At 45.0% G+C, this 210,330-nt stretch overlaps 7 protein-coding genes and 3 non-coding genes across 14 annotated transcripts; 6 read left to right on the top strand and 4 right to left on the bottom strand.

Moving 5' to 3' along the window:
* Positions 1-5,335: 5,335 nt before the first annotated feature.
* ATXN1L (ataxin 1 like) lies at positions 5,336-12,195 on the bottom strand. 2 transcript variants are annotated; one of them, XM_004584001.2, is made up of 3 exons: positions 12,062-12,195; positions 10,055-10,116; positions 5,336-8,904 (listed from the first exon to the last, which is right to left on the bottom strand). In XM_004584001.2, the coding sequence occupies exon 3, from the start codon at positions 8,785-8,787 to the stop codon at positions 6,715-6,717; it is 2,073 nt and encodes a 690-aa protein (XP_004584058.2). In that variant the 5' UTR covers positions 8,788-8,904; positions 10,055-10,116; positions 12,062-12,195; the 3' UTR covers positions 5,336-6,714. The 2 variants fall into 2 exon arrangements, with proteins under 2 accessions (XP_004584058.2, XP_058531099.1); XM_058675116.1 differs by having other exon boundaries at positions 5,336-8,907; positions 12,062-12,193.
* Positions 12,196-17,522: 5,327 nt separating this feature from the next.
* On the top strand, positions 17,523-35,881 carry LOC101518865 (IST1 homolog). Its single transcript, XM_058674830.1, has 8 exons — positions 17,523-17,636; positions 21,132-21,312; positions 23,616-23,703; positions 24,713-24,796; positions 27,306-27,416; positions 30,855-31,037; positions 34,432-34,477; positions 35,691-35,881. Exons 1-8 carry the CDS (start codon positions 17,549-17,551, stop codon positions 35,879-35,881), a joined length of 972 nt encoding a protein of 323 aa, XP_058530813.1. The 5' UTR covers positions 17,523-17,548.
* Positions 35,882-43,554: 7,673 nt separating this feature from the next.
* LOC101535527 (DNA-directed RNA polymerases I, II, and III subunit RPABC4-like) lies at positions 43,555-43,803 on the bottom strand. The gene has a single exon (XM_058674758.1). It carries the CDS (start codon positions 43,738-43,740, stop codon positions 43,564-43,566), a length of 177 nt encoding a protein of 58 aa, XP_058530741.1. The 5' UTR covers positions 43,741-43,803; the 3' UTR covers positions 43,555-43,563.
* A 3,702-nt stretch (positions 43,804-47,505) lies between these two features.
* On the top strand, positions 47,506-120,045 carry AP1G1 (adaptor related protein complex 1 subunit gamma 1). Its single transcript, XM_004584004.3, has 23 exons — positions 47,506-47,888; positions 66,759-66,962; positions 72,131-72,255; positions 78,264-78,405; positions 79,992-80,088; positions 81,901-81,977; positions 86,984-87,079; positions 87,810-87,890; positions 88,078-88,176; positions 91,128-91,183; positions 91,934-92,047; positions 96,355-96,495; positions 97,107-97,161; positions 98,887-99,009; positions 99,167-99,256; positions 100,183-100,310; positions 102,062-102,166; positions 103,455-103,596; positions 103,787-103,913; positions 108,881-108,988; positions 109,106-109,266; positions 113,599-113,697; positions 116,009-120,045. Exons 2-23 carry the CDS (start codon positions 66,762-66,764, stop codon positions 116,108-116,110), a joined length of 2,469 nt encoding a protein of 822 aa, XP_004584061.1. The 5' UTR covers positions 47,506-47,888; positions 66,759-66,761; the 3' UTR covers positions 116,111-120,045.
* LOC118757766 (small nucleolar RNA SNORA13) lies at positions 61,513-61,645 on the top strand. Its single transcript, XR_004995369.1, has one exon. It is a non-coding gene; the product is annotated as a small nucleolar RNA SNORA13 (small nucleolar RNA).
* LOC101535760 (large ribosomal subunit protein eL38-like) lies at positions 75,743-76,052 on the top strand. The gene has a single exon (XM_036492594.2). The coding sequence runs from the start codon at positions 75,806-75,808 to the stop codon at positions 76,016-76,018; it is 213 nt and encodes a 70-aa protein (XP_036348487.2). The 5' UTR covers positions 75,743-75,805; the 3' UTR covers positions 76,019-76,052.
* On the top strand, positions 92,680-92,765 carry LOC118757724 (small nucleolar RNA SNORD71). Its single transcript, XR_004995337.1, has one exon. It is a non-coding gene; the product is annotated as a small nucleolar RNA SNORD71 (small nucleolar RNA).
* A 1,823-nt stretch (positions 120,046-121,868) lies between the features above and the next one.
* On the bottom strand, positions 121,869-121,978 carry LOC118757753 (U6 spliceosomal RNA). Its single transcript, XR_004995358.2, has one exon. It is a non-coding gene; the product is annotated as a U6 spliceosomal RNA (small nuclear RNA).
* Positions 121,979-124,033: 2,055 nt separating this feature from the next.
* On the top strand, positions 124,034-185,301 carry PHLPP2 (PH domain and leucine rich repeat protein phosphatase 2). Of its 3 annotated transcripts, XM_058674367.1 has the most exons (20): positions 124,088-124,202; positions 129,239-129,501; positions 133,787-134,067; positions 144,676-144,809; positions 149,120-149,310; positions 152,361-152,486; positions 154,064-154,218; positions 155,964-156,110; positions 157,038-157,268; positions 159,360-159,562; positions 164,668-164,728; positions 168,636-168,731; positions 170,362-170,517; positions 171,413-171,613; positions 173,105-173,267; positions 173,479-173,609; positions 174,830-174,940; positions 176,082-176,276; positions 178,800-179,031; positions 183,156-185,301. In XM_058674367.1, exons 2-20 carry the CDS (start codon positions 129,346-129,348, stop codon positions 184,308-184,310), a joined length of 4,125 nt encoding a protein of 1,374 aa, XP_058530350.1. In that variant the 5' UTR covers positions 124,088-124,202; positions 129,239-129,345; the 3' UTR covers positions 184,311-185,301. The 3 variants fall into 3 exon arrangements, with proteins under 3 accessions (XP_058530351.1, XP_058530350.1, XP_058530352.1); XM_058674368.1 differs by lacking the exon at positions 129,239-129,501 and having other exon boundaries at positions 124,034-124,202; XM_058674369.1 differs by lacking the exons at positions 124,088-124,202; positions 129,239-129,501; positions 133,787-134,067; positions 149,120-149,310 and having other exon boundaries at positions 144,740-144,809.
* Positions 185,302-190,674: 5,373 nt separating this feature from the next.
* On the bottom strand, positions 190,675-202,474 carry MARVELD3 (MARVEL domain containing 3). 2 transcript variants are annotated; one of them, XM_004584006.2, is made up of 3 exons: positions 201,990-202,474; positions 199,561-199,688; positions 190,675-191,358 (listed from the first exon to the last, which is right to left on the bottom strand). In XM_004584006.2, the coding sequence occupies exons 1-3, from the start codon at positions 202,367-202,369 to the stop codon at positions 190,721-190,723; spliced, it is 1,146 nt and encodes a 381-aa protein (XP_004584063.2). In that variant the 5' UTR covers positions 202,370-202,474; the 3' UTR covers positions 190,675-190,720. The 2 variants fall into 2 exon arrangements, with proteins under 2 accessions (XP_004584063.2, XP_058530230.1); XM_058674247.1 differs by lacking the exon at positions 190,675-191,358 and adding an exon at positions 194,840-195,699.
* Positions 202,475-210,330: the final 7,856 nt, after the last annotated feature.

Raw genomic sequence — 210,330 nt, 5'->3', positions numbered from 1 at the left:
AAGGCTGTGCACAGTTTAGGTAATTATAGATCTTAAGATCTACAAGGAAGTGCCCTAGTTAAATTTTAGAAAAATAACTGTGCCAGGAATGTAGATCTTTTCCGATATCATCACAACTCTACAACCACAGATCCAAGGGTGTTTATACTCATTTCACCTGACCCTCCCCAAATCAAGACTAACTTCGGCCCAGCAGGCGGAGGTATTTGCTCTGAAAAATCTACTTGAAAGAAAATTAATTCAGGGCCTGGTGGCGTGGCCTAGTGGCTAAGGTCCTCGCCTTGAATGTACCGGGATTCCATATGGTCGCCGGTTCTAATCCCGGCAGCTCCACTTCCTCTCTGTCTCTCCTCCTCTCTGTATATCTGACTTTGTAATAAAAATAAAATAAATCTAAAAAAAAAAAAAAAGAAAAGAAAATTAATTCAGTTTATCTAAATGCCTCCCCCAGAGCTCCATTCTAAAGCCTACTCTTAGGATGGTTAAAAATGGGTGAGCAGGGCCCGGCGGCGTGGCCTAGCAGCTAAAGTCCTCGCCTTGAATGCCCCGGGATCCCATATGGGCACCGGTTCTAATCCCGGCAGCTCCACTTCCCATCCAGCTCCCTGCTTGTGGCCTGGGAAAGCAGTTGAGGACGGCCCAAAGCTTTGGGACCCGCACCCGCATGGGAGACCTGGAAGAGGTTCCTGGTTCCTGGCATCGGATCGGATTGGCGCGCACTGGCCCGTTGCGGCTCACTTGGGGAGTGAAACATCAGATGGAAGATCTTCCTCTCTGTCTCTCCTCCTCTCTGTATATCCGGCTTTCCAATAATAATAACATCTTTAAAAAAAAAATGGGTGAGCACACACTCTGTGCTGTAGATTATTCTGAGCACTTAACATGAATGATCTTATTTTCTCAACCAACTCTCAGATAACACAAATTTAGAAATCAGAAGGGTTCACAAGTGCCCTGCCATTTACTAGCTGTGTGACTTTGGGCAAGATATTTAACCTCTGTTGTGGCTTCCCCAACCCATGAAACAGAAATATCACTAGCAACAAATGTGCTTTATTACATATATATAGCACTTTGGATACTCTTAAGTGTCATTATGTCCAAATCACTACCACTTATCTGAGTGTTTGACCACTTATTGGTGGCTTGTTTTCTAAGAAGAGCTATTACTGGGACTTTTTTTTCCAGAAATTTTTGGCAGTGCTCCTGAATAAAGAATTGGGGATAGGGTCAGCAGTGATGGCAACCACAAGTTGTTGTGACCGATTCCACCATGTCAACAGGTGGACTTCCAGTTTCTGAAACACACACCAAAGAACATGCAGACCATGCTTCAGACCAGCTTGTGCCATCCGCCCCACACTCGCCACGCACAGCACACTACCTGTGTTCTTTCATAAGTGCTCTCCCAAAATCATTTCTGTTTCCCATCCAGTGACACCATCTAAAGCTGGGGTAGGAAGAAGGCGCAAACACCGAAAGGAAAAGCTAGTAGTTTATATAGATAGATATATAGATATATAGATATTGATATATATTGTGTTTACATAGTCCACAAGTTAAATGCAGGTATCCATAAGAAGAGCATTAACAATAAAAATACAATCTGTGTGTAGCCAAGTACAGAGACTTAAAATGGTAAAACAGCAAAAAGGATCTCACAAAAGTACAAATATACAGTACAAATTGATTTATTTAAAACAGTTACAAAAAAGCACAACAAAATAGAGATTATCCTTAGAATTATTAATGCTTTGTTAAAGATCAGGTAGGATTAGAGGGTAAGAAGTGGTATTGGGTGGGGGGGAGCACCTGACTAGTTCTAAGGCTTTAGATACAATGCAGTTGATTACATATTAAGTCAGCCTTTACATACTGGGGATAGTAGTTGGGGGATCAGAAATTTATCTACAGGGAACTCCTACACAGATCCATCCACTCCTCCCCAAGTGCCGTCCTTCTCTATTCCTCAGGACCCTAAAGCCACCTAGATGACAACATTCCCATCCTTCTTTCTCCACCCCATCCCTGATCTGTCTGTTCTTCCCTCCCCTAAGGTGCTGTGCAAGCTGAGAGCAGTCTACTCTCTGCAGCTGGAACTTCCACTGTTTTGGCTACAGGGATCCTGTATGACTAGGAAACTTGTAGGGACAGCCTTATTTTAATACTTCAAGTTAGCCATGAGTACAGCTGGTCTCTTCCCCAACACAATCGAGATTCTCTTGACTGTGACTACCAAGCGAGATCAACCTCCCTTCAGTGACACCAGCAGTGCACAAACCACTCACAGCTCACAACTATGTGCAAACTCCCTGTCCAAGAGTAGGTGTAAAACCACTGTCATCGGCTTGCTCTTTCTCTCTGAAGAGCCTCAGTCCTCATGATAGTCAGAAAGACAGAATAAATGCTTGCAAGTTTGACAATAGGTAAAGGCACATGGGCTGCTGCCACATACACTGCAGACAGGGACCCAATCTGAGGCCATTCTCACTGCTGGGCATGTGCAGTGGAATGGCTTTGGGATCACACAGACTTCGAGTTTGCAATCTAGTGGGGAAGGAGCTAGGCTTAACAGGTGAACAAATAAAGAAACCTTAGTGTGAGAAAAGTGCATTTATTACTACTGTTCCTGCTGGGGAAGCTCAACAGAGCCAACTGCACCACCTCTCCTCCTTCCGCCCCCCGCGCTGTGCATAGTCTGCAGGAAAGTGTGTAGCTGCTCGAGCATCTCGAGGCCAGTATCCTCCTAGGCCCAGACCAGCCTTCTGGCCCAAAGATGGATCCTGGAGTTGAAAGAACAACTGACAGCTGCAAAGACCCAGATGCTTGTTTTATTATTGCATAATGTGGGAGACCTTCCCCACCCCAGGGAAGCTGGAGGGTGACCTCCCAGCAAAGGGCTAATAGGTTCCCGATCAACATCCAACCTAGTATGGTCAGGTCTCTAACTGTAGTGTTTCCTTTTTCCCATCTGGAAACTACTGTAGCTTCAGTGTGTTAAATAAACTTAGCCCTAGGAGGCTAAGCTATCTCCCTGGAACTTAGCCTCTGTTCTATTTGCTTCTAAGACTGTGACCTAATCTCCCATGGCAAATTCAGTTCATTAGGCTATCTTTACTCCAAGGACCCCGACCCTTTCCCAGTAATCCCCATATCCAGCCTTCAGCTCCAGTGTGATCACTCAACTTTTCAGGATGCCTGTATACAGCCAATTTCACTCATGCCACCATTCTATGCACCCCCACAATCACCTATGATGCCCACTGGTAATAATATAAATAAACTCCTCCAAAGGGGCTAGTCAAACTTCAAACCCTCTTCTACCCCAAACCCACAACTTGAGCTAGACATACTCACTAGAATACTGGCACAGGTGCTGTGGTGCCCCTCCCTTAGTTATTAAAACAGCACACAAGAAACCACAAAGGAAATAAGTAAATACAACAGAAAACCTACTTGCAAGACCCACTTATTCCTTCAATACAGTCAAATCTTTAGAGCCACAAGGCTCCTGACAGCACTGACGCCATATCCCTTTGGATTCACCAGCAGCATTTCCTACCATCCCCATCTGACACAACTGCTATAAAATAACACTGGCAGAACATAGGTAAGAACGGACAGGAGGCCTGGATAATCTACATGACTGAAGACATGGAGGGACTGGGAGTTAGAGAAGGCAGCAGGCAAGACACCAAGCAGCAGTAGCAAAGCAGCACAGCACAAAGCTCTTGGTGTTGCAACCCACTGGGACCAAGAGAGCAGAAGGGTTAGGCCATCTCTAACAAACGCCCTCATCCCCTTGGTCTCATGCGCTTGGTTCTTCATTCCCAGAGCCCCTTCTTTCATGCCACCCCTCCCCTAGACACTAGTCTTAATAGGGATTATTGTCATTCCATTACCAGGTTCCTCTTCTCCCAAATCAGTATCAGCATTTCTGCACAGTGCCAGCATTAATGGTAACTCCTTTCCACACATAACTCTGAGAACGCCCTACCCTGACAAGGGACTGGCTTTAGCCATTGTCGAAAGCTGACCTCTTCCCTCCCATTAAAACCACTCTGTCTCTTGCAAACTTAGGAAATTAGCATGAAGAAGCATGGGCATACCACTGATTCTTACTTCTCATGCCTGGAAGAAAAGACTGAACAGAGTAAAGGCAAAGATGATACCAGCTCTGACCAAGATGTACAGCACAGAGCTCCTTTGCCTAAAGCAATCCTACTTCAGGAAAGACAGATTTCCAACTTGGCAAAATCAAGTATTATGCTCTGTGCACATGGCACAGCATCAGGGGAGCTGCTGGCGTTGCTTCTCCAGCAAGGAACATATGAGAAGCAGCAGCAGAAGGCGGGGACCAACTTCCCAGGGTTCCGCAGAAGTTCCCAGGCTGGGAAGTCACAACTGGCCTGGGGGGGGGGCGGGGTGACATGATCTAACCTATCTGGCCTGAACCTGGTTAAGAGATAGGTTGGCTCCCATAGGAGGAAGCTGTTAGTTGTCCTTGGAGGACATTTCTTGAGCATCTTCTGTATGCATGTCACTGGATTCAATGAGCCTTCCCAGAAGGAAGGATGCTTGTCAGAAACCCGTACAATTATCCTTAGGGAAGAGCTGCTCATGAGACAGGCAGGGAAAGAGGACTTCCCCAAAGCTCTTATCTGAGGGGTTTTCCTCCAGACCCAACCCCACAGGGCCCCACTGTAGGCAACAAGCCCAAGAAAGCAGCATTCAGAGAGAATGGGGAACAGAAGGAATGGGCATGATCACAATGCAACACAAGGTTGGTGTTGGTTCTGACAGGAAGTAGAGAGTGAGTACTCATGGTCAGACCCAATGGCTTCCTTGGATGGACCCCAAAAGCTGACTGACCAGATAATTGGCTCTCAAGAAATCAAGAGTGGAGTGTAGGGCTTGTAGCAAACAAGCAGATACAGTCACTGTTCCCCCAGGAGAACAACCTTTAGCACCTGAACACTAAGAATGACTCCATTCTCAGAACTTCCCCTCCTCCCAGGAGGTAGGTAAGATTATTTATCCCCATTTGGCAGCTGGGGAGGAAGTGAAAGAGCAAGGTCACAAGACTTGCCTAAAGTCTTTGACAGAGCAGACATCAGATCTCAGCCAGTCCCGGTATATTGATAAAGGAAATGCCAGGGTCATACCCTAGAAGCCTAACCAGAGGGCTGGGTGTAAGACAATACCCTGAGTTGCCTTCAAGAGTCTAAAAACCCAATCCCCCAAACACAAACAAAAAGTCAACCACCTAAGCTGATGGAAGAGCTTAATTCCCAATACCCAGTGGAATTCCACGGTTGAAGCTGATGCTAAAAGATGTACAGGGGTAAATGCAAATAAGATGGAAAACACTCTTTGCAGAGGCATATACCATCACGAGACAAAATCTACTTCAGGCAATGAAATACTATCAAGGACATCCTCGAACCTTGGAGCTGGCGGTGAGAGGGCACAGCTTGCAGAGTTCTGAATGGTGTGAGAGTCAGTGGATTAACTTGGGAATGGCTGTGGAAAAGTGCCAGGATGGGCATTGCCCAGCAGGGGCATCTGCCCTGGCTCAGGGCATAGTTCCCTTCTTGGTTCTCCACCAAGCTGTTTGGCAGCAGCAGCAGAGGAGGGGACATGATTTTGAGTTTTTAAAACCAGAGAGCATAGCTGAGAAGGAAATCAGAGGTCTTGGTTGGAGGACAGTCAACTTTGCAAAGGAGAGGCAGTGCAGCCACAAATGACGCCCAGGGCACAACACATGCAGAAGGTCAGGGCAGCAAAAGGGTGGGGGCAGCGCAGGCACTTAGGCACGACACACAGAAGTCGGAGGGGGATGGGTGCCTGGGAGAGAGGCTCCACTGGTTCTTTCCAAAGTCACCATTTACCAACGAGGCGCTCAGCGACTTGTGTGCCATGCTGTGTGGGAGGAGCTTTGTGAGGCCTTTCCAGAGGCCTTGCCTGGAGCCCCAACATCACCCAGCTATCAAGTCCTTGTCTCAGAGTCCTCCAACCTTTTCAGTGAACCCTGGAGAGGCCTCTCTCTCTCTCTCTTCCGGCCCCCTAGAAGCCTTGTAGGGATGGTGAGGAAGAGATAGGAAAGGGCTGGAGCAGAGGCTCAAGCACAGTCCTTCAGGTGACAGCGCTCCTCCCCAACAAACCCAGCCACAGACGTCTGTAACAAAATCACCCTTTAAAGTGCACATTGCTCACAAGACGGGTCCTGGGTGGGAACCCTCTTATTTCCAACCATTGGGCCTCCTGCCCTCCACCAAAGAAATGAAGAAAACAACAAAAACAAAAACTTCAGACAGTTTAACTGCTACTATAAGCTGTGGATCATCATTTTTGGCTCTTTCTCTTCTGCCTCCCTCTGCCACCTGCTCCCAAAGCCTGTACTTTCCCTCACCAGAGCTAGGGATGGAGAGGAAAGAACAGGGAGGCCCTGGTTTTGGAATGTTTCTTATTCTGTGTGCACCCCGTTCCTTTCTTGGCTCAGGCCTGCTGTGCTCTGACACAGCACCCTCTGGGGCTGTCTTGAAAGGATGCCATGGGGGCAATGAGCAACGGGTCCCACCTGGAGAGGCTATCTCCATACCTCCTCTTTCCCCCAGAGAGCCTTTCCCTGCTCAGCGTGTGCAACACCTCTGCCTGCCTATGGTGAGGCTCAGCGCTGGGGTTAAATCCCCATGCCTGGTCTGGAGAAGACGTTCATTTTCCCGCATTGGAACGCCCTTCGATGGACAGCTTTACCTCCTGTGGAATGAAAGAGGGACGGAGCAGCGCAGCCCGTGCCTCCTCCCCTTGCACACTGTATCTTTGGAAGCTTGGAGCTGGCCAGCAGGCCTGAGCACCAGGCTCAGCCTGGGAGGACTCTACCACACGGGAGCCCTCTCCTGCCGGTTGGCTCTTCCCCTCACTGTCACAAAGCTCTCTGGGTCCCAAGACTGTCCTCTCAGGCCTTTCTCGGGGCCCCAGCTGGCCTGACGGAGCGCAGCTGGCCTGAGAAACTGAGTTACTGTTCAAGCTCTGTAAACTGATAGAGATGCAGACATCTCCCACCTGTAGCCGGTGACAGGGCAGAGAGAAGAGCTGTGCAGTCCGCCCAGGGCTGCAGGAGGACCAACCCTGGCCATATACAAAGAAGGGGTGCTCAGGAGGCACCTCGATGCTCACTTTGCTCTGCTGCTCACCGACCACGAAATGCAGCATGACAAATCCAGGCCACTGGCTCTCCTGAATGTCCACAACCGTGCTGGAGTCAATCTTCAGCCCCCCACTCATTTCGGCACTGCGCACAAAATCCTGGGTCTGGAGGTCCTCCACCCGCTTCAGCTCCCCTGTAGCCAGCTGGATGATGGCGCCTTTCATGAAATGGGAGGGCAAGTGGGAGGAGGTAACAGGGGGTGGCGTTGGCTCCTTGTCTGGGAAGGTGGCTCTGCCCTGCATGTCCAGACTTGATGCCACCAGGATCTCCGAGCCCACGGGCAGCAGGCCTGGGTCAGTTCCAGTGGGCACCAGGTTGCCATTAGCTACAACCATTGCTTTGGGTAAAGGTCTATGTTTCACCGCTTCTTGATGGGATTGAGGATAGAGCCCACGGGCCTGATTTTTCTCTGTCAGCTCTGCAGGGTTCTTGGCTAACCCTCGCCCCTCACCCTGCTGGTCAGGGGTATGATGGGACAGGTTAAGGGGGCTAGGTTCATCCTTCCTCTGAGCTGCCACCATGCGATAATCCTGAGAAGCTAAAGCGCCAACTACCCGCTGCACCTCAAGATCCGTGTCTGGGGTTCCTCGATGTGCTGGCGCCACCACCTCCACCCGTGGAGTCTGAGAACCTGAAAACAACTGTCCGTCCACCACACACTCCGCCACTGGCACCAGTCCTTGGCCTTCACCCTTGCTGCTGGGGGACTCGAGGGCTTCACTTTCTCGTCTTAATAAATTTCGTTCTCGCCTCTGTCCTCCATTGGCAGAAGCTGTTTCCAGAGTGGGCTGGCCCTCCTGAGGGGTAAGAACTGGAACTGGGCTGGCACCTGCTGTAGGGGTTTCATGCAAGGTATACCCAGCAGGTAACCTGGACATCTGATAATAAATGGGCATCCGGCCTGGAGCGAGGTCCAGTGGTTGCGTACTCGCATGATGTGGCAACTGCCCAGATGGGGAGGTGGCAGAAGGGGTTTTGTTAAATGAGTGGGCAGGGGATGACGCCTGGGGCGAGGGAGCGGCTTCCTCTGCCAGGAGGGAGGCATATGGCACAAAGTGTGGGAGATGAGAGGTGGTGAGGTTGGCAGAAGGAGAAAGGAGAGGGCTCGGTAGGAAACTTGGTGGCACAGCATAGGGAAGGCTATAAGGAGACCCGATAAACTGCAGTGAGGTGGACGGGAGCTGAGCATAGTGAATTGGGGGGTAGTGGATTCCAGGATGCTGGATCAGTGAAGACGCTACATTAAACGTGGGGGGCAAAGGGCTCATGTTTACCATGGATGGGAGGCCAGTCGGTGAGAATGTGGCAGGTGGCACAGCCACCTTATACAGCATGCCATACTGGTCCACCGTCAGACCAGTAATGGCCTCAGCTCCATCACTTCCCAGGCTGACTCTGGTTCCTGCCTGGCTCTGCCCCGCCGCCACCACAACCCCTCGGGACCACTCAGAGGCATCGCTGGAGGGTGTGTGGTTAGTGGAGCAGCTGGTAGTTCTCCCCATATCCTCGCTGGTCACGGGGAGGTCTCGTTTCTTTGGTGGAAGGCATTCCTGACTCCTCTCATGAACAGGTTTCATATTGCTTTGTGGTGTTCCTGGAGGTTGGAAGGGGTCGGCTTGTTCCTTGGGGCATCAGAAGGGACTTCTCTGTGGCTTCCCTGCACCCCTCTCTGCTGCTGGCTGGGGTGCCCACATCTGCTAGGGAATAAATCAGAGGCAAAGAAAAGTAACCTAGGGAGGAACCAAGTCAAAAGAAACAGAACTGAACCTATGGAAGACGAAATAACAAAAGATACTGTTGGAAAGAGGTATGAAAAGGAGCAAACCAGGCTGCCTCCCAGACTACCCAGCCTAGGAAGTACCAGAAATAGAGAAACCACAAAGCACAAAACTACAAGGACGAGCAGTCAACAATGCACCCTCAAGGGCTGCACCGCCTGAGACCGACAGTTTCAGGCTTAGTCAGGCCTCTCCTGAGGACCTTGGCTCCGGCTGAGGTCCCCTTTGCGGGAGGCTTTCAACACCCAATCTTTCACTGCTGGCTCTTTTCCCGAAGATTCTCCTTTTTCTACCAACGACTAACCATGCCACCTTCTTTCCCTGAACGTATGACCTCATCCCTGCTTCTTTTTCTCAGACTAAATCAGGGGATGATCTCACCTGCGTCTGTCCTGTCCACCCAGGCCTGTCCTGGCCTCTTATCACCAGCTCCTCCAGGACCCAAGTGTCAGGGAGTTTTCAGGTTTTCTTGTCTTAAAAAAACTCTAGCTCCCTAAACATTATAAAACATAGTATCTTCTTTGCCTCCTGAAATAGACTTTCAAACTTCCGGCAGCCCTTGAAGTAAGATTACACCAGCTCACCCTTGGATTTGCTTCTCCTCCTCCCCAAATAGCATCGAAACTGTTTTGACTTCACACAGACTTCCTGTCTCCTGGTCTAACAAAAATTATCCCCAGGACCAACTTCAATTTGCCTTCTTTTTCCATTCCCTTTGCTTGTCTGTGTTTTCTCTTGCCAATGGCTCCTTTTCCATCGTAGATCTGCTCTAAGCACCACTTCATAAAACTCCAATTCCATTCCTCCAAATCTGCCTGTTGATTTCTTAGATCTGTACACTTCATAAGAAAGTTCTCTCCTTTCTCTTGCCACCTTTCACAAATGCTTCTGTCCGCTGTCAAAACAAAAAGCATCTCTTTGGTCTGCACACTTCAGTGTATATGAACTTGGTACCTAATTCTTCCAACTGAACTCCTGTTCTTTGGATCTGAAAAGAGCTGTCTGAGAGTACATCCTGTTTTCCCAGCTGCCTTTTGGCACAAGGAATCCAAAGTGCCTACATTACCTGAGCTCCCCTGGGGGCTTCCGAGCAGCTGTAGTTCCTGTCCTCCCGGGTGGCCTGGGAGCCTGGAAGACAGCAACAAAGAGAGAGTGAGCAGGAGTCTGACTGACCTCTCCAGAGTCACTGCAGAAAGGCCCAGCGTCGGCCCGGTGCAATAGCGTAATGGTTAAAGTCCTCGCCTTGCATGTGCCGGGATCCCGTATGGTCACTGGTTCTAATCCTGGTGGCCCGCTTCCCAGCCAGCTCCCTGCTGGTGCCCTGAGAAAGCAGTTGCGGATGGCCCAAAGCTTTGGGACCCTGCACCCGTGTGGGAGACCTAGAAGCTCCTGGCTCCTGGCTTCAGATCGGCGCAGTACCAGCCGTTGCAGTCACTTCTCTGCACCAGAGGTCAGAGCCGCTGGTGCAGAGTGCAAGGGCAGGTGAAGGGGGAAAAGGTCATATGTAAGTCCTAATCTGACATCCCCGGGGCGGTGCTGGGGGGAATGTCCAGCTATCCAACGTCACCACTCTTCCTTAACAGCATCGTCATCCCATTGGTGCTTATTCCCCACAGGTTACCTTTACCTCCAAGTCAACGTTCAGTCAAATGCACAAAAACTTAGGATTGTCCCCGTGTTAGCAAAGGATAGCAATGAAAACCCACCTCACAGAATTTAGCCTTTTATGGCCCCTCAGGGTTGAAGGTTATTTAGATGAGAAGAGCTGCACTAGTGCAGCAAGAATTCTTTATGTTTCTGGGGCATAAAAAGAGGTCAAGGGGAGTCACCCCGGGGGGGGAAGCCTTATTAACACTTTTCCAGATTCTAAAAATCGGGCTAGCGTCTGTGTGTAAAAATTTTCTATGTGACAACGTTCAAAGAACTGAATCGGATATGATGGAAACTGAAAACGTCACCTTGATCCTCAGGCAGCATCACAGACTATTCCTCCGTGAAACGACACTTGCCAGAAAGGGACGGTGTGCAAGAAGGCGGCCACTGCCACTGAAAACAGGGACCGAGGTCCTGAGGAGTACCCCGGCCGCCCTGTCCAGACGCTACTGAACGCGGCAAGCCTTCACGCAAACGGAAGCAACATTCATCTCCAAAGACTGGCACAGCCTCACATACCAAAGAGAAGATAGGGCACCAAGGGAAACGAATTCCTAACCCCGCAAATATACAGCAGGCACCAATCACGCATCCCCTTCAGTAAGAAAAGCTGTTCATTGCCCCCCACAAAAACCGTGCACACACCTCACAATCCCAAAACGATGCTTGCTTGCTCTCTGCAACTAACACATGAAAGCTAACCCGCATTTTGGTCAGCCAGAGGTTAGCAAACACAGTAACAAGGAGAAGTCCCCCGAAAAAAGTGTGCGGGAGAGATGAGTAACAAGCCCGGGCGCCCGCCGGACTTGCAAGACGCAGCACACGTTTCAGCCTCCGGATGACTGGGAGAACTTTCTCAAATGGGGGGAACGGGGGTACAGAGACTCAGCCTGTCACCCCAACTGTGCTGCGAGCTGCCGACGCAGTCAGGAGGAGCCAGGAACCTGACAGACTGGGAGAAGCTTGGAAGGACCTGGGGGAGGGAGGGTGACGTCTTCCCGTGATCCCGCACTCCGTGCTCCGACAGGGGCAGGACACCAAATGGGAACTGTGCGTTTCCAGGGACTGGGGGAAGGGGGTCGCCACCTCAAGCCAGGGTTGCAGGGGCGAGGCCCCCGGCAGGCGACGCTTCCTTGCTGGGCGGCCCCTTCCCGCTCGCAGACTCGGGACACTCGGGCCCACGGACACCCAGCCGGGGGAGTTGGGGGAGCGCGCCGCCCTCCAGGCTGTGGCGTAGGGGAGCGGGCCGAGGGTCTAGGCGCGGCCTCTTTTCGCCAACTCCGTCCTCCCGCGGTTCTCGGCCCCGGCCCGGCGAAGCAACGGGCTGCTCGGGGGGCCACTTCCTCTGGAGCTCCGAGCTTAGGCCTGCCTGACCTCACCATGGCCAGCCTGCCGGCCACCCCTACCTGACGACACTCACCGGCCCATCTCACAGCGCTCCCAGGGCTTCTCCTGTTCGTCCCGGAGCCGCCGCACCCGCGGCCGCCGCCATCCCCGGCCCCGGAGCCGCCCCACACCCAGCGCCCCCCCACCCCTAGCCGGGCGCGCGGAGATGGCGTCGCGCGGCCCGCCCCCGGCGCAGAAAAGTTACGTCACGGCGCGGGCCGGGAGAGCGACAGCTCCCAGGGAGGGGAGGGGGCTGTTCCCTCGGACCTCCGGTGGGAAAAAACAACGGACAGCAGCACCTGGGACCTGGGACCTGGTCCTGTGCATGGACCGGTGTTCGGGTGTCCACACCCTGACCCCACAGGGACCCCGCGATCTTTACACCGCATTAAATTCTGGGGGTTCCGAAGCAGCGCCTGGGGCGTGGCCATCAGCGACCCCCATTTCCTGGACTTCCGGCCCTGGCCAGTGAAGCCTCCCTCTCCTTGGGGAGCCTCGGGGGATCCCGGGGTTATCCAGTCCCGAAGAGTGAGGCGATACCAGACCCGAAAGCTTATGGGAAACGAGAGGAGGAAGGGGATTAGCACAGCGGGAAGTATCTAGATTTAGTAGGGAGATTTGACGAAATCTTACGTTCCCATTCATCCCAAAGTTTCAGAGCAACGTGAACATGAGTAATTTAAATGGAAACAAACATGGTTGTATTTGCGTTTGAGTTACTACTATGATTTTTCTAAAATAGCTGTGTATATATGTATTTGTTGCACAACTAATGAACCGGAAGAAAAGAAAAAGCTTGACTCGGAGACCGTGAATGCATTCTTTCTTCCACTTCCACTTTCTGCAAACCCTTTTCAGTAGATAACAATCGATTTTTTGTTTGATTTTTATCAGCTGGGGCAGGTGGCCATGACCCCAGGCGCCTACATCCCATGTTGGAATGCCGGTTGGGCTCTGGCTGCTTTGCTTCTGACCCGACTTCTGCCAATGCATCCTTGGAAGCAGCAGGTGATGGCTCAAGTGCCTGGACCCCAGCCAACCACGTGGCAGATCTGGCTGGAGTTCCTGGCTCTTGGCTTTGCTCTGGTCCAATCCTCGCCGTTGTGGGCTTTTGGGGAATGAAGTAGCAGATGGAAACTCTGTGTGTGTGTGTGTGTGTGTGTGTGTGTGTTGCTTTACCTTTCAAGTACATGAAACAAATAAATATGTAAACAAATACAACAAATACTGCTAGAGCATAAGTACAGGTTCGGGTCTGGTCCCTACCTAATGTTTGGCTATCCGACTTAGGTAAACATTTTCCAAAATCTTAAGCTGTGGTTTGCACTGCTGCAAAAACACTAGCAGTAAAATGTGGATAGAAAAACTGGCCAGCATTTTATTGAATAAAAATAATAATAAAAACACCAAGACCTGGTGTGATGGCTCAGTGGCTAAATCGTTGCCTTACAAGCACTGGGACCCCATATGGATGCTGGTTAGTGTCCCAGCTACACCACTTCCCATTCACTTCCCTTCTTGTGGCTTAGGAAGACGGCCCAAGTTCTTGGGCCTCAGCACCCACATAGGAGACCTGAAGGAAACTCCTGGGTCTGGATCGGCTCAGCTCTGGCCATTGTGGCCACTTGGAGAGTGAACCAGAGGACAAATCTTTCTCTCTGTCTCTTCTTCTCTCTGTAAATCTACCTTTCCAATAAAAATGAATCTTTCTTTTCACAGATTTCTTTTTTTTAGTTGCAAAGTCAGATAAACAGAGAGGACAGATAGAGAGGAAGATCTTCTGTCCGATGATTCACTCACCAAGTGAATGCAACAGGCCAGTGCTATACCGATCCAAAGCCAGGAGCCAGGAACTTCCTACAGGTCTCCTACACGGATGCTGTGTCCCAAGGCTTTGGGCGGTCCTCAACTGCTTTCCCAGGCCACAAACAGGGAGCTGGATGGGAAGTGGAGCTGCCAGGATTAGAACCGGCGCCCATATGGAATCCCGGTGCATTCAAGACAAGGACTTTAGCCACTAGGCCATCATGCCGGGCCCTTTCCTTTCTTCTTAAAAATAATTCCGAACTAGAAGACTTTCAAAAGCGATTAGGAATTTTTTTAAAGGTATTGATGTTCTCTGCTATTTTAAGATTTATTTATTTTTATTACAAAGTCAGATATACAGAGAGGAGGAGAGACAGAGAGGAAGATCTTCCATCCAATGATTCACTCCCCAAGTGAGCGCAATGGCCAGTGCTGCGCCGATCCGAAGCCGGCAACCATGAACCTCTTCCAGGTCTCCCACGCGGTGCAAGGCCCCAAAGCTTTGGGCTGTCCTCAACTGCTTTCCCAGGCCACAAACAGGGAGCTGGATGGGAAGTGGAGCTGCCGGGATTAGAACCGGTGCCCATATGGGATCCCGGGGCGTTCAAGGCAAGGACTTTAGCCACTAGGCCACGCTGCTGGGCCCCATTGTTTAAATTTTTATGAGAATATTATTTTAAACATTTAAAGATGAGCAAGACACAAACACAAAATAGATTTCAGCCTCTAAGAAATCCTTAGACCTCAGTGTTTATATTTTGCAGAAGGATACACTCAAAGCATTAATAAGATGATCCAATACTACCCCAGGCACACAGTGCAAGTGAGTAAAACAGTGAGGCCATTGCAGTCATCGCAATGAGCAAAGGCCCTGACTTCACAAACATTAGTCATGACAGTCACTTTCCTCTCGGTGTACCCAACAAGCAAGTCTGGTGGTACGTCAGTGGATCTGTGATAGCATAAACTGGCATATTCATTTGTTGCTTAGCTCATTAAACTGACATTGGAACAACCAAGATAGAAGCAATCAGCTATTCCACATATGTTGGAATAGCCGGTTTTTCCTGAGTCAAATTACACAGGAAGCTGTTTTGTTTTGTACAAAGTTGAAAGAGCAGACACAGGTAGATGCAAGCCGAGAATGTTCTTTTGGCTGCTGGCCTTTCCCATAATGACGTGAGGCCAAGGGCAAGGCGTGACTGTCTAAAAATTCAGGATGTTCTAATTGGTGGAACACAGATGATTTCCTGGTTTGGTGTTGCAGGTTCGAAAGGGTGGATCCAATCTCCTCAGTATCCTGTTCCGGAACTGTTTCCTTCAAGCAATCCTCATTTCGTTGATTGTACACCGTGACGGTAGGAAGCCCCCTAGTCCCAGACTGACAGAAATATTCGTAAGAAGTCAAAATATAGCTGGTTACCAAATTTCTCTAAACATGTTCGTTAGTCTATGGAATCCAGCTCTCTTATGACTGTCTTTAGCATATAGTAGGTGCTTTCAATTTCTCTTGTCTGAAAGTTGTTGGTTTGCTTTAACTGGGTTTTTCAATTTTCACTGAACTTTAAGAATGTGTGGTAAAGCAGGATTTTTCAAACTATTTGAGACACTCAAGGACTAAGAAGTTAAACTTATTCTTCCTCGCCCACCTTCTCCTCTCTCTCTAGATTTTCCACTGAACACCACGGTGGCGTGGAGATACAGTTCTTGTTATGAGCTACTGTGTTTGAAGGAAATAAACAGTGACGGAACCCTGCCACACTGGTTCTTCTCCCTCAACAGGCAAGAGTTTCAAACTAGCTCTCTGTCTTGCCTAATCCTTCCTTAGAGATTTTTCTAGACCTGTAGGATGTTCAGGGGCAAATACAGACAACCACCAAGATTCCTTGATATGAGACATTAAACCAGAAACAAGAGCTGTTACGTCCTAACAGGAGAAGTAGCCAGCTTTGTCCCTACTGCCACATCTTCCTGCTTGTGTGCTTCAGCATGTGAAGGAGCCCTTTGGGGAGGGGAATGTTATCTTTGGGTGCCGATGATGACAGAAGCAACCGATCTCAGGCACACATTGCAGATATAGAAATATTTGGTGAGGTTAGCTCTCTCTGGAAATGTGAAGGTGGCTGGTGTTAGATTATTATCCAACAGATTCTAAATGTTCAAATGTAGAAGTATGAAATTTTCAAACTGGTCTGAACTTAAAGTGATTCAAGGTCAACTTCTCTGAATGGTTCCATTTCCTCATTTCCACACACTTTTCCTGATAAATGACATTGCCAGATTCCAAGGGAAATTTCCCTTTCAAATTGTCTTTTTTTTTTTTTTTTTAAGTTTAAAGGGAGTTCCTACAGCTTCTCTGTAAGTGACCAATAGGACCCTGTCCCGCAGGGAAGGGAATCTCCCTCCCACGACTACTTCCTCAGATACTTGCCAGAAACTTTCATTTTTTGTCAGAAACTTCCTGCAGAAGTCTCAGAGGCTGCAGTAAAACACAGACAATTAGAATAAGCCCAGTCCTGATTAGCACTGCAAGAGTCATATCCGGAGAACTGATCCACAGGGTGGTCAGTGCAATCAGGCCATTATTGAGTTGCCGGGAGCTCCTTGCAACAGACATGGTTGGGTTTTTTGTTGTTGTTCTATAATTTTCATTTTTATCTTTATTTAAAGGCAGAAAAATAAAAGATCTTCAACTTACTAGTTCTCTTCTAAATGCCCACAAAACCAGGTCTGGGCCGGATTAGAAACAGAAGCCGGGGTCAGTCAATGTCTACCCTGGGAGTAGCAGGGGCTTGAACCTGCTGCTGTCCAGGGTGCACATAAACAAATAGCTGCATCAGAAGCAGAGGAATCAGGCTGGCATGTGTGTGTGTGTTTTAATTCTTAGTTAAAAAAATTTTTAATTGGAAAGTCAAATATATAGAGAGGAGGACAGACAGAGAGGAAAATCTTCTGTTCGTTGATTCGCTCCCCAAATGGCAGTAACAGCTGGGACTGAGACAATCCAAGCCAGGAGTGTCTTCTGGGTCTCCCACACGGGTGCAGGGTCTCAAGGTTCATGGGCCATCCTTGATTGCTTTCCCAGGCCACAAGCAGGGAGCAGGATGGGAAGTGGGGCTACCGAGATTAGAACTGGTGCCCTTATGGGTTCTCAGCATGTGCAAGGTGAGGATTTCCGTTGCTAGACTACTGCACCGGGTGTATAATTCTTAATTTTTAAAAGACGTATTAATTATTCTTGTTTGAAAGGCAGATTTACAGAGAGAAGTAGAGGCAGAGATAAAGATCTTCCATGCACTGGTTCATTCCCCGAGTAGTCGCAACGGCCAGAGCTGAGCTGATCCAAAGTCAGGAGCCAAAAACTTCTGGGTTTCTCAAAAGGATGCAGAGTCCCAAGGACTTGTGCCATCCTCTTCTGCCTTTCAAGGCCACAAGCAGGGAGCTCAGTCAGGAAGTGAACCAGCCAGGACATGAACCAGCACCTATGTGGGATGCCAGCGTTTGCAAGTAGATCAGCACACTATGCCACCACACCATCCTTAACTGCTGGCCAGATGTCCACCCTGACATTGGACTTGTTGAATTGATAAAGTGAGTGTGGAGGAACTGAAGCCTCTTTTCTCTTTCTTTTTTTATTTTATTTTATTTTTTTTTTTAGCCTCTTTTCTCCTTCTTTGGGCAGCTGGTTGCTCAAGGCGATTTGTGAGCTGCTGTAATGTTCGGTTCTGCCTTCAAAGCTGATCGCCTTCGGGTTAACTTGCAACTGGTTATCAACCGCCTGAAACTCTTGGAGAAAAAGAAAAGTGAGTAAATACTGCAGGCAGCAATCAGGGTACCAATGCTGAGTCTCTTTTGGGCTGTCTCAGCAATCTGAGGATGTAAAGAAATGTTTCTGAGTTGTAGGAATGTGGTCATGATATTCATGGTGATAGAACCATTTCAGAGCTTTGGAAAGACTTCTGTATCTTGCCTGCATCAGTGTCAACATCCCGGTTGTGATACCATGCCAACACTTTCATAAGACGTTGCCTTTGGCAAAAGCCGTGTAGAGGTACTAAGCATCTCTCAGTCTGATGTCTAGATTTGTAGATTACACGGGAATATACAGTTATCTAAAAACAGAAATCTTAGAGTTTTTTTTTTTTTAATTCTTGAAAGGTTTAACATGTAAAACTATGTCCAGATTCCTGGACTTCTGTCTTCCCCCAAGAGATTTATTCTAGTCATTCTTTATAAACGTAGCTATTAAGTTGGAGCCGATGGGGAAACTTCTTCTGGAGGAGTTTAGTCACCTTTTTTCCAGACACAAAAAAATGCTGTTCCTTGTAACCCTCGACAGCTCAGGCAGTGTTGACGGCCGTGAACCGGGGAGTTCTACTGACAAGGGTTGTTTTCTTTCTTTAAGCCTAACTGATTTTCTGTCACCTTTGCCCTTTCCTCACGGCAGTGGTTCATATGAGCTGTTAATCTGTTAATGAACTGAAGGACTGATGATCTCTGAGTGTAAGAAAAGCTCAGTTGAGGGCTGATTATTCCTACTGGTGCAAGCATAAATTAGAGTGGGTGAGGGTTGTTTGGGCTTAGCCACAGCATCAGATGGCAGAAGCTGGCACTAGGGGCTAATTCTGTCAAGCCAAACCACAGAACCACCCAAAGAGTGCATAAACCAGGATTGAGAGAGACCCGGGAGGGAAATAGTGGGTTCACCCCTCTTGGGTTACTACTCCCACGGGAGGGCATGAAAACTAGGATGGGGGCTGGGGTGGCTAGACAGAGAGGCACTCAACAACATCTGTGAGGGCTGGATAGTTGAGCTGGTTAGATGGAACTAAGCTTTAATACCCACTGATAAGTAAGAGAGCCAAATGGGGTGTGGGACAGACTGGACTAGTCTGCTACATATACTGGCAAACCAGGGTGGGGGCAGGCCTGGTGGGGGTTATTGTGGGTCGCTCTGATGAGGCTGTAGCTCCCACCGGTTGATGTGAGGGCCAAGTACGTGCTGGGCAGAACCAGGCTGGACTGCAACACCCATTGGTTCCACTGGAAGTTGGGGTTGAAAACAGAACCAATCCAGCAATTGCAACCATCAGCTGATTGGGCTGATGGACTGTGCCGGGCCCTGTGATTGCTAGAACATACAAAAATCTGGTCTGGGAACACCTCAGAGTTGCTTTGGGGATCTCCCCAATCGAAATGCTGGACTCAGAACCCTAGCCAAGAAAAGACAGAAGAAAGAACAAGTCAATCCACCACCTCAGCTATATGTTGGCAGCGAAATACTGGGCAAATGAAGACTCTATCAATCAGTGGATTCTTCAACGACCTCACCAAGCTGGGAGTGGCGAAAATGGCAGCGATTCATAACTGGTGAACTATTAAAAACACTTGAACAAGGATCTCAGATCATGCCCCACATCCGGGACTTGGGAAGGGTGGGAAACTGGGTGGGGCTTCTCCCTCAATATCCCCCTTCACCTCAGATACAAGAAGGAAACAATATGGACATAATAGTCTTACCCACTTCCCTATAGCCCCTGAACCTTTTTACCGTAATTAACTATGTAAAGATTGTCAACAACATAATAAAAAAATAAATTAAAAAAAAAAAGAAAAGCTTAGTTGAAATGAAGTATTGCACAAAAATGCAGTTCTGGGGTGGAGTTTGGCATGTTGATCAGGTTGCCAACGGGCACACCAGCGTCTGCATTGCAGCACCAGGGCAAGTGTGGGCTTTTCTGTTTCTGATCCAACTTCCTGCTAGTTCATCCTTGGAGGCAGCAGATGATGACTCAGGTACTCAGGTTCTTGCCAAGGAAACACAGAGGAAGCTCTGGGCTTGGCTTTTGTCTCGTCTCTTAACTATCTGTCGTGGACATCTGGGGAGCAAACCAGCAGACGGAAAACTTCTCAATCATGATGACTTTCCTATTCTGTAAGCATAACATAAAAAGCATAAGATATATAATCTAAGGTTTTGGTTTTGAATACCAATTCAACCAAGGACAAGCCATTTAACTCCTCACAGTCTCAATTTTCTCAGTTGTGAAATATAACTCAAGCAGGTGGTACTACAATGTTTATTTTTATTGAAAAGACACTCTCCTAGTGCCTGTAATGGCTAGAGCTTAGCCACTTCTTCCAGGTCTCCCACACGGGTGCAGGGTGCCAAGGCTTTGGGCCATCCTTGACTGCTTTCCCAGACCACATTCAGGGAGCCAGATGGGAAGTGGGGTACCTGGGATATGAACTGGCACCCATACGGGATCCCGGTGCATGCAAGGCAAGAACTTTAGCCATTAGGCTACCACATTGGGCCCTGAGATTGGTTCTTAATCTTGTAACAGGTGCCAGCATTCCCAGGGAGGGATTGTTACAACACCAACTACTGGGCTCCCCTTCCTGAGTTCTTCAGATACAGTGTTTCTGGGATAAGAAAGTGCATTTTTAAAAAGATATATTGGGCCTGGCATGGTGGCCTAGTGGCTAAAGTGCTCGCCTTGAATGCACCGGGATCCCATATGGGTGCCGGTTCTAATCCAGGCAGCTCCACTGCCCATCCAGCTCCCTGCTTGTGGCCTGGGAAAGCAGTTGAGGACGGCGCAAGGCTTTGGGACCCTGCACCCGCGTGGGAGACCTGGAAGAGGTTCCTGGTTCCCTGCATCGGATTGGCGCACACTGGCCCATTGCGGCTCACTTGGGGAGTGAGACATCAAATGGAAGATCTTCCTCTCTGTCTCTCCTCCTCTCTGTATACCCGGCTTTCCAATAATAATAAAATCTTTAAAAAAAAAAAGATATATTAATTTTACCTAAGAAAGAGTTACAGAAAGAGCTTCCATCTTCTGGTTCACACCCTCAGCGGCTACCATGGCCACACCTGGGCTGGTTTGAAGCCAGGAGTCAAAACTAGATCTACCACATGGGTGCAGGGACCCAAACCCCTGGTGCCAGTCTCTGCTGCTTTCTCAGGACGTTAGTAGGACACTGAATCAGAAGCTGAGCAGCCAGGACATGAATGGGCACCTGCATGGGTGCCAGTGCTGCAGGCGGAAGGTTAATCTGATACACCACTGTGTAACCCCAAGGGATGTATTTTTAACGAAGTCCTGGGAGATGTTAACATTATTGTTCTGGGGACAGGACTTTGAGACCCACTGACCTAACACAAAACACATAGCATTGTGTACATTTTAAGTGTGCATATTTGTTTGAATAAAAACATTGCTTCACACTATTGTGTAACTTGCTTTAACTCTTTGGGACGCTCGTGTTTGTCTTTGGGCTTTGTGCTATAGCCGAGCAGTCACAGAAAGCAAGGAAGGAGATCGCGGACTACCTGGCTGCGGGGAAGGATGAGCGAGCCCGCATCCGCGTGGAGCACATCATCCGGGAGGACTACCTGGTGGAGGCCATGGAGATCCTGGAGCTGTACTGCGACCTGCTGCTGGCCCGGTTTAGCTTAATCCATGTCACCAAGTGAGTGTTTTAATTATATCTTCCTGTCTACTGAGGGTGGAGTGTGCATTAACTTGTTGGTACCCACTAAAAAACTTTGCACTGACTTTATTTTTTTAGAAGATTTATTTTTTTATTTTTTTATTACAAAGTCAGATGTACAGAGAGGAAGAGAGACAGAGAGAAAGATCTTCCGTCTGATGATTCACTCCCCAAGTGAGTGCAATGGCCGGTGCTGTGCTAATCCGAAGCCAGGAGCCAGGAACCTCCCCCGGGTCTCCCACACGGGTTCAGGGTCCCAAGGCATTGGGCCGTCCTTGACTGCTTTCCCAGCCACAAGCAGGGAGCTGGATGGGAAATGGAGCTGCCAGGATTAGAACCGGCGCACATATGGGATCCTGGTGCGTTCAAGGCAAGGACTTTAGCCGCTAGGCCACGGCGCTAGGCCCATCACTGACTTTAAAGAGCTTTTTATTTATTTATTTATTTATTTTTATTGGGAAGTCAGATTTACAGAGAAGAGACAGAGAAGATCCTCCATCCACTGGGTCACTCCCTAAGTGGCCCCAATGGCCACAGCTGATCTTATCCAAAGCCAGGTCTCCCACATGGGTACAGGGTCCCAAGGTTTTGGACTGTCTTCTATTGCTTTGCCAGGCCACAAGTAGGGAGTTGAAAGGGAAGTGGAGCAGCTGGGATTAGAATTGGTGCCCATATGGGATCCTGGCGCATGCAAGGCGAGGACTTTAGCCACTAGGCTACTGAGCTGGGCCTTTATTTTATTGCAGAGACAGTTCCCAAGCACTGGGCTCCCCTTCCTCAGTTGCTGGGCATGTCCATGACTGGGCAGAAAGTGGAACTGGAGATTGGGGCCCAACCACGGTCTTCCATGTTGCATGAACCATCATGCTGCCTCCCGGAGTCTGTTTTAGTAGGAAACGGGGTGAACCCAGCACTCTGATGAAGTGTCCTGGCATCCTACTAGGCATCTTAGCTACTAGGTTAGATGTCTGCTTCGGTTCCAAGAGTCACACTCTGGTGGGATTTTTTTCTTCTTTAGATCCAATGTGTTCTGTAACTTCTGAAAAGAAATTCTTCTACTTTCTCGAAGTCTGTAATTTCCTCTTTGCAGCTTCCAAGATTCCCAAACAGAAAAGAGCTCTCTGTGACTGACACTAGTCTGAAGGCTCTGGAAGTAAGACTCAAAGTCATTTCTTTTCTGAACACATGCACCTGCAATGGGATAAGAAATAAGCCTTTTAGGAGCAGGTTTTGGCTCAGTGCTGAAGCCACTGTTTGGGATGCCTGCATCCTGCCACTGGAGCACTTGGGTTCACATCCTGACATGTCTCTCTAATCCACCTTCCTGCTGATGCACAGTTTGGAATGCAGCAGATGATGGTCCAAGGATGTAGGTCCCTGCCACCTGCTGTGACATCCCTGGCTCTGCCCCAGCTGTTGCTGGCATTTGGGGTGGGGAAAGAAGAAGAAGGTAGATCTCGCTCTTTCAAATGGATGAAATGAATGCATTAGATATTATTATTTTTTGAAGCTTTTGTGGTGTGGTTACTTACAGTGCACAGATTCCACAAATGACCTGCCTGTTGAAAAGGGGCCTCCCGTGTCCTTTACACATGAGTATCTTGGGAGAGATCTCGATCTTGTTCTAGGTTCCCACTGTACCCTTCCGGGACTCACTACCCTGAAAACTGTGGACTCCAGCACCTGATGGTCCCTAAAGGCCCCGAGGGCACTTGAACAGAAATGGTCTCCATAACAGATTCCAAACATTCCCCTCTAAGACAGCTTCTAAGCATTTTTTTTCCTCGAAAGTTGTAAAAACAAGGCAAAAGTCAAATATTATCAGACAGATTGTAAAAATTGGACATGTGAGATCTTGCAGCAACTCTATCACACCCTTTGCCCCTGCCAGCAGGTGTATTTGCTGAGGGGCAAAGCCATGAAATTCTCTCCTACTCTGCAGACAAGGAGAGTGGTGTCTTTCCTTTCGAATTATGTGTATACAATCACACATAAATATCTATATACATACACATGTATAAATTAGTATACATGCATACATATGTATCCACATATATATTCACATATAGGTTAACACACCATTTTAGGTTTTTTTAACGTATTATATTTTGTTTTATGGTATAGTTCCATAGGTTCTGGGGTTGCCTGTGCCCTTCCCCAACCATTTTAGTTTGTAAAAACCTTTATTTAACATTTAGCATTGTCCCTGTTCTGCCTTTGAAATAAGAAAAAGAAAAAACAAACCATGAAGCCTTTATCTCATAATTCTGTGCTTTCCTCAGGCAACTAGATCCTGGTCTGGCTGAATCCGTGTCTTCACTGATCTGGGCAACTCCTCGACTGCAGTCAGAAGTGCCTGAGTTGAAAATAGTAAGTTTGGGGGCCCATTGCAATGGCTCAATTAGCTAATCCTCCCCTTGTGAGTGCTGGGATCCCATTTGGGTACCAGTTTGTTTCCTAGCTGCTTCACTTCCTGTCCAGCTCTCTGCTTGTGGCCTGGGAGAGCAGAAGAGGATGACCCAAAGCCTTGGGACCCTGCACCCATGTGGGGGTGGGGATCTGGAGGAAGCTCCTGGCTCCTGGCTTTGGGATTGGCTCAACTGATGCTGTAGGTGGAAGATCTGTCTCTCAGTCTCTCATTCTCCCTGTTTTTGAGTTTTTGCTTTCTTTATTTGGGCTTTTGTTTTTTGTTTCTGTGAAGGTGCAGTGACAAGCAGATATATGCCAATCACTGGTTTGCTTCTCACATTGGCTGCAAAAAGCAAGGCTGGACCAGGCCTCAGCCACAGGCCAGGAAGTCCATCCTGGCTTCCCACGTGGGTGGCAGGGACCCAAGGACTCGGGCCATCCATGGCTGATCTCATCAGCACAGCAGGAAGCTGGATTGGAAGTGGGATAGATAGAACTGTGATGTGGGATGCGAGTGTCACAAGTAGTGAGCTGATCAATTGCAACACAAAGCCAGTCCCAAGTTTCCCCAGTGTCAACGCTCTGAGGGGAAGGTTGCTTCACTGGAATTGTGGGTTGCTTGAGCTATCCTTTCTTCTCTAAAAGGGAAACCAAATAAGCGCTTCTTTTGTTCATCTTTAAATCAAGAAGAAATCATCCTTAAGTAAGACGAAACAAAACTTACAATTGGATTTCTTTGAGAGAAGTTTCACAACTTCAAAGTATATAGAATGAGAAGCCTTATGTTTCCCATGTCTTGTACTGTAAGACTAAGTAAAGCACTTATAGCTGTTTAAGTTTTGACCCTAAAAGAACTCAATTCCAGTCAAGTGGCAAACGCTAGTTTTTGTTCTTTCAGCCATTTTTCTTATGCAAATGTGACACAACTTGATGACTTTTGCTTCTCTGTCTCGGGGGTGGTTTGCTGCAGGTTTCTGATCAGCTGTGTGCAAAGTACAGTCAAGACTACGGGCAGCTGTGTCGAACCAATGAGATCGGAACTGTCAGTGCTCAGGTAACGCCAATGATAGAGACACACGGTCTTCTGATCCTACAAGTCTGAGAAAAGCTGAGCACTCTAGGACACGTAAATAATTTTGTGAAGACTGAGAAGTGGGGTTAGAAATAAAGTCTGCATTGGAAGCAATGCAACATGCCTAAAGTTCTCAGACTAGGGAATGAAAAAGTTGGAGGCCAGAAAACTGAGCTGATTTCTTTCCAAGGAAGGTTAGTAATACAAATGAAGCTAACATGTGGACAGTGCAGCTTGTGATCTGTCACATTAGGATTGCTCAGATGTAGTGAGAACTGACATGCCATGGGACTCAGAGATCTGCCCACAGCACTTGTCTCAGGCCTTGGATAGTCTTATTTCTCTGCGTCTCCACCTTGTGTCAGTTCACTAAATATTTTTAATATCAAGGGCTGGCAAAATGGCTCAGTGGCTAAATTATCACCTTGCATACTCCAGTGGGTGTCTCAGCTGCTCCACTTCTCATCCAGCTCCCTGCTTGTGGGCTGGGAAGGTAATAGAGGATGGCCCAAAGCCTTGGGAGCCTGCACCCATGTGGGAGACCCAGAAGAAACTCCTGGCTCCTGGCTTTGGATAGGCTCAGCTGCAGCCATTGAGGCCACTTAGGAAGTGAACCAGTAGATGGAAGACCTTTCTCTCTGTATCTCTTTCTCTCTCTGTAAATCTGTTTTTCAAAAAAAAAATCTTTTAAAAAAATTTTGGGGCCTGGCATGGTAGCCTAGTGGCTGAAGTCCTCATCTTGCATGAGCCAGGATCCCAAAGTCTTGGGACCCTGCACACATGTGGGGAAAGAGAGAAAACTCCTAGCTCCTGACTTTGGATCAACTCAGCTCCTCAGCTCTGACTGTTGTGGCCACTTGGAGAGTGAACCAGCAGACAGAAGATTTTCCTCACTACCTCTCCTTCTCTCTGTATGTCTGCCTTTCCAATAAAAATAAATAAATCTTTTTAAAAGATCTATTTTGTGGGTACAGGTCACAAGGCTTTGGGCCATCCTCAGTAGCTTTCCTAGGATGGGAAGCAGGGCCTTTGGGATTAGAGCTGGCACCCATATTATGGGATCTCAGTGCATACAAGGCGAGGACTTTAGCTGCTTGACTATCACACCGGGCCCCAAACGAATAAATCTTTAAAAACATATATTCTGAATAGCACTCCTGACATAATTCAATACTATCACAAAATCTGAATTCTTTTTCTTAGTTTTTTTTCTTTTTTTTTAAAGATTTATTTATTTTATTACAAAGTCAGATATACAGAGAGGAGGAGAGAAAGAGAGGAAGATCTTCCATTCGATGATTCACTCCCCAAGTGAGCCGCAACGGCCGGTGCGCGCCGATCCGAAGCTGGGAGCCAGGAACCTCTTCTGGGTCTCCCATGCGGGTGCAGGGTCCCAATGCATTGGGCCGTCCTCGACTGCTTTCCCAGGCCACAAGCAGGGAGCTGGATGGGCAGTGGAGCTGCCGGGACTAGAACCGGCGTCCATATGGGATCCCAGCACGTGGAAGGCGAGGACTTTAGCTGCTAGGCCACGCCGCTGGGCCCTAAATCTGAATTCTTCATTCAAGATACATTTATATTGGTTTTCTATGTGTTTTGCAGTTGTTAAACTAGGATAGAGTGGTGTTATGATACAGTTACAAGAATGGCACTGGTTATGAATTATACACTTCAAAATGTTGTGAGCAGTATGGTGGTATACTAGCCTAATTATCTGCCTGTCACACTGACCTCCCATATGGGTACCAGTTCTAGTTCCAGCTGCTCCACTTTCCATCCAGCTTCTTGCTAATGTCCTGGGAAAGCAGTCAAGGATGGCCCAAGGCCTTGAGATCCTGCAACCATGTGGGAGATCCAGAAGAAGCTCTTATCTCCCAGGTTTGGACCAACTTAGCCCAGCTCTGGCCATTGTAGACATCTGGGGAATGAATTAGCAAATGGAAGCTCTCTCTCTCCCTCCCTCCCTCCTTTTTTTCTCTGTAACTCTCTCATTCTTCTTTTTTTTTTTTTTAAGATTTATTTATTTTTATTGGAAAGTCAGATTTGGGCCCAGTGCTGTGGCCTAGCGATTAAAGTCCTCACCTTGAGGGCACTGGGATCCCATATGGGCGCTGGTTCTAATCCTGGCAGGTCCACTTCCCATCCAGCTCCATGCTTGTGGCCTGGGAAAGCAGCTGAGGACGGCCCAAAGCTTTGGGACCCTGCACGCATGTGGGAGACCTGGAGTAGGCTCCAGGTTCCTGGTTTCGGATCAGCATAACTCTGGCTGTTGTGGTCACTTGGGGAGTGAATCATCAGATGGAAGATCTTCCTCTCTGTTTTCCTCCTCTCTGTATATCTGATTTTCCAAAAAAAAAAAAAAATCTTAAAAAAGGGTAAGTGTTGTAGAGAACAGAGAATAGGGAAAAAGAAGAGTAATAATTCAGAGTTGGAAGACTACTCACACTTGTTTCTTGTTTTCTTCTGCCATCCTTTATTCTTTGTTTCGCAGCTGATGTGTAAGTTAAATCTGAATACCCTACCCCAGGTTCTGGTGGAAGAGTACCTGACAGAAATCGCGGGGAACTACAATGTGCCCTTCAAACCTAAGGCGGTCTTTGTGGTGAGTACTTGCTGGAGGGCAGATCCAACTCACAGTTGACAATTTTATCATACACTGGAAACATTTTTTTTTTCTGCTTAGGGGACGTGATTTCCACAAAAACTTTGCAAGTGTTGTAAAGCAGGTGAATTGGGACTTTGTGCCCATATACTCTTCCTAACAGATGGGTCCAAGTTGACAATAGAGTAGAAAAGCAAAATAAAACTGCCTAAAATGTGATGTACACAGGTGTGTAAAACATTTTCAGTTCTTAAGATCTCACCTTTGCTCTGGGGATTTTGATAAAGAGATGCTAGACTCAAGGCTGTGAGGTGCAGGTCACAAAGACTACATGTTAGTCTTGGTTAGGCCTTAGAGCTCATCAGGGAAACCAGCCTAGGCAGAACTCAGCTTCCCCATTTTTTTTAATTTATTTATTTTATTACAAAGTCAGATATGCAGAGAGGAGGAGAATCAGACAGGAAGATCTTCCATCCGATGATTCACTCCCCAAGTGAGCCGCATCCAATCCGAAGCCGGGAACCTGGAACCTCTTCCTGGTCTCCCATGCGGGTGCAGGGTCCCAATGGATTGGGCCGTCCTCAACTGCTTTCCCAGGCCACAAGCAGGGAGCTGGATGGGCAGTGGAGCTGCCGGGATTAGAACCGGCGCCCATATGGGATCCCGGGGTGTATTCAAGGTGAGGACTTTAGCCCCTAGGCCACGCCGCTGGGCCCAGCTCCCCCATTTATTAACCTAGAGGCTTCACACAGGTCTCAAAGGTGCCACTACCTGGAGTGTCAGAGCGGGATACTGACAAGTCCTCTCTCCTATGCTTGCCGAGATCATTAAGTGATCTAATGCCTAGAAGAAACATAAGTGTGAGTTAGGCACAAGGAAAATGTTATGAACATTTTCTTTTATCATCATCATTATTATCGTGGGAGTGGATTAAACCACCAGGAGGTTGTCACAGGCTAAGGGCAAGAGGGATGTCTCCTGCAAGCCTTTCACGTGGGAAGGCAAGTTGTCTTAGGGATTGGAAATTTTCAACTCTTTTTTTTTTCTATCTCTCTCCTAATGAGTTGCATACCATGTTTAGAAAATGACACATTGCGAAAAATTTAAGGCCATGAAAAAATAAAAGACGCATAAAATGCCACCTGAGGGTTCAGTCCTTGGCCCTGTGTAGTCTTCTGTATTCTCCAATTACCTTCATTCACACTCATAGATTTTCGACAGGTTGATGATCCCTAACCATAATGATTGGGACCAGAAGTGTTGCTTCCTGATTTATGTATAGTTTTCAAATTTTGGGATATTTGCATATGCATAATGAGGAATCTTGAGGCTGAAATCAATCATTACTTATTTATTTAGTTTTAAATATTGGTTTAGCTTTTTTGTTTTGTTTTGTTTTGTTTATTTTTGTAGGAAAGGCAGGCGCGAAGGAGATACTGGTTCCCTTCCCCAAGTGGACTCAACAGCCAGAGCTGGGCCAATCCAAAGCCAGGAACCAAGAACTTCCAGGTCTCCCACATGGCTGCAGGGTCCCAATGCTTTGGGCCTTCCTCACTGCTTTCCCAGGCCACAAGCAGATAGCTGGATGGGAAGTGAAGCAGCCAAGACACAAACTAGTGCCCATATGGGATCCTGGCACATGCAAGGCGAGGACCCAACCACTAGGCCATTACTCTGGGCCCAGGAATAGTTATTTTTAAGAAATTATAGAGAGGGAGGAAAAGGGAAAGACACAGAGAGAAGAGGGAGAGAGAGATATTCCATTCATTGGTCTACATCTCAAATACTTGCTAACACCAGGGCTGGGCCAGGTCGAAGTCCAGAGTCTGGAACTCCTTCCTGGTTTCCCACAGGGGTGGCAGAAGTCCAAGTACTTAGGCCATTGTCTACTGCATCACAGGTACATTAGCTCAAATACTTGGAAGCAGGATAACTGGAGCTTGAACTGACACTTCAATATGGGATGCTGGCGTACCAAGTGGCTTCTTAACTTGCCATGTTACAACGCCAGCCCCTTCCCTTACACCTTTTTTTTTTTTTTTTACAGATTTATTTGTTTTTATTGGAAAGTCAGATATACAGAGAAAAAGATCTATATCTGCTGGTTCACTCCCCAAGTGACCACAATAGCCAGAGCTGAGCTGATCCAAAGGTAGGAGCTAGGAGCATCTTCCAGGTCTTCATGCAAGTGCAGGGTCCCAAGACTTTGGGCCGTCCTTGACTGCTTTCCTAGGCCACAGGCTGAATGGGAAGTGGAACACCTGGGAATGAACTGGCACCCGTATAGGATGCCAGCATTGCCAGGTGGAGATTTAATCAATTCAGTCATCATGCCAGGCCTTATCTGGGGATTCTTAAAAATGCTTGTGAATGGGCCCGGCGCCATGACCTAGTGGCTAAAGTCCTCTCCTTGAATGAGCCAGGATCCCATATGGGCGCCAGTTCTAATCCCAGCAGCTCCACTTCCCATCCAGCTCCCTACTTGTGGCTTGCACCCGTGTGGGAGACTTGGAGGAAGTTCCTGGCTCCGGATCGGCACAGCCCTGGCCATTGCGCTCACTATCTCTCCTCCTCTCTGTATATCTGATTTTTAGTAAAAATAAATAAATCTTTAAAAAAAATGCTCGTGAATAATGGAACTGAGAGCAAAATAAACATAATTATAACACTAATATATTGGATCTTTGAAAACTTATATGTATGAATTTCAAAAATTTGCACCAAATTAAACTCATCCGTTTAAAAGATTATTTCTTTGAGAGGCAGAAGAGAGAGAGTTTCCCTTTGTTGGTTTATTTCCCAAATGCCTGCATTATCAGAACTGGGCTGGGAGTGGCCTGGGACTGAAGTTAAGTGATGGCGATTCAACCAGGGTCTCCCACAGGGTAGGCAAGACTCCCCTTTGAGCCCTCGCCACTGCCTCCCAGGTGCCACGTTAGTAGGAAGCTAGAGTCAGGAGCAAGAGCTGGGTGTTCAACTCCTCTTCTGTGTTAACTGGTGTCTATATCACTAGGCTAAGTAACTACTCCATAAACATATCATGTAAGGGAACTTGTTGAAGTGCCCTCATAGTAGGTAATCAATAGATTTTATCAAAAGAGCAATGTACAACAGAGTTCTCCATTGCTAAACTTTACTCAGCTTTCTTGTTGATGTATCTCTGTATATTTATGCATTGCTCTTAAGCAATGGTACAGCACAGCAGCTGACTTCCTGGCCACTTAAAATCATTGAAAGAGATACGAGGGCAGAGGCCTCGTGCTAGAAAACCAGAAGTCCACTTTTGATCATCACTGATGACACATTATCAACTTCCTGAGGCAGGAACCCGTGCCTCTTTGCCCATCACTTCTCCCCAGCGCACCTAAGAGTGGTTGGTGTATGGTAAGCATCGGGTAAAACTGGTAAGTCAAGGCAATTCTTAATCCCTTGCCTCAGGCTGAAGCCCCAGCAGACCTGCTTGGAACTGGATGCACTGAGGACCCTGGGAAACATGTCCTGGGAGGAGGCCGTGGGTTTGCAGAAGGAGCTGATGATCCACTTGAAGGCTCGCCAGTGTCTGCACCAGGGCCCTTGCCTGGACCACCTGCTGATTTCCCATCTTTTTCTCCTGAAAGACAGGTAAGTATGGATAGGAAAATCTAATCCAGATCGGTAGTACAGGCAGTGCCAGAATATAAATATTTTTAATTTTTATTTTTCTAAGATTTATTTTTATTGGAACGTCAGATATACAGAGGAGGGGGAACTTCCATCTGCTGATTCACTCTCCAAGCGGTCGCAACGACCGGAGCTGTGCTGATTTGAAGCCAGGAGCCCAGAGCCTCTTCCAGATCTCCCCCGTGGGTGCAGCTCCCCAAGGCTTTGGGCTGTCTTCAACTGCTTTCCCAGGCCGCAAGCAGGGAGCTGGATGGGAAGCGGGGCCACAGGGATTAGAACCAGTGGTGTAGCAGTTAAGCTGCTGCTTGTAGGACTGGCATCACGTTTGGGTTCTAGTCCTGGCTGCCCCACTTCCCATCCAGCTCCCTGGAAAAGCAGTGAGGATGACGCAAGATCTTGGGCCCTGTACCCTCGTGCAGGAGCTCTTGCCTCCTGACTGCAGCCTGGCCCAATCCTGGCTGTTGCAGCCATTTTGGAAGTGAATTAACAACAGAAAGACCTCTGATTCTCCCTCTCTCTATTACTCTGCCTTTGGAATAAATAAAATAAAAATAAAATACAGCTTTTAAAAAAATTTTAAAGAACAATAGGCACAATAATCTATTATTATTTCCTCATCATAAAGACAAATGCTCTTATTTTTTCTGACCCTAAAGCTCTTTTTTTAAAGATTTTTTTTTAGAGTTATTTATTTTTATTGGAAAGGAAGATTTTACAGGGAAAGTGAGATAGAGGGAGAAAGTCTTTCATCTGCTGGTTCATTCCCCAAACGGCCACAATGGCTATAGCTGAGCCAGTCCGAAGCCAGGTCTCCCACATGGGTTCAGGGGCCCAATGACTTGAGCCATAGCAGGGAGCTGGATCAGAAATGGAGAACTCAGGGCATGAACTGGTGTCCATATGCGATGCCAGCGCAGAAGGTGGAGGCTCTGTTCTACTAAATCATATGGCCAAACCCTTCTGAAACTACACAAACTACCTCTGATTTCCTTTTTGAAATTATTTAAGGAGCTTGGTACAGTGGCTCAGTTGGCTATCCCTTCCCCTTCAAGCACCCAGGATCCTGGTTCATGTCCTGGCTGCTCCACTTCCCCTTGAGCTCCCTGGTTAAAGCCTGGGAAAGCAGCAGAGGAGGTTGACTGTGTCCCAACAGAAGAGTTTCCCAAGCTCCTCCATCAGAACCTCTCCCTATGCCAGATCTTGCTGGTACTGGTGGGTCCATGGGCCAGCCCTCCTTACTGGCCTTCAATCCATTCCAGTTCTTACTGTTGTATGTTTCAGCCCAGCCAAGGCTTGTCCATACCCAGACACTACTCACACATGGCTCAGTAAGGGCAAAGACCCAGCCTAGTCCATCCTACATCTACCCAGGTTCTCCAGAACACCAGATGGTGCTGGCGTCTAGCCTGGTTAGGTGCGTCCAGCCCCAGTCCACACTTGTGCCAAGGGAGATTGCAGCCATATCCAGACCAGAATGCAGCCCCCACTCTGGCCCCCACACTCTCCCGTGGGAACCCCAACCCAGCAAGGGTGCACTCTCACAGCTCCGCAGTTGAGCCTATTCCCAGCCCTAGATTATACGTATGCCAGTGGTTGCTCTGACCCAGTTGGCCTAGCTCCTCACCTGTTTCAGCCCTTGCCTTTGATGCTGTGGCCTAGTGTCCCTGGCTTATGCAGAGCAGTTGGTGTAAGAGCCTGGTTCAGCATAACCTGTGCTCCATCCTGATTTCTGTTCTTCCTTGTGAGTTGAGGTTTGCTTAGCCCCACCCGGTCTGCCCCCTTCCAGTTGCAGGTCAGCCCACCCCACATCTTATTTTAGGATGCATTTTTAGGTGCTGCTGCCTTGACCTGCCCAGACTGTTGTCTGTTCCTTTACCCGTAAGTGATGGCAGGTTCCATGGTCACACCTAGCTCAGCCCATCACCACCCCAGCTCGCGAGCTAACCTGCGGGACTTGTATTTCCACAAGGTTGGGCCCACACTTCACCCAGAGAATCCACCCCTGGACCTGGTTCTCTCATGTGCTGGTTAGTATCTTGACCTTGCCAAGTGTGACCTATCCACTGTTCCACCACCCAGTCAAGTACTGGTACCTAGCCCTGCCAGACAGGCCTCCATCCATAGCTTTCATGTGGATAGATGTGTGGCAGTCAGTGATGCTCTATAATAACAGCCCATCTTAGGATTCTCATTTGGGCTGGTGAATCAATCTGACCCAAATAGAACTTATGGACTCTCCCCTCTAAACCACCATGTCTCAGACCCCACGGTTGCCATACAGTTCTGGGACCCTGTTGCTGGGAATCACCCAGAATTTATCTCTCACCTACACTTACACTGGCCTTATTCATGTGTGTCCCTAGGCAGCAATGACATATCCTAAAAACTCCAGAGCTTGCTACTGGGTGGCCAGCAGGCAAAGCCTAGCATCCAATAGGCACTGGAACTTTGGCCTGAGTCCCCAGCATTGTGTCCGGCTTGGCTGGGGCACCCCCGCCAGTCACCACACTGCAGGGAGCTGCTTTTGTATGGCATATCATCTTAAACTGCCTCCTCTATCACTGGTGTCCATCTGAGCACCGTTTCCTGTCCTCACTGCTCTGCTTCCAACCCAACTCCCTGTTAATGCAATTGGGGAATTACTGGATAGTCCAACGACCTCAGCTCCTTCACCCACATGGAGGACCTGAATGAAGTTCCTGGTTCTTTGGTTTGACTTGGTACAACCCTGGCTCTTACAGCCATTTGGATAATGAATCAGTGGATGGAAGATCAGCCTTTCCTTGTCCCTCCCTCTCTCTCTATAACTCTGTCCTTCAGATAAATATATCTTTTTAAAAAGTGTGTTTATTTGAAATGCAGACACACAGAGAGATCTATCTCCCATATGTTAGTTCACTCCCATATGCATACCAGTTCATATCCTGGCATCCCTGCTTCCCATCCAGCTCCCTGCTTGAGGCCTGGGAAAGCAGTTGAGGATGGCCCAAAGCTTTGGGACACAAGCACCCATGTGGGAGACCTGAAGGAGGCTCCTGGCTCCTGGCTTCAGATAGGCACAGCTCTGGCTGACGTGGCCACTTGTGGAGTGAATCAGCGGATAGAAGATCCTCCTTTCTGTCTCTCCTCCTCTCTGTACATATGACTTTCCAATAACAATAAATAAATATTAAAAAAAGAAAAAGACTAATTCAAAAACCATATAAAGTTTATCCCAAGAAGAAGGAAGCGTGACTGTAACAGAACCAGCTTAATTTTCAGGTAATTTTAAGAAATATTTCTTTGAGGCTTGTTATGTGAAAAATGTGCAATGGGAACTTGGCCAATTACTGTCAGGAATCTTTTTTGCTTGCAGAATAATGGGTGCAAGAGGAATGATTTCCTCCCTTCACTACCTCCTCGTAAGTATAGAGGATGCTGCTGGACTTGGGGGTTGCTTCATGTTCATTAAAGGTATCTGTATTGTTGTAAGACCATGCCTCATTGCACAGGGGCCATAATAATCTTCTACGTATTGCTCCATTTTTAGTATATGTGATTGTGAAATGAACAGAGGACCATGACTCAATGAATAATAGATGTGTATTTGATCTACTAGGGGGTATGGTGTGTTCTTTTACAGTAGCTAGAAGTTTTTTAATACACATGTGGATAATATTTTGAAATTCATGATATAGTTCAGCAGGGATGAGCTTACTAATAATGTTCAGGAGATTCCAAAACTTGGAAATTCAACGTTGATAGGAAAATAAAGCTACTCCAATTAAAAACCTCAGTACTATGAAGCTGGTTTAATGCAAATAGACCAAGTTCCTGTGCTAAGGTCTCTAATGTGAATTAGGCCTGGGAATCTGTTTTGTTTGTTTGTTTGTTTTGCAGATTTATTTATTTTTATTGATAAGGCAAATTTACAGAGAGGAGGAGAGACAGAGAGGAAGATCTTCCATCCACTGGTTCACTCCCCAAGAGGCTGCAACAGTCGAAGCAGAACCGATCCAAAGCCAGGAGCTAGCAGTTTCTTCCTGGTCTCCCACTTGGGTGCAAGGTCCCAAGCTTTGGACCATTTTCCACTGCTTTCCCAGACCATAATAGGGAATGGAAGATGAGCAGCCATTATATGGATCAGTGGCATTCATATGGGATCCTTGCGGTTGCAAGGTGAGGATTTAGCCACTGAGCCGTAGTACAGGGCCCAGGCCAGGATTTCTTAGTTTGGAGTCCACCAAAATACAGTTTAGTGTTAGGCAAAATTTATTTGTATTTGTAGGGAATTATTTTGCTGTTTTCACCAGATTGCAAAGATGAGTTTAACCAAACAAGCTATAAAACTACCACCACACTCCATCATCCTGATGCAAGTTTTGAAAAACTGTGCCTTTTAAAAAAGTCTAGATTTGCCCTTGAAGATTGCGAACAAATAATAACTAGCACCACCGCTTGTGTGATGGCAGCAATGTGCAGTCTTCTGGGCGTGGCATGGGTTGCAGTCTCAAAAACCGAAAATGAAACAAAACAAAACAAAACAAAACACCTGAAAGTGGTCTACTTTCTTTCAGGCTGGGGTTTCTTTGGAAAGTTTTCATGACTTTGATTTATGTTTGCTGAAATTAATAGGTCCAGGATGCAAACCTCAAACTTCTCCTAAGCCAGGATTACGAGGCCAGATTGGTTTCGAGAAGTTTATGCTGCCGGAATTACCTGGTGGGAAACCTCCAGCGAGCCTGTCCTTGGACCCCTGTGATACTGAAGAGGTTGACTTTGAAGATCTTCACCGAAGACTTGAAATGCTGAAGAGAACAGCTTAATTCCTTTGTCCTGCCCTGACAGCATTTGCCTGGGAATCAGGGCTCCTGGACATGAATTTTAGCATGAACCCCGTGTGTGGACCTGAAGGTTTCTCATTTACAGTTCCTCCCATTTCTTATATTGTATGGCTCTCTGGCTACCGTAATACAGTGTATGTATTTATGCAGACACATATAATTATCCTATCCCTAAATTTTCTTTAATTTTTAGATGATTCTTGACCTATAGAATTTTAATAATTATAGCTAGTAAAATTTCATTTTTGCCTGTATCCTTATTTCTCTTTTGATTGTCTCTTTTTCCAGGGAGGCAGAATGGTGTGAATTTAAGCCTTACCGCTCTTCTAATCAGCTGTAATTTTTGGCATATAATACCTCTTGTTAAATGTGTTTGAGGGAATCAAGGATTAAAAAGAATAACTGTGTTGCAAAAAAAAAAAAATAGTGCTGGGGAGAACATTACTGAGCAGTGGGTTAAGGGATCACTTGAAATATCCATCCCACATGCAAATACCTGGGATTTAATTCTTCGTCAACTGCCGCTCCAGCCCCCTGCACTGTGCTTAAAAAGTAGCAGATAATGGCCCAAGTACCTGGGTCCCTGACACCCATGTGGGAAATCTGAATGGAGTTGTGGCTCCTAAATTTGGCCTGGGCAAGCCCTGACTGTTAGAATCATTTGAAGAATGAACCAGCAGATGAAAGATCTCCCTCCAGTAAATGAGTTAATGTATCATATAAAAATGAGCACCTTGTGTATAATGGAAACGTAGCAGAAATAAGTGTGTTCATAGGTAGAAATAGAGAGAAGTATGTCCCCACATATGAATACAAGGATGGACTCACTGTGAAATGGCAGATAATCTCCTGCATTGCTGGGAGATACTTCAATGGCAGTAAAATGGACTTCTGAGGGTAAGACTGGAGGGGAGGACAGTGGGGAGGGGAGGGATCACAGGCAGTGGGAGGGAAGAATCCAGTGCCTGTTAAACTGTGTCATAAAAAAAACGAAAAAAAATGAGCATCTTGGACCTGGCACAATAACCAAGCGCTAAATTCTGCTTCTTGAAAGCGCCAGGATCCCGTATGGACTCCAGCTCTAATCCTGGCTGCTCCACTTCCCATCCAGATCCCTGCTTCTGACCTGGGAAAGCAGTTACCGTGGCCAAAGCCTTGGAACCCTGCACCCATGTGGGAGACCCGAAGAGGCTCCTGGCTCCTGGCTTCAGATAAGCTCAGCTCCTGCCATCATGGCCACTTGGCAGAGTGAATCAGCAGACAGAAGATCTTCCTCTCTATCTGTTCCCCTCTCTGTATAGCTTAGTTTCCAATAAAAAAAAAAATTTAAAATGTACATCTTAAGCCATGAATGCATACAGAATGAGCGAGAAGAGATTCCAGGAAAACAGTCAACTCCTGTGTGCCACTCCTTGGTTGTGATCTTCCTTTTCCCCAGTTGTAGCCTGGGCACAGAAGGAGCAGAAGGAATTATGTGCACCGTGCCTTTTGGCTCTCGATAGCTTCTGTTATTTGCTGTGTTAAATGAACTAAATAAAGATCCTTCACACTACAAAGGAAAGGCCAAGAAGACAAGGTGGCCAGGTAAATTCCTTTTTTGGTTTCTTCTTTTATTGGAAAGGTAGATCAGATTTACAGATAGAAGGAGAGACAGAGAGAAAGATCATCCATCCACTGGTTCACTCCCCAAGTGTCCACAACAGTTGGAGTTGAAATGATTCAAAGCTAGGAGCCAGGAGCTTCTTTTGGGTCTCCCACACAAGTGCAGGGTCCCACTAATTTGTGCAATCCCCTACTGCTTTCCCAAGCTATAAGGAGGGAACTGGATGGGAAGTAGAGCAGCTGGGACTCAAACCGGAGCCCCTATGGGATCCTGGTGCTTACAAGGGTACGATTTAGCCACTGTGCCATCATACTGGGCCCCTGGTATTTCTCTTTTTAACAGCTTTTTTCTTTGCAAGATATATTTATTTGAAAGGTGTGTGTGTGTGCGTGTGTGTGTGTGAGAGAGAGAGAGAGGGGAGAGACTATCTTCCATCAACTCAACCAAATAAATCATTTAAAAAATTAGTTTGGTCTTGAATGTTTCATTCTAGAATTGCTTCTTCCTCATGGAAAGAAAATCCATCCAAACAATTCAGGGTTATAGAGCAGGTCTTCATTTCCGAGACGAGGGGCCACATGCAAAGCAAGCTGGCTGCTTCTCCCAAGCACCTGCTGGACTCCTAGGTTGTCCTTCAGCGCCTGTGAAACATTCGGTGGAGAAGCCAATTGACACTCCCTGAGCTGGTCACTGGGGACCCACACGTCTTAGACTTGCTAGATTCATTACTCTTTTTAAAAGATTGGTTTATTTTTATTGGAAAGGCAGATTTACAGAGAGAGGAAGATACAGAGGGAAAGATCTGCTATCTGCTGGTTCACTCCCCCTGGTTCACTCCAGCCACAGTGGCTGAAGCTGAGCCAATCTGAAGCCAGGTGCCAGAAAACTTCTTCCTGGTCGGCCACACAGTTGCAGGGTCCCAAGGCCTTGGGCCATCCTCCACTGCTTTCCTAGGCCAAAAACAGGGAACTGGAAGTGATGTGGAGCAGCCGTGTGGGATCCTGGCATGTGCAAAGCAAGGATTTAGCCATTGGGCCATAGCACCGGGCCTGTCAGATTCATTTTAAAGCAACTTGTAGAGCTGAGTTGAAAGAAACTGACCATGGAATCTTCTGGGCAAATGATGGCACCCATATGAAGGAACTAAAAGTACTTGTGTAGAAAACAGTGCAAAGCATTGCATCTTTTTCTGTTTCTCTCCATTTTGTCTTTTCTCATGGGACAGTGTCACCGTATCCTCAGCTTAGGGCTTGAGCTGAGTCTCACACCTGCCGAAGATGCTCCTCACATCTGAAAGTTTTTACATAACCCACAATCATTTACAACCCAAGAATACTGTAGAAAAAAGAAAGTACTGTGGTGTAAACTGTGTCAGCTGGCTCTTTGGATTTCTGTTCAGAAAATTTCTAGGGGGTAGGTACTGGGGGAAGTGTTTTGGTTTATTTCATTTTAAATATTTTTATTTTTAAAGATTTATTTATCTTTACTTGTGAGACAGATCACAGGGAGAAGGAAAGACAGAGTGAGAAAAGATCTTCCGTCTGCTGTTTACTCCCTAAACGGCTACAGATGCTGGGCCTGAGCCGATCTGAAGCCAACAGCTAGGAGATAGAGTTTATTCCTGGATACAGAGTCCCAAACAATTGGGCCACGCTCTGCTCTTTTCCCAGGGAGCTAGATCAGAAATGCGGTAGCCGGGATATTAATCCATGTCCATCTGGGATGCTAGTACTGTAGGTAGAAGATTGGCCTGATGTGCCACTGCACTGGCCCCTGTTTTATTTTAACGATGTATGTATTTGTGCAAAGTCAGGGTTACAAACAGGATGAGACAAAGTAAGATCTTCCATCTGAGGCTTTTCACCCCAAATAGCCTCAATAACCAGAGCAGGGACAGACCAAAGCTAAGAGCTGGGTCTCCCACGTGGGTGACAGGGGCCCAAGCATTTGAGCCATCTGCTGTTGCATTCCCGGGCACATTAGCAGGAAGTTGGATTGCAAACAGAGCAGAACGCAAACTGGTGCCCACATGGGATGCCGGTATCTCTGGCAACGGCTTTGTTCACTCCTGCACTCTAGTCAGAGGCTTGAAACCCACTGTGTCATAGCACAGGCCTCAGAACAGTGTGTAAGTTGCTGCTTGGGATGCCTGCAGCTCGCATCAGAATGCCTGGCTCCAGTCCCAGCTCTATCACTGTCTCTTGGTGCATGCCCTGGGAGGCAGCAGGTGGTGGCTCAAGTTTCTTGGTCCCTGCCCCAGATGTGGGAAACCTGGAGTACATTGTAGGCCTCTGTTCTCGCCTGGCCCTGGCTGTTGCAGGCCTGTGGGGAATGAGCCAGCCGGTGGAACATTTCCCTCTCTTTGTCATTTCTAGTTCTTTGCCTTTCAAATGAAAATTTAAAAGAATTAAAAAATTCTAAAAGAGGGAGCTAGGTCTCTCTGGATCTGATCTTCCCTTCAAGGGAACAGATTTCCTGGTGCTCTCAGTAGGAGGTCAAAGAGTATATGAAGTTGACTGCTGAAATTCTCATTTTCGCCTCATTTCTGGCTTTTGGCGTAACTGAAGAGTTTATTCCACAATGGTCTTCTCAGGCTAAGATGATTGTGAACGTGCTTGTGGTGAAAACATTACATAAACACCAGTGGAGAGACTAATTTCTCTTTGACTTTGAGGCTTATTTATAGATCCCTGTGACTCAAGCGATACCCAGACAGGCCAGTGCAGCCCGACTCACGTCACCAGGTTTCCTCCCAGCCTGGGCCCCCCTCACTTTTCCTGGCAGAGCGCCCCAGCAACGTGAGAGGCAGCAAGAGTTCTAGTGAAAACTGCAGACCACAACGCAGCTGAGAGAACTGCCCTCTCGCCCTGACGGGTGTGTGGGCTTCTGCTGCTGAAGTTTCCAAAGGAAATCACGAGGTCTCTCAACCCACCGTATTCCTCTTTTTAACATCTATTTTAGATATTCATCGAATGATCTGGGCTTGAGTTGGAGGGAGTAGCTTTGAGTCTGGCCTCTGCTGGATGGAAGTGTGACAAATCATTGTTTGCTTAGCTCTAAAGTGGGGGGTGATAATGCTTATTCTAAAGAGAGCTACTGTGTATAGAGCCATTAGTGTGGGCCTGCCTCTGCTCATTGTCACCCCAGGTACTAACGTTCATGTTAGCGCCCATTTTACGGATGGAGACTCTGAAGTCCAGATGTGCTCGCCAATGTTTTGTATCTTCCTGCAGCTCACATAACAGAGAAAGAAAGAGCAAGGTTTTAAAACCCAGACAAGCTAGCACAAGAAACACACTCTTTACCGCTATGCTATCAGCCCTGTACAAGCTCACGTTGCTTCAGGAGCAAATGAATCCATGTGAAAGTACTTTTGCAGACTGCAAGACACAATGCACCACTGTTTTGTTTGCTGCTGAATTTTGAGTTGTTATACAGAGTTTTGGTGCTTACATTCTTACGGTAACTTACAGTTTTCAAAGGGCTTCCATGTGGATGATCCTTTCTGGATAACAAGGCACTTTAAGACCATTTTGGACTAAGGCAACCCCTAAGTAAATATTGGAAAGCTGAGCAAACAGGCCGAGAGATGTTCAAGACCTTGCTCAGGGCATGAAGGGAGTTACCCTCAGCCAAAACTGGAATTCAAGTGGTCAGGTAGCTGCCTAGGACCTCTTCAGCTCTGGCTTCTTGTTATTTTGTGTTAAATGGAAACATGCAACTTATCAAGGAATTCAAAAACTCACACAAATGTTTCCTGCCAGCCATGATCTCTTCCTAGGAGTTTGTTTAATACTTCTGGGCTGCTGCTCTGTTAAAAACGAAAATCGTAGGTGCCGACATCCAGCACGGAGGTTAACGTGCCTGTGTCCCACGTTGGAATACCGGGTAGGGTTTCTTGGTTCTGGCTCCTGACTGCTTCCTGGGAGGCAGTGCTGATGGTCACTGGTTTCCTGTTCCCCTGGGGGAAAACTAGGTCAAACTCATGGCTCCCAATTTCAGCCCAGTCTAGTTCTGGGTGTTGTGAGAAGTGAACCAATTGGTGGGAGCTTTCTCTCTGCCTCTTAAATAAATAGATACCATTAAAAGAATGCCTTTAGGGCCCGGCGCCATGGCCTAGCGGCTAAAGTCCTCTCCTTAACCCAGGGATCCCACATGGGCGTCAGTTCTAATCCTGGAAGATCCACTTCCCATCCAGCTCCCTACTTGTGGCCTGGGAAAGCAGTCGAGGACGGCCCAAAACCTAGGTACCCTGCACCAGCGTGGGAGACCTGGAGGAGGCTCCTGGTTCCTGGCTCTGGATCGGCACAGCACCAGCTGTTGTGCCCACTTGGGGAGTGAATCATTGAACGGAAGATCTTCCTCTCTGTCTCTCCTCCTCTCTGTATGTCTGACTTTGTAATAAAAATAAATAATTTTTTTTTTTAAAAAAGAATGCCTTTAACACTTGGGTTATAAAAACGCATTATCGGGCTTGGCAGCATGGCCTAGTGGCTAAGGTCCTCGCCTTGATCCCATATGGCAGCTGGTTCTAATCCCGGCAGCTCCACTTCCTCTCTATCTCTCCTCCTCTCAGTATATCTGACTTTGTAATAAAAATAAAATAAATCTTTAAAAAAAAAAATCAATTAAAAAAAAAAAACGCATTATCTTGTAAGGATTTTATTACAAAATGTAAGTTTTTTTTTTTTAAATGAGGAGTAAAGTGAGTTTATTATGAAGATAAAATGTAATAAAGAAAATATAAATCCTCTATAACCCTTCTATCCAAAAAGAGCCATTGTTTAGGTTTAGCTTTGTTTTTCAACTTCTCTGTGTGAGTATACAATGTTTAAGTAGATTCATTTATTACATTGAAAGGCAGAGTTATAGATAAAGAAGGAGAGACAAGGATGAGAGAGAGGGAGGGAGAGAGAATCTTCCGTCTGTTGGCTTATCAGCTGGCAACAATGGCCAGTGGGAAGCAGGGAATTTGGAACTCCATTTGGATCTCCCACATGAGTGGCAGGGGTTTGAGTGCCTGGCCTGTCTTCCGCTGCCTTTCTAGGCACATTAACAAGGGGCTGGATTGGAAGCAGAACAACTGGGACTGAAACTGCCACTGGGATACGGGGTGTCGGTGATGCAAGTGAGGTTTGATAGACTGCATCACAGCACCAGCCCTACATCAACTTCTATAAACTCATTTTCTAATACAATTTGCTTTAAGATTTATCATTTTTTGTGTGCTTTCCAAGTAATTGATTTTATTAGGTTTTCAGAGGGCTCTACACATCTGCATGTTTCACAAGGACCCCAGATGGTTCTAGGTCGTGATTGTAAGCAGAGTGTAAGAAAGTAATTTTAACATTCATCACGGGCCCAGCGGCGTGGCCTAGCGGCTAAAGTCCTCGCCTTGAATGCCCCGGGATCCCATATGGGCGCCGGTTCTAATCCCGGCAGCTCCACTTCCCATCCAGCTCCCTGCTTGTGGCCTGGGAAAGCAGGAGAGGACGGCCCAAAGCTTTGGGACCCTGCACCTGTATGGGACACCCGTAAGAGTTTCCTGGTTCCCAGCTTCGGATCAGCGTAGCACCGGCCGTTGCGGCTCACTTGGGGAGTGAATCGTCGGACGAAAGATTTTCCTCTCTGTCTCTCCTTCTCTCTGTGTATCTGACTTTGTAATAAAAATACATAAATCTTTAAAAAAATACATCACAAAAAATTAAATTGTAAGTCATGTATTTGAACAATTTCCTTGTATTAAAAGATGCCTAAATGTATTTTTTCCTATTTATTTTTTTTTTAATTTTTGACAATCTTTACATAGTTAATTAGGGCACAAGGTTCGAGGGCTACAGGAAAGTGGGTAAGACCACCATTTCCACATTTTTTTCCTGTATCTGGGGTAGAGGGGGAGGTAAAATAGAATATGGTTTTTAAAGGGAAATCATATGTAAGTCAAATAAAATCATATGCATTTCAAAAAGTTAAGTATGCTACATCAAAAGCTATACAATAAGGAGAAACATTTACAGCAATTCCAAGCACAAATGAGGACATTCCTTTCAACTGTCACGTTTTATTGAGCATCAAAAACCACCAGTTGTTTTGTCCTCTTCTTCTGCATGATTTTATATCCACATTCCCTGCATCTGATTAGATCCCTGGATTTTATCTCATTTTCCGTGTGACATTCTCCACAAATATAAATCATCGGCTGCTGCTTGGGGGGTTGAATGTCCTTCTGGGTGCCCATTGTCCCTGTGGGGCAAGAATTAACCCAGCATCTCACACAAGACTCACTGCGTCGTGAGGTCACGCTCCAAGATTTAGCATTTATTTTTTATTGGAAAGGCACACCAGATTTAAGGAGCAAAGGAGAAATAGAAAGATCTTCCATCTGCTGGTTCACATCCCAAATGGCTGCAACAGCTGGAGCTGAGCCGATCCCAAAGCCAGGAACCAGGAGCTTCCTTTGAGTCTACCACGAGGGTACAGGGTCCCAAGGCTTTGGGCCATCTTCTACTGCTTTCCCAGGCAACGGGCAGGGAGCTGGATGGGAAGTGGAGCAACCAGGACACAAACTGGCACCCAAATGGGATCCCAGAACTTGCAAGGTGTGGATTTAGCCATTGACCCATTACACTGAGCCCTCTAATATTGTTTTTAAAACTTGCCTTGGTGGTATACTACAAAGTTTCATTTTAATTGGCAGCATATTATTCCCTTTTATGGATGCATTATACCTTATTTATCTGGAATTAGGGATTAATTACTACCCATAGACACCAAAGATCCCAGGATAATGATGACTGTGTTATATATGGGGGCAATTGTCTTTCATTTTCAATTGCATAGTGTTTGGTAATTATATAGAAAAGAAGTAGAAATAAAAAAAGAGAGGGGTTTATGTTTGATGATTTTCTTTTCCTTTTCTGCCAATTGGATTGATATAAAAAAAGTCTCTTTTCTCCTCTTTAAGGAGACAACTTACCTTTATTTTGTAACTTGCATTTGTAAACAGTCAGATTTGGCTTCTGAACAATTTTGTGACATTCCGAATGGAGTACTTGTGCTAACTCAGCTTTACAACCTGCAAACCTCCTACTCCTTTGGAAATCTCTGATGAATGCGGCACGTACCGCAGACACAGCCACATGTAGGGGGACTCTGTATCCTTGCCTTATTATGATGTTCTAACTTCATATGTTTGTTTCATAACGTTTATTTGTAATATTTATTTTTTTGAAAGGCAGAGTGGCACACAAAGAGGAGGATATCTTCCTTCCTTTGGTTTGGTCCAAAGGAGTTCTAGATGTCCAAAGGAACCAGGAGCTCCATCCAGATGTCCCATGGGATTCAAAGTACATGAAGCATCATTTGTGGATCCTCATATTGTGTCTCGGCAGGAAGCTGGGTCAGAAGAGGAGTGGAAATTATATCTAAGGCACTCCACTATGGGGTGGGCAAATCCCAAGGGTGGCTTAAACCACTGTGCCCCAATGCCCACTACTATTTAGTAGCCTTTTTTTTTTTTTTTTTTTTACAGGATGGCACTGCACAGGAGTACAGAGGTGAGAAGGGTCTGGATTCTGTATGCCTTCTGTTCTTCAAATCATTTTCTCTGGATTGGTTTCTCCTTGAGTATGTTTGGGATGATAGGGTAGTAGTAGCTGCCATTTTTTATAAAGGAGTTGTTTCTTTTTTTTCTTTCTTTCTTTTTTTTTTTTAAGGCATAAAGGTGGTTTATTCAGGTTAGCCTAGGTCTCCCATCCACGTGGGGCTGGGCGGGGGAGGGGCAGCCACAGCCGAAAAGAGTTGTTTCTTTGAAAGGCAGAGCAAGAGAGAGAGAGAGACAGACAGACAGAGACAGAGAGACAGAGAGGAAGGCGAGAAGAGAAGAGAGAAAAGAGAGGGTAGGTGGGCAGAGGAGGAAGAGAAGGGAGAGGAGAGGAGAGGAAGAAAGGGGAAAGTGGGGGAGAGGAAAGGATATTTCATCCTTTACTCCTCAAACGGTCACAACAGCTAAGTTGAAGCCAGGAACTCCTTCCTGTTCTCCCACACGGGTGTCATGGTTCAAGCACTTGAGCCATTTTCTTCCACTGCCTTCCCACAAGCATTAGAAGAGGTTGGATGGGAGGCAGAGCAGCTAGACCTGGAGCTGACATTTCTACATGGGACGCCAGTACCACAAGCAGTGGCTTAGCATGCTGTAATGCAGCCTTGGGTACTGATTTCTGATTTTTAAGATGGTGTCCTATGGCAGACACTAGTGTAGGAGATGTGCCGACGGGTCTTTGGGTTTCACACAGTTTCTCAGCCTCAGTCTCTTTATTTGTAAAACTGAATCACGTACACTTGCCTAGTGTGACTCAGGAGGTTATCCAGAGGTCAAATTAGATAATGCACATGAAGGTGCTTTATGATATCAATACTTAACAGTAAAGGAGTAGTGATCATTATCACACCCTCAGCTTCCTTTCCTTTTGGTCACTTGGCATCCTCTAGAAGTTCAAGGACAATATTGTACATGTTAGCCTACCTACTTTGGTTTTTATAAAGTGTTTTGACATCCATGCATTAAAGTGACAGATTATTACTTTTTTGAAGATATGCATTAAAGTGACAGATTATTACTTTTTTGAAGAATCCCTGGCTCTTAATTACCAAAGTAAAAGTTTGCGGTTAGTTCCTTTTTTTCTCTTCTTTTTTTGGCATCTTGCTTGGTGAAGTGATTAGTGTTTTATTCACTTTTGGGAGTTCTTTGAAGAGTGAACCAACAGATGAAAGATTTATCTTATTCCAATAACTCTTTCAAATGAATATGTTGTTGTTTTTTTTTTTTTTAAGTCCTCTGAATAGATCGGTGACCAGGCTGGGCCAGGCTGAGACCAGGAGCCAAGAGTTTCATTCAAATCTCCCATGTGGGTAGAGGGGCCCAAGCACTTTGGGCCATCTTCTGCTGCTTTCCCAGGTGTATTAACAGGGAGCTGGATTGGAAGCTGGGCAACCAGCACTCTAACCAGCTCAAGCAACAGCTTAGCCACAATGCTGACTTCTATCCAGAGGATTTTAAAAACCGTATTTTATTTTTATCTACTTGACAGGTAATGGCAGGTAGGGAGGGAGGAAGAGAGGTGGAGAGAGCAAGAGCGAGAGCGACCTCCTGTTTGCTGATTTACTCTTCAAATACCAGCAACAGCCAGGGCTGTGGAAAGCCAAAGTCAGGGGATGGGGTAAGTAACAGCCTGGAGCCAGGAATGCACCTGAGTCTTTCAAGCAGGTGTCAGGAGCCCCAAACTCCAGAACCACCATCTCTATGCGGCCTCCCAAGATATGTTAGCAGGACGGTTGGATGGAAGGTGCTGGCACACGACAGGGATGTCCCAAGGCAGGATTTAGCTTGCTGAACCATAATGCCTGGCTCTGTCCAAAGGATTTGGTCAAGGTAGGTCACCTGTCCCTTAAAATGGGCCAATATATCAGGGAACTGTGTCCATGCATATGGAAAAGATTGGTTTCCAATGTTAATAATTATTTCTCAGAGCACTACTCGTGCAGGATTTTCTTTGGCTCAGGAAAGATCGTTCTGGAATGACTTTTAGCGACCATTAGTCCAAATATTTCCCCTTACCCCCCCCCCCCCCCACTTTTTTTTAACATATGAGCAAACACGTCCTGGAGACTGCACAAGCGACTTATGCAACGCACAAGCCAAGGGCAATACTGTGGAATCCTTCCTGTGTCAACCTCGAACTCGTTTCACAACATTTTGTTGCACAGTTACTATAAAACTATAGCTCCCAAGACCACTTGACGCATGTTTCTAAAGGCTAGGCAAAGTGTCAAGGGTGACAGGGAAGAAACTGGGCTCCACCTGCTTCGGCTGCTTTCCCTAGACCCACCCTCTTCAGGTGGCCCCATGCTTCCTGGTAGCCTAACCCCCGCCCCTCCCCAACGAAGCGGAACCAATGTCCGCCAGGAGCGGGGTCGGCCGGCTCTTTCTCGCTCACACCCTTCGTAGCGGTGACTCGGCAGCAACGTCTCGCGTCATCAGTGACAGCCCCGACTCCTGCTACGCTCTGCGTCGCTCTGCCCGGCGCAGTCGCCTCCTCCTTGGCAAATAGTCCTCGGCGGGGTCCGAGTTCTTGGGTCATCCGAATAGGGAAGCCCCAAGAAGTTGCCGTCAGGGGACGCGGGATCGGCCGGGAAAGGGGGCGAGGGACCTAAGTTTTGTGCGAGAGCGTGGGAAGTTAGTTAAAAAAACTCCCTTCCTCCTGAGGATCCCTCCGCCTGCGGGAGCGGTGGTGAGGCCGAGGGAGCCGCCATTTTGGATGTTCGGTTCCTGCTGCCACTGCCGCCGCCGCCCCCGAAGCTGCTGCTTTCCTTCGAGGTTTCGGGCCGGTGAGTGTCACTCGCGGCGCTGGGAGCGTCTCGCTGCTCGGGCCCTGGCGCTGCCGCGAGCGCACGGCCGGGAGCTTGCTGTCAGTCCCAGGGGTCCGGTGTCGGGCTGTGGGGTGTGTGTGTGTTGGGGGGTGAGCAGAGAGGACCGAGGCTGGGGCCCCGAGCCCCCCGAGGTCTCTCCTCCGACTTGCTGGGGGCTTGACCCCCCGAGGCCGCAGCCCAGGAGCAGCGGCGCGCAGCTCCGGCGGCCTTCCGTGAGGTGGCCTTGCTGCCCGGCGGGTGCGGGCCTCCTCCTGGAACCCATTGACTTTTTTTTTTTTCCCCTTCTGGCTGCGATCTGGCTTGGAGAGCGCATTCCGGACGCCCAGGCATTTAGCGATGCGGGCCCCACCCCCGCGTGTCTTCTCCCCGAGCCACGTTATCGGGAGATCTGGTGTGTGTGGGGACCCGGGGTCAGGTCGTGGAAGAACTCTGAGCATGCTCCCCCGCACCCCCCAGGCTCCGTTTAAATGCTTGCCTGCCGCTGCAGTGCCGTCCTCCAAGTGCCGGACATTGGCCTCGCCTGCCTCTCAATCTTGCAACCAACTTCCTCCCCTCCCAATCTCCCCTTCCCCCCCGAAATGTATTAGGATTATTGTTTGATGTTTAAGAAGTCACTCTGCTGAAACCCTGGTCTGACAACTCCCGATGCTGCGGGCGTCAGTCTGTAGCCGTCCTGGTCTGTGGATTGGGTCGGGACTGTGTTAGCGGAGATCCCCCGGTGGCTCCAGCAGACTTTTGGGGGACCAGGGCTGTCACGGGCTTTCTTCTTTGTGCACACTTACTTTTTTTTTCTTCTTTTCTTGGCACTTGGCGACTCTGGCATGTCTGTCTTGATAGTGCCCTATCGCGGAGCAGGGAATCTGTGCAAAGTATTAATCTGACGGAGGCAGGGAGTAGAGTAACTTCTCTGAGCGCGTGCAGGGATTAATGAGAGACATGAAGGGTTTCTAAAGGTGTGTGTAGGGCGGTGGTCTTTGCTGACTGGTTCTAAAAGTATTTCATGTGTTGGATTTGTTTTTCTTCCTTTTCTCCCCTGGGGATAGGTGATTTTTTTTTTTTTTGGTATCGGTCTTTGTAATGGCTTCAGACTATATACAACTTTTTGGTTTGAAAAAATAAGGGCATGCCAGGTGTCTGCAAATCTGAACTACTGTTGTTGTACTCTGAACGTGTGTTTGCTTACGTAAACAGAGAGCAGTTCACACGAATTCACTGATTATTTCCTACATTTAAAATTGGGTGAGTGAATCACCCCATTTTATCTCAGCCTGGGTTTTTACATCTGCAAAAGAGGAATCAGATATTTGAGGGAGGTCACAGTCTAGTGACTGCTGAAATTTGAATTTGTGACTTGAACTGAATCGCATCTTTTAATACTTCTGAACCACAGAGAGAGGCGTTATTCTCACTGGGTTATTGAGATGAGGCTAGATAAATGCTTGCACAAGTCGCGTGACAACTCAGTGTTTTCAGTATACACTTCGTGTTCTTGTTATTTAAGGAGATTTTTAAAACTACATGAACTAGTGGTTCTGTGCATGTGTGTTCATCGGAATCTGTGGGATTTCCTCTTGGTTTAAGGGAACTGTCAGCCACTGAGCACCAATGTGGGTTCAGTCATTTGCCGAGTAGCCCCTTGTCGTTCCTGCTGTAGTGCGTTTCTGGTTTAACTTTTCCAACTGTAAGATTGGGAGAGCCTGGAGTGCTGTTAAACTCAGTTCCTTTCATATTGTATGAATTTGCATTTAAACTGCTCATTCTTTTTTTTTGTTGTTTGTTTTTTATTTTAGATGATGTTAACATAGTCAGAGTAGGATGCATCAGGGGTAGGGAAAAGTGGGTGTGATCATTGTTTCTAAATTTTCTATTTCTCTTGCTTGCTCCTTCCCAAGTGGTTTGTATTTACAGGGCAAAAGTGTTTCTTTTGCATTAACACTTTGTTGGCAGAGTATTGTTCAGTTCAGCGTTGGTTGATCAGCACCTGCACGAATGTCAGCTTTGTTTAGGATTATTGGGAACTGTGCTTGAAATGAGCAGTGTTGAAAAGTTGCTTTCAGTTTTCTTGTGGTAACAGCTGTTTGCTCTTTGGTCTGTTTGACTGACAGCAGTTCTGATTTGGCATATTTTAAGAATGAAATTGACAAGTACGGAAATTATTAGTAGTGCCCTGGTGATATTTTGCCCCCCCCCCCCAATATTTACTTTAAAAGTGAATTTAAAAATTTGTTGGCATGCAAACCCACTTATTTTGGTATTTATGAAAACTGTGCAAGTATAATAAGTTGAGTATTTTACAAAATATTATTTTTAATTAAAACATTGATTTGGGTATCTACATAGCAAAACACATTTTTGTAGTGCCTAATCCTCTTACCTGCATGTGATGAGGATTTTTGAATTTTGTGTGTATTGCAGGACTTAACTGATCTCAGAGCCTTAAAACTCTTACTTAGATTAAGCCTCAAGAAAAATATAAAAATACTGCTTTTCTTCAAGTAGCAACTTGTTTAGCAGTTTTAAGTGCTTGTGTGTATATGTCTATATATATATATATTTTTTAAAAATTGGTTTTTATTTGAAAGGCAGATTTTACAGAGAGGAGCCTTCCATCCATGGGTTCACCTCCCAAATGGCTGCAATAGCCAGAGCTAAGCCAGTCGGAAGCCAGGGGCTTCTTCCTAGTCTTCCGTGTGGGTGGTGGGTCGCAAGGACATAAGCCATCCTCTGCCTCTTTCCCAGGCCACAAGCAGGTAACTGGATTGAAGGTAGAGCAGCTGGGACATGAACTGGCGCCCATAGGCCAGTGACACAGATGGAGGGTTATGCTGGTATGGCACTGCACTGACACCCTTGTACTTAATTTAAAAAAAAAAAAAAAATATTTGTTTTCTTTCTTTTGAAGAGTTAGAGAGAGATCTTCATTTGTTGGTTTGCTCCCCAAATGGCCACAGTGACTTAGGGCTAGGCCAGGTCCAGCCAGGAGGTAAGAACTCCATAAAACAGGTTAAAACATGGGTGGCAGGGATTCAGGTGTTTGGGCCATACACCTCTGCCTTCCCAGTAATGTTAGCAGTGACCTGGGTTGGAAGTGGAGCAGCTAGGACTTGAACCTGTGTTCTTATGGGTTGCAGGCATTGTAGGTGTTGATTGAACCCACTGTGCCACAGTGGCTGCCCGTTTAATCGAATATTCATTGGCTTGTGAGTTGTTTTCAGTGCTTATTTGGCTTTCATCTCTTAATTTTATTCAGTTTCTTTTAGAGGATAAAGATTTATTTATTTTTATCGGAAAATCAGATATACAGAGAGAAGGAGAAAAAGAGAGAAATATCTCTGTCCGCTGATTCACTCCCCAATTGGCTGCAGCGGCCGGAGCTTCGCCTATATGAAGCCAGGAATCTGGAGCTTCTTCCGGGTTTCCTGTGCAGGTGCAGGGTCCCAAGGCTTTGGGCCGTCCTCGACTGCTTTCCCAGGCCACAAGCAGGGAGCTGGATGGGAAGTGGAGCCGCCAGAATTGGACCTGGCACGTTCAAGGTGAAGACTTTAGCCCCTAGGCCACTACACCAGGCCCGCTTTTTTATTTTTAAAACCTAGTCAAACAATTTGGTAGAAAAATAAGCAGGTTATTAATATTGTCAATGAAGAATTAATAGATTCGTAAGAAAAAAAAAGATGAGAAAAATACAGGAGACTTTTGCACTTGATGTATAAAGCCTTGTAAAGGTCAGGTGTTTACTGCCACCACCCCTTCCAGGTCCTTCAGCAGGAGTCTCCGGGGAAGCCATGGGCAGTGGCTTTGCAGACTCCAGTGTGCTGCTTGTATCGCTGTGGTCTGGTGCATTGGGCGGCCCAGGATTTTTCAACCTGTCTGGTCATAAGGTTAATGGTATGGAGTCCTTTAGGCAGGAAATAGGAGAAAAATGTGCACCTAAATGTTTGAGATGTGAAACAACTAAATACTTTTAGAATCTTACTTTTTTATGATTTATTTATTTTTATTGGAAGGTAAATATACGGAGAGGAGAGACAGAAAGATCTTATGTCCACTGGCTCCCTGGCCAAGTGAATGCAATGGCTAGAGCTGAGCTGATTCAAAGCTAGGAGCCAGTAGCTTCTTCCTGGTCTCCCACGTGGGTGCAAGGTCCCAAGGCTTTGAGCCATCCTCCACTGCTTTCCCAGGCCACAAGCAGGGAACTGGAAGGGAAGTAGAGCAGCCGGGACTCGATTAGATGCCCATATGGGATGCTGGTGCATGCAAAACAGGGATCCAGCCACTAGGCTATTGTGCTGGGCCTAGAATTTTGCTTTTAATTTAAATTAATATTTTTAGGGCCTGTCATCGTAGTGTAGTGGCTAAAGTCCTCACCTTGAATGCACCGGGATCTCATGTGGGTGCTGATTCTAATCCTGGCAGCTCTGCTTCCCGTCCAGCTCTGCTTGTGGTCTGGGAAAGCAGTCGAGGACGTCCCAAAGCTTTGGGACCTTGCATCTGTGTGGGTGACCCGGAAGAAGCTCCTGGCTCCCTTCTTCGGATTGGCTCAGCTCTAGCCATTACGACCACTTGGGGAGTGAATCATTGGATGGAAGATCTTCCTCTCTATTTCTCCTCCTCTCTGTATATCTGCCTTTCCAATAAAAATAAAAATAAATCCTTTTAAAAAAATTAATTTTTTTTTAGAATTGTTGGTTTGGGCCTGTTTTCCCTGACATTGGCAGAGAGCTGAATCAGAAGTAAAGCAGTCAGGATATGAATTCGTGCTTGTACGGGAAGCTAGGAGCTGCAGTCGGAGGCTTAACCCACATAGCAGCTCCATATCAGCTCTGTTAAGCTGTTAAGCGAATTTTTGTACTCCTCTGTTTATAAGCTTTAGGGTTAAAACTAAGACTTACAGAGTGGCTGATGTATACTGTTTCATTATCAGAGCTTATTCTTGTAAATGATTATACAAATCCAAAGTAGTTGTTCCATTACTGTTTTTACAGCTCAAGTTAGTGAAACTCTTTTCTAAGCTTCCCTATGGCGAAACTGTGTAGTTTCAAGTTGAAGAAAAGAAGTTGGTTTTAGTTTCCTTTTAAAAAGGTCTGTATAGGGGCTGGCATTGTGGTACAGTATATTAAACTGCCAATAGCAGAGGCAGGAATCCATATGGGCACTGGTTCAAGTCTCAGCTGCTCCACTTCTCTGCTAATGGTCTAGGAAAACAGCAGAGGATGGCCCAAGTCCTTGGGCTCCTCACCCATGTGGGATACCAGGAAGAAACTCCTGGCAATCCTGGCTTTGTCTGGGTACAGCCCCCTGCCTTGGCAGCCATTTATGGAGTGAACCAGTGAATGGAAGATGGATTGTTGTAGCACTGACTTTAAAATAATTAATCTAATTTTTAAAAGTTTCATAAGGCTTGATTTCCCCTTTTTTAAAAGACTGTTTTATTTATTTGAAAGGCAGAGTTACACAGAGAAGGACAGACAGACACACACACACACACACAGAGAAAGAGAGAGAGAGAGAGAGAGAGAGAGAGAGAGAGAGAGAGAGAGAGAGAGAGAATATCTTCCCTTAACTGATTCACTCATTAGACTGAGTGCACTGGCCAGCTCAGCTCCGGCCATTGCGTTCACTTGGTGAGGGAGCCAGTGGACATAAGATCTTTCTGTCTTTCCTTCTCTCTAAGGGATCCAAGGACTTCGGCATTCCTCTGCTGCTTTCCCAGGTACATTAGCCTGGAGCTGGTTTGGAGTAGGACAGCCAAACTTGAACTGGCAGTTGTAAGGGATGCTGGTGCTGCAGACTGAGGTCTAGCCTACTGTCCTGCAGCACCTGTCCCCCTGATCATATGTATTGTGTTGAATGGTGTTTTTTTCTACTAGTGAGAAGATGGGCTGTGTAGATACTTTATTTTGTTTTTCAATAATGAAATCTTAGTAAGTGATATTAATTAAAGTAGAATGAGGATGCCCCAGCACAATGACACTCAGTAGCTAAAGCCTCTGTTAGTGAACCATGGGATCCGATATTGGTGCTGGTTCATGTCCTGGCTGCTTCACTTCCCATCCAGCTGCCTGCTTGTGGCCTGGGAAAGTAGTGGGGGAAGCCCCAAAGCCTTGGGACCCTGCACCTACTTGGGAGACTGGGAAGAACACCTGGCTCCTGGCCTCAGATTGGCTCAGCTCCGGCCATAGCTGCTATTTAGGGAATGAAGCAGCGGATGGAAGATCTTTGTGTTTCTCCTGTCTGTAGTTCTGATCTGCCCTTCCAGTTAAAAAAGAAAGTAGAATGAGGAAATACTTTTATATTACTAGCGTTTATGAATTTTGTTAAACACTGACCCTTTTGCTGTTGCGCTAATGTTGTATATTTTTTATTCTCCTTGTTCTGCCTATTCCGGGAATGTGTTTCTTTCTTTTTTTTTTTTTTTTTTAAAGATTTATTCATTTTATTACAGCCGGATATACACAGAGGAGGAGAGACAGAGAGGAAGATCTTCCATCCGATGTTTCACTCCCCAAGTGAGCCGCAGCGGGCCGATGCGCGCCGACCCGAAGCTGGGAACCTGGAACCTCTTCCGGGTCTCCCATACGGGTGCAGTGTCCCAATGCATTGGGCCGTCTTTAACGGCTTTCCCAGGCCACAAGCAGGGAGCTGGATGGGCAGTGGAGCTGCTGGGATTAGAACCAGCGCCCATATGGGATCCTGGTGCTTTCAAGGCAAGGACTTTAACCGCTAGGCCATGCCACCGGGAATGTGTTTCTTGCTTCCACCTAGTGAACCTGTTCTTTGCCCCCAGGCTGACGAGTGTGATGTGTTTTCTCTCAGGCAAAGGAGCATAGCAGTTTTGTAGTACCAGTTGAATTGTCTATTTTTCCCTAAGCTGCTGGAAGATAAGAACTATCACATGTGTGATATGCCCTAGGCATTGACAGGGCTTGATGTTTGGTGATCACTGTGCAAAATCACAGTGAAAATACTTTGGAAAAAGCGTTCATGCACATCACTGTGATAGCTGGTCAGTGTCAGAGCCGAGCGCGGTGAGGACCCTGAGTTACAGGGTGAGGACCCTGAATTATGGGATGTTCTGCAGGGTATTCACATGCGGCTCCTAGAGTTGATGTTCGTGAGGTTTATTTTCAAGTTCAGAAAAGATATAAGGACTGGCACAATGGCTTGTCTGGTTAATTCCACCTTCAAGCATGGCATATATGGGTGCCAGTTCATGTCCCAGCTGTTCTACTTTCCATCCAGCTCCCTGCTTGTGGAGATGGTCCATGGAATGGAGGATGGCCCAAGTTCTCGACCTTGCACCTATGTGGGATACTCGGAAAATACCCCAGGCTCCTGGCTTCTGACTTTGGATCAGATCAGATCAGATTAGCTCTAGCCATTGCAGCCACTTGCAGAGTGAACCAGCGGATGGAAAATCTTCCTCTCTGTCTCTCCTTCTCTCTGTAAATCTGCATTTCCAATATAAATACATATTTTATTTTTTATTTATTTATTTATTTTTTTTTAAAGATTTATTCATTTTATTACAGCCAGATATACAGAGAGGAGGAGAGACAGAGAGGAAGATCTTCCGTCTGATGATCCACTCCCCAAGTGAGCCGCAACGGGCCGGTGCGCGCCGATCCGATGCCGGGAACCTGGAACCTCTTCCGGGTCTCCCACGCGGGTGCAGTGTCCCAAGGCATTGGGCCGTCCTCAACTGCTTTCCCAGGCCACAAGCAGGGAGCTGGATGGGCAGTGGAGCTGCCGGGATTAGAACCGGCGCCCATATGGGATCCCGGGGCTTTCAAGGCGAGGACTTTAGCCGCTAGACCACGCTGCCGGGCCCTAAATACATATTTTAAAAAAGACAAAGTATATAGAATGGTTTTTTTTCATGTCTTTGAGAATACTATTTAGATGTTTAATCCTGAAATCAGTGTAACTTTTTGTCCCTTGTTTCATTCAGCGGAAGCTTCAGGCAGTGTCAAAGACATATGTTTCACCACTGCCATGTTTCTTTCTTTGGAATATTATGTAATTCGTTATGCAGGGGAACTGACAGAAGAGACTGATGGCACGGCGCAGTTGTCCAGTGATTGAAGTCTTCGCCTTGGCATGCACCAGGATCCCATATGGACACCAGTTCATATCCTGCCTGCTCCCTTCCCTTCCAGCTCCCTGTTTATGGCCTGGGAAAGTGGAGGAAGATGGTCCAAAGCCCTGGGTTCTTGCACCCATGTGGGAGACCCAGATTGGGCTCCTGGACTCAGATCAGCTGAGCTCCGCTCATTGTGGCCACATGGGGAGTGAACCAGCAGGCAGAAGTGCTTTCTCTCAGTCTCTCCTCCTATAAATCTGACTTTCCAATAAAAATAAATAAGTCTTAAAAAAAAAAAAAAAAACTGAGCTTCCCAACTTAGTACCAGTGGAAATAGACTGACCTCTGAAACATGTACCAGTTTTTTATCACTGTCATGAAATACCTAAGCCAACTAACTGTATGTGGTTTGGGCTGAAGGAACAAAGAGAACAGTCAGTTCAGTTTTCCAAGATGGATAGTTTAGACGTGTTTGGGAGAAGGATCATGGTGGAGCAGAGAGCAGCGGGAGGGCGGGGCCAGGCCGGTCACCAGAGTGCGTGACATGGATCTCACACGGCCGCCCTCACTTACAGGTTCCACCTGTGTTTGAAGAATGTGCTTGTATATTGTTTCTATTGTATGAAATAATCTAATGATTAAATACATGATAAAAATACAATTATTCTCTTTATTATTAAGAAGTTATTAATTTACTGGTAGGTGTTGGCATGGCAGCGTGCTGTTTGGGATGTTTGTGTCCTGTATTGGAGTGTTGAAGTTCGAGTCCTGGCGACATTCCCAACTCCAGCTTCGTGCCGATGAGGGCCGAAGAAGCTGTGTCTGTGCCTCAGTCTGGGAGAACCGGCCTGAGTTCTGGGCACAGCTCTGACTCTGTAGGCAGATGGGAGATGTCTGCTTGTTTCTCTGCTTTCCAAATAAATGAATAAAAAATTGAAGTTACTGATTTCCCTAAACCTCTCCCATTATTTAGAGCCATATTACCCCAGTTATATTTTTTCTTCAGTGTTTGTCTTTTTTTTAAAGATTTATTTATTTTTATTACAAAGTCAGATATACAGAGAGAAGCAGAGATAGAGGATCTTCCATCCGATGATTCACTCTCCAAGTGAGCGCAACAGCCGGTGCTGCGCCAATCCGAAGCCAGGAACCAGGAACTTCTTCTGGGTCTCCCACACGGGTTCAGGATCCCTGAGCTTTGGGCCGTCCTTGACTGCTTTCCCAGGCCACAAGCAGGGAGCTGGATGGGAAGTGGAGCTGCCGGGATTAGAACCAACACCCATATGGGATCCTGGTGCATTCAAGGCGAGGACTTTAGCCGCCAGGCCACGGTGCCGGACCCCAGTGTTTGTCTGGATGTATACTTTATCTACTGTACTAACATGTAGAACTCTTTGTTTTTACAAAAGACATCATTCCATTTATTGCAAGTCTGCTTAAAAATTTGCTTATGGATTTTTGAAAGTGGATTACAAAGACCAAAAGGAGAGACAGAGAGTGAGATCCAAATGGACATGACGGCCGGGACTGTGTCAGGCTGAAGCCAGGAGTCAGAGGAGATTCATCGTGGTCTTCCATAGGGACAACAGGGCCTTAAACACTTAGGCTGACTTCCATTGCTTTTCCAGGCTTATTGGCAAGGAGCTGGATTGGAAGTAGAGCTTCCAGAACATGTGCCACAGTATCTGCCCCTCTGTAACAAGTCTTAGCACATTGTGCTCGGTAAATATAGTTTCATCTTGATCTATTTTTAAATTATTTTATTTTATTTTTTATTGGAAAGTCGGATATACATGTACCAAATACACACTGAATCACTCCCTAAGCAGCTGCAATGGCTGGAGCTGACCCAATCTGAAGCCAGGAGCCTCTTGCGGGTCTCTCACAGGGGTGCAGGGTCCCAAGGCTTTGGACTGTCCTTGACTGCTTTCCCAGGCCACAAATAGGGAGCTGGATGGGAAGCAGGGCTGCCAGGATTAGAACCGCTGCCCATATGTTATTCCAGCACGTGCAAATCGAGGACTTTAGCTGCTAGGCTACTGTGCCGGGCTCTCATCTTGATCTTTGAAACAGATCTTTTAAGGTACTAGTGTTGGTGCAGTGGTTCAGCCAACACTTGGGAAGTCTGTCTGTCTTATGAGAATGTCTTATTTGAATCCCGGATGCTCTGTGCTTCCTGCCCAGATTCCTGCTAATGTTTCCTGGAGTTTTATAGTTGTGTTTTTTTTTCCTTCTTTTCTCACCTTTCCCTTTATTTATTGGAAAGGCATGTTGACAGGAGAGATATAGAATAAAGATTTTCTATCTGCTAGATCATTCCCCAAGTGGTTGCAGTGAGTGGAGCTGAGCTGAGCAAAAGCAATAGAGAACGGCCCAAAGGCTTGGGATCCTACACCTGCCTGGGAGACCTGAAAGAAGCTTGTGGCTCCTGGCTTCAGACTGTCTTTGCTCTGCTTCAGCCAATGAGGCCACTTGGGGGTGAACCAGCAGACAGAATATCTTTCTGTATCTCCTCTTTATATCCGCTTTTCCAATAATAAAATAAAATGTTAAGTTTTTTTTTTTAAGTGAAGTATTTGTGTAGCTCTAGTTTTCAAGTTGATGAAAATAAACTTAAAAAATATATTTTTTGTGGGCCTGGCACCGTGGCCTAGCAGCTAAAGTCCTTGCCTTGAAAGCGCCTGGATCCTGTATGGGCGTCATTTCTAATAAAATAATTCTTTATTTTTTATTTTTTAATTTTTTTTTTAAAGATTTATTTATTTTTATTACAAAGTCAGATAGACAGAGAGGAGAGACAGAGAGGAAGATCTTCCGTCTGATGATTCACTTCCCAAGTGAGCTGCAACGGGCCAGTGCGTGCCGATCTGAAGCCAGGAACCCGGAACCTCTTCCAGGTCTCCCACGCGGGTGCAGTGTCCCAAAGCATTGGGCCGTCCTCAACTGCTTTCCCAGGCCACAAGCAGGGAGCTGGATGGGAAGTGGAGCTGCCGGGATTAGAACCGGCACCCATATGGGATCCCAGGGCGTTCAAGGCAAGGACTTTAGCCGCTAGGCCACGCCGCCAGGCCCTATTTTTTAATTTTTTAAAATGGTGCTCGTACTGATAGTCCTTGGTGAGGTCTTCAGGGTTGGGATACAAGCCTCCCCCTGTCCCCCTGCTCCACTCTGGGGCCCCTCCTGCTCTGTGCATATGAGCTCCTGTTAAGAGGTTGTCAGGATCGCTCTTGATTCCCCCTATATGTCTTTGTAGTTTAACTATTGTCTAATGCTGATTCGAGTCTGTTGTCTTTGAGTTACCAATTATGATCCTGGTAGGTTGTATTTCACATCTTCCTCACACATTTTAGAGAGATGGAAGATTTCTCTGCTCTCCCGCCCCATTATGGGATAACATAGGGTATTAAAAGTGTATTAGGTTTTACAATTCTTTGATGTAGATCATAAGCAGTCTGACTCACATTGATTGTTGGTTCATTGGTTACTTCACAATATGTTATTGCATGTGAGATAGGCTGTTTGAGGTTGAGATAATATTACATTTTACAGGTACTATTTTCCATATTGACATCATTTCATCTTAAATTAAGGCAAACATGTGGTACCTAACCTTTTGGGATTGGCTCATTTCCCTTAGCATTATGGTTTCCAGTTGGGCCCATTTGGCCACAAAGAACTGCATTTTTTTAAAAAAGATTTATTTATTTTTTTTATTGAAAGGCGGATATACAGAGAGGAGGAGAGACAGAGAGGAAGATCTTCCGTCCGACGGTTCACTCCCCAAGTGACCACAACGGCTGGTGCAGAGCCAATCCAAAGCCAGGAGCCAGGATCTCTTCCGGGTCTCCCACGTAGGTGTAGGGTCCCAAGGTTTTGGGCCGTCCTCAACTGCCTTCCCAGGCCACAAGCAGGGAGTTGGATGGGAAACAGTTTAACCACTACGCTATCACGCTGGGCCCTTGTTTTTTTTTTTTTTTAATAGCTGAGTAGTATTCCATGGAGTAGATGAACCATAGCTTTCATAAAATAAAATAAAATAAAATACTAAAATTCTTTAGAAAAATATATACATGTATTTTTTTTTCTTCTGGAGTAATACTTACATAGTGTTGGGAGGATGTCTTACATAATTTTCTTCTGTATAGACAATCAGTTGTACAAATTTCATGAAATTTTTGAGGCACCCTTGTATATATGCATATACTGATTTTGGAGGCGCGAATTTGTTAATAATTTCATATTCATATGGTATGTTTGCATTTGTGTAGCTTTTATTTTAGGCCTTTTGATGAATGTATCCTAGATTTCATGTTTTCTTCATACAGTGCTTAGGACAAATTTATTTCTAGATATTTTATTTAAACGTTAATGTCAGTGGTACTTTACCCCCTGCGTATCAGAAATATGAGTTTAAAATCGGACAACTACCCCAGCAAATGATGACAGCAAAAATCTAGGAGAATGGAGGTTTGAGGTTGAATGTGTCAGCCAGTGGCCATCAGCAGGGCTGATTCATCTTTGGATCGGCGAAACTGACAATGTTTCATAACTATCTAAACCACTGGTCCAAACGCTTAGAACAGGCACTGTAGTGGGACCCTGGGTTGGTGTTTGGTGGTGATCCCTCTCCCTGGGTACTGGAACATTTGGGAAGCTGGGTGGGGCTTTCCCCTTTATCTCTCCCTTTCCCCCCAGAGACAAGAAGCAATAGAGAATTTGGAAACAATGATTTTACCCATTTTTCCCTAACCCTCAATTCTTCCCACCCTGGTCAACCATGTGATCATCATCAAAAAGTTTAAAAAATATATATATCTAAATAAATGAATATTGTGGGGCTGGTGCCTTGGCTTAGCAGGTTAAGCCTCTGCCTGAAGCACTGCCGTTCCCCGTGGAGTCACAGCTGCTCCACTTCTGATCGGCTCATTGCCAATGGCCTGGGAGGGCAGTGGAGTGTGACCCAAATCCTTGGGCTCCTGCACCTGCGTGGGAGACCCAGAAGAAGCTCCTGGTCACTGGATTCAGACTGGCCCAGCTCTGGCCATTGTGGCCATTTGAGTGAGCCAGTGGGTGGAAGATCTCTCCCTTTGTCTCTAAGTCTGCCTTACCCCTCCTCTCCCCAGCAAAATAATATTATACTGTTTTCTTTCACCTGCCTCTTTGGACCACACTCCCACGTGTATATCCAAAATCAGCAGAATTTAGATACATAAAGAATATGCTAGGGAAAATTTGTTATTGTAGTATAAAATTACCTTCTAATGTTTCTGCTTGTCATCCTGTGGAAAAATGTCGTTGGACAAGAAGTTTGGTGGTTTATGATTTTGCTCTCTGTATTCCTTGTGGGTTTTTTTTTCTTAAGATTTATTTTATTTTCATTACAAGGTCAGATATAGAGAGAGGAGGAGAGACCCTCATTGTGGTTTTTGTTAATTTGAATTATCGAAGTAGACTTTGCTCCTCAAGTTGTGTGTGTTGATTACTTGAAAGGTGGCATCTAGTGGCCTTCGTGTTGCCCATTCGCCTTGGAAAGTGGCGAGTGTGGTGTCAAGGAAGGCGTACATTGACTGCTCGGCAGCCTTTTCCAGCCCTGAGATTCGGTGTCTCCGGTGCAGGATCTGCACAAGTGACAGTTGAAGCACATGCCTGCCTCACTGGGTGCAGCTGTAGACGGTGGGGCTGCACCGTCACCTGTGTCCCAGGGTCTGTCCAGGTGGGAGCTGGGGCCGGGAGTGCGGCAGTTGCTGGCTGAGCATCCAAACACCTAGGGCCATTTTATGGAGGGCATTTTAGTAGTTTTTGCTGACAATAGTAAGTATGGAAAAGTAGAACACTGTCTTTCATGTAAATTTTTTTTTAAATTTAATTAAATTTTTTGAAGATTTATTTATTTTTATTGCAAAGTCAGATATACAGAGAGGAGGAGAGACAGAGAGGAAGATCTTCCGTCCGCTGATTCAATCCCCAAGTGACCGCAACAGCTGGTGCTGTGCTGATCCGAAGCCAGGAGCCAGGAGCGTCTTCCAGGTCTCCCACACAGGTGCAGGGTCTCAAGGCTTTGGGCTGTCCTTGACTGCTTTCCCAGGCCACAAGCAGGGAGCTGGATGGGAAGCAGGGCTTCCGGGATTAGAACCAGCGGCCATATGGGATCCCAACAGCATGTTCAAGGGAGGACTTTAGCCATAGGCTATTGTGCTGGGCCCTGAGCATAGGCTTTTAATGTCCCTTTCAGTAAACAGACTACTGATGTGGTAGAGGGGACAGATTCCATTTTGTACTGCACAGACTCCGTTCAAGTATGGATTCTAAGACCTGTCATTGTCCATGATTTCCTAAGACAGTGTCTACAGGTTAATGTACTTGCTGTACACATTGGCATGAAGGAATAATTTTTTTTTTAAGATTTATTTTTATTGGAAAGGCAGATCAGATTTGTGGAGAGGAGAGACAAAGAGAAAGATCTTTCATCCTTTGATTCACTCCCATAATGGTTGCAACGGCCAGAGTTGAGCTGATCTGAAGCCAGGATCCAGGAGCTTCTTTCTCCAGGTCTCCCATGCAGGTGCAGGGTCCCAAGGCTTTGGGCCATCCTTAACTGCTTTCTCAGGCCACAAGCAGGGAGCTGGAAGGGAAGGAGAGTGCTGGGACCCAAACCAGAGCTCATATGGTGTTTGCAGAATGAGGATTTAGCCAATGAGCCATTTAAGGCAGAGTTACAGAGAAAGAGATCTTTCACACATTGGCTCACTCCCCAAATGGCCTCCCCATCTTGGTTTGGTCCAGGCTGAAACCAAGAGCTTGTAACTCCATCTAGGTCTGCAAAGGTTCAGAAACTCAGTTATTTATACCATCTTGTGCTGTTGTCCCAGGTACTTTAGCAGGAAGCTGTTTTGGAAAAGCTGAGACATGAAGTGGCTCCCGTGTGAAATGAGGGCACATTGCAGTTGTGAGTTTGATTTACTTTACAGTGCTGTCCCGCAAGACTTTTTTCTTTCTGGTGTTTTTTCAGAAATAATTATTTATTAATTAATAGATTAATTGATGTAAAGATTTATTTATTTGAAAAGAAATTCGGAGAGAGGAAGAGACAGAGGTATCTTCCATCCTCTGGTTCACTCCCCAAAAGGTTACAGTGACAGGGATGGGCCAGAGCAAAGCAGGAGTCGAATCTCCTCTGAGTCTCCCTCATGGCTGCAGGGGCCCAAGCTCTTGGACCATCTTCCACTGCTATTCCAAGCACACTTAGCGGGGACCTGGATTGAAAGTGGAGAAGCGGGATCTTCATTTGGTGCCTATGTGGGATACTGGCATTGCAGGCATTGACTGCATATCATGTCACTCTGCCAGTCCTTATTAATATAAAAGGCAGAATTACAGAGAAAGAGGTAGAATCGGTGGTGGGGAGAGAGAGAGAGAGAGAGAGAGAGAGAGAGAGAGAGAGAGAAGAATATGAGAATGAGAATCTGTTATTTCGTTCTCTAGCTGCCCAAGGTGAAGCCCGCACGTTCATGTGGGTCTCCCATTGGGCTGTAGGAACCCAAATACTTGAGCGCTCTTTGACTTTCCTAGGTGCTTAAGCAAGGAACTGGACCAGAAGTGTAGCAGCTAGAATTTGAACCCCAGTACTCACACGGGATGAAGGTGCTGTAACCTGTGGCTTAACTCATTGTGTCACAGCTATTGGTCATATCTGGAATATTTTAAAATGAATCTAGCAATCATGTAATTTCACCTATAAATGTAATTGATTTTTAAAGTATAGAGACAAGTGTAGGTCTAGGTGTTCTTTTTTTTTTTTTTTAATTTTATTTTTGTTGGAATGACAGATTTACAGAGCAAAGGAGATAATGGAAATGAAGATCTTCCATCTGCTCCTTCACTCCCCAACTGGCCTCAATGGCCAGAACTGAGCCTATTCAAAGCCAGGAGCCTGGAGTTTCCTCTTGGTCTCCCACATGGGTGCAGGGTCCCTAACCTTTGGGCCAACCTCTGCAGCTTTTTCAGGCCACAAGCAGGGAGCTGGATGGGAAGTGAGACCGCTGGGATTAGATCTAGTGCCCATATGGGATGCTGGTGCATGCAAGGCGAGAACTTCAGACACTAGGCCACTGCGCTGGGCCCCAGAAGGTTTTTTTTTTTTGTTTTTAAAGTTTTCTGTATTGCAAATTGATTCATTTTAATATGAGAAATATTTCATTATGGATACACCTAATCATTTACCTGCTATGGACCTTTGGGGTGTTTCTGGTTTTAACAGTTGTGAATGAAGTCTCTGTCAGTATCAGACAAGTCTTGGTGAAGACATGTTTCTGTTCTTAATAGTTTGGTACTTGCATAAAAACTTCTGTTTATTTCTGGATGACATATGTTTAAATTTATACAAACTGCAAGCTCTTTTCCAAGGTACTGGCATAATTTTTATTTCTGTTAATAGTTTTTGGAAATTCAGTTCTGTATCGTTGTCAATACTTGGTATGGCTGTTCTCCCTGCTGGTTCAGCCTGCAGATACCTACAACAGCTGGGGTTGAACCAGCCTAGACTGGGAGCTGGGAATTCAGTTCAGTTCTCTCCCATGTGAGTGGCAGGATCCCAGTTACCTTGAGCCGTGCAGTGTCCACATTAGTGGGAAACTGGAGTCAAGAAGTAGTGCCACGTGCTGACGTGGAGTGCGACGTGCTGACACATAGTGCCAGATGCTGACGCGGAGTCTCCTGAGGGACAGTAGTGTCTTTGCTGCTGGGTCACTGTTCGGTTGTAGCCCTCCTGATGACATCAGGCGGTTTCTACTCTCATTTGTGGTCTTTGTATTTTTCTGATAATTAAAGATGCTATGCAGTGTTTTGTGTGCTTGTGATTATTAGTGTGTCTTTTTCTGAATTTGTATCTTTTATTCACTTTAAAATTTTGACTTAATTTAAAAGAGAAAGTGATCTTGCTAGTTCATTCTTCAAATTGCAACATCTGGGACTGAGCCAGACTGAAGCCAGGTATCAGAAATTCAATCTGGGTTCCCTGTATAGGGGGCAGGGACCAATTCCTAGCCATCACCTGCCTTCTCCAGGGTACACATTAGCAACAAGCTGGAGTTAGAAGCCAACTCAAACCCAGGTACTCAGGAGTGGGATGTGGGTATCTAAACAGTGTTTAAACAGCTGTGCTCAGCATCTGATGATTGTCTTATAACTGAATTGTAAAATGTATTTATTTCAAATATTTTATTTGTTTTTGTTGAAAAGTCAGATTTATAGAGAGGAGACAGAAATATATATCTTCCATCCGATGATTCACTGCCTAAGTGGTCACAATGGCTGGAGCAGGGCCAATTCTAAGCCAGGAGACGTGGGTGCAGGGGCCCATGGCTCTGGGCCATGCTCTACTGCTTTCCCAGGGCATAGGCAGGGAGCTGGATGGGAAGCGGTGCTGCCAGGACATGAACTGGCACCCATATGGAATGCTGGTGCTTGCAAGGATTTAGCCAGGCTCTGAATTGTAAAATTTATATATTCTGCATAGAAATCCTTTGTAATTTTTCTTATTTTGAAAGCTTTCCTTCTGTGGCTTTTCTCATTTTTACAGATGTGTCTTCTGAGGCACAAAAGCTTTCAATTTTTATAAAATCTATTAGGGTTTCCTTTGTACTTTGTGCTTATATAAGAAGTCTATTTAATCTGAATTCAGAAAGATTTTTTTCTGTGTTTCCTACTGTAAGATTTTTGCTTTAGTTTTGGTGTTTGGTTCCATCACCCCCTTTTCTTTTTGTATCATGTGAGCTTAGGGTTAGTGGAAACACTTCCCTCTCCCCCACCTGCAAATCGTTGTAGTTCTAGTGCAAGCACTATTTTTTTAAAGTTTTATTTATTTTTATTGGAAAAGCAGATTTACAGAAAGAAGGAGAGACAGAGACAATGATATTTCATCTGCTGATTCACTCCCCACGTGGCCGCAAAGGCTGGAATTGAGCCAATCCAAAACCAGGAGTCAGGAGCTTCTGGGTCTCCCACTGGAGAGGGAGTGTTCAGGGTCCGAAGGCTTTGGGCTGTTCTTGACTGCTTTTGTAATCCACAAGCAAGGAGCTGGAAGGGAAGTGGAACAGCCAGGACAGGACCTGGCACCCATATCGGATCCTGGCAGGATTTAGCCACTAGGTAACCACACTGTGCCATTTACATTTTTAAAAACCTTCATGACATTGACAATCTTATTCCCCGAGGTTGGCTTTTTGCATTTTCAGAGTATGTTCACGCTATATAGACTGAGATAGCGTCCTTGTTAGATATTTTAAAATTTGATAATTAGTCTTCCCTCCTCATCTGCTGTTTTGTTGAACTAAGCTGTGGGTGTGATGGTGTCCATCTGTAGTTTGTAGTTTGATAGAAGTTGAGCAGAAATACCTTTGACGTAGGGTCATATATGGTTTTTCTTTATTACATGAAGGATTGAAAACCAATTGTGTTGACTTAGTTCTTATTTTGATATTAGTGGTAGACTTTGCGCATTGGTGAATCCTTTGTCTTACTTTGCTGAATTTACTACTCAACATTTTTGTTTATACCATTCCCAGGAACTTATTGAGTTGAGAATTTTGTGTATGATGGCATGTTTAGCAAGTTTGTTTAGCTTAGTCAAGCTGGACCTGGAAATTCTTGTATTTTTATAAATCAGACGAAAGTTTATTTGGGAAGTTGTGTGGACACTTCTGATAGTATAATCATGTGACTCTCTCTGTTTACTGTCTTTCCACGTGCAGAGGATGCCAGCCCCCATCAGATTGCGGGAGCTGATCCGGACCATCCGGACAGCCCGAACCCAAGCTGAGGAGCGAGAGATGATCCAGAAGGAGTGTGCTGCCATCCGCTCGTCCTTTAGGGAAGAAGACAATACATACCGATGTCGGAATGTGGCAAAATTGCTCTACATGCACATGCTGGGCTACCCTGCTCACTTTGGCCAGGTAGGCTGGACTGAGATGACTGCTAGCAAATGCAGTCCTGAATGGCGCTGTTGCTCAGGGGTTGTTAGTTCCTTGAAGAGAGGTGGTTTGATAGTCCTGCAGTTGGATCACAGAGGAACTGGAGGCAAGAGTGAGGGAAAGCAGCAGATCTGAAAGGTTGGGATATTACCTTCTGTTTCCTGTCCATTGAGACTCATGTGGAGCAGAGGCTGCTTTGGTGGTGGCCTCCAGCGTGATGAGGACTAACCAGTAGGTTACGATTATTCCGCCAAAGGGCTTGCTTGGACTATAATCATTAGTCGAGAAAGGTGTGCTAAATGTTTTCTTAATTTTCTTCTCTATATGCTGTATTATATGAAAAAACTCATATGTTTTCAAGTTGAAGAAGTTAGTTAGGTGACTGCCTTTTCAGGTGCATTAATAGAGAATTGGATTGAAAGTGGTGTAGCCAGGATTTAACAGGTACCCGTGTTGGAATGCCAGCATTGAAGCAGTGTTGACTCCCATGAATTTTTAAAAAGTGTAATACATTCATTGAAATGCATCTCATTCATATACAAGATAATAGTGGATTTAAGTCTGAAACTCTGGAGTTTTAAATGATAAGTTTTTAAGATTGGTTCAAGGGGGTTTGGCATTGCATTTTTGCAGCGGGTTAAATCATCCCGTATTGGAGTGCTGACTGAGTCCTGGCTGCTCTGCTTCAGATCCAGTTTCTTGCTATTGTACCTGCGAAGGCAGTGGATGATGGCCCAAATGCTTGGGACCTTGCCACACATATGGAAAACCCAGGATAGGATTCCTGGCTCTTGGTTTTGTCTTAGAAAAATCCTGACTGTTGTGGCCATTTGGGTTGTAAACCAGTTATCTGTCCTCAAAAAAAGCAGGCAAGCTGATACTTATTTATTTATTTAAGATTTATTTTTATTAGAAAGGCAAACATACAGAGAGGAGATACAGAGAAAGATCTCCATCCGTTTACTGATTCACTCCCCAAGTGGCCGCAGTGGTCGGAACTGAACTGATTCGAAGCCCGGAGCCAGGAGCTGCTTTTGGGTCTCCCAAGCAGGTGCAGAGTCCTATGGCTTTGGGCTGTCCTCTACCACTTTCCCAGGTCACAAGCAGGGAGCTGGAAGGGAAGTGGAGCAGCGAGCAGGGCCACGAACTGGCACTCATATGGGTTCCTGGCACATGCAAGGCAAGAATTTAGCCATTAACTATTGTACTGGGTCCAGGCAAGCTGATATAAGTGGGTTAGTATATGACATGAATATGAATTAGTGCATCTTTTAAAAATAAATTCATTCATTTTTATTTGAAAGCCATTTTTTCTTTGTTCCCTCCTTTTTTTAAAAAAAAAGATTTATTTATTTTTATTGCTAAGTCAGATATACAGAGAGGAAGAGAGATAGAGAGGAAGATCTTCCTTCCAATGAATCACTCCCCAAGTGAGCGCAATGGTAGGTGCTGTGCCGATCTGAAGCCAGGAACCAGGAACTTCCTCCAGGTCTCCCACACGGGTGCAGGATCCCAAAGCATTGGGCTGTCCTTGACTGCTTTCTCAGGCCACAAGCAGGGAGCTGGATGGGAAGTGGAGCTGCCAGGATTAGAACCAGTGCCCCTACAGGGTCCTGGTGCTTTCAAGGCGAGGACTTTAGCCGCTAGGCCACGGTGCCGGGCCTTTTTTTTTTTTTTACAAAGAGAAGAGAGAAAAATCTTCCATTCATTGGTTCTCTCCCTAAGTGGTTGTAACAGCGAGCTGATCTAAAGCTGGGAGCCAGGTGCTTCCTCCCTGTTTTCCCACGTGGGTGCATGAGGACAAGGATTGAGCCATGCTGTGCTGCTTTCCCAGGCCACAAGCAGGGAACTGGATAGAAGTAGAGCAGCCTGGAAATGACCCAGGGTGCTGGCACTAGCAGGTGGAGCGTTATTAGCCTGTGACATCATGCACCAGTCCCATATTAGTGCTTCTTGTTGTGAATAAAACTGAAAGGTATTTGGATTTGTATATGGTTTTACGAATTTTGAAACTGCTAAAACTTCTTTTGGTAGTGGGTATTTGTTTTATTGGCTGAGTGTTGATGTGGCTAGACAGACCTCCCAGCTATGGTTTCTGGTTCCAGCTTCTTTCTTGTGTGCATATTGGGGGGTGATGAGGATCACTCAGGCAGTTGGATTCCCACCACCCAGGTGAGAGACCTGGTTTGAATTCCTGGCTTCAGCCTCTGTCCCCTGCAGGCACTGGGGAGTGATAGAGCAGATTAAATTTTGTTTCTCAAATAAAACTTGAAAAAAACTTAAGCCCACTTAACTTCACATGTATATTAAGGGTCCTAAGGCATAGTTGAGATTAACAGCTGTTTTGGAGTTTGATTACTTCTAGGAGAAAAGGGAAGTGGAATTGAGACTTGATATACAGAGGTCTTGTTTAAGTTGTAATATTAAAATAAACAAGATGAAGTGTTAAAATTTGATAAAGCTGGTTAAGCTGGTTTAGTAGGTTAGTGACTGATTTCTTTTGTATATAGGCATCTTTTTTTTTTTTTTAAAGATTATTTTATTATTGAAAAGTCAGATTTACAGAGAGGAGAGACAGAGAGAACGATATTCCATCTGCTGGTTCACTCCCCAAGTGGCTGTAATGGCTGGAGCTCAGGCATCCGAAACCCGGAGCCAGGAGCTTTTTCTTGGTCTCCCACAGAGGTACAGGGTTCCAAGGCTTTGGGTCATCCTTTGCTGCTTTCCCAGGCACAATAGCAATGAACTGGATCAGAAGCAGAGCAGCTCGATTTGAACCAGTGTCCATATGAAATGCTGGTGTCACAGGTGGAGGCCTAACCTACTATACCATAGTTTCAGCCCTGACTTTTCCTTTTTGATCCAGGTTGTTCTCTGTTTGAAACATGTGCTCTGTAGTCGTATAGGCATTGGTGAACTATAGTTTGACTTTTTAAACCTAATAGATAAATTTATATTGGAAAACATTTTTGTATGGTCTTCTTGTCAATTGTTGCTGCTTCCTTTCTGATTCATGTTTCTAAAGGAGAATTTAATTTTTAAAACATTTTGATGTATTTTTAAAGATTCATTTATCTGCTTGAAAGAGGTTGGAAGAGAGAAAGAGAAAGAATGAGATCTTTATCTGCTGGTTCATTCCTCAGATGGCCACAGTGATCAGGGCTGGGTCAAGCCAAAGCCAACAGCTAGGGAACTTCTTCCAGGTTCCCACAAGGCTATCAGGGCTCCAAGCACTTGACTCAGCCTCCACTTCTTTTCCCAAACCTTTAGCAGGGAGCTGGATCAGAAGCGGAATAGCCAAGGCAGCAACCTGGACCATATGGGATACCGAAGTTGTAGGTGGTAGCTCACTGTACCACAAACCTGACCTCCTATCATTTATTTTTATTTGAAAGGCAGATTTATGGAAAGAAGGAGAGATAGAAAAATCTTCCATCCACTGGTTCACTTTCCAGGCAGCAGCAAAAACCATAGCTGAACCAGTCTGAAAGCAGGTGCTTCTTTTCTCGATCTCCCATGTGGATACAGGGGCTCAAGGACCTTAGCTATCCTCCAATGCTTTCCCAGGCCGTAGGCAGGGAGCTGGATTGGGAATGGAGCAGCTGGGACATGAACCGGTGCTCATATGTGATGCCGGCGCTGCAGGCGGAGGATTATCCTGATAAACCCCCTTGCTGGCCACCTGGAACTTGGTTTTGAAAGCTGTTCTTGGAGAGTCAGACTTGTGGATGCCCTTGGAAAACTGCTGTTCCACATGGAATGTTTGACCTTTTCCTTATTTGTCGTGTTGGAGTGATAAAAATATATCAAAGTGTTGGTAACTTTCTAGAAAGGAGATACTCTTTAACTGTGAGGAGTTTTAAGTCTGTACAGATATATAAATAAATCATAAAATACTTCAACTCCACTACTAAGTTTTTTTCTTCCTCTATATTTGTTTTTATTTTGAGATTTATTTATTTTTATTGCAAAGTCAGATATATAGAGAGGAGAAGAGATGGAGTGAAAGATCTTCCATCCGATGATTCATTCCCCAGGTGACCGCAACGGCCGGTACTGTGCTGGTTGCTATCTAGGAGCCAGGAACTTCCTCCAGGTCTCCCACGCTAGTGGCTTTGGACCATCCTCGACTGCTTTCCCAGGCCACAAGCAGGGAGCTGGATGGGAAGTGGAGCTGTCAGGCTTAGAACCAGCGCCCGTATGGGATGCCGGCGCATTCAAGGCCAGTACGTTAGCCGCTAGACCACGGCACTGCCAGGCCCTTCCTTTATATTTTATTCTAATCTCTCACCATTGGGCCAGCACAGTTGTATAGCAGGCTAATCTCCCTCTGCCTGCAGTAGCTGCATGCACTATAGCGCCCAGTCTAGTCCCACCTGTTCATTTCTGATCCTAGTTTCCTGCTAATGAATGGCCTTGGGAATCAACAGGGATGGCACACTGCATGCATGTGGGAGATCTGGAGGACGCTCTTGGCTTCCAGCTTCGGATCAGCTTTCGTCTGGCCTTATAGCCATTTTGGGAGTGAGTTGGCGGATGGAAGATCGCTCTCCATCTCTCTCTGTAACCGTGACTGTCAAATGAAAATGAGTAAAATAATAAAAGTGAATGAAAATATAGGAAAAAAAGATAGTTACCTCATAGTACTTAAAAGCCCCAAGTGTATTAAGTTAGTTATTGTCTGTCTGTTTTTAAATAAATTACATGTTCTTGATATTTAGGACCGTGTTTGACACTGATGTGTTTCCAGCTACTGAACTTTTTGATTCTCAATATGTGAACCACACTTTAATGCATATGTGTGTTAGGTGCTCATTCAGTGTAATGGAGGGATAGTATTTGGAATTTTGGGTTTCTTTGGGTCTATCACAGTGGTTAATAAGTTTGTGCTTTTAGAAATGTAGAGCTAAAATGAAACTTTTGGATTCTTAAAATGGCATGTGTCATGGGACCTTGTTATTCTAGAATTTGAGTACTATTATCAGGATCCCCCAAGATCTTGAATATTTGCCTTTTCTTTAGGTAATTTGATGACAGTTTATACTTCAGTCATCTGGGAATTTGGATGAAAATATTGCTTTGTTAATGATGGAAATAACTTCTTAATTTCTTCCCCACCCCCTTTCCCTTCCCTTTTTCTTTCTTGGTAGTTGGAGTGCCTCAAGCTTATTGCATCTCAGAAATTTACAGACAAACGCATTGGCTATTTAGGGGCAATGCTGCTTTTAGATGAAAGACAAGATGTCCACCTTCTCATGACAAACTGTATTAAGAAGTAAGTTTTACCTTTCCTTTTAAGAATTGTTTTTAGGTGTTACACCAGTATATCAGGAGCTCCTACTTATTGATTTTCTCTTTAGTGATAGTATATTTGAAATACAATAGATTGGAAGCTTTGTAGAGGATACATTTAATTAAAGGTAGGTATTGTGTATCTTCAGGCATAAGAACTTAAGTTTAATGATGAAATAAACACTTGGGCTGTCATAAAAAAGGGTTTGTAAACTTTCAAATTTCTTTTCTTGTTTTTCCAGGCTATTGAATGTTATAAATAATGAAGCTTCTCATTTCTCAAAAAATTACTGCTTTATATTACATGTATTGAGGTAAAAAGAGTAGTCTTGCTTGTCAGCAGTTTAATCCACCTGAGATTTTACTTGCATGAATTTTACTTAGCCCTGTGGATTATTGTATATAGTCCTTCTCTTTAATACCTCCTTTACTGATGCACTAGTTAGGCTTGTTTAACTTGCTTACAAATGGAAGAATATTTGCAGTATGGAGTAATTGACAGACATGAAATTAAGTTCTTTCCATCCTCTCTGTTACAAACAGTTTCCTATTGAAAAGCCATGGATATTCTGATGGACTTAAGTGTTTGAAAATACTGTCTGGTTTTGGTTTTACTTTATGAGCTGTTAACTGCCTTTTGGACTTCTTTTTTACTTACAGTATTTCTGTTTTTGATAGTAGAATCGGGATATTGGTGATCAAATGTGGACTTTGAAAACTTGTACTTTTCTGTGGTAATTAATGTTCTACCTTAAATTTTCCAGTGAATAATGGAAAACTCCAAAATAATTATTATAATTTTGTTGTAATGAGAAAGTGTAGCATTTAAAAAAATGTTTGTTTATTTACTGGAAAGGGTTATAGAGAGACAAAGAGAAACAGAGCGGGTTCACCCACCCCCAGATGGCTACAATGGCCAGGGCTGAGCCAGTCTGAATCTAGCAGCCAGGAGCTTCTTCCAGGTCTCCTATGTGGTGCAGGGGCCCACGGACTTGGGCCATCCTCTGCTGCTTTCCCAGACTCGTTAGCAGGGAGTTGAATCACAAAGTATAGCAACCAGGAAACAAACTGGTCCCCAGATAGGATGTTGGCGCTACAGACCATAGCTTTGCATACTCTACCCCAGGTGCTAGTCCCAAAGTGAAGTGTTTAAATACAGGCCATCTTTGGATTCATTTTAGGAGAATTTTATTTTCTTGGCTGTGAAGTAAATGTTAATAATGAAAATAGTATCTTAATTCTTTTTAGAATAAATATTTATTGCACATGTGCTAAGTACCAGGAACTATTGCAAACACTAGGACAGAAAGGGAAACAAAAGGAGAGAAATCCTTGATGTCATGAAGGGTATGTTCTAGATGTTCGGCATGATTCTTCTGTGCTCTTTCTCTGGCCAGGTCTTCCAAGCGTTTCTTTAACTTTTGTTCTTGCACGCTCTATTGCCCTTACTCAGGCTTTCAGTCACATGCTGATAATTTGGCAGTTCTACCTGGCAGTGAGTTTGTGTTGGAGTTAATAGCAAACTTAAGTACAGGTTTGTAGCATGATAAAGATGGAAAAATGAGGCATGTACATAAAGAAGAAATCCTTGGGTTTAGTTTTTATGATCCTAGCGAAATACAAAGTAAATTTAAGAAAAAACAGGAGCAGATCTCAAACAGGAGTAGATCCAACTTTGGGCTTGTTGTTTTTTCATCTGTTAATGAACATATATGGGATCTTTTTAGTTTCCTGGGGTTTTTAGTTTTGTTGTTGGGTTTTGTTTGTTTGTTTGTATTAGAGCATAATGAAATCTTAGTGCTTGCCTCATTGCTCATTGGCTTAGAAAAATATTATCACAGACCTTTGAATCAAATCTTAACTTGGGTCTGATATTTAAGAACTTAGATTTTGAAAATCTCCATTATCATTGAAAAATTATAAGTCCACTAAATGCATTTGGGAACTGGAATCCTAAATGATGAAGTCATAATTGATATACTTAATTTTGTGAGAAATTTTATCTCATAAAATAGTTTTAATTTAATGTTATTAATTGACATTTTGCTGCTTTCTTTAAAAATGTTATTTATTTGTGGGAAAGGAAGAGTGACGTCCATCTACTGGCTCAATTCCTTGGACCCCTGCCATGCTGTGGGAGACCTGCATGGAGGGCCAGACTCCTGGCTCTGCCTTTCCTGGGTGCCTGGCCTTGTGACTGGTTAAGGAATGAACCAGCAGCTGGAGTATCTCTTTGTCTATCTCTTTCAAATACATAAATTAATTTTTGAAGCAATAGAGGTGAGGGGTAATAAAATGATTTTATGGTGCTGTGTGGTTGGCACTCTTAAATGAAGCTGTGAGTATATAGCAGTGACTTCATTATGGTGCTCCTGGCTTCAGTTGTGCTCTGTTTAGCTCTAATGTACCACTGCTACAACTGTTGACTTAGTTGACAAATAATGTATTAAGATTGTGAAAACAGTACACATCAGATGGACTCTGAAATAATCTGCTGTGTCTTCTTGAGACTGGTGAACCGAGAATAAATGTTGCAGGGGAGGGAAGCTCAGCGGGCTTCTGGGACCCCCTCATCCTGGAAGTTACTTTGTTTTTTGACCCTCACGGGTCATGTAGCCAGGCCACATGACTTCAGTTCCTTTCCCCGTCCCCACCCCCCTGTGCCAAAGTGTCCAGGCGGGACCCAGCCAAAGGCGCTGGGCAAATGGCACACTCTGATAGAGGAGTCTTGATTTGCAGGGAAATGATGGGATCACACAGGTGGCAGTGAGAGATGACCTGTGGTTTTTATGCCCAGGTCAGGAATTACAGCTGAGGGACTTCCATAGACAAGTCTGTGACATGTGTATTTAAGTAGAGGACTGACAGCAAATTGCTTTGAAGGGGAGAATAAGAGTGAGAGAAGTGGGTCTGATAGCAGAATCTGTGGAGGAAATGTGGGCCCACTCCTGTGAGACTGCAATCTGCTGGCTCGTCTAAGAACTGCGGATAGGGTCAGGCCTTGCTGGGGAGGTAAGGGGGGCCCTAGCTGGGTTGGGGTTCCCACTGGTGAGGGCAAGAGTAGGATTGGGGGCAGCAGGCTTGGCTGGACATGGCTACAGACTGCACTGGTGCGGGTGTGCACTGGGATTGTGGAGCGTTAGATTGGGTTGGACTTCAACCCCCCACTGGTACTCATGAACACCAGGTTGGGTGTAGAACAGGCCAGACTAGGTCTTGACTTCCCCGAACTATGTGAAATCTGTGTCTGGTTGTGGACCAGGTATTGCTGGGCTGTAACACCCAATAACAAGAACCAGAATGGGTGTGGCTGGTTGAGCAAGGTTACTGTTCTTGCCAGGGCAGAAGGTGGACAAAGTCAACCTGGGTCAGCGATCCACTGGTGTGCACGAGAACTGCCACTGAGAGGAGACTAGATGGAGGAGCTTAGGGAAACTCCTTCATTGGGGTGCAGTCCCTTCAGGTGAGCACAAAAAGCAAGGCACTCTGGTGCCTGGCTGCCCGGTGCTGCCCGCTGCCCGTTGCCCGTCGCCATGCCTCGCAAAATCGAAGAGATCAAGGACTTCCTGCTGACAGCGTGGCGCAAGGATGCCAAGTATGTCAAGATCAAGAAAAACAAGGACAGCGTGAAGTTCAGAGTGCGCTGCAGCAGGTACCCGTACACGCTGGTCATCACGGACAAGGAGAAGGCGGAGAAGCTCAAGCAGTCGCTTTCCCTAGGCCTGGCGGTGAAGGAGCTGAAGTGAAGAGAATGCTGGAACTGCATTAAAGTTTTTAAATGACCAAAAAAAACAAACAAACAAACAAAAAAAACAAGGCAAGCAGCAGCCCAGACAGTGCCATCGTACACTACCTGCCGGCATACATGTGGGTCAGGTCTGGAGCCAGACCAGTGTGGGCCAGCACATAATACCCGCTGGCAGATGTGAAAACCAGGGCGAGGGCAGGAGGAGCCAGATCAGGCTGCACACCAGCCAGTTCACGTTAGGGTCGGGACAGCAATCAGACTGGGGTGGGTTAGGCTGCAGCACCCACCAGTAGGAGCTGGAACGGGGCAGACTAGACTAGGCCAGGTTGAGCAATAAGATTGTGGACGCTGAGGTGGGACGAGTCATGCCAGCCTGGGCCCAGTTGGGGATGGATTCATGAGTCCCAGGGACGGAGGATCTGACAGGGCTTGGTTAGCTTGGCTCAGGTCCTGGGGTCTGCCTAAGGGTGGGGGCCAGGTTCCTGAGCCCTGGGAACCGGTGGAGTTTGGGTCCCTTGACCCAGATCCTGGGGCCTGCCTTTTAGGTGGGTGTGTTGGGTTCGTGATCCCCGGGGGGGGGGTGTGAGGAATCTGGCAGGCCTTGGGTCTCCTGGCCCGGTTCCTGAGGCCCCCTTGCTAGGTAGGTGTCAGGTTCATGAGCCCTAGGGGTTGTGGGGGAGAATCCTGCGATGCTTGGGTTGCCTGGTCTGGGTCCTGGGAACTGGGTTCCAGGTTTGTGAGCCCTAGGGGTGGGGAATCCGGCGATGCTTGGGATGCCTGGCCTGGGTCCTTGGACTTGCCTGCAAGAACATGTCCTACTTATTGAAAAAGGTGAAATAGTAGACATAGGTGCTGTGGTAAAAGGAGAATATGGCAGCTCATTTGATGCTGTAACCGAAGCACATAACTAACTGGACAACCACGCCAAAGAAACGGTAACAGCAGAAAATCTTGGTGAGTGGAGCCAATGGACACTGGGAGGGTGACATCATCCTCGGATCAGTGACATTGGCAGCATTTCAGAATTATCCAGACCACTTGGACAGAACTCTCGGAATGTGTACACATTGAGACCCTGGGTTGATATGAGGTGGCGGTTCCTCATCCCTGGGGACTGGGACATGTGGAAAGTCAAGAGTGGTTTCTTTCTTTGTCTCTTCCCTTCCCCCGGGAACAAGAAGAAATAGCAAATTTGGAAACATTGAGTACACCCAATTTTTCCTAAACCTTGATCCTTTCCACACTGATCCACATGCAATCATTATAAAAAGTAAAATTTGAAAAAAAATTTTAAATATATTACTAAAATGATTAAAAAGCTGCTAAAGTCAGCTTTTGAATAGTGCGAACTGATTATAGTACATAGATGAATTTACTGGTTCAAACTTTAAAACTAGCATTTTTTGAAGTATACTTCCCAGCTGGTTTAGAATTAACTTTCTGTGGTAATCAGTGCCTGTTGAAGATATAGTGTATATGTGCCAGCAGTCACTGTAGTTGTCTGCCAAAGCCTGCCACAGTTTGTTAAAGCTGGCCTTGGGCCAGCATCATGGCACAGAGGGCTCAGCTTTGCTTATGACATCAGCATTTAGTACTGGGGTGCTGGTTTGAGTCCCAGCAGGTTAGCTGCTGTGCTTGCATCCTTGCCACCCCAGATGATGACCCTGCCATCCACATGAGAAATCGGGATGGATGTCCTGGCTCCTGGAGTATAAAATTATTTAATTTAATATTAAATAATTCAAGCATAAGACTGACGGTGTCAAAGGGTAACTAAATTTCCAGTGTGGTGTGTTTATTATCTGATGTGCGCTAACAGTACAGATGGTGTTTTCTAATTTCTAAAAAAGGATTTTGGTTCATGTCTCATTTTACTTTTAGTTGTAATAGTGGAACATATTAAGACTTTTAAAGATAGTTTTGCTTTGTGTTTTAATCATGGCCATTTTTTACTTTTTAAAGTGGATGCCTTTAGTGTCCAACAGATAATATATTGTCCCATTTCTACTGCTTTGGTGTTTGGAAACATTTGTAAGAATTTTAAGGCAGAAGTGTCCTAACTGTATTGATAATTTCTGATAAAATTGAGTCAGCATTTTCTGTAACAAATTAACCTTTTGATTCTTTGGATTGTTTTAGAGAAATTCTTAGCCATTTTCAGCTGGTTTGTCAAATCGTGAAGTTTCTTCACAGTGAGCACCTGCAGGATATATTAGTTTCCACCCTCTTTTTTTCTCTTGCAGTGACCTTAATCACAGCACGCAGTTTGTGCAGGGGCTAGCACTCTGTACCCTCGGCTGCATGGGCTCCTCAGAGATGTGCAGAGATCTTGCAGGAGAGGTGGAGAAACTTCTGAAAACCTCCAACTCTTATTTAAGAAAAAAGGTAATTTGAAAGTGATTTGTTTTTCTAAGAGGCAGATAAAGAAAGGGAGAGGTCTTATCCACTGGTGTAGTTCTTAAATGCCATGGGCTGGACCAAGGTGAAGTTAGGAGCTAAGTGTTCATGTCATCTCTGTGAGGGGGCAGGGACCTAGCTATTTGATACATCACTGTTCCCTGATCTGGTGCACATTAGTGGGAAGCTATCATTGGGATCAGATGAAAACAGTGTGGTTGTAGTTGGAACTCCCGAATTCCAGCTTAGTATGCAGGTGTCCTAACTGGCATCTTTATGCCAATCCAAATGCCTGTGATGCTTTTCTCTGTGACGTCTATTTCAAATTGGGTGTATTTTAAAGGAACTGTATTTCTTCCTTTTTTCAAGGAAGTAACTGTGCAAGGTGGCATAACTAATCCCTAACTGCAGATTTAAAACAGTATTAAACAAAGCTGATTCTTTATGAAGGCACTTTTATTCTTAGTGTTTCTTTTTCAGTATCTGTGTGTATCTGGAAGAGTGGTTCCACTGATACGTAAATTACTGTTAGGAAGTTATGTTGAACCCACTTTACTAACTTGATACATTAAAGTGCAATTGCAATGAGAAAAAGTTATCTTATTATTTTACCTGCTTTTAGTTGTCTACACAATGATTTTATTGGGTTTCTTAAAATTGTAATTGAACTCTAAAACCTGCACAAGTATTTGGAAGTCTAAGAAGGGAAAACATTATCATCTGTCTCACGTTTCCTGTATGTTTTTATTAATAGTGCGAGAAAGAGGTGATACCCTGTTAATAATGGCTGCAAACAAATTAAATTTTTATTTGTAAGTCAGTCCTTTTCTTTAAAGAATATATGAGTTTCTGTTGTTTAGAAAGGATAGGATAACATTAAATCAGGTATTCCAGTAGATTAGGAAAACAACTTTGACTTCCAAAAACAATTTAAGGGGAATTAACAGAAATCTTGTTAATCTGTCTAAACCTTTATGATAGTTAATTCAAGCAACTGTTGGGGTATGTTGATGGGAATAATTAGTCTTTAGCTGTTTGTTTCCCATGAACAAGCTAATAATTCATACCATGGGTCCCCCCCCCCAGTGACTGGTTAAGTATATTTCAATTTTTTTTTGGTATCAGCAGAATGTCAAATGAAGCATTGTTAAGCATAGCAGTGGATCTGTGGTATCTGCAATATACATGCTTAAGGTTTATGTTTTTGTACCTGTTCACCATTTTACTCAAGAATGATGATCGCAGATGGAGATTCTTATTTTTTATTTTCCACAAACTATATTTAACTTGTTAACAAATCATATTAGCTATGATTAGTCTGGAAAGATTTTTTTCCAGTTGTCTGGCAGTGTGTCATCAAAGGGACAGGTGCATTTGAAGTTTTCCCTAATACAGTAGTTCAAAGTGGAAAGCCCCAACCAGTTAATAAGTAGTAAAGCTCATATCTAACATCTTTGTTCATTTTTCGAGTAGATGGAACTAGTATGTTTTTTGGTTGTTGTTGTTTTAAAGATTTGTTGCCTTGATTTAAATGAAATAAATCTCTTGTCTCTTATTTATTTATTTTTTTATAGGCAGCATTATGTGCTGTTCATGTCATCAGGAAGGTTCCTGAGCTTATGGAGATGTTTTTACCAGCAACAAAAAATTTATTGAATGAGAAGAACCATGGTAATGTGATTTGGATGCACTTAAAGTGCTAAGGGAGAAAGGGAGAGGGAAAAGGCTTAAGACCAAGTAGCCCTGTGTCTCAGTACAGTGGATTTTTCTATTGTGTTTGTTCATTTTTAAAGAAAGATCTGATCTGCTATATCTCTTTTCTACTCAGATATTCTAGTTTTGTATTTAGGGATTGATTCCTTCTTAGTTAGGTTGTCTTTCACTGATAGTCCTCTCTCACCATACTAAAAGTACTAGATTTAGTTCCTAATGGTCCGTGTAACGTGTGGATGATCCTGCCCCTGATTTTTATGTGTAGAACTCTTTGATTTCTTGCCTTTTTTTTTTTTTTTACAATAAAACTTTTTTTTTTTTCATTATGTAATAGGAGTATAAGACCCATGAAAATTCTTTTGGGTTACTTCCTAATGGGAGTTTGAAATGAGTGTTCAACTATCTTTGTATAAAACTCAAGAGGATTTAAAAATGGGATGTGGCTATTTTCCCAGACATTTTATTCTTTCTTTGAAGTCAGTGAAACAAGTTCTGAGAAAATTATGTTCCTTAAAAACTGGTATGATATATTTTATTGTTTAGTTAATTCAGTGCTGTGCCCAGAATGCTCAAAATACATTGTTTGAACAGATAAGTGTTCATGGAACTTATTTATTTCTTATTATAAAGTAATAAGAAAGATTCTTTTTAACTGACTGTGGAACGAGTAGATTCAGTTTTATTCACAGTTGTCTTGGAGTTTTGTGTATTTTATCTGGAAATAAAAATTTTTTGCTTCTTGAATTATCTATCAGAACTTAGCTAACAGATTACTAATATGGAATAGATAATACCTGGTATTATGTAGGAGCATGTCATTATGCATATTGTCAAATGGAGAGACCCACGTGTTGGTTGTCATCTGAACAATTATTTTTATTTTATTTTAAATTGATGCATAAAATTGTACATATTATGGGGTACCATGTTACTTTTTTATACATGAATACTTTGTGTGATGTTCTAATCAAGGGTCAACATTCTTTGTCCTCAGATATGTCATTCCTTTATGATGAAAATGTTTAAAATATTTTCTTGTAGTTTTTTTTTTTTTTTTTAATTGGAAAGGCAGATACACAGAGAGAAGGAAAAAGATCTTCCGTTCGCTGGTTCACTCTCCAAGTGGCCATAATGGCCAGAGTTGAGCAGTTCCAAAGCCAGGAGCCTCTAGCTATTTTGTATTAAAAGAAAAATACACACTACATTAGGTTGTCAGTCGTTTTAATGTATAGATTTATTTATTTTGTGTGAAAGGCAGAGTTACAGAGAGAGAAGAGAGGCAGAGATCTTCCATCTACTGTTCACTCCCCAGAGGCCACAATGGCCAGAGCTCGGTCCCACCAAAACCAGAAGCTTCTCTCCAATGTGTGTGGAGGAGCCAAACACTGGAGCTGCCTTTGTGGCTTTCCCAGGCCATTAGCAAGGAACTGAGCACAGGTGGAGTGGCTGGGACTGCCAGTATGTGCCTGCATGGCATCCCTGCACTTCAGGTGGAGGCTTAACTGCTATTTCACAGTGCCAGTCCTAGATTTTCCGTTTGTAAGTCATGAATTTGGTCATTTAATTGTTAAAAATATCTGATTTGACTGAGTTGACAGGCATGAAGTGATTAAGTACGTCTTTGTTATTTACTTCAGTGCTTAAGTGCTTTGGGGAATTCAGAAGTAGCAACTTTGCTTTCTGAATGGACCCTCAGCAACTCAGATCCCTGTCCTAGTAATGTGAGTGACATAGCTTCATTCTCAGTTTTTCTTTTATCTTCTCTCTCAGGTGTCCTTCACACATCTGTAGTTCTTCTTACAGAAATGTGTGAGCGCAGCCCCGACATGCTTGCTCATTTCAGAAAGGTAGGTCCCTTTCAGTTTGCCTAAACCTTTCTTGATTCAAAGATGATTTTACTGAAAAGGATATGATATTTCTCACGATTTTCTTTTGAAAGCAAGCAGTAGAGTTGAGTGAAGAATTTAAGCAACCCTGCTTTGTGGTAGGGCTGGAAAGCAGTTTAGGGAAATAAGAGCTGGCACTAGGATAGTGTTCTTCCCTTCCGTAATAAATGTCTTCTCATTGTTGGCAGACACATCAATCTTTCTCATGTTTTTCTGCTGTTTTCACATTTGAGTCAAGAAATGTGGCCTGAGGTCAAATTACAAATAGGAATGGTGTGTGTGAACGCATGCACACCTTTTTTCCTTTTTAAAATTTGTGATGAATGTTTTTTTTGAAGATGAAAATTACGAACTGAAGTGTTATTTTTTTTATTCCACTATTCACTTTAGGCCATTGACTTGTATGATGGAAGTTATTACTTTCTTAAAGTTTTCCTGTCTCTCGTTGATTTAACTTATCATTTTTTTTCAATCTGCCTTTTATTGGAAAGGCAGGTTGGTTTCCAGAGAGAAGGAGGGACAGAGAAAGATCTTCTATCCTCTGGTTCACTCCCGAATGGCTGCAATGGCTACAATGGCTGGAGCTGAGCCGATCTGGAGCCAGGAGTTTCTTTGGGTCTCCCACCTGGGTACGGGTTGTAAGACTTTAGGCCATCCTCCACTGCTTTCCTAGTCCTCCAACAGGGAGCTGGATGGGAAGTGGAGCAGCAGGGACACAAACCAGCACCGCTGTGGGCTGCTATCACTTGCAAGGTGAAGATTCGGCCATTGAACCATTGTGCTGGGCCCAGCTTTTTAAAACTTTGAAAATCATAATGAGAGGGAGAGACAGAGGTCTTCCATTAGCTTAGTCACTCCCCTCGTGATTGTATATGTTGATTATGGTTGAGCTGTTTTGGCCTGGAGTCTGAAACTCCACCTGGGTCACCTGTGTTCGTGGTAGAGGCCCAAATACTTAAGCATTCTTCTACTGCCTTCCCAGGCACAGGAGTAAGGAGCTGGATCAGGCGTGGAACCGTCTGGGCTCAGATATGGACTGCCAACTTCTGGTTCAACCACTTTGCTGCAACTCTGACCTTTCCCCTCTTTTTTCACTGTTTTTTTTTTTAAGATTTATTTCTGTTTATTGGAAAGGCAGATACACAGAGAGAACGGAGAGACAGAGAGAAACATCTTCCATTTTCGTTGATTCACTCCCCACATGGCCACAGTGGCTGGAACTGAGCTGATCTGGAGCCAACAGCCAGGTGCTTCTGACTCTCCCACACGGGTGCAGGGTCCCAAGGCTTTGGGCCATCTTCCACTGTTTTCCCAGGCCACAAGCAGGGGACTGGATGGAAAGTGGAGCAGCTAGGACACAGATCAGCATCCACAAGGGATCCCAGCACTTCCAAAGGGAGGATGAACTAATTTGAGCCAATGCACTGGGGTGTTACTAGTGTTTTAAAGTGGATATTCTATTTTTCTTTCTTTCTTTTTTTAAGATTTTTTTTTTTTTTAGTTGGAAAATCAGTTTTACAGAATGAAGGAGAGTAGAGAGACTGATCTTCCATGTGCTGGTTCATTCTCCAAGTGGCTGCAATGGATGGAGCTGAGCCAATCCTGAGCCAGGGGCCACCTCCGGGTCTCCCATATGGGTGTAGTTTCCCAAGGCTGTGGGCCGTCTTCAACTGCTTTCCCAGGCCACAAACGGAGCTGGATGGGAAACAGACACAAAGCGCACCCATACAGGATCCTCATGTGTGCAAGGCGAGGACATTAGCCACTGTGCTACCACACCGGGCCCTATTTCTATTACTTCTAGAAGATAATCGTAAGAAGAACTTGATGAAAGATTTCGAGTAGTTCTAGGCATTTAATTTTATGTATCAACTTTTGAAAATTTATTTTACTTACAAGTTTGAGTTAGAGAAAGGGATAGACAGACATATCTTCCATTCACTCACTGGTTTACTCCCCAAATGTCCACAGTGGCTGGAACTGAGCTGGTCTGGAGCCAGGAGCCAGGTGCTTCTTCCAAGTCTCTCATGTGGGTGAAGGGCCTCATGTGGGCTGTCCTTTGCTGCTTTTCCAGGCCATTAGCAGGGAGCTGGATCAGGAGAGGAAGAGACGGGACTCAGACCAATGTCTGTATGGGATGCCCAGTACCACAGGTGCAGGATTAGCTTGCTGATCCACCGCACTGGCACATTTATTTTTGTATTAGTCACTACACAAATAAGATTCACTTTGTATTTTAGATGAAATAAGACTTTTAATAGTAATTTTTTTTTTTGCCTTTCCCAAGCTAGAAGTTTATGTTGTGATTAAATTACTGTAAAATAGTATGAGACCCGTATCTGTCCCTAATGCTTGCTTTGTATGTTTTGTTCCTGTTATCTGTTTGGAATCCTGCTGTATGTTAGAATGAAAAGGTAAGAATTAACCCTCTTTTAGATGGTGCATGCTGGCCTTAGGTCCTTTAGTAGCTTTTTTGTACCCATCCACCAATGTGGCTTTTAACAATGTACTGATGCTGAAGCTGTGCTTAATCCCGTGAGTTATTTGTCCTAGCATTTTTTGGCTAACTTCTTAGTCCATTTGTTGTCTTGTCATTTAAAACTCCTGACTCTAGATTCAGCCTTGGATCTCAGTTGCAGCCTGAGTTGTGAACCTCCTTTTCTGCTTTTTCTGAGAAACTTGGAGAAGTTTCCCCTTATCTTTGATGGCCATTCCTGATCTGTTTGGAACCCTGACAGAAAGCACTCCTTTTGGGTTGATGTTTTAGAGCCCTGTGTGGGCAAGCTCATCCTCCCAAAGGCTCTGCATGAACTTCTGTGCTCCAGGTTACACTTGGAACTTTTATTTCTTCCTTCCTTGGACCTAATCTTGCTTGGAAGTTCTATAATATTAAAAGGATTTTGAAGTAGGGTAGGTGGGCACCAACTGATTTTCATGGCTGCAGCCTTTCCCTTTGCCATCTTACTTTGTTTGTCTTGTCATGTGTTTTAATAGCTTGCATTTCTGTCTGAAAAAAATTAAGCTGAGACCAAGAATTTTTATGATAAACACTTAGACGTTTATGCTTTCTGTCCACGGATAATTTTATGTAATGGGCTGGCCTTTGGACAGTGAATAAAAGAATTTCTGAATTTAGTGCCCCAAGGAATACATGACTTCTCCAAGAAGTAAAGCAGATTTGCCACAATAATTTGGGTTATTTGTAGGACCAAAAAGCAGACCATTGGCAAGTGTGTGCGGTGAGGATTCTAGTTTGTTTGGTTTGTGAAGAACTTTGGCAGTAGATTTTCTAGATTTTATCACTTCATTTAAGGCAGTTTTAACAGTGATATATTTCCTATATTGTAAGTTGCCCACAACTGACAGATTTAATGAGGATTTTGTTCAGAATATACAGATCTCTGTGCCTCAAATTTGTCTTGTACGTGGAGTTAGCCAAATTGGATTTTTGTTTGTGTGACTAATGAGTCACTTAATTCTGAGGAATTATGACCAAAGTTAGTTGAATTCATAGAGTGCCCTCAACTCTTTGGAAGAGACCTTGATGTTATAAATGTATGCCTCAGGCTTTTCAGTTTATTCTTGATCCCTTTGTGGACTTGGGAGCTGGGAATGAGAAAGCATAGTTGAATGACACTTCAGGTTGTCACATGAGGCAGCACAGTGCATTGTGAACATTGATTTCCTGGTTTTGGGTCATCACAGTTTTTGTGTTTGTTTAGCTTAATTGAGTTTTTAATTGATAACTTGAAAATTTCTATTGTGGCTAACGTTTTTGAGTAGGGTTTTAGCATCAAGAAATTGAATGAAAGAAGAGAGTACTGATACCTAAGGAGTCTGTGTACCTGGGCAGCAGTATTGGCTCCACTAGGTTTTAGGACTCTAATGGAGAAAGTAAAGGAAGGATAAGAAAGGAATTTCTGACTGTAAGGAATGTAAAATTTCCTTGGCAAACTCAAACAAAAGAGAAAACAGTCCACAAAGCAGTACATACAAATAAGTGCTAAAATTAAACTTCACCAAAAATTGTTTCACATGATTGAAGACTAGGATGAAGAAATTATTCATGACTTTGTGTCCTTTTAAAATGAAAGCTAACTCTTTTGTGTGTGTGTGTCTTTTCCACTTGGTTAGTATTACTGTTCTTCTGTTGAAGAACATAGCTTTTCTTCAGAGAAAAGCAATTTTTCTCTATTTGAGTATGCCTGATAGTTATATATATATTTATATATATATATTGTATATTTGACTGTCAGAGTTACAGAGAACAAAAGAGACAGAACTGTTTCGTTACCCAAATAGCCACATTGGCTGGGGTGAGGCCAGACAGAAGCCAGGGCCAGGAGCTTCTTCCCAGTCTCCCACCTCTGTAGGAAGGGCCCAGGCATTTCTGCCATCCTTCACTGCTTTCCCAGGCCATTAGCAGAGAGCTGGATTGGAAGTGGAGCACCCAGACTTGAGCTGGCATTCATGCGGAATGCCGGTGTCACAGGTGATGGCCTAACCTACCGCACATGCTGACCACATAAGGCTATCCTTTTAATATGATTGTCAGGTACACTTTGGTGTGATAACATTTTACATTCAAGTGTTTCTGTTGCCTAGGTATGTTAAGTTCTGCAGTAGTGCAAATGCAGTAATTTCAGTAGGTGTCTGCTTTACACAGTTCCTGTAGGCTTTCTGGTTCATTACTGTTTAGAATATCTTGGTGTATATAATTCTGAAGAAATCTGGTTTGTTTATATTCAAATAAAATGCTTACTTCTTGTGTTTTTGGTCTAAATACTTCCAGTTATATATATATCAAACATCATTTACAATTTGCTGATATATTTATATCAGACAATTTGCTTGGGCTCAGATCCTTATACCCTTCTTCTAAACCAAAAGGCTTGCCTAGTCATGAGATATTCTGTGATGTTCACTGATTTTTCTTTTGGTGCGTCTTTTTTTTTTTTTTTCTGCAGCTTGTGCCCCAGTTAGTTCGTATTCTCAAGAATCTCATTATGTCTGGATATTCACCAGAACATGATGTTTCTGGTATCAGTGACCCCTTTTTGCAGGTGAGGTTGAAAAAACGTTCTGAATAAATACAATGTGAAGTTAATGCAAAAAGAATAAACTCTTTCCTGTGTGTTAGGTCTGTTTTGGGTAGAAATGTGGCAGACAGTTGCTTAAAATAGTTAAATTAATAAATGAGTAGAGACACAGTTCTGTATTAAGAGTGAAGTTACAAGGTTTGTTTTTGAAGGTTTATTTATTTGAAAGGCCAAGTTACAGAGAGAGGGAGAGAGAATCTTTCAAATGGTGAGTTGGGCTGTTCCAAAGCTAGGAACCAGGAGTTTCTTCAGGGTCTCCTATGTAGATGCAAGGGACTGAGGACCTGGGCTGACTTCTGCTGTTTTCCCAAACATACTAACAGGTGGCTGGATTGGAAGTGAAGCAGCCAGAACTCCATATGGGATGCAAGGACTGCAGGCAGCAACTTTATATGCTGTGTTACAGTGCAGTGTGTGGTTTTCCTACTTGGGAAGCATTTACTACTTCTATATTTGAATTAACAAAGTATTGTGGCTTTCCAGGTGATATTCTTTAGCTGCAGCATGGTGAGGAGTGGGTTGCTTAATGACTTTATCAGATGTAGAAGTATGTAGATTTCTCTAGAGGTCATGTTGCAAATCCTTTGGATTTAATGTTGCCCTTTTCTGATGGAATGTAAGATTTGAGTTTTATACCAAATGGGGTTTCTTTGTGTAAGACATAATTGGTTAATATCTCTCATTTGCTCATTAGGTACGAATTTTGCGGTTATTAAGAATTTTAGGACGAAATGATGATGACTCAAGTGAAGCTATGAATGACATCTTAGCACAGGTGAGTAGATCCAGCTTGTGTTACATTAAATTGTAGTTTCACGTGGAGTAGTTTGATGATTGCTGTATGTTGCAGAAGGTTTTGTGTTTCCCTGTTAGTGGCCGTGATCGCGAACACGTCTCACTCTGGCTATTTTTGAAAGCAGTGTTTTATTATCACTTATTTACTGCTCTCTGTGTGTCTTCAGGTTGCCACCAATACAGAGACGAGTAAGAATGTAGGAAATGCCATTCTTTATGAAACCGTTTTGACCATCATGGATATCAAGTCAGAGAGTGGACTACGAGTAAGTCTTTTTGAAATCTAAGCATTCCCCCAAACATTTTATTTACCATGTTGGACTCAGTTTGTAGTAGTTTGAAACAGTATGTCATTTGGGACCTGACTTAAAGAATAATGGAAAATGTATAATGCTGAATGTTTTATATTTGAAGTATTAATTGTCTTTTGTTGAAAGATTAACGTTAATAAAGTTCAAAAAGCTTAGATATAGTTAATTATATAGATGTTGTCTAATCAAGAAAACATTTCAGAGTAAGTTTTTACCAAAACCACAATTGGAAATTTGCTCATCATTTTAAAGTGGATAGAATGTTCTGCTTTTCAAATGAAAAATCTTAAATTAAAAAAATTTATTTATTTGTAAGGTGGAATGGCAGAGACACACATAAACTTCTGTTCACTAGTTTACTCCTCAGGTCACTGCAACATACGGGGCTTGTCTAGGCTGAAGCCAGGAGCCAAGAATTCTGTTTGGGTCTCCCATGTGGGTGGAAGGGACCCAAGGAGCCGTCTCCGCTGCCTTCCTGGGGTCAGTAGCAGGAAGCTGGATTGGAAGCCTGGCAACCACCGCTTGAACTGTTGCTCCCATATGGGATGCTGGCTTTGTGTCTGCTTAACTTGTGTTATGACACAAGATGTTTGGGATAATTAATCAAATACAGGTAGTCCCAGGGTGCTTTCCTGCAACTTTTGTCTGTTGGTTTTAGTGTCCACCAGAGAGCGCTCGTCTGCAGTCACTATTAGGATGATGTGCTAGTGATAGTCTTTCCCCCTTATTTTTCTCATGCTAAAAATAATTGCAATTCTGTAAAGAAGAGTTGCCCTTCATTTTCCCCTATTCATTCATTCATTCATTCATTCATTCGTTTATATTAAAGTTGCTAGTCCATTATTGTGTAAGAAAAAATTTGCCAATTAGAGTTAGCAATATTTGTGTTTGCTTTCTTAATGTCTTTTTGTTTTGTTTTTTGTTTTGTCTTTTAGTTTTATAGTATCTAAATAACTGAGTTAACTTAAGGATTTCCCCTTCTCTACTTTTTGTGAAAAGCACTTTAGTTGGTTCACCTGAAATTATTGTGGTGCTGGTTTCATATTCATGTGGGGATACCAGTCTTTTTTTTTTTTTGTCTTTATAAACTTGGTATCCATTAAACAATGATTCCCCACTCCCCACACTTCTAGTTCCTAGCAACAGCCATTCTGAATTTGATGCCTCTTAAATATCTCTGAAATAGAACGGGGGTAGCCCTTAAAACCAAAATGTTTTTTTTTTTTTTTCTCTCTCAATATACTCAGTACCTACTTCTGACATGAGACATCTAGGGGTATTTCTGTGCACACCTAGCAATTTTCCAGAGCTCAGTCCCACAAGACTGCCCAAACTTCACATGTCAGTCCCAAGGGTAGATCTGATTGCCTTGCTTGTAAATCTAGAGTCACTGACTCTCACCTTGAATTTGATTAATTTGTTGAAGTAAATTCTTCACTTACGTTTGCTGGTTCACTGTGAAGACTGTTAAAGAGGGTACACATGAGCAGCCAAGTTGGGAGAGACACCCAGGGCAAGCACAGTGCGGAAAAAGGAGCAATTACTGTGTGCTCCTCTGGTGTGCCACATTTAGGAATCTGCATCTATCCAGAACCTTCTCTGAACCCTGTCCTTGTAGAGGCTGCGTTATCTAGGCATGATTGTTTCACGCTCGATATTAGCCAAAAGGCCGGGAAGCAGTAGGCATGATTGTTTTAAAAACATTGGTCATTGGTAATCAATGTAAGCTTCAGCATCTCTCATCCCCTAAGGGGTGGAGGCAGCTGAAAGTTCCAGCCCACTAATCATATGATTGGTTGCCTAACTACCAGTTCCCATCTTAGCGCTATCCAAGAACTCATCAAGAGTTGGCTCATTGAAACTAAAGATGTTGCTATTACGAAGAAAATATCAAAGGGTTTAAGAATATGTACAGGAGTGAGGGCCGAGTATGAAGTGGACAGGATCGGGCTGGATTGCAGCACCCATCAGTTTGCGTGGAAGACAGGGCTGGAAACAGAACTGACCCAGCAGTTGCAACGACCAGCATGTGCATAAGCTGATTGGGGCAACAGACTGTGCCAGACCCTATGCTGCAAAGCACACACAAGAATCAGGTCTGGGATCACCTCAGACAAAGTTTCTTTTGTGATCCCTCCAACTGAACTGCTCAGAACCCAACCATGAAGAGACTGTGTCAGCCAGTGGATTCTGAATAGGTTTCATCACGATTGGAATGGCGAGTTTGGCAGCAATTTCAGAACTGAACTGTCAAAACTGCTTGAGCAGGATCCTTGGAGCATGCCTCACATCGGGGACCTGGGATGGGTGGGAGGCTGGGTGGGGCTTTTCCTTTTATTTCTCCCCTGACCACAGATATAGGGGGAAAATGATGATATTAGTGTGGATACAATGGTTTTACCCACTTTCCTGTAGCCCTTGACACTTTGTACCCTAAGTAACTAAGATTATAAAAAAAATAAATAAAGTAAAAAAAAAAAAGAGAATATGTACAGGAAATAGGAGTGAAGACCAAATATGTATTTTACAGGTCCCAGTACCTCCTCCTACATTTATCATTTTGTGTCTTTCGTCTTTGTTTAGCCTAATGTATATTTGGCAGGTGAATTCAGCAAAGTGGAATCATTGAAGCACAATGCTTTTTATTTATAGGCCATATTTTCTTCCTAAGAAACTTATTAATTTTCTTTTTCTACTACATTGAAACATTAAGCAGTGGTTTTCCAGTCATTTTTGTTGATGTAGAATATGATTTTAAGAGTTTGCATATAGATATTTTATAACTTATTTTTCCTTTTGGCTTGTTATCTGTAATTATCAGAAGGTGGGAAATGATTATTTAATATCAAGAAGTGATAGAAATATTTAATTTTTCTAAATTTGCAACATACGCTATTTCTCTTTAGGTTCTAGCCATAAATATCCTGGGTCGTTTCTTACTGAACAATGACAAGAATATTAGGTATGTTGACTGAAAAATCACTGATATCTTACGTGTTAAAACTTAATATTTTCTTTTTTTTAAAAGATTTATTTATTTTTATTGAAGAGCAAACTTATAGAGCAGAGAGACAGAGAGATACATCTTACATCCACTGGTTCACTCCCCACATGTCTGCAGTGGCTGGAGTTGAGTTAATCCAAAGCCAGGAGCTCCAGGTCTCCCATGGGTGCAGGATCCCAAGGCTTTGGGCCCTCTTCCACTGCTTTCGCAGGGAGCAAGCGGGGAGCTGAATGGGAAGTGGAACAGCCGGAATATGAATTGGTGTCCATGTGGGATTCTAGTGCATGTAAAATGAGGTCTTTAACAAGGTTATTGAGCTGGGCCCTCTAAGTGAAGTTTTTATGGAGGTAATTTTGGTGCCACTATCAAAGTAGGAATATAATAGTAAAATAGTAAAATAATTGCATTTTGGGACTAATGCAGCCTTTTTTCTTTTTTTTCTCTTGTAATGGAAGATTTTGAAAGAATGGATCCATTTCTTTTAGAGATTTGAATGAGCCGGACTTTGCTAATTTTCCATACTTTAGATGATGGTATTTTTTATGCCTTAAAATATTACCTTATAAATACTGTATCTTTGAAATGTTTAAAGCTGTATGCTTTCCCTTGGTCATTAGGCAACTGTCTTTTTAAATGTTTGTAAAAAGGAAATCTAACCTAACCTAAACTTAAATTTTAACTGTTACTGTGTAACTTTGTCTCATCCAGATATGTAGCTCTGACGTCCTTGTTGAAGACTGTGCAGACAGATCACAATGCAGTCCAGAGGCACAGGAGTACAATTGTGGACTGTCTGAAGGATCTGGATGTCTCAATAAAACGGTAACAGACTTTCTCAAAGTAGCTTTTTTATTTTTACTTGAAATGTTTCTTTAAAGTTCAGTGTTCTCCTACTTGGTACTTTGTAGCAATTTTGAGAGTGAGAGTGTTGACATTTATGTATTTTAGTGAATGTGTTTACTTTTATGGTTTTAGTTATTGTATTCATAAATGAACTCTGTGTGGAGTACTTCCATTTTTAGAAGGGATTAATCAGGAGAGGTTTAGGTCAGTAAATGAGGCCCAGGAGAATAAAGTACACATTGAGGTTGTTCTTGGTCCGTTTCTTGTCACTTTTTAAAAAATGTATTTGTTTGAAAGAGAGTGAGTAAGAAAGAGGGACATCTGTCTGCTGATTCTCTCCCTGATGGCCACAGTGGCTGGACCTGGCCAGGCAGAAACTCATAGCCTGGATCTTTATTCGTATTGTCCATTTGGATGTTGGGATCCCAAATCCTTGGGCCTTCTTCAGCTACTTTCCCAGGTGCATTGCCAGGGAGCTGGATCAAAAATAAAGTAAGTGGAACTTGAACCTGTGCTCATGGGATGCCTGCGTCATAGATGCCTGCGCTGTAGTGCTGCCCCATTAGTTCTTTGAATAATGTAACAGGTGCAGATAAGGGGGCACTGTGCTTTGTGTGCTGGAGGATGAAAGTAAGGAGTGATCCATCGGCTGAGTGTCTTACCACAATGCTGAAGCTCACACTGCTGACAGCACACAGTGTTCACAGTACTCATGCCCCAGGATACTGGAGTAACCAAGTCTCTTAGAGCACTGCAGCTCAGGCTGACTGCTTAGGCAGCAAATAGCACTTTCAAAATGGTTGTTTGTCTTGCTTGGATGGAATTCCCTCCAAAAACTAAAGATCTTTATAAAACCTAGCTATAATTTGGTCTCAGTAAACTTTAGGTTGTTTATACTGAAGCAAAGAAAATTTAAAATCATTTCTTTGTATATATTCAATTAACATGTATTTGTTGAGTCTTCCCCACCTCCTACTTTTGTCCTTTTTTTTTTCTTCTTTAATGCAAACAGGCACTAGACATGAGGGCAACTTAAAGCTAGAACCTAAACTCAGTTACGCTTTTTTTTTTTTTTTAATTGAGAGAGAGAGAATGAGCAGAATGAGAAAGATAGATATCTCTTCTTCCATCTGCTGGTTCACTTTCCAAGTGGCCGCACCAATCACTGTTGCTTCAGCCTAAAGATAAGAGCCTGGTGCTCTAACTGGTCCACATTTATGCTGCTTTCCTAGATGCATTGACAGGGAGTTGGAAAGGAAACTGCAGCCCAGCAATTTAACAACTCATACCAGAGCCTTGATAATAGAATGTGAGTGTCCCAGGTAGCAGCTTAAACCGTTTTACCACGTCACAGTCATGTAACACCAACCTTTTTTTTCCCCTTTAATTAATCAGTTAATTTGAAAGGCAGGATTAGATTGAGAGAAGGAGGGAGTGAGGGAAAGAGAGAGATCTTCCATCCACTGGTTAATTCCCAGAATGACTCCAACAATCAGAGATGGGCTGGTCTGAAGCCAGGAGCCAGGAGCTTTATCAGAGTCTTCAGTGTGGCTGCAAGGGCCATCTAGGGCTGCTTTCACAGATGTATTACCAGGGAGGTAAATTGCAAGTATAGCAGCCAGGGCAACTAGCACCCGTATGGGATGCTGGTACCACAGATGGCAGCTTTACCTGCAGCACTGGTTCCAACATCAGTATTTATTCCTTTTGAGAGGTGTGTGGCTCTCAGAGCAAGCCAGTGAGAGAAATTAAGCTATACATTAGCTAATGTATTCTCTTGAAGGGATCAAATGCCTTATTCTAAATTTTGACCCATGTATGGAAAAGTCCTAGGTATAGAAATTGTTTCTGTGTAGTTTATTACTATCATTGAATTTATTTCAAAAGTATAATTGTGGCTCCTTGATAGGATATATAATAGTAAGAACCCAGATATTGAAGCCCAGCTCCCTCATTTCAACTCCTGGCCCTACCTTTAATGCACTGCACAAGTTGTCTAACCTTTCTTGTAGAATGTAGATGGAAGCGTGTCTACTTTGAATGTTGTGCAGTATTTAGTGAACTAATACGTTTGTATATATGTCAAATGCCAAAGCACTGTGTTTTTTTTTTTTTTGAAGATTTATTTATTGTTTATTGGAAAGGCAGATATACAGAGAGGAGGGAATCAGAGAGGAAGATCTTCCATCCGATGGCTCACTCCTCAAGCAGCCGCAATGGCTGGAGCTGAGCCAATCCAAAGCCAGGAGCCAGGAGCTCTTCCAGGTCTCCCACGCAGGTGCAGGGTCCCAAGGTTTTGGGCTGTCTTCGACTGCTTTCCCAGGCCACAGGCAGGGAGCTGGATGGGAAGTAGAGCTGCCGGGATCAGAACCAATGCCCATTTGTGATCCTGGTGCGTTCAAGGCAAGGACTTTAACCGCTAGGCCAACACACTGGGCCCCTGAAGCACTTTTTTTTTTTTTTAAGATTTATTTATTTTATTACAAAGTCAGATATACAGAGAGGAGGAGAGACAGAGAGGAAGATCTTCCGTCCGATAATTCACTCCCCAAGTGAACCGCAACGGGCCGGTGCGCACCGACCCGATGCTGGGAACCAGGAACCTCTTCCGGGTCTCCCACACGGGTGCAGGTTCCCAAAGCTTTGGGCCGTCCTTGACTGCTTTCCCAGGCCACAAGCAGGGAGCTGGATGGGAAGTGGAGCTGCCGGGATTAGAACCGGCGCCCATATGGGATCCCGGGGCATTCAAAGCAAGGACTTAAGCCGCTAGGCCATGCCGCCGGGCCCCCCTAAAGCACTTTTTAAAGAGTAGTAAATTATTACATCTTAGAATTGAATTTGTGATTATTGATTTCAATGTTTTTAAAACTTTTTAGAAGATTTATTTGTTTTTTGGGAAAGAGAGAGAGATTAAGATTGAGATAGAACAAAAGCTGTTGCTTTTCTTTCTAAGTGGGCTCAGTGGCTGTGGCTGAGCCCTGTTGAACTCAGGAGCCCGCAACAACGTCTGGGTCTCTTAATGGCTAATGGACCTGGGTCATCTACTGCTCCTTTCCCAGGAGCATCAGCAGGGAGCTTGGTCAGCAGTAGAGCAGTGGGTACTTGGAGCAATGCTCACGTGGGATGCAGGTGTTGCAGGAGGTAGCCTAACCTGTATCTCCAAGCTAACCCCTGCTTTAATGTTTTTGTAAAACTGCCTCTGACCTTCCTTTCTGTCTCTCTCTCTTCTTCTTCTTCCTCTTCCTCCTCCACCCCCCATCTCTTTTTGAAATTTGTTGTATTTGAAAGGCAGAGTGATAGAGGGGGATAAGCCGAAGAGGAGATCTTCCATCTGCTGTTCACTCCCCTGAAGGCCATAGTGACTCGGCCTGGGCCGAGTCAAAGTCAGGAACCTGGAGCTCTGTCTATATCTGCTACATGGATGTTGGGGCCCAACAGTTTGACTGCCCGCTGCTGCTTTCCCACACATATCTGCTGCAATCCCAGAAGCAGAGCAGCTGGATTGGAACTGGCATGCCTATAGGGGATTCCAGTGTCCCAGGTGGCAGCTTAATATAGTATGCCCACAACATTGGTCTGGAATTCAATTTCTGTTATTTGGATGCCAGTTAGAATTTGTATTGTTGAATTGGTGTTTTTGAAAATCGGGTAATATACGGTGTATGGAATTATTCACCAAATATGAAGATATGTATCGTAACCTAATTTTTTTAATGTTAAGCACTTCCATTTTTACTTGCCTTGACACATTTGGCATAGTTGTAGAATTCTTTGCCCTCATCACACATGCTCCCCCTTTTTTTCTTTTCACAGATCTTGTTTTCCCTTTCCCTTTGTTATGCTAATTTTCTTCCTTCTATTTGATGTATGTGTGTTGCACAGAAGTGGGATGTAATGAGAGTATGGTGGCTTTAACACTTTTCATGAAATAATACAGAGAATATTATTGTTGAGTAACCATTTTTTTTTGCCTCTGTGACTCTCAGTGTACTGAATTTCAGCTTTCTAAAATGAACTGTTGAATCAGAACTACAGCTTTGATCCTTAGTAGTAGTTCCTTTAGAAAGTCTTGAAGAAAAGTGTTGAATGAAGATTAAGAATTCCAAAACTAATTTTGATTTTGTAGAAGTAAATCTGCTTGGTTATCTTGCCTGCATGGATTGAGATCATAAGATTGTATAAGGGTGCTAACACATCTGTCAGTGCTCGGTGTTGAGAGAGAGCACACTGAGATCTTGGTTTCATTCCCACTATTAATATCCTAACCTTTTTCTTCTCTCTGGAAGGCGTGCAATGGAATTGAGTTTTGCCCTCGTAAATGGGAATAATATCCGAGGCATGATGAAGGAATTACTTTATTTTCTGGATTCTTGTGAGCCAGAATTTAAAGCAGACTGTGCATCTGGGATCTTTCTTGCTGCAGAAAAGTAAGATTTAATTTTCACCTTTCTTGATAGGAAATGCTTAGGACTGCTTTGAAAGTGCCATTAAAACTTAGGGAAAATGATGCAAGTTACAGCTTGCAACATTTATTTCAAGTTATCCCATTTACCAGTCAGGTCTGAGAAAGACCATTGTAGTTAGTATTTAATATATATTTTTCCCTTGTATCTATTTTGACCTCTCACTGTGATGCTGTTTATTTTTGAAGGGAGTAGAAGGATGACATCATTTCAATTGTAGTTCTGTGCAAAATGCTTGGAGAAAGCCCCTCAGGACTTTATTGGAGAAAGTCCACTTAATTGAATAAAGTCCTAATCCTAGTGTTGTCTAGTTATGTTCATTTTCTCTTGCTTCTTTTCCCTAACTATATGATTTGTATGCTGAGCTCAGCAGCTACTGTTACAGTATATAGGAAAACACTGTGATTTAACTAGGTATCATTTCATCACCCTTGAAATGCCATTGGCTGCTAAGTTTAAAGGTGAAATGTGTCCAGTACAAGGTCTAGAAAAGGCAAAGGGTATGATTTTTGAAAGTCACTGAATAAAGGAGTTGACAGGTGTCAGGTTTTCACCCTGTATCATTGTTTTCTCAGGTATGCACCTTCCAAACGGTGGCATATAGACACTATTATGCGTGTGTTGACAACCGTAAGTAGAATGTTCGGTTAGTATATCCTAGATGTTTTGATGCTGAGATGTACTGATAAATGAGGCAGACAGAAATTTTTTGTTTTCATAAAGATTTCATTCCAGGATAGAAAATACATGGGAAATATATGAGGTACTTCAGAGAGTTTAGAGATCACTGGATTTAAAAGTAATTTTATGGTCCCAATGAGTTAGCTCGGTGAGTAAATCTTTGCCTTGCATGTGCCCAGATCCCATATGAGTGCCAGTTCGTATCCTAGATCCTCCACTTCTCATTCAGCTCTCTGCTTTTGTGGCCTGGGAAAGCAGCAGAGGATGGCCCAAAGCCTTGGGACCCTGTATCCATGTGGGAGACCTGGAAGAAGCTCCTGGCTCCTACCTTTGGATCAGCTCAACTTTGGCCATTGCGGCCACTTGGGATGGAAGATCTTTATCTTCTCTGTAAATCTGCCTTTGCAATAAAAATAAAATCTGTTTTAAAAGTTAATTTTATTTGTGTGCAGAAAATGCTGAAATCCATGCGTAATTTTTTTTTTTTTTAAATAATACTCATTTCCCTCCAAAATGGACCTACTTTCCTGGGGGTGTGTGGTGCCGGGAGGTGAGCAGGAGGAGAGAGTATGTCAAGAAGGTGGCTTCTTGGGGGCAAGAACGATATCTTGATCCAAAATGTGTGGTTTTGTTTTTGTTTTTGTTTTCCTGATACATTTTGGTAGTGTAGGGATTCCCTCCTTTCCTTCCCCTACCTACCTTCCCATGTTCCCCTCTCTCCGTATTCCCCTGTATTATTGCATTTATTTAGTCCTTTAGTAATAATTATAAGATTAGCATTATTCCATATAATTTCATCATGACATCGTAGATATAAACAAAGATGATTTAGTCATATTGATAAGATGTATTTAGCTGTTTCCCCATATGGGATCCCGGTGCATTCAAGTCGAGGACTTTAGCCACTAGGCCATGCCGTCGGGCCCAAAAATAAATAAATCTTTAAAAAAAAACAAAGAACAAATGTATTTTTAGTCTACATGTATTTACAATTTCCAGTTGTCTTTGCATTACTGATTTCTAATTTAATTCCATTTGTTCTAGTATTTTTCATGGCCTACAGTATGGTCTTTGGTAGCTCAGTGTGAGTTTAAGAATATGTCATCTGCTTTGTTGGATGCGTAGTCTGTAAGTGTCAGTTAGATTCTTGTATTGCTTTTTCTTATATGAAGCATTCTGCTTTCTTTGGTCAGGAAAGAATGTATCCGTTATAATTGCTGTTTTTAGCTTCTTGCTTTTCCTTTTGCCACTTTTTCCAGATTTTATTTCTTAACAGGTATGAATTTTCCAACCACTTTTGTTTAAGATTTACTTATTTTTATTGGAAAGGCCGATTAACACAGGGAAGGAGAGGAAGATCTTCTACCCACTGGTTCACTCCCCAAGTGGCCACAATGTGTGGAGCTGAGCCAATTTGAAGTCAGGGACCAGGAGCTTCTTCTGGGTCTCCCACATAGGTTCTGGGTCCCTAGGCATTGTGTTATCTTCTGCTGCTTTCCCAGGCCACAGGCAGGGAGCCTGGATGGAAGTAGAGCAGCTGGGAAATGGACCAGTATCCATGTGTGATACCAATGCGTTGAGATGGATTAGCCAGTTGAGTCAATGCTCCTGCCCTGATTTGTTGTCAGTTCTGTGTGTCTTGGTGATAACTGCATATGTTTCCTTTTATTTTAGGCAGGAAGTTATGTTCGAGATGATGCAGTCCCCAATTTGATCCAGTTAATAACCAATAGTGTAGAGATGCATGCCTATACTGTCCAGCGCTTATATAAAGCGATTCTTGGTGATTACTCTCAAGTAAGTGTTTTGATTGCATTTTGTTTTTTTCTGCTTTATTGTCCTGGAAAGTTTCTTATTATTAAGACTGTGAATTTGCTGTTTTGATCTTTTTGATTAGACAACCAATTATTTACATAAAGATTGAAGTCTGACAAATGCTGACTTGTTTTAACAGCAACCTTTAGTACAAGTGGCTGCGTGGTGTATAGGTGAATATGGGGATCTTCTTGTGTCTGGCCAGTGTGAAGAGGAGGAACCCATTCAGGTACTGCTTTGTTAACTCTTTGTTAAGTAGAGGGAAAGAGTGTTTTTGGTTACAGGATGTTAATGTGTAACAAGAAGTTGAAGTTGATTCCTTGAAAACTATTAAAATAAATAATAATAGAATTATGTTGGAAACACTGCCCTCTTTTGGGGGAACATCCTGAGTTTTTTTAAAAACTACTCAGGTCCCTCTTTCTATTCTAGTAGATTGGGTTATTATTATTAATTTTTTTACCTTTTAGCTGATGAGCAAGAAGAAATGAGATGTGCGTGTATTTTTTTTAAGATTTATTTATTTTTATTACAAAGTCAGATATCCAGAGAGGAGGAGAGATAGAAAGAAAGATCTTCTATGTGATGATTCACTCCCCAAGTGACCGCAACGGCCGGTGCTGTGCTGATCCGGAGCCAGTAGCCAGGAACCTCTTTCTGGGTCTCCCACACGGGTGCAGGATCCGAACGCATTGGGCCGTCCTTGACTGCTTTCCCACGCCACAAGCAGGGAGCTGGATGGGAAGTGGAGCTACTGGGATTAGAACCGGTGCTCATATGGGATCCCGGTGCGTTCAAGGATTTTAGCCACTAGGCCACGCCGTTGGGCCCAGGATGTTCATGTATTTATAGTTGCTCATTAAAGGACTGACTTTAGGGAAAGCAGCAGTGCTGAAAGTCTGTTTCTTATACATCCTGTCCTCCTTGACTTGAAGCTGTAGTATGTCCCTCAGATCCCAGGGGTAATTTTCTACCCTTTTGCTCCCTGCCTGTGGTTGATACAGTGTCTTAGTTAGTCTGGCAAAGGTAATGCTAGGTTATGCTAGACAATTTTGTAAAGGTGGGATAATCTTTTTGGCAGCATCTCTGACTTGATGCCAGATTTAGTTGTTCATTATTGCCATTTGTTCTCCATTCTTATTTTTTTCTCCCTAGGTAACAGAGGATGAAGTGTTGGATATTCTAGAAAGTGTCCTAATTTCTAACATGTCCACCTCAGTGACACGCGGTTATGCCCTCACTGCCATTATGAAGCTTTCTACTCGATTCACCTGTACTGTAAAGTGAGTGTTCAGAAATAGGGTGAATAGTCTGTTTTGTAGTGTTAAAAATATTAATTTTCTTTATTTGCAAGGCAGTATTAATTTTCTTTTTTACACAGAAAAAGAGAAAGATATATAAATGCTTGTTTACTGCAAATGGCTGTAACAGCTGGAGATGGTCTAGGCCAAAGCCAGGAACTATCCACAAGGGTGGGAGAGCCCAGTACTTGAACAGTGTCTCCACTGATGACCCATGCATATTAGCAAAGTAGAGTAGCTGGGATTTGACGTGACCCTCATATGGGATACCAGTATTGCAGGTCGTGCTTTAACACACTGGCCATTACACTGGTCCCAAATTTTCTAATTAAAAAATTTTAACATGGCAAATTTCTGGAATAGGCTAAATTTCTGGCATAGAGTCTCTGGGGTTTTCTGACTAGCATGCTCCTGCCACCACCAAAGGGAAGAGGCAATGGCAGTGTTACTGAGCATGAACCATCGGAGACAGTCTAATTGAGTATATCTGTTTATTGTTATGCAAGCACGAACTTATGTAGACTAAGAAAGGGAAAGGCAAGTGCTCGCTTCTGCAGCGCATATATTAAAATTGGAACAATATGGAGAAAGGGGAAGGCAGAAGGGTGTCTCCTGACAGCCCTCCCATCCAACTGTGACACTCTAATTAGCTGGAAGGCATGTCTGTCTATCTAGACCCTCCATCAGGTAGGCAGTCACATACAACACAACATGGCTGGCAGGTATGGTTCAGATCAAGTTCAGCTGTGGTTCGCTGAAGGTCACGCACATGAAGTCTGGCTGGCAGGCAAGTAGGACTACACCGACTTCTCAGAGTTGCTTATCAAGGAAGTCCCGGCACAGCTCATCCAAGGACAGAGAACAGAGACTGCTCTCGCCTATATGACCAGTGATCAGGCCAGATAGAGGTCTTGGTGAGCCAAGACCTTTGTTAGGGCGTTCCTCTGGGGACACAATGTGCTATGAGCCTATGACCTCCCACGTAGGCCAAGCAAACAGAGATCCATGGGTCAGCTCCCAGAGAGAGTGAATCATAAAATGAATTAGCATTTATTTTTACTCCGCAGTCATCAATTCATGATTAATCCTTATTTCATCTGTGCTTTGCTCATTCTCCCAGTCTTTTATGGACTTTTTTACAACTAAAATGATTTCTAGTGTGTTTTTACTTTAAGTAGAGAAGTTAAGAGTTTTAGTTTTCACAGTAATTTGGAATGTCGGAATAGGGATAGAACCTCATGTTTTGGTGACTGCATTGTGTAGATTTTGAGTGGCTGTCACCTCTTGTGGCAGTGTTTCACTCAGTCCTGTGAAGGAGAGAGTATTAAGAGTTCCTACTTCATTTTTTTAATGTGACATCTAGTAAGAGATGGTTTTTTTACTTCAAATCTGATAAAATGATTTCAGGTCTGCATTCTGATATTGAGACCTTTTATTGACAAAAGCTTACTTTAATTAGCCAAGAAAATGAATGGCACAAATTTCCTCTTTGGCAGACTAGCATTTGTTACCTTTGTCCAGCCAACTTTAGGATATGCAGTATTTAATAGAAGTTATGTGTTAAAGTTCGTAGAAAGATGTACATTGGCTGAGTGAACAAGATTTGTTTTTGAAAAATCATGTACTAAGAAAAGAGTATTTTAAGATATTAGCTAGAAAACTATGCTTAGATATTGTCTCTGCTTGCTTATGAATTTTCTTTCTGTTCTTTTTGTTACCATTTTGTCCTGTAGCCGAATTAAGAAAGTTGTTTCTATCTATGGAAGCAGCATTGATGTGGAGCTCCAGCAGAGGGCAGTAGAATATAATGCACTTTTTAAGAAATACGACCACATGAGGTGAGCAAAAGATGCTAGTTTGTGCATACTGACTGAATTGTGGTGATAAGCTGTCGAGGAAGTTCTTTCTGATTAACTGAACCTCATCGCCCCCATCCAGTTCTGGTTGCTTGGCTGCTTCCTTTTTGTCCATGTTCAATTCTACCTAGCCTCTACAGAAATAAATTAATGGTATTTGATTCCACATCTCCCAGTTTTTCCTTTGTGGGCATGGAAAACTTGCTTCATTTCCTATTTTATTTGGTTAAGAAGTGGGAGTTACAGGTTTTCTTTTAGGAGAAACCTCATTCAAATCCTATTGCAATTCGTGTTTTGGTGTGTTTTTCTTTTGTTATGCAATGTTTTTTTTTTAATATTTATTTCATGTATTTGAAAGGCAGAGATACAGAGTGAGAAAGAAGAGACAAAGAGAGATTTGCCATTTGCTGGTTCATTCCCCAGGTGACTGCAATGGCTAGAGCCGGGCCAGGTCTAAGCTTCCTGGTCTCGCATGTGGATTCAGGGGTCAAAGCACTTGGACCATCTTTTGCTGCTGTTATGAGCCTTAGCAACTGGATGAGAAGTGGAGCAGCTGAGACTCGAACCGGTGCCCATATGGGATGCCAGCATCTCAGGCAGCGACTTTATTTTCTGTGCCGCAGTGGCCAGCCTCACTATTTTTTTTTAAACAAAGATTTATTACAATACAATACATATTAAAAGGCATTGTGGCAGAGACAGAGTGAGAAACAGAGATAAGGAGATGGATAGTATCTGAGAGATTTTCCGTTCTCCAAATGCCCATAATAATCAGAGCTGAGACAGGCTGAAGTCAGGGACCAAGAACTCTATTGGGATCTCCCCCTATGGAGACAGGGATCCAAGCAGTTAGGCAGCTGGATCAGAAGCACTGCCACCAGGACTGGAACCAGCACTCGGATTGGATTCTGGTGCTGCAAGCTGCAGATTAACATGCTGTGTCACAGTCCTGGCCCCCATGCAACATCTTCCTTGTTTGGAAACTTGAGAACTACTGACTCACCTTGCTTTTTTGCTGGCGTCTCTCCCACTGAAATACATGTTTGGCATTTAAGTGAATGGTTTGTTTATTCAAAATTTCTTGCCTATTCTTAATCTAGATAGGAATTCAGATTATGTGTGTGGGTTTTTTTTTTTTTTTTTTTTATCTTTAGTGTATATGTTGGGTGAAGAGGGGCATTGTTGAGTGTCAATATAGTTAATACTGATTTTTTTAGGGTAGGGAATCTAGGTTAAATGCCTAGAATTTGACCACTTCAGATTCTTCTAGGTCTGCCCTACTTGAAAGAATGCCTGTCATGGAAAAGGTGACCACAAATGGCCCTACTGAAATTGTGCAGACAAATGGAGAGACAGAACCTGCTCCGCTAGAGACCAAACCACCACCCTCTGGGCCTCAGCCCACCAGCCAGGTAGCCTTACACTTGCTAATTTTGGACTCTAGATCTCGTACAGATCCTTATAGCTTCTCTTTTATTTGTTTTCCTATAAAATTCTTCATGGTTGATGATTCCTTTCATTATCATTGGTATTGACAGAGCTTAGCCTCAGCTGTAGATTAGACAAATAACTCATGAGTTGAGGTGTTATTTTCTTGTTTAGGCTAATGATTTATTGGACTTACTGGGAGGAAATGACATAACACCTGTTATTCCAACTGCACCTACAAACAAACCTGCTTCTGCTGGTGGAGAACTTCTTGACCTGCTAGGAGACATCAATCTTACAGGTGAGACCAGGCTGGAGCTATTTAATGCGTGGATGGGGGAGAACTTGGGAGGGAGCCAGAGTAATAGACTTTCTAGTGCACAAATCACTTGAAGGGGAAAGAAGCTAAATGAAGAGCAAAAATAGACTGTCCATACATGGTCATTCTGATGAACTAAAGGTATGTAGAAATTCCTGAAAAAGTAATTTCAGGAGAATAAATTCATAACATTTTAAAATAAAGGACTTACTGTAAGCAGTCTCTGCTTTTAGTTAGTCTTAAAAATAAGACTTTCTCTAGGTATCTCTTCATTGTTAATTTTTTTTAAAGATTCTTTTTATTTCTTTTTCCTTTTTTGCTGGGAAGCAGATTTATGGAGAGTAAGATTTTCCATTACTGGTTCACTCTCCTGATGGCTGCAATGGCCAGAGCTGATCTGATCCAAAGCCGGGAGCCAGGAGTTTCTTTTGGGTCGCCCACATGGGTGCAGGGTCCCGAGGCTTTGGGCCATCTTCCACTGCTTTCCCAGACCACAAGGAGGGAGCTTTTTGCCCTTCCAATTTAAATAAAAGTTTTTTTTGTTTATTTGTTTATTTGTTTTTGAAAGTGAGATATACAGAGAGGAGGAGAGACCAGAGATCCATTGATTCACTGCCCAAGTGGCCACCATGACCAGAACTAAACTGATCCAAAGCCAGGAGCCAGGAGCTGCTTCTGGGTCTCCCACATGGGTACAGGGTCCTAAAGCTTTGGGCTGTCCTTGACTGCTTTCCTAGGCCACAATTAGGAAGCTGGATGGGAAGTGGGGCTGCCGGGTCCCAAACTGGTGCCCATATGGGATCCTGGGCATGCAAGGCTAGAACTTTAGCTACAGGCTACTGCATTGTGCCCAAAAATAAACAAATCTTTAAAAACAAAAGCAAAAACAGAAAAACACCACTGTGTTCTCAAAGCAGTAGAGGAATATTGATGTTGTCTCCCCCTACCCTGAAAGAAAAAGTAAAAACATTTTCTTCCTGTTGTGCGTTTTGCAAATATATGTGTGTGTGTGTGTGTGTGTGTGTGTGTGTGTTTGTAGTTATATATTTGCTTCAGCATTGATCACTGTATCAATTTGTCCTTACTTTGGATTACTTTGTTACACTGTTACTGTACACTCTACTGAATATGGCTTCAGTAAGGATTCTTAATTCACAAAATCTTTGTGAGGGCAGGGTATCCCATCAGTGGATGACACATTGAAGGTACTTCATAAATGTTACTTATCTTTTCCCCAATTCATGTGGCCACTATTTGGCTTACTGTGCAGTCATAATCATTGCATGCTATTGGCTTGTAGAGGTGCTGACCAAGATTTGGGCTTGGCATGCCTGTGATCTGTGTCAGAGTATCTGGGTCCCAGACCTGCATCAGCTTTGGATTCCCATTTCGTGCTTCATACGCATTCTTCGATTGGAATGCGGTAGTTCTTGTGATCGGGTCCCTGCTACCAACGGCAGACGTGGTTTGAGTTTTGAGCTCCTGGCTTTAGCCTGGCCCGGCTAAGCCTTTGGAGAGTGAGCCAGCAGGTGAAAGATGTCTGTCAGTTCCTCTGTCTTTTAGATACATACGTGCATATATATATATATATATACACACACACACACACATATATATATACTTACGCCTTTATACATACATAGCTTTATACATACATACATATGTATATTTAAAAAGAAAGCGCTAATGTGAACAGGTGGTCTGTTACTTTGTTGTTTTTAAAGATTTATTTATTTTTATTGGAAATACAGATTTCCGAAGAGAAAGTTAGAATGATCTTCCTTCCATCCACTGGTTCACTCCCCAAGTAGCCACAACAAGCCGGAGCTGAGCTGATCCAAAGCCAGGAGCCAGGAGCTTCCTTCAGCTTTTCCACATGGGTGCAGGGTCCCAAGGATTTGGGCCGTCTTCCACTGCTTTCCCAGGCCGCAAGCAGGGAGCTGGATGGAAGTGGAGCAGCTGGAACATGAACCATTGCTCACATAGGATCCTGGCAATTGCTTTGTCATTATGCTGGCCCCTGATTGTTTTTTTCTACATCTACATGCTCTGCTTGTTTTGTATTATAAATGAGCATTTTGAACACTTATTTATTTCCTTAACTTATTTTTATGAGTTTTTAAGAAAGCTCTATTTAGTTATTTGACCAACAGAGATACCTTTTTATCTGCTGATCTCTCCCTAACTGGATGCAGTACCCTGGCACTTCTGCTGCAAATGCTGTGTAAGTGGAAGGGACTCAACCACTCAGTCTGTTGCAGCTAACTGGATCCTCTACGTGTGTGCAGGGGTCCAAGATCTGAGCCATTTTCTGCTGCTTTCCCACCATTTAAGCAGGGAGCTGATTGGGAAGTGGAGCAGCTGAGACACAAACTGATGCCAGTTTGGGGTACTGATGCTTGCAGGTGGTAGATAAGCTGACTAAGCCATTGCCTTGGATGTGAGAACACATTTCTAAAATGCTTTTAAAGTAGAAGTTTGTGTGAAGACAACCAGATTAAATATTTACAAAAACTGTGAATGTTCTTTGTGTGCGTCGTTGGTAAGCTCTGTTCGTGCACGCACTATTGTGTTTGTGTTGGTTTTAGTTACCGTAGTGCTTTACCTTTCCATCTGTATTTCTACTTTCTTTGCTAGTGTTTAGTATATTGGGTTTTTCCTTATGTTTGTTTTGTTTGTGTTTATTTTAGTATTCCAGCCCATATTTCATTATGTTTTATTTTAAATGTCATCTTTTTATTTGATTTCATAAATAGTTTGAAATCTTGAGTGGGTGTTTGGCGTAGTGTTTAAAACTGCGTGGGGAAGTCTGGATTTGAGTTCTTGCTCCACTTCTGATTCCAGCCTCCTGCTAATATGTCCCATTGTAGGAAACAGGCAATGGACTGCAGTACTTGGGTCCCTGCCGCAGATGTGGGAGACCTAGTTAGGTCCCACCTCCTGGCTTTGGTCTGACGCGTCTTAGATGGTGTTACAGGCATTGGAGGAATGTCTCAGTAGTTGAAAAGTCTGTTTCTGTACTTTGAAAATAGCACGATTAAACATTCTCATTATTTTGCTGAATTTTCTTAAATTTTGTTTTAGAGTCTCGAATTCTCTTGGTTTAGAGGTTAATGCCTTTTTTTGGATGATGCTAAGTATGTTCTTATTTGGGAGGATCAGATAACAATGGGGATGAGGCTGACTGTCCCTATCCCTGCCGCTGACTGTCCTGCCCCTGGCATGGTGTTGGTGTCGGGGTGAGCATTGTAGTTGAACCTCTGACTGGGAAGTCTACACCCTGTGTGAGGAATGCCTGTGCTCGAGTCCCAGGTCCACTGCCGATAGCTGCTTCCTGCGGTTGCTCACCCTGGGAGGTAGCAATGACCCACGGTCTCGGGTATGACTTGAATTGAGTTTTGGCTTCTGACTGAAGCGTGGCCCAGCCTCAGACACTGGGCATTTGGAGTGGGCACTGCTGGATGGTCATTCTCCTGCGGGCTGTCTCAGGAATTATTTAGTTATTATATTAAAAAATTCATGGGCCTAGAATTAATATCTACAAAATTCTTAAAACGTCTTGATCTACTTAGCTTGTAAAACACAATACTGTTCCTTGAGTATTTCTTCCCTTTTGTTCCCTTTCCCTGTGATTCTGGAGGAAAGTGAGATCTGTCCCTAGGCAGTTGACGTAGGTGCTCGCTACTGTGCTTTTCTTATACAGTGGAGTGTTCTCTCACCATCAACAGTTTTCTTATGTATTTCCCAGCATACTTAAAGCAGAGTTGCTTCTAAATTGGGGGAAATTTTCCCTTCCAGGGATTGACAGTGTTTAAGTACGTGCTTGGTCGTCACAGCTGGAAGGATGCTGTTACCGGGTGATGTGTCCAAGCCAGGGTCTTTAGTGTGAAGGTTGAGGAATCTTAGGTTAAGGGTATGTTGACAAACGCTGCTGCTATTAAATTGACCTCTGATTTATGTTATTAGTTGCCTGTGCTATAGCAGATTGTATTAAACATTGAAATTTTCACCATTCTGATGAATGCACAATTTTTCTCTGTAATTTTGGATTCCATTTTAATCTTTATTGTTAAGGATAAACATTTTCATCAGATTTCCTTTTCCGTTTCTTTCTGTAAACCACTTGTTTATGTATTTTGACACTTATTACTGATTTTATTTGGAAGGTACAGTTACTAGGGAGATAAAGAGATCTCTTCCATCTGCTGGCTCACCCCCAAAGTGGCAGCAAAGCCTGGAGCCAGGAACTTTTTCCAGATCTTTCCCATAGGTGCAAGGACCCAAACACTGGAATCCTGTTGTGCTGCTTGCCCAGGTGCATTAGAAGGTGGCTGGATCAGAAGGAAGGAAGCCAGGACTCTAATTGACACCCATGTTAGGATGCTAGCATTTTAGGCAATGGTTTTACCCACTATGCTTTAGTGCCAACTCTACCACTTTTTTTTTTTTAAAAAAGATTTATTTATTATTATTGGAAAGCCTGATATACAGAGAGGAGGAGAATCAGAGAGGAAGATCTTCCATCCGATGATTCACTCCCCAAGTGAGCTGCAACAGGCCAGTGCGTGCTGATCCAAAGCCGGGAACCAGGAACCTCTTCCGGGTCTCCCACGCGGGTGCAGGGTCCCAAAGCTTTGGGCCGTCCTCGACTCCTTTCCCAGGGCACAAGCAGGGAGCTGGATGGGAAGTGGAGCTTCCGGGATTAGAACCGGTGCCCATATGGGATCCCGGGGCATTCAAGGCGAGGACTTTAGCTACTAGGCCATGCCGCCGGGCCTGTACCACTTTTTTAATGAAGAGAATTTATTGTTCATTCCCCTTTATGACCTGTGCCTTTTGTGTGCTCTCCACCTTTTTCTTCTGATGAAATTATGTAATTTTCTCTTGTTTCTTGGCGATCTTTGTCATAATGGCCTAAGGTTGACTTACCATGGGCATGTTTCCTTCAGGTGCTCCAGCTGCTGCTCCTGCCCCCGCCTCAGTCCCACAGATATCGCAGCCCCCCTTCTTGTTGGATGGGCTTTCATCACAGCCTCTCTTCAATGATATCGCTGCAGGTACAGTCACTGTTACTATCTGTGTGGAACACTGGACATTGAGAAGTAGCTATTGGGAAAAGAAAGTAATACTGCCGTTGAATTCAAGCTAAGTAAGGCTGATGTGTACTTTCCCAGGCATCCCGTCCATCACGGCATACAGTAAGAATGGCTTGAAGATAGAATTCACCTTTGAACGGTCAAACACCAACCCCAGTGTCACAGTGATAACGATACAGGCCTCCAACAGCACGGAACTGGACATGACAGACTTTGTTTTCCAGGCTGCAGTACCAAAGGTACTTCCTAATTATTCTTTGCCTTTTGTCTTTGATTAAAGATTAGCTGAGTTTTCCCCTTGAATATGGTAAAGGGTGTATTTTAATGTTTAGATGAAACTAAAATTGCAGGTTTTGCTTAAACCAATGTAAGTATCTTGGTCCTTTGACACCTGTCAGTTTTAGTGACTTTTACTTAGTTAAATACTTTTTTCTTTTAAAGGTTTATTTTTTATTGAAAGGTGGATTTACGGAGAGGAGTGACAGAAACGAAAATCTTCATTCTCTGATTTCACTCCCTAAGTGGCCACAATGGCTGGAGCTGAGCTGATTCAAAGCCAGGAGCCAGGAACTTCTTCCAGGTCTCCCACTTGGGTGCAAGGTCCAAAGGCTTTGGGCTGTACTCAATTGTTTTCCCAGACTACAAGTCAGATATTCAGAGAGGAGGAGAGACAGAGATGAATACCTTCTGTCCGATGATTCACTTTCCAAGCAGCCACAACGTCTGGAGCTCAGCAAATTGGAAGCCAGGAGCTTGGAACCTGTTCTGGGTCTCCCACACGGGCGCAAGGTCCAAGGCTTTGGGCCATCCTTTACTTCTTTAGCAGCTCCCAAGCAGGGAGCTAGATGGGAAGTCGGGCCTGCAGGATTAGAACTGGCACTCATATTGGATCCTGGTGTGTAAGACAAGGGCTTTAGCCACTAGGCTACACGCCAGGCCCTTCATCTTATTTGGAAGGCAGAGAGGAAGACAAAAAATGTTTTAAAGCACTGGTTCACTACATCCGATGCCCATAGCTGCCAGGGCGGGCCAGGCTGCATCCAGCAGTCCAGAATTCAGTCTGGGTGATAGAAACCCAACCACTGAACCAACGGCCAGAGCTGAGCTGGCCTGAAGCCAGTAGTTTGTTCCAGGTCTCCCACATGGGTGCAGGGTCCAGGCATTTGAGTTATTCTGTGTTGCTTTTCCAAGTCATCAGCTGAAAGCTGGATTGGAAGTGAAGTAGCCAGGACTTGAACTGGCACCTGTGTGGGATGCCAGCACTGCAAGGAGGAGATTAGTTTGTTAAGCTGTACTGCTGTGCCCAATTGAATTTCTTTGTGTGTGTATATGTGTGTGTGTGTGTGTGTGTGTGTATGTGTTTAAGGTTTATCTGTTTACTTGAAGGTGAAGTTAGAAGAGGAGACACAGAGATGGATACATCTTCCATCTGTTGGCCTGCCCCCCAAATAGCTGCAACGGTCAGAGTTATGCAGGTCCAAAACAAATAATGAGGAGCTTCTTCTGGGTCTCCCATCTGGCTGCTGCTGTTTTCCCAGGGCATTAGCAGGGAGTTTGACAGGAAGTGCACAGCCAGGATTTAAACTGGTGCTGTTATATGATGTGGGCTCAACAGGCAGAAACTTAATTTGCTACATCATAGTATTGGCCACAATTGAGAAGTGATTTTTAAAAAAAGACTTATTTGTTTTTATTGGAAAGGTAGGTCAGAGTTATGAACAAGACACAGAAATATCTCCCATCTGCCAGTTTACTCCCCAGTTGGCTTTATTGGACAGGGCTGAGCCAGTTCGAAGCCAGGAGCCAAGGAGCCTCTTCCAAGTCTTCCACATGGTTGGAGAATCCCAAGGCTTTGAGCCATCCTCTTCTGCTTTCCTAGGCCATAAACAGGGAGCTGGATGGGAAGTGGAGTAGTCTGGCCTTGAACTGGCGCCCATATGGATTCCCAGTGTTGGCAAGGTGAAGATTTAGGCATTGAGCCGTTGTGCCGGATCCTGAGTGAGAAGCCTTGAGTAAACTAGTTTTAAGTAGAGTCAATTTTTCTGTAACGGAGCAGGTAGTAATTTGGTTGTGTATATTTTTGTCACTCAGTTCTGTTGCAGAAACAGCCATGAATGGTATTTGAATAAATGAGCATGGGTTTGTTCCGGGATGACAGTTTTTATGAACACAGGTGTGGGGCCATACTTTGCCAACCTTTGGTTTTTACTAAGCTGACCCCTTTGTGAGTCCATGTGAAGTATCATATTCAGATATTTGGATAATACACATTCCGAAACTGAAAATTCAGATAACACTTTGAGAAAGTGAAAATCCTTGGCTACAGTTAACTTTCGTTGCGTGTGCATATATATTTAGGAGCTAGAAAAGATAATAATAGTCAAGAAATATTTTGGAAGCAAAAAATCTGAAGTGGTTAAAAATTGGTAATGAACGTTGGAGCTATTCAGCATCTGCATGGGAGGCCGGAAGAAGCTCCTGGCTTCGGATCAGCTTAGCTCTGGTCATCCCTGCCATTTGGAAAGTGAACCAGTGGATGGAAGATATTTTTAATCCAACTCTCCTTTCTGTAAATTTGACTTTCCAGTGAAAAATCAATTTTTTTTTTTTTTAAGATTTTATTATTATTGGAAAGCCTGATATACAGAGAGGAGGAGAGAAAGAGAGGAAGATCTTCCATCCGATGATTCACTCCCCACGTGAGCCGCAACAGGCCGGTGCGCGCCGATCCGAAGCCAGGAACCAGGAAACTTCCGGATCTCCCATACGGGTGCAGGGTCCCAAAGCCTTGGGCTGTCCTCGACTGCTTTTCCAGGCCACAAGCAGGGAGCTGGATGGGAAGTGGAGCTGCCGGGATTAGAACCGGCGCCCATATGGGCTCCTGGGGCGTTCAAGGCGAGGACTTTAGCCGCTAGGCCATGCCGCCGGGCCCGAAAAATCAATCTTAAAAGATTAATTTACATTTATTTGAGTGGTAGATTTACAGAGAGGGAGAGAGAGATATCTTTTATCCACTCTTCAGTTTCCAAATGGCTGCAGCAGCCAGGTTTGGACTGATCTGAAGCCAAAACCCTGGACTTACTTTCAGGTCACCTACGTGGGTGCAGGGTCCCAAGACTTGAGCTGGCTTCACAGCTTTCCCAGGCGCGTTGGTAGGGAGGTGGATTGCAGTGGTGCAGCAGGCACTCAATCCGATTTTGTAGATGCAGGCTCGGTCTGTTATGCCTTCATTCCAGCTCCAAGTTAGCTTCTTTGTATGTTTCAGTTTTTTAATTTGCAATGGAAATTGTGATAATTATAGCTACTCCATAGGGTTACTTTGAGGAGGTTTTTTTTTTTTTTTTTTTTTTGTGGTGATAAACAGTGACTTTTTATGTGTTCAATGCTCAGTAAATATTGGTCGCTGCCAGTTAGGCTTTTGTACTTCTTTATTTTAGCCTGCTGTTTCAGCAGTATCATCTCCTCTGCTATGAAACCATGGCCTGTGTTTGGCTCTGTGTTTGAGTGTCATGTTTCGTAGGTCTAATGTATTATTTTCATTTTTTAATATCTTTAAAGTGGATACATTGTCATTGTTTGTTGGACAGCCTGCTTTCTTGCTTAGTGGTGTGTAGAATAATGGTATGAATTACAATGGATAGTATCTTAAATTTAATGAAATAGCAATACTAATTATAATATTGGCTTATATAATTAGAATGTTGAGACGCTGCATAGAACCTGGTGACTTCCCAGCTTGCTCATAACATTTTTTACTCAGTCCTGTGAATTGTTAAACAACTGCACGAATTTCAGTTCTTTTGCACCAAAATAATAATCGTATCTTTCAATTCAGTTTTTTCCTGAAACCTTTGAAATGCTCCTTTAAATGAGACCTACCATCTCTCAGTCATGTAAGGCATTTGGCTTGTATACACCTTTGGCAGCACAGGCTTGTTTTGTGTGAATTTTTTCTTTTCGGTGAATGTTACCCTGACTGAGTCACCCTGATGTCGTCCGTGCACATGTTAATGAACTGGCTCTGTTAAGCTTTTCCTTCATCCTTGTCGTGTAGGAGGAGGCCGTAGCACATTCCAGATTGTGCAGGCTTCAGAAAACAGGCATTCAGACCTTTGTGTTCCAGCCATCCAATTACGACAAGCATGAAGGCCTATGGTTGGTGACTGGAATGTTGGTTTGCTGTTTCTGGAAAGCTTTTCTCTTGAGTTCTTTTGTTTTGCTTTTTTAAGCTGTTAGGCATCCTGGTTTCTGTTCTTCCTTCCCCCTCTCCTTCTGTTAAGAGAAGTGGCCAGAACAAGAGTTCATCACATTTTGGAAAGTAATAGAGGTTGCAGTTGTCTCTGCAAAATAGGGAATGACCCACTGTTAGTATTCATGAGCAAAGATCTAACAATGGAGTTTTACAAATATTAAGACAGCTTATGTACAATGAATGGCTGATAGCAGCAAGCAAAGTTTAGTGGTATATAAATCTGTTTTTTAATCACCAGCTGGAGCCCAGCTTTTTAATTGATTAATGTTTCTGACTGTGAAGTTGTTGTTTCTGAAGCATGTCCTCTGTCCTCCTATAGACATTCCAGCTGCAGCTTCTGTCTCCAAGTAGCAGCATTGTCCCAGCATTTAACACAGGGACCATCACACAAGTCATCAAAGTTCTGAACCCACAGAAGGTAAGTAACACATTGGAAACCTAAGCAAGATGTGTTGTTTCTTAGATTTCTGTTTTGGTTCTCTGGGGTTTTCTGACTCACACAAAAGAGATCTGTTAAATCTCCTATTCCAAATTCTAAATTGATTTTTTTTTTAAGATTTTTTTTTTCCTCAGAGGCAGATTTACAAAGAGAGTAGGAGAGACTGAAAAATCTTCCCTTTGCTGGTTCACTCCCAAAATGGCCACAATGGCCAGAGCTGAGCCTTTCTGAAGTCAGGACCCAAGAGCAGCTTCTGGGTCTCCCTTGTGGGTACAGGTGCCCAAAAACTTTGGCCATCTTTCACTGATTTTTTTAGGCTACAAACAGGAGCTGGATGGGAAGTGGAGTAGCCAGGACTTGAACCAGTGCCCATATGGAATACTACCCCTGGCAGGTGGAGGATTAGCCAATTGAACCATCATGCCCACTTTTGTCGTGTGTGTGTGGTTTTTTTTTTTTCCTTTGTATTTTTGTTTTTTTTCTAAAATTTCATTTATTTGTCTTGGAAAGGCATATTTACAGAGAGAATGAGAGACAGAAAGATCCTCTGTCCGGTGGTTCACTCCCCAAGTGGCTGCAGTGGCCAAAGGTGAGCCAATCTGTAGCCAGGAGCCAGGGACAACTTCTTGGTCTCCCATGGGGGTTCAAGGTACCAAGGCTTTGGGCCACCCTCTACTGATTTCCCGGGCCACAGGCAGGGAGCTGCATGGGAAGTGTAGATCTTGGATATGAACCGGCACCCATATGGGATTCCAGCAGATGCAAGGCAAGGATTTTGCCATTAGGCTACAACGCCACATCCTACCTATGTACTGTTCTTGAAAATGAAAGGACCCGAAGACATCAAATGGTCAAATGGCATGTTTCTAACATATAAATTTAAGAAGTATTTTCTGTGTGGGGGACTAATGGTCTAGTTTTGTGGGAGGAAATTGGAGACATTGTTTTGTCAAAGTTCAAATCTGAAGTGGTAGCATTTAGTAATATGGTGTGCATGTTTCTTGCAGTAATTATGAAGTTAGCAAATGTGGAGGCATTTTAAATAAAGCAGGGTGAAAAGTAGAGTTAGAAACAAATTAAATAATAGTTCATTATATCCACTCAAGAATTAAATTGACTATTAAATTGAGCTGAACGATTTTTTTTAAGATGGGTTCTGACAGTGGACCCAGAGTGTCTTCACCGTGAAGAAACACCGGTCATTCACACACAGCTGTGATTTTCTGCTTTTGGAATGCGCACTGTTGTTTCTGCTTGTGTTTGGAGCATCTGCCAATAGCTCAAGGACAAATTCTTTGGGCCATCTGATGCATAGAGTAAAAAATTCTCTTAAGTGCATTAATTAGTGGAATCTGCCATATCAGGTATCAAGTACCTGGCAGCTGACTTTTCTTAAAACTGCTGTTATTGTCTTTTGAGTTGATTGTTTCTTTTCTTTCATTCCTTGGAATCAAAAGAAGTTTCTGTTCACATATACTGTAGGTTTCTCTGACCAAGTAATAGTGTATCTGAATGTAGAGCATAGCTGAGCATATATTGACGTAATTTTTCTAGAAACTTGGGTACAACGGCTGCATCTTTTGCAAAAGCATTCTGCAGATATTCCTAGGTAAATGCTCTCAAGTGCTTCTGTGTGTCAGTGCTGATTTAGGCACCTTTGTGTTCATATTCCTCTACTTGACAGTGTGATATTAGTTCAGGTCTGGAATGCTAGGTAGTTTTTCTTGATATTGTTTGTTTATGTGTTACTTATTTAAAGTTTTTTTGTGTGTGAATGATTTTACGGAGAGGAGGAGGAGAGGGAAATCGTGCACCGCTTTTTGGTTCGCTCTCTAAGTGGCCATAGCAGCCAGAGCTGAGCTGACCTGATGCCAGGAGCTAGGAGCTTCTTTCAGGTCTACCACATGTTGCATGGGACAAAGGACTTGGTCCATCCTCTGCTGGCTTTCCAGGCTAATGAGTAGGGAGCTGAATGGGAAGTGGAGCAGCTGGGATATGAACTGTTATCCATATGTGTTGTTAGTGTTGCAGGTAGACGATTAGCCTGTTGAGTCGTTGTGCTTGCCGCATGTTTGTGTCATTTTTTTTTTTTAAGGTGTGGAGCATCTGGGACTCAAACTGGTGCCCATATGGAATTCCAGTGGCACAGTCAGAGGCTTAGCTTACTATGCCACAGTGGTGGCCCGTTTGTGTCATTTTTAACTTGTAAGAATTAAAGTTTATCTGTGGACTGAACATATTTTTGATATTTTACTTCTCTGTTTAATTTGAAATTCTCTTCCTCTTACAGCAACAGTTGAGAATGCGAATCAAGCTCACATATAATCACAAGGGCTCAGCAATGCAAGATCTAGCAGAAGTGAACAACTTTCCCCCTCAGTCCTGGCAATGAGGGTCTGACACCATTATTGTTCTTATCCTACTCAATCAATGGAACTCTGGGAAGGAGGTTGTGATTGCTGGCAAGTCCCCCCCAACTGTACCGTGGGCATGAGGAGCCGAAGAGAACTGTTGAGGAGGATTTTCTGAAGTTACTGCTGACGTTGAAGCATTGTTAAAGACTCATGTCCTCTCCTCCACTGTTGAAGCTGGCTGCTTCTGGAGGCTACTTTGCACTCTCCTCCTCTCTTCCCTTTCCACACTTCTCCACCCTCTCACATTTACAGCCAGAATCAACATTCCCTGGGCCCCTGAGGAAATAAGCAGCTGATCCGGAGGAGAGGACTGAAATTCATGGCGAGAAAACACTCACTCTGTCTCTGCAGCAAGAGTTGTCCCTTCTTTCTACTGTTGTTTTCCGGTGGACTGGGCAAGGTGGGGTACTGTTTCTGCTCTAGCTGGGTTCCCATCTTCAGGCGCTTTTTACATCTGGCATTCAGAATGGAAATGTAACAGTGGACATTAGGGAGCCCTGCCTTTTTCTACTGGTTCCCCCGACGTTTGAACTAGGCATTAGGCTCCTGGTGGCCTTCCTGTGCATTGCTGTATACACACAGACACACACACGTATGTACGTTTGTTATTGAGAACTGGTCAGACCTTGAGAAGTGATTTGTAAACACTGGACAGATGCAGTAAAAAGGACTTCTGTTGAGATTTGGCATGAAGGATCTGGTGCTCTATTTGTAATAGATACTTCCAAGGCTCTTCCATCTCCCCTTTCTGTCCATCCTTTTTAGCTATAGTCATGAATGCTCTCCGTGGTTTTCAAAATTGATTTCCCATAAAGTGCAAAGTGTGACTGAAAAGTCCTTTTAATTATTATCAGTGAACCTACTCCCTTTACAGATTTTCAAGTTTCTCCTAAGCCTATGACTTACTGTTTGAACTGTGGTAAAGGAGTGGAAGGAGGAGTTCCCCGGTTCTGAAGATGAGACTCCCTAACAAAAGCCCCTTTGCCCATAGGAAGAATGCGTATCAGACTTGGTCTGGAGCATATTGGAGTCAGCTTTTCCATTACTCCAAACCTCCCTTTTTTTTTTTTAAATTTCCTGAGCCTGGCTTGGACCTTGGCATTCCGTTTGAATTCCTTCTTCTAACTGGAACATTTGTGTTGTATCTGTAACACTGGCACTGAAATAAAGACCACGCAGTGAAAGAACTCTTTCCTAGATTGTACTTGATGGTGTTGGAACAAAGCCTTGCAGCTTCCTCGCCCCTGTGTTAGAGGAAGGCTGTGGAGGCCATAGGACAGGAATATCATTTTGTGATTTTGAGAAACCGGTCTCTTGAAAGAGATCAGCCTCGTGACTCTCTGCATTAAAGACTTGAGGTTTTTCAACTAGTCAGAGTGCCGAGTGCTTTTTAGGAAGGATCTTTGTGTTTTCAGAGCTTCAAGTTGAGTTGTGGTGCATGTTGAATATACTGTGTATGTTCAAGTATACAGGCATTTTGTCTTACTGAAAGAAAATGTGAGGCCCACCTTGCTCTTAAAATATTAGCTATCTTTACTGTACTGAGTACAGTATAGTGACTACTTTGGCTTCAGTCTTAAAACCTGAATACAAATATCCTTTTTTCCTCCCTCCATTTCACAAAGCCTTTACTAAAATCTTCAGTGTTTTGTCAAATCTAGCTCTGTATCAGATGCTAGCCTATTGCTAACATTTGACAAAACTGGAGTTGAACTAAAGGCTCCAAAGGAAAAACCTTCTGGTCTTATTAGTATGTAAGAGCAAGATCTGCTCAAACTCACTGTGCTGAGTCAATGATGGCTGAGTCCAAAGCAGAGCATTATCTCTCGCACAGTTCTCAGAAAATAAAGTGTGGACTAGTGCATATTTCAGACAGCTGTTCCGTCTGTGCAATGCAAAATAGCCTTTTTAAACCTTTCTTTGCCGACTGATTTCATTGGATGGATATTTAATGCTGTGAAATGTGATAGGATTAACATAATATTGGTGGATTTCTTGAATAGAATTTGTCTTAACATTCCTCTTTGTGTAGAGGCTTTATTTTCTCTCGTAACATTTGTAGCTAACCAGCTCAGGTTTTTTGTTTTTTTTTTTTTAGTTGAATCTCAGAAGAAATCTGCTCAACACCATGCTATCCCACCATGCTAGCTGATGGAGTGGAAGGGGCAAAGCTTCTCACTGGGTGATCATTGTCCTGAGGTAGAGTTTGTGGTCATCCATGACTTTGTCTAGAAGGAGCAAAATCCCTTGGCCTTAACACAAAGGGTGCTGTGTAGACTACGAGTTCATTTCAGAGCCTGAACCTAAGCACCGTACTGCAGCACTGGCAGCCGAACGACTGCCTAGGATACTGATGGTGGGGAAGACTGTTTCAAACGATCGGATCTTGGAAAGCTTCAGCGTGCCTTAGTTTCTAGGGTCAGAATTCGTTCTCCTCTCACTTGGCCTTGAGGCTGAAAGGGGACAATCTCATCATGTTTCTGTAAACACACGTTTCAGCAATTCCTTTCCCAAATACATTCAAGGGGAACATCCTTGGCCGAGTTTACAACTCAAGAGCCATTTCAAGAAAGGAGCGATTTCCATGGCCGTTTAATAAGCCCAGGGTGATAAGCAGTGAGTCCTCACATACTTCCTTCAAGAATTTCACCCACACTTGTACCTCATTATTTCCCCTCTTCCTGGATAGTCTGTATCCTAACCGCCCCACGTCCCTCTCCTCCAGTAATCCCAAGGGAGAATTCATCTAAGTAATCTCCAATTAACTGTAGGACGGGTGCTCTCCCCAAAAAGCTTCTCCCACAGTGTTTTGGTGCTGTTACCTTGAGGTGGTTTGGACAGTCATGGAAGATTCGCGCTGTGTAGAGTGGTCCTCTGTTCATGTCTTTCGCATTCAAAGAAACATTCCTCAGTGTAGTGTTGGGAGGAGATTCTTTCCCCTTACCAGGTTAAAGTGTGATTCATGCCCCCTTGTTTGTCCCATTCATACAGGAGAATAGATTTAAAACTGTTCAGAACTAATGGTCTGAATATTTTCATCTACCAGATAACATGCTTTCCATTTTTAATGTCCTTCTAGAACAGGTTGGAATGCTTTTGAGGTTCAACTTCATTTTCTTCTTCATTGGAAAATATTTGGGCCATGAGAACTAGGGGAAGGAATGAGTTTGAATGTTTCATTATTTTTTTTTCCCTAGTGAATGTATTATAACCATGGTGTCCTAAACAGAGAAAGAAGTTAGAGAGCATAAAGTAGATATTCATAAGCTTTGTTTTTGGGGCAGTGGTTATACATGTCTAGATTTTAATAAGTTTGGGAATGGGGAGGATCATCAAAGAGAAAATGAATTGCTCAAAGTCCTTGAGTTTGAAACACTCTTGACCAGCTTAGGCTCGGGATGGTGGGGCTGCTTTTAGAACTGGAAGTGAGTAACTTTTTCAAGCAATAGCAGTGAGTAGAGTCCCATCAGTAAGGTTCCAGATCCTGGGACACTAAGGCAGGAGAAACTTGTTGGAGAAGCAGCTTGCACAGTTGCTTCCTGAACATCCGTGAGACTGATTCTGGCTTCAAGATGGAGCATTGGCGTTCTTTGTTTGAACCTGCGTTTGCGCTTTGTGTGTTTTGTTTTTGTTTTCTCTCTGGGTGCCTCATGGGAAAGGGTTTCTGAACTCTTTCCTTTGGAAGCTCCTGATTTGTTCCTGTAAAGTCCCCTTTCTTTCATAATGTTGTAAGTTACATTTTCATTAAGCCCCATCACATCTTCTTTACTGTAAAAATATTAAAAGCTGTTTCCCAGTGGGACAGCTAATGAAGTTCTAATTATTGCAGACATATTTTTGAAATGTAAAAAAAAATTTAAAATTAAATGATAAGTCTTAGAGGTGAGTGAAGAATAAAATGGATGTAAACATTTACATGGGATGCATTAGAATTCTGTGTCTATTGTCTTTCGGTTGAAACAAATTATGAACAGTGACTAATAATAAAAAGTCAATACTCAATGATTTAAAATTTGTTTCCTTGCTTCTTACAAGTGAATTAGAAGCCTTGGATGAATTCTAGAGCTTTGAGCTCTCCTTACTGACCTGTTACTGTTCCTTTTATACAGAGGTATAACCAAGAGACGAATGTGAGCAATTAAAAATCTCCCAGGCCTTTTGTACAGTTGGATGGTGTACCTGTGAGTGCGAGGGGACAGAATGGACTCCAGTTTTGAGTTCTGTTTCATGCTCTGATTTCAGTGTTGTGTTAACTCTGGTGGTCCCTGACAGTCCCTCGGATGGGAGAGGACGGAGCGCTCCTCTTCCACCAGGGGCCAGTATCTCGTTGTGCACATGTGCCCTTTGGCACACTGATAAGCAGCATTTCTGTAATCCTCCCTGGCATGTGGCTTAGTAAAAGTTCATCTTGGTTTCTAAATTTAGTTTATAATGTGTAAATAGAAAATGTAAATGCTATAATAAAGTTTAGCCAATAATAGACATCACTTCACAAGGTAGTGATGAGTAGTACTCAGGTTGGAAATTCAGTTCACAAGGACTGAATTCATTTTGATGAGTCTCCTCCTCCTAGTTATTTTGTCTCCCTTGAAAAAATATGGACGTGTTCAAGGAAAAAAAAGTTCTTCAAACCTTGAACTCAGGTAATACTGCTTGCTTATTGGAAACCCAAAACAACAACTGCCTGGTTAGAGTATCAGAACTAGGCCTAAAGATAATGTCATTGAGGGAGTGGGAACTAGATACAAGTAGGTGGCCAGGAGACTCCTTGAGTTCAGTCTGATAGGCTTAGGCCTGCTTTCTCTACACTGTCTTCTCATTTTGCAGTGAAGATGGAGACAAGTTTATGGTATAAAGTGTGCACATGTGTGCGGTGCTGGAGTGCGGGGGAGTGGAGGGGTTATGCACAGCTGCTATGAGAAGGTGACAGGAAGAAGCATTCTAATGACTTCTCTGCTCTTGGCTGGATCCAAAAAGCAATTTGTGTAATGATGAACCTGCAGTGTGGGCAGATGGGTTTTTGCGCACACACAAAAATCCAAGAGGAATTTATTTTTAGGGTTAGCCTCAGCTATTTATCATTTCCAGAAATTACAGTTAAATAACCCGTGGCACATAAATTTACACACTGCCTTGAACAGGGGGAGAGCGTGAGTGTGTGACCTTTGAAACAAAGTATAAAATGTTAATGGCAGTAACATGATTGGAAAACATCCAACTGGTTGTTATTTTTGAACAACCAGTTGGATTGTTGTGTAGGAATACTTCCATTGTAAGTAATGAAAAAGTAGTAAATGCATATGCTTTAAGGAAAAAAACATTTATTTTTATTGGAAAGGTAGATAACAAGAATGGAATAGAGACAGAGAGGAAGATCTTCACTCCCCAAGCGGCCACAGTAGCTGCAGCTGAGCCAATCCAGAGTCAGGATTCTGGAGCCTCTTGTGGGTCTCCCACTTGGGTGCAAGGTCCCAAGGCTTTGTTTGAGCTGTCCTGCACTGCTTTCCCAGGCCATAAGCAGGGAGCTAGAAGGGAAGCAGGACCGCTGAGATCAGAACCAGTGCCCATAGGGGACCCCGGAGTGACCAAGGTGAGGGTTTTAGCCTCAAGGTTAATGTGCTGGGCCCTAGAGCATGTACTTTTTTCTAGATTGTCTCTAGTCCTGTTAATGAAGCCATCGACCACTTTATTTGTCAGCACAAATGGTCATCCTGGCTTAAGAGTTTTATTTTTTTGGCTAATGTGGAACACTTCACAAATTTGCGTGTTAGCTTTGTGCAGGCACCATGCTAATCTAATCTAATCTCTGTATCCTTCCAATTTTAGTATATGTGCTGCCAAAGCGAGATAACTTTTATATTAGTGAGTTGCTCATGGGATCTGTGAAGGCTACCACCATGAGGTATCTCAAGAAGAAACAAGTTTTTAGAAACATTCACAACCACTTTTTTTGTTTTTGTGGTTTTTTTTGGTGTGGTGGGGTCGTCAAAGCCTATTTCTGTCTCCATATTGGTTGCTATGTCTTGAATACCAGGGTTTTTACTACAAGAAATTGGTAAGCTCTAAAATGAAAATCCAGTAATCTTGTATGGCTTTCTTGAAAGTAACTTCAGGGTTGAAGGAAGAAAACCCAGGAGGCAGACATGCTAGGAGCACCTTACACCAGACTACTGAGGAGTCTTTTTTTTTTTTTTTTTTTTTTTTTTTTGAACTATTTGGAAGAGTAACTGAGGAAGAGGAAGAGGTCTTTTATGCATTGGTTCAATCCCTAAATAGTCACAGCAGCCTCATGTGGGTCAGGCACCTGGAATTCCACCCGGGCCACATACAAGGGTGGCAGGGGGCTCATCCATTGTATTCCAAGGTGCATTAACAGGAACTGTGTTCGAAGCAGAATAGTGCTATCCAGTATGCACGATGGGATGTGGGCATCTCAACAATAGCTTGACCCTTCGCACCCAAAGATCCTCCCCGGACTTTGGCTTCGGACTTTGGCTTCTGCCTTAGTCCCGCCCAGCTGTCCTGGACCTGTGAGATCTTCCTGCCTCTCCCATATCTACAGATGGATATGTATCTCAGAGACTACCTTATTAGGGTCCTAACTCCCTTGGATGCTAAGCCTGTAATCACAGTCTTTCATACACAGAGTTGGTCTGGTCAGAACTAAGGAAGCTGCAGCAGTGAATAATGGTGATACCATCTTCAACAATTACTCAAGTAATTGGCTGAATCCTTACAAGTTGCTTGAAAATTGAACACTTATTCCAAGAGCAGAAATTCAGAAGCCTTTTTAAGAATGTAGGAAGAATTAAGGAAGGTACTTTTTGAAAAATAGAGTGAATGTTAAATATGTAACGGAAGAATTTTAGTGGTCACTCTGGCTGCTGCTGTGTACTGAGCATCTTTTTAAAGATTTATTTTTATTGGAAAGTCAGGTATATAGAGAGGAGGAGAGACAGATGATCACTTCCGTCTGATGATTCACTCCCCCAAGTGGCCTGATCAGAAGCCAGGAGCTTGGATCCTCTTCCGGGTCTCCCAGGCAGGTGCAGGGTCCCAAGGCTTTGGGCCATCCTCAACTGCTTTCCCAGGCCACAAACAGGGAGCTGGATGGGAAGTGGAGTGGCCGGGATATGAACCTGTGCCCAGATCCATATGCATGAAAGGTGAGGACTTTAGCGTTTGGCTATTGTGCCAGGCGCAGTGCTGGGCATTTTGTATGTATTATTCACTCCCCCTTCCTAAGAGCTAGTAGGAAAAGTGATTGTGTCTACCTCCCAGCCGTGGAACCAGGGGATTCCATATAGTGACGTGCGCAACAGTATAGATCTAACAAGGATTGAGATTTGGACTCTAGTTGACCCCCAAGTTCAGCCTGAACTTAAGGAACCAAAGGACGTTTACTTTTAAAGGATTCCTGAATTAGCCTTGCAAATGACCAAAATAGCTTACAGAACCTGTAACTGCTTGAGGCCAGGAATAGAATTCTGACACTTTTACTCCTGGAGTAGAAGAGGGAGTTGAGATGTGGCTGAGTGGAGCTGGCTGAAGAACGCCTCATCAAAAGGAAGGGGCCTGGCTAACCTGAGAAGAGGGAGAGATCAGGTTTGACAGAGAAAAACGAGGGTATGTGCGGAAAGCAGCGGCCTGTGCAAGCTGCCATGTGCGGTCCATCAGACCCTTCTGCCGGCCACCAGGTCCATCCAGAGCCGGGAGAGCAGTCGCCCTGGGCCTCAGCCTTCCGAACAAGGGCTGCCCAGGCCCGGCCGTGCACCCGTGCCATGCTCCGCCGCCCTGGCCGGAGCCGTCGCGCCCGCCGCTGTGCAGGACCAGCCGGGCCGTTGGGGGCGGGGCCGTGCCGGCGAGGGCGGGGCTGGAGGCGGGGCCGCCGGCTGCTGGCTCGCGCGCGCCGCCGAGGCTCCGCGCGCCGCCCCGCCGGCCCGGCGTCCCTGGGAAGCCTCTCGGCCGCCGATGGGGGAGGTGGAGCCGGGGCCCGCGGGCCCGCTGGAGCCCCCGGAGCCGCCCGAGGCGCCCACGAGCCGCCAGCCAGGAGGGATCCGGGTCCTCAAGGTGAGGCGGACGGACGCACCGGCAGGCAGGCGGGCTGAGGAAGGGGAATCCGGGAGGGCAGAGGCCGCCCCCGCCGCGCGCGCTCGCGCGACCCCAGCCCCGCGTCAGTCAGTCGGTCGGTCGGTCGGTGGGTTGGCCGGCTGCGCCCGCGCCACAACCTGAAAAGCCGGGCCCGGAGCGCCGCGGCACCCCGCCGAGGCCTCCGCGTCGCGCCCCCGCCGAGGCCTCGGCCGCCTCCGTCCCTGCCGCTGCCCATCCCTGCTGGCCCCGAGCCACCCGCCCCGCAGGCCCACGCCTCCGTGCCGCGGGCTGCCGCCACCGCCGCCTCCGGGCCTGCCTCGGCTGCCCGCCGGGGCACCGGGGATGCGGGGCGGGGAGGGAGCAGGGCTGCAAGTACGCAGGGCTCGCTTTCCCCGGACACCTGAGGACATCACCCCAGCGGGAGGATGGCGCCGGTGATTGGCCGCGGCTGCGGGGTGCTCGGGGCTGCGCGGCCGCCGCGGGAACCGGCACTAAGTCTCTGTCCATCCTCGGGGTTTTGCTACCCAACTTAGGACCCGGCGCCGGCTGGCCGAGGCCCGTGGGGAGCGCGCCTCGCTCGGCTGGGAAGGAGAACCCCGACTCTCCCTCCCCCCAACTACCCTCCTGCCCAGGCCGAGCGGCTGCGCGGGGGACTCGCGGGGCGCGGCGGGCGCGGGAGGAGGGACTGGGCCGGAGGGGGGCATTCCTGCCTGCGGGAGCCCAGGAGAGAGGGTGTTTGGGGGTGGGGGTGTATGTGGGGGTTCCGTTATGCAACAGGCAGCTGGCTAGCGGGACTTTGGGGCAGGAATCGGGGTCGGGGGAGTGAGAGGCTGTGCAGATGTGTGCTGGCTAGCGGGCAGGTGACAAGTTTAAAGTACCGGGAATGCCCCAGGCTGTGGAGAGGACAGCGTAGATGGTTGTAAGGGAGTGGTTGTGGGAAGCCCGCTGGGTGGAGTTTTCTACCAGCCTTTGAGATAGTGGCTGAAACCTTTTTTTTTTTTTTTTTCTGTCCGTCAGCTGTGTAAGCTAGGTGTTGTTCCTGGAGGTGGAGTGGAATTCCTTCTAGAGTTACGGAAGGAGGGAGAGAGGGAATAGGACCGAATTTAAAAACTTATCACAGGAAAGGAAGACAGAAAATCTTAGGTGTTTCAGAAATCCTTTGCGAAACAGTGAGAACACATGACGTCCAAGCATGCTTTAATCCTGTTTAATTGGAATTGTGGTTGAGCAATATTTTGTTATTAGTGTTGTTATGATTATTAGGACATCTCCCCAGTGGGAACACACACACACACTCCACAGGTCTGTGAATGCAAAAACGGTTTTTCCTGCTGTCACCCTTTCCCTTTCCTGCAATCTCAATGCAATGACTTAGATTTAATTTTTCATAGTTTACCTCTGACTTCTCTGTGGACCCTCTACCTGTTTATTTGCTCTTTTTTAAAGTGATGGCATCGTAAAACTGTAAATTGCAAATGAGCTGAATAGAAACACACTTTTCTCAGGCCAGGCTTATCAGCAAATGGCAGGTCTACTTAAAACACGCCAACAACTTTTGGGTTTGGGGTAAGTGTTTCTCAGGATGTAATGAGTTCTGAAAGAGAGCTAAATTGAGGCATGAGGTCCTTTGGAGAAGACCGACTTGTCAGGTTCCCGAGTGCTGGGGTCTGGAACCAGTGGACCAGTGGACCAGTGGAGATGCCATGTGAGTGGTCTTGCTTACCAGGCTGAGCTGCAGTTGTGCGAGGCTGGGGTCTCCCAGGTCATGGCATCCCTTGTTTGATCACAGCTAGAGGAGAGCTTCATGGACAGGCTGTTGGAAGGGAGTCTGTATAACCTAGCTGGATCACATCAAGGTCCATCTGCATGGGAATTTAGAAAATTTTGTTAAAAATAGGTCTTCAGGGCCCGGCAGCGTGGCCTAGCGGCTAAAGTCCTCGCCTTGAAAGCCACGGGATCCCATATGGGCGCCGGTTCTATTCCCGGCAGCTCCACTTCCCATCCAGCTCCCTGCTTATGGCCTGGGAAAGCAGTTGAGGACGGCCCAAAGCATTGGGACCCTGCACCCGCGTGGGAGACCCGGAAGAGGTTCCAGGTTCCCGGCTTCGGATCAGCGCGCATTGGCCCGTTGCGGCTCACTTGGGGAGTAAATCATCAGACGGAAGATCTTCCTCTCTGTCTCTCCTCCTCTCCGTATATCTGGCTGTAATAAAATGAATAAATCTTTAAAAAAAAATAGGTCTTCAGATTTAGTTAACATTTTTTCAGATGTTGCCCACAGGTTCAAGCTATATGTTAATTTTTGGCTCAGTCTGTAGAAGATAGAAAGTTCTAGCTCATCTGGTTGGTGTTGTAAAGTTCATTTTGGAAGAATTTTTAAAGTTGTTTAAATCAAAATTGTGCATTATGAAAAAAATTGTAATGCACTGAAATTATGCATCCTCTATCTCACCCTACTGCCCCCACTCAGTTCCAAAATATTCTATAGCATGCATCTTTTCAGAGGTGAGCCTGTGTTCTTTTAAAGGTTTGAATATAGAAACATCTTCTAGAAACATTTTCTGTTATTTTCCCTACTAAGAAAACTCACTGAATATGGAGAGTCACTTTGCCAGAAAACCTCTTCCCCCCCCCCTTTTTTTTTTTACAATGGACATCTTACTTTTTCTTTTTTTTAAGATTTATAATTTCTTCTTATTGGAAAGTCAGATATGCAGTGAGAAGGGGAGAGAGGAAGATCTTCCATCCAATGATTCACTCCCTAGTGGCCACAATGGCCAGAGCTGAGCCATCAGAAGCCAGGAGCCTGGAGTCTCTTTCGGGTCTCCCACACAAGTGCAGGGTCCCAAGGCGTTGGGCCATCCTCAACTGCCCCCTCAGGCCACAAGCAGGGAGCTGGATGGGAAGCAGGGCCACAGGGACATGAATTGGTGCCCATATGGGATCCAATTGCGTGCAAAGCAAGGACTTTAGCTGTTAGGCTACTGCTTCAGGCCCTGGATATCTTAGTCTTAATTGTCTGTGTGTGAATGTTTCATAGTTTTATCACCTTTGAACTCATACAGTCCTCATTATTCAGGTTTAGAGGGTTAAAAGTTATGGAAGCAGTAGGTGTTTAAGTCATGGCTTACTCTAAAATGTTTTGCTTTCAAGAAAAGTTTAAATATTTAAATGTACTCTTTATGCACTCCGTTGATGTGAGAAATTTGAGAAATGGTTAGAGTTGTTAGGTGGGTTTGTGATAACAGTTTTCATGTAGATATAAGATGGGGAGAGAATCAGATATTTTCCACCTAGCAGGTGCAGTGGAGTGGTGATGCTCGCAGCTGGGAGCCTCAAAGGAACGTGTCCTCTGCAGGCTTCCTTGCACTTACCTGACGCTTAAGCAAGAAGGCAGCAACTCAGCTTTGACTAATCCTAGCAGAGCCGTCCATCTACACTGGTGCTGTGACACTGCTTTGCTACTCATCCAGGGCTTTGGATGAGGTTCATAACTGGTGAAGTTGTAGCACAAGCTATTGCTGAGGAGGGGATGGGATAGAGTCCATCATATAGCCTGGGAATCAGTCTCTTAAAGGTACATGTGTTTGAAAGAGCAACTGAGAGTAAGGGAGAGGACAGAGAGAGATCACTCAACTGCTGGCTCGTTCCCCAAACGGCAGGAGAGTGGTGCAGGCCAAAGCCAGCTCAGATACCTCCTTGGTTTCCCATATGTTTGACAGGGCTTAAACATTTCCCTGCTTTCTCAGGGAAGTTGAATTGGAAACGGAGGAATTGGGACTCAAACAGATGCTTCAGTGTGGAATGCTGGTGTCACATCTTTTTTTTTTGAAGATTTTATTTACTTATGTATTTGGAAGGCAGGATTACAGAAAGTGAAGGAGATAAGTCAGAGAGGTCCTTCATCTGCCAGTTCTGTCCTCAGTGGCCACAATGGCTGAAGCTGGTGCCTTGTGAAGCCAGGAGTTTCTTCTGGGTCTTCCATGTGGTGCTGGGACCCTCAGGCACTTCACCTGTCCTCCACTACTCTGGGTCTCAAACTGATGCCCAAATGGGATGCTGGCACTGCAAGCGGAGGCTGAGCTTGTCCCACAAAAAACAGCATCTTAACATGATGTACAACAGTGATGGTCTTAAGGAATTTAGTTTGTTTTTTTTTTTTTTTTAAAGATTTATCCATTCCATTACAGTCAGATATACAGAGAGGAGGAGAGACAGAGAGGAAGATCTTCCGTCTGATGATTCACTCCGCAAGTGAGCCGCAATGGGCGGTGCGTTCAAGGTGAGGACCCCACGCCGCCGGGGCCCCAAGGAATTTAGTTTTAAGGGAAGTAAATGCGTGTTAAAAAATAACTTGTTACAGAAAAAAATCCATGTACGTCCTATTGTATTACTTCCTAAGGACAAAATTTCTTGATTTGTTTAAGATTGAGGTTATCCCAGTTCCAACGAAACTGTATCACATAATACAATGTAATCAATGAATAAAAAAAAGTAAAATAAAGATTGAGGTTATCAAATGGGTCAATATTTGATCTTAGAAAATTTTTTTAAGTAAAGGTGGCTGTGTGTAATCGGGTGTACTTTTTTTTCCCTCTGTTGAATTTAGTTTAGTTTCTTTTTTTTTATAGTTATTTTGGTAAATGTTCTTTTTTTATTTATTGTAAAGACGGAGAGCAAAGGCGTGAGAGACACTGGGATATTGAGATTGAGATCTTGCAGCTGCTGGTTTTTTCCTCAGATACTCACAAGAGCCAGGAAATGCACCTGTGTCTGCCTGTGGGGGCAGGGCCTCAGGCCTTGGACCATTGTCTCTTGTTTACCAGGCATATTAGCAGGAAGCTGGATTACATGGGTGGACGTGAAACCTGATCCCAGTAATTCCCAAATGCTTGGCCAGTGTCCAGCAGTGACTTATCTTGCCATATCGCTAACCCCCATAGATTTTTTTGTGTATTATTGTACCATGCAGAAGTTTGTTTTCAGATGGACCAACCAGTTCATCTTTCCCAAAGATTTTAAGAAAGAAGTACTTGGAATTAACCTTGGAGTAGACATTGAGCCTCACAAAGATCCCAGGGAAGACTCCCACACTGGAACAGGTGTTGTGGTGTAGCAAGTTATGCTGCTGCTTGGGACGCCCAAATTCCTTCGTCGGAGTGCCAAACATCAAGACCTGCCTTCACTTGCAATCTGGTTTCCTTGTGACACACACCCTGGAAGGCAGCAGGTGATGGCTCCACTGCCACCTGTGTGGGAGACCCAGATGGATTTCCAGGTGCCTGACTTCATTGTGACCCTGCTTGGCTATTGCATACAGCTGGGGAATGAATTGGCAGAGGAAAGAGTCTCTCTCTCTGCCTATTAAGTAAATAAAAACAGTAACTCAGCATTAAAAGAAAAAAGACCCCTGCATTGCAGTGGTTGGAGTGCTTGGGTTTGATACTTGGCTCTTCCTCCCTGCTCTAGCCTGCTGCCAGTGTAGACCCTGTGAGACCGTGGGAATGGTTCAGATGACTGAGTGTCTGCCATCCACACGGGCCGGGCAGTGGGGACTAGAGTGAGCTTTGACCCTGGCCGTGGTAAGCAGGCATCTGGAGAGAGAACCAGTGGGTGCTAGCTCTGTCTCTCATAGTGAAACAAATGAGCTAGTAATTAGCTGTTGTTATTAAGTGGCACTAATGTGATGGCCCTTGTGTTTATGAAATACAAAACTTGGAAGCCCTGTGTTAATTCTGAAATGCTCAGCATTGAGGAAAAGCGCTCAGTTTGACGAGAGACCTAGTTTCTACTTGTAGCAGAGCTTTAATCTATGAAGTTAGAATGAAGAAGAACTCTCAGGATTTTGAGTAGCTATACTCAGATCTCCAAGATCCACAGAATGCTAAGTTTACCTGCATCATGCTAAGTTAAACTGTGAATCCATTTTCCTCTTGAAAATACCTGCTGACTTCTCTTTGTCCCCTTTTTTACAGTCTTTGGAAGTACAATTTTAAATACTACAATTACCATCAGCCATTTTATCTCAGTAATTATAATGAAATTTTATTTGGTACTGGCACCATCGCATAGTACCTTTCATCTCTTATTACAGTGCTAGCATCCCACGTGGCTGTTGATTTGAGTTCCAGAAACTCTTGGGTTCATGGCCCAGCTTTAGCCTTTGTGGCTGTTTGTGGAGTGAACTGGTGGATGGGAGATCTCTCTTTGACTTTCCTTTTTTCCCTATAAATCTGCCCTTCAAATAAAAATAAAATAAATCTTTAAAATATTTTATTTGTTATTTATTTGGAAGGGAAGGGTTAGGAAAGAGAGAGATCTTTTGTGCTATGGCCATTCCCCAAAGGACTGCAACCCCAGGCCAACCCCAGGAGCCTGGAACTCCTGGGTCTCACATGTGGGTGCAGGGGTCCAGGTAATTGGGCCGTCCTCTGCTGCTTTCTCAGCCAGTTTAGCAAGGAGCTGGGTCACCAGGGGAGCAAGCAGGAGTTGCTGTCAGTACTCACAAGGGAGGCCGGCATCTAATACTTATTTATTTAAAAGTATTTCTGTTTCCTAATGAGGAGTACTTGTGGAACTGTTTTTATTCCCTTTAAGTTTGCATCTGATACAAGAAGAAATCGTTGGGTTTGCTACTAAAACCAAACAAACAAAACCAACCAAACAAAAAAGATTTTGCCCGGTTCCCTTTCTTACAGGGATTGAGTTGAAGTACAGATTGCGAATATATTTCTGACTTACTGGCTGATTTGTGCTTGTGTTTGTATGCCACTTTGTGTTAAGATTTTGTAATAGACTGTCAGTGGAAGAGAGGAAGAAATGGAAATAACAAATTACGTATAAAAAGATTTATTTACTTTTACTGGCAAGGCAGATTTACAGAGAGAAGGAAAGACACAGAGAAAGATCTCCCATCTCTGTTCACCCCCAAAGTGTCTGCAGTGCCCAGCACTGAATGCGTCTGAAACCAGGAGCCTCCTAACGGGTCTCCCATGCAGGTGCAGGTGCCAGTGCCTAAAGCTTTGAGCCATCCTCTATTGCCTTTCCAGGTCATAAGCAGGAGTTCAATGGGAAGTGGAACAGCTGGAATACGAACTGGCACCCATGTGGGATCCTGGTGCTTGCAAGGGGAGGAGTAGCCAACTGAGCCATTGCTCTGGGCCCAATAAATAATTAAAACCCATTGTCAAATGCGCACTAAATATTTGTTGTATGTGAAGAAGTTTTGCTGAAGCGAAAATAGAATTATTCTTTCTAGACAGAAAGAGAGAATAGAGTGGGGGGGATACGTTTGAGTAGAGTTTTGAAGAATAATTATCCCGTAGACATTAGAGTGAAGGACATTCCAGATAAAGTCACAGAGATGTGTAAGCATTGGTGTATTTTGGTTAGTTGTTCAGTAGTTGGGTATACAGACTATATACAAAGCCCATTCATTTGAATAGTATCCATTTTATGAATACATTGTATCTTACTCCCTGCCCTGTTGATGGTATTTGGTTTCCAGTGTTTCATGCTGGAAATGGTTTTCATATGAACACAATGAAGGGCACAGGGAATGAAGCTGAAGTGGCTGGTTACTGTGGCTGTCAGTGGGACTTCCAGCAGAGATGGCCTGCCATTCAAATAGACCAGGGAAACATCCTGTTTTAGCAACTTGTTACACTGGCTGTAGCAGTTATTTTGCTTTGAGATAACTTAAGGTCACAAGGTATATATGAATTTTACATGCGTAAGTTACCATATGCCACAGTAACTTAAAAGAGATTTATTTAATTTTCACTTAAGGGCAGTTTTACCCAGAGACAGAGGGAGAGAACTACAATCCACTGGTTCACTTACCAAATAGCTGCAACAGTTGGAGTTCACCAGAGCTGAAGCCAGGAGCTTTCTCTGGGTCTCCTGTGTGGATATGGGGCCCCTAGGACACAAGCCACCCCCTGCTGCTTTCCTAGGCTGTGATCAGGGAGCTGCGTTGGAAGTGGAATTGGTGTCCCTTTGGGATGCCAGCACTGCAGGTGGAGACCTAGCTCACTAAGTTACAGTGCCAGCCCCCTACAGTAATTTTTTTTTGAAACATGAAAGGAGTAGGAAAAATGTTTTTGTGTTATTGGGTTGATATTATCCTTACTTATTTGGGATATGAGGAAGAGGGTTAGAACCCTTGAGAAACTTAAACGTCTGCTTAGAGATGCTCAGAAATTTTCATCAGTTGTGGCCTCATTTCCAGCATAAAAATTGGAAACTAAATACCATCGACAGGAGAGTGAATAAATTACAAAGAATTGATAAAATGGATATTATTCAAACGAATGAGGTTTTTGTATTAACATAGATACATTTTAAAATATGTAAAATTGCCAGGTGAAATATAAGTATGTTGAAGTTATACATCAGGTAAAATTAAAATATAAACTGTTTATAAACTAGTTTGTAGCATGCATATGTGCTAAACATACAAAATGCATGGTCTGTTAAGTACCAGTGGGATCCTGGTAGCCACAGCTGTATATCTTGGAATATTCTGTGTACATGTATGTTCCTTAGAATAACTAGCAAAATACTAAAATTTGTGCAAGTTGAATAGTAAGTACAAAGATGTTTTATTATTCTGGATGCTTTTCTGAAAACATAAGAAAAAGCGAGGTCAGAGCAGATGATGGCGTCAAGGCTGGGGAGCTAGCAGTGAGTTCCCTATGTTGGGAACGGGCAGGTGGGAGCTGGTGTGGTGCTGCAGTGGGTTTAGCTGCAGGCTGCATCACTGGCATCCCAGGTCTGAGCACCGATTCAAGTCCTAGCTGCTCTGCTTCAGGTCCAGTTATCTGTTAATGTGTCTGGAAAGGCAGGAGAAGATGGCCCAAGTATTTAGGCCTCTGCTACTTGGGGGGAGACCTGGATGGAGTTTTTGGTTTTATTTTTGGCCTGGCCCAGACAGACCTAGCTTTTGCAGCCATTTGGGAAGTGAACCAGCAGGTGGAAGAGCTCTTTCCCTATACCACTCCCTCTGTCTCCCTCCATCCCTTTCTCTTAAAACTTTTTTTAGTTTTTTTTTTTTAAGATTTATTTATTTTTATTAGGAAGTTAGGTTTGCAAAGAGAAGAAAAGACAGAGATCTTCATCCGCAGATTCACTCCCAAGTGGCCACAATGGCTGGAACTGAGCTGTTTTGAAGCCAGGAGTCAGAAGCTTCTTTTGGGTTGCCCACTTAGGTGCAGAGTCCCAAGGCTTTGGGCCAAGCTCTTCTGCTTTTGTAGGCCACAAGCAGGGAGCTGGGTGGGAAGTTGAGCAGCTGGGTCATGAACTGGCCCCCATATGGGACAAGAACCTGCATTTGAAGGGAGAGGATTAGCCAACTGATCTATTGGGCCAGTTCCTCTCTGACTTTCATATGAACGAATAGGTCAATAAATCTTTACTGGAAAAAGAAGAATGAGCAGATGCTGAGGAATTCACAGAGGAGGGGATAGTTGAGTGAAGTAGAGGTGAATATGGAATAGAGAGGTGGAGTGATGACAGAATTCAGTCAGACATGCTAGCTAATTTTTTTCCCTGATATTTTTTAGAGAAATATGAAACGTAATGGAAGCAGAAATTGCTTAACTAGGAGAAATAGGTTTGGTTCTCGAGAAAGAGACTGGCTGAGAGAAGATGTGAAGCGAGGCTGTGTTTACCTGTATGGCGCTGAGACCAGCACTGCCACCGCACCAACCACTTCCTCCGTCCCTTCCTCCTCCTGCGCTGACTACCATCTCGTCCTTTGCACAGTGGATACACCAGCATCAGAAATATGTGCTGGAGAAGGCAGAGAAAGTCTTTATGTACAACTTCATGGAGACTTGGTCAGGTGAGATCTGAGTTTTGACACTCTAATTCTGCTGCAGCATGAAGTAATATGCATTTTTCTTAGAAGTTGATGTTAGCATTATAATCCTGTTGGAACTGAGTCATGAGTCTTGAAAAAGAGTTTTGTCCTCTAAATGCTGAGTTTATGATTCTTGAATTTAAAAAATATCAATAAAGAAAAACTGGAGTTTAAAAAAATTTTTGGCATGTATCATAGGTATTTTTGAGAAGTGCACTGAGAGTTAAATTGAAATTTATGAAAGAGTAGATAGTGACAAGTTAGACCTCTGCTGTCTCCTGACTGTTCTGATATTCCTACAAAGAAGGTTGCGATGAGCAGTTTCTCAGCTTTTTAAGGACAGTTTATATAACTACAGGCATGTATATTTGCTGATGCACGGTATGCTCCTCCACTTCTGTATATAGATGAAAACTAATGGAGCTATATGCAACACATCGTTGATTTAATGTATTCCTTGGAGATTGTTATGTAGTAAGAAATGTGTAGCTATCATTTATTCAATGACTAATAGTATTTCATCTTATGAGTCAGTCATGAGTCTCCTGTCAATGGGCATTCAGGTTGTTACCAATTTTTTTTTTAAATTTTTTTTAGAGTTTCATTTTACTTTTATTACAAAGTCAGATATACAGAGAGGAGGAGAGACAGAGAGGAAGTGGAGCTGCCGGAATTAGAACCGGCGACCATATGGGATCCTGGCGAGGACCTTAGCCACTAGGCCACGCCGCCAGGCCCACCAATTTTTTTTAAATCACTAAAACAGTAATATAGTGAGTCCTCTGTATCTGTGATATTCTTAATACAGGGGAGACTGACATTTTGGGATAAATTCCCAGTAGTGGAGTTTGTGAGCATTTATAATTTTGATTGATATTGCCAAATTCCTTTTCATAGAGGTTACATTTCCATCAAAAACGTTGAAGGTGTATCTGTTCCCCTTTACTTTTTCCAAAGTCTGTTATTATATTTTTATAAAAGATTTATGAGAGAGATACATCTTCCATCTGCTGCTTCATTCCCCAGATGTCCATAATGGTGAGAGCTGAGCTGAGCTGAAGCCAGGAGTTTCTCCCAGGTCTCCCACATGGGTGCAGGGGCCCAAGGACTTGAGCCCATCCTCGGCTGCTTTCATAGGCAATAAGTAGAGAGCTAGATTGGAAGTGGAGCAGCTGGGACTCAAACCAGTGCCCGTATGGAATGCTGGCACAATAGGTGTAAGCTTAGCCTACTATGCCATGGCACTGGACCCAGTATTAACATTTCATATAGAAATATAGACACATGAACATATGCTTGCTTATAGAGATGATTGTTGACACTTTTAAAATAAGAGAACATATATTTTTCCAAGCCTGATGACTTTGATTTTTGCAGATCTGATAGGAATTTTGTTGTTTAAATTTTAATTTCTTTTGATGAATGAAGCGAATCATGTTTTCATTGGTTTAAAAGCTGTTAATGTGTTTTAATTTTTAATGGAGGCGTGAAGACTATTATCGTATTCTTATGTTGTGCATATGAACTCTGATTCAGTGTCTTTTTTTTGTAAGACAGATTACGGTTAGTTCTTTGAATTAGGCGTGATAATAACTCTTTAAATGCCTAGCCCTCTTCCTTCCCTTTCTCTTCTCTTCTTGATAATAAAGGAATAACTTGAAAGAGAATCCAAAGCTGTGACTTCAGTATGGTTTTATAGTGAGAAAGGAAGCTCCCAAGTTATACCTTGAAAGTGTGATAAGTATAGTAACACTTTCAGCTGTGTTAAAAAAAAGTTGATGTCCTTCTTTAAAAGTGTAAATTGAGGATTACTATGTATTCCTTTTGTAATTTGGACTAATTTCTGAAAAAGTAGATTAGTATTTGAATGTTTTCCTTGTTCATCAGTTAACTGCCGTTCCTAAATCCACTTGTAAAACAGAAGGATCGGGCCCGGCACCGTGGCCTAGCGGCTAAAGTCCTCGCCTTGAAAGCCCCGGGATCCCATATGGGTGCCGGTTCTAATCCTGGCAGCTCCACTTCCCATCCAGCTCCCTGCTTGTGGCCTGGGAAAGCAGTCGAAGATGGCCCAAAGCATTGGGACACTGCACCCGCGTGGGAGACCCGGAAGAGGTTCCAGGTTCCCGGCTTCGGATCAGCGCACAGTACCAGCTGTTGTGGCTCACTTGGGGAGTGAAACATCGGATGGAAGATCTTTCTCTCTGTCTCTCCTCCTCTGTGTATATCTGGCTGTAATAAACTGAATAAATCTTAAAAAAAAAAAAAACAGAAGGATCAGACTGGGTCTTCAGTAGGCTTTTCTAAGTCTGAGCAGGGATTCGGATCTACTTTCATTAGCTGGGAAGCTTTGACCTAGATTGTAGCTGGTGGTGATTGATTGAGTCCACTTATTTAAGCATGTCACTGATTCATCTGTGAACCAACGTTTCCAACGTTTCCATTTACACAGACATTATAAATATGGGGAAATCCCTGCTGGAATTAATTTGCTCCCACCAAAAATGCAAATGTGATACAGTTTATCTACTTACAGGAATCTAAACTGTACTTTAAGGTACAGTTTAATCCCATAACTTTGATAATTTATAATGAAATAGTTCTTTGACAGTATGGTGAAGACACTGTTGAACTTTGGGCTGGAGGCGCCTACCTTATCGCCAAGCGGAAGCTCAGGCACCCTGCGCAGCCGGGGCTTCTGCTGCAGGTGTGCCAGTGTGCTTTGGGCTTTGCGTATTTCCTTACAGTCCTCACCGTAGCTCCTGGGGAAGCAGTGTAATTCCTTTTCCTTTGCTGAAAACTGAGACTTCAGGAGAGCTCTCATAACCTGCTCAAGGTCAGGCAGGTGCTGGCAGCCGTTGGAATGCCTCCATCGCTCCAGATCCAGGTTAGACTGCCTTCTGAGCAGCAGCTCTGAAAGGGGAGCAGGCACAGCAGTAACCCTCACTCAGTTGCACAGTTTAATCTAGCTTATGTCCAGATCTTGTTTAGGTCTCTTTCTCAGCTGTAGATGCTTGAGTTTAGTCTGACATTATCTAATCGGGCGGAGGGTACTGTCTCTCCTAGCCCTTCACACGATGGCTGATAGACTGTGGACTGTGCCTTGTAGAACTTTGTTTGCCCATTAATGAACTGCACTATGTGTTCATTGAAGAAATTATGGGAAATAAAAAAGTATGAAGGAAAATAATAGTATTCAGCTACTTATGCTGTATGTAGGTTACTTCATTTGATCTTCACAGTTTTGTTAGTTGAATTTTATCCTCTTTCATAGCTGAAGAAAACAACATCAATCATCTCACCTAGGAGTAGTCTGCCAGTAAGTAGTGGAATGAAGTTTCAGTGTGGGCATTCTGACGCCAAATTCCACTCTCCTCACCTGTGCTGGTGCCGTTCCCTCCCCCGAGATCTTTCTTCAGACACACAGGCACACACTTCTTAATAATTGCATATTTGAGTTCATAATAATCATATTCAATTTTATATTCTGCCTACTTAGCATTATTTTCGGTGTTTCATTGATTAAAACTTTAGACTTGTTTTCATAGCTAAAGGATATTTTATGGGTATGTATACTATCTGTTGTTTAAAGATTGAGTAATAAAGGGCCAGTGCAGTGGCATTGTAGGCCAATCCTCAGCATGTGTCACTGACGCAGGTTTGAGTTCCAGTTGTTCCACTTCAAGACCTGAGACAATGTTTCTCTATTAAATTCTGAATTGATGTGCTGTGTCTTGAGTAGCCAGGAAGTAAAATATTTAGAATGATGCCTGACTCCTCGTAAGTGCTCAATAAATGTTGCCGTTGGGCTTTTTTCCCCAGTTGTTCAGCTTCCAGAAGTAGTGTTGACTCACCATTGCCATGAATCTTTACATTGCCAATTTCCTTAGGCTAGGTCCTGGAAATTGAATTATTAAGATTAGAATTAAACCCTGTTTTCTCTGAATCATACATTACTTTACTTTTGTCCAAGAATGGACTTGTCACTTGGGTATAATTCAAGGGTTACTAATATGTAGAAATTTAGCTTGTGGAGGAACTAATGAAACGGAGTCCACCCAACCCCACGTGCCCCACCCAACCACATGTGCCCCACCCAGCTCAGTGCTCTTGCCCCTCTCCACCTGGTCTGCCCATCCCACCCTCACCTTCCATCTGGAAGGAAGTGCAGAGGTTGGGACTTTGGTTGTCACACTCCTCGCAAGAGTTACCAGCAGTTATGGGGCAAAGGCCAAGAGAAGCTTAATATCTTCTGTGTGGAATCCAGTCCTGATCACAGGCCAAAGAGCTGTCCTCTGAAAACCAAGAAGGTCCCCACTGGGTCTCAGTGAAACTGTTTCCTTTTGTTTCATAGGTTTTCAGTTTGAAAGTGCATTGCTGAGGTTGACTGGTGGTGGTAGAGTTTCAACTGGTTCGCAAGTGTCTTGCCTCCCAGGCTACTATTTATAATATTTTCCATCTTTTTCTGTTGTGTAAGTAGTACCTCCCAAGATTGCCCTTCAGATGTTGGCTGTGCCTTGAGGGTCCTCAAGCCACCTGCACTTCTGTTAACTGGCTGCAAATCTGGGAGTTCCCATGACCCGCTGAGGTTCAGTAATCCACTAGAATGACTTACAGGAAAACTTTGTGCTTACAATTAAAGTTTAGTACGGAGGATACAAATCAACATCAGGCAACTGAAGAGATACACTGGGAAGAGGTTTAGAAGGGTCTCAGAACAGAACTTTGGTGCTCTTTGTGGAATCAGGAGCTGTCACCTGCCTGGCACACTGAAGTATTCGCCCACTGGGGAAGAACAGTGTTTCATTGGGTTTCATTGTGAAGACATGGTTGGTTGAATCTCTGCTGTGACTAAACTCAGCCTACAGCACTCCTTGTTCTCCCTCCAGGTCAGGCTGACTGAAAGCCCCCAACCCTCAAATTTTACATGGTTGATCTTTCTTGGTGACCAGCTCCTGTCTGAGCCATTTCATTTTGGCATAAATGCAGAGGTTATCCAGGGACCTCCTACATCATAAAGACTTCATTTCTCAAGAATCTGTAAAAATTTAGAATCTCCTTCCTGGGAAAAAGGCCGATCCTATGCTTTGTTGTACAGCAATTATGAATAAAAACTAGTGTATCTTTCAAATGATCTTTCAGAATGATGTTCAACAAAATATTGTAGTTTAAAAGCATGCATTCTTTTTTTTTAAGATTTATTTATTTTTATTACAAAGTCAGATATACAGAGAGGAGGAGAGATAGAGAGGAAGATCTTCCATCCGATGATTCACTCCCCAAGTGAGCACAATGGCTGCTGCTGAGCCAATCCGAAGCCCGGAGCCAGAAGCTCTTCCGGGTCTCCCACACGGGTACAGGGTCCCAAGTCTTTGGCCGTCCTCGACTGCTTTCCCAGGCCACAAGCAGAGAGCTGGATGGGAAGTGGAGCTGCCGGGATTAGAACCGGCGTCCATATGGGATCCTGGCGCGTTCAAGGCCAGGACTTTAGCTACTAGGCCATGCTGCCAGGCCCAAAAGCATGCATTCTTATGTTCCTTGGTGCAAGCTGTTTTTGAAGTGCTTTGAGTTCACAAATGGTTTATATAAAGTAATGTGGTTTACTGAAAAGAAACTAGGCTTTGTAATGAAGATATACAGCTTGAAATTCTGATGTCATACATTTAATGTGTAACTCTGAATCTTATTTATAAAAGTTACAGATTTGGGGTCTTATGCAGTAGCCTAGTGGCTGGGGTCCTCGCCTTGCGCATGACAGGGTCCCATATGGGTGCTGGTTTGTGTCCCAGTGGCCCTGCTTCCCATGCAGCTCGCTGCTTGTGGCCTGGGAAAGTAGTTGAGGATGGCCCAAAGCCTTGGGACCCTGAATCCTGGCTTCGGATCGGCTCAGTTCCGGCTGACGTGGTCACTTGTGGGGTAAATCATCAGACGGAGGATCTTCCTCTCTGTCTCTCCTCCTCTCTGTATATCTGACTGTCCAATAAAAATTAATAAATCTTTAAAAAAGGAAGTCATAGTTTTGTGGTTCCCTGAATACCTTCAGCAGAGTGTCAGGTATAAGGTAAACATCCAGGGAGGTCTCTTTACTGTTGCAGATTTGCACTGTTACCTGCATTGTTGATTCTAACATTGGAGACTTTATCACTTAAAATGCGGCGGGATTGAGTTTTAATTGAGTTTCTGTACTTTGTGTTTGTGATGCAGTGTATCCAGACATGTGCTTTTTTCCCTTTGCTGGTAGCCCTAATAGGGGTTAAGACATTGCAGTTCCGTTTTGGGGACCTGGGTTGCATTCCTGCTCTGGGTCCTGACTGGAGTGCTCTGTTAAATTTGAATCCTTGGGGGACAGTGGTGCCAGCTCAAGTATTTGGAGTCCTACCCCCACAGGGAGACCTGTACTGTGGCACCAGCTGGCCTCTGCTTGGCCATTATGGCATTTGTGTATTGAGCCAGCTGATGGTAGCTTTTTATCTCTCAAAAATCTGTTTTTAAAAGAAAATTTCTTGGAAAGAGCACTTTGTAGATCAAGAAATCTCTGTTTCCCCAGATATTGGTCTCTTGAAAAAATAAAAAAAAGAACTCATTCCTGCTACGTAAATAAATAGATGTATTCAGGTAAAACTGTACGTTCATGGAAACGTGTTTGATGGAAAAAAAGAAAAAAGAAGCATAACTATACCTGGAGTTCAAGTTCTCTGTACCAAAATAAATTTGTCTTCTAATTCATTTCTTTACTAATGTTTAAAGTACCCTATACTTGGAATGAAATTCATTCTTCTCTCTCATATATGTTAACAAAGGACAGTTGTGTCTGAGAGATGTGATGTATTGATAGTTTTGTTGCAGTGACTGGCTGATTTGGAGAGAAATTGCCCATAGGTGTATTTGAGTTTAGATTTGCATGAATTGTGGTAGCAATTGGAAACATAAGCAGCCAAACAGAGCTGCCATGTTATCTCCCTCATCTGCCTTAAGCAGCTGAAGTAATTCAGGTGCTGAACGGAGCTCCTTGTTGCCTGCCTTACTCGTTCTTATACCTGTTTTGCAGTACATAATTTGTTTGATTTGTGAGAGATTTAACAAATAACTAATTACGAGGCTGTTAACATTTTGGAGCTTTGAAACATAAAATTGAGCTGTAAGCATATTCCAGCATCTCCCTCCCCCATATTCTCTACTCTTAAGCAGATGAGTTTAATGAGAAAGTACAATTAGTCCCACATCTTACTTGTTTTTGTACTTGAAATATTACTTGTTTACTCATTTATGCTAAATTAATGAGAACAGATGTCAGGCTTCTCTTATTTTCTTTCTCTCCCACCATGGAAAATACTTTCTATAGGTGATGCTATATAAAGAGGATTTACAAAATCTACAGTCTTTTTTTTAAGATTGACTTATTTTTGTTGGAAAGACAGATTAGATTTATGGAGAGAAGGAGGGACAGTGAAAAATCTTCCATCTGCTGGTTTACTATTGACTTTTGAAAGGAAAATCATCTGGTGTAATTTTACAGCACTTTTTTTCTAAATTATCTATACTATAACAAGGATGGACATTTGACCTAGTGGTGAAGGTGTCCGTTAGCCCATGTGGGGTGCCTGGGTTATCTGTTTGTTTTGCTTTGTTTTTAAAGATTTATTTATTTTTATTGGAAATGTAGATTTGCAGAGAGAAGGAGAGACAGAAAAAGATCTTCTATCCGCTGGTTCACTCCCCAATAGCTGCAATGGCTGGAGCTGAGCCGATTTAAAGCCAGAAGCCAGAAGCTTCTTTTGGGTCTCCCAATTGGGTACAGGTCCCCAAGGCTTTGGGCCACCCTCCGTGGCTTTCTGGGACATCTTACTTTGCTTTCTGAGCAATATGCAGGGAGTTGAGTGGAAGTGGAGTAGCCGTGACATGAATCAGACAGAATCCTGTATGGGATTCTGGTATTTGGAAGTGGGGACTAACCAGTTGAATCAACACGCTGGCTCCAGGGGTGCCTGAGTTTGATACCTGATGCAGACACTGCCAACCAGCCAGGTATTGCCTTGTGTGTTTGGCTTCCAGCTATCTGTGTGGGTGAGCGGATTTAGGTTCCTAGCTCCTCGCTTTGGCCTGGACCCAGCCCCTAACCCTTATGAGTATTTGGGCAGTGAACCAGCAGATGGGAACTTGTTCTGGTCATCTGTCTTTGAAAAGAAAAACAATTACTTATGACAGATAGTTCTTATTCTCTGAAAAATTTATTTATGTATTTAATAGGCAGGGAGATAAAGAACTCGAATTTTCTGGTTTATTCCTCAATTGTCTATATTGGGCTCCAACTGCAGCCTGAGGGAGGAGCTGAGAACTCAGTCCATCTCTTCATGTGACTGACAGGGACCCAAGCAATTCATCCGTCATCAGTGAGCTCTGGGATGTTCAATTGCAAGAACTTGGAGTCAGAAACAGAGCCGGTGTCAATCCCAGGTATTGAACCTGGTTTCTCTGATATGGGATGAGGATGTCTGACCTGCAAGGCCAAATGCCCATCTCAAGAATCCTTCCCAAATTGTTGAGCACATGCACATAGGCTTTCAGTATTTGGTTATTAGTTGTTGTGTCAGGTGGGGAAAATACTCTGATTTTATTCAAATTAAAATATTCTAAAACTAATATTTTTGAATTGTTGAACCCTTAACGGTGAGATATTTTGCTAAACCCTTAACATACTATGTCATGTTTTGGTAAGTAAGTACAATCCTGTGAATTAGGTGCTATTGTTATTCCCATTGTACTAGTGAGAAATTTAAGATAAAGTTAACTAACTTATGCAGGGATTTGTTGGTAAGTGGCAGAACTGGTAACATTCAATCATTCTGACTTTACAGTCCATATTCTTACTATTTCATGATATTTATAGTTTTGCTTTTTTTTAAGGATTTATTTTTATTACAAAGTCAGATATACAGAGAGGAGAGACAGAGAGGAAGATCTTCCATCCGATGGTTCACTCCCCAAGTGAGCCGCAATGGCTGGTACTGCGCCGATCCGAAGCTGGGAACCAGGAACCTCTTCCGGGTCTCCCACGCGGTGCAGGGTCCCAAAGCTTTGGACCGTCCTCGACTACTTTCCCAGGCCACAAGCAGAGAGCTGGATGGGAAGTGGAGCTTCCGGGATTAGAACCGGCGCCCATATGGGATCCCAGGGTGTTCAAGGCGAGGACTTTAGCCGCTAGGCCACACCGCTGGGCCCAATTTTGTTTTTTATAGTGATAAAAACATTGTAAAAAATCTGCGTTTTCATTATGATGTATCCCACTCTATCAGAATACATGATGATCATTTTTGGTTTTTATTTATATTTAAAGTGTGTGTGATTCAGAGTGTATTGTCACCAGAGACCATGAATGCTTACTAAGCATTTGGTTTTTACTTTGGCTTTCAATCAAGATCATGTAATAGAATTGCTTTTTAGGGGAATGATTAAGCTATTCATTTCTAGTTATTACAGAAGAATCATCTATGAAACTTGTGGAAATACCTATTTTCTGGGCTGTAGTAGGCAATCCCAAAGCCTGTACTTACATTGTGTAACTAATATGAACTTATTTGTGGCCAATGTAGTGTTTTCTATCTCATTTTTGTTTTTTAAGTTTGGATGTTAGGTTCTCAAAAGACCTTGTAGGAGTACGAGATATATTTTTTATTTATTTATTTTTTTAAAGATTTATTATTATTGGAAAGCTGGATATACAGAGAGGAGGAGAGACAGAGAGGAATATCTTCCGTCCGATGATTCACTCCCCAAGTGACTGCAAAGGCTGGCACTGTGCCGATCCGAAGCTGGTAGCCAGGAACCTCTTCCAGGTCTCCCACACGGGTGCAGGGTCCCAAAGCTTTGGGCCATCCTTGACTGCTTTCCCAGGCCACAAGCAGAGAGCTGGATGGGAAGTGGAGCTGCCGGGATTAGAACCGGCGCCCATATGGGCTCTTGGGGTGTTCAAGGCGAGGACTTTAGCCGCTAGGCCACGCCGCCGGGCCCGAGATATATTTTTTAAAAGGTTTATTTATTTATTTGAAAGGCAGAAAGAGAGAGAGATAGAGCAACAGTGAGAGATTTCCATCCACTGGTTCACTGCCCAGATGGCTGCAAAAGTTGGACCTGAGTTGGTCCAAGGCCAAGAACCAGCAGTTTCTTCTGGGTCTCCCACGTGAGTGCAAGGGGCTCAAGAACTTGGGCAGTTCTCAGCTGCTTTCTCACGCTTATTAGCAGAAAATTGGGTTGGCAGTGGAGTAGCTGGGATTCAAATTGATGCCCATATGGGATGCGAGTGCTATAGGTGGTAGGTTTATCTGCTGGGCTACAGTGTCAGCTCTAGGAAGTTCTTAATTTGGTAAGTATCAATAGATGTAAAACCTGTGTAAGCACAAGCCATTTGGGGTTCTCAAAAAGATTTTTGGGTAACCAAAAACTTTGAAAATCCCTTGTTTAGACTAACTGTATTTTTTGATATTAAGGAAAATCTTGATGAAAAAATAAAAATCAGAATTATATTGAAAGGTTAAATAGTTGAATGAAGTATTTTTATTAGTTATCAAATATTTTTCTTCTGAATTGTGTAAACAGGAGACTGGAGCCTACTGAACGACCTCTTCAGATTGTTTATGATTACTTGTCCAGGCTGGGATTTGAGGATCCTGTGCGCATACAAGAAGAGGCCAGAAATCCTGACCTTGGCTGTATGATTCGATTCTATGGTGGTAAGAATTTATCAGTGGCTTTGTGGATATGTTAACTACTTTTAAGTGGGTCATTGGTGCCCTCTGTCTGTCTTTAGATTTTAAGGAATTTTTTTTTAAGATTTTTTTTAAAGATTTATTTTTTTTATTGGAAAGGCGGATATACAGAGAGGAGGAGAGACAGAGAGGAAAATTTTCTGTCCAATCGTTCACTCCCCAAGTGACTGCACCGCCTGGAGCTGAGCCAATCAGAAGCCAGGAGCCAGGAACCTCCTTCAGGTCTCCCACGCGGGTGCAGGGTTCCAAGGCTTTGGGCCGTCCTTGACTGCTTTCCCAGGCCACAAGCAGGGAGCTGGATGGGAAGTGGGGCTGCCGGGATTAGAACTGGTGCCCATATGGGATCCCTGGGTGTACAGGGCGAGGACTTTAGCTACTAGGCTACGCCGCCAGACCCCAGTGATCAGCTTTAATGCCACTGATTTTGCTACCATCATTTTATAAGATACACTATGAGCAGGATCTTAATATTGCCGTAAAAGGCAGAATACCCATTTGTAGTGTTTACATTTTGAGAAGTTTTAAGTAGCAAACCTGTGCAAGTATGAGCGCTGTTAGCTTAGAGAAGCTATATCATCTAAGTGAGAATATTATGTTCAAGAAAGGGGTTTGCCGTTACTATATTATTGTGCTGCACCACCCCTGAAAACCTAGTGATATGAAAGGATAGTAGGTATTTGTTACTCAGTTTCTGTGGGTGCGATAGCTGTATGGTTCCGGCCTGAGTCTCAGGAGATTGTAGTCATCCGAAGACTTGAGTGGGGCTGGAAGATTGACTGGCATGATTCATGCATGTGGCTGTTAGCACGGCATTTCAGTTCCTCTTCACAACATGGCATCTCACCTCCTCAGCGAGGAGAGGCACACGCTGGCACGTGCTTGCACACTTGCAGAGGCCTCAAAACAAAGAAGCAAGTCACTGACCTGCTCATATATACAAGGGGCATTAAGCTTAATTTTTTTTTTAAAAAGCATTTATTTGTTTAATTTAAAGAACAGAGAGAGATACACAGAGATCTTCTGTCCATTGGCTCACTCTCCAAAATACCATCAACAGTTGAGGTTGTGCCAGCCCAAAGCTGGAGGTGAGAACTCAGTCTGGGTTTCCCGCATATGTGACAGGGATACTACGTGCTTGAGCCATCATCTGCTGCCTATCAAAATGTGTTTTAACAGGAAGCTGGAAGTGAAAGTGGTGCCAATGGAATGTGGGCGTCCACGCAGCCCCCCTTTAAAGATATTTTTACATTTTTATTTGAAAGGCAAATTTATGCAGAGAGAAGGAGAGACAGAGAGAACAAGAGATGTTCCATTGGTTCGTTCAGTCCCTGAATGGCCACAATGGCTGGAGCTGGGTCCATCTGAAGCCAGGAGCCTGGACCTTCCTCTGGGTCTCCCATGTGGGTGCAGGGATATAAGAACTTGGGTCATCTTCCACTGCTTTTATAGTTGTGTTAGCAGGAAGCTGGATTGGAAGTGGAGTGGTAAGCACTTGAACCTACCCTGCAAGTAAGATACCCATCCTGCAGGTGGAGGCTTAACCCAACCAAGCAACTTTTTAACTGTTGAACCAAATGCCCACTCAAGGCACAAACTCTTTCAAAAAATTTTGTGTATATACCATGGAATCATCAGAAAAAAATATTCTTGCTTTTCACTTTTGTCAGATTCTGAATCCAAAGGCAACCAAAATGAACAGGAAGAAAGGTACTTTGGAGGTAGTTTCTTTAAAGCAAATCGCTTAGCAATCAGGCTTAACTAGATCATGTGCAGAATCTTCGGTGAGTGAGGAGTGAGCTTATTTAGCATATAGAATTAATGAGGCCACAGTGATGGGTTCCTATGTTCACTCCATGTATGATTGTGTTCTCTGGGTTGAAAAGGTATCTGCTCTCCCAGGCAGTCAGTGGGAAGTGCTGGGGTATCAGTTTTGATGGAGAGGGTGTGCAGGGCTGGGTGTCTGTGTGTGTTGGGGGGCAGGGTGTGTGTGTGGCAGTGGGAGAATGGAGTGAGAGGAACAGGGTCTCAGTGCAGATGAATGATATGAAAGCCATGGCTGAACCTGAGTGGGAAGCATGATTAACCATACATGGATGAGGGAGTATATTAGTCAACCGCTTCTTGTGTGTGATGAGATGATGTTATAGGAAAAAGGTGTGTGTGATTTGCTGGAGAAGTTGTAGTTCTGGGCCTGTGTCCAGCTCGGGTAGCACAGCTCCCCATCTGAACATTTCTTCCTGAACCACATTCTTTGCACACATTGCTTAAGACAGTTTGTCTGAGGAGCATAAACACATCAAAAGAAGCTAGACATGAAAGGTTCACCTAGTATGTTTCTATTCATTTAAAGTTCAACAACAGGTGACAGTCAGCCGTGTGACTTCGGGGAGCCTACCGATTCTTCCGTGCCTGTATCTGTCTCCTTCTCGACAGTGGAGTTGGGTGTGAGTGCCGAGGCACAGCGCGTTTCTCAGCCCTGGTCGCAGCGAGGTGTGCCCCTGTGCTGCGCTTAGATGGCGTGGCTGGAGCTGACACACGCCACTTTTCTTCCTGATTCCTAAAACCTCCCAAGTGTGCTTCTCAGTATATTTTCCTCTGTCCTGGATTGGGATGGCAACAAGTAACAGTATTTATAGTGAAGTGTTAAAAATGGCATCAAACCTGAGTTTCTGAATAACTCTGGACATCTGGAATGCCCCCTTAACAGAATTAAGTTTTTGCTGTCCTTGATTGCTTATCTTACATTTGTTTCAGTGGCTTAACCTACTGTAATTATTAATGCAGAATATATACATACGTGGCAGAAATATAAAGAGAAAATTATTTGTAAAATACTTATGTTTGGAAAGCAAAACGAGAGAGAGAATGGCAGATCTTTCATCTAGCAGTTCACTTCCCAAGTGACCCCCAACATCTGGGGCAGGGCTGGGCTGGGCTGAAGCCAGGAGTTTCTTCCGGATCTAAAGAACTCACTCCATGAGGAAGGTAGAATTTAGAATATGAAACTGGCTCACTCCCCTGATGGCTGCAGTGGCTAGAGTTAGGTTGGTCAAAAGTCAGGATCCAGGAACTTCTTCTGAGTATTCCATTTGGGTGCAGGGACGCAAGGACTTGGGCCATCTTCTGCTTTGGCAGGCACATTAGCAGAGAGAGCTAGATACAAAGTGAAGCAGCCCGGACTGGAACTAGTGCCCATATGGTACGCCAGCTCTGCAAGTGCAGGCTTAAGCTACCATGCCACAGCACCAGCTCCAGGAAAGAGAAACTCTGATATACATGTGTCACTTCTGCTGCCATGATTGAAACAGGTGACTGAGATGTCATCCGTCAGTCTCACCGCGTGAGTGGCAGAGGGATGGAGGATTGTGTGTGGCACTAGAGAATGCCTCTTGTCATTAGTTCTTCCCTCTGAAATGCATTAATAATAGTGGCTGTTATTTGCTCTATACTTCTTTTGTACCTAAAAGTATGCTTAGTATTTTATATTCATTATCTTAATTTTTATGAGAACCTCCTAAAAATACACAGTAATAAGATCCAGACTAAATGAGTGGAAAAGCTTAGTGGAAAAACTAAGTGAGGCTTAAGCCCAACGTGGTAGCCTAGCAGCTAAAGTCCTTGCCTTGCATGCTCTGGGATCCTACATGGGTGCCAGTTCTAATCCCAGCAGCCCCACTTCCCATCCAGCTCTCTGTTTGTGGCCTGGAAAGCAGTTGAGGACAGCCCAAAGCCTTGGGATCCTGCACCCGTGTGGGAGACCCAGAAGAGGCTCCTGACTCCAAGTTGGCTCAGCTCCAGCCATTGCAGCCACTTGGGGAGTGAATCATCAGACAAAATATCTTCCTCTTTCTCCTCCTCTCTGTATATCTGGCTTTCCAATAAAAAGAAATATTTAAAAGCAAACAAACAAAAATCTCAGTGAGGCTTAAAGTTCAAGGAAACAAAGTGGCAAGACAATTGTCAGAGTCAAGGTAGCTGGAGTCCCAAATCCGTGGTCTCAGCCACTAACGTACTCCCTTTCTCTGCTTACATGAGGCAAGGCTCTTGGAAGAAGGGTTAACAGTGGCATCCAAGGTGAGATATTGCTTTGTAGACCAAAATTTGTAGATACTTGCACTGTGTAAATGAAGTGAAGGATGCTCTAAGATCTCGTTTTGTAACACTTATATTGCTTGGTTACTTATAACTAAGGTTGGTGAATGTTGATCCTGCCTGCTTTCAGTGTTCTTTGGCTGCTTCGCTGATGGGTTCTGAGGCACTGTTTGCTTTTTCAGAGAAACCATGCCAGACGGATCATCTGGATCGTATCCTGCTGTCTGGTATCTATAACGTGCGCAAGGGAAAGACCCAGCTACATAAGTGGGCCGAGCGCCTCGTTGTCCTCTGTGGCACCTGCCTTATTGTTTCCTCAGTGAAGGACTGTCAGACTGGGAAGATGCACATTTTGCCTCTGGTTGGGGGAAAGGTAGGACTCACAAAACATAGATTATTATTTTTAATGCGATCCAAAGAAGAAACCGTTCTTGCTTATCGTAGCCTTTTTTCATCTTTTAAAAGAAGCCCCTTTGTACATCATTAAAGACCCTCTCATCTTTAACGGGATTGGGAAGTTGAAAGGCTGTCCTTGCTCTGTGTGCTGTGGCAGGGCCTCCACGACAGGCATGCGCTGCTGACGCTGAGAGCACGAGGGAATGTAGAGGCTGGTTCGCCCACCAGCTGCCCTGAGGAACAGGAAGCAGCTGCCAGTAACCACTGCCCAGACAGCTGCTTTCTGATGTCTCCTTGGTCCCCATTTGAGTAAAATTCAGAGTTTGGGATGATCACACTCCTGATCCAGCACCTGGGTGGCGTGATTCCTACGTCTTTCCTAGAGTATTCCCCATCCCAGGAAAGCAATTACTGTACTAGTCAAATGGGACAGATGACTGTAAAAGTGTTCATATTTACAGGGAGGGTGCATTAGCAGGGAGCTGGATTGGAAGTGGAACAGTCAGGGCTTGAATTTATATGTGATGGTGGCACTGCAGGCAAAGGCTTAAGCTACTATGCCAGGGCTCTGGTCCTGAGCATATTTTTTTTCTTTAAGTTTTATTGTTTTATTTTAAAGTTATACACACACTTCTTTTATCTACTGGTTCACTATGTCAGTGATTGAAGTGGTCTGAGAAGTTAAGAGCCTGGGATCCCACCTGGATTTTAATATGGGAGGTCGGGACCCAAAGCTGACTAGCAGGGAGCTGATTAGAAGTGGAACAGCTGGGACTCGAGCCAGTGCTTATATGAGATGCTGGCATTGTAGGTGGTGGGTTAGTCTACTGTACTACAATGCTGACCCTGAGCATTTTTTTTTTATGTGAATGTCCATAGCAGCTTGATTCAGAATAGCCCAAACCAGTCCTCCACCAATTCCTCAATTTTTCTCAAACAGCCTACAAGCTCAGTAATTGGTGAATGACTGGACAGATGTGGCATTTGGTGGAATCATGCCAAGCAATGACAAGGAATAATGTATCAGTACACAGAAGCTAAGGGTGAATCTCAGGAGCCTTTTTTCTTTCTTTTTCTTTTCTTTTCTTCTTTTTTCTTTTGTTTTATTTCCTTTCTTCCTTCCTTCCTTTCTTTCTTTCTGTCTCTCTCTCTCTCTCTTGTTCTTTCTCTCTTTATTTCTTTCTTTGAGTTCCACGAAGGTTGTGTAACTTCCATTGGTTAACTGCCTAGATTGGCCACAGTGGCCAGAGCTGGGCCGGACTGGAGCCAGGGGCCTGATGCAGATTTCCTGTGTGGGTGCAGGGGCCCAAGGACTTGGTCCATATTTTGCTGCTTTCCCAGGCTATTAGCAGATAGCTGGATTGGAAGTGGAGCAGCCGGGACTCATACTGCTGGCATTGCAGGCAGCAGCTTTTTACTCACTAGGTTATAACACTGCCTCTCAGAAGCATTATTCCAAGGGAAAGAAGCTGGGTACGAAAGTCAGTTTATTATTTTGACTTCATTTTTATGAAATTCTGAAAGAGCTAAAACTGTAGTACTTGAAAACAGATCAGTGGTGGCTGGAGTAGGAAGGGAAGAGATTGCAGAGGGCTATTCAGCAAATTTTGAGGTTCGTGGATTTACATATTCTACTTGATTACAAAAAAATCATCAAACTGTGATTTTAGAATCAGTAGTTTTAAATACGTGAATTTTATTTTATTTTTAAAAATTTACTTTTACTTATTTGAAAGGCAAAGTTACAAAGAAAAGGAGAGAGAGAAAGATTGAAATTGATTGATCTTCCATCTTTTGATTCACTCCCCAAATGGCCACAAAGGCTAGAACTGAGCCAATCTAAAACCAGGAACTTTTTCCAGGTGTCTTACAAGAGTTCAGGGGCCCGAGGCTTTGAACCATTCTCCTTCTGCTTCCTGGGCCACAAGCAGGGAGCTGGATGGGAAATGGAATATCCAGAGTTCTAACTAGAGCTCATATGGGATGCTGGCTCCATAGGTGGTAGCTTAGGCTACTGTGCCACTGCGCTGGCCCTAAAACCCATGAAATTTATTTTAGATAAATTATATCTCAAAAGAACTGATCCTCCTCAAAAGCTTAGCACAAAAATTATTGGTACAGGTAGAGTGGCTCACTGCAAAATTTTACTATGAATATTTACTAATTACATTGTTGTAGTTACCTAATGGTATGGTCCAAACATATATAATGCAAAATTAACTTTATTACTCCTAAAAATTTTCAGATTAACTTCTAGTGGAAGATTTATTAACCTTTTCTCTGTATTTAGCATTATATGCTATGCTTTACTGTGTCAAACATTTCATAATAAAACATTAAAGAACATCATTCTAAAACAATATCTATTTTTCATTTATGGAGCGAACCAGCAGATGGAACATCTTTGTCTTTCCTGCTGTCTGTAAATCTGCCTTTCCATTAAAGAAAGAGAGAAAGAAAGAGAGAAAAAAAGAAAAGAAAAGGTCCTTTATTTTGACACAAATTTAATCAATTGAAAAAATGGTTATGTTCTATGACAATCAAAGTTATGAAGTAATTTTAGTGGATCTTTTTAACATGATTCTTTTTTAGCTGGCACCAGAAACCTAAAGATTTACAAAGCATGACTTGTAAGTTTCCAGTTGAGTTGCCAAAATTCAGTGTATGTGATACAAAAGCGAGATGGCAAAGATGTAGCCCAGGGTTGAAGAAGCCTGTATTCTCACCAGCACTGTATGGATTGGTTGTTGGAATTCTAACAAGAGTTTCTTAAGATGGGTGTTTTTGTGCTGTAAGTTCCCATCACCATTCCAGAAAGGAACAGGAGAGGTTTTTGCCTCTTTTCATAGGCCTAGTGGGGGGAAAAAAGGTTTCAGTGGGATTTAAGAAAGCTTGGTAAAGGTGTACTCCTTGGGTGTGTTAGTGATTCTTTGGCAGGTGGAACTTGTCTTTTTCTTAGTTAGGTTTTTGCTTTTTGACGAGACCGGGTTCTGAGAGGTTCTGCTTTTCCCCTCTGCTTTGCTTCAGATAGAAGAAGTAAAGCGCCGGCAGCACTCCCTTGCCTTCAGCTCAGCCGGAGCCCAAGCCCAGACCTATCACGTCAGCTTCGAGACTCTGGCTGAGTACCAGAGGTGGCAGCGGCAAGCATCCAAGGTGAGAAGCGGCAAAATGTCCTGATGGGATAAGAATGCAGAAGCCAAATATTATGTATTTTGAAACTGAACCTACTGCTGAGAAAGTGAATCATACTTCATAATTCCTATCTAGGCCTTTTTGAATATATGATGAATAGAGTCGTGGAATTCCACCAGATCCTTAACTAATTATCAGTACTCATATTTGCATTACAAAATGCTGTTAAAAAGGTTTTTCGGGTGGATTTACCTCCACCTTCTCTGTGAGATAGGACTTTGGAAAGAATGTTAATGTAATAAGGGTTGACCCTTGAAGGAATTGAGACCCATGAGATTTATGGGACTTTCCTTTGACCACAGTGGTGAGTGGTGTTTGATGGATCGAGCTGTTCATTGCCTGGCATCCTAGTGTGTCTTGGTTTCTGCAGATGAGAACAGCTTTGAAGACTACTTCACATCTGAATTGATTGGTGGGGCAGTAACCTGTGATTTTGTCCTAACCCACTGTTCTTACATACTGGGAAAATTGTTTTTTCAGTGTAACTTATGCTTTTAAGCCTTTAACAGTGAACTATGGGAGCAGGTATTTGAGGCATCAGTCAGAATGGCATTTGGGATAGCCACTTCAATATGCCTAGTATTATGAGTAATGCCCCTCTGCTTCTGATCCAACTTCTGCTAATGTGTACCCTAAGAGACAACGGGTGATGGCCCAAGCACTTGGGTTCCTAAGTTACACTCTTCTGCCTTCAGCCTTCATCCTGGCAGTGTGGGGAGTGAGCCAAAGAAGGGTGATCTTTCCAAATAATTTTAAAAAACATACACTACTAGAAAGTTAGATTGTGATTTTCAGGTTTTTCTCTTCTCTTGACCAATTTCTTATTCTTTATCAATTTATTTTAAAATTTCCATCTACTGGTTCACTCTCCAAATAGCCATGGCAGCCTGAGCTGAGAGCTTATCTGAACTCAGGAGCCAGGAGTCTCTTCTGGTCTTCCACATAGGTGCAGGGGCTGAAGGACTTGAGCCATTTTTGCTGTTTTCCCAGAATATAAGCAAGGAGCTGGATAATAAGTGGAGAACCAGGACGAAAATCGGTACCCATCTGCTAATTCACTCTCCCAAATAGCACAGAGGTCAGGGATGGACCAGGCTGAAGACAAAAGCACAGAACTCCATCTGGGTCTCCCAAATGGTTGACCCAAGCACCATGGGCCATTTTTGCTGCTTTCCCAGGCTTGACAGCAGGTAGCTAGATCTTAAGTACAGTAGCCAGCCTATAACTGGTGCTTTAATATGAGGCATAAGCATATTAGAAATAGTGGCTTGGCCCCAGCATGGTAGACTAAGTGGCTGAAGTCCTCACCTTGAACATGCTGGGATCCCATATGGGCAATGGTTCTAATCCTGGCAGCTCCACTTCCCATCCAGCTCCCTGTTTGTGGCCTGGGAAAGCAGTTGAGTACAACCCAAAGCCTTGGGACTCTGCACCCGTGTGGGAGACCTGGGAAAAACTCCTGTGAATGCCCTTCCCTGTTGTGTGGGGTGCGGATGTTTGGCGCTAGGTTGAAGGTCCTTCTCGCTCGCCCTGTCCAGGTGGTGTCCCAGCGCATTAGCACTGTGGATCTTTCCTGCCACAGCCTAGAGGAAGTTCCAGAACATCTCTTCTACAGTCAAGACATCACCTACCTCAACTTGCGACACAATTTCATGCACTCTGAAAGGCCAGGGGGCCTCGACACACTCTACAGGTATGCGGAGAATAGCTTTCCAGGCTGACTTACTCAAGTGAGATTGTAATCGGTATCATAGGAGTGTCTAACTGTGAGTGAGCCTTTAGTTGTGAAGAGGAAGTAAAATGTTTTTGCTCACACAATTCTGTCAATCTCCTCTCCCCTTATGAAACAATAGATTTATGAAATGTTGTTACGGAAACCACAAGAACTACCCTGATCAGGTTAATTTCTTTAATGTCAATCATTGATGGTGTTGCAGAACCTGTCAGGGATTCAGTATGTAGAAAGTGCTTGAATTAGAAATACTACATTTAAATGACCTTAGTAAGCCTGATTTCAGGAATTTCATGCTTGCAGTCAGAGGTTTATCTTTCTTTTTTACCTGTTGCTGCCAACTCTTAAGCCTTTTTCAGTTATGAAACTTCTCTCTCTACTAATAAAGGAACCATTTCATTCCTACAGGTATGGCCTACATGTTTTTTATATCTCTTTTATTGGATTATATTCCCCATTCTTCCTCTTCCCTTCCACTTGTAAATGGATAAGAGTGAATAAATTATGTTGTATAATCAACTGTCTGGCCCCAGAAGGAAATTACACCATTCGTAGTAGTTTAGATTATGTGATAATTAAAAAGATAGTACCCATTAAGATGACATATTTTGCATACTTTCTTAATAGCTAATAATTCTAGAGTAGCTTCTGGAAACATTGTGATTTCTGGCTCATCTGATACTACATTTTTGAAAGTTTTCCAAGTATATGCAACCCTCCCTCTATTTAGATATTTTAATAGTATGGGTATGTAAAAATGAAAATGAGCTGTGATTTTGAAAGAATTTTATTTCTAGGGCTTTCTTTTCAGTTGCTTTGAAAATAGGATTATTCCATTTTGAGGGCTAAATTAAAAATTTTGAAGTCAGGACAGCAAGCCAAAAAAAAAAAATTAGTAAAAAGGTCAGGGGAATCTGGAAATCAAAAGTTGAAAATTAATTTGAAGGAAGAGCATTTGAATGAAATGGTGTGGACTCCCGTCTGGAAGGTGGTAGAGATCACCATCATGGAGGGCAACACTGCAGCCCAAGCCTCCTGTGTTGGCATAACTGTATCATACCCCAAAGCTGAGGTGGTTGGGGCGACTTCTCTCTCTGTCTCTCTCTCTCTCTGGAGTGGAGCTACTTCTTGTCTATCGACAAAGTGGAAGTACCAGAATGACTGTTCCTTAGTGTATCTCAGATCCCATTGCGCTATAACACCGTGGCACATGACATTATCCAGCTCCATCTGCTCTTCACTTCAAACGACGTTGGGGCCAGCATAATGTCAGTATGAAAAAGAAGTTACTAATAGACCAGGAATTGATACACATGCTTGCTGCCTATTGCTGAGTTAATTCTTGTAAGGTTTTGGGTATTATATATAGAAATTTAATAATAGGAAAGATTTCAAGCGTTTCAAGAGTAGCTTAATATAAAAGAATGGTTCCAGCCTGCTCTGGTCTTCAGGATTTTGTGCGTTTTGAAGAAGAGAGAACTTCCATCACGTTAAAACTGGTTTCCTTGGTTGTGTGGTTTGTGTGTTAGTCATCCTAGCACCCAATGTTCACACACTGTTGGCATGCACTGAGTGCCCAGTAAATATTTTGGGAAAATATTCTTTAATGGACTTTTAAAGCAGATCATCACAGGCCATTGATGTATCTTGTAAAGATATAGCAGATTTATTGAAATGCAATGTGAATTTCTAACTCTGCTCTTCAGATTCTCTCAACTGAAGGGCCTGAACTTGTCTCATAATAAACTTGGACTGTTTCCTGTATCGTTGTGTGAGATCTCTACTTTGACTGAGCTCAACCTTTCCTGTAATGGATTTTATGACCTGCCAAGTCAGATTGGTAATCTGCTAAAGTAAGTATCTGGCTTTTCCTAGATTTTTCTTTTCTTTTGTTGAGTAATGATGCATGAAGGGAGCAGCGTGAGCTCCTGCAGTGGTAGATCAGTTACTAGGATTCCAGGCAGGCGGGGTTTTTGGCGTCAGAGACCCACATGTCGGTAGCAATACCCAGTTCCTCTATTTCAACAACAGAGGTCTTGCTTCTGATTTTGGAGGAACCAGCCATGTAAGTCAGATACTAGGTTTTTCAGCCAAGAGTTAGGTGTTGTAACGTTTTGGATCGGTAATAAATTCATCACATAAGTTACAATCTGTTAACTGTCAGTTGCTGATGCCTGTGTGGTAGACAGCATGTCTAGATGCACACGGGGAACCTGATAGTTAGCTCTTCCAGAAGACCGGCAGAGGACATTGACTGTCTTGTCAGAGGATGGAAAGCAGAGCAGGTTGAACAATTCTCCTGGCCAAGCTTTACAGTGTGTTCCTGGGTTTGTGGATGCAATGAGGTGGACTTTATCAACAGTAGACCTTGGAAAGATTTTATCAACCCTTGAACAATGAAACCAACTTCTCTGAACTATCAAAACCACTCAAGTGACACCTTTGGAACAGTCTCTCCCGTGTTGGGATCTCTAAGGCATCATCGAAGGACTGTCCTCCATCCCAGGGTGCTGATGTAGTTTGACAGCAAGGCTTTCCCTCCCCACCCCCACCCTCCCTGGTGGACACAGGGGAAAAAAAAAACCTGAAACATACATCTGACCCACTTTCCTTCATCCCTGACCCTTCCCACCCTAATCAGAGCCCCACGTGGGTGTACATCCTTCTCAACTGTGTAACAATGTTAAATTTTTTTTTTTAATTAAAGAATCCATAACTGTATTCTGTCTATTCCAATGAAACTTTTCCTTGATATGACTAGCTTTGTTTTCTTCCTACAGCCTTCAAACCCTCAGTCTTGATGGTAACTTTCTGACAACTTTACCTGAAGAATTAGGAAATCTGCAGCAACTCTCCTCGCTGGGCCTCTCCTTCAACAACTTCAGTCAGATACCTGAGGTTTATGAGAAACTCACTATGGTAGATAAAGTTGTTATGGCAGGAAATCGCCTGCAAGTCCTAAGCCTAGGGGTGCTGAACAGGATGAGCCATGTCAAGCACGTGGATTTAAGGTGAGGTCATTCTTTACTGAGGCTTCCTGTGGATTGACTGTGTGGGCCTTTACATCTTTGCTTCATAAAGGTTTCTTTAAAATATTAGGATTTTGGGGCCAGCATTTTTATGCAATGAGTTAAGCCAATGCTTGTGATGCCAGCATCCCATGTGAGTATGGATTCTAGTCCCAGTTATAAACTTCCAATCTGGCTCCCTGCTAATGTGCCTGGAAAAGCAGTAGAACCTGGCCCAGGTAATTTACTCACCCACATGGGAAACACAGCTGAAGTTCCAGGCTCCTGATTTCAGAAAGAAATAATTTAAGAAAGTTTGGGATGTTGTATTTTCAGGGCTATGGTAAAAACTTTGTGTATTACTCAGAAGCAGAGAGATTATGTATACAACAAAGCAGACACTCTCCCATTGTCTTTGACAAAGGTTATTCTTCTTCCTTCATTCCTTTTTTTTTTTTTTTTTGAGATTTATTTGTTTGAAAGACAGTTACAAAGAAAGGGAAACACAGAGAAATATCTTCCATCTGTTGGTTGATTCCGCAAATGGCTGCAACAGCCGCAGCTGGGAGGGTTCAGAGCCAGGAGCTTCCTCCAGGTCTCTGACATGTGTACCTGGACCCGAGTGCTTGGCCATTTTCTGCTGCTTTCTCAGGGGCAGGGTGCTAGGTCAGAAGTGGAGCAGCCAGGACTTGGACCAGTGTCCATAACGGATGCTGGCAGGTGGTGGCTTTACACACTCACTACACCACAGTGCAGGCCTGACGAAGATTATTCTCTCATCTAACCAGCAATGCTTAATGAGAATTCCCATTTCCTCACATCCTTATCTGAGTTGTATTTTACTAGGCTCTTTCCTTATTGTCAGTCTAGTGGGTAGAAAATACTATTCCATTGTTTCAGGCAACATTTGTACTTAAGAATGAGATTAAGCATCTTTTGACATGTATATTAGCAGTTTATGGTTTTCCATAAACTGGATAGTTTCCCTTTTGAGTTACTTGGTTTTTTCATAATATGTGTTGTTATAATATTAAAGACTCCCTGCTAGGATTTTATATTTGTTAAGATTCACCAGTGTCACAGGTGTTGGCTTTACTTGCTATGCCATAATGCTGGCCTTAGAACTTGTTTTTTAAGATGTATTTATGTATTTAGAGAGAGGGAGGGAGCTGGAGAGGTCTTGCGTGTGCTGACATACTGCACAGATGGCTGTGATCATCAGCACTGGGTCAGTCCAGGCCAGCAGCTTCACTGTGTGACCGTGTGCTCCAAATACTTGGGCTATCCTCAGCTGCTTTCCCCAAATCATTATCAGGGAGCTGGATCAGAAGCCTTACTGCTGGGACGTGAACTGGCACCTGTGTCGGATGCCAACGCCGCAGGTGGAGACTTTACCTATCACATCCACAGCACTGACCCCTTAAGTAGGAGTTTTGCTTCTAATTATAATCTTTTACTAAAGAAAGTTGCTGGCTGTTCTATCACTTGCAATAACCTGATGATAGACCTTATAACACATCATGAGAGATACATTTTATTGAAATACAGGAAAATGAGAACAGACCTACATGTAATCAATCATAATTCATATAAAGAACCAAGGAATCATTTTTTGTCATTTTCCTCAGGACTGTTCCACATGCAAACAGATTATGTTTTTCTGTTGATTAGTGTTATATGGTCTTAGCGTGGCAACAGGAGGAATGTAGTTATCCCGCTTTAGAGAGGTTGCTCTCCTGACCCCTTGGCACGTACATGCCGGCCAAGGGCCGTGTGCACCTTCCTGACCTTTGTTCCCACCTGACTTCACTAGGTATTTGAATGTAAGCCTATAACTGTGGGTATGGACACGATTTTTCTTCTTGTTAGTTTATGTATTTGGCCAAACTGGAATGTCTTAAGTTAGCTGTACCTTGAGTATTTTGTTTATAAACTCTGTGATTATTAATATATTCTTGTCAAATACAACAAATGAATAAAATTCTTAAGTTGGTAATGAACAAGTAAAAAGGAACATACCTGTCCTGTTTATCTTTTGATAAGTGCATTTGATAGAATTTAATTCTGATTGTTTTCTTATTTTTGGATATTAAGGATGAATCATTTGAAAACGATGGTTGTTGAAAATCTGGAGGGAAATAAACACATCACTTCCATGGATTTGCGGGACAATCAGCTGACAGATTTGGATCTTAGCTCTTTGTGTAGCTTGGAGCAGCTGCATTGTGAGCGGAACCAGCTGAGGGAGCTGACACTGAGTGGATTCTCCCTTCGAACTCTCTATGCCAATTCCAACAGTGAGTTCTCTGTAATATCTCCTGCTTTTCTGTTTCTGCTGCAATGCAAGTTTTCTAAGAAAAGTACCTTCCATGGTACTTCTCAGCCACTCGCAAAATGGAGTCTGTAGTTTGTAGAGGCCTGTCTTTGTCCTTTAACTTTGCTGTCAACCATTATGTGTAGGAAGACATAACAAGATACTGTAAGGGTTGCCAAATATGTGTAGTGAGAGGCATTTTTTGCAAAATAATGGAGTAGTGGGTAAGCATCTTCACAATAAATCATCAGCAATAGTCTAAAATAAGGGTTGGCAACTGTACCACTAATCTTAAATCTGGAATCTGGCCTAATGCCTCATTTTGTGTGTGGCATCCAAGATTGTTTTTATTTTTAAAAGATTTATTTATTTGAAAGTCGGGGTTACAGAGAAGGAGGAACCAGGACAGAGAGAGAGAGGAGCTTCTCCATTGCTGGATCATTTCCCACATGTACACAGTGGCCAGGGCTGAGGCAAACCGTAGCCAGAAACTTCATCTTAAGTGGCAGGGGCCGGGCCCGGCGGCGTGGCCTAGCGGCTAAAGTCCTCGCCTTGAAAGCCCCGGGATCCCATATGGACGCCGGTTCTAATCCCGGCAGCTCCACTTCCCATCCAGCTCCCTGCTTGTGGCCTGGGAAAGCAGTTGAGGACGGCCCAAAGCTTTGGGACCCTGCACCCGCGTGGGAGACCCGGAAGAGATTCCTGGTCCCGGCATCGGATTGGCGCGTACCGGCCCGTTGTGGCTCACTTGGGGAGTGAAACATCGGATGGAAGATCTTCCTCTCTGTCTCTCCTCCTCTCTGTATATCCGGCTTTCCAATAATAATAATAAAATCTTTAAAAAAAAAAAAAGTGGCAGGGGCCAAAACACGCGGGCCATCCTCTTCTGCTTTACCTGGGTCCTTAACAGGGAACAGGGCAGAAAGTAGAGCCGCCAGGACAAGAACTGATGCCCATATGAGGTGCCAGTGTTGCAAGTGGTAGCTATATTGGCAGTGCAAGCCATAAGGTTAGTTTTTACGTGGTAGGGTTAAAAAAAGTTGAAGAATAATTTTTTTAAACATATGAAAACTATATAGAATTCTAGGTTCTGTATTCATAAACAGAGTGATCTGTTTACAGAGTGTTTACCAGTTATTGCTCTCATGGTAGTGTAATTGAGTGGTAATAAAGAAACAATGTGTTATGGCCCACAAAGCCTAAAATATTTACTATTTAAAACCTTTTACAGAAAAAGTATTTGAATACAGGTTCAAAACTGGTACTGCCTCAGTTTTAGAATGGCAGGCACCTCATTCTGATAATGATTTGCTCTAGAAATAATTTTCAATGTCAAGAGCATTATATTGGTATCATTCATCCTTTTTATGGAGAGATCTTCCTTAAAAAAAAAAAAAAAAAGCACACAGCAGCAGCTTTTGTCAGAGATTGGCAGAGAGATTTTTCATCCCAAAGCCTTGAGACCCTGTGAGATGGAGGGAAGCTCCTGTCTTGGGATTGGTTCAACTCCAGCTGTTGGGGCTGTCTGGGGAGTGAAGCCAGGGGATTGACGAGCTTTCTCTCTTTAAAAAAAAACAAAAAAAAACAAAAAAAAAAACAGGCCCGGCACCGTGGCCTAGCAGCTAAAGTCCTCGCCTTGAAAGCCCCGGGATCCCATATGGGTGCCGGTTCTGATCCCGGCAGCTCCACTTCCCATCCAGCTCCCTGCCTGTGGCCTGGGAAAGCAGTTGAGGACGGCCCAATGCACTGGGACCCTGCACCCGTGTGGGAGACCTGGAGGAGGTTCCAGGTTCCTGGCTTCGGATCGGCGCGCATCGGCCTGTTGCGGCTCACTTGGGGAGTGAATCATCGGATGGAAGATCTTCCTCTCTGTCTCTCCTCCTCTCTGTATATCTGGCTGTAATAAAATGAATAAATCTTAAAAAAAAAAACAAACAACAACAACTGCCTTTCCGATAAGAATAGATAAATCTTTAAAAAGAGAGAGATTTATTTATTTGAAAGGTAGGATTAGATGAGCTAGGCTGAAGCCAGGAGCCTGGACTCCATTCACAACTCCCACACAGATGGTTGGGGTCCAGGCACTGAGACCACCTTCCTCTGCTTTCCCAGGCATCTGAGCAGGGAGCTTGATCTGAAGTAGAGTAACCCAAAGTCAAGCCGGGGAGACCGGCTATGACTTAACTTGTGGCCCCTCAACACCAGCCCCTGAAACAATCTCCTTACCATAGAAATTATAGCTGATTTTTCTGAACATAAAGAAGAAAAGTGATGTTTAATTTCACCAAATGTCATATAAATCTGACATTAAGTAATTGTGTGCTCATTAAGTAAATAATTTTAAAAAGGCGATAGTGAGTATTGCCAGAGATGAATTTGATAATCATGTTCTGGAGTTCTTACATATTACCGTTCAGAGGATTGACTGGACAAAAACACTTGTGACAGTGTTAAAGAAATCAGAAATAGATGTAGAACATATTGTAACAGTACCTACTTGGAATATATCCTAAAGACATTCACGTGCACACAAGGCTGTGTGTACAATAATGTCTATCACATTGTTTTCATGAAAAAATAGGAAAAAATAAGACTAAAATGACTGAGATTGTGATGCAGTGAAGTAAACCATGGCCTATGGTGCCAGCGTCGTGTGTCTGAATGCTGACTTGACTTCCAGCTACTCTGCTTTTGTTCTGGTTTCTGACTAATATGCCTGGGAAGGCAGTGCATAAAGGTCCAATTGCTTGGACTTCGGCCACAGCTGCAGGAAATCCAGAAGACATTCTTGGCTCTCCTCTTGGGCCTGGCCCAACCCAGGTCATTGGGGTCACTTAGGGAGTGAACTACCAAATGGAAGGTATGTCTGTATGTGTCTAGCTCCCCTCTCCTCTGTCACTCTGCCTTTCAGATAAATAAATATCAGGAAAATTGAAAAATCGCTAATTACATACAATAGATTTATAGTTATGCAATAGATTTGCAAAGCAATGAAAATTAATATACTAACATTTTATATGTTAATATAAATTGATCTTAGAAATATTTTGGTGGAAGAAGAAAATGTGCAATGATGATAGTTACATATCTATAGTATGTGTACATATATACCCGATAAACATGTGAAATCATATATTAAAATAGCTATATCAAAATTTAAAACATGGAAATATTCTTAGCTACAAGTGTCGTATAACAACATGAAAGTATCCATAGAAATGATAAACCATATGCAGGAGGTCATATGTGTACTTTTAAAGTTTTATTTAAAATTTTGAAGCTTGTTATGGAGAATGTGTATTTTTTTTTTAAAGATTTATTTATTTTTATTGGAAAGGCAGATATACATAGAGGAGGAGAGACAGAGAGGAAGATCTTCCATCCGATGATTCACTCCCCAAGTGAGCCGCAACAGCCGGTGCTGCGCCAATCTGAAGCCAGGAACCTGGAACCTCCTCCAGGTCTCCCGCGCGGGTGCAGGGTCCCAGTGCATTGGGCCGTCCTCAACTGCTTTCCCAGGCCACAGGCAGGGAGCTGGATGGGCAGTGGAGCTGCCGGGATCAGAACCGGCACCCATATGGGATCCCGGGGCTTTCAAGGCGAGGACTTTAGCTGCTAGGCCACGGTGCCGGGCCCGAGAGAATGTGTATTTTTAAAAGCTAGATAAATGTGCAGGAATCTTCATGATTGTAGTCTCTTCTCTAAAATATATCATTGGGGAAAAGAAGATTAAGGACTCGTGTTTTCATTGCCTTCTCTCATATCTTCAAATTGTAACAGATTACTTGCTTGAGTTAGAAGAGACAAAACTGACGTATGTTGTCTTCCTGTATGGAGTCGCTGATAGTAGGCCTTTGCCACGGAGAGACTTAGCATTGAGCCTGTCTTATTCCCTAACGTGTTTATAGTTCCTGTGTCTTCCCTCTTGGGACAGTCTTCATTGACACATGTATAGTCTTTAATCAACACAGTGTCACAGCAGTGTGTTGCACAGGGCTTGATTGAGGTTAGCAGTTCTTTGCAGTCTGGAAAAATTCATGTAAATAGTTGAAATTTCAGTGTGTAAATGTAGAGAAGTGAGCTTCATAAAAGAAGTTATCCAGGTGACCAGTTAATACAGGAAGAGGTACTCTACTTCACTAGCCGTCAGGAATAAGAAAATTAAACCCCTGTGGGACCCAGCTACCGGAATGATTAGAATTCAAGTCCTGGTGGTAGCTGTTGAGAATGTAGCTTGGTGCTACATGGGAAAATTTGAGTAGTGTCTCCCCACTGTAAAGAACATGGCCATGCCTTGTACCCAGCAAGTCCACACCTGGGCCTGTGTGCACCGTAAGTGCTTGTGTTAGTCTCCGAAGATACTGCCAAGAGCGTTCACAGAGGCACTGTTTGAAGTAATCCCAAACTGAAAAAGACCTAAACGCGTAAGAGCCAGCTGCCGACCAGACACATTGTGGTTTATTCCCATAAAATAACTTCATATAAAAAAACATGAGAATGAATGAATTGTAACTGGATGCAACAATATGAACAAATCTCACAGGCATAAAGGTGGAGTGAATGAAGCCAGACAGGTTTTGGGTGAACTTCATGAGTCTGTGTCGTTAGAGAAACCTGTGGTGCTGGAGGCCAGCAGAGTGTTGCCACTGTGAGGCAGTGACGGAGTGCTGCTGCTTCTGCACCTGGGAGCTGGTGCCACTGCACATCCACTCTGTGAAATCCATTTATCCCTGCACTTAGCATTGTTGTATTTTTTTAATTTGTGTTAAAATTTAATTCAAAATTAAAACATTGCCAGTAAAAATCTACCTTTTTTATTTCAGGCTAAAAAGCTAAGTGGTTTCTATTAACATTTCACAACAGCCTGACAGTGTAAATCCAATACAGAACACAGGGTTTGTCATTTATTGTTGTGTTTGACTTTCAAGACAGATTGAGATCTGGCAGTTAGTCAAAGTTGAGTTTCCCGCTTACGTTGCTTAGCTTATCTTAGTAGAGGACATCCATTTCTCTCTGGTGTTTATCCTCTCAATTAAACCTCCTTCCTCTTCTCGTTTTTTTGTTTGTTTGTTTGTTTGTTTGTCCTAGAGCTGACAGCAGTGAGCGTCTATCCAGTTCCTAGCCTGCTCACTACCCTGGAGCTGTCCCGGTGAGTGTGTCTCCTGAGGGTGGTTCTTGTTTTATGCTTAATATTCAGAGAAATCCATGTATACATGGCAGTTGTAAAGTGGAAGGAACCTACTGAAGTGTTTGGGTAATCTGAAGACTGGGTGAAGGGTTGTTACAGTTTAATAGCTGTAATAGTTATAGAAAGGATGCTCTTGAAACAGAGAGAGGTGCATCTGGATTACTCAAAGACTAGATTTTTTTGAAAAGATTTATTTATTAATTGGAAGGCAGTTTCTTTTTTTGTCAGTTGAAATCAGTTAATTCTTGACTTTTAGATGCAGCTTTTAAGAAACCTTTAGTTCTTTGATACTGTCATGTGGTTTGAGTTTTGGAAATATATTAATTGCATTCAGGATTTTATTTATTCATTTTTAATACCGTGTTCAGCATTTGTGGTTCAGTAACTGAATCTTCTATTCTGACGAACTGATTGACAGACAAGCTTTGCAGGAGAGCGTTCTCGTCACTGTGAGTGTAAGGTGCACAGCGCAGCTCAGAGCAGTGACGGGCTCCAGCATGGTCATGATTAGGATGAAGACAGCAGAAGGCAAAATGTGTGCTGTAGTACCTGGCCTGTAATAGTCTCTGAAGAAAGAACAGCTATTCAAACTAGGGTTGTTGTTGTTGTTACTTTATTATTATAAGCTGTGTAGGTTCCTGTGCATTTTGCGGTGCATCTCCAGCATAGATCAATGCTAAGGCTTCACCTTTCCCACTAACCTTGGCCATTTCTTAACAGTTACATCCAGGTGGATACCACTACGAATTTGTGCTTTCCAACCCTATCTCAACCTGTTGGTCCTTCCTTTTACTGTCTCCTTTCCGTGTGCTTGGCATCTGTTCCATATCCCTCTACCCACCTCTCGTCCACATTCTGAAACATGAAGACTGGCTTCCTAGGGTCTAGAGGTCCGCGTGACCGACTTCCCCGCGCTTCCTGGCAGTTGGACTGGATTTGCGTAGACAGGACACTCACTCTTCCTCCGCCTCCTTCCTCTGTTCCACCAGTGCAGCTGTCTGCCTTTGACCTGAGTCAGGCCACGGCTCCCACCCTCTAGGCTGTGTGCTCGGCTTGTGTGTACACAGACAGAGAAGGTTACCTTTACCTCACAGCCCTCCAGCTACTTGTAATCCCACCCATCCTCTTTTGTCTTGGTTTCTCAAGAATTATTTACATTTGTTGAATCAGTTCCCATCTGCTTATTGCAGCAACAGTTCTGTGTAGGCCTTCTCTTTTGGAACTTTTCTTTGTTCAAGGTTAACTTCAGTTAACCTTAGCTGGCCTTTTTCTGACCCTTTCCATGCCCCTTTGGCCACTCTTCTGTGACTTTTGCATACTCGTTTTTCTTAGTTAGCCTTTTGGAGGTTGATTGTCCTCCAGTGCTCTGTCCTTGATCCACTATATCACACTGCATGTGATCTCACCTTCTCTAATGCTTTCAGCCGCACTGAAGTGTCAGTATCCCCCAGATAGCCAGTCCAGGCACTCTGTATCAGCCTCAGATCCAGTCCATTTCTGTACTGGACACGTAAACCTACGTATCGCTGAGTACTCACATACAAGCAAAAATTAAGCTCAGTATCCATCCCTGCATGCTTTGTACACTTGTGTCTTTTCCAGTCCTGGCATATCATCTCCCTGGTCAGCTAGGCTCAGCTCTTCCCTCTGAACCCCACATCCAAAGTATCTCCAAGTTATTACTGTTTTTGCTTCTAAATATTTCTGGATATTTCTGGACCATCTCTCCTCCAACCTATAAGTTTCTTTGTCATTTCTTGCCTGAAATTCTGTAACAGCTTCCTGATTGTTCTTCATTTTTAACGGTAGGATCAGGTTCTCATTGAGACCGTTACATGCAACCCTGGTATTTTCTCTTTACTGTGAACTTGGTGAAGATCAAGCCGTAGCCCTCTGTGTTTAGTCCTGGTCCCAGCCTGTTTTCCCTGTCACTGCTGTATCATCACCAAGCATTCCCCACATATGCCAGCCTCTCAGTTTTTTTCTCACTCCCTGCCTGGAAAGTCCTCCTGTAAGGTCAGGGTGCAGCATTCTTCACATTCTTTCCCGGATGCCGTTCTTCTCAAGGAGCTTGTCTTGATCCTTTTCAGGCTGTGGTCCCATCACTAAGCTGCTTTAGCAGGATCTGCATTTCCCAAATACAGTTAGCTTCCTGCCGTCCTTTGGACATTCCAGAGAAACTTGGACCTGGAGAGTCTGATCCTTCACGGTGTGTGCTTCTCCTCTCCCCAGCCTTTACCTGTGGCACTCTTACTCTTTTTCTCCTGCCCCCTTTTAAAAAAATTTGTGTATTTGAGGGGCTGGCATGATGGCTCAACTGCCTAATCCTCCACCTGCAAGCATTGGCATCACATATGGGTGCTGGTTTGTGTCCCAGCTGCTCCTCTTATCTTTCACTCCCTTCTGGTGGCCTGGGAAGGCAGTGGAGGATGGCCTAAAGCTTTCGGACCTTGCACCCACATGGGAAACCCGGAGGGGGCTCCTGACTTCGTATCAACTCAGCCCTGGGCATTGTGGCTACTTGGGGAGTGAACCAGTGGATGAAAGATCTTTCTCTCTGTCTCCTTTTTTCCATAAATCTCTCTAATAAAAATAAATCTTGGGAAAAAAAGGATTTATGTATTTGGAAGTCAAGATTGATAGAGATAGAGATGAAAGAAACTAAGGAGATCTTTCCTCTTCTGGTTCATTCCCCAAGTGGTCACAGTAGTTGTGGATGGGTCAGTCCAAATCCAGAAGTCATGAACTTCATCTGTGACTGTCACATGGGTTTCATCGCCGCTTTAAACAGATCATTCTGTGAACACATAATGGTCTCACTGAGGACCTGGTTTTGTTGTTAAAAGAACAACAATCAGGAAACTGTTACAGAATTTCAGACAAGAAATGATAAAGAAACGTTCAGGTTGGAAGGGGGGAGTAGACGGGGAGGCAATTCAGAAATATGCTGAAGCAAGGACATAGGCCTTCCTAGGCTACTTTCCCAGGAGCATTAGCAGAGAGCTCCATCAGAGGCAGAGCAGCCAGGACTTGAACCAGCACTCTGATATGGGGTCCCAATGTTGTGACTGTTGCATTCACTCGACCACTAAAACAGAATGTTACATTCACCAGTGACAGTCACAACAAAGTTTTATTATAAATGAGAGGCAAGGCAACCAAATGACCAACCCACTGGACAGGACCAACACCCCTTACCGTAGTGTGGTGCCAAACAGCACATTCACAAGATTTTTATAGGTGTAGTCTACGATAGCTTGAAAAGGAGCAATCCACAATAGCCTGCAAGGTGAGGGGGGATATACTACACATTCCCTACCTAGCTCAGCTGGACAACTCATGCCTGGCTCTTCTCTGGTCCAGCAATTAAGGTAACCACCCACTTAATTACTTGTAACCATCTGTGAGATAACTGGACTTGGGCCTTGATTCATGAGAGTTGGGGCCTATCGGTGCTAAAGGTCACATAGGCCCTTGGCCTGCAAACTCACACAGTGTCTTAGTAGCAATGAGCCATGTTTACTCCATTTTGTTTCAATTCTACATAAGCACTGGCTTAACCCACTGTATCGTATAACACTGGCCCCTCCTCATTTTCCAAAGTGATTTTAAAATTCCACTTCTATTCATTCTTTCCTCATCTCTCCTTCATTGGCACCCACCACATTGATACACATTAGTGCACTAGTATCTCCCACCCTTAGGATTCAACAGCCTTCACTCGGCACCTTCTGCGTGATCCAGGTAACAGATCACTGACTGTCCCTGCCCTCTGGGAGCTCCCAGACTAGTTAAGAGAGAACTTTCAGTCTAGTGAAGTGAGTTCCACATGTCATCTTAAATGATGCCTTTTAATTTTCTTTTACAGAAACTTGCTAGAGTGTGTCCCTGACTGGGCCTGCGATGCAAAGAAGATAGAAGTAATAGATGTGAGTTACAATCTTCTCACAGAGGTTCCTGTGAGGTATGTGGGTGTGAAAGCAAACATTACACGTGTGTTCATGTGTGTTTATGTCTGTGTTTCCTTGATTAGAGTTCTCTTTCATTTGTTTCATGAATATCGAGTACCTGTTGAGTGCAAGGCAGTGTGCTATGCCATAAGGAATGTAGTAACAGTTGATGCATGGTCTTGGCTGCAAGGGATTTAAGTAAGAGGATAGTATAATGTTAGAATAACTAACAAAATATAGCAGAGGTAGTTTTTTATGATCAGTTATGGCAGTGTCCTAAGAATGTCACTTTTATCATGTTGCCAAATCGTTAGAACTGTACTTGAGCAAAATACGGCTTAAAGCAACTAAAAAACCTCACTGAGGCCACACTTAACTGTGAAATGATAGGAGCTGCTATTCGAAAGTAGTCCCTTATTCCCAAGCCTTTACACCCAGTCACTATGTTGTGTAAGTAATTTTAGAAATGCACAAAAGTAGAGTGTCATGGAGAAGATGATGTTTGAGTTGACTTTCACCAGAAGGTGAGATTTCTCTAGGTGAGGAAGTTAGGAGAGTAGTAGCTAAAGCTGGGGAAGAGATGATGTATTCAAAGTACCTGAGTTGTAACATGTAGTTAATCTGCTGGAGTCTTTGCAACTAAACTAGAAGCTTTGTAGCCTAGGAAGTAGGAAGATAACCTTTGAAGTCAGACCTTTGCTCAAATCCAAACTGCTCCATTTACTTTTTTTTTTTTAAGATTTATTTTATTTTTTATTACAAAGTCAGATATACTGAGAGGAGGAGAGACAGAGAGGAAGTGGAGCTGCCGGGATTAGAACCAGCGGCCATATGGGATCAAGGCGAGGACCCCAGCCACTAGGCCATGCTGCCGAGCCCTCCATTTACTTTTAAGTGCAAGATCTTCAACAAATCAAACATCTTTCTGGACTTCATTATTAAATGGTTCAGCCCAATAAAAAGAAAAAGTTGAAAGGGTCAGTGACCAGAGAGTAAGAAAGATCTTTCATCTGGTTCCTTCCCCAAATGTCCACAATAGCTGGGACTGGGCCTGGCTGCAATCAGGGGCTCAGACCTCCACCTGAGTCCCCTGTGGGTGGTAGGAATCCAAGCACTCAGACTGTGGTCTTCCTTCCCCAGAGCATTAGCAGGAAGCCAGATTGGAAGCAGAGAAGCCAGGACCCATACAGGCACTCTCACGTGGGATGCACATGTCCCAACAGTGGATTACCTTGTTGCATTACAACGCCTGCAGCTGCCCACATTTTAAGCATTCATTAAGTAGTAGTTTTTCTTGCAATAAAATTTGTTATTATTAATATGTTTTTATTAATAATGCTAATATAATGAATTTTTGGTTCTCTATGGACTTAAAATCGAACTTGCTTTTTTAGTTTAGATCGCCTTTGTGCTATTCGCTCTTACTGATTGACCTTTCTCATGGTGACATTCATGACTTCTTGGTGGGTAGTTGATAACAGATGGTGTGATTGCCTTCTTGGCCCTGGCTCCTTTAGGTAGTTGTATAGTCTAGAAGAATATGTTTCTGTTAGTTTACTGATTTCAGTCAAATGCCCTAGGACAGAAGCAGAAATGTTTTATATTATCTTTAAATAGATATTTATTTGTATTTTCTCCCCGTAGAATTCTGAGTAGCTTGAGTCTGAGGAAGTTGATGATGGGACACAATCATGTGCAGACCCTTCCAGCACTGGTGGAGCACATCCCTCTTGAGGTACTGGATGTGCAGCATAATGGACTCAGCAGGCTGCCAGATACGCTCTTCTCCAGGGCTTTAAAGTAAGTGCTGCAGGACATTGTTTCTCAAGAGCAGAGTCACCTGCTAAGAAAATGGAGAAGACCAAGATGAGCAGCTGGCAGTGACTCTTGCTTAGCGTTGACGACTTTGGTGGCCGTACTTTCACTCCTTGAGCAGTGAAATGAGCACACAGATGGAATTGGAAGCAGTCTATCTGATCTTTATTGGGTGATTATCAGCTAAATACTATTAAGAAAAAGATGGAGAGTAAAAACATGTATTTTTTGCTGAGGTATTTTTCATAGTTCAAATACATGTCAACATGATTCCCACTTACATCCTTTCAGTAGGTGCATACACAGCAAAATATGAAGGTAGGTTTGAATCAGCCTGATAAAAGCCTGGGAATGTAACCAAGCCTGTATTCTTTCTACTTGGCTTGTGTGAGTTGTTGTTGTTTTTGAGATTGATTGATTATTTGAAATGCACAGTTAGAGAGGAAGATATAATGAGATCTTCCATCTGCTGGTTCATTCCCCAAGTGCCTGCAGCAACTGGGGCTGGGCCAGGCTGGAGCCAGGAGCCGGGAGCATCATCCAGGGACCCAAGGGCTTGAATTGTCTTCTGCTGCTTTCTTAGAGACGTTAGTAGGGAGCTGGATTGGAACTAGTGCAGCTGGACTCAAACTAGCACTCATGGGTTACTGGCAGTGCTGGTGACAGCTTGACCTGTTATGCTATACCGTCATCTCTGACTTGTGTGAGTTGAGTAAAATAAACTCTGAATGGAGTCAGTTAGGAAAAATTACCTGAAAGAAATTATCTTTTTTTTTTTTAAGTTTAGAGCTTAGAATGGCAGCATTTCATGCTGATATTTCTGCATAACAAAGAAACAAATGATTATAAATGAAGTGGCCTTTTGTGTGTGTTCTGTCAGCCTCAGATACTTGAATGGGTCCGCAAATAGTCTGGAGTGTTTGCCCTCTGCGTGTGCTGCTGGGGAGAGTTTGAGTGTGCTGCAGCTGCTTTACCTGACCAACAATCGCCTGACTGACCAGTGTATACCTGTGCTGGTGGGGTTCCCGCACCTGCGAGTCCTGCACCTGGCCAACAACCAGCTACAGACCTTTCCTGCAAGGTAGGTGAATGCGAACTTCCGTCACTTCAGATACAAAACATTTCACTTTTGTTAGACTGAGTTATAGCTGACGCTGACTCTTGCTGTATGTTGACTGATTTCCCTGATGGTTGTGATTTCACTCACTACATGATGGAAAAAAATTTCTTAATAGTTCATACCTAGTTGTTAAGCATCAGAAACCAGAGAAAGTATGGCTAAAAGGTGTTAAATTTTAGTCCTAATTACCTAATCATGGTGCAGTAATGCTTAACGTAGAAAACTTCAAACTTTTAAGTAAAGAAATTACGGTGATAACTTTCATGTACATTTATAGAAATACATTTATATAAGGTGAAAATAAAAGACTTATGATTTCCAAAGCTGTTGGGTAATTGATATGAGGTTTGAAATTAAGACAGGAATTAATAATATCACTCAGAACAGTCAAACTACAGACAAACTCAAATGGAAATTGCCACTAGAATGGTAAAATATTTGTTCCATATTGACTAATCTTATCAGTTCATTTCTTGAGCACCTATATTTATGCTTGAAAAATAATGAGAATACTGCATACCAAAATGTCATTCAGTTTTATCTCTGATATTGAGATTAAAGGGTTTTTTTAGTTGTTTATCTGTATTTTCAAATGAGCATGTGTTATTAAAATAAGGAAAATTAACTTAGTCTTCATTATTAGAATACGAATCTTCTAGTAGTAGAAATTATTTATGCCTAGTTATATGGAAAGACAGGATGTAAAACTGATTGGAAAAAATTTTCAGATGAAGAATTTGGGAGAAAATTTGGAATGCTGTCCGTTCTTTTACTGCTGGTGTTATGGGTGGTTATTCTCATTATTTTTTGAAGTTTTTATATTATAGCAGGTTGTGTTTTTTATGATTTTCAAATCAGGAGACCAAAGCAATTTGTAATAATCTCCATAAAGGTGTTAGAGCGATTGGAGATATTGGCAAGCTTTACTCAGCTGATAGAAGGGAGTCTTGTGAGTCAGTCACCTCAGAGTCTAGGCACAGTACTGTGTGCATAACAAGAACTTGATCAATTTTTACAGGGATGAATTAAGTTTAAACTGATTGATAGGAGTCTTAGTGGTGATTTAGTACAACTTGTGTATTTCACGACTGAGCCATTTTTGGTGCACTGATACCAAGTTATCTGAAGTTTGCTGCTACTTAGTGGTGAAGCAGGGACCAGCACTAGTCTTCCATGGTAGGCCAGTGCTTTTTCAGCCTGCTCTTCCACGTCTTGGCCACCAGACTGGGTAGCTGTGAGGCTCACGGAAGCTTTGTTCCCTGAAGCTGAGAGGCAGATCAGGCTGAGAGGTGCTTGCTACAAGGCTGGGCGTTGCCCATGTCTGCTTCACTTGGACAGGTCATCTGGCAGTGGATCAGGGCAGCCCTTTGAACTCTGGTTGCCGTGAAATAGCACTTGTTTGGCAGCTGCTCATTCTTGGTGCAGTATGGTATTTCGGTGTTTGTTTTTCAGCAAACTAAATAAATTGGAGCAGTTGGAGGAACTGAACCTGAGTGGCAACAAGCTTAAGACAATTCCCACAACTATAGCAAACTGCAAAAGGCTGCACACTCTGGTTGCACATTCCAACAACATCAGCATTTTCCCAGAGATTCTGCAGTTGCCTCAGATCCAGGTACTTTCACATGCTGGAGGTAATGGATCCCTGATGGGGGAAATGAGATTAGTATGAATGAGATTATTCTCTGCTCGTAAGGAAGAAATACTGTTTCATATACTCACTTTGGGATCAGAGTGTACATAACTGAGGGTGTAATAAGAGATGGAGCATTTGGGAGTAAAGAATTAGCTCTCTAATATGTGTTTGTCTCTGCATTTCTTTTCAGTTTGTAGATCTAAGTTGCAATGACTTGACGGAAATCCTGATTCCAGAGGCTCTGCCTGCTACGTTACAGGACCTTGACCTCACTGGTAACACAAATCTGGTTCTGGAACACAAGACACTAGACATATTTAGGTAGGAAAACATTGGAAGTTTCATCCATATCTGCCTGCTCTTCTTCAGGACTGTGGAGATCTTGATTAATTAAAAGAATAGAAAGAGCCCAGGAAGCCTTCAGATTCTCTGCCTTGATTTGTTTATGAGTGGTTGTCCTCTGCAGTAGTCTGTTTGTGTTAAGACTGCTCCTTGGCTACCACTCAGTGACATGCCTGGTATTTTTACGTGGCAGGCATAAATATTTTAGTTGGCACTAATCACAAGTGCTAATAGATCACACAGGTTTATTCTTTGAATCAAGACATCATTGTATCAAAATGTTTAAAACAAGGAGACATCTGGCTGCAACATAGAAATCTTTGTTTTGCTAAGTGCTTCACAAAAAGGAATGATATTCATTGTGACAATATTTGGGCCCTGTTTCCTCCTCCTACACTTTTCCCTGTATTCCTCTTCCTTTTCAGCATACTACTTGCATTCATTCCCTCAGCTTGAATTTTAATCTGTCATCAGCTTCTTTTATGGAACCATGTTATGGGGGGCCAGTGTTGTGACACAACAAGTAAAGCTTCTGCTTGCCAGGTCAACATGCCATAGCAGGCAGGGTGTGGGTGCACCAGCGAGAGGGACTCGGCTGCTCTGCTTCCAGTCCGGCTTCCTGATAATGCACCTGAGAAGGCAGCAGATGATTTTTTAAGAACTTGGACCTCTGTCACCCCTGTGGGAAACCAGTGGGAGTTCTGTGGCTGCCTACCTGGAACTTGCCCATACATGGCTGTTGTTTGGACATTTGGGGAGTGAATCAAGGGATGGAAGATTCTCTGTCTCCCTCTCTCTGTGTTAGGCTGCCTTTCAAATAAATGTGAGGTTGACATGGCGCCACAGGTTAAGCTGCTGTTGCTATGCTGACACCTCATATTGGTGTGCCAGTTTGTGTCCCAGCTGCAACGCTGTCTACGCACCTGGAAAGCAACAGAGAATGGCCCTAATACTTGGGTCCTGCCACTTATGTGGGAGATCTGAATGGAGTTCTGGGCTCCTGGCTTCAGGCAGGCCATTGTAGCCATTGTAGGAGTGAACCAGAAGATGAAAAATATCTCTGTCTCTTTCTCTCGCTGTCTGTGTTACTCTGCTTGTGAAATAAATACTTAAAATTAATTTTAAAAGCATCTTTGGGATAGTTTTCATCAAAGACAAAAGGATATATGGCTTAATATTTCTTTCCTTCACCTCCACAGCCATATCACAACACTGAAAATTGATCAGAAACCTTTACCAGCCACAGATTCTACAGTTACATCAACCTTCTGGAGCCATGGACTGGCTGAGATGGCAGGACAGAGAAATAAGTGAGTATGCTGACTGTGGAGGCAAAGAAGAAAGAAGGAAAGCAGCCCCTGGCATGTGAAATCTGTGCTGGTGTTCATAGTGAGGCCTTGTTATTCTGTTACACATAAACACATCCCAGCATGTCAGCTCACAGATGAGCCTTCTAAGAGGGGTGGGCACCATGGCATTGTGGGCTAAGCTCCTGCCTGTGGTGCCAGTATTCCATATGGGTGCCATTTCAAGTGTAGGTGGCTCCACTTCCAATCCAGCTCCCTGCTTATGTCCTGGGAAAGCACCAAAGAATGGTATACGTCCTTAGACCCCTCTACACATGTGGGAGACCTGGAGGAGGCTCCTGTCTCCTGCTTCAGATTGGCTCAGTTCCAGCATTGCCACCATTTGGGGAGTGCATCAGGAAGTGGAAGATCTTTGTCTCTCCTTCTTGCTTTCTGTAACTCTGCCCTTCAAATAAAAATATAGTACATCTTTGGGAGGAAAAAATAAAGATCCTTCTGAGTAGCGATAAAATGAGACAATACAAGATAAATGTGCAGTACATAGAACTAACACCCCCTCTCATGGTTTCACCAGTTAGAGCTTTATCTTTGCGCTAATTTTTCTTCCCTGTCAACAGGACTGAAATAGCCAACCAGGGAATGGCCCTGCCTTCTCTTAACAGCCAATCTAGTATGATCCTTTACTTCCTAGAGTGCTGTCCAGCGACCCAGCCAAAGCCCAAACCATACTAGGTTCTGTCCAACGTCCTCCTGCCAGCACACGGCAGAGTTCCATGGTGTAGCATTCTCTGTTGCCGCAAGGACTGCAGCTTGTCCGGTGACAGATGGGCTCTGATGTTCGTGCCTTGAGGGCTTTGACAAAATCTAGTCCTTAATAACTACCAAGAGAAAAGGCCTGCTCTTCCACCTTGTGGCCGCATCACACAGCTAACCTGCACTGCCCGTGCGTGTGGCAGGAGCCTTTCCTTTAGGGTTCTGCTGCATTTTCTTCACTAGGGAGTTTTTCACATGTGAATCAGGATGATCACTGTGCTGCTTCACCTTCAGTTAATACTTACAGTTTGAAAGAATGCACCCTGAAAAATGATATTTTGCCAACAGCTTTGTTTGGTGAATATCTTTCTTTCTGATGTTTCTGCTGTAGGCTGTGTGTATCTGCCCTGGCTGTGGATAACTTTGCAGAGGGCGTGGGAGCTGTGTATGGCATGTTTGACGGAGACAGGAATGAGGAGCTCCCTCGCCTACTACAGTGTACAATGGCAGATGTGCTTTTGGAGGAAGTACAGCAGTCAACCAACGACACAGTTTTCATGGTGAACACCTTCTTGGTATCTCACAGGTAAGCAGGTGGGTTCAATAATCCCAAACTCAGTTCTACTTTTGGAAAGTACATCTCTTTAAACTGAAGATCGTGACTGGGATCCAGGAGAGATCTCGCTCATTCTGTGATCCTTCTCTGTTCTCAGCATGGGAGAAGGAACTTGGGCTCTTGAAGGAGCCACAGAGTGGCCTGCATTGTTTATGTGTGGATGTGTTTATTTGGGAAGGACCGTGGTAGGCTTTTGTAAGAGTCTCTAGAGAGAGTTGGTGACTGAATAAGCTCTCATCAGAGCCACATTTTGAGTACTTGTATTGGAGAATATATACTAATCGCCTCAAAGTCCATCTGTTGATTGCGTAAACTTTAGATAACCAAACTGCGGAATAGCTCAGTCTAGTTATTGGAGGATTCTTGGTGCACCACCTAAGCGATATGAGCAACTGAGAAGTACGCTGTATAATCAGGGAGGAACAGCATGGAGTTCCAGCTGGATTTTATCAGTCAGTACAACACAAAGTAAGGTGTTGAAAGAGACTTTTTAAAGACAGATTTATTTATTTTTTACTTGAAAACATTACAGAGAGAGGGGGGAAAAACAGAGAGTCACTCTCTGTTGGTTAATTCCCCAGGCCCTGGTTCATTCCCCAAATGGCCATAATGGTCAGGCTGGGCTGGTATGAGGCCAAGAGCTTCCTGTGGGTTTGTCAAGTGGGTACAGGTACCCAAGGCTTTAAGCCATCCTTCCCTGCTATCCCAGGTTGCCAGCAGGAAGCTGGATCAGAAGTGGAGCATCGGGCCCGCGGCGTGGCCTAGCAGCTAAAGTCCTCGCCTTGAAAGCCCCAGGATCGGGCCCGGCAGCGTGGTCTGGCGGCGTGGTCTAGCGGCTAAAGTCCTCGCCTTGAAAGCCCCGGGATCCCATATGGGCGCCGGTTCTAATCCTGGCAGCTCCACTTCCCATCCAGCTCCCTGCTTGTGGCCTGGGAAAGCAGTTGAGGACAGCCCAATGCTTTGGGACACTGCACCCGCGTGGGAGACCCGGAAGAGGTTCCAGGTTCCCGGCATCGGATCGGCGCGCACCGGCCCGTTGCAGCTCACTTGGGGAGTGAATCATCGGACGGAAGATCTTCCTCTCTGTCTCTCCTCCTCTGTGTATATCTGGCTGTAATAAAATGAATAAATAATAAAAAAAAAAGAAGTGGAGCATCAGGGACTTGAAGTGGCATCCCCCACAGACTGCCAGCACTGCAGACAGAGGAGGAGCCTGCTTTTGCTAATGTGCTGACCCCAGGAGTCTGTGGGTTTTGGTTTTTTTTGGGGGGGGAAGATTTATTTATTTTTATTGGAAAGGCAGATATACAGAGAGGAATATCTTCCATCTGCTGATTCACTCCCCAAATGGCTGCAACAGCTGGAGCCAAGCTGATCTGCAGCCAGGAACGAGGAGCCTCTAACGGAATCTGTATTTTAATAATTGAGCTAAAGGCTTGGCACAGTAATGGGTTTGGAAAGTGAACAACGCATTATGAAGCTGCTTCTTAGAGCCAGACACTGTAGGGCCCAGCACGGTAGCCTGGTAGCTAAAGTCCTCACCTTACATGCAGTGAGATCACATATGGGCTCTAGTTTGTGTCTCAGCAGCCCTGCTTCCCATCCAGCTCCCAGCTTGTGGCCTGGGAAAGCAGTTGAGGACAGCCCAAGGCCTTGGGACCTTGTACCCATGTGGGAGACCTGGAAGAGGCTCCTGGCTTCTGGTTTCAGATTGGCTCAGCTCCAGCCATGGTGGCCATGTTAGATCTTTCTGTCTCTCCTCCTCTCTGTATATCCACCTTTCCAATAAAAATAAATAAATCTTAAGATAAAAAAGATCAAATAGGTAGATACTTGTTCAGAGAAGCTTTTTAGAGAAATAACTTGCTGAAGATCTACAGTTCGGAAGTGGCGGAGGTGGAATTTGAAACCAGATCTTTCTGATGGTATCTGCTCTCATTTCAGTATTGTGCAGTAAGTGTGAGTGGATGGATGGATGAGTGGATGGATGGATGGAGACTATGTTTTGGGGTGAGATACAGGGAAGATTGTGTTCCCTCTTTCAAAGAATTTACACCTTGAGTCCTTCATTCTAAAAGCATTGTCCTGAGCCCAACAGCCTCAGCGTCACCAGAGACTTAGCAGATGACATGGCGTCCTTACCACATCAAAAACTGAGGCAGTTCCTGTTTATCAGTCACCTTGCCCTCCACATGGTTCTGATATGATAAAGCCCCCTGAATTAGGAGGTCTTTGGTGAGACATGGAGGCAGTGGAGGAGGGCACACTTGCATTTCTCCCCACCTAGCTGCACTGCTGGGAAAGCTCCTCTCAGCTCGGAGGGGAAGGCCGAACTCTGTACCAATGTGACCCATGGCAAAAGTCTGCCTTCAGGTGGACCAGGGGAAGCTGGCTCGCAGACACATGGCAGAAGAATCAGGAGAAGAGCACATGAAAGACCACCACCTGCCAAAAGTAGCTCCTGTGTCTGCATTTTCTTTTGCTTGTGAACAGGAAACTAGGAATGGCTGGGCAGAAGCTGGGCTCCTCTGCGCTCCTGTGCTGCATCCGTCCTGGCACTGTCGAGCCCGCGAACAGCTTTAACTTGACTGTGGCCAACGTTGGCACCTGCCGAGCGGTCCTGTGTCGGGATGGGAGGCCAGTGCCCCTCTCCAAAGTCTTCAGCCTGGAACAGGATCCAGAGGAGGCACAAAGAGTGAAGGACCAAAAAGCCATCATAACAGAGGTGCGTCTTGCGCTCGCCAGTCATCCGCACCCCTTGGATCTTGTGAAGGTGTTTGTTACGGAGGTGATGAAGGTTCATTTCCTTCCTGCCATGCCCTGTAAATAACAACCAATCCAGATAAAGGTGCATTTCAGACGGCTTCAGTTAAGACTGTTTTACAGAATAGTTAGTGACTAGCAGAAAAAAAAAGCAAAATTAGTTAGAAATGAGAAATCCTAACTGGAGATTTTTTTAAATGAGTAGCTTTCATGTAAAATAAATAATGTGACCTCTCAGGTAGTTCCCAACTCCTCTAGTTTATTACTCCAAACAGGAGAAGAAATAGTTCTGTAGCTTGATAACCCTATACTGAAATGCAAAGTTTAAAACATTTTTCCTTTTTATTCTGTGTGTGGTTCCGTATGCACTGACAGCCTCCTTTATAAGGTGCTGGCAGATAACATCTTTGCTTTCAAAGAGACTTTGGCATTTTTTGCTGCAAACACTGCTTATTGTTTTCAAATCTCATACTATTTAAATGGAATTGTTTATTTTTGAGGCTTTAAGAATTCTATTATTTTGGAAACAAGTCCTTTATCAGACGTTCACTTGTCAAATATTTTCTCTCTGTTTGGGGTTTGTCTTTCCATTGTCTCAACAGTGTGTTTTGTAGACAGAAAGGTTTTAGTTTCAAGGAAATCCCACTCAAGAATTTTATGTCTAGAATTTTTGATGTTGTAGCTGGAACTTCCTGCCAAGCCTGAGATCACCTATGTTTTCTTCTGGATCTGACAGTGTGTGTTTCGCGTGCCTGTCTGTGATCCGTGTGGTGAAGCCTGTGGTGTCTCTGCAGTCACTTTTTGTGCTTATGGATGTGCAGTTGTAGCACTGTTTCATTTCCATTGTGTTGCCTTTGCTCCTTTGTTAATGGTCAGCTGACCATTAGGAGAGGACCTCAAAACACTAGTGTAGAAATGCATTTAAAGCTATTTTGGTACAATACAAGGGGTCTTCTGAAAGCTCATGAGAATTGTGAGAGCCTGTTTCTGCACTCTATTTTGTTGGTATTCTCTCAGATTCTCTCTGATTTCACCCAAGGAAGCACGAAAACCAACCAACCAAACAAAAAAAATCAAACACAGTTAACAGTGTGTTAATCTCCAGTAGGAGATTAGGCGATAGAGGTGTATGTCTTGTAAGAAAAGCGTGTCTTGTGAGACAGATCGGCAGTCAGCAAGCTCGCGGGTTAGTGAAGTGAATGCACCTGACAAGCCAGGCAGGCAACTCAGTGAAGAACTGAGTGCCTGGGCGGCATGCGTACTAGAGTTTAGACAGGCATGAGCACAGCTTCTCCTGTCGCTCCTGCTCTGCCCCTCCTGCTTCTGGGATACTGCTGGGAGCAGGCATAGAACTGGTGAAAGTTCTATAGGTGCTTTACCAGCCCAGCCATCTTGGGGCAGAAAATGGCCTGATGCCAAGCTAGAAGGGCTCCTGAGATTGGGGTGGGAGAAGAGGACGGGGACCCTACCTGCTACAGGTTATTGCGGGCAGGTGGGAGTTTTGTGTAAGGGAACTTCCTGTTGTCTCCTTCAGGCGCCTCACACAGGCTAACGTCGGTCTTGCCACCTAGCAGGAGTTTGGAATTGGACAACGTTGGTTCTTTCTCTTTTTATTACATTTTAAATTTGTTTGGTTTTAGTTTTAATACATTTTGACAGTTTGTCACATTCTCTGCAAGTGGAAACTACATACACATATACATACACAGACATATACACATACATAAGGTGTTACTTGGGAAGATCTTTCAGTCAAAGCAAATGAAAGATAAAAGCCTTCCATTTAACTGTCTTATAAAATTTATCTACTTTTTGGTTTTTTTATTCTTTTAAGATTGATTTAGTTATTTGAAAGAGAGTGAGAGAGAATCTTTTATCCATTTGTTCACTCCCCACATGGCTGCAGTGACTAGAGCTGGGTCAAACACAAGCCAGAAGCCAGGAACTCCTTCTGAGTTTCCCATGTGAGTGGTAGGGACCCAAGTACTTGGGTCATCTGCCACTGCTTTTTCTAGGCTGTTAGCAGGGAGTTGGATCAGAAGTGGAGTGCCTGGGATGCCAGTACTGCAGATGGCAACTCAACCTGCTGTGCCAAAATTCTGGTGCCAGGAATTCTTTTTTGTTTGATTTTAAGATTTATTTATTTCTGTTTTAAACACAGAGTTACAGAGAGGCAGGGAGAGATGGACAGAGACAGAGTTCTGCCATCCACTGGTTTACTCCCTAAATGGTTGCAACGACTAGAGCTAGGCCAGTCCAAAAACAGAAGCCTCTAGCTTCTTCCAGATCTCCATGTGAGTGCAGGGACCCAAACACTTGGCTTTCCTCCACTTCTTTCCTAGGCACATCAGTAGGGAACTGGATTAGAAGTGGAGCAACTGGAACTTGAACCAGAGCCTGTATAGGATACCTTCAGATTTCTCCTTATCTCTCTTTCTTGCTCCCTCCCTCCTTCTCGTTTTCTTTCTCTCTCCCTCCCTCCCTCCCTCCCTCCCTCCACGTATAACTCTTAACTTGCAAATACACAAATAGGGGCCCACTGTGGTGGCCTAGTGGCTAAGGGTTCTCGCCTTGAATGCACCGGGATCCCATATGGGTGCTGGTTCTAATCCCAGCAGCCCCGCTTCCCATCCAGCTCCCTGCTTGTGACTGGGAAAGCAGTCGAGGATGGCCCAAGGCCTTGGCACCCTGCACCTGCGTGGGAGACCTGGAGGAAGTTCCTGGCTCTCGGCTTCGGATCGGAGCAGCACCGGCCATTGCGATCACTTGGGGAGTGAATCATCGGATGGAAGATCTTTCTCTCTGTCTCTTCTCCTCTCTGTGTATCTGACTTTCCAATAAAAAATAAATCTTTTTAAAAAACCCTTTAACAAATACACAAATAGACCTTAAAAAAAAAAAATCCCAACCTGCAACCCAAGATTATAATATCCCCCTACAGTATAATACCCAGAATTCCATGGGTTCTGATGTGATCTATTCATTATTACCATGGTCTTTACAGAGTAGGTTAAATACACTACAGATTTCTTTCTTCTTCTTTTTAAAAAAAGATTATTTATTTGTGTGACAGAGATCTTTCAGTTCATTTCCCAAATAGACTGATCTGAGCCAGGCCCAAACCAGGAGCCCAGAACTCTCTCTGAGGCTGGAATTCAGCCTGAGTCTGCTGTGTGAATGGCTGGGACCCAGGGAGTTGGGCTGTCACCTGTTGCCTGCCCAGATGTGCCAACAGGAGGCTGGATGCGAAGTGGAGTAACTGACTTGAAGCAGCAACACTCTGTGAGCGGACGTGGACGTCCCAGCTGTGCCTCAACCTGCCGCCCTACATGCCTGCCCTGCCACAGATTTCAGACTCTCCTTTACTAGGCGAAATAACCTTAGAAGTCTTGGCCTTTCTGGGAGTACTTTTGCTGGAAAACCAATGACGGTTTCGCTTACTGCTTTTCTGTATTCGAGACCATGCTGAAGTCTGTCCTTCACATTAGAACAAGAATATTTTGAGATAGTGATGCTGTTTAGTCACCAGATCTCTGTACTGTAACCATATGGTATTTTGTGTTTTTAGAATTCTTTCATTTTTTTGAAGTCCAGTTAAGGAATTGGTGTTATGTCACTGCATGTTAAGCCTCCATATGGAAAACCCAGTCCGGTATCCAGGTTGTCAGTTCAAGTCCCCGCTCCCCCAATATTACTGTAGCCTCCTGCTGATGCATCCTGGCCAGGGTGGAGGTCGACTCGAGTGTTTAGGCCTCAGTCGCTCACTTGGGACACCTGGATGGAGTTCCGGGTGCCTTGCTTTGGCCTGGACCAGCCCTCGCTATTGTAGGCTTTGGGGAGTAAACCAGTGGGTAGAAGATCTGTCTCTTACCCTGGCTCCCATCTCTGTCCCCATCTCTCCCTCACAAATGAAACTATACTATGTAAGTAATGAATAAAAAAAAAATGAAACTATACTGATTCTAGCAAAACTCAGGTAATGTGTGAACTCTATTTTACATCGTATCCCTAAGCATTGTGTTTTAGAAAGACACAAAATTGCATGTCATTGTTGCTTGTTTCTCAGAACTTGTGTTCTTTCTCCAGGACAACAAAGTGAATGGGGTAACTTGCTGTACCCGGATGCTGGGCTGCACATACCTCTACCCTTGGATCCTCCCCAAGCCCCACGTTTCTTCTACTCCTCTCACCATTCAAGATGAGTTGCTGATTCTGGGAAACAAAGCCTTGTGGGAACACCTGTCATACACAGAAGCTGTCAACGCGGTGCGTCATGTGCAAGACCCACTAGCAGCGGCCAAGAAGCTGTGCACGTTAGCACAGAGCTATGGGTGCCAGGACAATGTGGGGGCAATGGTGGTTTATCTGAACATTGGTGAGGAAGGCTGCACTTGCGAGATGAATGGACTCACGCTCCCAGGTCCTGCGGGATTTGCTTCCAGCAGCACCGTTAAGGACGGCCCCAAGCCAACCACCCCTTCGTCCAGTAGTGGCATCGCCTCAGAGTTCAGCAGTGAGACGTCCACCTCAGAGGTGAGCAGTGAGGTAGGCTCCACTGCTTCTGATGAGCATAACACTGTGGGCCTGGACGCTGGCTTGCTTCCCAGGCCAGAGAGGCGCTGCAGCCTCCATCCGGCAGCCCCCTCTGGCGTGTTCCAGCGGCAGCCTTCCTGTGCCACTTTCTCCAGTAATCATTCTGACAACGGCCTAGACAGTGATGATGACCAGCCCGTCGAAGGGGTCATAACAAATGGCAGCAAGCTGGAAGTGGAAGTGGATATTCACTGCTGCAGAGGGAGAGACCTTGAGAACGCCCCTACTCTCCGAGACAACTCTCCCACTCCCTGTCCCGAGGAACCTGCTAGAAGCTTGTGTTTTGGAATCCGCAGACAGAACAGTGTGAACAGTGGAATCCTCCTCCCAATGAGCAAGGACAAGATGGAGTTACAAAAGTCCCCCTCCACTTCCTGTCTCTATGGAAAGAAACTCTCCAATGGTTCCATTGTGCCCCTAGAAGACAGCCTGAACCTCATTGAGGTTGCCACAGAAGTACCCAAGAGGAAAACTGGCTATTTTGCTGCTCCGACTCAGCTGGAGCCAGAAGATCAACTTGTTGTACCTCGTGACCTGGAGGAAGAAGTGAAGGAGCAGATGAAACAACATCAGGAGGGCAGACCCGAGCCCGAGCCCAGCGAGGAGGATCGGACTGAGCCCCCAGAGGAGTTTGACACTGCGCTGTGATGCGATGCTGCCCCTGGAGTGGGCAGGTGTGGGAGGAGGCTTGCGGGGTTGGGGTAGGGACCCTGCCAGAGGCATTTGGCCTCTGTGTTGCTAAACCATAGACATGTGAGGTAGAACTCAGAGCCAAAGGTGAGTACTGTCAGGGTCTGGCCCCAGACAAGCCAGTTGTCGCCTTCAGTGTTGAGTTTCTGTTTCTGCCTGTGATGGAATTCCCAGGGTTGCCAGGCAGAGGGTGATGTTGCCCTGTGTCAGTCCTGCCACCTGCCATTAACCCTTTCTCGCCTAAGAAGGATTTTTGAGGACTCGCCTGTCTGGGCAGGGAAGGGGTATTTCTGTGGAGGAAGTAACTGAAGATTGATTCCCTTTACTGATTGCTGCTGATGGATCTCTGCCCAGAGAAAATCACCTCATCTCACAGACTAGCAGGGGTGTGATGTGACTCGTCACATGGCTTTTCATTCTTCTCTACGAGAATACAGCCTATCAAAATGATGTTTATTGGAAATGTAGAACCAATCAAACAGATAATTTATGTATGTAGTGTAATGAGAGCACTTTTCATTGTGAACTTTTATTTTTGAATCTGCATTCGAGCCAATCTTTGAGGCAGCCCGGCGCCTCTGTCCAAAGGCAGAGAGATCCCGGGTGTTAGAGCCTTCTTTGAGGGTACTAGGAAGGGGCTTAGGGAATTGACTTAACTCTTGGATGTTAGACTGTGTGTTCACACGTGAGGAACTTGAGGTCGTAGCAACTTTGGGGGATAAAGATAGGGAAGGAGTGAGCACAAAGAATGCTTTCCCCCCAATCAGGAAAAGACAAATGTGACACCTGCCAGGAGTCTCCCAGATCACAGGGAGGCACTTGGGGGTTGACTTCCTCCCCTGACACGCGCAAGAGTTGGCAGAAGGCCCCCTTGCGGACAGGGTGGAGGCTGACACTGCTGACGTCAAGGTCACCTTGAATTACAGCAAATTGACTGATGCAGACGGAGGCCAGATGAGCACAGACCAGTGGATGCATCAAGTTAGACTTGTTCCCAATGTCACTGTAAAGCAGATGGGGGGCGGTTTCCGGAATGTTGGAAATGAACCAAGAGCTTACGTGTAATGTTATACAGCGCACTCTCCCAACAACTGCTTATTCACCTTATGTGGTTCCAGGGTACCAGGCTCAATGCCAGGATATTGCACATTCCATGTAACCCTAGCAAAGCCTAGTTCCTTCTCTATTTTTGCCACTTTTTCCCTTAGAAGATTTGCTTAAGAAAATTAATTAGTATTTATTTGCATTGCTTGATCTTACCCATTGGGAAATGTGCTTTGAATTTTTAAATATTCACAATTAAGAAAATAGAGTGGAACCCTTTTTGTATCTGTTTCATCAGAAACAAAATGTTAAAGATAGAGCTGAATTATATTCATTTTGTTTGGGGGAAGTGTCTGTCAAGGGCAGTGGTCAAGAAACCAAGTGACCCATCCACAAACATCATGCGTCTTCTCGTGCCGAAGCTCTGCGCCTCTCAGCGTGCGGCAGTGGGATGCTCCGGGGGTGCTGCCCCGCCGCCGCAGACTAACATTAGACCTCGCGAGACTCCGATCTGGAGTTCCCAAACTGTCAGGCACACTTGACTAGCCTGTGTCAAAACTACTGGTCAGCTACTGAAAATATTTAGAACTCAGGTCTTTGCTTTGAAATACGGAACAGAGTGGCTCATACAAAGATTAGGTGCTGTTAGAAATGGGAATAGTAGTGTGTTGCCACCTTATTTTTATATGGGAGAATGGGGGGAAAATGGGGGAAAATGAAAAAAAAATTTAAAAAAGAAAGAAAATGAAGGAAAAACCCTGATGGTGATGGGTGAGACATCTTCCTCCACAGATAGCACAACCTGTGGATTGTAGAATAGTGAGATTGTCTAAAAGTGGAAATTATTTTGGGAACATACCACATTAATAATATAGTCTTATAAAAAAATTTATCCATTACCTGTGAATCCTTTTGTTGTCTTCTGTTTTCCACCCTACTCATTGGCACCACTTCAAAAGCCAGGCCCCAAATCACCTTGACAAAAGGAAATTCATTAACTTTTTAGATAGCAGAATTCTAACATTCCCGGTGTTTTTGGTGTGGTAGAGTGATTTTTAGGAATCAGTAGGTTGTGCTAAAATCCTTTAAGATAGGCCATACCAAATTGGTTATGTTTTGCAATCTCCTTTAATTCATAACTTTCTACAGTTGCTCTGTATTAAAAGGTTAAAAAGGCCGTAGTCCATTACCAAAATCTCTGATTTAAAACACGCTTGTGACCTAGGACCGAGGGGGTGCTCTCCGAGTAGGCTGCGTTGGTGAGAGGCAGTCATCCGTCCCAGGTGAATGGAACCACTTCTTAGGACTCCATCCCAGGGGCTGGGTCCCCCATGTGGGCCACGGAGGGCCTCTGCGGGATACTCAGGGTTCTGTGTGTACCTCCCATTTCACAGGGGAGTTTTAGCAAATGCCTGAAAGAACAGTCCTGATCATGGGAGCAGTGAGCAGTACCGTGGAAGAAAGAAAACTGCTCGTCTTGGCAGCCTTGAGATTTATTTTGGATTGGGAATCTATTTGGAAATGTGAATGTGGGTATGGCAGAACTACAGTGTTACTACAAAGTCAAGGCATTGAATTCCACTGCTGATACAAGGGAGGGTTTTAATACACCGCTGCCAAGAGTGTGCGTGTGTGCAATAAGTTGGTAGACTCATGTTCTTAATGTATGTAAGAGCCAACGCGAGCAGCTGGTAACACTGGGTGCTATTACAACTGCCTGCACTGCGTGCTGTTTTCCAGGAGATGGAGCCAGTTAGGTTTGGCCGATTCACCGAATATCAAACACTGTTCTTCTTCCCACCTCGACCTTCCGTGCGAGCAGGTACTGGGAAGCCACAGGCTTCCCTTTCTCTCTTCAGTAATTATCAATGAAGAGATCTCCTTAAGGGAGCATTTGGCTGTTATCGAGAAAAGAATTAGTCTCCAAGCCATTTGGTGATGCCTGGCAGCATCACTGTAGAACTATCTTGTGTCACTTTTTACTTCCCTCTGGGTGGAGCCTTCTGGACTCCCCAGTCATGGCAACAAGTTAATCTTTTCTCTGCAGTCGGTGACTTTGCCCCCTTACTCGGGTAAGTACTTCCTTGGTGGAGAAAAGCAGCTACGGTGAACCCTGCGCCATTTCCCTCGTTTGGTGATCGACCACACACGAGCTCCTCGCCGTCTTAATCCCACTCACTCCTCCCGACGCTGTAGGGTTTTCTGTCACTGTTGCCAATGGATGTCATCTGGACAGTGCGCTCATATCCTATGGTTTTGTGCAATCATTGTTGTATTGTAGTCCTAAGACTCATTATTATAGTGTATTTTTGATATTTTTGAAATGTGTTAAATTTTTTAATTCAATAATACGAGCCAGAGCATGTTGCAGCAAATCTATTGTTTGTAAAAAATAACAATAACAATAATAAATAAAATAAAATGGAGTATCTTTTCATGGCTTTGTTTTAAAATGAAATGCCTGTTATTTAATAAATCTTCCTAACTCAGGTGAAATTAAGTCCTTAATGCAAAGCACCTTTAGGACTTTTCTGGTTTTCTTTACATCAGGGGAAGGTAATCATGAACAAACACACGAAGTTGTACCCATGATGCTGTTCAGAGCTGTAAGCCAATAAGTGGGGGTGGGGAACAACTGGGTTAACCCCACAGTCATTTAGCTGGTCCCCGCCAAGGCCACTGCAGGCAGGTCTCAAAATTCAGTACTTTAGAGCAGGCTCATTTTTTTCAGTTGATTACCATGGCTTGGTTTGTCAGTGAAGTCGTGAATATCCAAATAGCCCTTGTCATACAGATGTTTCTCCACCTCTGCAGGCATCGGTGTCCCTGACCAGGCGGCAGGAATGGAACTCTAAGCATGTTTTCTGCTTCTTGCGATATTCCAAGGTGCCTCAGGGCCCCAGTGTGCAGGGATCACCCGGAAGACATTCCAGTGCGTCAGTCAGCGGGCCTGAGTCCTGCCTGTGCTGCTCAGAAGTGTTGGGAGCTCAGGCAAGTTCCTTGGTCTCCGGCTGCTCTTCTCATTACGTAGACACAGCAGTGTCTGTCATCAGTTGTGTTTGCCATGGTGCCAAGTGCTGTTGCAGCTCAGTACTGGACTTGGCACACAGTACTCGATGAGATGTACACTGTCAGGCAGAAGCTCACCTCTTCATCTGTAAAAGGAGAGTGATGAATCAGCCCGCCTGCACCAGGGCTGAGTGGGGTAGGCTTACTGCAGCGTGCCGTGGGAGCGAGCTGTGCGCAGGGCCGTGAGTGGGGTAGGCTTACTGCAGCATGCTGTGGGCCCGCCTGTGCCAGAGCTGTGAGTGGGGTAGGCTTACTGCAGCGTGCCGTGGGAGCGAGCTGTGCAGCCAGCGGGGGAGTCGGTCCCAATGCCAAGGACTCCAGCTGCTGCACAGGAACACGACAGGGCAGTCGGTCAGAGGCCGAATTCCCTGTTTGTCAGGTTCCCCAACCCACTGTGGGAAAAGCTCAAGTGAGGGACATGTGTTTTTCTTTTTGTTTTGTTCTGTTTTTCATTTTAGGGACATGTCTCAAGGGATAAAGGCCAGGTGAGAACAGTGTGTGCATGGAAGTGTAACGTCACTTGGCGAGGGGCTGGAAAGCGGTTTGATTTTTGCTCTTCAACTCCAGAGGTGAGAATGGCAGGGAAGCACCCTTTAACAGACTTATTTTAACCTAGCATGTTAATGTCCAGTTGAGTCTTTTTCCTCTAACTTTTGCTTTTTAATAAAAGTATAATTTAGATCTTTCCCATTTTTAAAAAAATATTTATTTTTTAAAATTTTTATTGGAAAGTCAGATATACAGAGAGGAAGATCTTCTGTCCACTGATTCACTCCCCAAGTGGCCACAATGGCTAGAGCTGCACTGACCCGAAGCCGGGAACCAGGAGCCTCTTCCAGGTCTCCCCACGCTGGTGCAGGGTCCCAGGGCTTTGGGCCGTCCTCGACTGCTTTCCCAGGCCACAAGCAGGGAGCTGGATGGGAAGTAGGGCGCAGGGATTAGAACCGGTGCCCACATGGGATCCTGGAGGTGCAAGGCGAGGACTTTAACCACTAGGCTACTGCACTGGGCCCTGATCTTTCCCATTTCTATATGAGATTTGGTTTTGGTCCTTAATTGGATGGATTCCATTCGAAACTAACTATTGGACAGCTTGGAGGAAGAGTAGTCCATCCCAGTTGGTATTTCTGGTTTCTGTGGCATAGAGTAATAATCATTTGAGACTAGTAGTATAAAGACAGGACTAGAACACTTGAGGTTAAAATTCCTAAAAACTCAATGCAAGGGATTGGTTCTGTTCCAAATTCAGTGGAGGGAATGAGAGAGTCCCAGATCTGTGAAGAAGGCCTGCTTAACGGGGCCCCTTCAGGCAGCACAGAAATGAGGCAGCCTCCTGTAACCCTTCCAGAGCCAAGCGGCTGATTTAACTATCTTAATCAGTTGAACAAGGCATCTAAGAAGTTCACAAATTTCCTCAAGACTTGCAAGGCTCCTGTTTAAAAAAAAAAAAAACTTAGAAATTACTTTAAAACATTTCCTCCGGCCCGAGGCTGGCACGCGAGGCCATCTTCAGGTAGCAGGAATCTTGGTGGAAGGCAGGCAGGCTGCTGACGGCCCGAGGGTGATGGCACAACACAATGGCACCTCCTCCCTCCGCAGGTACTCGGCTAGGCTTCCGCAGCCTTAAAACCATTGCCAGGGGATTAAAGGCTGGCATTTTTAAAGGCTGGCAAGTTGATAAACGGAATTATTGTTTGGTTTGGGTGCACAAAATTTTGTAAACGTGTGTACAAAACATGCCTTAACACGCCCTTTCTATTGATTTCTTGAAGACCCTTTGCATGCATGGGGTTAAAACTTTTTGGCACTAAGGCAAACTCACCCTCTTCCACGAGCTTTCTTTGAAGGCCTTGGCGCCAGGATTCGGAGGATAGTTCTACAGTTAACACTGGGCCCGCCAGGCCCTGCAGTGCTGTTTGCATCTTTTAGAATTTTTAGAACTTCCAGGCCAGAGGGAGCTGTTGCCCTGCTTGCCTTCTCCTGCACTCAGTGAGCCCTCCCTAGGGCACTCCCCAGACTCATGACCTTGGTCTTGGCAGTAAATGGACACGGCATGTTCAAGCTCTAGCCCAGTCCGCCAACCAGGACCTTGTTATCTCCTTGGACAAGAGAAGGATGAGACGTTGAACTTTGCACTATGTACCAACAGCAGCAATCCTAGAATCAAACCTGTGAAAACCCACAGGCTTAACAGGACCTGTCTATGGCAGAGAAACAAGGGTAGTGAGGTTGACATTTCGGTTCCAGAGGAGTCCTCAGAGAGTCCCGGACCACAGGTACTCCGGGGCATCGGCGTGGCACCTCTGCTGTCCTTGCCTGTCCCGGTAACGCCTCTGCTCGCGGTAGCTCCGCAGGGCCAGCACCACGCTGACGCCGTACATGATGACCAGAAGACAGGCAAAGGTGGCTGCTGCTCCATCAGTGCCTGCTAGCTGGCAGTTCATCCAGGTGAGACCCTTACGGGCATACAGCCTCTCTCTTTGCTTGCAAGTGTCCGTGGAGTTGATCTGCAAGGCAGCGTGCAGGTAAATGCCGATGCCCACGCAGTAGCCCACGGCTGCGAGGACGCAGAATGCGGCCTCCAGAAGCAGCCACCTCCTAGGCAGTTTCATGAGGCTCTTGGCTCCTCGGAGCAAAACGCCCATGGTGAGGACACCCAGCCCCAGAGAGACAGCCACGCCGCCGTAGATCAGGGGTGCCCGGAGGACCGTGTACTGCTGGTCCAGCTGCCGCACCTGCTCCAGCTCTGTGCCCTCAAATGGTGAGTAATAGTTGCTCCCGAAGCCGCCTCCTGTGGTGAAGCTGGCACTGAATCCGGCCAGGACGAAGTAGGAGGCCACGATGCACATGAGGACCATTGCGTTCAGTATCACCTCCACTATGTGCACCACACCTACAGGGGAGAGACAGGCGGGGCGGTTAGCATCCGCATGATGCGTTTGGGCTTTCTGACTAGTGTTTTGATTCTAATAGACAAGTAGATCTGGAAAATCAAAATGCTTCTTAGAAAAAAAATTTTTTTTTTGGCACTTTCTCAGGAACATTCAATGCACATGTGATCCTGCAGTGGTACTCTCGGGCACTGGCTCTGAACAAACTTCTGTCCACACAAAAAACGTGTGCTGGACTGCTCATGGGAGGCTCATTTCAAAGAGCCCTGAGTTAGATGCCCTGCACTGGGTGAAGGCTGCCCACTGGCACCCACACTGCAGAGCCCTCCACTCAGCAACAGGAAGGAATGAGCTCTGGCACAGTCAATGACTGCAGGGGTCCCTGGGGAACTGTGAGGAGTGCAGCAAGCCCAGGACCGGAGGGGACAATGATTCTGTAGTCTCAGAAGGACAGAATTACAGAGCACCCCTAGCTGACCTGGGGAAGGGCACGGGTGTGATTTGAGAGGGGGTGGCGCCTGGCTCTGATGGTGCTGTTGGAAGTGACCCGGCTCCATGCTTGCAACAGTCACACAGGACTGCACACGAGTGCACATGGAGCTGGCGAGCCCTACACCGGCTCTGGGGGCGTTCACTCCCCGACCTGCAGTGTGCCGCTGTGGTGGGAGACAGCGGGTGAAGGGCGGGTGGGATCTCTCTGCTGTTTCTATGACTTCTTGTGAATCTGTCAAAAATCAAGGTTTTAAAAACCACAATGATGTAAAGGATCAGCTGGGAAATCTCACGTACCTAAATACTTACATTAGTTTCTCATAAAACTTTCTAGTGTTCCTTGGTTGCAAATTAAAGCACACTCAAATGTGTAATTTATCCCCCTGCCTCTGCTTGTTCACAAATGTAAGCACTTCACTGCTTACTATGTGTTTATTTGCTTCTTATTTGAAAGGCAGAGAGAATTTTCCATCTGCTGATTCCCTCCTTCAGTGCTTGCAACAACAGAGCAGGGCCATGTCAGAGGCCGGAGGCAGGTGAGTACAGGTGTCAAAGCACCTGACCATCACCTGTTGCCTCCTAAGGTGTGCGTCCGCGGGAAGCAGGATCGGAACTGGAGATGCTGGGGCTTGGACTAGGTACTGAAATATGAGGTGCCACTGTTCCAGGCAGTGATTTACCAGCTGTGCCAAACTGTGCACCCTGACCGCCTTTTAAATCTTATTCCCATGTTACCTAGGAGGCAGAAAAACAGAGACGTTTTCTGAGTGCTCCCTATAGAACGAGCACATTGGTGACATGGCCTGCAGCACCAGTATGGGGATTCAATGGTGTGTCCAAGCAGGATTCTGCCATGGATGCCTGGCTTGTCCACTGGGGAGGCAGGGGGAGCCAGGCTGGTCCCCTGTTACTGTGAGGGGTTTGGAGATGGGAGCCCAGAAAAAAGCAAAGGAACCCACGCTGGGGAACACCAGGTTGCGGTCACTGCCTGGTCATCTTACCCATGTCCTTGCTTCTCTGCATCTTGGGGCTTGATCTGATGCCTGAAGGAGATGCCTGCCAGGTTATGGTGAGGCTCTCTGGTGGTGGGTGCCACAGACACTGCTGTCGCCCAGAGGGCACTCAGATGGGCAGCTGCCAGGTTTGCTGATCCCAACTCCATGGTACCCATGCAAATTCCTGCAGGCCCCAAGATGTCCACGAAACCCTGCCGTCAAGGGCTCAGCATGGACAGCCCACACTGCCCACTCTTCCCCTGGGCACCATGAGCTCCAGGCCACCCCTTCCTACAGCAGGGCAAGAGCATTGACCCAGATGCCATGCTGCTGCTAGCCGCAGCCCTGGCACCTCTGCAGGCTGTCACTGTCCCATCTTCTGAGGGAAGACAGTAACATGGTTATTGTAGGACATAGGACACCCAACCACCTTCCTTCTGGGTCAGATTCAGCAAAACAGCCACATCACAACCCATGCAGCACGTGTCTGCTGAGTGAAAACCAACAGACCCAGGCCATAGCAATCAACCACCCACCCACTAATTGCAGCCATTGGGAGGAGTGACCCTCATCTGCCAGGTCTATTGGCACTGGGACAGTGGTCCTGGTTCAGCAGAATACCAAACAGGTCAGTGCTGAAACACACACACACATTAGGGTCAGAAAAGACTTGCTGTGGCCTGTCTCAGGTGGGGCAGGGCACAGTCTCTGGAAAGACAGTAGAGGCCCAGGAGAGGGACCCGGACCCTGAAACAGACCGGGAGCTTTACTCCACGCAGCCTCCTTCTGGGCCAGGTGGTCTCGGCGCTTTCTCATCTAATGCTCGAGACACCTGCCTCTACACTGGCTCTACACAAGCGGAGTCGACCAAGCAGATTTCGTTTTTTTTTTATTTTTTAATTTTTTAAAAATAAATACATGTGTAATCAAGATACACAGAAGGTAAAAAAAATTCTAAAAAATCCCTTTCTCCCAGAAACAACAGTGTTACACTCTTAATACTTTCCTTTGTGTTCTTCAAGAAATTTTGTATCTACTTCAAGAAATACATATGTCCTGAATGTCCCTAAGATCCAAATGGCACTCATGTCTTTTTTTTAAGAATTATTTTTATTGGAAAGGCAGATTTATAGAGAGAAGAAGAGACAGATAGATCTTCCATCCACTGGTTCACTTCCCATGTAGCCACAATGGCTGGAGCTGAGCGGATAAGAAGCCAGGAGTTTCTTCTGGGTCTCCCATATGAGTACAGGGTGCCAAGGTTTTGAGCCATCCTCAACTGCTTTCCCAGGCCACAAGCAGGGAGCTGGACGGCAAGTGGAGCAGATGGTACATGATCTGGTGCCAATATGGTATCCTTGTGCATGCCAAAGTGAGGATTTAACCACTGAGCCATTGCGCTGGGTCCACCACTTGCGTGTTTAAAGCAATCAGCTGTCTGTACCACAGAGCGTAACAAGAACTTACAGTCAAGAGAATCATCATCACACGAGTCTTTCTCTGGGTGTTTCTCTTGGATTCCTATAAATCAAAGAAGGTATTCACCCGCACCAGGCACACATGACAAGGTTCTGTGCTCGTGACATATCGTGCAGTCAGAACCCAGGAAGCCTCTGACCAAGAGTAAGTTCTGGAAACGAGGACACGTGCTGGGTCCCAGATGTCGGCTTCCAGGCTTGGTGCAGCGGCACATTGATGAGGTACAAAATGCTCCTGGCAGGGTGAGGGGCTTCGGCTGGATTGCCTCTTCGCAACGCCCTCAGCCCGTGCCTGTCTCCAACTTAAACAGGACAGAAGTGGCCTCCAGGAGCGCCCGTGGGAGACCCAGAGAGCTGGCTGGGGAACGTTCTGGACTTTTCAGCTGGATGCAAACAGGCTAGGGTTGGATGCAACCTCATGTGTCTGTGGCTTGTCCAGAGCTTTGAAGAGAAGGTTCTTGAGATCCACTGGGTTACTGCGTTTACCTAACCTGGGATCACACCCGGCGGCAGCAGGAGCCTTTCCCCCGTGGGTCCCGGGCTCTATCTGTTCACAATATCAATCATGCTTCACTAATGGAAGATTCCAAAAACCAGGGTTGGTTCAGAGAATGCCCCTCCTTGCAACTAGGAGCTTCACGGCTGGTGTTCAAGTTAGCCTTTGGCTTTGCAAGCACCGGCAAGCGCCCCAGCTAAGTGTTCTTGCCAAGGACTTGAGTTTGGGGTCACTTCGATCACTTCATGTTTGGCAGAATGCTGGGAAAACCCTAAAGGTCAAGCATTTCCGTCGGCTTCTCCTTCAGTCTCCTGACTTTCTGGAATCCTCTAATGGCCAGGACAGCCCCCAGGGCAAAGACAGGGATGCCCAGGGCTGCAAAGACCCCGGCCCCTATGTCACCTCCATGGAAGGCACAGCCGAAGCCGCTGTACCCTTTGCTTTGGTACAGCGCTTCCCTCTCTCGACACACGGCAGAGCCATAGGCGGCCGAGAGGTGCTGGAAGTAGAAGTACAAGGCTGGGATGTAGGCCCCAGCGATGAGCGCGTCCAGCAAGCCTTCCACCAGCAGCCACGGTGGGCAGTGCCACGGCACCCGCAACACGCCCGCAACGAGCAGGAGGCAGGAGAAGCCCAGGAGGGCTCCACCATAGGCCATGGCTGTGGTGGCTGTGGGCAGCTTGAGCTGGTAGAACTGGATGTCCAGTTGCTGGGCTTTCTCGCCGTCTGCGCCGCTGAAACCACTGTAAGCCCCTCCATACTGGTAGTAGTAAATGCCCCCCAGGCTGGTGATGCCCGTGTAGCCCCCAGTGGACGTGTAAGACACAGAGCTGCAGGCCAGGATCAGCAAGTTCAGCAGAGCTTCCAGCATCTGGCAGCAGGCTGCAAAGACAGGGTGGGGGACCACGCTGAGAGTCGCTCCACGGCACACGCACACGCGGGCGCTTCCACGGCGAGGCCCACCTTCCCTGCGCCAGCAGCACCCAGTGCCGGCCCTCTATCCCAGGGTCCTCAGCCAAAGCCACACCCACAGAGGCAGGTGGCAGCAGGGCACCACACGTGACCAGCATGCTCTGGGCGGCAAAGCAGGACTCACTCAAGAGCAAGGCAGCCCGCCCCGGGCCGTGGACATGACGCTGATGGGAGGAAGGAGGCGAGTTCGCAGCCGGAAAGGCAGCCTTCACTGCAGGGCAAGAACATGCCACACACCCCCACCCTCCCCCAAAGCACTAAGAAAGCCATCTCCTCTTACTGGTGCTAACAGGAGAGTTCTCACAAGAGACTGCAAAGCTCCGGGGCCAGCACACTGTGATACAGCCAGTAAAGCCACCGCCTGAGGTGCCCAGGGAGTCCCAGCTGCTCCACTTCCTGTCCACCTCCCACTAAAGCACCTGAGAAGGCTGGCCAAGTCCTCGGGTTCCTGCGTCCTCGTGGGAGACCAGAAAGACGCTCCTGGCTCCTAGCTTTGGACTAGTCCAGCTGCATCCCTACATCTCACTTCCTTTCTCATTCAGCCTCTCAAACAATGTTACTAAGCTGAAGTGGAATCTGTCAGGTCCCTTAAAGACTGTTGTCTGGGCAGCAGTATTTTCCCGGGGCTAGTCTGTTTCAGGAGCCTGGGCTTCTCTATCTTGGGCAGTGGAAGCTGACTTCTCTTTAAAATTCACTTCACTGAGCCAGAACTTACAGAATGACTTCCAGTGAGCATACAGCTGGCTGAATTCTGACACACACGTCTGCCACGGCAACACCGTCCAGACACGGAGTACTTGAATTTCCCTACTAATGCTTCAGGTCAGTGGTTCACCTTCCTCCCGAGGAAACCAATGGTCTGCCACCTCTCATTAGAAACCAGTATTGTCCTTCCCGGAGTACCACAGAGGCAGGTGTGTGGCATAGCAGCTGAACTGCCACTTTAGAGGGCCACACTCTTTCTGGTAGCACCTGATTCAAGTCCTGGTTCCAACGCTTCCGGTCCCATCTTCCTGCTGAAATGTTCCCTGAGAGGCAGCGTGTGACAGCTCGAATGCTTAGGTCTTACCACCCACGTGGGAAACCTGGGTGGAGTTCCCAGCTCCTGGCTTAGCCTGACTCAGCCCAGGCTGTTGCCACCCTTTGGGGAGTAAACGAATCCATGGGAACTCTCTCTGAAACAGGAACTCAAGGGCCCGGTGGCGTGGCCTAGCGGCTAAAGTCCTCGCCTTGAACGCCCTGGGATCCCATGTGGGCGCTGGTTCTAATCCCGGCAGCTCCACTTCCCATCCAGCTCCCTGCTTGTAGACTGGGAAAGCAGTCGAGGATGGCCCAATGCATTGGGACCCTGCACCCGTGTGGGAGACCCGGAGGAGGTTCCTGGTTCCCGGCTTCGGATCGGCATGCACCGGCCGTTGCGGCTCACTTGGGGAGTGAATCATCGGACAGAAGATCTTCCTCTCTGTCTCTCCTCCTCTCTGTATATCTGACTTTGTAATAAACTGAATAAATCTTAAAAAAAAAAAAAGAAACAGGAACTCGGAAGCTACATCTCAAGGCTCTGCGTGAGCAACAGAAACTTCTGATTATAGAAATGACAACTGTCTTGAGAGAAAATTGTTTTTTTTTTTTTTTTAAGATTTACTTATTTTCATTGGAAAGTCAGATATACAGAGAGGAGAGACAGAAAGAAAGAGCTTCCATCCGCTGATTCATTCCCCAAGTGGCTGCAACAGCCGGAGCTGAGCTGATCCAAAGCCAGGAGCCAGGAGGTTCTTCTGGGTCTCCCATGTGGGTGCAGAGCCCCAAGGCTTTGAGCAACCCTCGACTGCTTTCCCAGGACACAAGTAGGGAGCTGGATGGGAAGCAGGGGTGCTGGGATATGACCTATTGCTCATATGGGATCCTGGAGTGTGCAAGGCAAGGACTTAAGGCACTAGGCTACTATGCTGGCCCCAACAAAATTAAGTTTTTAAAGCTGCTCTGCAGGTAAGCCTGGAGCTAGATGCCCTGCCTCTGATCTGAGTACTAAGGGTCTAAGGCAAGAGAGAAAGAACAAAAGGTGAGGAGAAGGTGCTCTGTGGGCTAATGGGAATGTTCCTTCCCACTGGGAACCAGTGACTCGCCACCTGTCTCTCAAAAAGGCACAACCTACAGGTGCCCAGGCTCCTGTGGCCTGACGTGTGCCTCAAACATCTGGGCTTGCTTTCCGTCTGCCCTCTCTCCTACCCTCCCTCCTTATCCCCTAAAGTTCTTAGCTCCTGGGAATTCTTGCTCATTCAAGAGAATTCAGGGTATATTTCTTTCCGTTGGTCTCCCACTATGTTCCACTGAACCTTCTGGAAGCAAAGCACAGCCACGCTTTGGGGGTTTCCCTAGGAAACCAGGGAAGGCTGCACCTGCCTCTCACTTCTGCAGGTGAGCTGTAGGGGACTGTGTCTCATCAATCAGGAAAGGCAGTCACACAGGGTGCACTCTGGCACAGCTCCAGGGGCCTGGGTGTGACCTCTGTGCAGGCACACTTTTCCCTGGGTCTGACAGCTGCTTCTCTGGGCCTCTGCATATCCAGGGTTATTACTTCCTGACCTCCAGGCTTGAGGCCACGTAGCTGGAAGTTATCAAAGCTAAATCAAGGCATACTTTGGTCAGAAGCTCCAAGCCCTGCCCTCCCATCTTGGTCAATCAATCACAGAAAGAAAAAAAAAAGTCTGTACACAGGAACCTGTTAGCCAACTTCTGGCTCATTCCTGTTATTGGTATCCTCAAGGAAAGCAAGGTTAAGCAAGTAAACCATGTGAGGACAGTGTCGATGTGATGAGTTTCCCTCTTTGAGCCTCAGGAGTTGCTAGGGGAACAACAGCCAGCCAGTACTCACTGCACTGCCCGGAAGGCCGACAGCCTTGGCAGCAAAAGTCCTCCTAATCCCACAATCATCTTGGCAATTACCATGCCAAGCTACACCTTTAGGGAGGAGTCACTTCTCTCCTTGTGATTTTTCTTCCTGAGGCTGGCACCTTTACTCTTCTCGCTCTTGTCCATCATCGACAGACAGCCCAGCCAGGGACACCTCTCTGCACCCCTGCCCCCCAGCCGGTCGCCTGAGTCACACAAGGACTTGCTCTGAACTAACCGGATCTTCCTCATTGCTGCCAGGCACCAGTGCCCAGACGACAGCCCTGGGAACCATGCTTGGGGTTCACATCTGCTCTTATTTCAGTGTCTTTCAGGCTGCAGCTGGGCTCCTTGGGTGTGAGTTTTAAGGTTCTGTTTTGAATGCCAACAGCACAGAGCATGTCAAGCACTTGGTGTGTCACAGGGTAGGTCTACCTTCTGGACAAATTGGCTTCCTCGTCTGTGGGAGCTGGTTCTTAATGCAGCCAGGATTTCTCAAGGAGCATCAGGGGCCCCAGGGTCTCTGGGGAGAATGCCAGGGTCCCCGCGGTGTGAGCAGCAACTTGGCTGCAGGAGACTCCCCCACCCCATTTGGCCCACCTTCCCCGAGCAGCCACCCTGGACAGCTGACAGCTCACAGGCAGGCAGCCCTCCCCCTAGCCGCTGCCCCCTCCCCACCCCCAACCCCTCTGTCTCTTCAGGCCCAGGGCTCCAAATTAGAAGCCCGTGAGCCAGCAGCATTTGTCCCTTTCTCATGAGGCTCTCACACTGGGCTAAAGATGGAAATTCCAGGGACTCCAAAGGGATGTGTGCGTGGTCCATAGCTCAACCCCACCCTGAGTGACAGTGACGGCTGCCAACTCTCTCCCAGCAGCTCACCTCTGCCCGTGCACAGGTATCTGCATTTGTGGCAGTCCAGGAGTCCTTCGGCCTCTGACTGGGCAAATTCCACCTCCTCCAGCCCAGGCCTGGGGTTCGAGGGCACATATCTCCCAGACGTGAATTCACTAGAAGCAAAAAACACACATGCCCATTATGATGTATGTCTGAGCCCCCAGTGTTAAACCGTGGGGGTTTAACAGGTGTGGGTCCCAGGAGTTGCCGCCCGAAAGCACCCAATAACCAGGTCAGAGGCTGCAATAGCAAGAGGAATTTTATTGACGTTCGCGGACGGGCCCCACTCCTATGACAGAGTGAGAGCCCCTATGTCCAGGGGTACAGACATTTTATACTGCGAGCTCAGCACAGCTGCTGGGTTTGGTACAAATTTTATGACCTTATTCTGGCGCCAGCTCAGGGCCCTCCAGCCTCATTTCCTCGGACTAAGGAATTTACTTATCAGGAGACAGAAACTTAGGCCTTCTTCCCATTGTCAGGCCCAGCATGGCCATTCCCCTACCTTTTATCTGATCTCGCCAAGCAGGATACAGAAGCAGAAAAAGCATTAACCCTTACTTTTCTCTTTCACCAGCGTGCTGTGGTATGAGGACATGGGGCTCCTTGCACAGGGCCCATGTGTCAGGCAATGTGCAGAACACAAGTACAGTTTGTTATATTATGGCAGACCCCATAGAAGCCTTCCAGAACATTCACACACTTGCTCCCCTGACAAGCCAGAACACCTGAACACAGCCTTGGAACCATTTTAATTATTTTTAAATTATTTTTCTAAATGTGTATATATATGTTTTTAATTTTTGAAAGCAGTGAGACTGAGCAGAGAGAGACTGAAACAGAAAGATAGGGACAGAGATCTTCTAGCCGCTGCTCACTCCCCGTAGGGTGGCCCCAGAGAAGGGCTGGGCCAGCCCAAGACCAGGAAGCAGCTGGGTCTCCTCCATGGATGGCTGGGACCCCAGACCCCGTGCAAGCACTCACTGCCCGAGAGCAAGCTGGGATGTGACGTGGAGCCAGGACTGGCCTTTCTGCCCCGGGGAGTTCGTCCAACTAGGCAGCTGTGAGCCGCTGCCTGCAGGAACCAAAGCTCTCAGCTCGGCACAGACCCAACCTCCGTGAAGTCACTTGCGAGGCTGGCCAGCCCAGGGCGTCACAGCCTGGTCAACTCTGCGAGGTCCACTACCCTCTGCAGAAGCTACTCCTCTGCCCGGAAGGCCTTCTGTGCCCTGTGCTCCTCGTCTGTCCCTTCCTGCACCTTTTCTCTAGTGGTTAGTTCCTCCAGGAAGTTCGCCTGATCCTCACCAGCTGTTCCATGGAAAAAGGAACGTACAGTACTGGGCTGCAGTGGGCCCAGTAGCCACGGCAGGGAGGCAGGGGAGAGGTCCTGTATCCCACGCCTCAAATAAATGCTAAGTGGAGGACAATACACAAATCACTCTTGGGTTCCCATCCACATCCCAGCTGTGGGTGGGTGGCTGCTGGTCCTTAAACCAACCCAGACCTAACCGCTCCCACTGGATGCCGCTAGCCAAACAGCAACCACAGTGCACCGTGGCTGCCGCCAGGGAGCCCTCAGCGGCCAGCTGCCCTGTGACCTGCTGCGGGCGCACCTTTTGTTCTGCCAGTTGGTTTTAGATAACGACCAGTAAACTCCAGAGACTAGCCTTCCAGCTGTGTTGACATACAACAGACAGGCTGGGCTCAGCCTCCCGATGCCCCAAGTCAGGAGCCAGGGGTATCAAAAGGCGTAAAGTGGCCATCACCCCAGGTCCTGTGTGTGTGTGTGTGTGTGTCAGTGTCTTCGTGGGAGGGGGCAGGGACAGGCCACAGTGCTAGGCACAGAATCTGCACATTCATTAGCGTCTGTGCAAGGTGAATGAATGTGAGATGGGGACTGGGTGGTGGGGGAAGGGCCCTGGAAGTAAATGATGTGGAGACCAGATGGCCTGCTGCCCAGGGTGCCCAGCTCACAAAATCCCAAGGACCACAGAGGTTCTCTGTGTTCTCCAAGGCCCGGAAGGCCCGGGTTTGTTCAGCCGGGAGGGTGCACACCTCCCTGCGGACATCGGAACAGGTGTGAGCCCTAAGGCACACTCAGCTTCTGGGAGGAGCGTGGGGGTCCGGCGCGGAGCGGTGGCTCAGGGCATGCGCAGTCACCCCGCGGGCCCGCCGTCCGCTCCCGGCTGACTCAGGGAACCCTCCACGGCCCCCAGGACGCGAGGAACTGCCGCTGTGAGCAGCGCCTCAGGTTCGCCTCGCCCCCTTTCTCCGCCTCCTCCCTCGTTCCCGGGACCCCCACAGCAGGCTGGCTAGTTTTTTGTGACCCTGGGGTCCCTCCTCGAGGTGAGGGGCTCCGCGCGGCCCTCCTCGCCCTCTGAGAGCGCACGGTGAGGCCGGGAGGTGGAGCTCACCTTTCCGGGGCGCGGCGCCCCAAGCCCTCCTTCCTGTGGGGAGGCGGCTCCGGGGTTTCCCAGGGCGCGGGCCAGGGGGGCGGGGCTGCGTCCCAGGATGGGCCCCGGGTTCCGTCGCGCTCCCGGCTCTGGCGAGGCTTGTCCCACTCCCTGTGTCCTCCAGCGCGATGGCCCGCGTCCCTGTGTCTGTCCGGACGGGACTCTCGGCCCCCTCGCCGGTCCCCGTCCCTCCGCACTTCCCCGTTTCGCTCGCGGCGCCGGTCCTCGGGTCTGTCCCGCGGTCGCTCGTGTGGCCGGTCTCGGTCCGAGCGGGGGCGCCGGTCCGGGTCCCGCTCTCGCGGTAGGGCCCGGGACACGCGAGTCCCCGACCTGCTTTCCATGGCCCGGTTCCGTGTCCAGACGCGGGAGCGACCCGAGGGCGACAGCCAAACCCAAGTTTCCCCGGCAGGTGGCCAAGCCCGGGAGGCGGGGCGGCGGGCAGCGCACCTGGGCGCACGCGCGCTGGGCCCTCGCAGCTCGCCCTAGGGCGCTCACCTGGGCGCGCGTGCCGCCAGGGGATACCCTGAGCGCGGCTTGGAGTCAGGTCCCCGAGTCTGTGCGCTGGCCGGACGGAAGGGGTGGTCGTGCTGGAAGCAGTTGCTCTCCCCCTGACCCGGCTGGTGACCCTGCCAGCTCCTAAAGTTCAAGGTACACGGCACTTTGGGTTTCCTTTGCTACCCACTCACAAGCTCGCGTGCACCTGTCCCCCACGCTCTCCTCCATCCACCCATCCTGCACCTCATCCCTACTCCTGACTTCTGCTGTCTGCTGCAGCTTAGTTGTACTTCGTGCGTTAGGAGATTCCTGGATTTGAAAAGCGTTTATTTTTAAATGGGGAAAATCACACAGAACATACTTTTTCGACGTCACCAAGGCAACGATATACATATATTTTAAAGATTTATTTATTTTTGTTTTATGCAAAGGCAGATATGCAGAGAGAAGGAGAGACAGAGAAAGAGCTTCCATCTGTGGTTCACTTCCCAAGTGGCTGCAACTGCTGGAGCTGAGCTGATCCGAAGCCAGGATCCAGGAGCTTCTAGGTCTCCCATGTGGGTGCAGGGTCCCAAAGCTTTGGGCCGTGGTCGACTGCTTTCCCAGGCCACAGCAGGGAGCTAGTTGAGAAGTGGAGCAGCTGGAATATGAACCAATGCCCATATGAGAGCCTGGGACATGCAAGCTGAGGATTTAGCTACTAGGCTACTGCACTGGGCTCATTACATATATATTATTATGTAATATTACAACACATTATGTAATATACGTTATATATGGCCGTACATTATATTATATGTAATTATATAATCTATATTAATATTGATATATGTTAATATATAACATTGCATTTATGATATATAGCATATATAACATTACATTTATTATATAACATACGGTATATAATATTACATTTATATTACATTTATATTACATTATATCACATATAATATATCATTAATGTTAATATGTAATATTAAATTATATATTCTATATAAAAGATTTATTTATTTTTATTGGAAAGACAGATGTGCAGAGAAGAGGAGAGACACACAGAGGATCTTGCATCCTCTGCAATGGCTAAGCTGATCTGAAGCTGGGACCTTCTTCTGGGTCTCCCATGAGTACAGAGTCCCAAGGCTTTGGGCCATGCTTTGCTGCTGTCCCAGGCCATAAGCAGGGAGCTGGATGGGAAGTGGAGCAGCCGGGACATGAACTGGCGCCCACAGGGGAAGTCAGCATTTACAGGCAGAGGATTAGCCAATTGAACCATTACCCCAGCTCCCCAAATAGTGATATTTAAAAATATGTACGCTTGCCATCTTTGGTTCTTTCCACAAATGTAGGAAGACCTACTCTAGCAGGTACAGGTGGTGCTTGGTGAACTCTCCCTGGGCGGTGCTGGAAAGAGGGAGGACGAGCCAGGACAGTGACTCTGGGTGAGGTTCAGGGGAGAACAGGTTTCTTTATATAGTTCTAGCAAGGTGACCTTCGAGCCTAGTTCTGAGTGATAAGAAGGATGGCTGGGAGAACGTTGGAGCAAGGCAGGCTCTGGGCAAGGCGGCCCGGAGGACAGTCTGGGCGCAGGACGAGCTAGGGCGGTGGAACAGGCAGTTGGGACCGGGTCTCCCCGCTGGGGACAGTACGTTGTACTTCTTGATCACTGGCAGAATATTGGAAGGTTCTGGGTCAGTTGAGGGAGTCGCTCTGATCTGCTTTTTTTTTTTTAAAAAAAATGATTTATTTTTATTAGAAAGGCAGATTTACAGAGGGAAGGAGAGACAGAGAGGAAAATCCTCCATCTGCTCATTCACTCCCCAAGTGGCCACAATGGCCAGAGCTGAGCCAGTCCGAAGCCAGGAGCTTCTTCAGATCTCCCACGCGGGTGCAGGATCCCAAGGCTTATGGCCGTCCTCGACTGCTTTCCCAGGCCACAGGCAGAGAGATGGATGGGAAGTGGAGCTGCCAGGATTAGAACCAGTGCCCATGTTGGATCCTGGTGCATGCAAGGTGAGGGCTATCGTGCCGAGCCCTAAATGTCTGCTTTTTAATATTTTGATTTACACAAGGGATATAGATCTCTCATCTGCTGGTTCACTCTCCAGTCTGTGTGTCTCCCCTGGGCCCAACTTGGGCCATTACTGTCACCTCTCCCAGAGTCTGTGTCACTGGAAACTGGGGTCAGGTACAGAACTCGAGTATCCTGATGTGGGGCACAGGTGTGTTAACTGTGAGGTCCAACAAGCGCTCCCCAAGCGTAGCATCCTTTGTCAGCTCCGCTCTTCTTCCAGGCACCTGCAGAGGGAGGGAGGTTTGCTTCTGAAAGTGACTTGTGTGAGCCTCAACCAAAGTCAAGAGCGTAAGCGACAGTGACCCAAGAGTAAGGACAGGAGCGTGCAGGGGAATGGCGTCAGAGCTTCTGGCCCCGCGAAGTGGCTTCTAGGATGCTTCGGCTGGAGCCTGTCTGCCAACCAAGGAGCCTGGAGTTTGGAATTCTTGAAAAGTTCCCAAGGCACCTTCTCTGAGAACCAGTGAGCTCCATGCTAAAGTAGACACTGGATTCTTTGATCCTACATTGAGGTACATGGGCTCCGTCCCTGGCTTCCTTCTGTTGGGCACACTGGGAAGTAATGCTCAGGACATTGGGTCCCTGCCAGCCCTTGGGGTAGGACTGAGTTCTCAGGCTCCAGCCTTGGCTTGGTGCAGTCCCAGAGGAGCAAACCAATGGATAGTGCGTCTGTCTCAGAAAAAGTACATTTTTAAAACTTAATTATTATTATTGGAAAGGCAGATCAGATTAATGGAGAGAAGGAAATACAGAGAGAAAGATCTTGTATCTGCTGGTTCACTCCCCAAATGGGCACAACAACCCAGGTTGAGTTGATCTGAAGCTAGGAGCCAGGAGCCTCTTCCAGGTTTCTAACATGGCTGCAGGGTCGTAAGGCTTTGAGCCACCTTCTACTGCTTTCCAAGGGCACAAGCAGGAGCTGGAGGAGAAGTGGAGCAGTTGGGACTCAAACTGGCACCCATGTGTGATGCTGATGTGTCAGGCAAAGGCATAATGTGCTATGGTATGGTTTGTTTATTTTATTTTTTTAATTAGAAAGTCAGATATGCAGAGAGGAGGAGAGACAGAAAGATCTTGTGTCCGCTTGGTTCACTTCTCAATTGGGCCCAACGGTCGGTGCTGAGCCAATCTGTAGCCAGGAGCTTCTTTCAGGTCTCCCACATGGGTGCAGGGTTTCCAGGCTTTGGGCTGTCCTTGAGTGCCTTCCCAGACCACAGGCAGGGAGCTAGATGGGATGCAGGGATGCTGGGATGTAAACCAGAACCCATATGGGATCCAGGCATGGTCAAGGTGAGGACTTTAACCACTAGACCACTAAACCATGCCTCAGAGTTTTCCTTTTATAAAACAATATTCTACTGGTTTGTGACCCATTCAGCATCTGGGACAGAGTTCACTTTCCCCATTTGTTTCTTTGGTTTCCTCTTGCAGCTCCCGGACAGGAGCCCTGCTTCAGACACATGGACCAAGCAGATGCCCTCACATGCTTCTTGTGTGGTCTTCTGTCCCAGAGCACTGTTGTGGGTTGTCAGATTCCAGCCCCAACTGTGATACTAGACTGACTGTGGACACATTATTTCACACTCAGGAGCTCGGGGAGGACAGAGCTGGCCAGCAGGGGGCAGCACAGGCTCAGTCATGCCAACTCCTGGCAGCAGGGCCACAGACCACCCCTTTGCCTAGTCAGCATCTCCTCACCCAGTGCCACCTCACATCATAGGGGTTGGGGACCACCCGGAGCTCCTGAACGTCACATCCTACATAAGCTGAACTTGGAAAGTTACCCAACCTCTCTGGGCCCAAGTGTTCTTGTTTGCAAAACAGGGATAAGCGTGCCCACCTGCAGATGGGCTGTGAGGAGGCCTGAGGGGCTGCTCCGAGGGTGGCTCCCTGTCCTGTGGGGCAGGTGGGTGCTGCCAGTGGGTAGGAGGCTGGCCGTTCAGGCTCTGCACAGGGCTGCCCATGTGGCTGCTCCTTCTGCCAGAGCTGGGGCGGGAGCTGCGATGCCTTGATTCATCTTAACTTTATTCACCCTGTTGACCTTCATTTTATCTGAAAGGCAGAGAGAAAGAGACAGGTCTTTTGTGATCTGCTTTTCTCCCCAAATACCCACAACAACCAGGGCCCTGGAACTGAATCCAGGGCTCCTCTGTGAGCGACCGGGACCCAGCACTTGAGTGTGCCTTCCTGCTTCCCAAGGTGTGCATCAGTGGAGCTGGGACTTGAACTCTGTCCTAGACACTCTGATACGGGATGCCATTACCTAAAGTGGCACCTGGACTGCTATGCCAAGTGGCCACCCTCATAGACGTGTTTCCCTCTCACTAAGCTATGTCTTTGGGGTAAATTCCCAGGATTCCTAGATCTGAGATGATAGATCTTCTGTGAGTCCACACGTGTCTCGGCACGTGGTTTTCCCAGGCAGACTGTGTTTGGGAGACTGTGACGAGCCCCAGTCCTGTGTAATATTTGTCCCTCGCAGTGAGCACCACGACACTTCCCATCATCACACCCAGAGACAAAGTCCAGGAGGCACTGGAGGAAACTGGCTGTTCAGTGAGCTCAGGCATGAGCAGCAAAACCAGCATCACAGAACAGGCCCCTCCTGCCCCTTGGCCACTCCATCCACAAACATCTCGCTCTGCACCTGGAACAGTGCCTCAGGGCGAGCTCACCGCCCTGCCGGAGAGTGAGAGCAGCTATGTCAGCCAGCTACCCCGTCCCATTGTCCCATCGTCCCATCGCAGACCCCACCTTGCTGAGAAGCTCCTGCGGGCTGGGGGGTGATTCCCTGCTTGGATTTCACAATGAGTCGGCAGGTGCAGGAGGCAGGCTTGGACTCACAAGGGTACCAGCTATGACCTGGAGACCCAGCTTGCGTAAAGCGGGGACACAAGATGGCCCGCCTTGCCCCCACCTTTCAGCTTTTCCACCAGACAGGGTTTCCTTGTCTGGAGTCACACCGTACATCAGCAGGCTTCTCCCTCTGCATCCCACAACCCCCAAATTTTCTCAAAGTGTACTTGCACACAGGGAGAGTGAGAACATCCCCCCACCCAGCCACCCATCGCAGCAGAAGCACCAAAGGGGAGGGGGTCTGTGTATTTCCGATGCCATGTCAGTGTCTGGCATGCTGTACGTGCTCAACACGCATGCGTGGAATGGAAGAGCAAACATGTTCCTCTTTTAAAATCAATTAAACTGTTCTGTATTGATGGCAGTATTACTTAGAAGTGGGGTTTTTTTGACAGTGGAACAATAAAGAAAAGAAATGAAAATCACCTACCAAAAAATTAGCCCATAGAGATGAGTGTTTGGTGCACAGATCCAGGTGCCTCTTGGGACACCCACCTCTGGTTCATGTCCTAGCTTGGCTCCCATTTCAGCTTCTCCCTGATGCCCAGCCCGGGAGGCAGCAGGTGATGGTTCAGGTACTTGGGTTCCTGCCACCCACGTGGGAGACCTGAATTGACGTTTGGGTTCCTGGCTTCAGCTTGGCATAGCTCTGGTTGCTGACGGATCTGGGGGAGTGAACTGGGAGATGAGCACTCTCTATCTTTCAAATAAAAAAAAAAAAAAAAAAAAAAAAAAAAAGCTTTGCCCATATATCAATCACCCGTTATTCCAAACAGCATGGATATTTTACTGTTTTTCCCAATGCCTTTGACCATCCAGTTCTGCAGGCTTACTGTTGTGAAAGTGCTTTGTAACCGGGACTGATATGATGGCTTAACTGGCTAATCCCTATGGACGCCAGTTCATGTCCCGGCTGCTCCACTTCCCATCCAGCTCCCTGCTTATGGCCTGGGAAAGCAGCAGAGGATGGCCCAAAGCCTTGGGACCCTGCACCCATGTGGGAGATCTGGAAGAAGTTCCTGACTCCTGGCTTCGGATCAGCTCAGCTCCAGCCATTGCGCAGCGACTTGGGCAGTGAACCAGCGGATGGAAGATCTTTCTGTCTCTCCTTTCATCTGTAAATCTTCCCAATCAAAAAATAAAATCTTTAAAAATGTAAGTGCTTTAAAACTCTGTAAAGGTAGTAATAAAAGCAATAGTTCATATTCTCCGAGACCATGTTTTGGGTGGGCTTGTATCTTCTCTCCTCCAGCCCTTCCGGTGCCCAGTGGCCATCTTCTCTTGTTTACATCGGGTCAGAGTGCATGGCATTACCTTCAGTCACAGTGAATTTTGCAAAGCTGAATTAATTTTTAAAAGTGACCCATGTTTGGCAGGTTTATGTGGGTTGAGATGTGACAAGAGGGAAGCAGTAGGAGGAGGCAATAACAGTGTCACAACCGAAAACAAACATGCGCCATGCGTCGAGTGTTGCAACTGCAGAAAGCCCAGGCCCGCGAGTGTGCCAGGGTGCTCGTCCCAGTCTAGGGGGCCTGAGCACACTGCTCCTCCAACTGAGGCCTCTTTGTCCACTGTCCTCAGGCCTGCTTGGACCTGCTCAGGGTGGTTCTGATAGAACAGCCAATGTGGGGTAAGGGGTGAAGACGTTGGTTTGATTCCCAGTTCTGGTAGCTGGAAAGGACCAGCACCATGGTAGCAGCTGCCGGGAGCCTCCCGAGTTGCATCACAGTCTAGTGTAGAAGAGGAGGGAGGCCACCTGGTACACAGCGGGCTGAGCAGGGCAATGGCTCACTCTGGCGAGAATCAACCCAGTCTTGTGAGAACCACAGTCATTTTGTATTGAAAACTCTTTTTTTTTTTTAAAGTTTATTTATTTGAAAGAGTTGCAGACAGAGATCTTCCATTTGCTGGTTTACTTCCCAGATAGCTGTGCCAGGGTTGGATGAGGTTGAAGTGGGAGCCAAGAGCTTCTTCCAGATCTCCCACATGACATGTGGGGCCCAAGGCTTGGTCCATCTGCTGCTGGGTCCCTGGATGGGAAACAGAGCAGCCAGGACTCAGGTGAATGCCCATGTGGAATGCCAATACTGCAGATAGTGGTTGAACCCACTGTGCCACAGCACTGGCCCCAATCTCTTCTGGTGATGATGTTCCCTTGACCTAGTTTCCTCCCACCAGGATACACCTCATGAAGATTTCACCACCTCAACAGCACTACACAATGGGCCATGATTCCAGGATATAAATTTTGGGACACACTCAAACCATACACAAACTATGGTAAATTATTAGCGTTGATATCTTAAAGTCAAGAATGTAAGTTAAAATTGTGTATATTTTCACAGAAGTGCTACTTTAAAAATATTTTATCTATGTCAATATTGGGGAGAGAGAGAGGTCTCCCACCTGATAGCTTACTCCCCAAATGCCTGCAGTAGCCAGGCTGTGCCAGGATGAAGTCATGAGCTGGGAACTCAGTCATGGGTGGCACAGATCCAAGAACTTGAGCTGTCACCAGTTGCCTGCTGCTGTGAACCAGAGGCAGACCAGGATTGGGACCCTGCACCCTCATGGGAGACACAGAAGAGCTCCTGGCTCCTGGCTTCAGATTGGCTTAGCTCCGGCCATTGCAGTCACTTGGGGAATAAATCATCGGTCAGAAGATCTTCCTCTGTCTCTCCTCCTCTCTGTATATATCTGACTTTCCAATAAAAATGAATAAATCTTTAAAAAAAAGAAAATAGCTAGTACAAAAGAAGACAAACATAACAAAAGCAAAATATGTAAGACATAGAAAACAAGTAGTAAAATGGCAAACACAAACAACACTCATAATTGCATTAAATATAAACGGATTAAAAGACTAGCAGAAGACATCCAGAT

Source organism: Ochotona princeps, chromosome 16 (genome assembly GCF_030435755.1).
Source record: "Ochotona princeps isolate mOchPri1 chromosome 16, mOchPri1.hap1, whole genome shotgun sequence".
Classification (NCBI taxonomy): domain Eukaryota; kingdom Metazoa; phylum Chordata; class Mammalia; order Lagomorpha; family Ochotonidae; genus Ochotona; species Ochotona princeps.
The sequence above is the reverse complement of the archived record's forward strand: the minus strand, read 5'-3'. Positions and strand labels throughout refer to the sequence as shown.

Coding starts and splice junctions, on each gene's coding strand:
- ATXN1L (XM_004584001.2), bottom strand. CDS start 8,787: ATGAAACCTGTTCATGAGAGGAGTCAGGAATGCCTTCCACCAAAGAAA.
- LOC101518865 (XM_058674830.1), top strand. CDS start 17,549: ATGTTCGGTTCTGCCTTCAAAGCTGATCGCCTTCGGGTTAACTTGCAA. Junction 24,797..27,305: donor TCGGAACTGTCAGTGCTCAG/GTAACGCCAATG, acceptor TTTGTTTCGCAG/CTGATGTGTAAGTTAAATCT. Junction 31,038..34,431: donor CTTTTTCTCCTGAAAGACAG/GTAAGTATGGAT, acceptor TTTTGCTTGCAG/AATAATGGGTGCAAGAGGAA.
- LOC101535527 (XM_058674758.1), bottom strand. CDS start 43,740: ATGGGCACCCAGAAGGACATTCAACCCCCCAAGCAGCAGCCGATGATT.
- AP1G1 (XM_004584004.3), top strand. CDS start 66,762: ATGCCAGCCCCCATCAGATTGCGGGAGCTGATCCGGACCATCCGGACA. Junction 66,963..72,130: donor ACCCTGCTCACTTTGGCCAG/GTAGGCTGGACT, acceptor CTTTCTTGGTAG/TTGGAGTGCCTCAAGCTTAT. Junction 103,597..103,786: donor GGCCTCAGCCCACCAGCCAG/GTAGCCTTACAC, acceptor TTTCTTGTTTAG/GCTAATGATTTATTGGACTT.
- LOC101535760 (XM_036492594.2), top strand. CDS start 75,806: ATGCCTCGCAAAATCGAAGAGATCAAGGACTTCCTGCTGACAGCGTGG.
- PHLPP2 (XM_058674367.1), top strand. CDS start 129,346: ATGCTGCTGCTTGGGACGCCCAAATTCCTTCGTCGGAGTGCCAAACAT. Junction 156,111..157,037: donor CAGATTGGTAATCTGCTAAA/GTAAGTATCTGG, acceptor TTCTTCCTACAG/CCTTCAAACCCTCAGTCTTG. Junction 171,614..173,104: donor CTACAGACCTTTCCTGCAAG/GTAGGTGAATGC, acceptor TTTGTTTTTCAG/CAAACTAAATAAATTGGAGC.
- MARVELD3 (XM_004584006.2), bottom strand. CDS start 202,369: ATGGAAAGCAGGTCGGGGACTCGCGTGTCCCGGGCCCTACCGCGAGAG. Junction 199,689..201,989: donor GGGCGCCGCGCCCCGGAAAG/GTGAGCTCCACC, acceptor TTTTGCTTCTAG/TGAATTCACGTCTGGGAGAT. Junction 191,359..199,560: donor ATACCTGTGCACGGGCAGAG/GTGAGCTGCTGG, acceptor TCTCCCCTGTAG/GTGTGGTGCACATAGTGGAG.